This window comes from Apus apus, chromosome 6 (assembly GCF_020740795.1).
Source record: "Apus apus isolate bApuApu2 chromosome 6, bApuApu2.pri.cur, whole genome shotgun sequence".
In the NCBI taxonomy this organism is placed as follows: Eukaryota; Metazoa; Chordata; class Aves; order Apodiformes; family Apodidae; genus Apus; species Apus apus.
In genome coordinates this window covers 34,421,908-34,643,866 of record NC_067287.1, presented here as the reverse complement: position 1 = coordinate 34,643,866, position 221,959 = coordinate 34,421,908, and the positions used below count along the sequence as shown (strand labels likewise).

Sequence of the window (221,959 nt, the reverse complement as noted above, 5' to 3'; positions counted from 1 at the left end):
GGGAGAAAATCCTGATCTAACCACAGTTGGTCCAAGAACTGCCACACCTGACATGAAGGATAAAGAGAAATAATGAAGAAAAGTTAAAAATCCCCTCTGTTAAAATAAAACTGAAGTTAAGAGAAAGCTGCCCCTTCCTGGGGTTGTGGGATGGGATTCAGACTGAAATTCTGTTGTTGAAGCCTGGGGGAGTTGGCTGAGGAAGCAGAATTTCTACCTTCAGTCTTCTCAGAGCCCTTGGTCAAGCCGACTAAGCAGGAACAGCATCAGCCCCAGTGGCACTTTTTGCTCCAAGCCAGGCCTTGGTCCCAGACTGGGGAAGCTGTATAAAGACCTGCAGGCACTTTTTGGCCAAAAGAACACGGAAATGAACTTTTTTCATCTGCAGAGAGCTCTGAGGTAGAAATAAAATGCCATTTGGCAGCATTCCTGAAGCCAAGTACACGCACCATCAAATATAACTGCAGCAGTGAGATATTCCACCTGCTGCTGCCCAACAGGCTAATGCACTTCTCTTCTAACATCACCTCACTTTGCTTTTCTTACAACATTTACAGACATTTATGAATTAATGCCACAGGAAAGGGCTGGCCAGAGGGACACAGCAGCTCAGTAGTTAAGATGTCAGGCTGGAAGTAAGGTCCACCAAGCCACCTTCCTGTCCTCCAAAGCTGCTGCAAGGACAAAGATGCCGACATGTGCCAGGCAGCCTGCCCCCACCTGCTGGGAGCTCTGTTATTTTTAGGTCAGTAGTAACATTTCTATCTCCTTTTCAGATGGAGATGGGTGGGCACATCAGAGTTGCACAGAAACTTGGTAGCAGATGCAGAACCTGAGAGGTTTCCAACCCAGCGTCATAAGATCACTTATTTTACCACTTGCTAGAATTGATTTTCGTTCCTCTCACCTTCCCAGACATGAAATTTATAGTTAATTCTTGCTGTGGAAAGCTCAAAAGCTTCCCATTCTAAGCACCTAGTACTCGAGTCTTAAGCCCAAATTGCCATTATCATCAGTGACTGGACAGCTCTCCCTGCTTTCAGTCAGGATTTACACAGGAACCACCAGGGACACGAGCTTCAGACTATCCCCTGCCTGGCAGGAGACATCTTTATGGGGACAGATGCAGCTGATTTGCAGGGTCCTCTGACAGAGCATTTGGTGAAGGTGAAAAACCTAAAAGGGCTCAAAGAAGGTGGACACAACCCAGCAGCTCCTGAAGGCAGGAGGTCAGCCATCTCACCCGCAGGCATGTCTCTGAGCCAGCAGCTGCTGCAAGGGGATACCCCAAGCAGGACTTCTGTAAGCTCTCTCTGCTTCTCATACTCTTCCCCTCAGCATTCAGTACTTTCCACCATAGTGTCTATCTGCTGGTCTGAAGCTGCCACAGCAATTCTTTTGTTAGAAGGGAGACAGTAAAAAAAAAAAAAAAAAAAAAAAGTTATTTAAACAACATGTCAAGTTCAGCCATTTCTCAAAAAAAGTCCTTTTCACTGATAACCTCAGAGCAGGAAAAAAAGCCCACTTCTGCAGTACAGGTGCAAGACTCTTGACTCATCTCACAACGTGACTGACAGCCACACCACTATCCCTCGTTCTATCACTACACACTCTGGAGAAAAGCCCCTCCCCAGCTTTCCTGGAGCCCCTTCAGGCACTGGAAGGTGCTCTAAGGTCTCCCTGGAGCCTTCTCTTCTCCAGGCTGAACAGCCCCAGGTCTCTCAGCCTGTCTCCAGAGCAGAGCTGCTCCAGCCCTCTGAATCCTTCCAGGCAAGTGAAGGATAATTAACTTTAGCTTTCTTCCCTTTCCAGATGAGACAATAAATAGCTCTCTCTGGGTTTTCTTAGGAAACAGAAGAATACGGAAGAGGAAATAGACTAAACATTACCATATAATAATTTAAATCACATTAATATGGCCTATCCAACTAAAAATCATTTAGTTTCAGTACACAAATTATTTTTTTGATGTCAGAAGTTATAGCTGAGCAATAGAAAGGCAGAGTATTCAAGGCAGAGGGCTTGGGACCGCATCAGAGGTCCAGAATTTGATGGCCACAGTTTGAAAACTGAAACACAAATTGAAAACTACTGTTCCCTTAACACACAACAAACCATCCCAGAAAACACAATCGACTCCTCAACTTCAGCACTGTAGATCAGGTCTGGACTGATTTTCTAAGCTCACAGCATAAACACCTTGTGGATGCAAAGCACAGCAATATTACAGATGCATTAGAGCTGATGTTTTACCCAGACTGGCTCAACTTTTGCATCCCTATTAACAGGTGAGCCAACATCCAGACTCAACTATGAATGCTGGGTTTTAAAAATAAACAAAAGCCCAGTAAAGCTTGCTATTAAGAAATAATGGTAGTAACAACAAAGCAATAAACCACCAGCTATTTAACTCACTTTTGCAAGAACCAGTTCAGGTAGGATGCTTTCAGAGCGGAACATTAACCACTACTATTACTTGCCCACAAAAAGCTGAAGAGAAAAGCACTGAGTAACAAGTGTTTGTGGCCAGCACCAAGGAAGAGCTGTGTCCTCCCTGCCAGCAGCACGTGGCCTCCTGCAGCCTGGGCTGTTCTGTCTTCCTATGGATGATATTACTGCAGACACATCCTACAGGGTGAAATTGTGGGCATGTCCTGGGGAAGAAATGCAAGACCCAAAACAGAGTCACATGTGGTGAGACCTTTTTTTTTTTCCAAAAAACCCAAGAAATTAAGATGTGTACTCATATTAGTTTGGCTGACTTATTCTAGAAGGTACAGCTTCCTCAATGCTACAACCAGGGCCAAATTAAACTGTCTATTTCATGCAACTGCTTCCTTGTTCAGACTTACTGATCCTTTCTGACTTCTCAATTAAAGTAATAAATGTATCACAACAGTTGTCTTAGAGAAGACAAAGCATGTAGCTAAAACCTGCAGATTCAGGATAATAAAAATGCCCCAGAGGTAAACTGCTCCAGTGCTTGAGCTCATCCACCAGCAGTTTGGACATTTGCACAGGGAAGCAGCTGGAAGCCCTAACCTTGGCAGCTGGTCCAAGCTGAGCCATCTCACTTCTTCAGTCACAGCCCCAAGTCTTTTAGGCTGCCACTGAGATTCAAGTCCTTGTGTCATGGAAGTGCTTTTGAATGTTTTCTCCAAAAAAAAACCCCTTATTTTCCCCATATCTTACAGAACAGAACAAATGCCACACAATTTCATTAGGTTAAAATGAGTTCCTGGTACCCAAAGGATGCTGCCTTGCTGAAGAGCACAGGGGAGCATCCAGCCTTGGCCTGGGCAGGAGAGGAATGAGTAAGTGGCTGACGGTGGCATTTGAGCATCACTTGCTTTAATTTCTCAGATGTCACCTGAAATCCATGATGATTGAAAGCGACTCCGGGCTCAGACAGACTCTGACTTCTCAGTGGTGCTCTGCCTGGAATTTTCCTTCATTAAATATATATATATGCACACACATATATTATACACATATATTAAAAAATTGATCCTACTCCAGGAGCCTAGTTAAACTGATGAAATGGCTTCCTTGGGCATGGGTTCAAAATATTAATCTGATTACCATTGTGGCTCAAATTCAGCAAGGTTGTTAAGTATATATCTAACAAAGTATCTGAACAGTCCCATTATGATGATTCATGCATTTAAAAATAAAAATGTTAAAATGTTCTCTTTAACTTGGGTCTGAATGAAATCAATACATGTCATGCCTCTTACTCATTAAATATGAAGGGAAGATACATAATTTATTGTGCTCTGTGTATACATATGTACTTAGCACTGATTATTCTGTAATTTGAACTGTATGGCATCCACTTTATGGAGGATGAGGAGGGCAGAAGGAATCTTCATTACACCCAGAAAATGACATTTTTTGGTGATGTGGGGATTGATGATATCCTTTTAAACTATGGATGCCTGGATAATGTGTTCACACATCTTCAAGAGCCCTTTTCCAGATGGAAAGAAACCACAGGTTCCTCTATGGCTCTGGGAAGAGAGTCTGGCACTGTTGACCAGGCAGCAGGGAGGTCTGTGCTGGCCTTGGCTAGTGTGCAGGACTGCAGTGGGTGTCCAAATCATTGCAAGAGCCTCCATCCATCCCCAAGGACTCATCCCTCACTAGCAAAGCTAAATACTGCTTGCTACAGTCAGCTGGTCAGGAGAAAAGGGAGCCAGTGGTAATAAAGCCCATGTTATTGATTCACTGCTGGGGAAAACTGTCATTATTATTGGTTTATAAGCCATTTTTTGGTTCTGGCTCATTTGCCGATGACATCATGCTGTCCGTGGGCCTTCCAGTAACATATAAAGGACTCTCTGAGAGAAGAACTCAAGGGCAGACCTAACTAAATTTATGCAAGGAAGTGCATTTCTACTCTGCCAGGCACACTGGGGAGCATGTCATTAACCTGCTGAAAGCCAGCATGTGTCTAAAAGCATCGCTCGGCCAGGAGACGTGCGACATATTTAGCACCTGCCTCATGCAGGTGGGTTTTAAAAGCTCTGCTGCCTTTTCTCACAATGTGACCCTTCCCTGCCCACACCCAGGACAGGCTTTACCTCTGCTGGAGAAGATTCTTCCCAGCAATTCAGGTACCTCTGTGCCCTTCACAGGCAAAGCTCTGCTGAACCTGCCCATCTCCTAACTGTTAGGAGATGGTTCTCTGCTGAAGCAAGAGAGGGAGCAAGAAGAATCAGGAGGAAAGAAACAGCTTGGCTTGGTGCAACAGAGCCATGCAGCCACAGAGAGATCCCTCCGAGGCAGGTTCCCACCTCTGGAGCTGGCTCTGGGGAGAACCTGCATCAGGCAGCTCACGCATCCTCTCACGCTTCCCCAGGCACTCGAGCAGAGGCAATTAGCTCTAAAAATGATGAAAGCAACTACTTTCCTGCAGCATGGCCACATCTGCCCAGGGGGATGCTGCAACATGACACGAAATCCCTGCTGCTCCTCCATCCCATTCAGGATTCCTTTTGTTGTGGGGAATGAGTTAAGCAAGAAAACTATCACCAGGTAACAGCAGGGAATATTCTGATACCTCCTGCTTCCCAGCCTGTGCACACATGAACACAATTACACACAGTTTGTGATAAGCAAACAGCTGTTAAGCAAATACTGATGCCCCTTTCTTCTCCTGGACTTCCACAATTACACAAGCAATTGAAATTAAGTTCTTAGGGCCAGACTTACCAACTTTGTCACAAGCAAAGCCTAGTGCAGCTTTTCCAGATGGGCTCTGTGTCGAGCTCCATGTCCTGCCTCACAGTCACTCTGCTCCCACATCCCAGGGGCTTCATTGCCAGAGAGGAGCAGAAGACACTTCCAGACCTTCCAGATCATCAAATCCAACCATTATCCTAGCTCTCCCAAGTCCACCACTAAACCATGTCTCTCAGCACCACATCTATACATTTTTAAATTACCTTCAGGGATGGTGACTCCACCATTGCTTTGGGCAGCCTGCCCCAGTCACTGACAACCCTTTCAGTTAAAGAAAGTGTTCCTAAGATCCAATCAAAACCTCTCCTGCCACAATTTGAGGCCACTTCCTCTTGTTGTATCACTTGTTACTTGGGAGAAGAGACCAGTCTTCATCTCACTCCAACGTCCTTTCCGGGAGTTGTAGAGAGCCAGGTGATCTCCCCTCAGCCTCCTTTTCTCCAGACTGAATCCCCTCCCAGTTCCTTCAGCCGTTCCTCACAGGGCTTGTGCTCCAGACCCATTCACAGCTTTGTTGCCCTCCTCTCCACATGCTCCAGGACCTCAATGACTTTGTTGTAGTGAGGGGCCCAAAACTGAAGGCAAGATTCAAGGTGTGGCCTCACCAGTGCCCAGTACAGGGGACAATCACTGCCCTAGTCCTGCTGGCCATGCTACTGCTGATGCAGCATCACCAAACACCCTGCAAGATATGAACTAGTAAACCTTTTTTTTTTTTCTTCCCCCCCGAAAAGAAGCAATTCCTAGGTGTGTCCAGGATTTATGTCACCTCCCCAAGAAGCTGCAGCAGGGCCATGTGCAGCTCCGCAGGCCCGGGCATAGATGGCGCCACCAGAACACGAAGTTGGCTTTTAAATTAAATACATTAAATATTTCCCATTCCATTTCCCCGCACACACGAAGTGCACCTAAGCAGGGTCGGTGTAAAATTATTTCTTACACATGCACAAATAATCTATAAGAAATAAGAATCAGGAAGACAATTCATTGAGATGCTACAAGGCAGAAATGGGAATGGTCTCTAGGATTCAACTCTCAGTGGAATACTTCAATACACTTGAAAGTGTTTCTCCCTTAGCCAAGAGCTGAAGGATGGGAGCATGAGGATGTGGTTGCAGGTTACACACTGAAGTCAGTTAATTTCTAACTTTCTGGGTCCCAGAATAAAGAGTGTGCTGTTTCTAACAGTAAAGCTGCTAGAACAAAATCTTAAATAGCTTTGTCAAGTGCAATAGCAGCAGGGGTATGTCTGACCTACCTACACACTGCACTGGTCCTGGCTGGGGATGGTCACCTAGCAAGGTGGCCTTCTGGAGCAGAAGACATCCTCAAGCCACAGGGAGAAGGGGGACAACAGCACAGAGTGAAGTGCACAGGGCATCCAAATGACACTGCATCAGTAAGCACTCTGGGGAGTGAAATGTGCAGAGACTCGTGATAATATGAAATTTATAGAGCAACAGCAACAAAAGGCTCACCATTTTCCTTGAACAAGTATCATCATCTTGACTCTTAACCTGCACAAAACAATGTTCCTACTAGCTCAACAATGCTCTCTCCATCTCTCCCACACCTGCATTCACAGACCAGATACTTAAAAAGCAAATGTCATCAGGACTATGAATTTACTTTGGTTTTGTCCTGTTAGTACTAGTAAGATCAGTGACTGCCTGAAAGCAGCATTTGATCTGCTTCATATTTAGGACTCTCCAGAAAGCACACTGAGGTGTGCTAAGTAGTGAAAATGCCTCCTAAGGAATGAGGAGAAACACCAGAATTGAGAGGAACAAAAAAACTTAAGTCACCAGATTTTGTAGAACACAATTCTTCATACTGTAAGTACATGAGAGTTTTGCTTCGTCCTCCACATGCATTTATTAGACCAACTCAAACTTCTTTTCTCCACTGGGGATTTAGAGAAACAGTAGCACAGAGACAGCATGAAGAGCAGTGAAGCTCAGCATGTGAGGCTAAAAGCCTCAGAGGAGACAGAGCAGCTCTGCTACCAGGCACCGATGGAGCAACCACTACCTATCTTGCTCCCACTTGTGAAGCAAACCCTCCAGTTGTCCCCAGCTCCTGCACTGGGGTTCATGCTGCAGAAGGGCTGAGGCACCCACACCAGACTGCTCTAGGGGAAAACAACTGGCTCAGCTGGTCCTGTCACCAAGGTGAGCTCTGGCTGCAGGAGCAGAGCAGGCTCAGTGCAGAGCCCAGAGAAGAGCCACAGCACAGCTAAGGTCCTCAGCACCCTCTGCCTCTCCATGCAGAGGCTTCCCAGTCACACCACCTGCTGGCAGTGCAGCTGCCTGGTCAGGACAGGACTGTGTTCTGGCCAAAGAAAACACCATTGTCACCCCATCCTTCTCACTGGATTCAAACACATATTATTCCAGTTGGCACCCACAGATTTCCTCTGAGCTTTTGCCTGGGATCAGCAGCATGCAGTGATGGCTGGTGGAGCCCCATCTGTCAGCTGGGCCCTGCAAACTTTCCTCCTCCTCTCTGTAAACCTTCATCCCCACCTCCTCAGAGCACTCAACAGTGAAGTGAGAGAGATTTACTTGCAGAACTTAAATGGGGATCATATAATCTTTATGACATTAACTGCATTACTAAACCTACAAGATCTGAACCGTATTTAATAACACACTTGTTCCAAGCAGAGGCAGTTAATATTCCACCATCAGCTTTAACACTCAAAATATTTGTACTCTAGCAGTAGGGGCTAAGCAGTACCTAGGAAGCTTAAGCAGCACCCAGGGAAGCTTCCTGAGCTGTTCTGCATTTCCTCATTTAGGTTCATAGGTCAAATAAAATCTGTTGCCCTGTCCTCCCAAAGGACCTGGATATTTCCTATAAGTCACTGAGCTGGGGGAAGACTAACGTGGGCAGAAATGCTAACTGTGTTGGGGAGGAAAAAACACCTCCCCAAGCTTACTCTTTTAGTTCTGAACAGGCTTGGCAAAGTGTTAAGTTCTCAGAAGTCTTTTTACAAGTGACACATTTAAAGGCATGGGATAAAAAACCCAAACCAGTAGCAGCAATTGCTCATGAGGTGGCTGTGAGCATTCAAGCTGGCACTGACAGTCAAGGCAGGAGAGAGGGATGGAGGGAGGGAGGAAGAGGATGGCAATTCTTTTTTGCACAACTGGGTAACTCTTGCCTGGTGGGTGGTGAGGAGCTGTAGGAGATGGAGCCAGCAGCTGTGCATTCCCCAAGGGCTGGTGCTGACACGGGACTGATGCAAGGCTGCATCACCCCCAGTTGCAGCTCCTGCCATCCTTCACAGCGTGAGAATAAATCAAGAGCGTCACTTCAAGAAGAGAGACGTATGCACTCCTTGGGGTACTCTTTATGTATGATGATGCTTTGAACCAGTCCTTCCATCTTCAGCAGCAGCAGAGCAGGGAAAAGGCAAGGGCTGGCCCGCAGTTTGAGCCTCCTTGTCCACAGGGCTGCTGTCACTGCCAACTGCCAAGGAACAGAGATCATAAAGCACTTGATGAAGAAAACCAACTCTGCCCAGATAAAAATTTCAGCTATTTCTTCACTCCCATGGAGGTTAATGACCCTAATATGGCCTCCAAGTGCCCTTGTGCAGAGGAAGTGGAGCAGTTATTCAGCTTACTGAGTCGCTGCTACGGAGAAGTTGGAAAATGCTTCACATAGCAATTGGTTGAGAGATGGACACGTATTAGCAGTGAGAATCATGGCTATCTGCTAAGCCAGAGATGTGCAGGGGTCATCTGCAGTCAGACTGTGAACATCACTTGGTGACAGGTCCTGCCACCTGCATGTCCCCTGGTCATTTTAGTCTCTGTCCTCCACCTGTCAAGCTCTGCTCCCTTTCTACAGACTGACACCCATGAACCCTGAGCTACTGCCAATGTCATGTCCCATGCAAGCAGTGCCATTCCCACTCCTTGTCCCAACCAGCCCCGGAAAAGCAAGTATGATTTTTTACAAACAAGGAGCAGAGAAACCAAGGGAACAGCAGGTAAGAAGCTGCTGAGGCCAGTCCTCATCATCACTTCATGAGTCTGAACAACTCCCTGGGAATGACACAAGCATCCCAACCTGCAAGGGCTCCTGACAGTCTTTTTAGGCTTATGTATGCAACCTGGCTGATGGCAGTGACACGTATCCTGTTACTACTTCTAGCTGCCCTTTCCCAAGGAGTTCCCCATGGAGACCCTGCTTCATTCTGGGTAACGTACCCAGTTCTGTTGACTTGAAAGGCTGGGGAAAATACAATTCGTGCAGAAGACCTGACAGTATCAAGGACTGAGAAACAATCAGTGTTCGAGTATCAAAAAAGAGAAGAAGTAGGAACTAAGGCAAGTTTTCAAAAAAGTTACCAGACTAATAAGAACTTTACAACAAAATAAAACAAAAAACAACCCCCTCAAAAAAAACCTCACAAAAACCAACAAGCAACATTTTTTTGCTATTTCAATTAAAACAGAGCAAGTATCTGGTATTTCAAGTTAAGGAAACGACCTTGTGCTAGAACACAAGAATTCCCATTTATACCCACAGACCTAAGCATCTGTTGGCTATAGATAAACTAGAGCAGGGCTGGAAGTACCCCTGCATAATCTTTTTTTGGCAACAGGAAAGCATAAGCTGGCAGAGGAAAGCAGGGACATTTCCTGAGCTGCAAGAATAACATCAAGGAGAGGGATCCAGAGCCCACCACAGAGCATGAGGGGACATCTCAGCAGGGGACACAATGGCTGTGAAGCTGTAGTGCTCTGACTTGACTAGCAGGCAGGAACTGAAGGTCTGGTTTTCCCACATTTATGAGACCATAAATCAGGCCATTTGGAGCATGAGCACACCAGTGCAGTTAAGAGTACTTGAGAGACAATCAGGTTTGTGGAGGTGCAGGAAATATGCACATTTAAAGCTACCACAGACTTATTAATTTCAACACTGTGATGTGTTCATGCCTACGTCTCTTCACTTATATCTATCACCTTAAAGTGTAGATGTAGCTACAGGTAAACAAGCAAAGAGAACTTGTAGCATTAACACCAGATTTTTACAAGTGACTATATCCAGGAAACTTCTGAATAGCCTGTGCCCAGTATATTTCTCCTTTTTGTATGTCTGTGCCCTGCTTCAAGGGTGAAGCTGCTCCAGCAGCCCGATACAGAATTCCTCTGGGAAATGCTGGAGGGAAATCTAAGATTGCAAGTACCTTTTTTCTCTTTTCCTCTTTAGTTCCCATTATTTGCCCGCACAATTGAGTCTTAATTTATCTTAATAGTATTAATGAGCCCATTGTATCTTCAATCTCTACTTAAATAGCCAGAATTCCAAAGACTGCTCCTATAAAAAAAAAACAACACTTTCTTGCCTGGATAACTAAGGAAAGCTGGAGATCTTCACTGCCTGTGCAGTGTCAAACTCCTCCTGTCCCATGTCATTTCTCAGCTCTGAGGGAATCTACAATAAAGCTCCATCAACTGTTCTTACCCTCGAGCCACTGCATCCTTATCTTGGGCAGTGTCCTAGGATGAGGCAGGAGGAGGAACACAGGATGCTCTTTCACTATGAGGGTGGCCAAGCACTGGAGCAGATTGCAGAATCCCCATCCTTAGAGATGTGCAAAACTCCAGGGGAGAAACTCCCGAGCAGCCTGGTCTAGATAAAGTGAGATGACTTCCAGTGGTCCCTCAAAACCCCAATTACTTTACATTTCTATTCATTTCAGACACTGGGAGAGTTGCCAGAAACCATATGAGAAAGGTTCACAGGGGATTAGCTCAAGGCAAGCAGCTGGTAAATTCTGAACCCATCACCTGCTAGGTCAGGTTTTGAAGAGCTGAAGATCCACACAAAGTTCCCTACATAACATAGAGCAGTATGCAGAATAATTTTGAATACTGAAAACACACAGTCTGAACATGCCACCCCTACAAGAGCCCTCCCATGGTATTCAGACCAAGGGCTTCTAAGAGAGATGCTCTGGCAGAGGGGGTAGAGCTGTTGCTGCCTGCCCAGCCACAGGCTGCTGACCACCAGCAGCTTCAAAGCCACCACATGTGCAGAACTCAACCACTTCTGAAGGAAGCACTGCACAAGAGAAAAAGCAGCCTCTTCTTCCAGAAAGTAATTCACAAAATCTCTGTTGTCCTGGTTAGCCAAATGTTTATTGCCATGCTAGCTGTGCCTGTACTGTGATCCTGCATCTGCTCAGCTGTGGTAAGACCACAGCAGTTGATGGAGCTTTTAAGTGTCCAAGTGTTAGAAAAAGCCAAAATATGGGGTAGCACTTAGTTCCTTGCAGGCTCCACTCCCTTGGAAGAAGAATGAAATGCTGGCACTTAGTCCCTTACATACCCTACCTCCTGCAGGTAAGAAAGCCAAAATAAGCCTGGATCTCCCCATGCCCCCACAAGGAAAGTTCCAGCATGTGTTTGGACACTATCACCTAAACACTCTTACTAAGCTAAGGAAGGGGAGATCTGCTTCTCTAGAGACTTTCAAGACCCATCTGGATGTGTTTCTGAGTGATCTGCCCTAGATTCTGTGGTGGTCCTGCTCTGGCAGGGGGGTTGGACTCAATCTCCAGAGGTCCCTTCCACCCCCTAACATTGTGATTCTGTCATGTAGGAACAGGCAGCCATTCAATCATGTAAAAGGAAACACAAATCCTAGAATTCTCCTTCAAAGTCCAGGATAAAAGGGAAATTTGCCTCCAAACTAGACCCTTTAATTTGCAGTGTAATCCACAGTTATCCCCTCCTATCTAAAGGGCAGAATTTATAATGAGGTCATTTGGGAACGCATAGTTAGCATATTTTTAATCTGTATGCCTAAAAGTAGATTTGTTTTCTTAACAAGTGTTCTCTCATCAACCTGATGTGCCAGAGCCACAAAGACTGACCTAATTTCAAAGCCATTTTGTGTCAGAAAGAGTCTCTACACAAGTTACATCAAGGTCCTAGTAATCTTTCAAAATACAATTAAAAGAAGCAAGATATACAGCATCCCATAAGCCTCTGAAAAGTGTGATGTACTTCTGGTGTATGCACTTATTTCTCCTCTGAAGAGATTACAACACAGAATAAAGAATTTATATGCATTCTTAACCAAAGCATTACTCAATTGGCTTCAAAAGTTGCATTTCTATATGCATCCTGCTGACAAATTTTCAGTAGACAGAATTCATGAATGTAACTGGAAGTTATGAAAGAAGAAACCTGTGTCCTTTCTGTGCATCTAGAAGTCTGAATATTCCCACTATGGCCAAACTTTATGATGTAAAAAACAAACACAAATGGGGCTCAGCATTAAAAATACATACTGGGAAAACCACACTGGAGACCTCAACCCCACCATTGCAAGAGTATCAAGAATGTCAACAAGTAACAATGGTAAACAAGAAGATAGAGCAAGAATGTTATTAACAGCAATGTCTTTTACTTGGCTTACGTGAAACTTAGTCACCCTGTGGCTGATGATCTGAAGAGTGCCTTTAACACAGACATTTGGCATCCTTTGAAAAGTGAACAAGGTAGGGTGGACCTGCTGGTTCCACTCACACCATGACAGGCTTGTTGCACAGCTCCCTGACAGCAGAGTTCATCTCTTTTTTCACTTCTAAATACTTCTTTTAATTGCCTTATAGCTCCTTTCTTTATTTAAAGTGGCATTGCCACTGAAAACAGAAAGTCTTCACTTGAAAGCACTGCAATCTTTAAGTATAAATGTAAAAATAAAGTCTTCATGTATATGGCTTAGAGCTTCATCCCTGTTACTCCACTTGTGGCAAGAAAGAAAAGCTTTTTTTTTTAGTGTTTTAGTTGATCCAACCTTTTTGCTATGAAATGAACTGTTGTAGAAGCCCAAGCAGCTTTGCCAGCCTGGAAAGTGTTGAGTGGGAATGCAAGGACCTTCTTCACTTGCCCAAGGAAGCCATACCACAGATGTGTGTCTTGACTTCACAGATGCCCTTGACGCCTGGCACGGCACCCGTGAAGGCCTCAGGCTCCTTTGTACCCCTGCCAGCTCTCTGCCTTGGTTGGGTAAGGTATCAGTGCCTGAGATGAGCCATCAGCTGGTGCAGCAGAAGGCAAGGAGACAGTTAAACTCTCCAGCAAGAGGTTTTCCATTCCAAGCCCCAGCCATTGTTACCAAGACAACCCCATGGTTTCTTGGTGGAACACGTTGTGCATCTTTGGGTTTCTCACAAGCTTGGTCTTCCTCAGATTTCCCTGCCTGCAGAGCTATGAAGGGATTTTCTCTGACATACATGAGAGAAGCAGCAGATAGCCCCTGACTAAGCTGGTGTAGTTTAAGGGGTAGTTTTTAGGCAGCCACTTCACTGCTGAAACACACATTTGTTGCAGGGGCTGAAGAAGAAATTTTTACCTTCTGAGATGTTCTCTTTTTTTAAAAAAAAGGCAACATCCATTCAAGTAATGGATTGGCTAAAGTCAAGCTTCCCTTACAGGTCTGAATTTGTTTGCTGAAGTTTCACACATCCCTCAAATAATATACTAACGTAGAATTCTTTCCTCCAACTTCAGATTGGACTACAGCATTTCAAGCCACAACACCACCGTCTCCCATCACGCACCAAAAAAAAAGCATATATCCCAACATTAACACACTCCATCTGAAAAGCGTGCTTGACTCTCAAAGCTCTGTGGCTAATACACTTAGGCAATCAAGCACATTATAGTATATTCCTTTACTGACTGCAGAAGATGGTCTTTCAAAGCTTTACATAAAATTTGTTTGTAAAAAGCTGAAGTCTATCATCAAAAGTATGGAATTTAAGGGCAGGTTAACCCAAACAGTGTAATCTATAACAGCATGAAACCCATCTACATCAGTTGAGTTTCTAGGTGGAAGTGTCAAACCCCCACCTTCCATACACTACCAAAGCATATCCAATAACTCCTGATACAAAGCAGTTGCAGAATCAGTCATAGTCCAAACAAACACTCTTAGAACATGATCAGATTAAGTTGTTTAAAATAGGGGGGCATGTGGAAGTCATCAAACACTGACATCAGATGATGATGAGAGCCGAACACAGGGTAGGCCCTGGTGTAGACTCAGCAACTTTGCTGGACTGTTTCCTGCTCTCAAATGGTTTAGCAAAAGGCTTTTTAAAAGTGCAATACACATTCAGGAGGGTTTAATGAAGTGTCAGCAAAGGAGATCTATCATTTTAAAAGATAATAGGGAGGCTACGTTTAAAAGCAAAACGTTAAGTAGGAAAAAACCCACTCTCAGACAGGAATCAGATGGACAACACACATCAGATTCAACAGCATGTCCCAGCACAGAAAGCTTGCTGCCAGTGTGCCAGCAGGCCCAAGAGGACCTCCAGTGTTTTGCTGAATCAGATGCCACAATAAAAAAGTAAAAGCATGTCCTTGGCAACGACACATGCTTTCACTTCCTATAGAAAGTTAAGTTTTCCAATGCAATGACAATGCAATACTTGAAGATCTCTGTAGCTAGAGATATTGTAAGTAACTGGTTATCTTCCATAGGCAGAACCTACATGGTTTAGATACTGTAAAAGACAGAGATTTAGAAACACCTAAGAGGCAAAAATATTTCTAATAAACAAGCTTCAGGTAATAAGCAAGGCAGCAGCAATGGTGACCTCATCTCTGATGCGCAGTGAGATAATTCCTTGGATGCCTGTGCAAAATGTGCATTGTGGGATGATTTTGTTTTCCTCATCAGTAAAGTGCAAGGAAATATTTTTCCATCTTTTTGACACAAAACTCTTAGCCATGTTCAAGGGGAAGGCATTATGCACTTCAGCTCTTCTAGAAGAGAGAGGATGTTGGCAGGCTTTTCTTTCTGGCCACGGTTGACTTTCCCAGCCTGCAGACATGCCCCCCACTGCCTCCCTGCCACATCTGCTCCCAGCTCCATTCAGCACAGAATTATTGGGCTCAGTAGCCTTGGGGGGACATCACAAAGCACAAACAGGGCTGTATTTCTTGTCCCCAGCTTTATTAGCACTTGCTGGCCTTCCCTCCTGCCCCCACCATATCCTGGAGAGAATTCCTGCTGGAGCTGCCAGTGGCCACAGTGCAGCTGCAGCAGAGCAGAGGAGCAGAAGCCAAGAGCCAGCTGTGGATCACAGCTGCACAGGGTAGAGGAGGATTCCTGCATGGCCAGGAAACAGACACAGAGGGAAATACCCAGGAGGGGACATGAGGTGCAATACGGATGATGCATCGCCAAAAAAATGTAGTGGAGCTCATGGAGGTAAGGGGAGAAATATGAAGTGTTGGAGGAAGGTAGGGATGGCAACACAGGAGGGGGGAAACTGTGTTTCTGAGCCTGTGAGGTCACTGGACACTCTTTGGTGAAGGATGAATTCAGAGAGCCCTGAGGGGCAAAATGAGATCCTTGGCTGGGGAGGGAGCACGGACGGAGAGCTTGTTAAACAGGTTTTCCAAGAACACGCTGGCAGACCAAGACATTTACCTTTTCCTCTCAACCTTCCAGGAACAAAATACTCTGAAATCCAGCCGAATGCAGAGACATGTCTCCTGGCTTCTTTGGAAACACTCTTTGGCAGATGTGTTAGCAACAATGTGCATCCTTCTTCTAGTGCTTGGAGGGTATGAATTAATTCCCCATGGTCGATCCAGCCCTCTAACCCTGAAAAAATGCCTGCACTAAAACTAAGAATTTCCTTGCTCCCAGGCAGGAAAGCTTAACTCCTTCCTTGCTGAGACTGCAACCTTTAAAGAACATACTGAATTTCAGACTTATTCTAGTCAGTCAGCAGGAGCAGGGAAAAAACCAAATAACTTCAGACTGAATTTGATACTTGGAATGGGGCAGTTCCTCAAAGTCAGTTGCTGGTGACACAGAGTGCCACAGCACTTGGTATCACTTGTAAACTATTGTACAAGTGGCTTTCCTCTACAGTAGAGAGTAAGTTAGACACACCCAAGTGGTGTTTGGTACAGGCAGCAAAGTCCAGCCATTATTTTATGTAAATCAAAGCCCTGAGAGCACACAGAATCCCCATCAGTCTTGTGTAACTGATGCTCAGTCTTCCCATTATTTCTCTCCATCCCATGCACAGAGCACTGAAGAAACTTCCCTCTCACTGACAAGAGCACCTGAGGGAGACGAATGAAGTCTCCTGCAGCCAAACATTTGGCTGGTCCCAGAGGGACAGGAAGTGGTGAGAAAGTCCCTACACCTCCAAGCACACAGGCTGGCACAGCAGAGCCCTGGGAAACCTATTTGCCATCGGGGTCAACAAGCACATTCCCCAGGAGCCCTCACAAAGCCTTAGTTACAAATGTAAATCAAGCTCCAGAGACATACAAATACTCAGAAAGTCAGAGCTGCACATCATGGGGAAAGACATCAAAAGCAAAAAAGTATTTTAGCTGAGGGGAGTCAGTCTTCTGAGAATTAACAGTGACTTTACAATGGATAAGAAAGGGTTACCAGGGATTCAACATGAAAATTCAAGGATTAAAGACCTTTGAGTTAACCTGTTTTCAGGATAATGTTGGCAGGAATGGGGGCATCAGCATTTGCTTCCCATTTACAATGTGACTTCAAGTAGGGGAAGGACCAAAAGCCTGACTGATCTTCAGGGCCTTTTAAGGTAAAATGGCACTTCTTGGCTTTCCAAATCACTCCCGGAAATATCTGGAAAGCATGAGAATATTTTGTGCGCCAGCTGATAATACCGAATGGTTATCACAGCAGCCAGACACTGGGTGGATGGGAACATCTCTGCAGCACAGCTTGGAGCCTGAAGGGCCTGCCCAGCCCCCTCCAGAGCCCACCCTCCTGCCAGCTGCAGGCACACGGTGACATTAAAAAAGGATCAGTGTGCTAAAAACACAGACTGAAATTCAACTGGCAAACATGAACATCTCTTTTTCCTTTTTTTCTCTAAGAACATCTGGTGCTGTGTTTCGTGCTCAAGGAGAAACTGATCACCCTGGGCACTGGGCCTCCCAGTATTAAGATATCATCCCAGGGCCGTCCTGTACTGGGGTACTGAAGGCTGCCCAACACTTCTGATAAGCCCTCACCCTGCATTGCCAAGCTGTAAGCCCTGAGCCGGAATATTTAGCAAGTGAATAGCTTCACAGCCTGAAATATTATGTACCAGCTGTTTGGGGGCTGGGGTTGTTTTGTTTTGCTCTAGTTTCAGATGCAGTCATTTCCAGGGGCAAAGCTGGGGAAGAACACTTGGTCCACCCACAAAGGCAAGGAGAAGCCAGACCTCTCCCTCGGTAGCTCAATCACTTGCATTTCTTGGCAGTTTGGGGTGGGGGAAGAAATCTGCCATTCAATCACGAGGGCAGCCAGGGGGTCAGCAACGTACCAAGAGCTCCTGGGCATTTCAGTTTCACTCCCCAGCTGGGTCTGGCTGTTAAATGTCTTGAAAGAGGACAGAAGCTGATGGGAGGGAGCAAACGCCCCGCTCACCCATGAGCCAGTGGTGGGACACTTGGCTCCAGCTGCAGGAATGGGGGACAATGAGCGGAATAAAGGGAGATAAGCAGTCAGGAAACAGGCAGGGGAGAGCAGGGCAAAAAGTCACAAGAAAGCAGAAAGGAAGAGCTGTCAGGGGAAAATCAAGCTGGGCATCCAGCAGCCAACAGGAGGGAAGATCCTCTCAGAAAGGAAGACTTAAGGAAGCATCAGATGGGGTGTTGGAGAGAGGGCACCAGGGTAAAGGGTCTGCAAGGCCCTGGGGAGCAGGAAAACAGCATCAGCACAGGGCAGGGGGAGGGACCAGGAGACTCTCTGTGACACCCCTGGGTGATGGAGACTGGAGTGTGGGATGAAGAACTCTGGTTATTCTGTGCCATGGGGAGGAACACTCACTCGGACAAACAGCCTCCTAAAAGGAAAAGCTGGAACGAGCTGGAATTATGGATGTAAGACGTGATGACCAATGTCCAGCTATGCATACTCAGTCTAGGGCAAAAGACAAATTAAAATACATAAGTGGTGCAGATTTCCCTATCTCAGCAGTGCAAAGAGAGGGCTGTAAGCAGCCACACCACCTGGGACAGAAATGGGTCCATACAGGGGACAAAGAGGTTCAGTCTTCCCCATGGACCATACAGGCTTACACAAACGGTCTCCAAGTCACCATTTCCATTGCTAGGTAACTGCACACAACATTTTTTACAGGAAGATCATGTTTGCTATGCCAAGCATCCAGTATTTAGGAAGTCCTAATATTAGAGCTCTTGATGACACAAGCATTCAGTCCCATTGCTACCTGTGTTGGTGTGATGCTGCCTTGAGTTACACAGTGACAAATTCTTTCATCTCCAGGATCCTGAGCTTTTCTAATGACCCAAGACCTCTTGCAGCTGCTCCTGGCAGAGCATTGTAGCAGTGTTTTCATTGCCACAGGGATGAAATTGTCCGTGACAAATTATCATCTTAATTTTACAGCCAGAAAGCTAAACCAAACACCCCAGAGACATTGCTCACTGCAGGTCCTACCTCGGGGAGGGCTGCTCAGCAGTGCTTGCCAGCACATGGCATCTGTTGCCCTGGTGTCCACCTGGCCCCAGGAGCAGCAAACGTGATGCAAACACCTGCTGCTCACAGAGGGTTCCATGGAAGGTGCAGATGTGCGGAGGCATGGGTGCTTTCTGCTGCCTTTTTCCTGACACCCCTTTTCCATTTCTCCCTTTGTCCCTTCATTATCACTCTGGACTCTGAAGCCCTGCAGTAGGTGGGACAGCAGCTGGCTGGCCTGAAGCCCCATACCTGCCAGCGTGGGATTACTTCTAAACTAATAATCTCTCTTGCATGACAAGGCTTATTCAGGGCTCACAGAGACACTGAGAGCTGTGCTGCGGTCACAGCAGTTACCCAGTTCTCCATGCCCAACCTCAGATCACAACAGAACCATCACAGAAGGGTTTGGGTGGGAAAGGACTTGAAAGCTCACCTAGTTCCAACCCCCCAGTGTGGACAGGAGCACCTCCCACTAGACCAGGCTGCTCCAAACCCCATCCAACCTGGCCTTGAACACTTGCAGGGACAGGCCATCCACAACTCCTCTGGACAACTTGTGCCAGTGCCTAATTACCTTCAGAATGAAGAATTTCTTCCTGATGTCTAACTGAACAGAGGGCTCAGGTGGCACTGACAAGAGGTTATCCCCCTGGGATTCACTGCATAGTGTGGGCTCAGACATAGGGAATTACTGAGGGAGTGATTCAGCCTCAGGATTTCCTGCATCCTCCTCTGCCCCATTTCAGAAGCGTAGAGAGGCTGCCCATCTGAACAGTTACTGCTCCTGCTGTGGCTCGGGGAATTCTGCACCTACACACCTTTCACCAGCATGAAGTGAAACACCAGGGTTGCACTGCATATCTGGGGAGCCTCGTGCCAGGCAGCTCCAGGTCTAGAGAACACGCTGATGCTCTCCAGAGGTTGGGAAGCACAGGAAGAATGAGGTACTAGTTAACCCAGTGCTCAGGATAAGGGGGCTGCAGTCCCCGGGGTGACAGGTCAGAGGAGTGGGCAAAAACATCCCGCCAAGAACCCTGCAGAAAACAAAGCTACTTTTTTATCCTCTCTCCCCCGCAAGTACAGAGAACAGGAACATTTTGACAAAGATCAAGCCCAAAGGCGTTTTGCTGCTGATCTCAGTCCTAGCAGTGCCTGGCCACTGACACTGCAGAGGATGCAGTTACAAAAGAGCTTTTGGGATAACTTGCGTTTTGGTCTCATCATTAACACTGTGGTGCCACGACCGTTTGGGAACACACACTGTGCACACAGCTCTGGTGTTGATCCTCAGGAAAGGGCAACAGCACTGCAGGGATGGTTTAGCTTTGTTCTCTTTCCTCTGCCCATTCCTTTACTGCCAAAGGCTTGCAAAGCTCAGAATGTGAAGAAATAACTGGGCACAGCTCACCTGCAGCAAGACAGCAATTGCTGCCAGAGCTTGCATCTGCCTGTGCTCCAACACCACTGTCCACAGCCAACAACAGCCACATAATCTGTGTCATGTTATGGAGGAAATGAAAAGCCCCCTCCCATAGATCACAGAATGACTTAAGCTCTCTCCTACAGGACAGGGGGCTATTGTACTGTCCCTACACACAACGCAAAGGTATTTCTATTCGTTTTAGAGCACTACCAGAAAGTGGGAGGCAAGCCAGGGGTCCCAGCTCCATGTGCCCTGCAGACTCAGAACTGTGCCAGGAGCAGGCATTACCAGCCCATGTGGGGCTTGGGCTATTCCATGTGAGGGAAAAGAAAACAACTGTGGCTAGTAAATCTCTCCCACAGCTGGATTTAAGTGCCCCCAGCTGTATTGCTTTCCCAGCACATAATGTCCATTTGTTCATTCATTCTTACTATCTCATTGACTTACCTGCAGAATTTAAAATACAGACACCCTCAAGGTACGGAATTTGGCATCTTACAGAATGGCAGCAACATGAAGGGAACCAAAGAGTAGCACTGGCAGCCCCTCAAACCTGGGTCCCTCACAGCTCACCTCTTCCAGCAGGCACTGGATTTGCCCAGGGTGTAAACTCAGCGCAGACACATTTCATCCCACTTGACTGATGCTTTTCTCAGGCTCAATATGCTAGAATCATATAAAAAGAAACAAAACTTAGTCCAGCTGAGTCCTGTTCTACAGGCTGATACCTTATCCTCCCTCCAAAACCACTGACATCTTCCCCTTCCACTTGCCCCCCCTGCCGCTGCCACACCCCCTCAAGATGGTGATTTGGCATTCTCCTCTGAACAAAGGCTTTCTGAGAGCAGGAGGCCCTGGGGCTCCTGCTGGCACCGCCTCTCCCTGCAGCCCTGCTCCACTGAACCCTGCTGCTCTCATCGCATCCATGGGAAAGCTGTTCTCACCAGACTGACTCTGCTTGCTACTGGCTTTAACAGCAGGAATTCTACACCGCAATAATAACACCCAGGCTGAAATTTCATACCGTTGCGAACTTGTCCAGCACAGGTTTATCAAAACCATGAGTCTACCCCTGCCAGACATAGCTTGCAAATAAGCATCTTGGGTGTTTATTCCTCCTGCCTTCTCCTCTGCAAAGCAGCACCAGGAAGGGGACCCTTCCGATAAGCAACATGTCAGGCTAATTATCCACAGAGGTTTTAAGCTGCATATTTTCTCTCTGGACTAATACAACCCAGATGTGGGAAAGGCATGGTTTCAATCAACCCTCCTATACATCCCATGACACTTGGTCACATGCAGACACGTAGGTATGTGCATCACCCAGTAAAATAACCACGTCGTGCACAATTAATGAGCTGGTTTTGTTTGTGCTCCTTTTAGAGGCTTTTAGTGCTGCCTCCAAACAAACGAGTTCTGAAAAAACAAAGTCTTTGTGCTTGCAAGGGGAACAAGTAAATGCTCATAATAATCACAGAGCACTCTGGCCTAGCTACAAAGGTCTTCATAAAAGATGGAGCAAGACCCTCAAGTCATTTCACTGCAGGTAAAACGGGTAGATTAAAAGCCATATACTGTCTCTGTACTGTCAAAGAGGAGCTTGGGAGACAGAGGGAAACCAGCTTTTCCCTCAGCACGTGGATGGCCATTTAAAAGGGACACACTATCAAGGCCATGCCACTCTACAGCTACCTAAGGTAATGTTGTCCTCAAGCAAGTGATAGCCAGGCTGTGGGGGAAGAACAGAGCCCTGCAAGAACCACAAGGCAGTCCAAATCCCAGTAATTACACGTGATCAGCAGTGGGCTTCATGGGACATGCTGCTTCAGTGACAATGTTCATCTTGCCATACCTACTGTGACCACCACTGGCAGAGACCTGCTCGCTGCTGGCATGGCTGGAAAACACAGGGACCAAGTGACAGACCAGATGACAATGGAAGCACCAAACTACAATGTCGAAAATACACCAGAGCCATGTTTCCAAACTGGAATTGCTTTGTGGTTGCTGCTGTTTAAATTACTCTCCTAATTCGGCTTCCTCTTTGAAAGTCTTTCCACAGCTTCTTAGCCTGCCCATGCACTACCCTGAGGAAACAGAACTAGCTGGAGACCTGATATTCCACCACTCTTAGCCCTCAGAGCCAGCCTTTCACCTAAATGAACCCTTTATTTTTAATTTAAAAAACAAAAAAGATCCTGAGTGTTGCAGGAAACAGTTCTACATTTTAGCTTGCTTGGTACCTGCCCTAGAGTCTCTGGTTATTAACTGAAACCTTAAAATAGCATTATCCAATATGCCAAAATATTTGTGTGAAGTTATTATATTTTTAAAATACCTAACAACTGCTTTCTTAATGCAAGGCAGCCCTAATGCACTTAATACTGACAGCTGAGAGCATAACAGCCATTTGAATCTTAAGTAGAGTGGGTTCCACTCTGCAGCCTACATCAAAGAGGACTGTTCTTTGAGCCCATTTTGATTTATTTCTTTTGAGCATGAGAGAAAAGGAGAACAGAAGTATGCTGGCACTATCTGCAAAGGACTCTGTAAAAGCACAAAATTGAACTTTTTTTATGGTTTTACATATTTGAACAGTAATTTTAAAAATACCATGTTAGTTCACAACTTAGGGTAGGTCTGTGTTGACAACTACAATTTTTTTATTGGGCATATTTTACTAGAGCATCGAACACTTCTTGATGTAGGCAGGGATTTAAGAATAACACCACAAAATCAAAAGGATAAAGTGCAGACCTGTACTGAGAAGCAGGCCTGGTGAATCTGTCTACTCCTACAACTCTGCAGAGAAAAGGGAGAAAAGGGGAAAAAACTGCCATTACAAAAAAAAAAGTCTACTATAAATTACGTCCCGCGGCAACAGAGCTATACAACCATTCCTGCAAAGTCCAGAGGACTGGAAAACCCAGGTCCCCTGTGTACAAGCAGGAAGTCACAGGAAGTATTTTAATTAGACTTCGGCTTACACAAGTGGTTTATTTATGAGTAAGAAAACTTAACAAAGGTGTACTGATTAAAACAGTTCTCTGAAGATTGTTTCTTTATATATTTCAGAATAAAAAAAACCAACAACTAAACACTTCAGAACCCATCAACAGCCTCCCCCCAACATGCTGAGTTCCAGCAAACAGTGACCAGAAAAGTGAGAGGAGGAAGCCAGTGAGAGTCATGACTGTAAGCAACAGTCTTCGCCAGATCTCATTCCTGCCTGCACCAGAATTTTTTCCCTAAGAAGATTCAGAAGACAAAAGGGTAAATTCAGCATGTCCTTATCTTTCCCCACCTCGTCAGGGCAGTTTTCTACAATTCTCAGTAAAAGAAAAAAAAAAAGGTATTTCCAGAGTTTGCACACATCCAAAAAAAAAAAAAGGCAGAAAACAAGAGGGAGAATAAAAACTAATATAAGCTAAAACATTATTTTGTAGTAAACAATAGAATATAACGTGCAATAGTGCAATTTCTCCTCTGCTGCTTCAACAAGGAAGTCTTGGTAGATAGTCCACTGCATGTCAACCTAGGGCATCCCACATCTAACTCCGTGCTTGTCGGGCACTGCTGGCTCTGCCGGGCTTCGGAGCCAGGTCGCTGTGTCCGGGCTCCCCCTTCCCCTTCCCAAGGTGTCGGAGCTTCTGATCCCAGCGCTGCGGATCCAAAGGCAAAGGAATGACAAGAGAGATGACAGAAGAAGTCATCAATCAGACGTAAAGCAACTCAATGTGTTTACAAACAGCAGCAACAAACAAACAAACAGGCCGTGGTTGTTTCCAGCACATGGGAGCTCCAGTGGTGGAATGTGAGGTTATCACTAAAAGTCATTTAAAACAGGAAAAAAACACTTCCAGGCTTTCTTGTAGCCTCTGTGAAGGAAGGCAATGAGACAAGGCACAACAGCTGCAGCAGAAAAGCATCTCACCTTCTCAGGAATAACTTGAAAATGAAATTATTCCTAATGAAAATAGGCATTAAGGTGTGTCCAGCAGGTCTAGGGAGGTTCTCCTCCCCCTCTGCTCTACCCTGGTGAGAGCACACGTGGAATATTATAACCAGTTTTGGTTATATTCAAGAGACAAGGATCTAGTGGAGAGTCCAACAGAGAGCTACGAGGATGATTAAGGGACCTGAGTGTCTCTCTTGTGAAGAAAGGCTGAGAGACCTGGGGTTGTTTAGTGTAGAGAAGAGAAGGCTGAGAGGGGATCTTATTAATGTCTACAAATATCTGAGGGGTGGGTGTCAAGGTGAAGGGGCCAGTCTCTTTTCAGTGGTGCCCGGTAACAGGACAAGGAGCTATGGGTATAAGCTAAAACATAGGAAGTTCCACCTCAACATGAGGAGAAACTTCTTCACTGTGAGGGGTGACAGAGGCCTGGAACAGGCTGCCTACAGGAGTTGTGGAGTGTCTTTCTCTGGAGACATTCAAAACCCACCTGAATCCAGTCCTGTGTGACTTGCCCTAGATGATCCTGCTTTGGCAGAGGGGGTTAGACTACATGACCTCTAGAGGTCCCTTCCAACCCCTGTAATTCTATGATTCTACCTGTGCAATCTCTTGGGTAAGCACGATGAACAGTCAAGTTATTTTTATTAATTTTTTAAATTATTTACTTTGCCAGGTAATAGCAACTGCAGTACAAAGAGACAGAACTATAGCTGGTACAACTGATGATGCTTTTGGAAAAGGAGATGGTGATGAGAAATGGTTGGTGACATGACATGACATTTGTAAAGCTCTTTTTTTTTTAAATTAGTATCCCAATGAAGGATCCTAATTGCAGGATACAGTTTGCCTATAGACTTCAAACACTCCTGCTGTTGGCTTTTTTGGGACAGGGCTTTGATTGCTGCTACACTGGTGTACATTCGGGTAATCCTTTAGTTTATTCAGGATGCATTTCCAAGTACTATAGCAAATAATATACCAAGTTCATTTTTGATACTTGATAATTATTAACGGGGTCAGCACACATTTTTTAAAAGATGAGGTAGATGTTTCATGGTATCTCCAATCTTTGACTTCTGATGAGAGATTCTCTTACCTTTACTTTTTTACCAAGACGATCCTTCCACTTCTCAGCTATGGAGCCTTCCACCAAGAGTAACCTACACAGTGGAGACAACCAGTTACTCCACCAACAAGTGTGCATGAGCTACACAACCCAAAGCATGCAAGACTCAACTCAGAGCCTGCAGAGAGGTTTGTCCCTCCCAGACGCCGTTAAGGAGATGTACAGAGAGTCACACCAAGTTTTCATTTCCTGGTGGCTCTCAAGTTCAGCTTTACAGGAAGGGGAACAAACCACAACCAATATGATCCAAGGCCAATGCAGCAAGAGCTACCTGGAGCGCTCCTCATCTTCATAGCCCATAATGATGTACTCCTCGTTGGCGCTGAGCGGGGGGCACAGGCAGCCAGAGTTCGTGTGAAGGTTGACAGTATCCTTTGGGATGTTCACCAGAGAAGATTTTAGGATCTCCTTTACTTCCACAACTGCAGTGACATCATGGCATTTGGTCTTCACCTCCTTGACTTTAGCCCGAATGACTGGGTAAACGTCACAAAGAGCTAGTTAGCAGCAGCAGACAATGCAGGTCACCCCCAACCCATTCTTGGTGACCTCTGGGATTAGCATTTTGCACAGTCCATTATCAAAAGCTTAGCTGAACTCCAGCAATGTCCCTGCCCCCAGCTCTTCACTTCATTACTTCATTCTCCCCTCAGGTAGCTTAGTATGCCTCAAAAGAGTATGGTGACCACCAGGAATTTATGTACCAGTTCTGTTTAAGTTGGGCTTTAAGATGCCTTCCCCTTTGCCCTTTCCGGTAGAGATAGATTTCATTCAGTCACTGCATGCTTTCTTTCTCCCTCAAGCTGTCACTTCTCCCTCTTTGGCTACTTTGCAGTACAGATGACCAAACTTAATTTGCCACTCTCAACCCTTCACAAAATGTGAATGTGGATTAGAACTTCTTGTATCACTTCTTCTGCCAGATCACAGGCTCTTAACTTTTTTGTTCTCTGTCCAGTGACCCAGCACCAATCTGCTCTACTCTTTCTGAACTCCAAACACTCCTGATCTTGACCTGATGACCCAGCTAATTGTTTCCTGCCTTACCCTTTCTTTTTGCCTTATGTTGCTTAGGACCAGTAGTTGCCTTTAAAGGGCTCTTCACTTGTCTCATGGTCACCAGTGAACTGAGACCACATGCAAATGCAAAGCCAGTCCAGAGGTCATGCTCCCCAGAATGCCACATCTTTCACAGCTTGCAAACAAGAGTCCCTGCCCATTAAAAATAGCAGGTTCCCCTCATTCCCATTTTCTGCCAGCCTATGTGAAAGAGGTAATACAGAAGAAAGAAAACCAGACTTTAATATCTCCTCTCTTCACAGACATGGCCCATAATGACCATCAACCAGCCTGTATTGCAGCCACATGAAATACAGCTGCCAACAATTCACAATTCATATGTAATTTACCCCAAGTGATCCACTCTCTTAAAACTTTTAGAACAAAATCCTGCTTTACTTGGAAGTAAATTCAAATGCATTTTATGACCTCTTTAGTTTCAAAAGCTTGTAAAGATGGACAGCAGCATGCTCAACAGCTCTGTACCATGTACCTACTAGATTCTTTCTTTCCAAACAAATCCACCCAGAACAAAATAAAACTGACTAGTTGCCTAAAAAAGGCCCATGGTGTTTCAATGAATACAACTACAGTTTTTCACCCCTTAATAGGATCTATTTTTAAATGAAGCTTCTCTGATATTTGTATAAATACATTATCTTAATAAATATTAAGCAATCCCTACCATTTAAATGAAGTCTTGAAGTTCACTGAGCCTCAGGCTATTTGCATGATTAAGAAGAAAAAGGACAGGTCCAGTTGTTCAATTTCTGTGATATTTATTTCCTGGCTTCATCAGTATAATTTGCTTAAAACAAACAGTACAAAGAAAAGTAACAGCCTGGACTTGTGACACCCCTGAAGACCAGGACAATGTCAGCAAGAGAAGACATGATATGGACTCCAGCACCTGGGTCAGGGCAATCCTAAGCACCAATACAGGCTGGGCAGAGAACAGATAGAGGACAGCACTGAGGAAAAGAACCTGGGGGTGTTGGTTGATGAGAAGCTCAACACGAGCTGGCAACGTGTGCTTGCAGCACAGGTGGCCAACTGTGTCCTGGGCTGCATCAAGGCAGCAGGGCCAGGGAGGGGATTCTCTCCCACTACTCTGCTCTTGTGTGACCCCACCTCGAGTACTGTGTCCAGTTCTGGAGCCCCCAAGACAATAAGGACATGGAACTGTTTAGGCAAGTCCAAAGGAGGGCCACAAAGATGATTAGAGGGCTGGAGCACCTCTGCTATGAAGACAGGCTGAGAGAGTTGGGGTTGTTCAGCCTGGAGAAGAGAAGCCTCTAGGGAGACTTTAGAACAACTTCTAGAACCTGAAGGGGCTACAGGAAAGCTGGGGAGGGACTTTTTACAAGGGCATGAAGTGACAGGACAAGGGGTAATGAATATAAACTCGAACAGGTTAAATTTAGATTAGGTATTATGAAGAAATTCTTCACTATGAGGCTGATGAGACACTGGCCCAGGGAAGCTGTAGCTGCCCTATCCCTGGAAGCGTTCAAGGCCAGGTTGGATGGGACTTCGAGCAACGTGGTCTAGTGGAAGGTGTCCCTGCCCATGCAAAGAGGTTGAAACTAAATTATTTTTGAGGTTCCTTTCAACCCAAACCAGTCTATGATTCTGTGGACACTGTGCACTTTTACAGATGTCACTGACAGCATAAACACCAACAAGATGCTCCTTGCTGGCTTCAATATGCAAGAAGGAAAGAACCTAGTGTGCCAGATCCTGTGGTAAGTTTGTAGGCATGGAAATGAGTAAAAACATCCTTTCCTGCAAAAGCAGAGTGTATCACTCCTGGAAATCAAGGAGGCAGCTCAAGCACAGCAGCCCACTACTTGATTTTTGTCCTGTCACTTCTCACACTGAAAAAGTGCCCAAACCCCAGATGCCTGCGCTGACACTGACAACACCCTCAACATCAACCAAGACCCTCTTCCTAATCCCCTCCATCCTTCCCATTTGGAAACGTTTCAGGCCACATGTTCCTTTTCTACTATGTACCATTGGATTACCCAAAAGTACTTGGGATCATAGGCTTGTTGAATGACTGTTTTCCCCTTAGAAATGCTGGGAGCTGGCCATGCAGCTGCTCTTACCGTAGTTATAGTTGTTGCGCAGATAGGTCTTCTGGGTGGCTTTGACAGGCTTGCATTTGCAGCGCTCTGCGAAGACAGAAGGTTTTGCTTAGCAAGAAAAGAGCGTCTGTTCAGTGACAACTTGCCCCAAACCCCAAGCTCACACCTAATGAAAATTTAACTGAACTGACTTGTTGATTACAGGAAGGGAAATATTAAAAACCCCTTGTTTTGTTTAGTCTTATATGGGGGGAGAGAAGATGGACCATTCCCCACACACCTGGGCGTTCCTGGTCTGTTCTGTTGGAAGACGATGTGGAACTGTCCATGAGACCTCAAAGATTTCAAGAGGAAAGCCTGGCACATGGAAATTCAAAGAACTAAACCAAACCACTACAACCAACTAGCCCCACAACAACAAAGACACAAGGACCTGGGGTCTCAAGTGATAAAATCTTCCACTTTAAGCCAGTTCAAGGTTCAGTCTTGGTGCCTTTCATGCTCAGAGGGGCTGCAATCCTGAACCTTCTCTCCTGTACTACACTTCCTGAATGTCCTCCTTTCCGCACTTTGTAATTAGAGACTTAATATAGATACAGAAAGAAATATTATGACAGGGTACTATTCAACATAGACTACATGTCTCCGCTCAGTTTATCAAACTGGGATGTTCTGGCTAAGAGGCATCTGCCATAAGGAATGTGATTTTTGTGGCTAATTCTCAACATGCAGTTCACCTTTGGAGCTTAGATTTCTTACAGTGGCATAGCCCCTTTACACCTGAAGATGTCTAAGAGCTACAGTCAACAGAGAAAGCACGCTGAAGGGTGGTGGGTCCAAGGGACACGTGGGTCCCTGCTCTGAACACTTCTGGGACTGTCCCAACAAAGTGAAACCTCAACCATGTCTTCTCAGTGCTGCCTGGCAAGAGGTGTAAGAGAGCCTGAGTTTAAGAGTCTGAAGGGCTGTATTTGACTACTGCTGGTGTTACCTTGGATCCTGCTGTGTACTGTCCCTCAATTTCTGTCTAAATTTCAGACTATTTTATTTCAGGCTTAATTAAAAGAGGGAAATTTTGAGCCCTTATGGAGGTCAGGATGGCCTTCAAGAGACAGTACAAATGAGCCCTGTCAGAGCAGCTTTTCCAGTGCTGCATCTTCCAGACAGCTGGGCACAATAATGGAGGTAAAAACATTTTCATTAGTGTCCAGGGAGCGCTAATGCTGAAGCTCCAGATCCATGCATTCATTAACACCAGCAATATGTCATAGCTAGTTGTTCCAATGCAAATATTTACTTCTTTCAAGCTAGTGTCTAAGTGGAGTTTGGTGGAATCATTTCAAACAGCAGGTCCCAGTGTTACGTACACATGGTCATCTATTTTGACATTTGACTTAGCATTTAAGTGGAAGCCTATTTCTATATACTACAATTCTGTAATACCAATACCTATCATCTAGTGACTTAGTTCAATCCAATATGAAGAGTCTGAAAACTTTTATTTGCTATGTAAGATTTCTGCGTATTAAAAAAACAAAGAATTACATGGTTATGAACTTTTCAAACTATTATTTATTTTCTATTGAAATTTTTTTTTTTAGTTGAAAATACCAAAAAAATACAGGAAAGAGGAGAATATTTCAGAAGAAGAGTATGTTGCTTCCTTGAATTTCAAACACATCCTCAGGAATCTATATATAGAGACCTACAGACTTCAGCTTTTGTATGAGACTGTGTTAAAATAATAAAGACAGGGAAGGGAAGTGATTTTTGGCTTCCCCTCTGCCTGTGGGAGATCATGCATATTTTAGGCCCTATTATGGCCCATTTTATAAGCTGCCTTGAAACAGGTCATAAAAGATGTGCTCCTATGACCCACACTCACACAAGGCATCTCAGTGCTCAAGTCGAGCAAGCCAAACACTTAAAAAGTTCTCCTGCTCTACAGTACTTTGCTCTGTGGCACAAGTAGAATAAAATGGTCTAAATTACAAGAAAGAACAAAGAGCCTCATTTTCCTCAATTTTAAGATGGTATTGGATTATTTTACTTTATTAATTGGAGGAATATAAGTTTAATTCTTTTGTTCTAGAAAGAAAATATAGACCTCCCCACATTCTTAATGAAGGATACCTCCTAGTTGCCTTACTGCTTTTCAAATTTACATTCCAAAAACTTTACAAAACACTGTTATTCCCAAATACTATTTAGAGATATAGAAAAAAACAGTCACTTGTCAAGGTCAGGTATAAAAGTCAGTCCTAGAGCTAGAATAAACCAAAACTTTTGAAGCAAAATACATATTCCATAGATGCAGGTTTTTGGCAAAGTTGAGCCTTCCCCAGGGAGTGGGGAAGACCCACAAAAGGTGGCTATAAAAATGTACTGCATCTCTTGATGCTGAGGTTAGGTCCCATCTTACATCGTAGTCTCCTCCAAAGCTGCCAGAATTCCCAGAGGTGCACTGGGACCACAAGGTTATACCCCAAGAACCAGGACTGGCAGCAGAGGCTCACACCACTGTACACTGAGATCTCACCTCACTTTGCCATTAAACATTCTTTTTGAATACAAGTCAATACAGGACTAACAAGAGCTCAAACCTGGCTAATGCTTCCTTGATAAATTAAGGATAAAAAAACCTCTGGAAAAATATCTAAGTGACTTGAAAAGCATCTGATGAAGCCGACAACAAAATAGCTTACAGCCAAGAGAGGTAAAAAATCTCCCATCCAAAAAAAAAGCCCCATGTAGACTCAGAAGGAATGTTTTGCCAGTGGACACTGCCAGGCATAAAAGGTGCCTTGAGCAGGGATAACCTGTCCAACCACCCAGAGGAGCACATGCAATGTGCTTCAGAAACCACAGAGCCAAGTTCAGGATTTTTTAAAACAAATCAGGTTTCTACTTGCAAAAAAAAAAAAAAAAAAAAAAGAAAAAAAGAAATTCTATTTACAATGGCAAAATTACAAATGTACTTTCCTGAACATATAAATAAAGCAATTATGAAGCACAGCCTTTTAGGTGATTAAAACTGTGTTTTATGAAACCAGTGCAGTGCACTGAACCAGGAATTGTGTTTGCACAGTGAAAGGTGGTGATAAAAATATTACCCTTCCTCTTCACCAGCCATTTTTCTGTGCACCTTCACCCCATTTATTGAATGAAATATTTTTCTAGGTCTGGTTTCACTTTCACTAGTCAAAAAGCATCCCAACAGCAACAGTATAACTAAATCTTACTCTTTTCCACTGCAGGGTCACGTATGGTATTACCTGCCATCTGCATCCCCAGGGACAGGCAGTGCTAAAGCTGTGTTTAATAGTTTTGATAGAAGATGACACTGAAGGTATCCAGCTTTACTTCCATACTCAAAGTGAAGCTCTTTATACAGAAACTGCAGAACATGGAATCCACACATTCTCAATGCCCCCAAAGTGGAAATGGTTTGAAACTTACAAGATACTAACATTAGTAACACAAATCTTTAGGACATCTTTCAGACAAGGTCCCATGCTCAAGGTAATTTCAAGTGAAGCTTGTTAGAGGAGCTTACTTTTATCATATTTTTCTAATGGTAGCTGGCTTGCTGAAGGATGCACACTGCCATTTAAATGACATTTTGCACCTACATAGCTACTTTCACATTGGGACTTAATATCACATGTTAAAACTGTTATTATAAGCTGGGCATTTTTAATATCTTCTTACAATATGGTCACAGAGGTCAACGCAGAAGTTATCCAGTGTTGTGTAGGTATCTAATTTTATGTTCCACAGCAACACTTAGGTCTTTATATTACTGAGCATCAGTGCACATTATGGCTTATTAACACCTCTGGAGAAGGAAAGGCACAATAGCCAATGCTAGGTTTCCAAGTGTCATCTTCTTGTCAAAGGAAAATTCAAGGAAACATACAGACATTGGCTTGCTTGAGCAACAAATTCACATTTCTATTATCTACTAGCTACCAAGCTTGACTTTGCTTCTTTGCATTGTCTATGAATAGTGGTAACACTCAAGAGTTTTAGTCAGTTTCAGCAAAAACAAAAATAAAAAGCAACAGGGGACCTGCTGGAATAAAACCAGTCTCAGAAGGTCTCAGCCTCAGTCTCCTCAGGTGCATGGGATTTTTGCCATTATATACAAAGTGCTGAATTTATTTTCCAAGCTTTAAAACCAGAACAAACCATTACCTTCACCCGGGGCAAATCCATTTAGTGAACACTCTCACTGCTCAAGACAAAACTTTTAATGAAATAAGCACAACCCTATGGATTGGACAGAAATTTTGCCCTGGCAAAAGCAAAAGAGACCAGCACTGAAAGATGTGCTAACTGAGTTGTGTGCTGAGAGGTCACAGGCTGAACAACCTGCCCATGGGATACAAAAGCACAATTTACAGCATTCCCAGACAGAATATTTATGCATCACTTGGTACTCCTCTTACTTTATTCAGTACTAAAATAATTTGAAAGACTATAGGTTATTAGACAGTTTTACAAAAGTGTACTCACCGATGCCAGCACCTCTACAGTTGCCATTATTAGAATCCATAGGGAAATCTGGCAAAGATTCATAAAATAAATGTTAGAATTTTTAAGATTGGAGTATTACAATATACCCACATTAAAATACTCTTTTAATCTAATATTTAGCACATCAAAACTTAATAACTTAATTAATAAACACATGGTAATGTTCTATGGGCCAGCCTATTAAAGTTGACTCAATTTCTTATCTGAACTTCACTCAAACCCAGCACATCATGTTAAATGCTGAGGCAGATGAAATATTCCATTCCTGTTGGTGCACAGACTGGGAATTTCAGGATGAGGACAGAAATTTATGGCATGAACTTACAAGCATCTACAAAAAATACACATACTGTTTGCATTTAATTAGATGATGAAGGAGAAATTACTTTTGGTTTGTTTTTTTGGTTACTGAGGAAATCAAACCAACCAACCACAATCATATCATTGAAGCAAATGCCAAAACAAACGTTTCAGACATTCCCTTTCCCCTCAGTTTAAAAAAACACTGATTAGTTTGAAGGTCAGATAAGGAACAGAAGGAAAAAAAAAAGGCACTATGCCCAAAGAACTGCTTTCAGACACTTAGGTGCCATGTGTCCCAAATTGCTAAAAAGCATGATTTCAAACGTACTGTTTATTAAATCAGACAATATAATGAATTTATACATATGCTTTATAATGAAAAAAAAAAAGTATGTTAACACATCTAATGTTGTTCAAGTTAAGGAAAAAATAACTGCAAGAGAGACAAGAGCTGGGAGAGAAGCAATATTATTAGATTGACACACAAAATGCAAAACCAAAAAAGCTTTCAAATCAAAAGCCCTTCTAAAAGTTCACATGCCCAAAAGTCTATGCAGCTTTTTCAACTCTGGATGCTGTTATCATACAAAGATGCTCTTTCTTACATCCTCGTTTTATCACGGGTACAATACAACTGCTTTCACAACATATAACAAATGAATACAAGACTACGTTACAAAAGCTCCCCTCCTGCAGCTGAAGCTGTTAAGGATGTGGCTGTAAAACAATCCAGGACACCAATAATACTGTAGGTGAACAGTTTAAATGTGTGGACTAAATTTTAAGGGCTAGGGCCATTACTTAATCACAATATGTATTTAAAATATCTGTTTACAAAAGATTTAATATTACTTAACTTTCTAATTTGGCCACGCTTTTTTTTTTAATTAAAAAAAAAAACACACCACCTTCCTCTTAATGTATGTTTACATTTCTCACAGCAACATGAAGTTTCCTTTACATAAATGAGGATATGGCTAAGTAACAGTCAAGGTAAAGAGTAAATCTGAAAAACAACTAATTCCTTGACATAAGAATTAACTTCAAAACATGGAAACTTCAGGAGTAATTATTCCTACCTATATACAGAGCAATGGGCATAGATAATAGCATTGAACTGAATAGATTGAATACACGCCTTTTTACATCCAAGATCCTATTTCTAATAAAAATCACACCCATTTTCTTCCCAAGACATTTCCGAGCTACGGCAGGGTCTTAGTTTATAGAACAAACACAGTATTTTCATGGAGCCAGATTGATCTTTGATTATCAGGTACTTCCACAGCAGCTGCAAGCCTTCTCCATGCTGCCTTCTAACAAAGTCAAATTACCCAGGCTAACTCTCACTTACATAGCTTATTTTTATTATTCAGCTGAGTGATCCTCAGATTTTTAAAAAGCTGTTGTTATCAGGTGGAAATTAAAGATCACATGTCCTACCAATAGTATATAGTTAAAAAAAAAAATAGAGAGATCTTCATCAAATTTAAATACATTTCACATTGTATCAAGTGCTTTCTTGTCTTCCAGGACAGAATGAAAGAGATTAATGTGGTCTAGGTCTTGTAAATAGCTAAGTAAAAGGATGACCACATTTCTTCTCCATCTTCCTTGCCTGGACCCACCCTCTGTTGTCTTGTTCCTTTAGCCAGTGCTCTGCTTTAAACCTGCAATTCCTTCTGATCTAGTAATAGCACAGAGAGCACTTGTGTCTGTAGCCTGATAATCCTGCTCCCACCTGCAAAACCTTCCAGCCACCAACCATGGAGAAGTGGCCCTCCTTCTGCCTGTGCCTAAGGCTGGCCCAAGATGTTTCACCCCTCTCTTCTTTCACCCCTTTTATGCTGGGGCATTAAAGACCCCAGCAAAGCAAGCTCTCCAGATGCACTCCCCCTCTCCTTCAGTTGGCTTGGCCAGCTCCTCGGGTTGCCTTCAAGGCTGGATGGCTTTGCACGTGGCCAAGGGAACTTTTGGGTGCTTCACATGTCCCAAGCAAACTACAATTCCTGCTAAAACAGGTATGACTGCTATGAATGGATGGTTTGTTCATAGCTCCAAAGCACATTCCCTATGCCACCAAAATTGATACTGAGGGAAGAAAAAGTTTTCAAGAGCAGAGGAGGCAAGGGAAGTACTAGGTTAAATGTTTATTGTGTTCACATCCATGGAGGAAAGAGGGAAGGAAAAACAAGCCCTGAAGTGCACTCTCCCTTCCAAAAGCAAGAGATGATCTGAACAGTCTCAGCTTCATGGTGTCTGAGCAAACCAAGTCCAGTTCACTCTGGAACTACAACTCAACAGAAGGCAGTGGCCAGTGAGGGGGCTGCAGCCTTCCCTGACCCCACTCAGGGGCACAATGTCCCTGTGTCGGCTGAGGAGCCCAGCTTCTGACTCACACTGTTTCAAGGAGAGCTGGTAAACACTCAATATGCCCAATATAAACCTGGTCCTGTGAACAAACATACAACTAAAATGCTTTCCACCCCATGTTCCCTTCTACTCCTAGGTACACAACTTAACTTTTAACAAATGACAGTGCATGACAACCTCAGCTCATCTCCTAATTCTGCATTTATATGCCAGGTCACTTGTCCTACCCCAAACCAGAGGCCGTGGGTATGTGACCAAGGAACTGACCATGCAACAGGAGTAATTTAGAGGTTCTGTGCAGCACAGCTATTCCTGGAAAGGGCTCCCATCCCTGTGCCCACATGAAGGCTGCTGCCTGCAGCACGTTGTGCTCTGCAGTTGTGCTCAGAGCAGGGCATCTGTCCATGAGCAAAGGAAAACCACACAGTTACAGCCATGTCACTTCATGACTTATTCCCCTGCTTGTGAGGGCTCAGGCAAGTATTGACCTTGCCTTGATGCTCATCTTTGCTGGTGCACCAATGCTTATTTAGGGATGAGCAGTTTCTACTGATGTAGTGGAGCATGGGTTTGTGGAGGGGACCAGAGACCTCACCACTGTATGACACATCTTGGGAAAGGCTTCACATTCCCCTAATCCTTCCACCAGACAAGATCCTACCACCTTCTCATCTACCAGGGAAGCAACAGGGAAAAGGGTCTGGGCCAGCCTTGCCACCACCAGGAAGATGGGCATAAGCAACCATGAAATCCCATCCCCTGACCCCAGCAATGTAACAGGAAGTCTAACATTTCTCCATCAGGCCTGTCAACACACTCCTCTCCAGTTGTAATCCAGACAATAAAATAACCAACCCCTAAACAGTATTTTTAAAAATAAGCAAAACTGCTTCCTATTGTTCCACTTTTCTTTCGAGGTGACCTCTCTGCCAAGTTGTCTCTATGCAAAACAGTCTTCTTGAAAGGAATATCTGTCAGTGATGATTAGCAGAACTGCCAAAGAGGAAATATTATCCAGAACTCCAATCCAAAGGCTGCCCATTAAATATAGTTTAATAGCAGGGTCAAAAATCGTAACTGTTTTTTTCCAATAAGCCATTTTAATTTATCACATTTCAGAAAGATGCTATATAAAAAACCCACACCACTGACAAGGAGAGGAAAATAATAAAAGCCACTTGCCTAGTAAGTGTACAAAATAACAATACCTGGATCATAGATTTGGATGAGAGGTTTGGGAAAATGAAGCGACTTGGCAAAACTTAGTTTTGAGCATGTGTCTTTCTTATATCACTGAACACAATAAAAAAATAAAAATAAAAAAAAAAAGTGAGAAAGAGCCAGAAGTAACATGATCCTGACTGTCTCTGCAGTTAAAGGATATGGCCCAGCTATTACTGAAGCCATTCCCAGCACTCTGCTCCAAAGAACACAACCATAGCAAGCCACTGCTCCTTGGGCACTTTCTTCTGATGGAGACATCTGTGAGCCCCACTGACAAACCCTTCCAAAAAGCATAGATTCAGACCTTGTAATCTACTTCAGCTCTTCTTCCAGAAATGGTCTTCCTAATATGATTGCAAAACAAGCCAAGTCAGAGAAAAATGGATCCTAGTTAAAATTTAATACAGACCACTTGGACTCCCAAGTCACAAAGCAGCTGGCAACGTGGCAACACAGCAGCTCCACACAACAAATTAATCCATATAACAAATCCTGACAGGTTTGGCTGACCTTTAATGGCCTGGGTCTTGACTTGAGGCTTAAGACTGTAAAAGCCACTCTAGGAGACTCAGGCTGGTATCATCACTGTTAAGGTTTCAATACCCTTATTTTTCCTGTCTTCTTTCAGGAGGCTTGAATCCTGCCGTAACTTGATTTTTTAACTGAGAATCAAAGCTGCTTCAGAGTTTTGAGCAAACACCTAAATCTCAACCTAAGAAATGACAACCTGGGCACAACTGCTTGTCCTCAGCACAGTCTGAAACACTCCTCTAGCACCACTGTGCATTTTGACTCGTCTGAGCAGAGCTATGCAACGTCTGGGTCAGAGCAAACTTCATCTGGAGTTCAGAAACCACTGTTTTGGAAATGAAGTTAATAACATATGAAAAACAAGCATGGGAAACAGCTCTTTTCCTTTTCTTTAAGCATCCAATGCCAAATTAACATACCAGGTTACCAAGATCTCATGCAGGCAGGTACCAAGAACTTGGACTACACAGAGAAATCCAGGCTTCATGGAAGAGTTAAGAAAACAGGTCTCCATGGACTGAAAAATCTTTAATTTTATTTATGTTTAAGAGGTGGTGTTTTTTTTCTTAAGAAATTAAGAGTTCTCCTCAGCCATCTTACAACAGTCACCCAAAATGGTTTGAACAGTCAATACACATGGTTGGTGACTTGGGGTGCTGCTTCCCTCTCCTCCAACATCTCATTAAGAACACAACATGCCTTCAGGCTATTTTTTAATCTAAACAAGGTATGGCAAGACAGAAACCAACAGATCTGCTGTCTGACACAGAAAGTACCCAAACTGGATCTCATTGCCAGTTCCCTCTTCAAAACAGGAATAAACATGTCACCAGAGACATAAACAGTCTGCTAGACAGTAGCAGCCAAGCTCACACATCGAAGTGCTTTTCTGAGTCAGCATCCCACCACCAGCAATGACTGTGGTCAGGTTTGTCATTTATTATGAGTAAAATTAAAGAAAGGTCCTGCTGTTGAGATTTTATATCCAGGACAGCTTTTGTCTGTCTGCACCTCCTCGCAGCTGCTGCTTCACAGAATAAAGATTTGACAGGAGTGTTAAAGAAGGAAGCAGACAACCTGAGAGACGTGAGGAAGAGTCAGCATTTGCACACAGAGACTGAAATATTTCCAACACATGAATGGGACCTCCTGCATACACAAGACAGTGTGTATCCATGTCTGCCAGCAGAACAGCTTTCATCCTCAAAAAGCACAAGACTGGGATGCAGAATAAAGGCCACAGCATCCAGCAGACATGAGCATGCACTAACGACATACCTGGGATGTCAACATTGCCAAGAGGTTTCTTCATCCTCCATCCTGAACTGTGATTTGTTGGATCCTCCAGAAAAAGCCCAAATAATGGGTGTCACACCTGCCTCCAAGCACACCCAGAACATGCCCAGGGTATGGGCACCCACACTGCTGCCTGTGAGTAGAGGAACCCAAGTGTTTCCCAAAGAGCATGAAAAGTTAAGAAAGATAGGTTTCCCACAGGATGCCTGCCTGAACGTGGTCTCTGTAAATTGAGGAACCTCAGACCTCTAAATCAGCTGCATGGTACAGCAGCTCACACTCAGTGTTTGGAGACCAGCACAAGCCCAGAGAGTGAGGAGAGCTTTTCCTCTGAGCCCTGAACAAGGCACTTCTGCTGTTCTTACCAGCTTTCTCCATCACAGACAAAGCAGCAGCTACTTCATCTATTCACTGTGTCAGCAGCCCTGAAGAACACTAGGAAAGAGAGATAAATACCCCCCTCATTCCTGCAAAGAGGAAGTCTCTAGATCTTCATTACCACCTGCACCGCACATGGGAGAGGCAAGAAAACACCAGAATCCTGTTAGTTTGCAGACAGCACACAAAAAAAAAAGAAAAATAGAAATTTCACTTCTGAAGAATTAAACAAAAATCATCTTCCATAACAGCAGCCATGAAAAAATGGATTTATATTTCTACCTGCCCTATTAGGTGTAGTTTGCAGGCAGCACAAGAGGCAGAAGCGCCTAGGGGATAAACTCACAGCAGGTATTTTGCATGGTGTCCATTAGGCAGTTGGTTATTTGTGTCTTCTACTTGGCTGCAATCCTTTATTTGGAAAATTGAATTTGGAAGTGTTCACCTTACCTCTTCCTAGAACAGGAATCCTTCACACTGCTTTCTAAAGGAGCAGTTTTATTCCTTCAAGAAGGATTCTTTCAGTCCGGTGCATAATACATTAGTTCAAAAATTTCAGCCCAGAAATGTCATCAGGTTCTCATTCACTGAAAGAAAGTTTTCATGGATCTAGCCCTGGAATCCCTCAAAGAGGTTATTGTACTGCTCAAGTCCTCAGAAATAGGTTAACTTGGGGGCAATTTTAGTCAAAACTTTCTCTCTCCAGATTTGAATGCTGCTAATTTCAAATCGCTGCAGACCTGCCAAGCATCACTCAGTTTGGAGCCATTTTTAAGGTGGTTTAGAAAGCACCTCAATGCTGTGGAGAAAGGCACTTGGTGTTCAAACCTGCAGTGCCCCAAACCACCCCAACACATCTGCAGCCTCCAGCGAGGAACAGCAGCACTGAGGGAGCTGCAGGCAAGAACAGATGGTTGCATTCATGGGCTGTAGGCAAGTGCAGAGAAGAGAAAGGATTGAAAAGTGAAAGGGGAGCAATCAGAAGGGTAAAAATACTAGTGATGACTGGAGATACCAGGGTATGGTTACTGAGCTGAAATTTCAAGAAGTGAAGAAGGTAACTTGATGGAATTAGAGAAGGGACGGGGTTATTCTGGCCTACAAACAAATGGGGTAAGTGGAGAGAGCAGCTCACCTGGAAAGGCAAAATGGGAGTTAAAGGGTTTGGCATTGTTGGCAGAGGGATACACATTTGTATTTGGTAAGGGGACAGAAGCACAGCCAAATACTGTGCTGAGCATAGCATGAAAAAAACCCAACACCTTTCATTCCCAAGCCACTGCTGAGGAAGAACGAAGAGGTGGGATCTGCTGCCCATCAGAGATGCCACAGCCTGGTGGTGCAGCTGCAGGCACCACTGGACGGCAGCACAAGGATCCTGAGGAGTGTGTGGGTGCAGCCCTGCCTCAGCCTCCCACTCCCCTCAGCTGCTCCCCTGCCTGGCTCTGCTCCCCCTTTCCTGTCACGGTGAGGCCTGACAGACCCACCGGCACTGCAACTTCGCAGCAAGGAAACACAGTTTGTTCCACCACCACCTAATGCTTTCTTCAAGTGAGAGAGGAACTGCCGTTTCACAAAGTTCAGACCTCACTCCTGATAACCACCCACCGGCTTCCTTTCGTGTCCTATCCCATAGCTCCTTCAACTCAGTATTCCTGTGGGGGCTGCCTCGCCATGCCGGAGCTGTGCCCTGCTAACTCTTCCAGCCCAGAGGCCGCCATCACAGGAGCGCACAGCCCCAGCAGAGCCGGGGCCTTGAGCAACAGCAGATTTGCAGCTTCATGGAAGCCAAAGCAGTCAGAAGTTTTCATTTGGCCATGCCAAGGTGGTCCTGCCGCCCTGGTACCACCAGAAGGCAGCCAGACACCCAGCACCAGCTGTCCTGACGGCAGAACGGGCAGCCAACGCAGCAGGACACAGAGGAAAAGCAGAGGAGCTCCAGTGGCTGCTCCGGGGCCAGGGGGTCAGGTACCATTACAGCCACGCTGGAGCTGCCTCCGTGCTGCAGGCAGCCTCTGGCTGGCTTGAGGACGCCAAGAACAAAACACAGCAGAAGGCTGCAACTTTGCTGTGCTCCTCTCCTGACTGCAACCCGTAAACACAGAGAGCTGACAGAGGACCTGTGGAGCAACCACGACCTCCGTGTCAGCCACAGAGGTGAATTTGTTTTGTCCACATCAGTTGGGCTCGTCCCTGCCCGGGTACGGGAGGAAAGTAGGGAGATCACTGCCCCTCAAATCGAGCTCAGGGCTCCTCTGGACACTGCTCTTGCCCCAAAACCTGCCGGCTGTGCCCAGGGGTGCAGAGGAGGGGAGCAGCCCTGTGGGGACGTGCCAAGAGAGGAAACCCAGCATTTATTTCTCTCACCGCGGCTCTGCCTTCCGCACGGGCAGCTGCGGCCAAGGCAAGACGCGTGGACAAAACACCAAAGCCGGGAGGCGAAACGTGTCCCGTTTAGGGGAAAGGAGGATTGCTGCTCCCGCACTTGCAGGCGCTCCCCGGCACAAGAGCGGGGCTGTCACTTGTCACGCACCCTCCTTCCCCACAGCGAAACTTCTCCAGCAGCCACGCGGCTGGCAACAGGCGGAGAAACGAGGAAGAAAAAAAACAAACCGAACAGTTGAGAGAAAGAAGAGAGGCTGAGCGAGCAGCCTGCCGGAGCGGCGCGGCGGGAGGGCTCCCAGGGCTCCCCTCCCGCGCCCATTGTGCGGGCGGGCAGCGCCGAACGGCCCCGTGTGCCCCGCAGCGTCCCGGTCCCCCGCACTCACCGGAGCCCTCGGCGGTGACGATGGCCTCGGGGGAGATGCAGACGCCCCGGTCGTAGAGCGGCAGCTCGTCGCAGGCCAGGCTCTCGGGCCAGGCGTGGCGGTAGCGGATCAGGACGGGCTCGCAGCCGGCGCGGGCCCGCTCGCAGACCGACTTGCAGGGCTTGATGGGCTCATGCTGGAAGTCGATGGTGCAGATGGGCGCGTACATGGCACAGAGGAAGAAGAGGAGGTCGGGGCTGCAGTTGGTGCCCAGCAGCCCCTCGAACTGCTCCATCGCCAGCACGGCGTTGGCCTGCGTGCTGTGGTGCAGGTGGTTGGGCATCTTGGTCATGTTCCAGGGCAGCGGCTTGCACAGCGGGATGCGCACCGGCTCGCAGGCCGCCGACCGCCCCGCCGGCGCCCGCCCCAGCACCAGCAGCCCGGCCAGGGCCAGCACCGCCAGCCCCCGCCACATCCCGCCGGACACCGCCCGCCCCGACCAGCCCAGGCGGGGGCGGAAAAACCGAGCGGCGAGAGCCGGGCGCGGGGGGCGGCGGCGGCGGCGGCCGCGCTGCCGAGGGGGACCCGCCCCGCCGGCCGGCCCCTCCGCGCCTCCCGCCGGGACGAGGGACGCTTCTCCTCCCCTCCCGCCTCCCCTCCGGCCCGCCTCTCCTTCCCCTCCCGCCTCTCCTCCCCTCAGGCGAACGCCCGCGCCCCGGCGTGAGGGGAAAGGCGGGCTGCGGGCTGAGGAGGAAGGGCGCGCCCCTGGGTGAGGGGAGAGGGACGGTTTCTCTTGTTTTCCGTGTTAAAAAACACACTATGAAAACTAAGGAAAAGTCTTCCCGTCCCTCTGGGGGAGGCGAACGTTGGCCAGGGGGAAGGGGATTGCAAGAGTTGCTGCGAGCCCAGGCAGAAAGGCAGAGGATGGATTCATGTGCTGCGTGTGCCCGGTTTGAGGCAACGCTGACTCTTGGGAACAGGGAGGGAAAGAAAGGGTTAGAAGTTACCTTGAAATGGTGATGGGTGAGCTTGTAACAACATCGAGAGGCTTAAAAAGAGGCAGATCCAGAGGGGCTACTTCCTTCTCTGAAGCTTCTTTCCCTTAAGCAGTCTGCAGAGTAACAGGAAAACAAAGGGTATCCCAACTTGCTCTGAAAAAAAGAGCAAACTGATTAAATTGAATTATTCCGAGTTAGAAGCTATGCAGCTATCCACAAGTTGATGTGCTTGGCTTTAGTTTTACTGTGATACGAGCAAGTTTATTATTTCAGTTCCCAACCTTAAATCAAACCTGCAAGTAGAAGGAAACCCACCTGAAGTCAATGCTCAAAAACTGGACCAAAAAAGGTAGATCAGTTGGCACAAAGCATTCACAGACACAGAAACTGGAGGTGCTTATCCTGGAAAGGGTTTTACATTTTTTAGCTTTATCACTGTGATGAAACCTGGCTACTTTTAACTCGGCTTCAGAAGTCCCATTAGCACAGAAGAAGCAAACAGGGGGCTATAATAAGGCCAGTGGAGTGGAGGTACCATGTCTGTTTTTCAGCATCTCTGCACAAGAATTCAGCCTTTTACTTGCCCACCTCCACAAGCAGGTGCTAATTGCAAGGACTGAATTGTCCCCTGCAGTCCCAGAAGGCAGATGAGAGAGTTGGGATTGTTCAGCCTGGAGAAGGCTCCAGGGAGACCTTACTGCAGCTTTCACTACTTAAAGAAGGGTGGTAAGAAAGACAGAGACACGCTTTAGCGGGGCATGTTGTAACAGGACAAAGGGCAATGGTTTTAATCTATAAGAGGATAGATTTAGACTAGGCATAGTGAATAAATTTCTTACAGTGAGGGTGGTGAAACACTGGAACAGGTCACTCAGATGTGGGAGATGCCCCGTCGCAGGAATCATTCAATGCCAGGTTGGATGGAGCTCTGAGCAACCTGATCTAGTTCAAGATGTCCAAACACACTTGGGGGACGGGGACACACAGACAGACTACTAGATGGCCTTTCCATGTCCCTTCCAACCTATTCTACAATTCCAAGAAACTTTGGGCGTTAGAGAGGAGTAGAAACATCCATACCTATTGACAGGTCTGGAGCAGTCAGGCTGCCCATGCCCCTGAGCCTGCATCCAGACTTGCAAATCAGCCATGAGGGTGGAGCTCATTCATCTACAGAGGTAACTAAAAAATTACTACCCTCTCAGCTCCTCAAATTCAGTCATAGCAAAGTGTGAGGCTCTAATTTGCTCTTGTAGTATAAAATACATACTTAAAAGGCATGTGGTGTAATGAAAACCTCACCCAGCTGTTTGGGAACTGAGTACATTGGCTTTCTCTTACCTGGCAGCGATGATGGATGTGGGAGAGGCATATTCCAGGCATCCAGGTCAAGGAAGCTGGGCCAGAGCAATGCGAAGGAAACAGTGACATGAAGGAACTCTAGTCCATATTTCTCCCCTTCAACATGAAGTTTTCTAATCTCTGTATTTTAATTTGACGAACACTTTTTCTGATCACTTCTAATCTGTTTTAGAATTGAGCATTACACAGCTTTAAAAACATTTCCTTGCAGGAAAAAGCATCAATACATTGAACATTCCCATGTGTGCTATAGGACTATCAATCAACTGTTCAATTTGTTTTTTACTGAAATTCATGACCTACACAAAATGACCTTGCACTTTTTTAAAACAGTAAAAATACTGCAACTAACTTTCTCATTACAGCAAATGCTGTCATTCCCACCCACTCACAAACACTAACAGGCAGTCCCATGAGACCTGTCTTGAAATCCTCCACGGTCTGTGTGAAGGTACCTTCTCTGCTCAGCTGGCAGAGCATCACCCACTGTCCTGCTCCATTGTTGTACTGGGGGAGGCAGCCAGTGGGATGGGGGGGCTGGTGGCCTTTATTACCCCTTCATGTTTACAACATGAATCAGCTTATATCTGGTGGCAAACATTCACCCCTGGCTGAAACTTAAAGGCAACCTGGCTTCTGACTCAGAGCATGGTTATTTTTACCAAGTACCTACGCCCCAATGTCTGCTGACCTATTTTCTGTTATACAGAAGGACTACAGTCAGTCTTGACACCTTCTTAAATAGGTAAGGAGATTGGTAAGGGAGCAGAAGAGACAGCAAAGAGGAGGGCTGTGGTTTCATGCTGTAAGTGTGGTCACAGAGCTTTGCACCGCACCGGGAAGGATAATGCTAGAGGGAAAATAAAATGGCTGGAGGAAAAGAGCCAAGTAACAACCTGCTCTCTGTCTTCACGTGCAGTTGCTGCAAAGCTCCAAAGCTGCTAATTGAAACTAAAATACGTGTACTTTTGTAAAATGAGGAATATGGAGTTCATGTGTTAGCTGAGCAAAGTGCTGCAGTATCTAGAATTTGCCACCAGTCTCACAATACTGTACCAGAGAGGTCACATTATCAAAGTTTCATTCTGGTTGGAAAAAACCTTCAAGATCAAGTCCAACCACTAAGGCTACCACTAAGCCCTGTCCCCTGGCACCACATCTGTCTTAGATGTCTCCAGGAATGGTGGCTCAACCACCTCCTTGATAGTCTGGATCACCCAGTCCAACTCCCACCCCAGAACAGGACAACCCCACAGTACACACCATGAAACCAGCACCCCTGTTTTGCAGAGGGAGCCTGTGCTGGGAGAGGAGCAGAGATGTGCCCAGGATCAGCCACCCCAGGCTGTCTGTGCTTGCACCACACAGCCCCGAGGGCCAACACTTTCCAGGTGACTGCACAAGTGACACACAGATTTTCACCCAGAGCTCATGTACAGTCAAAAAGGTTTAGCAGGAAAGTAGCTTTTACTTTGTGTGCCACCACACCACCCTTGGGAATGTCATCCCCTTCTCTCCCAGCACCTTCTTAAGATATAGAAAGAAAACAGGATTTCTTTCTACAGCTTGCATCAAGGGCAACATGAAACCCCTGGGGCTGGGTGGTGACAGTCACTGGATTCCTGATCTTGTACAGCTCCAAAAGGGTTTAATCAGCACGTTAGTCAAATTATCATTATACCAGCTCAATGTCTTATATGACTAGCAGGAATTTCTTAATAAAAGCACGCCCAGGCAATAGTCTGGGATCAGCTCTGCCTGTCTACACGTTTCCTGGAGGGCTTTGAGGGGTCAGTAGAGATCTAGAAATTTAAAGGATAATACTACAGCCCATAAGTAACCCACAAAGTCATTTCCTAGAGTAAACAAGTCTTGGGTAGGGCTGAAGCCTCAGGCAAAGATTTTACTCCTGGAGTAGCTCATACAAAAAATTACAGAAAACCTTTATTATTGTTACTACACCCAACAAGAATCCCAGTAACCCACAACAGTGCAACTGGCAGTCCAGGGCCAAACTGCCCTTGGTTGCTCAGCTATAACCCCATTAAAAAATAAATCTGTGACCCCACACTGCTGTGAGGATGGATTTCAGGGGGAGGTGGCTGGGTAACCCCCTCCGCTCTGGGAGTGGCTGAGGGACTTCATTTGGGTGCAGAAATGTGGCAGCACAAGGAGGGCTACATGAAAGGGGATTGAGGGCTTTGTTCTTGAACCCTTCCCCAAAAGGAAGCCGAGTGAGGAACTGCTTCCAGATGGCTGGCATTGATTTATTCCTTTGTTGGCTTTTCCCTTGCAGTGTCTCTTCCCCACGCTCCCCCATTGTTTTGCTCTCGTGGCATTCAGATAAATAGTAACAGGCTTAAGAAGCAAGAGCTGGCTTTCTGAGATGCTGTGGGGTCCAGCTCAGCTGTTAGAACTGTACACTACCAAGACTTCATCACTTACAAAATAGAAATGTATATAATTTAAGTTTAGGCTGGAAAAATACATGACTGAAGAGAAATATCACCTTATTAAAAAATAAACTTGACATTCAAAGCCTTCTTAGCCACAGTAAGAAAGGCATTTGGGTTTGGCCAGATGAACAGCTTGTAGCCAAAACACTCCTGAGCCCACTTGTTAGCATCTGTTCTGTCCTCAAGGCTTTAGTTGCCTTTTAGTTGTATAAAACACCCCCACATATACATCCCAGCAGCTTACCTCTGAGGCAGCAGGTGGTTATAGGCCAGCAGAGGGAGGACGAAAGGAAGCATTGACTCTTGCTTGGAGCAGAGTTCAGCAGATCAACAAATCTCTATTTATACTCCTGAGATTAATTAAGTAGATATTTTGCATGCATATAACTCCATAGTTCATTATGACCTGCTGAGGTAGTATACGTGTCTACAGCAAATGAGGAAGTGAAATTCAGAAAGGGAAAACTAGAGCAAAAATCAGGAAAAAGTGCAGAACAAACGTGTCATTTTTACCAGTCTAACAACTACCCCGCTGATGAAGGGCCCACATTGCATGGCACATGTGTATTTTAAATACCATAAACCCCACTGGCACTGTAGGGAATAGCTTGTGTAAGGCTGTAGGCTCTGGGTGACAGGATTACAAGTTGCCTCTTCCCTTTCAGTTTGCATCTGCTGCCAGACCCTTCAGACCAGCCACCCATGACTGTTCAGAGAGGACACGAGCTCATCCTGTGCTTGGTGGGCTTCCCATCACAGTCTCACTGGTTCAGGCTGCTCATGTGTTCTGTGGGCTGCTGTTTATAAACCAGCTACTATGTTTTCTGGTCTGCTCCTGCCCATTCCAACCAAAAGAAGTGCAAGTATGATCACAGCTATTCAGGCTGTTCTCAAGAAGAAAACTAGCTGAGATAAAAATTCTTCTTCAGGACAGGTTTCCACTTTCCTGAACCTTTCTATAGCAATCTCAGATTACATGCAGTTTCATTTGCTTCTATACACTGCCTTAAAAAACAACTAACACAAAACCACAAACTAAAAACAAACAAGATACTCAAACCCCAAACCCTAAAATACTTCTTACACAGCTGTTACTAAAACCATAAAATCATTGACTTAGAGAGTCATAAAAATGGGATTTATTGTACATTTCCTGTTCCAGCCAGGGTCTTGTTTCAGCTCCCTCAGGTAGACAAAACACAGGGGACTATGAACTTATTTTAATAATTTTTCAGGCCTCCTCATGGATGACTTGGAAGTAGCAAAGAACAAGAAAAGGTTCTTTTAATGCCATCTCTTTCAGACTTGTAATTTTTGGAGCTGTTTTTATTTGACAGCTCATTATTAACCATCCTATACTCTCGGGGTCTGCATGCCTCCTAGAGTATTTCTTTTTCCTATTAGTATTTGATCACATCACCTCCCTTCTTGAAGTTTCAGGAAAAAAAAAAAACAGCCACCAAAAACCCCAACTATTTGCCCCATGGTTAGCATGCTATGAACCTTGCTGGTGAAATTAACAGTATGGCTAGAAAAGGGTTTTTTTTAAAAGACACCTTTTGTTGAAAGATGCTTTTATCTTTCTTCACCGAGAAGCCCAACAAACACCCATTTTGAAGACGAAATGAGGCCAACAGAAGTTGTGTTCAATATTGCCTTTTGTAGGCTTTCAATATATTGACTTAGACACTTGCATCCACCTCCCACAGAAGTCTCATTTCGCAGGGTGAATTTGCTTGATTTAAGCACAACAGTGGATGGGTTGCGCAAATCTGTGCACAAGAGATCCCAGTGGAAAGAGAAACGCTCCTGTTTCTTGTTTAGCTGGAATTATGATGCCCACAACTTTCCTCATCCCGTGGTTTAGCACGCATTCAGCTCACATTTGAGTCAAGCAATGGATGAAACACCCATCTTTTCATTTGGGAAAGCACATCTGAAATTCAGAGCCAACAAATGCTTTCTCTCCATAATATATAGCGGCTCAAATTTGTGACCGTTGCACAAAATTCAAAATTAATGCCAGAGAACTTTTTGTTCTTCCAGATATTAAAAATAATCTAAACAACACATCCGCTGCAATTCTCTCTCTTTTTCAGTAGATTGCCTAAAGCCTGTGATCCTGTTCAGAATAATGTTTTCACATTTCACAACAGAGAAAAGCAGAAATATTTCTTCTTATGCATCACTACACACAGAGTTCCCCATTTCCACTGGAGAATTCAACTTAAGGTACTTGGGTGTTTTCAGCCATGCCAGCTGATCACCAAAACTCTAGGAAAATAAGGCAAAAGCATCAGGCAGGTACCTACAGCTAAGGCATGTGAGAACCTATTTTTCAGAGGCACTGAGAATAGAAACTTTGTTGCCAGTTCCACAAAGGTCCCCCTTCAGATCACAGTCCTGTGAGCACTGTAAGACTACCATGTTTGTTTAAACCTTTGCAGAATCCATTTACACACTGGGAAATATTAAGCAAACAGCAAAAAGAAGCTGAGTGGATCACACCCCTGAAGCACAGTTGGTTGGTCACTACTTGGGCTCCTGGACTTCAGACTGGGGAAGCTTTCTTCTGCATTTCAGAGCAAAGTGGGTCTATTTTAATTTCATTTCAGTGTTCCTCACTGGTCTGTTAATACAGAAATTGTCTAGTACAAAGATAAAGCACAACCATCTACAGTCACTGAACTGCACTGACTGAAATGTAATCAGTGTCCCAGAGGCCGTTTTTGCACTGGTGAGGGGGGACCTGCTGCTGCTGCTGCACTGGAGGAGACACTGGGGAGGATGCCTGGCTGCCTCACTTCCCAGCACACTATTTTAGTTGTTTATAAACACTTGCTCAAGTTCTTACGAATGTAGAAAAGCTTCCACGGTAGTAGTATGTACAGATCTTCCATTTAAATATGCGTTCAGGTCATTACTCTTATGTGTAATTGCTCTATGCCATGACCATGCAGATAATTAACAGCACATCCTTCCCTCCCTGGGGGCCACAACAGGAGACCCGACAGAATCCCCTGAACCCTCTCCCACTTATAATCTCCTCCAGATGGAGCATTTAAGGCAGAAAACCCTGCACAGCTCTATAATACCATATACATTACGCAGCATTTCTAGTCTGGCCCCTGCAGAAATAATCTGAGATGCCTTTCAAGGCCATAACCACTCAGAATTTAATTTTGTTCCACCATGAATTTACTATTTCAGATTTACAGCCTCTCAGGCTGCACGGCCCGAGTCTGCCCCTGCTCCCGCTTCCCCAGATTTATTAGCAGTGCCCAGCAGTATGAAGTACCACATCACACCCCTGCCCAAAAATAGGCCCTGCACAAACAGCTGAGTTTTACAGCAATGGCCTAAAATCACCAGGTGCTGAAACTCAGACTCACCACTGATTTCAGTGGGGGCTGATCGGGTTTGACATGCCTGAGGATCAAGTATTACCTATAAATAGAAGCCAACACAGTTCATCTGTATTTTACTCAGGTTTTTAGCAATTCCCAGTGGGATCACAAAGGGCCCTGTATGGGAACCTCAACAAGGTCAGGAAAAGAAACCGGGCCTTTTACTAACACACCTGTGAGCCACACATACAGCAGATGCTCTAGAAAAATGAGAACTATGAAATCCAATCCTGTAAAAACAATTGCAGTTTCAGAGCTCAACCCACACGCACGGAAGGTTTTAACTCTTCCAGGTTAGGATTCCCAGCTGCCTCAGAGGTAACGCCTCGCTCCACCAGACCTTACAGCAGGGAACAGGCACAGCCCATGCTGCTTTCCAGAGCAGTAGCTCTTCAAAGCTTATTTTTAACTTCACAAACTCCACTTCTTGTCCTGTTTCTCATTTACTGGAAATGGGGCAGAGCTGCCAAGGCTGCAGCCAGTGCTGGGACTTGGTGAGGGTGTTCACTTTTTGCCACTTAGTTTTTGCTTCTGTGAGAGAGAGTAAAACAGAGCAGAAAATAGGTATAGAAAGCATCACAAAGCTAAGGAAGAGCTCATGGTCTATAAGCACAAATACCACAATGCTAGGTATTTATGTGTGAAGCCATTGCAAAGTAACATACTCCCAGGTCTCACCTACAGGAAGTACCCAGTTTCTTTAAAAAAATAATAAAATCTTATTTTTTTCTGCAGAACCTTTTCTTTGCTCCCCAGATCTTTCAGCCCTTGGCAGCAGTTCACTGTATTAACCATGTCCAGTGATTTACATCACTTCAAAGTACACACCAGGCCATGGTAAAGCTCTTTCCCCCAGAACTAAGATATGTTGGGGGATCTTTGGGGAACTTTGGGACTTTCAGATCATAGTCCTTAATCCCACACACACTTTAGTTGTGGCAGAATAAAAATCATGCCCAGGAAATTACTAACATTTTTATAGTCCTTCAGTGCCCTGATGACACCAAGAATGCTTTTTCTAACTTAAAAAAAAAATTTAAAAAAGGTTTAAATAATGGGGTGACAGTGTTGACAACTGGATGTTTTAAAGCTACTTCTCCACTCAACAAACTTATATAGTTCAACTACTATCAAGGGGAAAAGCTAGTGGCATTTTTCCAGGAAATATTTAGAGGTTTGCAGTGTGGCCATTTTGCTGTCCCTCCCCTAGTATTTTTCACCAGATCCATAAAACTAACCTCCCAACAAGCTTTTCTCAGGCTAGGGTTTGTTTCCCCCCCCACATATATAGACTGTTCATACAACAATGCTGCTTTTTTCCTCTCTCGAAGCCACAGGCTTGCTTCCCAAAATTGGCAACACAAATCCTTTTTTAGCAGCATAGCTCACAAGGTTACACACAAGTACTTGACAGTTTAACTGGACAGGAAGAAACCTGATGGAGGTTTTGTGACTTGGAAAAGCTGCATATTTTCCCGGCTCGCTAAGGACCAATTCAATACCCAATGTGCCTGTCCTCTGCAGGGCTGTCAGTCACCATGCTGGAATCATCAGAACACAAGTTTAGAAAAAGACATTTTCCAACACGTCAGGAATTTTTACTGGTAGCTTTCCTTAGGGAGAAGGCAGCAGGGGTTCAGCCTGCTTTGCATCTCAGCTTTTGCAAACTACCCCCCCACTCACACAGCCCTGTCCCTCTTGGTTCAAACAGGCATACGGTGGGTTACAGATGGTCCTTGGCGGTCATCACTGCCTTGGATTTCTTGCTCCCCCCCTTCACACTGGGATCACTGAGCACTTCACAGCACACAGACCCAGAAGCTCAGGTTTAGGCACCTCAACATCAGGGCAGAGTCTGTGTTATTATTACTCACCCTTCTCCATCCTCCGTGACCAACCTGCAAAAGAACATGACTGATGGGCTACTTCTCTGTCTTGCTGCTTGGATCTTCTATCACTAACTGGGATTTTGTGATGCTCAAATGTGATGTTGGGCTTGAACTGTTCCAGGATCCTTCCTGAAAAGCATCCGATACCTACTGCAACTATGCTAAATGTCAGCTCTGCCAATGAAATCCCCAGGACAGTGTCCATTTCCACCAGCTGAAGAAACACATTTAAACCCAAATGAACTCTTGATTCCACACACCCCTTAGCAGATAACTATGACCACTTGAAACTGGTGCCTGTGCCACCATGGATTAGCCAGCAAATGAGTATCAGACAATGAAATTCAAATGCATTATTACCATCTCTTCACTACGGTTTCCCTCTGAGCTTTTCCTACATCAAAGTTCACATTTTCTTGGCAACAAAAATAGGTTTGAAAGTAGCAATGCAATTATTTCTCTAATAAACTTATCTCTAAAGCAAGAGCCACAGGCTCAGCCCATTTTCTCAGCTGCTTTTTGCCCCTTTGAAGTGCTTTCTTATCCAAAATAATAAACTGCTGAGATGAACTCTTTCACTTACCTGATCTCAATGTAACATTAAACAACATGCCTGGCATCTTCCCACTTTGAAGACATAAAAGGAACTACATCCAAACAGCACAGACCATTTTGAGTGTTTCACTGTAACAGGCATGAGAGATGTTGCGATGTAGTCCTGCTGACTCTGTCTTGACAAACATGCTCATATGAAGATGCCTCCACCTTGTACACTTTCAAGCATCCTTTATTTACCAAGGATCCTAAAGCTGGACAAATTGGCCTCATGTACAGAGTGGGAAACAGATGACACCTCAGTTGAAATTCGTAACTGCCATTCTTAAAGTCTGTGAGATACAACCAAGATTTAATCTATATACTGTCAGTCACAACATAGATTCAGTCACTCAGCAACATCTTTCTCAACTGATCACTACTTTGAACTCCCCTCTTACCTGCCTTTCTTTTCACATGTATCATCATAATTAACATATGATGAGGTCACAGTGCATTCTTAGTTTTTTTACACTCTCTTTCCTTCATGTGCCTGTGCAAGGAATGGTTTCATTGTTGTTGCTGTTTTTTCTTGGCTATTATAAAAATGGTAATAATTTATATTTCAAAATAATACCACTCTTGCCAAACTTGAGTCTTCTGCTCCTTGTGCTGGCTGCTCAGTGAGCTTACCTCAAATTTAGCCAAACTCAAAGGTGAATGACAAGGGCAGAAGAGTTTGCAGGTAACCTGCCATGGTAGCACCTTCCCCATTTTCCAGTCACAGCCTGAAACGAGTACTGACAACATACAGTATTATGTTGTTAATAGACAATGAACTGGATTGACCATCACCAGGTTTTTAAACATTATCAGCTCTAACAGCTTTGCTGCTCACATCTGTAGTCACACAGGTATCAGTGTTGTTTTTTCAATTACCTTCATTAATTTTAAGAAGGTACTTTTAAAGATTATCATAATGAACAAGCCAATAGCTTTAAAGTCCACACAAAAACCAATTCAGATCCCCTGGCTTTACACTAAGCTCAACACAGGCTTTTCATTTGGATTTTGATAACAGTTTCTGTTGCTGAATGGTGCAAGACACACTGACACTACATCCAGTGAGCAGGTCATTTTGACCTAGCAGTACTAAAAACAGCATGACTAATAGCAAGTTAGATATGGTTTTGGACACAGGTCAAGGGGCCATTCTGATTCTTTTGTGTTAGTATAAGTATTTACAGACTTTATAACATGACTAATAGCAAAAGCCTACAAGGAGTGGGCAAATCTGGCAAAAAACTTCTGTAATTGAAGGGGAAAATTTAGCTTTATCATAGAAGTGATTAAAAAAATCTACTTTAAAAAGCAGGCAGAACTGTAGTATTTTTGAAAACTGGTTATTTAGCAACACTGAAGACAGTGGTCTCCACCCACGAAACCAAATCAAATGTAATTTAAATGCTGTAATTTGAATTACCTTGCCTTGCCCAGCCAGCCACGTCAGTGTTTAAGGGCCTGCCCCAAGGACTGAGATGAAGTTTGGTCAGTGTATTAATTCAGTCCTTCATTTGTCAGCCAAATAAATACAAGACTAACTTCTACAGTATCTAAAAGTTCAGGGATGCTTGAATTTGACTATGAAAACAATTTGAAGCTTATGTCTTAAAAAGTCTTTAAATTGATTCAACAGGATAATTGGCTACAAAACCTACCTTGGAGTTTGGTTCAGCTTGACAAAGCAATTCACCAAAAAACACGACAGCATTAGTTTAGACATACCTGAACTTGCAGAATGTTTAAGAGTTACTTAAGTAAGTAACTTAAAATTCACTCTTTAGTATGAACCACAAAGTTGAATCCCAGGACCAGAGCAACTTCTAGCAAAAACAGAGTTTAGAGGCAAGGCATATTTACTTGTAGACAAGAATTCTTGAATTTGGAATGAATAAGCTCTGAAGTCATACAAGCCCATGATGACCTGCTGAACAAGGCTCCTATCTTGCCTCAAATCATCAGCCTCATTTCAACATGTTCTGGGGAGAAGACCATTCTCCAGTGCACCAAAACCAGCAGACTGGAAGTATCAGCTTGGCTACCAATTCCTTTTTGTATCTAGAAAAACTGCTAGAGCAAAAAAGGTTTAGCAGGAGGCCTTGAATTCAATGGTCATTCTCTGTCCTGATGGGCATGTCTTTTTAAATTATAGTTTTCTGGGCAGCAACAGAACACTCTTCTTCCATGCTCTCTCACACAAGCAGAGCCCTGCCTCCTGAATTAGACATTTGATCCAAACTGGCTCCATATGGGACCAGCTCAGCCATCTGTGCTTCGTGCTCCAGGAATTACAAACACTTCTGGAAATGCACAAAAGGCCACCTGAGATGCCTCAGTGTACAATGACAACAGTTGAACTTACTAAGTTGTGGGCTCCAGAGGAACAATTCCTTCTCTTTCTTCCTCAACAAACTCTGCTTGACAAGTTTATTGCAGTTGGTGTAGTGCATGGACACAGGTCACCTTGAGGACTATGCCTGACATCCTCTGCCTTCCACAAGCAGTCTGAACCCTAAAATGCTTTGTGGTAGTTATGCTGAAACCAGACACAATAAAAATATGGTAAGCAAGGACAAAGCCACACCTTCCCCCCTCCACACAGAACTGAGTCTAAAAGGTTCACAACTACATCTAATCTGTGTCAGAAGTAGTTTCTTGAACAGGTACTGCACTCCTCAGCTGTTTGTCAGACATCACCTGTCTTCTAGGCCTCATTCAGTAACACCTCAGAGAGAGGAGAGCTGGTAGGGATCAGAGGCAACTGACCAAACAAAATTGCTGGGAATTTAAAAAGATTAAAGACATAAAATAAGTTATTGCTTAAAACTTGACATTTTCAAGAGTCAGTCTTGAAAACAGGCATTGCTTTCCACAAAAGGCTAAATTACAATCAAACAAGTAATTAGAAATCAAGACATTTAAATGTATTAAATGATAAACATTACAGAATAGAAGTCAAGTCTCGCAGTCAGCCTTTTTACTGAACAAACTTACCCATTATAGTACTAAATTATCAGTTTAAAAACAGTTCCATGGTTATAACACAAAACGCATAATTAGGAAAAATATAGATGTACTGTCTTACTTCCTTAGGACAATTTTATTCCAGTACTTTTTTCCCTCTGGACAGAGAAAGCTATTGTAACCGAGCACACAAGAGCTCTTTCATAACAGAAGAAGTCACCAGCATGCAAGTAAGTTGCATCAGGAACTGGGGCTCTGTACAATGTCCAGAGCCTGCTGAGGAACACATGGCTTTCCTATGCTGTGGCTTACAGAGCCCAAGCACCTGGTCAGTTTTAGGGCTGAAGAGCCAACGTTGCCCTGAGGACTGATCTGCAGGACTGATGAAAAAAGGCTCTTCCCATCTGTCCAGGTCATGTCTCAGGCATTTAACAACACTCTCCTCTTTTAGGAATATTTGAAGTTGTATACTTCAACAATACACTTATTTCTATGGGTGTAATAGGCACTGCTACATTCTATATACATGCTTTTCCTGCTTTGTTATGTAAAATTAACATGTAAAGGATAGTGGCACTAAAGTGAATCTTTTTACATTGTTTTTAATTCCTTCTTCCAGCTTTTTACAAGATTCACTGTCGCAGAAGCCAAAAAGTGAAGGATTAAAAGAAGTCTTCACATATAAGCTCTAAGGATTGATATTTAATGAACTGTGAGATGTTAAATCAATGTGCAACAGTACAGTTTAAGCTTAAAATACTATGATAACATTTATATTAAAAATAATTCACCTACAGATAAATACAGTCTAGTGTTTATTGGATGTTATGGAAGGTACACTTGAATTTCAAAAATTTAAAACATATAAAAAGTGGTTAAGGGCTAACATTTTATCAACATGTGATAAGTGTGTAAGAATGTTTATTATACAGCAGGGTACAATGGTAGTGTTAATGCCAACCAGGCACCACAGAAGTTAAGTTTTAAAAAATTTCCACTATGCTTTATACAAACAACACCACTTGCTGTTGTTTAAGAGTATCAGGAGAGGATCGCTGTCTGAGGGAGAAGCAGACCTATAACATTGTAAATGTTAGATAGTGTCAGAGCACGTAGATTGGTGAGTGTTTCAAAATAAAACTAGAAATGCTGTCATTACTTCACAGAAATGCACATCCAATATTTGTTTTCAATAAGAACAATAGGTACAAGATTATAACTCTCCCTATATGAAATAATTTACACACAGATGAAAGCTACGCTATCTAAAATAATCACTAAATACATTTTTCTTCTGGAAATAAACAAGCCATTTTTCTTTTGCATGATCAATATCAAAAACATGTAGCAGAAGTAGTATTTTTTTTAAACATAACTGATGCTCTAAAATAAAATAAAGGAAGAAATGAGAAAAAAGGTTTTCCATGAATGTGCAACCTAAAATCAACCAAGCTTATATTGTAGTACAACCATATTAGGAAACCACTGATCAGAAATACAACTTGATGGAAAAAGTTTATAATCCACAAAACTGTTCATCAGGCCATAAAGTAAAATAGCTCCACAGTTTACAGATAAAACTGAGGCCACATAGATGCGTGCTATGTCTTAGCTCCAGTGAGTAGATACTTAGGCAGAGGATGTGACACTTTGTTTGTAGACAGCATGGTATGCATTCCTCAGCAAGACGTAAGGGAAACAAGACTCCAAGAGATCCATTGTCAGGAAAGGAGACTCCTGCACAATCTGAAAAATGCCAGAATGACAAGGTTTTGCACAACACTTTCTATTGCCTGCTGATGCAAATCTGCTTCATGGAGATACTGCTGGTCTGCACCACAACAACACTCACATATGTCAGAGCTGAAATGCTGGGGAGAAACGTTGCTATAAACTCACCACTTCTCAAAGCTAGTCATTTAGCTCTCCTATATATATAGTCACATTGGACTCCTGCCACTTCCAAAATGTACATAATACTGGAAGGAAAACCTCTGAGCAGGGAGGATTTTCCCACACACACTCTGAACAGTGCTTCTTTAACGTGACGTTTCATTTTGATATGCTATGTGCTAAACGACCAAAGAAAGTGATGTGAAAAAATGTTCTAGCAACAGAGGATGATGACAAAATAGTGTCTGTGTTTGGGGAATGAAAAAAAAAATTGAGCAACACAAGGTGACAACCCAGACCAGACCCCTTGCTGAATTATGCAATGTGGAGCCTATTCCTTACGTTAGTACCACATCAACACAACAGAAGCTTACCATGTCTAGGAGGAGGTAAACTGATTCTCTGTTCCTTGTAGTAGTTTTGTCTGTCTCCTGGCCAATCTTCAGTAGACTAGATGATGCAAGCTACATAAAAACAAGCATTTCAAAGCAATGAGTAAGACAACACATTGTTTGACTTCTGCTATTTTGCTATCTATACACGCACTTACCAACAGGCCCTGAGGTGCACTAACAGCTACAAAGGAAAGTAAGTGATCCTGGACATGACCCAGCATTGGGCATCAGTCTCAGTGAGCCACTTGGTCTATTTCTAGCAGCGTTTCATAAGCACTATTTGCTATTTTAATACAATATATGAATTTATTGCACAAAACTTTTGGTTGACCGTTATGAAGTCTACTGTAACTCATGACAGGACTTCCAGAATCTTGTCAAGATTTAAAGTGATGGGAGTGTTTAATGTTTGAAGTTATAACATTTAGCAACAGCAAGACAAAATGAGTTTTATTTCCTACACTATTTTTAAGTGAAGATATGTCATCCTTGTTGCAACTTAGTATTTTATCAGACCATGAGAACCATAAGATCCTAGAAACTTGTAACTCATCCTTAGCTATTTACAAACTCAGGATGACAGAAAACAGTAACACAAATTGCAGACGCACTGATAACTCACACTTACATGCCTTCAAGAAATTTGAAAAAGCAACTCTTTTCAACTTTCAGATGTACAATCATCATTTATGCCCTCACACCAAGCAATGGCAATGTGCCTAACCATATATTTACCAGAAATGGATTTTACCTTGAAATGTTACCTTTAATATGTAAATCAAGATTCCTCTTGAACAAATTCTGTCATTAATCAATTTGTAATATAAAGTGAAGGTGCATACTTCAAAATAATCTCAGTACATGCTCATCAGTATTAAATAACCTGTTATTTTTTTTCCATAAGTAATTAACTTTGACAGGAAAGTAGATAATTCCCAGCAGCACATTTTCTTCTTAAGAGCAATGTTTTTCTTTCAGGCTCACAGTGATGTGTAAAAGGTGTTATAAAAGAACGATTATCAAAATATCTGAACCATCAAGTCATGGTCAGTAAAAGCAGTGGTGTGAAACCAGTTTGTAACCACTGAAAAATTCAAACCTCATACCAAAAGTGTTTTTATCACATGAAACTCTACTGGTTTCCTTCACTTGTCAAATGTCTGCAACCTGACACAACCATTTCTCTTTCATCTTTTACAGCCAGCAGTTGCATTAGAGAAGGCCCATGGCCCAAGTTTTTTTTTTCCTGTTACACAAAATGCCAGGAGCTTCCAGAAATTAAAGATCCTTTTAAGAAGAAAAAAAAATTGTTTCTCTAGACTTCTAGCTGCAGAAAGTCACCATTATCTCAGACCCATGAGAGTGCAAGGCACTGAATGGGGAAAAAGATGGTTTTCCTATTTCAAGGCCAAACAGCAAAAAAATCAACCACCACTCAAAATCAGTAGTAGTTCTTAAAAATTAAAGCATAGTTGCCATTTTAGCCTCTAGTTTCTCTTCAATTCTCAGCTACCTAGGAACCACTTGAAAAAAACCATTTCTACTTGAGCAGCACACCAAAATGTATTTAAAATGCATCACCACCACCTAAGGGCTTTCCATTTTTTTCTAAGCATCACTAAACATCTCAGAAGCTCTGATTTTCAACCTACTCTGAAAAATAAAAATTCCTCTCCCCAAATATCCCTGTAAAATACTGCTGTCAGTCACTGTTTAAGAAGGGCAGACGTGTCAAAAGGTACACCTCAGAAGCCTCTCTGGAATGACCTTCTTTGAGAAAGTCAAATAAACCTAAGTCAAACACATCATGGGAATAAAGCCTGCTAGATAGAACCTTGATTTTTATATGCATTGCATGTTTCTTTTTCCAGTCATGGGCTGCACATACCATCATATGGTATGATCTAAAAAACTGAAGATTCAAGAAAAAATTATGACACTTGTATTCATTTGCTACTGTTACTTTGCAACATGACACACAACTCTTGCTAAAGGACTACTCGTAAATTTAACCTACATACAGACTTGTATTAACAACATGCTTTTCTCTCTTGTGCACCCAAATCAGATTTCCATGGAATCAACTGCATTGCACCCCAAAATAATATTACATTTTTCACCTGAATTTGAAAATACTACTTCAAGTCAATAAATATTTTTCTTGTCAAGATATGAACTGTACGGTTGGTCTTCAAAAAGTAATTTCGCCACACCTGATTTTCTTCTAAGAAAAACCAGCACTGTATTATACCATAACTTCAGTTTCTCTGCAGTCTTTTAACTGCAGGAAAATAAGTAATATGACACATTATGAAGCAGTATGACTATTGGCATGAAGGGTGGTTAATCAATGGTCACCCATACTAATCTAAATCTTTACAGTACACCCTTGTGATTGAGATTGCTCATGGCTGAATGTTGCTCAACTCCTGCAGTGAGAAAAACATTCATAACTGCACGACAGCCCTGCACAAGATAGACCCTGTATATAAAGCAATTGAGGGGCATCAGGGGGGAGTGAGTTCCCCTCTCTTTAGAGGAGCTAGCTCTAGAAATGTAGCTATACATACAGCCAGAAATTCCTTAAGACGGTCTTCGATGCTTCCCTTGTGGATGGTGAACAAAGCTGCAGCGATTTGGTTGATGGCTTTTGCCAAGCAATGGATGTTGTTGCAGTGCCCTGAACAAAAACATACAAATGACCTCAGCATCATGTTAGAAAGGACAGTACTCTTTGGAAAACATCACTCAAGAGTAAACAGACTCGTCACAATAGAAGGTCAACTTGTAGCATCTTAGACAACAGGACCCAAGCACAGGTTCTTAGGAAGTGGCATCAGGAAAGGGACCAGAAGTACAGATCTCCCTTCTGGATGCTGCAACGGTCACCACAACCTGACCAACATCCCTGTGGCTTTTACAAATAAGGAAACATAACACATTAGAAGTTTATTTGGCTTCTACAAAATTTTAGACTATTGCCACCTGACCAGGCTAAAAAGACACTTGGAAGCAGTTTTTTTTCCAAGCGAATTGGCTGTTCCTCTCTGTGTATATGAGCAAATCATCATGGCCAGACAGCATTCACCCCAGAGATCTACAGGAACTCAAGAACAAAACCTCACATTGCTAATTGCTGTACCTATCTTGCCTAAAAGTCACCCAGGCTTCAGAGGCCTGAAAGGCAGTTAAATGATACTAGTTTTCAAAGAGAGCAGAAGAACAGGTCCTCAGTAAGCCTGATAATTCTTCTAGACAGATTAAGTAAAATTTACAATTTTTTAACTAAACCAGTAAGACACCTGGGCAAGTACCTTGGCAGAGTGCTGGCACATAACAAGCAGGGGGTCTTTGCAGAAGTTAAGAAGCATACAAGCACACAAACACCGCTGATTCTTACAAATTCCTTTTGACTGTTGCTGAGCGCTGAGCTCAGTTTTTTCAGTCATTTATCACAGCTCCAGACCACGTGTGAAGAGTGAGGTCAACCAGACCCCATCACTCACATGAGAAAAACTCAATTTCTTCCCCATGCATATTCACTGTTCTGACTTAAACTGCAATTTATGTCATTTTATTGCACAATTGAATCAGTGTCATTAAAATCTATCTGCAGCTCTTTACTCTTCTATTATCGTCACATGGCAGGAACGTTTTCTCTCCTCAGCCTTCACCCTCCTTCTGGGTGGTCTGTAAATACACTGACTAGTAGGTCCCAGTACAGATCCCTGTGGACCTCCACCAGCAAGCCTGCCAGAACTGATACTCTTACCGTGTCTCCTATTTCTTAAATATTGCTGCATGAAGATGCTAGTCCAAAAACCACATCATCACTTGCCTTGGATATCAGCCAAGAGTATCTGCTTAATTCTGCTGATTTAAGTTTATATTTCATTTTGACAGGGCTTGATTTTATTTAAGTGCTTTCATTTTTATGTCCCAAAAGATTGCAGGAAAAGCATCAGCCAGGGAATGAGCTAACAAATTACTGTTTTCCAACTTGCTCAGAACAGGCTGTGTCTCTTGCAGACTGGTGCTTTATTCTGGCCTCTAGACAACAAACCTCTAGCCTGATATTTGATTAGCAAGCAGTTAAGATTTCTTATTGGGACCAAAGTCTTAAGAGCCTGAGCCTTTATCTGGGGCTAGTGGAAGAAACAGGCTTGATCTTAAAGTAGGCAGAGAGAACACAGACATTGCTAAAGCTCTCCAAGAGCTGTCTGTATCTGGGAGGCATGTCTTGCTAGATTGGAAAAATGAAACTCCTTCAAGTCTGTGACTTGTTAATGGATAAATACAGAGTTTATTCAGGAAACTTACTCTGTAAAAAAGCAGCATTTATTAAGTTGTCATTCTGGCAACAACATGTCTATTATGTTTCTAAAGCCAGATGTTCTACAATAAGGGCAGAACACAGCAAAAAGTAGTATTATGCAATGAAGGCAGGACTGACAACTTTTGACTGAACTGTTTGTTCAGTTATTTCTGTAGAGCGAACATATTTTATGTACTCCTTTTGCCAGACTCTCTTCCTCTCAAAAAAACAGCCCACTCAGTCAAGAATTACATAATACAGAGGCCACACCTCATAAAAAAACCCCAAAACAGTAGCAACTCCTAATACAGGCTTATTTGAGTTCTAGATTTAACTTCTCTCCAGTCACAATTTTATGAGATCTTACTACTGTACTCACTTGGAGAAGCCACATTGAAACAGGCATTGTTTGACTTCTTGATAAAAGTTATTGAATGTAATCACAGAAACTGGAATATTTGAGCTACATGATCTAAAATAGGCAGAAGGTATCACTAGCTGTTGCTGCAGCCTGCTGAGACCGTGAGGACAAAGAGGGTCCTTGGAAGAGAGGAGAGCTTGAGGAAGGCAAACCTGCATAAGCTCTAACCTGCTGGAGAATCTCTAGCTAATGGGACTCACACACTTAGAAATTCATTTGCAGAAGGGTGAATGTGAAAATACCTCCACCATTAAAAACTTTTAGTACTGTCCTCCTGGTGACTAGTCTAAGTTTTGAGACTCCATGGCACATAAGATGCTTTTGAAAGACAAACAGGTAGCTGGAAGTGCTTCCAGAGGGTTTCTTTTACAAAACTATGAACCAATCACGTTTAAGAGATGTGGTCTCAAACACGCATAAGCAAGTTGGTTTGAGCAGAGTTAGGAGAAGCAACCTGACTATCCTTGAACAAGCACGTTCCTACCCACACCCCTCAGACATTACATGCATCCTGATCTTGGCTGTATTCTGAGATGTTCATTCAGCCATCGTGACTCTGAGGCTCACAAAAAGCTGCAGCAATGCCAGGGAGTGAAGATAAAATGAAGCAACTCTGCATGTTCCAGATTTTTCTCCATATTCATCAGAAGAAGCTGTAGAATGTTGAATATTTCTAACTTGACATATCAGTGTTCAAGTTCTACTCATGGCAACAGAGATTTATCCAACTTTTTCACAACTGTCAAAAGGCTACACTACCTGTTTAACACGTTAATGAGTTAACAAATCCTTAGCCTCTCCAAACTGAAATTTTTCATTAATCCAATTTAGAACAACACTCTCAGGTCTCTCAAAAACAGTGGTTTGCATACTATGCCCAGTGACACAGAAGGCTGTCAGAGTTTTTTGTCTTTTCCTAGTACTTTACATTTTCAGAAGTCAATTTACACATTCTTTGCAAATTAAATTTTGACCAGATTGGAAGTAATGCAACTTGGAAAATAAAATACTGTAAAACTACTAGTATACCCAGGAAATGGATGCAGAATAAACACTGTGTTTTATGTGAGTCATGCTTTGCATTGGAGAGGAAATATCTTGAACAGCTGAAAGCTAACTTTTGGGTGTGTTGGAACAGTTCTGTTAAGCCTTTTTTTACTTTTTCAACTTCATTTTGCCTGAAGAATAACTTTTTTTGTGGATTACATGGGAAGAACCTCCTCGAGGCAATGTTGGCTTTTTAAATAAGTTCAACTGCTGCCTAGGATATGATTCTATTCACAGTTTACACCTTTCAGACCTTGCTTTCAAAATTTTATGCTTACTAATATGAACAGCACATGAAATATAGAAAAGACACCTTGTGCAAGTGGCCTAAACCAGATGTAAAGATTCCTAAACCACTGTATACTATGCTACAGTAAGGCCCGCAGTGATTAATGTAGAAGGAAGGCCCTAGCAACATCACATACTAGCACGAGACTGCCCCCTGCAGTACCTGAACTGTTCTTAAAAATCTCAGACTCATTTTTCATAGAAAGACATCTCAAACAGGAGTTAATTAAGTCAATTAAGTCAAGAGTTAATTAGGTAAGTTCTTTTTTAAGTAACTCAGAAAAACTTTCCTGGATTAGGGCTGATTTTCAACTTTTGCTCACTACAAAAATTAAGTAAATATTTAAAGTAACAAAAAGCTACCAGGACTACTGTAAAGAAAGCATTCCCAGAATATACATTTAGCTGACTCTTCATTACCTTCAATGGCAGGGCTGTACTGAGACATCACATTACTGGCCAAAGTCGGCAAGGAGACTGCCACGAAGACCATGAGAAGGCAAGCAATTTTATATTCTTCTTCTGGACTAATGTTTTCTGCAAACAAAAGCAAAATTCTTTCATTCAAGAAGCGATCTTCAAGTATTTCCTTTCAACAGCAGTTTAGAACACAAAGCACCTGAACAAACTGTTATTTAAACCCATCAACAACAAACTCAGTTGCTGTATTGTGAAAAGAGGAAGATGATGGCAGTCCTGCCAAAGGACAGTGTGAAGCTTCAAAAGGTTCAGTTGGTTATCTACCAGAGTGAAGGCAAGCTGCTGCCACCCTAACCACTTAGTTTATCAGTATTCATTGTGCTGAACAGAACAGGTTTTTTGCATGATGGTGTAAAGCCTGTTACTGCTCTGAAGTTAGGAGATCTTCTCCTGCACTGTCCGTTTGGTAAACGGGCAGAAGGTGATGTGCACTCACCTCCATTCACTCTAAACCCGTGTTTTCAAAAACAGCAGCATCACCACACACAAGCATGTTGGCTTCTTTAAAAAGCCAACAGTTGGTGCTTGCATGTGTACAAACTGAATTGCTAAAAGCAAAACACACTGCAAAGGCAAGAAACAAAACAGAAGATCCCAACCCATCAGGAAAACAAAAATTCCCCGTCTTGTTCATCCAGTTTAAATATTTCACAGATGCACCAAATTAAAAGAATCTATTTAAAATGCTGTATCAACACTAGCTATGTCCCAGATAAATCCCTACATATAAAACAAATACTTTTTTTTTAAGCTTCACAAAGACATTGTGCTTGACACTTGTCTGAATATTAAAATGTCCCCCTGGAATTGGCTGTATTTTCCCCTCCCAAAATAATTACTAATAAAGCAAGAGAAAACCTGGTTTGCACTTAAAATACCCACTTCTGATTGTAAGCTTGACTATTCATTACACAAGGGAAAAAAGCAATCAAGTGCTCAGTCAAGAAGGGAGGTAGAGAAGCTGAACACTGTCAAAAAGCTTTGAATCTGCCACAGCACACAAAACTGAAAAGCTTGGACAGTGGTGCCTTAAAGCAAGTAAGTGGAAGCACTGAACATGTTAGAACATTAACATGTGTATTTTACCACGTTAACACCTGCATAACACACCAGTAACACATTGTTGTGGAATTCATGGAGTGCATTCAACCTGTCATTTCAGCTTCTAATGCCTACTTATGGGACATAGCTTTGTCCAACACAACTGATCATGTCTGCAGGGTCCTTATATTCTAGGAATTTTCACCATGAGCTATTAAACTCCTTCAACGTCCAGCTGTTTTTCTTTTCTAGGTCAAGTTAATTAATTTGTGGTTGAAAAGATTCTCAAGCTAACACATCAGTAGGCACAAATAATTCATCTTCTTATGCCATTTATGGGGTTCATGGAAGGAATACAAACAATCCAAGTTATAAAAGCCTTCTCTCAGGACTTGAAACATTTGCATTCTTTTTTTTTTTTTGCTCTCCCTATATTTTTTTTCCACACATTTTTTAACTTGCAGTTTTTACCTGATTTTTGGGAAGACAGTGCTACAACCAAAGCAGGATCAATCTCACAAGGCAGTCCAGCAGCTGATGACAGTTCATATACATTCATTGCCACCTGAGGACCAGAAGAAAGATAGAGAAAAGACACCACTAAATGCTTTGTGTGTAAACATGATGAAGCAGTTTTGCTTTCATGCTTAAGATGTTCATATGAGAGTTAAGGGCACTAAGGCATTCCAGAGACTTGGCTAGAACAAGTTAAAGAAACACTAGACTTTAGTTTGTTTCTAACTTATACTGAACAGCTGGATAAGTACTTTGTGTGCTAGATAATTTCTTTTTGTCAAGCCAAACAAAGCTTGTATACTTCTCCAGATGACCTCCAAAGCAAACATCCTCACTTCCAATTAGCTGTTTCTACATTCTTCTTGACTGTGCAAAAGAAACTAACACATTTCCTCTACCCAATCTGAAGTATCAGCTAACATCTGCACATACTGCAGTTTTAGACAACAGCCAAAAGTCACAACCCAGGGAAGTATTAGAGTAAGGCAGAAATCTTCCTACATCCAAATTTGATACAGATTCAGTGTCCAGTGATTCCAAGCGCCAAGAATCAGACTCCACGTGGCCATAACACTCGGAGGAATGAAAAGCATCTTGAAACATTCCATTTTCCAGCTTGTATCTTTTGTTGCCATTAACAAACATTCAACACAGTTATTCCCTCTTCCCCCAGCTTACACTCTGGACAAAGTATCTGTAGCTGCAGCTCAGACAAATGGCTGCAATAGCACATTTGTATTTGGTATACATGGCTATGGAAAACACTACCCATGGGTTTTACTGCCATTCATGTTTGAGAAGTTTTACTGTTTGCCCATGAATTCTCACATAGCCTTGGTCAGCTGCACACAGAGAATACTGTGCAGACTCTCCTTACTCCTCTGCTCTCGCCTGGCTACCCGAGGGCAAGCTCTGCTAGGAAAAGCACACAATGTAGTTTGGGCAGTGCTGGGCTGTCAGAAGGATTGTATGGAACTGGCTTGAGTACAGAGCATCAGGACAGGAGCTGGTTCACAACAAACTAGCTAAGGAGCAACAGTGGAACAAATGCAAGCCTGTTTTTAAAAGCCTCTATAGACAGCCCAACAATTTAATATGAGAAATAACCAAATAAAAGGAGAACAGATCCCCACTTGGCCTGTCACCTCAAATCATAAGTTTCAAGGATAGAAAAATAAAAGTAACATTCCATCACAAGCATTTATTTCAACAAAAGCTTGAAAAATATTTATGCTTCGCTTGGTAAATTCAGTGTATAGGAAGTTACTATGTTGGTATGTCCTAAAATACACCCAGTTGGGCAACTGTCCCAATCCATTGTACAAAGCCTTGTAAAGATCTGTTTGTTGACACGTCTTCATTTCAGAAAAAGAAGTCTGCCTTACTGTCCCAAAAGCAGCCTCTGTTGCCTACAATTGCACTGCTGGATGTGGCAAGGCCAAGAGAAAGCTCAAACAATGAGCTGCTGATTGTCCATGGGCCTAATTGTCAGCAGGCTCACAGCATAGCTCAGGCCCTTCCAAGAAGCTGTTTTGAAGACAAAGCTCTGGCAGAGCTGTGGGGTAGCAGATGTCAAAGTTACTAGTAATAGCACTAGGCACTATGGGCCAGACTGCCCAGGTCTGGCTCCTTCCTTCCCCATGCACAGTTCTCTGAATGTTATCCAGGCAAGCTCTGTACTCAAACAAGCTGCTGTGGCATCATGCCACACCAAAAGACAGGAACACCACAGTTTTGCTGTCGTGTGAACACCAGCAGGGTGGACTTCAAACTTCTTCCAGACACTTTGAACCCAAAAAAAGACACGCACAAAGAGGTATATTTAAGAATCACAGCGCAACTACAGCAGACCCAGAGAAGGCCAAGTATGACATGAAGCAGAGGCAGCTGGCTGGTGCTATGTGCCAGGAGCCAGAGAACGGCCCTCAGCACGACTTTATCTAGCAGTGAATAGTGCTTTTTTGCCATCCAGTTATTCCAGTGACCACAAGTTATTCCAGTGACTTCTACACAACAACCATCAAGCACTATGCTTTCTCCTATCCACTGACACACGTGAATTCACTCATGTCTAGAGATCCACTGAGATGTTTAGAATCATCCATTATCATCAGGTTAAAAGTATCAACAAAAAAAACCTGTCTTCACTTATTTCTGTTGCAGCCTTTATCCCACGCTGTTTTTCAGCACCCCTTTGATACCATAGGGTTTAAGATGCTTTCTGAAAAGATCAAGAAAAGGAAGCAGCAAACTTCCCTTCTCATCTCTTCTGCATGCTGATACCTCAGGTTCACAATACAACATGATGCTTTGGTGAGGAATTATTTTCTCTATAACTATAGGGCAGAATTTTAGAAAGGTTTTTCTTGAGAAGTGCAAAGGGAACTTGCATTATTTTGATGTGGTTACTATCAAGAGCCAGTATCCTTGAAGCTAATTTTCCATAGCTTTTCCCCAGAATTCATCTATTGTGGCAAGAAATTCAGTGTTTTCTGGGACATGAAACATTCATGATTGGTTTATTAGAACCGCAAGTTTGAAAGAACAAGTGATTATATTTTGGAGTGAAACCACATATGTGTGAAATTTAAGTAACTTCTTCTTCATGCAACCCCTGACATTTGCAGACAGATGGCTAAACAGTGCCTTCTGAAATCATGAGGTTCACCACAGTGGACTCTGAACTGTTCTTGTAACATGCATTTAAAAGAAGGATCATTTCTTTTTATTTAGTGAATCTTCATACACAACACAACTCGAGTTTCTTCCCCCAGGAGTAAAAAGCAAAGCATAAACTTCAAGTTCAGGAATAACAACATGTTCCAGCCCTTAACACTTTTCTCAAGAGCAGATTGGTAAAAGATGTTTCTGTGAAAGCGAATCAAGAGTTGCACAAGGTCTATCCCACTACACATATTCTGCAATTATAGTTGCCACACCACCACTAAGAAGCTTGCAAACCTTGATAGGCTCCAAACTGAATAAACAGTTGGCTGCACCTACCTGATGTCCTGACAAGGGTTTTTGGACAGACACACTACCACTCAGAAGCAAGGCACCCTATTTAAGCTACTGTTTTTTTCAAGCCTCTCAGACAGTGGGTTCACAAGAATTGTCAATTTCAGGCCAAAATCAGAATGGCAGCTATTACACACACACAGCTTCAACCATATAAACAGTCTACTAAACATTTAGTTTTACCAGTTATATTGCTCACACTCTGAAGCTGCTCAGTATCACTTAGTCAGGTTTTAACATTTGATAGAACTTGTTCTTCATTCTTTCCATGAAAGTTCTCAAAGGTGATTAAAGGCAGATGTAAACTTGTGTTTACCTCAATTTTTTTTATTTTTTTTTTCCCCAAAAACATTAAGAGGATGCAGATGCACAATTGCTTCGCTCTTTGGAAAAGTGTTTTTTTTTTCTGGATTTTACACACTAAGCATTCAAGTCTTGCACCTTACATATTTTCAGTAAGCTCCTAAAGTGACTCTAGTACCCTTTGGGCCAAACATTACCTTCATGTCAGTCTCTCTTGGAATGTGATCTTTGAAGTCCTCGATGGAACTTACAAGGAAAGGAATGTGGTAGGATAATACCTAAGAGACAGAAACACATTTAAAATGAGAAAAAATACTCCCCACGTTAATGATCAATTAGACACTACCATTTTTTTACTGATCTAATTTTTTGGAGGCTTTATTTTATGCCTATGAATTTGTAGATTTAAGACATTAAAACCTAATAAATGCAAAGATCAAGCTGTTTGCAAAGTAAAACCTTTTAAAACATCCTCAACACATAGAACACTGAGAGGTGAGCTAAAACTAAAGCCTGTATAATTTAACATATTTTCCTGCACAGTGCTCAAGAAGTTCTTTCCCTTACCCCCAACCTGCAATTCTAAGTTGAGTTATGACTGAATACTGCCATTTCCCCCACATGCCAGCCTTTTAAAAGGTAGCATTCCGAAATACTGAAGCTTCCAACACCCCATAATTCCATTAAATTTATTACAAAGAAAATTATTTGGAACATATTCAGTTATTTTCTTACATCTCTAAGTGCTTCCTGTGCCAACGACCGAAAGGACAAGATAACACCAATAATGGTCATTCTCTTCAAAACACTGTCAACAGCTGAAAAGAAACCAGCACAACAGTGAACAAGAACACATTGAGGTTTACAAGCTCAATTCTTCTAAAAAAGAGCAAGAAAAACATTTAGTATACTGAAAAAACATGGGGTACTGAAACTAAGGCATTCCTCAAAAGAGCCAGAATAAGCAGCGCTCAAGCAGGTTTTTGTAGCGGAGTTGACAAGAGGATTTTCAGTAGAAGACTTTCCTGTTAAACACTTCATGGAATGACCCCTGCACATACACCTAACAACACTGGATGTTAATACCAGGTCTGTGTTTACTGGAGGCCAAGAATGTCTCCTTATAATAACTATTCTTGTTCAAAATAATTATGTTAGTTACACGTAAAAGCCCTCCCAAGTCATGCAATAATTTGCACTGTGATGGAATCAAATCAGAAAGGTGTGTTGAAAGTGCCTGTGGTTTGTACTCTCCAGCTACACCTGGTGTGTGGATTTCTGCCCTGAGAGCCACAAGCTGCCAGCCCTGACGAGATGCTCAAGGCTCAACACTGCTACAGTGCCCATGCACTAATGAACACTGGAATGTCACGTATGTACATGCTGCTTCTGGATACTTAAAACAGAGAAATGAATCCTTCTCTTCTTCTTCACTAAGGAAAAAAAACAATTCTACATCTTCAATAGGACCTTGCTCGTTACTTACATGATAATCTTTTAAAGAGTGCTGCCATCTGGTCTGGCTTGTCAAAGCTGGTCCTCATTTGTGTTAGAACTTCAACGTTCTCCACTACAAGTTTCTAAAAAGAAGCAAGGATTCAGGTCAGCTACTGATTTCAGTACGTTAAAAGGATAAAAGCATGGTTCAGAGTATTTCTGTTTGGCAGAGAGGTTAACTAAACTCATGAAACACAGATGTACCCACTGTGTTCTTAATAGCACTGCAATATAATTATCACCATCAGGCACTAGTCTACACAAAAGCAAGCTCTGAATCAAAAAGCAGAGGCCTGGATCCCCCATGGAACATGGTTCAGCCATGTGCACAACTTGTTAAAACAAGGAAATGAAACTCTGTAAAACCAGACAATAGCTCCTCATGCTTTTCAGCTTTTTATAAGAAAAAGTCTATCAACATCAATAAAAATGCAGATTCACAATGTAAGCCATTCTTCTGGCATGCTTCTTTCTGGTAAAATTGAAAAATTGAAGAGTATTAAGAGGCAGATTGTTAAATCTTGGTGAACTTTACCTGAAATTTTCTTTTACTATAATGTAAAACAAACATAAAGACATTCCTTCAAGTCCCAAAACCTCAGCCTGGAACAGTTACACTCAAGTGCAGTATTTTTCATGTCAGTCTGACCAAAAGAAAATGTGTGCCTGTTCCTAATTTATAATAACAACTTGTACCACTGGGATAAATGTCAGAACTTTCCTGAAATTATTCTCCAAATATGTATCAGATTTAAATGTGAATTACAGAGATTGCATAATCACATTTATAAAATGTCAGATCCAAAAAGGGTTTCTTGCTAAAGAACTTATGTAGTGCCAAGTAGTATTTTTAAACTCTCTTCAAGCAAGAAATAGGTACTTGTGTTGGGTTTTTTTTTCCCCATTTGAATTCAAAGTACCCTATTTCAGAAATGGAGAATAAGACTCTCTCTTTTTAGTTAGAGGACAACCAACAGCAAAGAAGTGTAGGTATCTTGTGTTTTGGAACCTGAAAGGAAGAAATAGATTTCTTTATTTTAAAAACAACGTAATTTAGTGTTCTGTGTAACACACAGGATCAAGATAGCAAAGAACTGAAAGATGGAGGAAGTAAACAAGATATTCTGCATTGGGGGTGGTCTTCCAAAGTGATTATTAATAGTTTTAATTTTCAAAAGTGGATGCATACCAACCCATCAATCACCAAGCAGCAAGAACAACAGGAGTAATGAGGAGGGAGGAGGTAAAAAACTACTATTCATCAAGCACCCAGGCCACTGTAAGCCTGGAATGTGATTTAAGAGAGATCATAGGAAATCTAAGAAGATATACCTGCAGGAATCTACTGCAGAAGGATCCAAGAACATTTGACCTTTGATAGTTCTGATTTAAGAGTTTCATTTTAATTAGCTTCAACCCACACTGAAAACAGGGCAAAACAAAGCAACTGGCAAGGAGGGAAATCAAATGACAGAGGAGGAGAAAACCAACACCCCTTAAACTATAACGCTGCTAATAAATAAATGGGGGTCTGTGTTTACTCCCACCTAATCAAGAACCCTCTGCAAAGCACATCTGCCCAAAAGCTGAGAACTCTCAGCATCAATTACATTGTGTCATGGTCATGCTGCTTCCATGAGCTCAAGTCCAGAGTCCAATCAGTCTTCCCACTTAATTTTTCTTATATTTAGAGAGAAGTAAGGAAAGAAATAAGCTACGTAAGATGTAGGAAATTGCAAGAACGTGTGCACGCACACAGACACACAAGATGTACCTCTATGCTAGAAGGCAAAGCAAAACGGGTTTGCATTGAAGTAGAGATGGGTAATTTTAAACCAACTGATGTACCAAAACTTGGCAGATGTGTGACACAGTCATTTCAATCCCTCAAAGCTCTGCAGAACACAAGATTGAAGGCAACAGCCCACGCACACTGTTACTGAGTCAAGCTTTCAGCTTCACAGAAAATAACCAGCATATTAGTTTAAGATTTAAAAAGGACAGGCTGGAATACAGTTCAAATCGTTACTTAAATGAGGCAAACTTCCCCTCCTCACCCCAGTCTTAAACTTCAGATATAAAACCAACACCTGGTCCCACTGCAGGAAGCAAAGCCAACATGTTGAACCCTACTCTTAACAAATTCCCCATTCTATCCTCTTGTTGCTTCCTTCCCCCAAACACAGATGTTGCTCAAGGCTCTCTTGCTAAGCCAACTGCATCTCAGCCAAAGAGATGAACCTTTTATTGCTTTATATTTTGTCTCCAACTATGTGGTCATACGCATATGGATCCACATTTTGTTCTGCTTATCCTTAGCAGCATCAGAAAACAAATCCTAGAGACAACCTGAAGTTGCTTTTTTTAAAAAAAGACACAAAGCTACAATACCAACTGTGCTGATTTTGATAAGTGTGACAACTTCATAAGAAGTGGATAAACAGAGCAACAACCCAACATCCACCTGAAGGCTGTTTTACTTAAAGCATGACAGGTATTACTTTGTGCATAGCCAGGTGTTTTTAACTTTAAAACAATTTAACTTTAAAAAAACCACAGCGTTCTCACCTGGAAAGTCTCATCTTACAACTCAAAAACTGGACTGGGCATAAGGGATCCATTACCCTGGCTGGTTGGTTGCTCAGGTCAGGGCTGCTGAATGCTTTTGTGGCAGCTTGGAACACAGGAGCAGCCCCTCACCTTCAGGCTTGGAACACATGAGCAGCCCCTCACCTGAAGCTGTGACCCTGAATAAAAGGCTTCAAATCTTTTAAGGCATCACAGGTTAGCAACTCTGCAGCACTGAAGCTCACAACATTTGCAGATAGAGCAAGATCTTGGGAACTCTAGCATGCAATATATTAAAAACACACTCTTTTCAAGGCCTGGCATGTTAATAGGAATAAACTGCTGTTCAAGAGAAAAATTCAAGTTTTACATCTTCTAGGTATTCATATGCATTTTTAAAAACATGCCATGAGTGAATAGTTACTAAAAACTCCTTACTGTAACTACTGGTTAAATAAATTGAAGTTTGTGAGATGTAACAGCTTGGAATTAAATTTGGAAATGACACTCAAAGAGTAAGTAATGAAAAGCAAATATATGACAATTAGTGAAACTGTAACAGTATGACTACTCCTGGGAAAGAAGTACATACTACTAGTTTCATTAAAATCTATTTCCAGAAACAGTTAATTACATAGGCACCAAGTGCTTCCTCTGTGATTGTTGGCTGTTTTGAATATACATGCAGCTAGCTTTCTTGATGTGCCCATATTTCCCATTTTTTTTCATGGCACCATCTTTATTGTTTGTGTTGCTGTATCATGTTTATGAGAATACAGATGTTTATACTGTCCGGCCAGAGAGAAAGATGTGTCTAAAAATGAGGACAAGTAACAAAGACCTGAAGCCTCCCATCCATGTGAACTCAACTACAGATGCTAGCATACATGGTAAATTAAGTCCTTATAGATGACCAAGATACATTTGAGATTACCATGTTAAGTTTTGAGACTCAACAGAATGAAGTGCTTTGCAAGCACCTGAAGATCTTATAAAGCATTTCTCATCCCACTGCTGACAAAACAGAGACCTGACTCCTCACTTAGGGTATCTAACATCAAAATCAACAGAGCCTGCATGAAGTCCAGCCTATTATAGTGCATGTGTATCCCACATTCTTCACCTGCAAAGGCACTATAAAAGAGTAGAATTCATAGCTTTATCAGTATGTTTGATGCAGCCATTTCCAAAAGAGGGCATGCAGAAGCACAGCTATTAAATGTCCCAAAGGAAGCTTAAACAAAACGACCCGCCTTCCCACCCATCAGTTTCCCAAGGTTACCTTCAGCTCAGCAACCTGTGAGGAAATGTGCCACATCAGACTTTCACTGAGGAACTTCATGCCATACGGTCCCAGGAGTTCAGAGAGGGCTCTCATTTCTGAGAAATAAAACAAACTCTACTTCAGACATTCCTTCAGCAGTTATTTGATGCCCATCATGTTTTTAGCAATGTTTCAATTGCAAAAATATTTTGCCACAAAGTATAATTTTATATAGGAGAACTTGTACTGTAATAGAAGTGAAGCAGCACTCACCAACACATCATACTTCTATCTCCATAGCTTAAATGCAACAACCCTACTTTGACCAAAACCAGAAAGAAAGGTCTCTCAAAGACACAGAGGCAGCATGAATATCAAGTACTTAAAATATAGTGCAGGTTCACAAATGCTGTCTGTAACAGCCTGCTCTAAGAGTTGCAATTATTCATTCCAGTTACTCAAGCATGCAACAACTGTCCCTCACAAATATTCAGTAGAAACATCAAAGTTTACCTGATATGTCAGAGTATTCCTCAGCATTAAATGTCAATTCATTTTCTGTAGGCAAATTCACAAATGCTTTCATGGCTGGAAAATAGGCTATGTGACCATTGCTGACTTGTCGTAGCAAGGTTTCCAAGTACCTTATCAGAATGGGAAAAAGTTTCAGGTGAAAAGACTAGATAAAATGAAAAAGTATGAAAAGTTCATAGATACTCTACACATATTAAGTGTACTTGTGTGACAAGGACACAAGTTTTGGTTTCAAATTTTAACTAGTATCTCCATCTTAATCTACAACTGCCCCCTTTAACAAGTGCATTTCACAACAGTCCACCCTGAAAGTGCTTCTAACAGGTGTTGGGAGATGTAAACTTGTCAAGCCAAAGTGCAAAAAATTTCACTTCTCTAATTCCAGATATTTAGTTAAATCAAAATAATATAAAAAAAACTTGTCACAAGCATCCATGCAATTACTTACCAGTTTGTGTACAGACTGGTAATGGTTGGCTCCCCATGACTATCTAAATGCTGGGTTTGCTGAAGCAGAACATTGTTAAACACTCGTGTAATGTCAATCTGTACATAATTTTCTATTGATTGCAGGACTGTCATGTAGGCTCTTACACTGGTTAACAGCTCTGAAGGCTTTGCAATCTCCTGTGTTGCTTGATTATACATGGTCATTCCAACAATTGACCTTTCAGAAACAAAATATTTGGAAACAAATGGCATTTTTCCAGTAAAATTAGACAAACATGCAGTTATAGAAATTACATGGAAAAGTTTCTACCTGATGACTTCTCCAGTCTGCAAGTCTAAAGCTCTAATAAATGCATATACTGCACCTGTGCTTCAAAAAAACAGTTCTAGATGCCAAAGACAACTTTACTCATGGTTCCAAGACAAACTTCATGAAACTGTACAAATACTCACTGAGCATTTTTTAAATAAAACTTTTCTCCCACTCATATATAAGGGCAATCCACAACGTGGAAGATTTATATTACAAATACTTGGGTAAATAAATTAAAGCCTTAAAATGCAAAACTTCTGGGTAATATAAGAGCAGTGATGTACATAAGTGTTCAAAGCCTATCAACTAAGTCAAGAAGGCTTTGTTCAAAGTGGCTATCAGATTTTTAGTTTGAACTATCTGTAAAAAAAAATCAGAGCTATCATTAGGTATGAATTCAAAACATTCAAAACTTAAGTTGCTTTGCACCTGGTTATTTTGTGATATTAACTATGCCTACTGTATTGGAGGGTATAATTTTTTGCTAGACACATACCATTTTAGCTCTTCTTTCAGCCCCAGATTACAGTATTAAAAAACCACTAAGTTATCTAGGAAGATCTCATCTATTTTGCAATACAGACAGCTTTTTAAAGCATGCTTTTAAAAAAGTACATTTCAGCTGTTTTAAATAACTTTTCCAGAAGGTTATCATAAGCTCTGCTTTCAGCAGCTAATGCCTCTCTTGTAAGCAGGTAAAAAGTAGTATTTTCACTAGTAATCCTTGGCATGAAAAACAACTAGGACAGCTGACTGTTTTAATACGAAGACCTCTTCAGAAGTTGCCATTTGCCTATTTCTGAAAGCAACGACGGCAAGATAAAGTTAGGAACTGACAAGAATATCTATTGGCAACACTTTTTAAGAAGTTATTAAAATCTCCTCCCAGATGGCTTTGTCTGGTCTTCAGTTCTGATTTTCAGACCTCCCTTTCAGCAAGCCAGAACCTCAAACACTTGTAACAATCCAGTGCTGTGCAAAACAATGGTAGGAAGATTGTCTCTATAAATGCCTAAGAACAGGCTTCACCAGCTCCTACAAAATACACAGTACTAGGAAAGCAGAAACAGGCTATTGTCTAAGTCATGTTGATTTCTAATATATTGCATTTTTAAGTAGGAACTAACAATTGTGTATGTGTAACTTAACTGTCTTATCAGTCAGAATAGGTCTTGAGTTTCACAATCCCTCTTTTCAAAAACTACTTTTCCATAAGTACAAAATAATTCCTATGTCACAACAAAGACTTATCTTGCGTATGAATACCTCTATCCTCACAGTATTTCTTACTTGGTAAAACGGATTTCCAGGTGAGATGTTAAATATTCTCTCGGGGTAAACGTGTGTTCCCAAACCACCATGTTTGGTACGTAATTGATGGAGAAGCAGAGCTCAGAAAGTGCAGTGTGCAGTTTGTCCAGGCTTTAAGAACAGTCAACAAGAAATCAAGGAAAATATTAAATGTAATGTAATTACTTTTCATGGAAAGCACATACATTATGGATGACACCTAAAGAGCAGATACAGCTCTAACTCTTCCTTTCAATATTATGTTCTGCTTTGAGACTCTCTTCCAGCTCACCTAAAGACAGTATTTTGGCTAAGACGACTTTCTTCAACTGCATACTGATCTGCATCACACGCAGCGATGCAGGAGATATAAATCTTTTTATACCTACATGTAATTCTTCCTTCCCCTCAAAAAGAACAGCCTGTCAAAGCTCGTTCCTTACTAAGTTGAGCAACACAAGTTGTTTGCTATTAGCCAGTACTAAAAACCTAAAAACATCTGGGGAGGAAATCTTCACCTACAAGTAAGTTCTTACCCTGAGGATTAGAAAAATCTTTACACTTCACTGATGTTTGGTTGTTGCAACTGTAGCAAAACCACTTCCTTTCCAGTAGCCTGCTTAGCCACTTCCAGACACAACACTAAGCATTTAATTGTTTCCTTTTTTTAAGCTTCCCTTCCTCCTCTTACTATCTTACCATCTCGTCCTCTGATCTTCCCTTAGAATTATCTTCTACCTTTTCCTCCCCTATAATCTCTTATATCCAAAACTTAATTTATTCATCTCTCTTGCCATCTCTTTCATGTGCTGTTGTTTATCAACTGGTGCTTTTGATTTTCAACGGGAGCTCCAACTTCATCCCAGCAGCTGATGGCAGCAAACAGCCTCTTGGCAGCAAGAAATTCCAGCCCAGCCTTTGCTTTTCCTAGTTAAGAGCATTAAGGCAGGCAAAATTAAAGATGTCATGGACTCCTTGGGCTCCCACAACATTTAAGATACACAGGAAGCCTAACTACAGCACAGGAATCTGTTCTGCTAAGGGACAGAAACAAGCTGAGGAAATTAATTCCTACATCTCTACATAAGAGACCTCAGTCTCTATACAAAGCTACAGAAGCATCACATGCTCAGAAACAGTTGTCATATTTACAGTCAATTAAGCCTACTCAGATAAATTAAGCAAGCATTCAGTACGTAAAACATATTTTGACTCGGGATCCTAGGTTAAAGGAACAGAAGCAGCTTACTTGGTCACAACCAATCTGTTTTTCCTCATGCTTTCTACTCCCGGTTTCTCCCTTTCAGGTTCTCCTTTCTTTCCAGTCTGTTTTTTTGACTTTTTGTTCACTGCTTGACTGATGGTTTTGGCACAATGCTTTGGCAGCAACTAGGAGAAGAAAAAAAAAAAAGCCCTCCAAATTAAAACCCAACTTCTTAGCAGCCATGAGATACAAGTTAACCTTACTTTTGACGATCAACTATACCATTCTAATGTAAAGCTTTCCTCAAACCACCTTCCATTTTATAAAGAGAAAACACCCCCAAAAGAGGGGGGGAAAAAACTCATCAGGAAATAGACAATAATTGAGCAAGTTGAATAACCTAGCAACTCTCCAAGGAGAATGAAACTAGACACAGCCATGCTGACCTGATCACTCAGCGTACACTGCTCCGTGCAGATGTCGGTGATCAGATTGCGCGCCTGCTTGGCCATTTCATCCAGGAACATGTTACACAAGGACAGGCTACGATCTCCAATATGATGTCTCTGTTAAAGGGGAAAACAGTTCCCTGTTAGTCCTACAGGATTCAGAAAACAACTGCTGTACTGCAGTTAATGGTCCACTAAATCACATAAGAGGGATACGAGAAACAAAGAATTCTTTAGCCCTTAGTAGTCTCAGCTCCAGGATGATTTTTTGTTTCGGAAGCAACCTGAGGCAGAAAATGGCCAAAATCAAAATGGTGTATTATTATAATTTAAAATATTTTGCTTTCTAAATTTTGCAGAACATTTTCTGTAGAAGAAGCAAAATTATTTTAGAAATAGGTTTTTACTTTCAATTTTCGCATGAATCTACTTCAAAAATTGTCCAATACTCAAGGTTTCTGTGAATCTCCAATTCATTAGTTTGTGTCAGTATCAGATCTAAGTGGACAAAATCATGCAGGTCAAGCTGTAAAGCACAGTGTCTTCACACCACTGAAAGAGTCAATAGTGAAGCTCTGCTGCATTAGTTTTTTGATTCAGTTCCTTTGTCGCTGGATCTGCACAAGCACAGCCCTCTGTCTCAATGAAACCCTTCTTTCCCCACTGAAGTTTACTTTCCAAAAGCCACACTACCACACATTATACACAGTGCAACAAATTTGGTTTTTCCAAAATGATAACAGCTCCCAATTCATACAACTCAGATACTGAATTCCAACTTCTGCAGGCTGTGGCAAAATGTGCTTGCTGCAGCTGAATTCAGAGTAACTGGCGTCCAGTGGACTTCGGCTACCAATTCCTTACTGTTACTGTAATTGTTCTGAAAGACATCTCTTGTCCTGAAGGAAAGCTTCCCTGCTAAGTTTTTAGTGGTTATCTATATAAATAAGAGTTTGCAGCAATTTAAAGCAAAGTATACAGGGAAAATTATTGTAGAGACATAAACTGAGATGAAGCTTAGCGGAAGAAGATGTCACGTTTGTCATGTAATGTAAATAGAAATCCACATCATGCATATTTCAAAAGATCTTATTCAGCTAACTGTTCCAGATGAGCACTGCTAAGAATTAAAAGACACTTTTCATGAGCACTGCACAAAATTGGTTAACCCTCTAAGTAATTCCAAAGTCAATGGATATACAGGAAATGTACTAAAGGATGTTTCATTAAAACAAAAAAGCCATGTCCTTAGAACCAAGCTACTTTCTTTAACAAAGGGTCCATTTCTTTAAGCAACATTGTACATTTTTTATTTTCTAATTCTAATCAAAGAGGGTCTCCATTACTCACGTCTGACCAAAGCAAATGCTTGCATCATGCTGTCTATCATTTAAGACTTGATTTTTAAAATCTTACTAAAGAAACACTTTATATAAAAAGCCCTAGAACTCCCAACTCCCCATTTCCTTTTTCTAACTGCAAGATTATGAAGCACAGGAAAGACTGTTGCTTGTGAGTTTTAAAGGTACACAGGATTTATTAGCACCTCAGCCTGCATGACCCCAGAAAAGTCATCTACACTTTGTACCTCAGCTTAATCTCTCTCTAAAGCAAAGATAATACTTGAGAAAAGCATTTTGAGATCTATTGGTGGAGAATCACATAAGAAGGTATGTTTGTGTTTGACCTCCCTTTTTCTCTCTCTCTCCTCCCTCAAACCTTGTATTGCCATAACAAACATCTTTTCTACTTTAAACAGGAGATGAAAGTAACTATCAACTTACCTCTTCTGGGCATAGCTCATGGGTGCAGCTCATAAAATGAGTACAAAGCAGTGGGAATGCAATTGAGTATCTTGACTGAGAGGGAAGCTCCAAACACTGCTGAAACATCTTCTCAAAAGCACGACTATAAAAACTGATCAGAAAAAGGCACTTAAATGCAATACATATTTAATTCTGCTGCAAATAAAGTCTATTTCATCCAAATCAAACATGCTATTCATGTCAGATTTCTAGTTACAACTTAGTAACTAAAACTGCATCATACTCTCAAATAAGCTTGTTTTCAAATTACCTTCTTATGCATTTTACTTGCATCTCTATTAATAGTATTACCACCATATTTTTATTCTGATGTTTGCCACAAAGGCACTGCTAAAACTTGCACTTTTTCCACAAATGCAATCCTCCCCCTCTACTCTGCCTTGGTGAGGCCACATCTGCAATACTGTGTCCAGTTCTGGGTCCCTCAGTTCAAGCAAGACAGAGAACCACTTGAAAGAGTCCAGTGCAGAGCCACAAAGATGATGAAGGCTAAGGGAGCTGGGTCTCTTGAGCTTGGAGAAGACCCCACCCCATTAATATTTATAAATATGTAAAGGGCGAGTGCCAGGAGGACAGAGCCAGGCTCTTGGCAGTGATGTCCAGTGATAGGACAAGGCAATGGGTGCAAACTGGAACATAGGAGGTTCCATGTAAACATCAGAAAAAACTTCTTTACTGTGAGAGAGACAGAGCACTGGAACAGGCTGCCCAGAGAGGTTGCGGAATCTCCTTCTCTGGAGACTTTTCAGACCTGTCTGGACACGTTCCTGTGTGATGTGCTCTAGGTGCTCCTGCTGCAGCAGGGGGGTTGGACTAGATAGTCTTTTGAGGTCCCTCCCAACCCCTAAGATTCTGTGATTCTGTGACATGTATTAAGGAAGTATCTGCATGTTACATCAATTACGTGACTACTTGGAGGACCTCTCTGACAGATCTTCAGAAATAGCTTTATCCAACTAATTCTCATGGAAACCAGAAATTCTAATGGAATCTACTACTGGTATATCCTATAAAATTTGCTATTTAAAAATTACACTTGCCAGGACAAACCCAAGAAAAAAGAATAAAAAGCTTCTACAATCAAATTAGTAACATACCAAAATATAGAAAGATCCGAGGTTTCCACCAACATCTCTACCAAAGAATCTACCATTTTTGTGTGGAAAATGATTGTGTTCATCATTTTTCCTAGTTCTCTATGGTCTGCAAGACCAAGTGAAGCTTTAGAAACACTGGTGTAGGCCTGGAAAGACAAGAAAACTTGTGTTAAATCTACAGCTGCTTTTTTACAAAATCCATCATTATTGTCCAATATAGAGGTTAAATACTGGTTGTGGTACGCATAGGACACCTGCATACTTAAAGGCTGTGGAGATATTTTATCTTTCCACTGTAACTTAGGAAAAGCAAACTGCCTTTCAAATCAAGTCTCCAAAAGTTATTTGAACACGACACCATTTCACAGATAAACTGTAAAACAAATGTGTTGACTATATACAAATATATTTGAAAATATAAAAACAACCCATCTATCTCACCTTGAGAGAATTTATTTGCAGAGCAAAGGGTCCTCCCCTTTTCTTAAGTCAGTGGAAGATACTATTATTGCGAAGTATGGAATGGAGCTCATGGAACACACTTTTCCCTCTGAACAGTCTCTCCCTTCCTTTGGCTGGGCAGCCTGAATCACACCCCACACACTGCACAGTTGCCAACTAACTGCTCATCCTCAACACACCGTATTTTCCAACTAGTGTCATCACCCCAAAGAATGACTTGCAAACAGAAATCCATGCAGACAAATGATCTAAGTATTTGTTTTATTTTAAAAGCAGGTTATCCTTAGATAGCCTGTCATCCACTTACAGTATGAGAGTTACCCAAAAGAGCACTCATTCATTAAACACTGATTTGAAGTTAATAAAGTGTCACGTGTATTTACAATTTCTTACCTGCAATCTAAACCAATCTAATCTCATCCCCCTGAAGTCAAATACCTCTCCATCTTCAACTGCATCAGGAAAAAGCACACAACATAAAGCTTTTAAGAACACAGCTTGAAATTCTGATATACTATGTCAGATCTTATTAAAAAAAAACCCCAAAGTACTCAAGAATTCTATGGGCACTGCACCTCATGCTTTAACCTAAGAATTTCAATCCATTACAGCCACACTAATTGAAATATCTAGATGAAAACATGCATAATATGCATTCTCATTTAAAAGGTTGGATTACTTCCCAATAGCATTCTTGAACAGCTCTCTTTGCATAGTGCTGCCCTGGAAACGGGACATACAAGGAGAAGCAGATACCATAATGAAAGAGAAACAAGTGAGCAAGTTCAGTTGATGCAAGTTATCTGCTTCTACTGATAGCATGAAAGCAAGCGATGAAGCTGCCCAGAGAAATCCACCATTCTGTTACTATTTTCCCAAGTTCATTTAAACTTACCTTGTTTCACACTTAGTGAAGTCATTGTGTTTACAAAAGAGGACATGATGATGGACTCATCCTCTGGGCACACTGAAAGATTCTGAAACAAATGTTGTCATTGTTATTTCAAACATGGTTCATGAAACCATGTCGATTCCTATGCTCAATTTATCAACTGTACTCTGAAATGTACAATAATTTACACACAGTAACTTAATCGATGGACTATTCAAAATAGTGCTATTTAGCAGCTTTCCATTTTTAATTCATTGTTTGATGACAGATATCCATAAAAGCTTGCTTCCAAACCAACATCTGCTTAAAACTGAACAATCTGTCAGTCTATGTGCCCACAAATTTTAGGCTGTAGCCATTTACAAAATGGACACCAAACACTGTTCTGAACTGTACAGGTACCTGATCCATCTACAAAGAAAATCTGGCCATGGCAGGACACAACAGAGCCCATAACAGCATCACTTTGCTTTCCACAAAACCTCCTCTCAACAGTTTTTTACTAACATTGACTTCATTGATTGATACCACCTGAAAGATGGGCTATCAAGTTTCCAAACTTGACAACACGCAACAAAAGGCAGTTTCAGCACCTGATAAGATCATATTTCTGTTAAATACAGAAGTTTCTCTTAATTCCAGTTATGACTGACATATTAAGCTCCAAACTGAAAAAAAATCCAAATTATCCATCATTTGTCTATCAGGTGCTTGATACCTGCTACAAATGAATTAAAACCAAAATTCAAAGCTTTTTTTTCCCCATGTCAGTTTGATCCTAAGGAATATCCTATGTAAATGCAGGAAACTTGTGCCATTTGTAAAGCATTTTTAAGTTAAATCTCAGAAATAATTTCCCTGTAATTGATGACAAACCAAAAAAATACTCTATTCTGTCACAAAAAAACCCCAACTGTTAATTTGTAAGTTAAAAACAGAAAAGCCTCAAATGTTCAAAGTAAACCCAGGGATTCCACCACATGTAATAATGTAAACAGTGACAGCAACTGGTATTTAAACTGTTTAAATAGTTCCTTTAAATGAACGGAGTATCTAAGTGGGGAACTTACGGTAACTGGCAAATTTTTGAACACAACCAGGCAGCTTCTAGCACAAGCTTCTCAAGTCTGAGTACCTGACCTAGTCACGAAACTCGGGCTCCATCTAGTGGGCATCAGGGTGAAAACCGACAGCTCAGAGAGCCTGTCATTTCAAGATTATTTCCATCTCAAGCAAGTTGCTACAACGCTCCTTCCGTGGCAGTACTCGTTTCATTGTCTCTAAATATATCACTGATTAACATTTCAAGTACTCATTTAACAATCAAAAAGCACAACCCTGTATCCCAAAACTAAACAGTACCTGAATGTGATTTATTCCATAAAGTTCATGAATATCCACAAACATGGATGCATTTGCTAAGCACATTTTGGAGTAAAAACCCATTCCAAAGTTTTCATTTGAGAACCCAAAACCACAGCCCTGACATACCTGAACAAGCTCATTCAAGACCACTGCATCAAAGCCAGAGAGATACTGCACATAGTACCTCTGCATCACGGGCCCGTATTTCCGCACGTGAGCTCTGAGCTCCTCCATGTAGAATATCAGCTCAGCTATGTGTCTAGGCAGGAAGATGAGGAAAAGCTTACCAATAAGAAAACATCCAAAAAGATTAAAAACTATTTCTACCAGTGAAATGCTTCCCAAGATAATTTCCTCCTCTACCTCACTTTTCAAACTATTACTAACAGGCAATTTCTGTAAGAGAAGTTTTGTTCACATTGTACAAGCAGTTTACAGAGGTCATTTTTTCTGCAAGGTAAAATCCATTCAACAGTGGATACCAGGGTCCCCCCAAGGTTATTTCCAAGGTGTGTATAACTACTCACAGATTTTTTTAAGAAGGCTTCCTATAATGCTCGATATGAAAAAAAAGTAATTCTCATTAAGTGGTTAAATGTGAAAAAAAAATATTGTAGTAACTGCTTTTCTGGTTGGTTGGTTTTGGTGAGCTTGTTTTTTAAAACCATCCTTGCACAGGATGTTTCTGAGAGGCTGTGGGACGTCCATCCCTAACACCTAGTCCAGTAAAGAACCCTCAAGACTTTTTCCTATTCCAGCTGGAGAATAAACCTTGTCCTTGTCACTTACTTAAATGCCTGTGGTCAATACAGAGACTTCCCATCGATCCTGTGTTCCATAATCTTGAAAACACCTCAAAGATAACTAGTGCCCTTCTGCCTATCCATATCATAAAGCTCTTAAACCCATTTCTCATTTTTATCTTCTGTTCATGAGAACAGTAATGCTGTATTATAGAAATAAATCTTACCTGGTTTAAAAGACAGTGTTGCTACAATACAGGAGACATTCTACATATCAAGCTTTTCGACCGTTTCCGTCCCCTCACCACACTGATTTGTTCAATGCAAATCACTAACACCTAAGTCACATGATAAAGTTTCTTTTTCTTTTCTTTTTCAAAAGAAAAAAAGTACTAACTTCTGTAAAATACTTCTACTTTATCAAAACATTTTCTAGAGAAAACCAACTTTCACCCATGTACTTCAGTTTCTGGACTGCCCTAGTAAAGATTTGCTGAACAGTCCCAGCCTTTCCATATCACCCTCTTTTCCGTGCCTCCCAACGCATTTCATCTGTTAAGCTCCCACAAATATTTATATTTATAGGGTATCACACTAGAAATTGTTACATACTTATCTATGAAATCATCTGCACTCTTCTTTGGCATATTATCTGCATGACGAAGCAGCCAAATAATTTCATCACGAGCAAAGGACAAAGCCATAAACACAAAAAGTGCCTGAAAAAGAGAAGTGGTTTCAAGGTTATAGACCTGTGCAAAATTTGGACACCTCGTGCACACTAAGAGGCAACAACTCCCTGAAACCTTAAAACCCAAATAGGTTTGCTCTCAAAGTGTGGGGGTTTTATTTCCCCCAAAAAAGCAAAATTGGATAAATGCAAAGCAGAAGGACAGTCATTACCTTGGGACCCAGCAGGCCTGGCTGATCAGAGAGGACAGTCGCCAGCTCCTTGAGCGCCGAACGCAGAAACTTGCGTCTCTCTCTGTGCATTGAACCACTGCACCAAAGAACACACCAAAACATCACCCACTGTGCTCAACACACCATACTGGATTTTTCCAGACATTTAAGCCCCGCCACAGGCAGTTCACACCATACCAACTTCTGAAGTGCAGTATTTCAAAGGATATGGTTCAATTAAAATTGGCATCCCCGTCACCAATGCTATGTATTAATGAAGTATGACTAAATTTAGAAGAAAAAGGCTCTCTGCTCTGATCTGTGATTTGCATTTGACTGCACTAAAACATATTTAGTTTCTATTCCCATAGTCAAAAACTGGAGCATATATAAAACTAAATTCATCTGTCCTGAAAATCTGAAAAACAATCTAAATCATGGGAAGTCAAATCAGTAATGGCATACCATTGGGCAAATCCAGATTTAAAAGCACTATCAGTACATTATCTCATTTGAAAACACACAATTCATCCAAGATTCAACAAATTCTGTTCATATTCCAAGTTCACTAAGAAAAATAAAATGTGTGTAGAAAACACTGTCATGCACTCACGCATGTGAAACAGCAGCTTCTTTGCACTCTCTGATGTCATTAATACGCTTGTTGTAACTGCAAGTAGAAAAGCCAACACAGTAATAAGTACCAGTAGCACAATTTTGAAAGAGCTGTGATGCCACAGCAAGCAGGATACAGCAAAAAGGTCACACAAGACTCGTTTTCCTGCTCAGAGCTAAATTCTAGAACTGGACACCAAAACCTAAAACCCTCTCTGCTCAAGTGGTCCTGGTATTAACGGGTAGAGACCTCAACTTAATTATTGCTTGAGTTTTCATACAATATATTGCAGAAACTGTGGCAGAGTTGCAACTTTTCAAGCCAACTCAGCAGTCGTGACATATTTCTCTTCCCTAGATTAAGATTTGTGGGCAACTCGAACTTTTCATTTTTAAGTCTTATTCACCAGGCTTTCTCAGTACTAAAATTAGAAAAACGTTATGAAATCAGGCTCCTGAAAATTATGCACGATTGAAACAGTCCAGATGCTAAGCAAAAGTGTTTGGGTACCCACTATCCTCAAGCAGAACTTAAATAACGTTTTCAAAACAGCTCTTCATTAACTGATACTTTTAACAGAGATTCTGAAAGGAGATGAAGAGGACAAAAACTTACCCTCGTATATTGACAAACAAGTCCTCTGCAGCTTTGTGAATGTGGAATACTTCATCTCGAAAGAGGGCCAAGCAAGAGCTGCTTTGAAGTGCAAGTTTCCAAAGGTTCAAAGCTGTAGCATCACTATTCAGGATTCCATGGCACAAAATAAATCCAACTTCAAAAGTTCACATTGATGTATGTCACAAACCAGATGCACAGAGTAAGAGAACAGTGAGATTACTATGCATTTTCTCTTAAATAGTTCAAATAGTTCATTGATTAATTGTTTAATGGAAAACATGGGGTTTTTTATATACAAAATACCCCACACTGTTCTAGTGGAGGTATTTTTGTAACATCAGTTACTTAATGCTGATACTATTGAGCTATCATCATCAGAATGACTAAAACTCACTTTTAAGCCAAGTCTGGAATAAACTGATGATAAACTCCAGTGCATTATATGCTGAAATCAGACTTCACAGCATATAGGAGTATGATACACACAAATAACACTTCCTCAAGTTCTCCAGAATCTAATTTGAATGTACCAGCTTTTGTACTGAAAAGCCAGTAGACTTTTAAATGTGGAATTTTTTTTTTATACAACCATGAGCTATTTCAGAATTTTTTTTACTCACAAATGATCCATTTTTCCATTGCATCCAGAGAGAGGTATTCACATGGCATCTGTTGAAAAAAAACCAGTCATTTGTAGCAAACCAATTACATAAAAGACTATTTCATATGAAGCATTTATTTAGAAAAAAAAGGGACAACTAAAGCCTTGAACTGCTTGTGGTTACTAACAGGGCCTTGTTTTATCCCTGTAGAAACGGAGAGCGTGATCTTTAAATGAGCTTCCATATTGTCCAATAACACCTTGAAAAAAACAGTGAGCAAACTTTGACAAATAGTTAGCTTCAACAGACACTACATATAAATACACTCAGGAACTAAAGGCTTTTAAGGTACACTAATCACAAACTAACAGCTGTTAACACTTGATTCTTTCATAAAGGTGACCATACATATTATAACTGAGAGAACAAATGCAAATAGTAAAGATTTTATAAGACTTGTCAGTTCTGATTTTCAGTCTGTTGGCCCACAAACACCCAAGACAGTACAGAGGATTCCTTCCTTCTACACTGCAGTAGTTAACATTGCTTCCTTTCATCTTTTGATTATCAAATACCAAAAATTAAGGCATGAACTAACCTTGAAAGCGTAATTAAATAGAAAATAAAACCTCTCTACACTATTTTGCAGAACACCTGGTTTAATTCTATCATCCAATGCAAATGAAAAGGTCATACCGTGTCAGACTGTGCAGGATTAAGCATGGTGCTGGGGGCACTGATGAGGCTCAGTAGTTGTGCATTTCTCCACTGATCAGCTGAGAGATTTCTTCGAGGATAGACCATCTGGAGTGAAATCAGAGCATCTGAAAGGGACTAAAAAGGAGACCAATGGCTAGTTTGGAAATGTCCTCAAGGCTCAGACTTGAAGCAGTATCCTAGTTCTTTACTTCATGCTGTGAACTGTGTACTGACACTGCAATACTCCAAGCACAAGAGACACTAAATTTTATCAGTAGTGTCTTCTCACCAATTTTTCTACCACTAATCAAAACATTTTTACTGAACTGGTTCTGAAACTAAACTTAAGGTTAAAACCCACTGCATCTAGTTCATTTCACATATCAAAGACTATTCCAGGCTAGCAGGGATGAAGAGAAGCAGGAGGTTTTGACTTTATTTTTTAATTAAGAATTATAAAACTCAAAGTTCAGAATTGTTGGACATGAAAAACATCACAGAGACAAAAAATCTGCCATGTACAACTGGGAGTTAATTATTCAAGCACCCCAATTATCGTGTTATTCCTTTCTCTGCCACTTCATTTGGTATGTTAGCAAATTATAATTATTTTGAGCAGATGCTGTTTACAAGAGCATCTTTGCAGCTGATTAACTTATCCAAGTGCTGTCCCACACCTTGTCCCTGTCTTGCGCATCAATACCAGTGCATGTCTAAGTCCCCTGGGAAGCCAGGTCTAAGCCTTATGCCAGCAAAGAAGGTCATTCAGGCAAGAAAGAAAGTCATCTGCTGAAGCTAATGCCAAGGACTAAACAACTGACTGCAAAGAAGTGAAACGATGGAAGGACAACTGAGTGTGCAGTTCCTTGAGAGTGTAAACTCAAGATCTGTGTCTACAGCATGATGCCTGAAGGGATCCCTGACCCCAGTTTCTACCTCTAGCACAGAATAAGCAAAAGAGCAAACATCAGACTGAAAAATGGCTTCAAAAACATTTCAAGAGAAATGACTGCTCTACTATTACATATGAAAGCATAAAAAAAATACTAAGAAGTGAAGCATCTTCATGATAATGTATACAAGAAAAGATTAATTACAAATGCAATCCTTAGCAAAGTAACTCTTAACAAGATAGGAACTGTGCAGAAGGAAGCATAGCAAAAATAAGATTATGGATTGTTCAGATAAATGAGAAGCACTTAAATTCAGAATACGTCAAGTAGTAGCTGAAAAAAATCTGAATTTCTAGTGACTATCTTCAAAAGTTTAAGGAAATGAAGAAAAATATCAAGAGGGCTAGAGAAAGAAAACACAAACAAAACAAGGGAAAAATCCAAAACTTTAAAAACTTGAGGCAGTAGCTTATTAAACTTCAACTGCTGCCCAAGATTGTCAAAGTAAGTTGTCAGGCCATCAGTTTGCAAGCACCTAAAAACTAATGGCTCTATAAAGAAGTCAGTACCAATTAAACAAATCTAGTTGGCTTTAGCAGAGAAGCAAAACCAGTGGACAAACAAGAAGTGATAAACAGGATATACACTGACTCTGATGAGGTTTCTGTCAGCTCTTTATGGTACTGTCAGATGAAAACACAGCCTACATAAATGATCACAGAACTGCAGCTTGACCAACTGTGTAATAATAAAAGCTTAAGAACATAAGTACAGAAAAGGTTACTGTGTTCCTGTAAAAAGTAGTTACGTACTTTACTGTGAGGTACAAATTCCTCCATCATTTTCTTCAAAGGATTTTCATAATCCACAATCATCTGGCCAAGGCGTGGATATTCTCTGTCACTAAAAGCAACAACAAACAATTCACTCAGGTGTAGTTATTATTGCTCTCATTAAACACACTTCTTACACAAGAGATTCCCCTTACCTTGCTCCATGTGTCATTTCATGGGCATAATTATACAAGCCGATGATCGCCTTCCTTTCTTCAATTCGAGACAGTAGAATCATGAGGGTTGTGTAGGTTATAATCAAATCTAGGTAGTTCTTTGTTAAATCGAAGTTGACAGTCTAGAGGTAAAGAATGTAAGTAAACCATTCTAAAGCTTTCAGAAACAAGTATTGAACTTTTTCCTCACCTTTCGACCAATTTTAAGCATTTTTTAGATACAACAAACTGCCTTGAACAAAGGTTTTGTTCGGATTGCACAGAGATTTTGTATAACCCTCATTTATTCACTCAAATCCCCAGATCTGTTTGTATTCATGAAAGCAAGCAAGCAAACATCTCTCCGGGCTCAAGTGTCACAGGACAGCTGACAGATAGGCAAACTTTTCTGGGATGGTACCCATCAGTCAGAAACTGCCTTGTCCTGTGAATAATATTTTAAATAGACTCTCCTATGTAAAAAGAATAGCACATAATCCCCCTGACCTGCTAAGATAATTCCATCACACCTGCTCCCCTACAACAGCAAGAAACCAAGTCAGTAAAAACTTAGAGTAATGACTAAAACTAGCAAGGTGACACGATGAAAATTAGAAAAGAAAGCTTAAACCAAAAGAAAAAGGTGTTTGAGGTTTTTTTGGTGTTTGCTGGTTTTGAGCTTTTAAAAATTTAACACTTTAAGTCACCATTGTATTTGCTTTAGACAACACCAGAAGTGACCTCCTCACATATCTCTATGATGGACAGCAGCAAAGTTCCTGCTTCGAAAACCCACCTGGCTTAAGAAAGCAGATGACACTAAACCCTCTATGAACAAACCTGCAGGCACAATAAAGCAAAATTACAGAACGATTTGTATGTTTGGTAATGAGCAATGAATGCTGTTACTGCTGTCCACAAGTACACTGTTTAAAACGGCCTAGTTTCTGACTTCAAGCTGCTTGTAGAAGTTTGAAATCTGAAAATTTCAGTACTAGAGATGTAATGCTTCTTGGACTATTAAGTCCTACTAATTCTAATGACTGTGATAAGAAATTAAGTGGCATTTGAAAGTTAAAACACAGAAACTTACAATATCAAAGAAGACTTGACAAACATCAATAGTATTCAGCAGCTCACAAACATGGTCCTTGAAAAACAAAGAAATAACTTCAGTTTATAGAAGAACTAAGTAAAACATTTTACTCTGCTTAGTGATGGAGACTGGTCATTTCATAATCAAAAAGACAGAAACCTGATGCAATAGAACAACTGACATGTTTGCAATACCTTACCTTAAATTCCATAACATCAACAAAAGTGAAGTAGTACAGTGCCAGGTTCTTCAGAATCTCCGATTTCTCTTTCTGGAGCTGAGCAAGCTGTTGCTAAAAAAGAAACAAACATGCACACTGATCTTAGAAGATCTTGAGAAGACTGCTGAAAAATGCTACCTGTGAAGCACAGAGTAACCATCAGGCTACGCAAAGAAGCCTTAACGTGGTTTTCTGAGACTGAGGTTCTGTGTGTCTGAAACACACACAGAGTTCTCAGAACAGACCACTTCAACAGCTGCTAACTATTCTTTCAAGTCAGTCAAATTAGTACACGTTAGTACCAAAGTCATATTCTTTAGCTCTGCTAGAGGTGAAAATGGGTAGTTAGGAAAACAGTGTTATCATATGTATAATTAGGAAAAGCAGAACAGTACGTGAGCACAAAAAACCCAATTACATTACTTGAGGTGGCAGAAAAGGTGGCAGGTTACAAACTTAACTACAGGAAAACATTATGCTTTTAAATTCTGAACTTACCAAAAAGAATATCCAGGCAAAGCCACGTTAAGCATGCAAAATAAAATGTAGATACAAACATAAAATACAGTAACGGCTCTTTGACCAGTTCCATATAAACACAATAATACATTCAAACAAAAGCAACAAAATAAACAAACAAAAAAGAAGCAAAACACTAGCATTAGACACTGGTGGATAAAATGGAAGAGGCAAATGTGAATACAAAGGCATAAAACAGTTCACAAGGATTTTTTTTAACAGACAATGAAGAATAATTTGATTCTCATATTTTTCAAAATTTTCTGGAGGAACCAGATAAACAGTTGGAATTAAAAACAAAAAACAGCTGGTACTGAAAAGTAATTTTGTTTATCTATGTATTAGTCTTAGAGCACTGCAAGAATCCAATTATTTAACTTGCAATGTGTAGCTACTAATTAAGTCTCTTCCCTGATATGTGCAATGAAATTACTTATAGTCATAACACTCAACATGAAAAAGTGGCCTCCAGAAAGCTGCATGTTTTTAAATTAAAAACTGATCAAGTTACACAGAAATTTATTCTCAGAAGAGCAATCAATTACAAGAAAGAGAAATTGTTTCAAATTGGTTTGCTTATTTTCCTGTGAGAGGTTAAGACTGAATACACTTCATCTCTCTCTCTCTCTTGACAAAGCCATACTCAGTGTTCTCAGTTTTATGCTAAGCACTAAAATTCCTCTAAATTATACAATAAAAAAACTGCCTAGACCACTACTGGACCATTGTATCATACATAAAATAACTTCTGCTGCTTTCCTCACAATTTTTAGATGGAATTATGGTTTATAGAATCCTTGAGCCATAAAACCTCCATTATACCCAAGGAAAAAAAGGCACATTCACAGTTATGAGCAAATTGGAATGGCTACATTATAAATCACTCCTGCCTACTCTTAAACCAGAGCAACAGCTTTAACTTTGAAGGTTTGACTTTGAATGCCTGCCCTAAGTAGTATTTAATTTCCTTTCACATAGTCATCAGCTGGGACTAAGAAGAAAAACAGGTGCAAGTACACATGTTTATTCTGTAACTTCTAAACATCTCTTCAGAGGTCCCTTCCGACCCCTAATATTCTGTGATTCTGTGATCTCATGCAGCAGGAAATGGGTTGTTTCCCCTTAAACTGCTGTCCTAAGTTTATTTTCAAACATAAGTCTTATGAATTGTATTTCAAGCCTCCGTATGAATTAGCTCCCACCCTTCCCAACATGTACACTGAACTTGAACTGCTTTCTGCTCAGAGCATGAAGCATCCAGCATCATCATCCTCCAAAGCACCTGGAGCTTCTGCAGGTCTGCACAGCTCCAGCAAATCTTGGGTCAACTTGCCTCTGTGCTCAGGACCTCCCTAGATGACAGAGCACCTTGTAGTTTCAGAGCTGCCTCCTCAGTCAACAGTTGTCACGTCAAAAATATTCACCACCTAAGATGCTTGGTCTTCATCTTCATCCGAACCCTTTTGTTTTCACTATTTATTGCAAGGGATTCGGTGTTAAAATGCCAAGCATAAAAAGGGTTTGTTTCTGTGAAGCTCACCCAAGTGTTGGATGAATTTTAAGACTTGCTTCATGAGCTTTCAGAACAGACCATATCTTCTCATTGAGAAATAAGAATAATTCTAATAATTCTAGTGCAGAAAGACAATGACATTAAAACTCACATTGCAACTGCACGTGTGCTCTAACAACTTTCTCCCACTGCAGTCCCAACTCAGACTAACAAAGGTGCAATACTAAGGCAGACTATCAAGACCACAGGTAAACAACACCTTTGATATAAAAAACAGCAATTTAGTGTCCACTTCTGGACACTTTCAAAGCCACAGGTTAGTTGGGCCACAAAAAATGAAGTGGGGACACGTGGCTAAAAAAGGAGACAGTGCCTGCCTGCAAAATCATCTTTTTTTTTTCAGACAGTCAGTGAAGCTGTACATTAACTAAGAATATAGGGAGGTATTTATTACACCGAACCAAAAACTAAGGAATCACTGCTGTGCCATCTCAACTAGCTACCTGCATTCCCAGAAATATTTCCACCTAAATGATGCTAAAACTTCCCTACATAGTTAAGGTGATCATTCTTCAAGCTCTTGACTGTTAAGCATGTAGGGTCTTGGTGGTTTATTTGCATTTTTATCTCTCCGAAATGTGGGTGTTGCTCTTTCCACACCCACTGCAACAAAACTTTCCATTACTCATTTCTGAACAGCTGTTAAGAAATAGTTGGTGCCGTATCACTTTTATTTGGTTTGAGGCTTTTTCCTTAGCCTGCAATTTCATTTATCAGTAAACATTTTTTTCAAACATTCAACAGAAGTTTGAAAAAAGGATGAGGTGAAGAAATAACTCTTTAAAAAAGCAACTAGTATTAGAAGACTATTTTCACTATAGTTAACCATACCTTGTTGATTGGTTAGACAGAAGTGTTTTATTTATTCTTAAAGAATATGAAGCACGAGTTAAACGGATAAGGTAAACAGCATATCTGTTGAACGAGGTGAATTAGATTTAATTTGTAGAAATTTTAGCATAATACAGCAAGATAAAATGAAATAATGAATTTTGTATATTAGCAAGAAAACACCTCTTCAATAACATTTGAAGCTTTTTATTAATAGAGATTTAAATACCAGAGAGCGAAGCTGACACTTCGTGAAATAGGTTGTCTACAAAACAGGTACTATTACCAAGCTGTCTTCTGCCTTTCCTTCCTCACATTAAACCCCCAAAATCTTTGCATAGCTTACTATGTACACAGAGAAGTGACATTAGAAAAAACACAAAGAAGTGAAAAACAAATAAGCAAGTTCAACACAGCCTCACTTAAAACTCTTGTGAACTAAGTGTCTCAGAGACAAGAAAGTAATGACAGATGCTGGCATGTTAACAAGGTGAATAAATACAAAATTAATACGAAGGCACAGGGAAAACACTGGACAACTAGAAAAGATTGGTTAGAGAGTTTAATGCATGGAAAACCAGAGAGTAACTGTAGTTCTTTAACTACTTGACCATTTATTTGGTAGCAGTACTATGCGAATAAATGCCTTATAGCACAATCCATGATGAGAGAGTTGGCAGGGCAATGTTCTCCTTGTATCAAGTGCTGTTTTTCCTGCAAGTACCATTACTAAACACTTGTGTTTGTTTGCTACAAACCAGTATCATAGATATTCTGCTGCCTTCAGAGAAAACACCAACAGCTTCATCTTACTAGCTGGAAATTAAGTCCCAAAAAGCAGTATTACAAATTCTGACTGTTAAAATTCTGGAGATAGAAGCAAATAATCTCTGTTAATATCCTTAGCATTGTTTACTACACTCACTACACTTGCCAGCAGGACAATCTTTAGATGACTTTTAAAACTGAACTCACACAAACAAAGTTCTCAGTCGACAAAATCCATAGCAGAACGGTGGGAGAGAAAGAAGGTTCTAATAAAATTAAGAAAACAAGGTATAAATTTTGTAAACTAAGCGTAGAATGATGGATGTGTCCTTGGCCTTATTATTTACAATTAAAAGCAGCCTCTGAAGTAACATGCTGCATATAAAAAAAAGTAAAAGACCATTTCACATGTTTACTAATGTTTCTGCTGCCAGTTTTATTTTTGGTTTTCAAGTTCCTAGCACTAATTTAACTCTTTTGAAAAGTAAAGAGCCACCCATGACCCTCTACAAGTGCTGCTGTCCCCAGGGTTGACCGTACTCATATTTGCAGACAACTGGAGCAACGAGGCTCCTCTTTAAAAACTCATCTGCTTGTCAGTCATAAAGCACAGTTTCCCAATTCTCTGAATTGCTTTTACATCAACTCATACAATTCCTACTTTAGGCTCATTACACATTATTCTATCATACAAGCTTTAGCCACAGCTCTTGACATGGCCAACGCCGCTACTTACAGAATAAAAGCCTTGTCTGCTCTTCTATACATCAAAATGTTTTGGACTTATGTCTCTAGCTGCCTGCATACTTACACTTCTGTCATGGAATCATCAAAGAACAATCATTTAAAATGCATGAAAATTAATTCTGAAAAGCAGATTAGCAACACGGCTTAACTGAAACACTGTTTAGGTATTAATGAGTTGGTTTTTTTAGGTATTAATGAGGTTTTTTGGTTTCTTTGGCTTTTAACAGCCAAGCTCTAAAGTCATCAATCATCATACGCAGAGAGGGCTTCAGTTGGAATGGATGAAGAAAACAAGTTAAGCATTACAAACACACACTCCTTTGCAGGTATTGCACACAGTATTAAGCAACAACAAGCATGTGACTGGTGTGGTTTACCTTGGCAAGTGACACTTATGGACTGATTTGACTTAAAGCCGTGTACTATAATGTTTTATAACCAATAATGACAAATTAAATTGGGTTTGGATGCTTCTCCGAACTCATGCACAAACAAGGGTTAAGCCACAAATATAAACCCTACTGCTGATAGTGCTTACCATTCTGAAAAAAAAGATTGAGTTACATTTTGACAGTTCTGTTCGGTGGAACATTTTCAAGAACTTTCAAGATTTGACATTACCTTTTGGAATCACTATGAAAAAAACAACAGGCTGAAAAATTGTATGTAGTATTCTCTGTGTTTTTTTAAAGCCTAAGTAATTTTAGGCTGCAAAGTCAGACTTAAAGTGTCAGGCAAAAACCGAAGGCACCAGACATGCTACTGCACACAAATCTGAACAGTAGGTATCGTTCTATCAGAGCAAGGCATTGGCAAAGCAATTCCAATTCTGAATGATTTTTAGTTCAAGTGTAGATAAATTTGTGGGTTTTGCAGATACATCCTATTGCCAAGCATAAGATAACTCAACTGCTTGTACAAAGCTGCATAGAGAATGGTTATCCATTGGCTGGCATTACTCATGCAGGAAGATCTCCTGTTTGCTCAACTACTGCCCTTGCAAGTTCTGAAAAATCACTCTCATTTTCAGTCCCTTTAACACTGGAAGTTCCCTGAGCAGTACTGAGCAGAGCTGAACAGGAAGCAGTGCAAGGAAAGCATGGCATCCTCTTACCTGGAAAAGATTTCAGTCCTCATGGTCAGAAACCCAGTTAGTTTTGCAGTGGAATGTAGGGAGTTGGGTTTTTACTGCTTAAGCAAGCAGCAAGGTGTCTGAAAAATTGGGTCTCCCAAACAAGAGTTCCAAAACTCCAGAAAGGCGGACGAGAAGTAATTAAGTTGACTGAATTTGGAGATTTAAGTTACTTTGCTCAAGTTAACTCTTAGGAAATCAGCTGCCAGAGGTATTGTTTCCTCAAAAGTTTCTTTATAGAAAAAGAATTAGCAAGGCAGCCTGGCTGAGACTCCCATTTTTCCACTGAAGAGAATTTCTAAACTATCTGCGCTAGCACAGGGCTAGTGAGTGCTAGCACCTTCTGGCACTGCACCTCTTGCAGGGGATGGAAGGACTACTTGAAAAAGCAAATTATTAGTTGTATTTAGTTGTTTTGAAAAAGAAGTAGCTAACAGATTAAACATCAAGACTGGTTATACAGTGCTTATTTCAATGATTTAACTATAAAAGCAAGAACTTAATCAAAGCATGCATTATGTCTTTTAAAAAGCTTTGGCCAAGGAGGTCCAGCCACACTGTGCCCACACCAGCTCTTCCCACATCCAACTAACTTGCTATGCAACCAGCTCACTAAGAGATGAAACTGCAAAAACTGCAAAAGGCCCTGTAAGCAAACCAAACATACATACTGAGATCTAAAAGGAGAAACCCAACACACCTGTGAAGAAAAAGTAAATATAATGTAAAGTGAACTAATCCCTATCTACAGATCCTAAGACAGGCAGGCTGGAAGTATCACACTCATACAATGTTATTTCCAGTCCCTGCTGACACAATAGAGCTGAAAATTATTACAAATAAATCAGGGAAATAACCCTCCCAATACTATCTCCTAATAGACTGAATGTGGAGGTAACACCAAACACAAGGGAACTGGCACAAACACAGCTTTTAAAAAGATCATGTGGATAACATGGCCATTTCTCCTACTAACTCCACACATACAAAACTTGTGAGTAATGCTCCACTGCTCTGCTCACTGCTAAGCAGTGACTAAGCTTCAGCTTCTGCAGCAGACATGGAAAATATAGGAAGCTTTTCTACAGGGAAATTGCTGAGGAGCAATACGAGTAAAAGGAAAACATATGTTCAAGAAAGAAAGCAGATATTCTCACTACTTCCCATATGAGGTGTTTTGGGAAGCAGAAAGGAGGCCAGCTCTATCACACAAAGGCACAGAGCTTCACGGGGGCAGCCAGCAGGTTTTTCAGACCTCACTTGCCATTCACAGAATATCTGTATCTGTTCTCTTTGCATTTCCAGTTCCCCATGGTGCATTATTTCATTTTGGTTTTATGGTGCCAGTTCACATGGATTGAGAAAAACAGTAATTTTTAGGTGCTACTACATTTTTTGAAGTTTAGAATATTCTTTAGATTTCTCTGTGGCAAGTACCTTGTCTGTATGCCTTACAAGGGGATGACATCTAAAAATCCTCCACAACAATCAGGCTGCTTCTGCATCCCTTTGAAACTTTCCTTCTGAAGCTAGTCAAGGAAATTCAGTAAAAATAAATCTTATCTTGAGGCAACACTAACACAATCAGATCACTCATCTGACCAAAAACAATGACTAAGGCATTTTATTTTCATTTGAACTGCTCATAAGGTTTCTCTCTTGTTACAATATTGAAATACCTGCGACTGCCACATGTAACTCTAGACTGACTCAACATGTCAAACACTGAAGGAGGACCAGAAGCTGTGTTTTTTGTAAATAGTGATGTAAAAGCTATCAATAACAAAATCACTTGTTTCAAAAGACCAAAAATGCAGATTTTTTCCAAGATTAGGCACCTATCTGAACCGCAGCAGAGGCTGCTCACACTCTTCAATAAAATGTTCAGTTCACCTCCAAGACACAAAAAAACCAAATGATGGCACGGGAGAAAAACTAGCAGCTAAGAAAAGACCAAATAATTCAAAAAGGCAGGCACCAGTGTTTCTGTCACTGAGTGCAAGCTTGTTTAGCAACATCACCACTGACACATCAATCGGTGTCACTACCTGTATAAATGCACGGTGCTGAACTACAGTGACCACTCAAGTTGAGCATAAAAACCCCAAAATGCTTCCCTGGAAGGCTGTCCTGGAATTGTCACTGCAAGGAGAAAGCACAGGTTATGATTTCTCAGCTATTTCTCCTGCAAGAAGCCTTTGCAGTATAGGATTTATCAGTGTGTCCTTGTTACAATAAGCTTCTTGACCTTTTAAATCTCTGATCACCCATTTCCCTACTACAGGAACTCCCTACGGTGGCCTCCTAAGATAGGGCAAGCTGGATTTTGGCCAGCAGGAGAAGGGAGACAAAGGAAGAACAAGGGCAACATCTTCCTGACCAGAAGCTAGATGCTGATGCCTTTTTGAGCCTGAGGATTACAAACAAAAATTTATCTTAGATCAAACTAGAACTTTCTCTGCACACGACACGACTTCTGTCTCATCAGGTATCTGTTATGGACAAAGGTTTCTTCTGGCAGATACTCCACTCTACAGGAAAACATCTGTAAATAACTGAGACAAGCCAACTGCCATCAGCTCTGACTGCAGGGAAGGAAACCCCAGCTGCCTGGTGCCAGAAGTCAAAATTCCAACTTTAAACTGTGCTCACACATAAAAAGGGTAGGTTTTTGATAACTGCTGAATAAACACAGGCCTGGCTGGCTCATGGTAAATCAACACAAGGAAATGACAAAACATTACGAGCGTGTCCTATTTTAGAAACTGTGATTGTCAAAATACATCAGGCTAGCTTTGATCTCTTTCCATAAACTTCACAGTAGCACATCATTAAATACCTATCATCAGTTGAGCTCCAAATTCTTAGTCAACAATCAGAGCATACATGTAACTGCAATAAACAAATTCAACGTCCATTGTCTTTTACTTTTAATAGTAGTGCTGCCACCAAAGTTTAAAGAACACAGAAGGATTGACCAAACCTGGTTTAAAGAGTTTACTATCTTTACATAACATTGGTTAAGAATATGCCATATTTGTTACTAACAACTTGAATACAAAGATGAGTAATGTTCAGCAGTACAACACGTACAAATTTTCAAGAGAGAAAGTGTTGTTACTGAAATAGTTTCCTCCATAAGGGTAAGTTTACCTGATTATTTTTTTCTTTACTATTACTGGAGATGATTATATAGAAATTCTAGCATTGTACAAGAAACGAATTACTCCCACTGCTATTACCACCACCATTCAGCAGGAAACTTAAAGCAAGCCTTAACCTCTCAAGCACACATGCAGGTAGCTGCATGCAAGGAACATGCAAACCCAACACCTTACCTCCACTTCCCACTTTAGGAAAGAAGTATAAGCTGGTAAAACAAACACCTTTCCCTTGACTTTCAGATGGGAACAGAGAAACAAGTGTGTAACACCTGCCAAAAAGCCTACCTGTAATCTAATAATCCTAATGATCTCTGAACAGCTACAAAGTCAAATTCAGAAGGGTGAAAAATAATTTCCCACTGCAAAATAACTCAATACACGTGAAGAGGAAACAATTACATCTCCGTATTTTGTACTTGACCAGGTTTCTCCTTACATACTAAAGCATTCTTTATTCCCCAGGGACTGACCCCATAGGCAACAGCACCTGTTAAGTACAAACACATTTTCCCACTTTGCAGTCAGGTGCCTTCTATTGATCGGCTGGCCAGGACTCATCCCAAAGAGTTATGCAAATTCCATCTTCTGCCACCAGTCTGGTCACCAAGAATTTCTACCGTCAAAGTAAGGCATGACTTTTTCAAGAATTACTTCCCATTGACAATTCTTTGAAATGGAACAGAAAGGAGTAGGCAAAAAGAAAACCAGAAAGTGTCCTTCTCTAACAAAACCAATCCAGAACTACAGTATAATATTCTCTCATTGTACACCGTTCTTACTGAAGTACTCTGTCTGACATATGAAGTGACAACCATATTCCAGCTGCAACTGTCAGCATCAGATGTTTTTTAAGAACACACAAAACCTCACAGATCTGAACAAGCGCTCAAGTGCATTGATAAAAATACTTATGTAGCCATTTAGTTACTTACATTGTTGTTGCGTGTTTCTACTGCTGGGAATTTCCTGACTATGAATTTGACAGCAGATTCCAGGTTTTTGTCAATAAGATAGGATGGTTTGGCTTTGGGGTCCCCGCATGCCTATAAAGAAATACAACAAAAATGAAGTAAAATCACAATCATCCATCTAAAGCTAAGTGAGAGTTGCAAATCTGAAGACAAACTAGGAAGATTCTTTTGTTTGTTTGTTTTTAGTGAGCAGGTGATAAAATGATAGGCAAAGTGCAGGGACTGTCACAGCTGAAATATGCAATGGAAAACAGTACAGAGATGCTCTTCTACTGAAAAAGATGCATGAAAGTATCAAAGCAGTTAGTGCAGAACAGCAGTGAGGGAAAAAACTCAATCCTAAAAGAAGGAGAAAAAAAATTTTTCCTTTTAATGCTATTCCTGGTTTGAGGTAGTGTTGTATTCATCTGGAGTTAATACACTGTTAGAAAACTCAATCATATCATCAGTGCAGAGCACAGTCAATGATTAAACTACACTTTGTGAAACAAAACTAAAAGCCCCACCAATCTGCATTTAATTTTCCTTTAAACTGTTAATTGCAAGACAAATTTTCCATCCCACAATAAAACCACCAATACTTGCCTAAAGTCTCATATTTCCTGAGAGTTTTGCTCATTTTCTTTACTCCTACAGTAGCATAGGCTGTGCTTTAAAAGCAGCAAGCAAGATATTTTATTAATTCAGTCTCTTTAGTAACTTACAGAGGTATCAGAACAGTTTCTGTGGACAAAACGACTGAGAAGCATCTACTTTTGCCAGCTACAGTGCATGCTGTCAGACACATTGCTCAACTACTCTGACTAGCGAGCCATGCTACACCCTTGAGTTTGGAGCAACACACTAAAAGCAGAATTACTTACATGACAAAATTTGTGCTCAAATGGCATTTTCTCTCAAATATTCATTTACTTTTATAGTTCTCACAGGGATTTGCAAAGGAGTTTCGTGTCTCATGCAAAATTATATTACATGCTAGGCGTTCCTACGCAACACAGTGAACTCAAATGACAGCTCGTTTTAGAACTTTTCCACACTGATTTCTATGACCAAGTTGCAGACTGTAGAGACAGAAGTCATGGAGTATGAGACCGATTCTGAAAGCGGGCAAGCGGGCAAAGGGAAGGTGAAAAGCTTTGCAAACCTTCCAAACTTGTCCTTGCTGGGAAAGCAGTGTAATAAAAAGAGAGAAAAATTACATATAAACAAATCACTCTTAAACTCCAAAATATGTTACATTTAAGAAGCTAACACACTATTACCTATATCCACGAGAACATTACCACCACCGGTTACTCTAGGCAGCATACTTTCTACTGGATGGTGGTTATTCTAATACTCACAAGCAACTTTTTACATGTACTTTTTAGCAATTTACTACTGTGCAAAGTTCTGCTTATATGCTGAAACACAGAACTTCAAATAGTACTTCCAAACTAAGTTCCAGTAGGGAAAGAAAAAAAAGCAGTTAAGAAACATCACATGCAACTACAGAGGGAAAAAGGAGAGAAACTCAGTGAAGTTTTACATACCTGAAAAAGAAACGGTAGCCAAGAAAAAAAAAAAAAGAATAATTATTGTAAGTTTCTAAAACCTACCAGCAGCACATGACCATCACGATGTATGCTAACATACTACTCCAATACCAAACTCCCACATTCACTAATTTCCCCAGAAAAATACTCAATTTAATTACAATGTCACTTCTATAATACTCCAAGAGGAATCTGTAATTCAAATAAATTCAGCAACATCCATATTACCAATTAGATATTAAATAGCTGCTTCAACATTCTTACTGCAGCAAACAACACATGCCACAGAAGATCTATTCCATACACACTCTCAAGTCTTGACACAATTTCAAAAATACAAATTAAACTGTAAATAGGCATCAACAACGTAAACAAGGCACGTGTCACAGTTACAAAGTCTTAATCAACTAGATGCCACATCTTTCCCATAATCTGTGTCAGATTATTGCCATTTTTTGTCCTTGCCACACATGATATAACTAAAGGAAACATCACAAACCAAGGAAACAGCTCAATGGACAACACATATTTGAGGCCTGTTAAAACCAACATGGTTGCCCTTACACAGGAGATGAGAGATCTGCCATCATGGACTTCCTAATGTTAGCAGCCTGAATTGAAACTTCACTTCCACACACACTCCTTATTTTTCCTAGCAACAGAGGATTTTCCTCATATAAATCACCTCTCCCACATGTTTACCAAAAATTATCTTCTGTCCAGGCCCTTACACACAGGTCACTCACACAGAAAAAATATGTCTGAAAAAACTCAGGTGCACATCCATCCTGGTGTGCCTTCAGGAACTCAGTTGCCAGAGATGATAAACATAATCCTAAGTCTAACTACCAATCCCTTTGATATTTCTGAACACGCAACAGAGCTTTGCTCCTTTCCACTGATTGTCTGCTGAAATCCAACCTTAAGCAACTCCAATTCTTCCCCCTCATAAACTACACAAGATTGATCCATAGATAGCAAAGAAAACTGCTGCAAGATATACATGGTTAAAGGTATCTGTCATATGCTTCAAAATTTCAGCTACCTACATGGACCGAATAGAGAGGACAACAGACACCACTGAACAAGTGAGTCGATGCCTCTTCCTTCCCCCTTCCACACTTCACAACAGCTCAGCTCCTTTCTAAGTGCAGGTATTATTTCGTTACTAGCTCTTATTGCATCAACAGTTTTCATCCATATTGTTACCTGCATTCTGCATCACAAGTAAAACAGTCTGCATAAGCTAAACCTCTCATAAGACAGCAAACAGAGCTACAAAGCTCAAGCTCACTCTACTTTATTCTAGAAAGCATAAAATCATGAAAATACAAACCCCAAGTGTCACAGTGTGATAAGGTACATAATCACAATTATGCACTGCAGAAAGAACAAAGACATTGAGGGCAATGGTCTTAGAATATAGAGGAGAAAGGCAGTTTTTGCTGTTAATCATTATATTAGTCAACACAAAATCCCTTGTCAGAAATGTAGTAGGCAGAAACATCATAGTACAACATTCAAAAATCGCTTTGCCATATACAACTCTCCTGCATTCAAACAGAACTTTGAACATTAACCAAATGCAGTAGCCCTTTCTCATTCAGCCTAAAGTACAACTTATTCCCCCTACTTAGACTGCAACAACCTCTTTTTCATTTCTTACCTTTAAAACATAAAACAGAACGGCTACATTTTTCACCCATGAAAAAAGAAACTCAGGGATTAAAAATGTTCTTAGTAGTGCAGCATTAATGGCATACAGCTCTGAAGCTACGGGATTCCAGCTGCTTCAGCCCCACAGTACTATGCTGAAAGAATCTCCCAGCAGTCATCTCTAAATTCCTTTGTACAGTCCTAAACAGCTGTCAAGCAGTTACCCTGAAAAAGATGATGCAAAGCTACCATGAGAGACTTATGTAAGTAATTAAAACAATAAAAAGGATTCTGACACTGGGTTTCTATCAAGTGACCCAGCATTTCCTTTCACAGCACTTCAGAATGGTACCCTGCTATGGTAAGCTCTCAACTAAGAGAACATGTTTTGCTGATCTGATTGTGTGCATCCAACTCTAACAAGAACAACGGGATTTGTTATTCCAAATACATCTTTGCTATCGTACACACAGGCCATCACACTTCAGGTAAGACAGATCAGACCACGTGTACTATGTAGAGATCCTTCACTATGCTGTACATTTTGAATGTAATTAAATTGTTTCCTACCCACCCTAATATCCTGGATAACTATATTATTACCAAACAAAATTCAGACTCAGTTCTTCACTTCATGCCAATAGGTTCTTCCATAGTATTTCCACTTGGAAAACGAAGAACACTACAGAGCTTCACTTTCTAGGCTGTACTTATTCAGAAGCAGTCAAGAAGAAAATATCCAACAACAAAAACCTGAAGGTCTGCATTTCAGATAAGCAGCCTCTAAAGAGCACAGAACCCAAACTGCCTTTGGCCCAGAGTACAACAACGTGAAGAGATACAGCAGAGACCTTTTATTCCAGTACTGCAAAAATCAAAGCCTAACATTTTACTTCCTACTTGAGGACAGAGAATGGTGGATAAGAACAAAAAAACATCCACCAACAAAATTACTACATTTATGCAGCTGATGTGACATGAACAAACGAAGTCTGTGTTCAGACACAACTAGTTGTTCAAAAACTAGAGCACGACACAGTTTACAGAGTGCAAACTCTCATTCGGAACACCTAAACCTCACTCCTTTTACATAAACCTGCCACATGTACTTAAGTAAGAACCCTGGGAAGTTACATTGCGTAGGATGATTAAAAAAGCCTAAATATGTTACTGTACTATGAAAATACCTTTTATAATATTTTTTGTTGCTAAACACAACCTATTGCAAATTATTAGCAGGGTTGATTCCCAAGAAAGGAGGAACAGAGTGATTTCAATCAGTAATTTCCTATTTTCATCCCCAAACCTCCTACATCAGCAGATGATCATAAAACAAGTCATATTTTGCAGCAATTTCACAATTTTTTATTACTTCAAGAGATCTTGACTTACAGTTACTGCAGACTCGAGATAAAACACTGCTGAGCACATTTCCACTAAACTGTGACAACATAAACTGAAAGAATCTTGGTCAACAAATCACCTCACCTTCAAGTCTCATTGACAAAGGAATCCGCACTAAAAGAACTCGAATTTAACCAGCAAATTGATGAAATAGCAACATCAGCACAAAACATACAGTCCCCTCAGTAACTTTCATTTGTAAATTGAAATACACTAAGATTTCACATATTTTAAAAAAGGGACATACACAGTTTAATACAGCACATAACCTAGACACAGAGGAAAGGCATGCACAGTACGTGGCTCTTCCTCCCTTGCAACAGCTGCTGGCTTTAAAGACTTCACCCTAAAATGCATCCTTAAGTTTCAATGCCTGCTTTGTGGCTATGTGTCCTATAAATTATAGTAAATAATACAAGGCAAAGAAACATTCAGAGACCAATTCATCACTAGCTCCCCATTTCTGCAAGATCAAACACATGAGCTATTTTTGCTTTCTGTCATGTATTTAAAATAATTAGATGACCAACTGACAACCTCTAATTCTGAGAAAGCAAAACTCCTGACAAGAGTGGTGAATCATCAGTGAAGAGCTGCTTTGAATGGTGAATACACAAGGAAACAGTTCACACTGTACTTGCCTTAACATCTCTGATGAAGCATACCACAACTGCTTTGCTGCATTTTAGGTTTTGTGGATGCTTAAGTTGATGATTAACCAGGCTGGTACCAGGTAAGTTTTGTAAATTAAGCCTTGTCCCTCTTAACAGCCATGCAAGCAAATGCAAGAATTGCTCACACACGGACTAATTTTAGTACAGTTTAATGCTTCTGACAGCTAAAACTTACCTGTCCTACACCAGTATCTCTCAGGTGATCTTACACCACTAAGTAAATTACATCACTGATGTTTGCAGTTACATGCATGATACTCATACAAAAGGTAAACGTGTATTTTCATATATAAGCAGTGTTAATAGATTCAACCCGAAGTGTAGTGCTTCTGTGATCCAACCAGAATGGGGAATCAGAGGAAAGTGTCGAGTTAATTAATTTTGGACAGTCTCTACAGGAATTGCACATATTAAAAATATGGTACAAAATTATAATAAATGTAACAACTATTTCACTTTCCATACACAAAGGTTGCTAAGTTTGGCAGATGTGTCGCTTTTGTATCAATTCAAAATTAAAGGTGATAAGTCAGTCCCAAGTTTCCTAGAGCCAAGCAAGACATCTTCCTTCTGCATTATTCATTATTCTGTATGTCTTGAATCCCAAAACACATATTTTACTTTATATTCTTGTGTACCTCTACTCAGAGGTTCAACCAATTAAAATGCAAATTCTTGTGAAAACTGAAGAACGGACCTCAAGAAATTACTTACTCTGCTCTGCTGTTCCAAACCAGGACCAACTGTACCTATGCTGCTTCTGGGAGATGTCAGCCAATTCTTTACTTACAGGTCTCTAATGAGCTACCTTCAAAAACACTCTCAGCCTTTTCCAGTACTTCATCTTTTTCACTAGAAAGTTCCAAGATATAAACTGAACTTCTCTTGCTACAATGTAGTACATCACATCTTGTTCTCTGTGGCAAGACTGAATTGCACAAACTATTCCCCTTCTCTCTACAACACTCCTTAACACTTAAAACATTGAATCACATAATACTTGACAATTTTTTTTGTCCTGCTTTCTTAATGGTTCACATTTGTGGCACCATTAGTTGGTTTAAGTATTCTGCTCTGAGCTTTCACCGTTTTGTCCACATCCTTCTTGAAAAGTATGTAAAATCTAATATATTTTGAGTGAGTCTCGATGCGTGCTATGTAGGACAAAAGGATTACTTTGTGTTCAGACTGTCCTGCACACACATTTATAAAACCTCATGATATAGCTACATTTTTGTAGCAAAACTTAGTTAGTTTCAGTTTACCCTGACATATCCCTAACCTTTCCTGGCTATTTTCTGCAGACTTGCTATCTCATAACTTTTCATTTTGTATTTTAAATTTCACTAAGCACAAAAGAGCTTACAATCATACTTGCTCAACCCCCTTCAAGTTAGCCCATACCTACAATTCGTTAAGCTGAAATTGAATTCCAGTTAGGTTACTTGTTAGTTCTGTAGCTTCTCCATTACTTCCGTAGCTTCTCCCAGTTTCCTACATACACATATATTAAGCACACTGGCCATCACCTAGGTTGTTACTACAAAGACTGACTGGAACTAGATGTAAGACACATCCAACAAGACTCTCCTGAGCCCCCATCCTTCATTAAGATCTTCGTAACCATTCCCTAATATGGTTATCCATCTGCATTCATCATTACAACTTCATCCAGACTGTATTTCCTTAGATTGTTAGTTACAACAATCAGATGAGGTCATGTCAACGGTCTTGCTAAGGGCAACGTGTAAAACTTCTACTACATTGTCCACACTAGAGTGACCTGTCACATTGCTGACAAAAGACATAGCCTTGCTTTGACACTATCTGCACCACGATGAATTCATGCTGTCCTCTTGTGTTGGTAGCACCTGTTGCAGAAAGCACTTGCTTCTGTAAGCAAATATGGGGCAGGTGACATGCAAATTTAAGAAAAAAAAAAAACAGATTACACAGCCAGAAAAACCTTCCTTAAATGCCATTTATAAAGTAATCTCTGAACACAAGAAATCAAGGCAGTGGGAATGCCCTGTCTACTCCTGAATCAAAAATGGGAAGTTTTAGGACTTTTTAGCTGTACATTCTCTGCATGCCATCTTAAACTCTACCAACTAACACTGGATTTGTTTTTGAATCAACACACAGCAGGGCAAATCAACAGTAACTGGGGGTCAGAGGGAACACAAAAAACAGCACAAGATAATTCTGGGCATCTACGCTTTACATAAAGGGTAAATCCACCTGGCTTTCTGTATACTTTAGAAGATACCATGGGATATTTTTATATTGCATTAGAAAGTCTTATTGTTTCTTTATGAAATTAGTTGCTTTTTTGCGTTAAAAAAAATAGCGTGACATGGTATCACCAGCTTGTTTGCTTCCCATGCAAAGGCATCTTTTAATTTTTTTTATTAGTAGTGCTGACTCCGAGTTTGTTTAGGGCTTTCTCCTCCTGTTATCAGCAGAACATGATTTTAAGCCATTCCTCCAAGATCACAGACAGAAACAGACAAACTTATACTGTCATCTTAAGCCTATGAAGAACTGCTAACATCTATCAAGCTGTACTACACCACCTTAAGTCACTTCCTGATGACATGAAAACATGATCTGTTCTTTCCAATACAAACCTTACAATTCAAAACTGGATTGTATGTGAGCTTTTCCTCTCAGCTCAAAGCTCTGCACTGAGCAAATAGCTCAGTGTCAAAAGAGTGATCTAATCCTACACCCTTCCAAACTTCAGAGCTCTGCAGACTGAAAACTTCTCCATGCTCTGACAGTCACCTAAAATCTCTCCTACTTTTTCCTGAAGAACTGCTCTAGTGCCTCAGCAAAACAGTATGCTTTCTTGAGTGGTTCTATTAATCAAACAATCGACTAGCTTTTACAGATGTCCCCTCCAATGTTTAGACCTTGTAAAGTCCTCTCCAGTACAGTTTTGAAGTTGTTTTAATCTTGTTCTTCACCCCAGTCTCTCGAGCAGCATAAAAGGCTAGTGAAGTAAGATCTGACCTCTATTCAGCCTTGGCTGATCTGGTCAACTTGTCATCATTTTACCAGAGAGACCTGAAGCAGCCATCTTTCCCTCATACCATATGCCTTCTCTTGCTTTCTTGAGGAAAGAAAATAAATAGCATCCTTGATACAAGGAAAAATCCAGTATTTTCACTAAAGCATCTTTAAAGAACTACGTCGAAATTCATCACCTGCTCAATGATTTTAAATCTGCCTTCATTCTAAGCTATGTAGTGCTCACAATATGATTGGGACCACATTTTTATTTCTGAACAGTAAAAAATTAAGTCACCTAAATGCCCTGGAAATATTTATTCTATTCCTTATCTATGACTTCAGTTTCGTTATGCAGTTCATATCTAAGAATTCGTTTAAGATAGTAGTTTTTCAGATGCTATGTAATCAGAGCTGTGAAATTCAAAAGAATTGATGACATAAAGAAAAAATCTGCCCACAGACATAAAACCTGTACCACAAGGAACAGCATAACATGGCTAGCAAAGCAATTAAAGCTAAATAACACTCATCACATCTGAATGACATATACTGTAAACAATTCAAATCACTAACTTTTATCCCTAGCAGTTCTGTTGATAGTAGCACTGCTTTGACATTCATCAAAATTACACTCTTGATTTGCTCTGGCTAAATCTTTACTTGGGTTATTTTAAGATGAAATCTGACTGTAAATACTTCCCAGTATCCAAGGGCTTTATAAACAAACAAAAGACAAGCCTGCAGAAAATAACATTATTTCTCTGTCACCACTCCTGAACAATACACGTCTTTGACAGTACTGGCAGCATCACACAAAGCTTACCAACACAGACACCACCTGCTCAGAAAGGTAACCACAAAAATCAAACCTTGACCTGAGCCAGGATGGCTTACTGATTTAGAGAGATTTAGTTGTAGGCAACTAATGACAAGAGAGTTACACAGAAGACAATATAGCCTGGGTATTGAGGAAAAATTCTTAATAAGAAGAAAGAACTAGGAGAGAAATCACTATGGTAAGATTTTAAAGTCCAGGACTAATACTGCTCCCAGTACAAAAGACAGCAGAGAGCAGCAAGCAAAGGGTCATCCTCCAAAAGAACAGCAGTAACAAAAAAAACGCCTCCATACAAATCTGTTACTAGTTTTGCCTCATTATCTGTGACTACTGTAGTAACCTCACTTTTCTGTATTTTCCATGTCACTCCCAGGGGCAAAACCCGCCACATTCAGATACTCTTCCTTAAAAACAAGAAACTTTGAACTATTTCAAAAGGCAACATCAGCACAGGTGGTTAGTAAACATTAACCTATAAACAATTAACAGCTACAAGCACCATGACATAAAACCTGAAATTTTATAGAAAATGAAGTAGAAATATAAAAGAGCCACAAATAGGATTAAGGCAGTGGAACATCTCCCTGATGAGGCAAGGCTGAGGGAGCTGGGTCTCTTGAGCTTGCAGGAGACTGAGGGGCGACCTCACGTTTATAAATACGTTAAGGGCGAGGAGGATGGAGCCAGGCTTTTTTCAGTGATGTCCAGTGATAGGACAAGGGGCAATGGGTGCAAACTGGAACACAGGAGGTTCCACATAAACATCAGAAAAAACTTATTTGCTGTGAGACTGACAGAGCCCTGGGACAGGCTGCCCAGAGAGGCTGTGGAGTCTCCTTTGCTGGAGACATTCAAAACCCCCCTGGACATGTTCCTGTGTCATGTTCTCTAGGTGATCCTGCTCTGGCAAGGTGGTTGGACTAGATGATCTTCAGAGGTCACTTCCAACCACTAAGATTCTGTGATGCTTTCTGTGACATATAAATAAATATAAATAGCAGGTTTTTAAATGCTTTTGACAACTTCTCTGGGAAGTAAAATTTTCCTGCTTTACTTTTAACAGTCAAGAAAATGCTTAGTCTTTTAAAATCTCTGCTCCCTAGACAGCATCCCAAATAGTCTGTAAGGAGGCAGCTACAAATACTTCACCTCTCACTTCCTCTTATTAAGGGCAGTCTTAACCATTTCCGTTAACCGCAATACCACATATTGTGTGGTTATCTCTAGTAACTTCTGTTTTGAGATCATCTTCAATGGAGGAAGCTGTGAAAACCTTAAACAGCAGTTTTAAAACTGACTGATTTCAGAGAAGGAAGAAAAGGGAAAAAAACAAAAAGAAAGTGTTCCAAGCAGCCAGCTATGCCTGAACAGAGACTCATAATAAAAATCAGTAACCAATCCTGAGCCTTCTGGGGCTCACTGTCAGAGCTAGCTAGTTACCACTGTCAAGCAGTACTCGCTGCAGCTTAAGAAAACAGTTATTTGAATCACAAATCACAGTATGAAGACCTAGAGTTACGTCTGGGACATCTCCAGACTTGCAAAACAATACAACACACGCTGATCAAGCCACCTGGTCATACCTCCTCCCTCCCTGTGTGCAAAACCCACGTAATTCTGGACTCTGTTCATGGCATTGGGAGGAAGAGCTGGAGTCACCCCTAGTGTTGATGATGCTCCCCCATTGAGAACCTATCCATTTGCATCACTTCACTACCCTGAGTAACAGCAGAAGCTACCACCATATGGGCAAATGTGCTCAGGACTCTGCCATCCAAGCATGCCAGAAAAAACGTGTTTGTAGGTGCTGGACTGCTTCACAGGAGTAAGTGTCCCCACAGCAGAACCCTGGTGATGAACACAGAGCCTGCACTCCCCATAGCCATGGCACAGCTCCATGTCAAGACAAGATGTACTTTTTCCTGTCTTGTTTCCTGCCTTGCCTTGCTTGTTTCTTGCCTCCACCCAAGGCACAGCTGTTCTTAGGCAAAATTCCCCCCAGCCTGTTTCTCACCTGGTTTCTCTCAGAGCTTAACAAGCCCACATACAAATGGCCTCCTCACAAATAGGGAATTTCTGTTGCCCATTTAAAGCATGGTTATCTTATTACAAGTATTAAGTTGAAGCAAATTTCCAACATACAACACTGCAAATTAAAAGGAACCTCACTTCTATTTCAGAAAGATAGCAATTTGCAACTATTTAGTTAGAAGGCTTTACTTGTGCCAGTGAAGACTGCAGAAACACTTAAGTGCACACCAGCTACTGGCATTGCCCTGGATAAAAGCTGACTTTGGAATACTGCGGCCTGCTGTTTTTTTGCCTGGAAACACCACCTGAAGCAAAATCAACATTGCACTTGGTATAGCCAAGTAGCTCTAAGTACTTCTAGAGTGGGGCAACTCCCATATGAGCAAAACAACCTGACAAAACACCTCCCTGAGCTCAGGCCCTTAAAGCAGGATCACTCCTGCAAGGGACTTGGGTTCAGGAGTCAGAGTGATCAAACGGGCACCTACAACTCTCCAACTCCCCCTGCCATAGTCACAGCACAGGCCAGCTGAACCCAGCACACAGAATGGCAACAAGACCCCTGGCACGCTAAACCTGCCGAGGTGTGCTCGTTCCTTGAGCACAGTAAGTTGCACTTGCTTTGAAGTAAGAAAAACCTCTCAGGAATGGCTGCGTTTGAGGCAAAGCTGCAAGATCCTAACCAACACTCATTACTGCAAGTGGACTGGGCAGCCAGACACATTCAGACGATGTAAGTAAGGCACGTGAGGAAAACGAAGCAGGTACGGATACACGAAGCACCCGGAGCAGGGAATGGCCAGGAACCACTTTCTTCCGTGCAGGAAAGCACAAGGATTTACTCCAGAAGATAAATTACCCGAGCTGGGAGGCGCAACCCATCCTCCGCGTCCACACCGAGCCCTGCAGCTTCCCGCACCGCCGAACCCCCCCCCCGGTGCGAACCCCGATGCGTTTCACTGCGGGAGGGCGGGGACCAGCCGGAGCCCCCCCCCGGCACCTTCCCACATCTGCTCCCTCTCACGCCGGGAGCTGCTAAGCAACCGGCGCGCCTCGAACTTATGGAAATAAAACTTACTAATTTTACCGGCAGCCGTTCCCTTCCGCCCCGCCGGGCTCCGCAGCCGGCGCGGGCCCCTCCCGGCTCCGTGACTCACGCTCGGCGGGGCGGGAGCGGCTCCGGGCCTAGGCCCCGCGGCGGGGGCGCCGGGCCTGCGGGCGCCGCGCAGCCCCCTCCCGCCCTCCCTGCCGCCCGGGAGCCCGGCGGGGGCCGCCCCGGGAAGCCCCAGCCCCGCCCGGTAGAGGCGGCTCGGCGACAGGCCCGGCCGGAGAGCCCGGCCACGGCCGCGGGGCTCCCGCCGCCTCCCCGCGCTGCCCCGCGGCTCTAGGCCTCGGCCCGGCCGGGGGAGCGGAACACCGGGCGGGGGGGAGCGGCCGAGGCCCGTTCGGGCCGAAGCGGCGATGGCAGCGGAACGGTTCCCCCCCCTCCCTCCTTCCTTCCCTCCCACCCCGGCTCCCGGCCCGGGGCCCCCGCACCTTCTTGATGTTGTAGAGCCGGGTGAGCATGCCGACGCCCCGGTCGTTCAGGATGGTGAGCTTCTCCGCCAGCTTCTGCTGGCTGGGCTGCAGCACGGACCGCGACATCCTGGCCCCCCGCAGCCCCGGCCCGGCTCCCGCAGCCCCGCCCGGCGCGGCCGCCGCTCCCGGTGCTGCCGCCGCCCCCCCCCCGGCCTCGCGAGCTGCTGCCTCCGCGGGGCGGGGCGCGGCGCCCGGGTCACGTGGCGCGGCTCCCGGGCGCCCCCTGCGGGCGGGACGGGGCAAGCGCAGCGCCCCGCTCGGCGGGAGCCCCGCGGGGCCCGGGGCTGCGCGGGGTGCGGGAGCCGGTGCGGGGTCCGGCCCCGCCCGCTCCCGGCAGCCTCGCCGTGCGCCTCATGTCGGGTGGAGGGCCTTTCTCGGCTGGTTTCTTCCTGTTGCTGTCGCTGCCGGCAGAGCCGTTGGGGTAGAACCCCACGGTGTGCTTCACAGCCACGGAGGAGATGGGAGTTTCTCCACGGTCTGTGACAAAACTCCGTTTTAAATGGTCGCTATTTGCTTTATTATTATTGTTGTTGTTATTCTTCTTCTTCTTTTTCTTCTTCTTCTTCTTCTTTCCTCGGCTGAGAGCAGGCAGGGAAGCTCAGCAAAGCGCTGCTCGGTGTGCAGGGACACAAGCCTGGAGGCTGGTGACCCCCGTTCCCACCACATTCCCCATTCCCAGCTGAGATGGGATCGAGCAGCAGGAAGATCCCAGGAAGGTCCCAGAGACCTGCAGGGCAGGGGGCAAGAGATGCAGCACCCCCCCATCCCATCCCATCCCAGGGCAGGCTCTGGCCATTCCCTCAGCTGCTGCTCCAGGGAAAAGATCATTTCCCCAATCAGATGAGTCACATCCCTTTTTATTATTTTTTTTTTTAATTTTATTTTTTCTCTTGAAGCCACAGAAATGAAAAGCTCATCTTTTTAAGGAAAAGTGAGATTTCCACGTCTGAAATGTCAACAGGAAGGTTCCAGGAGAGCTGCAGGCTGTTCCTGAGGCGGCCGCAGGGCAGGCCTGCCGGGATGTGGGAATCCCCAGCCCGACTAGTGGGAAGCAGGTTTGAGAATTAACCTTCTTTTTTTTTTAACAATGGCACCACCATCTGTGCCTTTATGGCCTATTAATACTTCTATTTAATTTCCAGTTGGCATTTCTGCATTAGAAATCCGTATCGGATGATCTCAGCCTTTGAGGGGTTTAAAGCTTTTACATCTTCCACAGCACAGGAAGGAACGTGAGAGGCCTAAAAGTAATTAAATTGTTACTGACCTCCTTCTTCACTTTAGTACTCACAAGTTAATTTATGATTCAGAATGGAACCAGGAAGCAAGAACTTCGAGTTCCCATCTGAAGTGTGCTGTTGACTCATTCTTTGGCCTTTATCAGATGATTTTGTGCCTCAGCTTTGTGTCCAAGAGTCAGGAATCCCTAGCAACCATGTTGTAATGATTAATTAGGTTAGACCTGAGACCTTTTGCTACTGGAGCCCACCGAAAACATCAGAAACATTCAAATTGGTATTTAAATTCATAAAGCATAAAATGCCATGTATTTAATGAATAATATCTAGAGTAATCTTTTACATTAACCATCTTCTAATATTAATGTTTTTAAAAGACCAAATACGATATTTCTAGGTACAAGATGTTTCCCGTGTAGTTGCACAGCAAAATAAAAACAGATGCTATTGCTAAGAACAATTTTTTTGTTTCTCACCTACAGCAAAAACAGCAGCAGCCAATTTTTAATTCCATACTCCAGTATTTTTCAGCCATATTGAGTCTCCTGGAAGTTTCAAACATTAACAATCACAAAATTTGTAATTTATATACAGCCAAGCAAGAAAAATGGTATCGATATCCTGACAGTTCATTGAGGGGTTTTGTGTGTCATGCTGAATCATCTAACATCCCAATATTTCTAAGTAGGAAAACGATGGATTACAGAGGAGACACATTCACTCGGTTTTGATAAAGTTTGTGCTCTTAGAGCTCACTGGAGATCTTTCAAGCTCTCTGTAACTACAGATGTAGTTTTCAGTGTGAAAGCAGTCACAGCCACTCTCCAGACTGCACAGATCACAGGTTGAGGCACAGAAGGGAAAAACGAGTGCCTGTCTCCTTTGTAGTAACGGCAGAGCATCCTGTTTGCAAACTCCCACACAATTCCTCAGGCTGTTTACACGATCCTATCACACAGGCCACCTCTGGTTGCTTTTATTTTTTTAGGGTTTTTTTAATGCAAATGGTCCTGAGTTAGCTGGGTCTATTGAAAACATACTGAATATCCAAATACAGAAAGGATCAATATCAGTAAACAAGAAATACTGATACAAACATTTTTACTACCATGCAGCCATACAGACCTAATTCTAAATAGATTATCTGAATGCTCACTGCAACATGGTTAGTCACAGACTGTTAACAATGTTCTTCTGTCATGCAAGCAGATACATTATAATGAAAAATAATCTCCTCTCTAAGTATAGCCTAACAAAGTAGACCAGATGTTCTCTAGTACAGAGTGTCCCTTACCAAAAAATGAGGGTTTTTTAGCAAAGGTATCAGCAAGGTGCCAAGACCTGGTTGGGAAAAGGAGGTGTACCATATCTCAACTCAGAGAAGGAGTCAAGAGTTCAAAATTCAGTGACAGAAGATGTTACTGCCCACGCAGACACAAGATGCTGCTGATCACATAATTGGCAGCATCTTGCTAATCTGAGTGTCAGGACTGGTGTCGAGTTTGGAACGATAAAGCATGCCTTTTTTTCCTCTGGCTTTTCAATGCTTCCTGCTTATTAGAAGGAGAAAATATGCACATCTAGAGAAGAAATTGTATAGATGGACTTAGGCTCCATAGGAAGTAAAACCAAAAAAACAACCTGAAAACCTTTGCTAACTGCGAACGGAAAATGTAGATGTCATCAAGATGCAACTTGGTTAATGTGAACACGTCTTTATGCAGAGTCAAGAGTTCTGTCATTACTTTCAATGGTGGCAGGGTAAAGCCCATGTCATCACACTACTTTTGCTGCCATTTTAGGTAAAGACTGCAGGAATAACATACAGGTTTTGAGCAGGAAGATTTGTTGCGTATTTCGATGATAAAAATGTCTGCACTGTCCAATCTGGGCTCGCCAGTCTAGCAGCAAACCTAACAATAAAGTGGAAATACAAGCTTTGTCAGTAACAGCATGGCTCTTACAGGTGTGGCAACATGAAATGAAGGGAAGAGTAAGGCTAACAATTATTTTTAAAACACACACCTACTATTTACTCAATGATTTATAAATTATTAACATTTAAACAGCTTTCTATATTTATTCCAAAAGAACAAGTTTAGGGCAAGTTTCAAACAGCACTTTAGGTTTTGCTTGAGCTCAGCTCTGGTCCTTTGAAAGTCAGTTTTCAGTGCATGTTTTAATTGTGCTACTGACTTTCAGGGCTTTCAGACAGTAATGAAAATGTTGTTTAAGAAGCTTTGACAGAATAATCACCAAGTAGCTCCATTTGTACCAACTCCACCTGGAGTTCAGTGAAGCACATCAACAGGATGTATACTTTTCTAGCACTGCTACTTTGAAACGTGTAGTGGACGTTTCATTACTGCAGAGTAGACTGTATTGTCAACTAGGTCTTTGCTACACTTCTTGCTTACATCTCTGTAGAAGTATTTATTTATATTTCCTTTCCTGCCTGCCTTTTTTTCCTTGGTTTCATTTCTTCTGATCTGGGGACTATTCAAAACTTCATGACCAGGAGTTTCAGTGAAATGGCAGCCATCAGGAGCTGCACTCTCCACAGGTCCACTGCATGACTTCTGCCCACTTGGCCAACAGAAACAAGGAAGCAATTGTTACAGACTCATTTTGCTCAATATTTCCTTTTCAGGTAGAAACAAGTCAAAACACAAAGTCAAACTTGTTTGGACAGACGAGAATTTTTAAATGGTCACCATCATTCCAATTATTGTGGTCATGCCACAGTATTTGTTAATAACACATAAATGCCCCCTCCTGGGAAGTGTTGAAGGCCAAAATGGATGGAGCTTTGAGCAACCTGGTCTAGTGGCAGGTGTCCCTACCCATGCAGGGGGTTTGGAACTAGGTGATCTTTCAGGCCCTTTCCAATCCAAAACAATCTATGAGTCTAGGGAATATTTATTACATTGTTAAACTTGCATATAAAGACACACAAGCTGAAAACTTTACCATACAAAGGCTAGACAATTGTTTAGATCACCTATAAAAATAATAAATGGCAATTAACAAACAGTTGCCTTTATCAGACAGACTTTTATGAGAAGGAGCAACAGGTTCGAAAGTCCTGTCATCCTCACTAAACCAGGCTGACAGATTAATTATATTTGCATCTACAATTTTATTGATGAATCCAAGCTTTTTTCATTAGTTCATCTGTCATGAAGCCAACATGCCTGCAATATCCCATATTCCCCTTTTCCCCTCCCTTTAAAGGTGTTTGGACATTATTTTAACCTCTCCTGTCTTGCACACACAAGCTCAGGTGTGCCAGCTCCCTGTTCCTTTTTGTGCCTGTCTCTTAAGTCCTCCCAGCAGAGGCTGTGTCATAGAGCAGCTGCTCCGAGACACGAGGCCTTTGAACTTCCATGAAAACAACTTAACAGTGGATGGGCAGAACAGAGAAGGGGTGTGCAAAGCCAGTTAGAAGCAGATGGTGAACACTACAGCAGCTGTTGTCTCTTGTGCTGTGGAAACCTGCCCATCTAGGAACGCATGAGCGCTTCTGCTCATACCGGAGGGACAAGAATGATGAACCTGCCCCAGAACTTCTGGTCTGACCTTATGCGAATGAGCCTTACCCAGTAGAGAAGCAGGTTGTTATCAACACTGGAGAGCTAGCTTTCTCACGGTGTCCCAGATCCATGACTAAACAGTCATGCTCAAGTGGCAAATCAAATGTCAGCCTGGTGGCTATGGACGTTGGTGAGAGCAGGAAGAAAATAGGTTCTGTGTGAGCTATCAGCACAGCTAAACAGGAGGAGTTTAGGAAGGTGGGCTAAGATTTGCCTTGGATCAGCCTGAATCACTGATTACTTTTACAACAGAGGTGGAATGAGGGTGGTAGGTTAGCTCCAATCGTATAGTTTCTGATTTAGGACTACAGTCCACTCTGTCAGAAACCCTGGAGCAAATGGATTAAAGAGGTTTTTTGCTGGCTATCAAACAAAGCTTAGAAGGGCTGTCAGGATGAGTCACCCACCTAAATTAACGTCTTGAACTGATATGGGTGTAGACCTTAAGTGTGGTTTCTAGGCAGGGGTTACATCACCAGCTTTAAAAACATCCTGATAAATACTGATCTCAGAAAGGGCAATGGATTAGACAGGGCATTTTATTTTCATTTCATTTCCTTACAGGCTGAAGAGTCAAGAAGAAAAAACAGTGACCTCCCAGATGCCTGTGAGCCCACTAAATAGAGACATAATGCCTAATGGGCTTGCAAATCTTTATTATCCAGGTGAGTCAGCCTATGCTGTCTGCCCACTGACCAGAATACACAAGTCATCCCTTTGCAAAGAATGATCTCTGTCCTCTTTGAAACTGGGATGTGGTTGGAAAGTTAGAATCTAGATAGCAGCTAGTCAAGTAGGACCCTTCAAAGTGGTCCTGCACACAGAATAACTGTGGGGCTTCTGTTGACCATGTGTTTTTCAGTATCTTCATCTACCTGCAAAGCCTTCTCTGGCAGGCACGTACAAGCTCGTGTGCTCTGACCTACTTTTAGTGTCTCTGACACTTCTTTTGTCCTAGGTAAGTGAGTTAGCAGCAGGGACTTCTGCGTGGCTACATATATAAATATACTAAAATAACCTATTAGAAGTTGCTTTGTCTCCTCCCTTCCCCTCCCTTTCTCTCATGAGAATCCAGGGGAATGGCACATACCTCTTTAAAGTTTTTATGCTCCATCCAGAAAAAAAAAAAAAGGCCCTCTGCTTTAAACTTACCTACTTGTAAAGGAGGAAAATTTTAACCAAGGAACACCCAAAGAATGAAGGGTTTTTCCCCATTGTTTCTAGCAACCACATTTACCAGTCAGTAAGGATCTTCCCTACTGACTGTAGTAAAAATGAGGCTAAAATTTTCCCTTTAGAAGTCTAAGGTTTACGTATGATGGAACAGTCCAGCTGTAGATTTCCACAGATAAAATGTGCATGGAGAAAAGCATGCTACTGGAGAAGGATGACACATGCATCACCCAAATTGTCACACTCATGAGCTATGATCAAACTGGGAAAAAACAATATTGAAAAACTACTACAGTTATAGTCCACATTTCCATCTGTAACGTTTTCTCCATTTGACAAAGAAATATGAGTCACCTCAGGGTATAAAAAACAACGTAACAGTTGTTTCCCACAGCACAGAAACACACAACTTAAAGCAGCAATGGAAACAATACTGTGCTAGCTGCGACTGAAGCCTATCTCTGGTATGCAGTGTGAAGCCCCATGTGTGGAGAAGGCAGGACAGGATAACACTGTGAACACTGAGGGGGGCTCATACTTCAAATAATTGTAGCTCAGAACTAAAGCTCAGTGCTGATTAAGATTACTACAATGAAAATTCTATGCGTGGCCATCACTTCAAATCTGTAACACTTGAAAAAAACATGGGATGACTCTGCATCTTAACATTTACTTTTCAAATAGCCTAGTTTGTTAAGCTTGTCTTTGAGTTGCAGAAAATTTTGCTTATGGGAAACAAGGTATGGTAATTTTACTACAGAGAGCATAAGCATTTAGAAAGTACTTATTTCCTAATGATTTATTCTCTAGGGAGCCACTTCATGATTACCTTCACTTTAGTAGAGGACTGGATATCAGAGAATTTGCTTGCATAGGTAAGTTAGACAACTAATGTTTTTTGTACTTTTTCTTTTTAATTTAAGTAGAAATTGTCAGTATTATAAAGCAGAATGTGAAATAATACAAATACAATTTTAAGGATGTCTAAGAGGTGATAAAATAATTGATTTAAAGATCTATACCAGTTATTCCGAGTGGATCTCTTTGGATAGATTTGTTCTACTGCATTTGGAGATTTGCACATACATTTGGTGATAAAAGGTTGAGGTTTCTTGTTATTGTAGTGTTCGTGTTTTTAAAAAAGGATATTCCCCTAAATAACTTTTAGCATGTTTGAAAACAAAGTTTGGCTTATAGAAATAACTCATATATATCTTCCAAGGCTTTGTTTCAGTTTTGTTTTCTCTACAATAATTTGTGATGTTGATAATGAAATTGTTAATGATCTAGCACGTGCTACTCACAAAAAATAATCATCACTAATCTTTTCCTTCTATTGACTGCTCATATCAGAAAAAGTCTTGTGTTCTACAAAGTAGCAGCAGAGATTTCACCTGCTTGAATTAATGAAGCTCCATGTGTAGGGTTGGACAGAAACCTGGAATTCCATCATATGAAAAGAAGGTGCATTTGAAAATTAAGGTAAAGCCAAGAAGTGCTCACAAAAAGTCATTGACAGGTACTCTAAACAGCCTTTTTGACAGGACATGTGTCCTGACAATCAAACTTGAATGGAAATCTTTCACATTCAAGGACAGTGCTATTCTGTAAGCTTTTGGTAATGTTCTAAGTGTGGTTAAAACATGTTGGGAAAAAATTAAGGAAAGGAAAGACCAGTCATGGCATGTTTTGATGAGATAGACCCAAAGGTTAGAAATTTTCCTAATTATTATTATTATTATCAAACCAGTAAACTAATTTTACCAAATGTATTCACATTGACATCCAAATTTGTAATTTTCTACCATTCGTCTAAGTCTAAATTAATTACCTGTTTTTTCTAAAGTAAATTGAAAGCATTGCTACACCTTCTTGAACTTCATTTATGGTCTACATGTAAAAATTAATTCCTTAATCAAAATAATCAAATAATTAATCAAGTATTTTAATAAGCAAACAGAATGGACGTTTTTGGCTACTTTAAAAGTAATGATTAAATAAGATACAATTAGGAGTAGCTTGCTGTGAAGCAAAAGTATTCTGTATTTTCTCTTTACTGAAATAGTCAGAGGAGACATAGTTAAAAACCCCTGACCTTTCTGTCTGTCTGCTTCTTGAAGAACATAAGAAAAATACTAAACACTAAGAAACAGGGTAGGTCAATCTTGTTCATTCTTTGACTCTGCAGTATACAAAACACAATTAGTTTTTTCTGAGAGTATGTGTGTGCATATGCATGTATTCCAGGTTGTCACCTCTTTTTCTAGAAATTTATTTCCTTTAAGTTATCGGTTTTCTTCTCATTTTTGAAGCCCTGGCTTTCAAATACTTTCAGCTATCCCCCCCAACTATTGATTGATGCATCTATCTCAGTCTTCACAGGGAAAATAAATCCCAGCAGTACCAGTTTCTCTGCTGACACAGGCAATATCACATTGCAATCTCAGTTATGATGGTAGTTTTTATCCCATCAACACGATTGACTAGTAGGGCTTCACTCTGTCACCTGCAATGTGTATTCTCTTAGGGATCACAGATACAGCCCCTGGGGCAAGGGATTTTATGCAATTAAAATATGAAGTGATTTTATGAAACTTGTAAACTTCACAAAGCTAAGCTTACTCATTGTTATTATTCACTTGACCAGAAAGAAAAGAAAAACATAAGAACCTGGTCAGACCAAAAGCTCATCCAGCTGCATATCCTGTCTCTATCCCATGGCCAAAGATTGAAGGCCTAAGGAAGAGAAGTACCTACCAGTGCTTCTGCAGAAAATGCTCTCCAACAGTTTGTGGCTCAGGGACTTTGTGAGCAGAGACACTGTCTTGCATTTAATAGTTGTTGATCTATTAATGTGTCCATCACCTTCTAAACCCATGCAACCTTTTAGGATTCTGTAGCAAAGGTTCACTTAGCTTCACTGTGTCTTGTACTTAGGAGTTGGAAGAAGTAATGAAGGCCAGCTCCTGCCTGAATGTATTTGTAGCTTGAGAGGGAAAGGAAAACTAGATCCCTCCTTGTTAGTGGGACAGAAGTTAATAGAAGCTCTGGAGTGGCTGAATCAACCTATAGATGTAGAATGAGATAGGGAATAGAGAGCCTCATCTTCCTTCCCTGCCTGCAGGGAGCTTCTTCCCACACACAAGCATGCAGGCACAATACAGCATTAGCAATATGCTACAGCAAGCAAAGGGCATGCACAGGAACTGTATTCTCCAGTATCTTTTTTTTGGAGATGCCATGCTTATCAATGTTCCACTTGACCTTCACCCCTACCTACAGAAGGCATCTCTTCATGGTAAACCGTAGGAATAGGTCCTACTTCCATGACTGACTAAGCTAATCCACACAATTCTCCTACTGCACACAGTTTATGATCCTTAGTAGAAGCTGTAATGGTTTCCTTCTTGAACTCTGTAAAGCTAGAAAGACATGCTCACATTCTGGTACCAGTTGTAACAGCAGTATTTGATTATGCCTGTGAAAGTTACACATCATCAAAAGCTACACATAAGGTGCTACAAGAACTCTGAAACCAACTTTGATTTTACCATCTTTAATTTTAACTTTTCAGGCTGTAGTGTTGGTCTTTTCTTCAAGAGAAACTTTTGGGGACTTGAATTCTAAAGCAGCTCTCATGTCTTTGAATGACCACTGAAATAAGCCTGTAGAGAAACAAGAAAGTTGTGGGACAGATTAATTGCATTTATACACAAGCAGGTGGCTAGAAGCTGCAGTGCAGAATGAAAACTGCTCTTTTGAGGGTTCTGATAAAAAAACAAATAATGAGGATTTTTTTTTTTTTGTATGACTCATCATCGTCAGCCATTGAAAAATCCTTGTTTTACCTTTTACTTCACTCCTGGTCCCTAAAACTGAGAAAGAAAAATCATACTTCAGGTTTCAAAGGGCTTGAAAACATTACAGAAGCTCACCTATGTTAACAGTGCTCCTCTTTAAAAGCTCTGATTTTTCTCCTCTCTTTTTGAAGGTCCTGACCCTTACAGGTTCTTTTCATGCCTTACTGCAAAGTCAACTTCTCTTAAGGAACTTTTTTTCTGAAGGTATTCTTAAAATGAAATAACACAGAAATGGTGGAGAGCTGCCTTGGTGACTGATGGTCTCTGCTAACTGTAGTTAACCATCACTCCTTTGCAGAGCAGCTGGCCTGAACAGAATGTTATTTGTATGTGTACACTTCTGTTAAAATGGCTCAGGTTTTTGTAGTCTCTCAAGAGATTGTTCCTTTCCCTGAATAACTTTGTCTTTATTAATGAGTTGGCATAACCCTTTATACACCAAAGTTCATGAACACATCAGCATTGTTTTAGATGCAGATGTATCTTCACTCACACGACTGCACTGACGTAAGTCAAAGTGCTTCTGGATCAGACAAACCAGAGCACAAATGGGAGTGGAATCCAGATCCTACTTATGTAGTACACACATGGGTTGTGCCAGATCTTCCTCACACCAACAGGTCCCCAGGGATACTCTCGATGGCTATTAAGCATTTCAGCTTGGCATTGTACCCTGTTGCTCAGTGCTCATTATTCACCATGATCTGTGACACACTATAAAAATACACATCTTCAGATGAGTGAATCAGCCTGCTCATTTGCATGGATTGCTGACTGAGTGTGGTGAGAACAGAGAGGAGTGCCCTGTGTTTGTAGGGCCAGGCCTTTGCTTCTGGGGAAAATTCCCTGCAGCAATATGAGATAGCCCAGTGCAAACACCACTGGTTCAGGTTAACTTTATAACAATCAGCAAACCATGCAGCTTGAAATAAATAACATACAGAGAAGCTTCCTACCCTTCAGGCCAGGGATTTGGCAGTGTTTGGAGGAACTCCACAGACTTATTATTATTATTAGAAGCAACCACTGGGCCTTTGGTTGTTTACAGTCTCTCGTAGCTTGGGCTGGACTTTCATATGCATATTGTCAGAGCCAAATCTCCCAACTCAGTCTCCCAGGATACAGACTCAAAGACTTGAGGAACTGACTCAGGCTTGGCTGGAAAACACTGCATACGGTCAAGACTGATGTCATAGCCTTTAGAAGCACTGCTTGAATGGATGTTTTGATTTGTGCATTAAAGGGGTATAAGAAAAGAAGATATGTAAATGTATTTCACATATATGCTAGCTTTTACAATGGAAAACCCTCTGCAGCCATAAATGAGCACCACAATTCTGTAGAACCAAAGGACAAGAAAAATGTTAAGATCACTTCCACCACCTCTGGCCTCACCCCATTTACACTCATAAGTAGCTGCCCTTTGTTTAGCCAACAGGGCCTAGTCCTTTGGATGGGTTACAAAGCGGAAGAGCCAGAATTCCAAAAAGAAACTAACACCTTACACTGAAGCTTGGATGTCTAGCACCCAGCTCACAGTATGTCTAACAGCAGCACTATGTCCTGTCAAGTTTTTGTTTTGGTAACTTTGTGTACACAGCTGTCAGCATGGTCCTTCTTCCCTTAACTATCCTCATTTGGACCAAGTATTGTGGCAATACTTTTAAAATGCCATATTGTTAAAAACCTGCCTCTGCCTTCACCCCTTCTTCCTGCCATCCTACAACAACAACAAAAAAAACCAAACCCAAAACAACTGGCAAATTCACAGCTTCTTAGGCCTGTATGTGATGTAGTGATCTCAGGATGCCAAACAGAATCCTTGCAGACTTTTCACTATAATCAATTCCATAAGAGGTCTTACTACAGATTTAATCTTACCCCATAATGTGACATTTAAGGATTTTGTCTACAAATCAGTTGCTTTTTGAGCTTGCATGCTTTACTTCCCAGACAGGATCCCACTTAAGATAATTTGCCAGGAGTATTACTGGATACCAGGGCAAAAGAGGTAGTATATGCATGCTCCTTCAGGGTATGAGACAAAAGCACACAACCTGGAGGACAAGCCATTCTCCATCCACCTCACACTTGGCTGTGACTTTAGATTTCCTCCAGAATATTCTTTCCATGCCTACCCGACGCAGACAAGCCCAAAGGATGAAAAACAGATGAGGACAAACGAGTGGTTGTCCCTCAGCCAAATCCTCTCTACGCGAGGGAAAGGTATCCATAGAGCCATCCTCCCATCACAGAATCACAGAATCTTAGTGGTTGGAAGGGACCTGGAAACATCACCTAGTCCAACCCCCCTGCCAGAGCAGGATCACCCAGAGCACATCACACAGGAACGTGTCCAGGCAGGTTTTGAATGTCTCCAGAGAAGGAGACTCCACAGCCTCTCTGGGCAGCCTGTCCCAGGGCTCTGTCACTCTCACAGCAAAGAAGTTTTTTCTGATGTTTACGTGGAACCTCCTGTGTTCCCGTTTGCACCCATTGCCCCTTGTCCTATCCCTGGACATCACTGAAAAAAGCCTGGCTCCATCCTCCAGACACTCCCCCTTAACATATTTGCAAACTTTGATGAGGTCACCCCTCAGTCTCCTCTTCTCCAACCTAAAGAGGCCCAGCTCCCTCAGCCTTTCCTCATAAGGGAGATGTTCCACTCCCTTTTTAACTTCTACATTGCCCAACGAAATTTCTCAGAAACATTCTCATTACACTGACTTCCAGCAATAAAAGCCACTCCACATTTCATCTAGTGCCTTCTATAATTAATAGAGGAGGACCATTGGAGCCCTGGTTTGTGGGAAGACTACAATTACCATTTATAGTACTAACATACTTTTTATTTCCGTAGCATTTTTTCTGTGTGTCATGCAAAAGCATGGGTCATATCCCATGTGCCATCTTGTCCTGTTGCTTAAGGTATGAACGATCCTGAGCTTGTGCTTCCAAACTGCTCACTTCTTCAGAAATAGGAAAGTCAGCAAGAACAAGTATCACATCTTGACAACTTGGCAAAACTGAAACTGAGACTCTCCCTCAGGTCCCTCAGGTCTCCCTCTAGAGTGCAGGAGGCAGACAAGCCATTGCTAGAAGCACTCAGATGTGGGATGGCACAAATGGTGGTGAAATAGTTACTATGTTAGGGGTCCACTCCTGCTTAGGTCAGTATGGACAGGAGCTGCCTCTCTCAAGGGATCCAAGTACCACTGAGTGCTTTGCTGAGAATTTAAGATCTATGGTGCAATTTAAGCTTCAAGATATTCTTTGCACTTGTATGAGGTCATCTTTATCCAACACAGTTATCCCCAAATAGCACAATGCACTTCTGAAAAGGCTTACTAGAAGATCATACAATGGCATTATTATTATTTCCCTCTATTTAAAATACCTCCTGATGCATGCTCTGGTCATGCTGGCCTTTCTCATCACCTCCCCACATTCCTGATTCACAGCCATCCTGTGACCAACCTGTGCACACAAGTATTTTCAACTTCTTAAGTTACTTTCAACAAAGGAACACAGTCTGCAGCAGAGCCTTGTGTTGTTAGTCAGATATTAGCTGACAATATTTTGATTTTTGCACCATTTCTCTTACTACTCAAAGTCATCTGGTTATTCCAGTTTGAAATGTGATGTTATTAGTGTACTAATTAGGGTTTGAGTCTCCACTTCAGTTGAATTACTGGCATAAGAAATTAACTCTAACATTTTGGTGTGTTTTACAAGTTCAACCTTTTAACATATGCATTCTTCAGAGCACAAGTCTTGTTTCTCAAAGTCAGCTATCTGGAATCTCTGGTTATTCTATTCTCTGATAGCAACTACCTCTTTTGCATTGATAAGTACAGGTAGTACCTCGACCAAAACGAATAGTGGAAGGGAAAAATAAACACAACAGAGAGATGATGTATCATCATATGAGCTTTCTGAATACATACAAGGTGCTTTCTGTAATAATTAGTGTCTATGTTACACATTCCTTCATTTATACCCATTAAGACAGGTTCTGCTGAATTTCCTGACAGACAAAACAGAACAACTATGAACTTAGTACTTACTTAAAACTCGACTGCATTTGCATTGGTAGGTAGCTCATTCAAAACCTGAATATCCAGCAACACAACAAATGCATGAATGCAGTGAGGTGGAGGCAGCACCCAGCTCCTGCCATATGTTTAGAGAAGGCTTCTCCCCTCAGCAGAGCACACAAAGGGGAAATGTTCATCTGTGAAGTGACATGCCAGTTTTCAACTCTCGTCTCACAGTGATTACCTCTTCTATCTTGGAATGGAAGGTATTAACAGCTTGACAGCAGGATGTTCTAAGTGCCTGCATCAACAAAAAACGCTGTCTACGAATAGTCAGGCTAGATCTACTGCTTATGATATGGACACACTAATTAAATAAGAAAATACTAATTCTGCATGTAGACCTCTGCAGAACGTAAGGATCTCGGAGCGCTAACACCACAGATTTCGTGTCCAGTAGTGACCTCTGGTGTTTAAGGTAGTTATAACAATGATAAACATTCCTAGCAGAAGCGATTAGCTTGGAATCAGCTGCCTTTTTGCATCCACATCTGTTGCAAGCTCTTCCTCAGAGGTAAAGGAACAACATGTAGATGTATTATGAAATTTAACTGTGAGTATCTCACAGATGGGTCACAGCTTAGTCTTGCAAATGCAGAGCTTGGTCACAAAGCAAATCCTACAGCCTTGCTATTCTAATGGCAGGTGGGGAAATTCTGCTCTGGCCTTACCTCTCTCCTGACACGAGGCTCTCCACATTCTTGTGGGATACCCTGTCCTTGGTCTCTCACAGGGGCAGCTGGAGCAAGCCAAGGCAGCTTGAAAAACAGCCATGAGACACTAAGCAGTTGGTGGCTCAACCCACAGACAAAGCTCTCCATTGCTGTCTTCTGATCAATTGGATCAAAACTATTGAGTAAACCTTAATAAAACTTAATCACTTTCTACATCATTATTGGTTTAAATTAACTGCTATGAAGTCCAGTCGACTTTCAGAGGGGCTACTGAATACCCATCTACCATGCAGAAAGTTACAAAACCTCCTACTGGAAATTATCTTTTGTCCTGGAGCCTTTTGTTTGGTTACCTTGACTTCTGATCCTGCCCAGATCTCTGCTCTCTTCTGCATCCTATCCTTTTCCTTGTTTTTTTTCCCTTGGTTTAGACTTTTGATTTTCCAGTATTTTCCAGACAGTATGTAGGGGATTCTGCCTGATTCAGAAGAACTAGATTTTATGTCTAGTTCCCACCAGAAAATTGCCTCTGGAATTTCTAGAGATACCTTAGGCTCTTGCAGTTCCAAACACTCCGCTTCTTGAACTGAGGAGGCATTTGTAGATCTCTTCCCATGGAACCAACTTGCTTCTGTTCTGTTCTGCACTCTAGGGAACTATCAGGAAGATCCTTTCAGAGTCATCACTGCCTGCCAGCACGGGTTTGAGGAAGACTGTAACACTGGAGAGAGCAAGGACTGCAATAACACATCCTTATTCTACACACCAGCAGGGAACATGGTTAAAGACAGAAATGGATTTCTGGCAGATTTGAAGTTGACAGTATTAGCACTTGACTTCACAAAGAAATACTTCCCATACTTATGTACCAGCTGTGTAACATTTCGAATAGTGCTCTGTAAAAATCAGGTTGAAACACAGGCATGAAGTGGCCTGGGAGCAAGGAAAAGCCAGCCTCATCTTGCCTCCCTTTTCCTCCTGCTTTGTCTCATTGGAAAATAACTTCGGTTAAGCTGGTTTTCTGTAGCCTTCAGTCACTAGTCCAATGACTCTGGGAAAAAAAAAAAGTATTTAATTATAATACTTTCTATTTAACTTCTACAATGTTTTCCCGTTATGCAAGTCCCTTCTGCAATCAGACAGGCATTGCTGCATCACTTTTTTTGTATCTATAAGCAGCACGTATTTTGCAAACGGGCATTTTCAATCACAACGCCGTTCCGGTTCCCCTCGCTGCTTCCCTCACCGGCAGGCCAAACCCCGCCCAGAACAACCATCAGCGAATTAAAACCCCAAAGCACTGGGGGAAAGCACAGCTTCTAAAGGAAGAAGAAAAGCACTCCAGGCATAGCTGTGGCAAAGCCTCTGCGTCTGACCGCACCGGGCACCGCACCGGGCGTACGGAGCCATTTCCCACACCTGTCACGCCGAGGGCGGGAGGCAGAGGGAGATGCCGCGGTGCCCAGCCCCGCAAGCAGCCGCCCCGAGCCCACGGACCCGCACATGGGACCAGCCAGGACCGACCGGCCCCGCAGCCGGGACGGACGCGCCGCTATTGCCTCCCGCTCCCCGCGGCGGGGGGATAGCCCCGCGCGGCCCCGCCCCTCCAGCCGCCAGCCAATGGCGTGAGGCGGGGCGCGGGGCGGCAGCCAATGGCGTGAGGCGGGGCGCGGGGCGGCAGCCAATGGCGTGAGGCGGGGCGCGGGGCGGTGCGGGGCCGGGCCGGGCCGGGCGGCAGCGGCGGGGCGGTGGCGGGGCGGTCGCGGGGCGGTGGCGGGGCAGCGTCGGGCCCCGGCGGGCCCCGGCCATGCAGTCCCTCGCCCAGGAGATCCGCAGCTTCTCCAGGGCCAACCTGCGGAAGCAGCGCACCCGCGTCACCACGCTGACCGGCAGAAGGATCATCGAGACGTGGCGCGGCGCCTGCCTGCAGGTGGAGGAGGAGGCGGCGGCGGCGCCCGGTTACGTGCAGGACCTCAGCGCTGACCTGCAGGTCGGCGTCGTGAAGCCCTGGTTGCTGCTGGGTGAGTGGGGCCCGGCGGGGCCTTGGCTGCCCGTGGGGCCGGGGCTGCCGCGGCGCTGGGTCGGGGCGGGGTCCGGAGCCTCCCGGGGCTGCGGTGCTGCCTGCCGGGACGGGGTGCGGGCTTCAACCGGCTGTCTTGGTCTTCAGGGTCGCAGGACGCTGCTCACGACCTGGAGACGATGAAAAAGCATAAGGTAACTTCGCACGTGAGTACAGACGCACCTGACGCCGTGCTGCTAGTGCGTGTCCTGACCTTAACTAGTCTGAGAGACTCGGTGCCTCAGGGGGCCCTACGGGAAAGCCGAGCCGGACTGTTCACAAGGGCATGTAGTGGTAGGACGAGGGTTCATGGCTTTAAACTGGAAGGGGAGAGATTTAGATGAGACGTGAGGAAGAAACTCTTCACTACGAGGGTGCTGAGACACTGGCACAGGCTGCCCAGAGGAGCTGTGGCTGCCCCATCCCTGGAAAGGTTCAACGCCAGGTTTGATCGGGCTTGGAGCAACCTGATCCAGTGGGAGGTGTTCCTGCCCATGCAGGGAGGCCTGGAAATATCTTTGAGGTACCTTCTGGCCCGAACCGTTCTATGATTCTCAAATGACTAAAAGAAAAATGTATATTGTATTGGCATTTTTATAAGGCTGCTCCATTTGCAGAGGGATGGGTATCTGCAAGAAGCTGAAATACTTCTCTTGCAAGACTAGTTCTTGTTCAAATTGTTGAACGGAACAGATTCCTGCATGTGCTTCAGTGTCAGACACTTGGCAGCCTCAGGCCTCCTTGCCTTGCGTGGACTGATGACACAAGAACAACAAAGCAGCAGCTCCAAGTCTGTCCCAAGCTTTGGTCTTTTTGCTCTTCTGTTACAGTAATGGGGTGAGAAAGCACCACCTCGGGACAGTGGTGCTTCTGCAGGACAGGGAGTGCACCAGGCTGGCAGCTGATGCCATCTTAAATGTCTCTTCACTGTAAGTTAAAAGAACCCACAACCTGGCCATAGCCTGGGCAGAGCAAAGGTGGCAGGAGACCAGAACTGATCTCACCTGCCAAGTGCACAGGTATAGTTTACTCTGAAATCCTTCTGCTCCAGTAAATGGGACTGGTAACTCAGCAGGAGGAACCTTAAGCTGATGGGTTATGGCAGGCTTGAAATTTGGGGGATTGATGGGTGGTCTGTGCTCTTATTCCTATTGCTTTCTCTTTTATTTTCCCTTTGTGCACTGACAACTCCCTTTTCTGTTGAAAGGTCCTTACTCTAGTCTGTGTCTGGCTGAGCACAGATCTTTTCATTTCCTCTTAAAAAACAGAAGAAAACATTTTAACATGCAGCAAAATTTTGCAGACAGAACATGTATGTAAAACTGAGCAGTGCAGTCGTAAAATCTGTGTACAACTAATGAACAATTCACCTTTTTTTGTTTTCCCCTCTCCCCTTTTTTTTTGGACTTAGGTGACTCATGTTCTAAATGTGGCATATGGAGTCCAAAATGCCTTCCTCGATGACTTTATATACAAGTCTATTTCTATTCTGGACCTCCCAGAAACTGACATTACCTCCTATTTCCCTGAATGTTTTGACTTCATTGAGAAAGCCAAGATTCAGGTACAGTGTATCAATAATAATGCTACTAATTATCCTGTTTAGGTGGTTTATTACCCTGTGCTTTAGAGAAATGGTTCTTTAATACAGTTGGACCAGTGGCTGACTTTAGATCAAGAGATCCCATCATAAGTCTAAATCACTATATCTGACAGAAGGAAACTTTTGTATTTTCTTTAATGTACCCATCAGGGATGTTGTTTTGGATTAGAAACAAGCCTGACAGAGCTTTTACAGATCTGTGTGGTTTGTTGGCAGCCATCTACCCTCCTGGTGCTTTTCCTTGATCATCCATTGAGGATGTAGCACGTTGAGCCACGAATCCACATACAATTGTGTCCCAAGACTGTCAGAGAGTTGAACCAGTGATTGAACTGCTAACAAAATTCTTTGGAAGACACTGCATAGGAAATGGGTGAGGGGACTCCTGGGGTTGCTTGGCTGACTTGTTTGTATCCAAGACCATCCCTGACTCCTGCTTGCTGTGTAATTGAGGACAACTATAACTTTGGGATCAAAACTGACCTGACAAGCAGGCCGCCTCACCATAGCCACCTGATTCATTATTTATGTAGATTGGGATAAAAGAAGATAGTCTTGCCCTGGCTTTCTTTGTGTGACACACTGTTCTTTCCTTCTCTCATTTATCATTGATGAGCTATGTGATACACATGGTCACTTAAGGACCTTTTCAGGGTTTCTAGTTACAGTTTCCACTTAGTTTCTAAATGAGACTTGCCATTCATAACTGCACAGGATTTCTTTCTGCCACTGGTGTTTATGTTCCAGTTAGTATTTTATGAGCTAAGGGCTTTTCCTGAAAACTGTTACAGCAATATGAATAGTTTCCTAATGGGACAGTTGGGTGACAGAGCAGGTAACTGGTGGAATAGATGTTCTCCAGGATCAGTTCATGAGGTACGTTATAGTAGTATGAGGAAAGATCTGTGGATGGATTGAATAATTTTATTTGCCTGGTCAAAATAGTGTTAAAAGAGCTTATGATAAATTGTGTCATGGAGTGCTCTTCTATTTAAATAATCACAAAGCCATACTACTCTCATTTCCTAACATGGGGGAGAGGTGTTCACTGGTGCAAGAGCATGATATATCAGAAATTACTACTAGAATGTGGTTAACTTAATGGAAGAGTATGAGAGGAGTTGAATTTGAGAATGCAAGTAAAGCTTGCACTGTTTAATAAGGCACTGCCAGCTTGTACTTGTGACAGGAGTGGCTTTCCTAGAACTGTAACTGCTCAGGTCTGTAGACACCATGGTACAAATTCTGATACGGATCAGAGCTCACCTTTTCTTCTAGGCTCCAAACTGGCAGGCAGATTTTCCATTACATGTTAGGTGACCCATGTCAGATCATAGTGCTGCGAATGAGGGAATTTTAAAAATCTTTCTGTTTAATATCTAATTATAAAACCTCTAAAATCTTGTCTTTTCAGGGAGGACATTTTAGCTTATTGGTGAACATCTCTCCCTGTGCCTCCTAAAGAGAAAGCCCTGGTACCACTGCCCAGTAGAGTGGATCCCTCAGGAGCTTTATGCTTCTTCTAAATTTATTTCCCTGGTGAGGCTTTTTGCCCACTGTGTGTAGCCAGTTTAATGACCTTTTTTCTTGATAGAAAGTGATTTTGCTTCCCTCTGTGAAAAAATGTAAAAAAACCTAACTTCATCTTGAATCTTAAGAGGTTCTTGCAAGGCCATGGAGCATTTCTGGGTCAGCAAAGGTTAGGCTGTTAAGGTCAGAGCAAGGAGTTCTTGGTAAACAGATGCATTTCATGTCTGCAATCTGTTTCTCACTTTTATTCTTTATTCACATCTAATACAAAATTAGTTAGGATTTACATGGCAAATTCATCTTTTTATAAAGAAGCAACAGACATTAGCAAGGAAAGATAAATATTTTCAGTATTAAATTTGATTTTATGTTACTGCCCATGTTCATTCATGTGCAGTAATTTTCATGTCTGTTCCATGGGTATCACTACATAATTTTTGGCACTGTACAACAGAAGAGTCATTTAAAAAAACAAAATGTAAAAGAAATGTGAAAGAGAAAAATAAAGGATGAAATGTATATGGGGAAAAAAAAAAAATCACTTTCCATGCTTATTTTTTACCCTCAATGCCACTGCTAGATATTGATGTAAATTATGTTATGTCTGAAAGAACTCCCATTAAATCAATAAGAACTACTCCAGATCTACAGTGGGTAAGCTTCAGCAGTGGCTTCATTAGCAGTGGCATAAGTATAATTTTTGATACCATAATTTTAATGGCATTATTATAAAGGAGATAGTGGATTTACAGGTCACCCACTGATACTTCCTCAGGTAGTTAAAACACATGTACAAGTCTGCTTTCACTCTGCTGTAGTCTGTGATTTCTGGTGATGAGGAAGCATGTCCCTGCCAATGGGAGAAAGGGAATGAAGATACCAATTTCCAGCAGGCAGTGCAAAGGGAATGTGAGTTCAGTTGCAAAAAAGGGGGGTGTTGTGGTTCTCTGTGCTGGGATGCAGGGACCTAGATTAAGTTCCTAGCTCTGCCATCATCTTGTTAACTTGAGCAAGTCATTCTTCTAGTTTCAGCTTGCCATTTCTTCAACAAGGGTAATAACACTCAATTTCATACTTCTTGGTCTTTTTATTTAAGCTGGAATATTTTTGGAGCAGGAACCATTTTCTGCTCTGTGTCTTTATTAATATACCAGATAATTCCAGCTCCCAGGTCTGTAACAAAAGCCATTACATTCCTGGAAGGGAACCCTGCTGCTTTTAAGGTCTTTTTTTTCCTCTGGGTAAAAAACCCATTGACTAATTTGTGCCTGTTAAGGGCAGACAGAGCATGCTGTTTATATCTAGAATCTATTTGTAAAGCCTTAAATATCTGAGCACATGGTGACATGTTTCAGTGTCTTTATTCAGAATATGGAGATGCCAGGGTCTTTTTTTGGGAAAGTGGCATTTGGCAGTTTGAATGGAGCCTTTTTCAGGTCGTAGTCTGGTGTACAAATATGCTACCAAGAAGCCTGGACCTTGCAAACGTTTCCTAAGCCCCAGTAGATTGTCTAGTTGTCTTTGTGTTAACGCACACCTGTTCCTTCTTAATGAAACTTGTAGTGTCTTTCAGTTGTCTCAGAGATTGTGTGGGAAATGTTTAAGTAGGATAAAAGCATTAATTTTATGGGTAATTCAGGGTAAGCCTGAATAACCCAAGGAGACACGTGTGAGTTTATGGGAGGTTCTGTAGTGCTGGGTTTTGCATCTTAGTCCCCATTTAAGGGACCTTTGCCAGCCCCTACAGTCGTACCAGCGGCGTGACGGGGAGGTAGAGATTTGTTGCAAATCACACGATATCTTTTCTGATTTTTCTGTTCCTATGCACGATCCTGCTTACCCAGAATCTCCACTGAAGAACGCCAGAGTACGCAAGAAGCGTACGGCTGAAACTACGAGATGTTCTAAAATCTGCCTGTGTGCCTAGCTGTTTGCTGCCTGGCTGTGTTTTTAACCTGGTAACAAGATACAGTCAAGTTCCTTTCCATATTGCAGATAAAATCTATCTTAAAATTGGCACCCAATTAGATAGGGATCTTACTGTCCCAGATGTCTATGATTTGGTTTTCACATGAGGGGGCTGCTGCAGGGTCTTGGGGAAAGGGATGGGAATGGTTTTGAGTTCTAAACTATGATTAGGTTTGAATTAATTATTAAGTGGCTTCGGTTAGAAAAATAACTTCAATTTTGGGTTTACATGTCTGTGTTTGGAGTTGCTTATATGTGTAAATATTCGCTGTGGGGCAAGGAGTTGTTAGTAAGTCTTAATAGATTTTCATATAAAGTTTCTGGTACTTGTTGCTATCTGTCTGCTAACTGTAAGATGTTTCATTTGATTCTTGAAGGATGGTGTCGTTCTGGTGCACTGTAATGCAGGAGTCTCCCGTGCAGCTGCAATAGTCATCGGTTTTTTAATGAATTCAGAAAGACTGAGTTTTGCTAGAGCCTATTCCTTGGTGAAAAATGCAAGGCCCGCAGCTTGTCCGAATCCTGGCTTCGTGGAGCAGCTTCACAAGTACCAAGAACAGAATATAAAGGCAAACGGAAGCATAAATGATCACGACTGATCAAAAGCGAGAAGTGAAACAGTCCATTTTGGCTAGACAATAAGAGATGTTGGATGTACTTTCATCTCTCATTTTGCAGTCCCCTCTCACATGTGCATTTTTAAGTCTTTCTCTACACATTTCCTTTTCTGACTCCCCTTCGACCCTCTTTTTTGCATGTAGTCTAAAGGCCAAATGCTATTCTGTTCACTTCAGAACTGATTTTTCCCAAGAATAAGCTCTTCCTAGAGCACTAATAAAAGAAAGTTAAATTTTCCTTGCAATATTAGGAAAGAAATAGAAATTTATTTTTAATATAATTTTCAGAGAATGCAGGCAATAAAGGAAATAAAATAACTGAGTTAAAATGACCTGTTTAATACTAAATCAAATCTTTATGCATTCTAGTTGGTTGTAAAATCAAGGTAATAAAATGATAATGTAATAAAGTACCTTGATACTGGATTTTAAATTTATGTTGCAACGAAAGAGGATTTTATTGCATTTTGTGGGCTAGCCAGCCATCGTGTATTTTTGGAAACTAAAGTAGATGGTCTTTTGATGGAAGTAAAAAGGTATAGGATGCTGTAATGCTTCATTTCCTTCTACCATTTCTTATCTAGTAGTGATTTGAAGTGCTTTAATGCTCTTTTGAAAGTGCTGGAACCAGGCTGTCAGGATTTTTTGGTAGGTCATTTTGGTGCAAAAAATGTTTATGACAACCTGTCTCTGACTCACTCTTACTGCCTTCTCTTTGCTTTCGGTCCTTATTTGCTGTCCTCTCACTCCACGTCGTGTATAAAGAACAGACTTTATAGGATAGGCCACCTTGACAGATGGAGTAACCGTACTGAGATGCACGTTAAGAAATCAAGCAGAACGCTGTAAAGGATTTTATTAGTGTATTTTTTGTGGCCTTCACACCAGTTCTAAATTGTTTGATACACTAAGATGCAACGAAATAAAAAGAGCACTGTGTTTGGATAAATGTTGTGCTAAAGTGATGCGAAAAGTTGGGTTTCTGATACAATATTCTCTCCTCGCACCACTGGTGTGAACTGTAACATGTCCTTGCGTGTGACAACACTGTCTTCTTCTCAGTGTCCTTGCTGGTGCAAGCTTTGGGTTACACCCACACCCCCCCGACAGCTGTTTTGTTGTCATAATGTCTCCCTTTCCACGGGAGAGCTGGTGATGGTGTCCCCACTTCAGATGTGGGGGGCCCGGGGACGCCTTGCAAACGGCTCATGGCCCTTTTCCCGGGCGGCTCAGCTCTCACAGCTCACCTCAAGGGCAGCCCAGTTCTTAGACGTAATCCAGGACACGCGCTTGTAACGGGAACCGCAGCTCTTCACAAGTCGTGCGTGTCACGACGATCATCACCCCTCACGCAGGGACGAGCCCCGGGCTGGCGGGGGCAGCAAGACCCCGGCCCCTCCCGAGGAGCCGGCCGCGGCTGCCCAGGGAAGCTGCGGCTGCCGCCTCCCTCCGGGTGTTGAAGGCAGGTGGGATGGGGCTCGGAGCAACCCGATTTGCGGGAGGGGGCCCTGCCCGTGCAGGGGGGGGGGTGGGAACCGGCTGCGCTTGAAAGGCCTAGACCGACCGCAGCGCGCGGCCCCGCCCGGCAAGATGGCGGGCGGCTCGGAAGTGACGGCGGCGGGAGGAAGTCCCGTCCGGTTTGAAAGCGCCCGGGGGAGCGGCTGCCGCTCCTTGCCCGCTGCCCGCGCCGCCATGGCCGCCTTCGCCACGGACCCGCCGGCCGCAGGTGAGCGGGGCTGCCGGGCCTCCCGCCTCGGGCTGGGCCCGGCCCGGCCCGGCCGCGGCGGGGCCGTTGGGCGCGCGCGGGGCCGTTGGGCGCGCGAGGCGGCGGGGCCCGGCCGTGCCCGCCCGGCGGGCTGAGGGGAGCGGGGCCGGGCCCTGCCGCGGGAGCCCGGGCACCGCCGGGCGGAGGTGTGGGTGGCGGGGAGGGCCCGGCCGCAGGGGCTCCTTCCTCGGCGGGAAAGGGCAATGGGCCGGGGGGGCGGCAGCCGCGCCTCTGGAGCCCCCCGAAGCCCCGGGGCAGCTGCGGGCTGCGGCGGCAGGGCCGCGGGGAGGGTGGCGATGGGCCTGGCCTGCTGTGGGCAAGCCCGTTCCCCAGGCCGGGGCGGGCAGCCGGCTGGCCCGGGGAGGAGAAGCCAGCCTCGGCGTGGTTCCTTTTGCGGGGCGAACGCCTTTAAAACCACCCCGACCTCAACGCTGCTCACAAAATCAGCAATCGAGCTGTAACCAAAGGGTTAAGCGTGAGGTCTCTGCGTGGTGGTATTTCTAGTTACAGAAATGTAAGGCTGGGATCAACTGGTTGCTTGGAAAATACAATAGAACCGGCTTAGTCACTTACTAGTACTTCACGCTTCTTTAATCGAACCACTAATTAAGTCACGGGGAAGAGGCTCGGTCATGTGGCATCGTCCGTGTTTTTAAATGTTCTTTTCATTACCACAGGAGCCGAGCCAATGACTCTTGGCTCCCCCACATCCCCAAAACCAGGCGCTAGCGCTCAGTTTCTTCCTGGGTTCCTGATGGGCGATTTACCTGCGCCGGTGACGCCGCAGCCACGGGCTTTAAGTGGCCCTTCGGTTGGTGTCGTGGAAATGAGGTCTCCACTACTTGCAGGTCAGAATTTGTTACTGCTGAAAAATTGTCCTGAGAGTAAAAATTTGGTTTGCCTTACTGATCCGCATGACTACTGCAGACTTGAGTTCCTGTAATTTTATAACTTGCTATAAATGAGCTCAAGGTTGCTTTTACAGGGAAGTTAACATGAACCTCTTCTGATACCAAGTCAATTTCAACAGCTCTTTACAAGGCGATTGCATATACAGGCATGAGTGTTTTCACTGAATTTGAAATCGACTTGAAACAGACATCTGCTGGCAAGCTAAATAAAACTTTTGCAAGCTGCTGATTTCTTTTCAGTGATGTCTGAAAAGCCACAGGTAGCCAGACTTCTCAATTAGTATGTAGTGGTCGGTTTTATAGCTTTGATGCCTGATATAATTAGGCTGGAGCAGTGAATTTTCCTAACTGTAGATGCTCATCTCTTTTCATCCACTGGTTTGATCCAGATAGAAAAAATCCTTACCCTTGTTTTCAAGGTGGTGATAGAGTATGTCTGTTTTCTGCTCTGAGAGGGTTGAGTTATTTACAACTTCATTGATTAATTGCATGTAATAGGTGATCTTTGCTGTTGTATTAAATCAGTTGGTGTAATTGGAATAAGTAATGGTGTTAGTGTGCTAGTCATTTGAGGGTTAAAGTACTGCAAGATAATTTTAGATTTTCTTTTCTTTCACTTACCAGTAGAATGATGTTTAAGGGTCCCTTCCAATGTGATATATTCTGTGATTGGTCTGTTAGTCTCCTGCTTCTTGCTCTTTTCCCTTATCCCTCTGATCACCTCCACGTACAAACCCCTGAGGAAAATATTTATGAAATGGAAAACAGTCATGTGAATTTCACCTAGTGGTTTTTAAAAGGGGTTATTGTAGCTGCAAAGCATTGATAATAGACAGGGGGGACGCAGTGAGATCTCCCATTGTTCTTTTTAATTGCAGGAGGATCTCCCCCACAACCAGTAGTCCCTACACATAAAGATAAAAGTGGGGCTCCACCGGTTAGAAGCATATATGATGAATTATCTAGTCCTGGCCTCGGATCAACACCTCTAACCTCAAGAAGACCAGTAAGTGGCTTAGATACTGGCTTATTCTTCACAAAAGATCACAGAATTGTTTTAGTTGGAAAAGACCTTTAAGATCATCAAGACCAACTGTTAACACAGTGCTGCCAAGTCCACCACTGAACCATCTCCCTCAGCACCACATCTATTCATCTTTTAACTACCTCCAGGGATAGTGACTTCACCACTGCCCTGGGCAGTGTGTTCCACTGCCTGACAACCCTTTCAGTGAATAATTTTTTCTTAATATCCAATATAAACATCCCCTGCTGCAGTTTGAGGCCATTTCCTGTAGTTCACCTTCTTGTAAATTTGTTGGGCTGCTGATTGCCAGAAAGGTCCAAATATGTGTTTTCTTTTAGCGGGCAATAGAGGCACTTCGTGAAAAAGGAGGAATTTTATGCTGAGTAGAACATCTAATCGAAATTCAGGCAGGGACATGGGGTCTATTTTGAAAGAATAATAGTAAACTTTCTAGAAGGTCTTTCTAATAATAAGCACAACTGTTTACCTCAGCTGAGCAGTCAAGCGTTAGTGGGTTATTTTTCAGTGAGCATCATTCTTTTGATGGAAGGAGGCAGCCTTTCCCTATGCGAGTAGGGTTTTTTCGAGTGTTGCCTTCTGAAATGTTTAGTTTGCAAGTTCAAATTCTCTGTGAAGGACAGAATCCAAAACTGTCTTAAAAGACAGGATATTTGCTAAAAAAACCCAGCGTGTCTGTTGGAATGCATGTTGCTAGGTCTGCAGGTGCTCTAATTTGTTTGGTCTTGTATCTACTGAATGCCACAATTCAGGGTAAAAATACACTACAGTTGTTTTGGATATTGAAATCCTTCTGTCTTAAAAAGAAAATAACTACTAGCAGCTAAAAATCTTAAGTATACTTTCCTTCAGTTTGGTCGCACTAAGTAGTTGAGAGGGACAGTAAGTCTGGTGAAAAGGAATACAAGTGAGGGATGTGCTCCCTTCATTTCTAAGCCCTTCAGACACTGAAAATCAGATGCTAGTAGCTTAGGATACTGACATCCTTTCCATCAGGATTCACCTGACTGTGTGAATTACTATACTACAGCAATAGTGCAATGCCTATTTTGATAAAAGTTAGACTAGAAGGTTTGTGAGTCTTGATACCTAAAGCTACTTGGTTTCACAAAGCATGTGTGATTGGTGTTAGGTAGCAGATGTTTCAGTTCCTATGACAAAAACCTCGACTTAAGCCTGAATAAACTGTCTTTTTGTTTACCAGTAGCTCTGTCTTGCTAGATGATAAAATGCTGTAGGCAGACCCTCAATCCTGTGTTTGTGGTGCTTCTTTTCTGGGGTTTGCTTTACACTCAGATACCGTCTCTGATACTTGCATTTAAGCCTCTGAGCAGGAAAGTTAACTGCATTATTTTTTTTGGCTTAATAATCCAAAATATAGTAGCTGAGCACTACTGGATGTCTGAGCTATTGTCTGCTAGGCTGTGAAAACATTGTCCAATAACTTTTAATAACTTTGTATTAAATATACATGTAAATATCTGTCCTTACTCTTAAAAGTTAGGAGTAACTTAAGGCAGTTGATTGTCTTACTGGATGGTTAAGTTAGCTGAAAATGATCTCTTCTAATCTGAGAAATGTACCTGTAAAAATGACGTGTTACTTTATGTTGATGCAGGCCAGCTTTTCTTTAACACAGAGCCCACTGGTTGGAACTATGCCATCAACTCCTGGAACAGGTAAATATCCTGTCAAAACGTTAACTTTCTTTCTTACAGCTTTCCTTAATACACAAACAGCACTATGCAAGCTGCATTATCTCCTTGCTCATTTGTCAAGGAATGTACATGTTTGTTTACTAGCTTTTCAAAAGGTATGTGGATGTGAATCGGAATGCTTTTCCACTCTGTGACTGAATTTCAATCAACTTTACTCCTTATTCAGAGTTTGTTGTTGAACTGAGCACAGAGGTGACTGGAGTTGGGTAAAGCAGCTGAGATGAATGGGTCGCCTTCCATCTTCATAAGGCTTCCCATCTTATGTATGGCTTCTTGCAAAGCTTAATTGCACTGTCACGTTCCTGTTTGGCTTCTGTATTAAGCTGCTGGTGTTGAGCGGTTGAGCAGAAAACTAGGTTGCTAATCATAAAACTTACTAGCATGCTGGCAGTTGTGAAGTTGGAATTGATTTACTCTTTGTGTCTGCAAGTAGATCTCCATCAGACTCTTCCATATACAAGAGAAATGCTTGATACTGAATTTATTCTTTTAGTGTAGGCTCTTAAGCTGATCTCTGTTGTGAAAGTAAGTTGTTAAACAATGTAATTTGAATTTTACAGCTTCAGCTATGTTCAGTCCTGCAAGTATTGGGCAGCCTAGGAAGACTACTCTATCTCCTGCTCAGCTAGATCCTTTTTATACTCAGGGTGAGTCCCTGACTTCAGAAGATCAACTTGATGACACATGGGTAACTGTGTTTGGGTGAGTTGATTTTCAAAGTATTACAAAAAACAAGGGTGAAGTCTTCAGCATATGGGAAGAACTACTTGGGCATTGCTGATGTCTGGCATTGCTAGGTTCTACAGGAAATACAATCGTGCTCAAAGCCAGAAAATACTTATGTTTTAGTGGAGCACCTTAACTTAAGCTACATGTTAATTTTCTCAAGTTAGAATGAGATAGCTGTTCCACCAGTGAGGTATGTGGTGAGATAAAAGTGCCTAGAACATAATATTTCTCAAGTCACTGATTCTAAAATGACAATGACACATTGTTGTTTTTTGGATTTCTAAATCCCCTTCAAAACATGGTATTTTAACACCAGAATTATTCAACTACTTGTTATTTTTTGAGTCTTTTTTGTCTTTCAGATTTCCTCAAGCATCAGCTTCGTATATTCTTCTACAGTTTGCTCAGTATGGAAACATATTAAAGCATGTGGTATGTCTTAGTTTGAGACTTAGTTCTGAAAACATTCTGGTTTGTTCTTTAAAAGCCTAAATTTGACAGTTTTCCTTTAATCCCATTCAGATGTCCAACACAGGAAACTGGATGCATATTCGGTATCAGTCGAAGCTTCAAGCCCGGAAAGCCTTAAGCAAAGATGGAAGAATTTTTGGTGAATCTATCATGATTGGTGTCAAGCCATGTATTGATAAAGTAAGTGGCTTTTATTTAAATATAATGCACTCTGGAATCCCCTTTATTTTCCCTGACGTCTATTTTTTAATTACACAGCATAGGTAGTTCAGTTATATAGGTAGTGTCTGTTAGACCATAGGTGAGTTTTTCTTCGGTATTTGACAAAATTTCCTGCTGAGAAGGATCATTATAGGAAGTCTCTTCACTCCTTGGAAGCTGCAACGCACAGAATTATATTGCTGTACAAGATGAAGTGAAACCATAACAGGAGTCAATTGAGATACAAGTTTCCCCGACTGAAATATGTGGCATCTAGGTGCTGTGATAGATACCTGCTGGCAGATGGAGGCTGTTACTACTCCTAGTTATCCCTCTTTTTAATGTGACTGTATCTGATTCTGGCATTGCTGTTTATTTTAGTACATCAGTCTGAAAATTTGTTAGCAAGGTAGTCCTGGTTCTGTGCTCCCAGCTGCATCCACCAAAACCTGTCCTTGTCTTGTCAGTATTGGTTGGGGTAGGCGTGGTTGTATTTCATACTAGTTTTATCCTCAGCTATTAGTTTCTAGGCATTGATGGTGCCCTCACCATTAATTCTTGCAGCACTCGGCATTGGCTACTTACTGTACATTAGCTTAAGCAAATGTCAGTCATTCTTTACTAGTTCACAGGTTATTTTTTTGGTGTCCTCTAAGGGTAAGTCTTGTTGCTAAAGAGTAATGCAGGCTTTCAAATGTAAACCATTGTGAGAAGGGAGCCACAGAAATTGGGCTTGCAACTCCTTCAGTTTTTATTAGTTGGAAACATTTCTTACACTGATTGAAGGTCAGGAACAAATGTACTTCAGTACCCTTTTCGTCTATGGGTGTCTGGTGGTAGGCCTTCCAGTCTCTTCTAACCTTATTGAATGTTTTGGTGTCCAGTTTCTATCAATTGCCTCTTAAGATGGAACACTAGAAGTGATGATCTAAGACATGTGTCAGACATCTGATCTTGGTTGCTTTTGAGTTTTCATTGTGCCTTTTGTGGATAGTGTCCACTTTCAAATAGCAGTAAAGAAATCATTAACCTGTATTTTTGGAGGTAAGAGATTTCTAGAGACTAACCCATTGAGGGTTTGGCATTAGCCTGTACAACTCTTCCTTGCAATAGCAAACTGGATGTGAGGGAATTGATATCAGTGCTTAGGTTTCTGATTTAAAAGTAGCGGTTAGTTCTCCAGATTGCCTTTGTGCTGAGCAGAGTCAGCTGCCACCCACACTGGACACCAGTGCTATCCTGTGTTTTGAATAGCTGTCTTCTGCCAGATTTACTGCTGAATTTCTGTTGTCTTCAGGCTAGTTGACTGCTTTGCTCCACTGAGTCTAAATGTAGCAAATAGGGTCTCCAGAGGTTGGTTGTCATTTCCCGTCTTGTTTTCTGGGGTCTTGTGGAACTTGTGGTTCCCATCAAATGACTTGCTGCCTCTTCCAGTCTACCTGCATTCCTTTATAAACCTAAGCCTAAAAAAATGGAGCCTTTAGACTCCTTTTGTACCATTTGCTAAGGGGACTGAGCAAAACTCCTTGGTAAGCTGAATTTTAGCAGAAAGCTGCAAGTTGGTAAAGGCCTGGAGACTGTCCTACATGGATCAGGTCAGATATTTTGCAAGTATTTAAGAAGGGCATTATGCTACTTAGGTTCCATAGGGCCTGAAAAAAAAACTTTAAGGCTGCTGCAGTGTTTCTAACTTGGCTGAAATATAGTACATACAGCAAAGAGACTAGAAGCTTACACTTCTTTTTCAATAGCCTAATCTGACAAACAAGTAATTGCAGTGAGGAAAATGGTTGCTGGTGTGAACTCGTGGGATCTGAACTCACAGGCACAGTTAACCTGTGTTCTTTGCTTCCTTTGAAATATGAATATATTTTATCAAACCATCCTAGATACTAGATGATTCTAAATAATAATGATTGAAATACTGTTTTTCACTATTTGTTTACGTGATATTAACCCTCTTTTTTTAAGAGTGTCATGGAAAACTTTGAAAGAAGCTCTACATCCTCAATGTCTTCAGTTTTCACTCCACCTACAAAGTCTGTCAGCACACCAGTACAACCTGCAAATAATACCACAAGGATTTCTACAATGAGACCACTTGCAACAGCGTATAAAGCTTCCAGTAGTGACTATCAGGTATTTTGTCGGAAATGGAAGCATGTGTTTCTTTGTGTTAAGTCCCCTTAGGTGTATGAGGCTCTATACACATTGACTTCAATGTGACCTTAGCCTTTATCATCTCCTGTTGTGTCTTTAAAGGTGTGGTTTGCATGCAGCCTCAGTCTATTCAGTCTCTAAAATAAAAAAATAAAACCTAATGGATCGATGACTTGTCACCTGAGGTTAAGGTCTTGTTTTGAATATCTTCTAACTATATTTTGTCAAAATATAGTAGCACTTAAGAAATGAAAGAAACTATTTAAAGAAGTGTGTTGGCTGATTCTCTTTATTTTCTTTCTTCCTCCCCCTCCCCCTCTGTCTTCTAGGTTGTTTCTGACAGACAGACTCCTAGGAAAGATGAAAGTATTGTATCTAAAGCAATGGAATATGTGTTTGGCTGGTAATATACAAGAGGAAGTAACACACTAAGTTGGTCAGGGTCTGAAATATGCTACTGGCATCTGTGGTTAGTTGTATAACTGCTGGTGACAGCGTTTTAACTTCCATCTCACCTGTTATGCCTTCAGTCAATTCAGCAGACATGTAGCTTGCACTTTAAATGATGACAATGTACACACGGTTTTAAAAACTGAGTAAGTGTAAATATAAGTGCTTTTTTCCCCCATTTGTGCTCTGATTGCATGTTTGTATAAAAAATACCAGTACTGACTTGTCCTCTGTAATTACTTTCTGTGAATTACTTCCCTGTAAGTTGGAGGTGTTTTAAATGGCAGCTTTATTTGCTGATGTTTTAATTTTGTTTGTTGTTGTTGTTTTCTGGGAAGATGATAGGCTACTTGCAGGAAGAACACTATGCACAGCTGGCTCCCAGGGACAGGGACTATACTTAGAATATGGGATTCTAATGTTTTTATTAGGATTCATTGCTGTTCTGTAATTAACCTCTGGTATCATGTTCTGAAGGTCGTAGCAATCTCTTAACTCTTGGTTTTATAAATAAAGCTAAGTAAAGTTTTTCTTAGGTTGTTCTTTAAACATGTATGACTTCTGTTAAGAAAAACTACTTGCAGTACTCTTAACTGGTAAGTATAATGCTGCCTAATGCTTAAGCGTTACCAGTAAGAGCAGATGGAGTTGATTTTTTTCCTGAAGTTGCACCAACCAGCATTCCAAATAGCTAATGTTTAAATGTTGTCTCCGTGGGTATTTTATAGCAGTGTGCACTTAACAGGTAAGAAACATAGCTTTCTAAGCTATAAAATTTTGAGTTGAAACAGCTGAGTAGAAAAAAAGAAAAGCTACCAGAGCTGCTTTCATTTTGAGACTCCTCCAAGAAATGTTCTCTGAAGTTACTGGCTGAGTGGTGGTTTTTTTAAATTCCCCTCTTGAAGCGTTCTTTTACAAGTAAGCCTCTTATGTCATCTTTTGTGTCATGTAAGATCATAGTCTTCAAGATAAAGGTCTCTTTCATCTGGGAAGAGAGCAATTTTGTCTGTAATACTTAGGAAACTACAAGAAGCATTATTTATTTGATTTTGTGGCTGTGCTAGTGGGGGTCAACATGAGCATTTTAGCTTGGGTCAGTGCTGTGTTGTTCAGGTGAATATCCAAGCACACCCATTTCTGTGTTTTGCTTCACAGTGTGCTGTGGTCTCAAAGGTCATCTGCACTTCTTTGATTAAAATATTAGTCCAGGAGCTGCCTACCGTTACTCATGTGCTAATGAGCATCTAGTGTACAGCACTGAGCTAGGGATAATCCTCAGTAAAATCCCCAAAGCACTTAGTGAGTAGTTGTGTTTCTACCTCAGGGTACTTTGTGCTTCCTTGTATGCTTGACAAGTAACTTGCCTGCAGGCAGATGCAGAGGATCTTGAGGTGTTTTATTGTATTTGCTGCTTGATTCTTTGAAATATCAGTTTCTACTCGTTCATTTGCTTTTCATTGAGGGGAGCTGCTCAAACCTAGTTAATATCTGAGTGTGTTTTTCTCAGAATCTGTCTTGGTGAAAAACGTCATGCAGAAGACTTCAGAAGTATAAGTGTTCAGCTGCATTATTGTTTTGCTAATTGCTTTGCAAAATACACTTCTGGACCACTTCAACTTGAGATGATGTGTACAGGATTTACTTGAACTAAGTGATGAAGAAAAAGATGGAACTCGGGTCACACCTAGGTCTGAAGCTCAGTACCTAAGGAAGGAGTTGGAGCCCAGGTCAGTAGTTTGGCTGACCTATTTTACCAATAAGTGCCAGGTGGAAAACTGCCAAGTTGTTTATTTTTTCCCAGCTGCTCGTGTTAATCTTTTGTTTCTTGTAGCTCTGGGAATGATTTTGCTAATAGGTCATTGCAGCTTTCTGTGGAGTAAAACCAATTGGGAGTTGCATGATGTTGTTTACTTAGCTCTGGAGGTAATAAATAGTAGAAGAAAGTTTGGAACATAGAAATGTGTGTACTTCTGGATAGGATCAGTAGGAAACTATCTCCATATGGCTTCTGTGGGCAAGACTTAGTGTGTTGTGCTAGTGTCAGGCACTACTTAAACCCTGGTATCGGTGCTGTGTGCTTACAGAGTATGAGAACATCACAGACCCACGCTGCACAGCTTTGTTGCCATGTGTTCCTGACAATACTCTTAGTAATCAGATGGGTGTACAGGGGCCCTGTGTAAAAGAGCAGAGGATGTTAAGGGGTACATGTGCAAAGGATCTCTGGAACGCTTGCCAAGTCTTAAACATGCTCAATGCTAGCTGCTGTTGCTAGGTAGCCTTGCATTTAAAAATTGTGTTCTTTCTGTTTCTTAACTATGTACCTGCTGCTTTGCAATAAGGAAGATTTCTCTTCAAGCTGGAGCTAGATATGATTTACATTAAAACCATAGTTACAGACTTCAGCTAGTGATGCAGAGCATACTAAAACTCAGCTCAGGTTTCTTTTAAGATTGTGGACTACATTTTTTCACAGGATTATGGCTTTAGTTTAAAATAAAACCATCATAAATAGTTTCTATTGTCTGCCTCAATCACAAGTGGGGATCTAGTAACTCAGTAGTCTAATTTGCTTAATATATATTTCTGCACAATTTTAAATTCCAGAAGAATTTGTGTTGCTGTTTCAATGGTAATTTCACTGCCATTTTAACTTTCTTTTGGTAAAGACTTAGAACTTGGAGATAGTGGGATTTTTTTTTTGTCCTCTGTCCTCCTTTGCCCCTTCCATCCCTCCTCAATTTAACTTTCTCATAACTTCAAAAGTGACACTTGGGTAATGCATGTACACTTAAAATGAAACATTAAGAGTACCTCATGTCTCTCAGTTCGAGTTGTAGGCATCTACCGCCACCGTGTGGCAGCTTTTCTGAACTTTAATGATAAGTTTTAACTAATATTACATGGAAAATCTCAATTATGCTTTGGTTAGCAAGTACATAAACAGTATTGTAAGAAAATACCAGTGCTCAAGTGTCTCTTAGTTTAAGTCTTTTTGTAATAAAATAAGAAACGACAAAGGTGAGTTTGCTACAGGAGTAATTCAGACTGCTAAATATTGTTTCAATGGAATAGTTCTTAAACTTAATTTAAAATCTTATCAGTACTCCCTCATCTCCATTTTGGTTTACTGAATTTCAGACTGCAGGTGAGAAGGGGCTGGTGTAAATGTTATAGATCTCTAGTAAAAGCATCAGTCCTCAAGCAACTTTCTGGCTTTGTGGTTGTGCCTTTTTAAAATTGGACTAGAGTAAAAGCTGTTGTCTTGATGTAGTATGTCTCTCTAAGTATCCAAGTGCAAACAGTACTGATTGTCAGATTTTTGTTAGTGTTTATAAAAGTTGGGTTGGTGTTACCTTTAAAAATGAACGCATAATTCATAGCATGGTAACATATTTTGGCCTTCAAGTACCTTATTATATAATGCATATGAATATGCTTCTATCAACAAAGTAAGGTTTCCACTCTTCTGCAAGTAACACTCATGTTAACATCAAGAGCATGTCTGAGAAGCTGTGAGTACTTATGTCCTATATAATGTAATCAAATATCATATTTCTTTTCCAAGTTCTTCAGTTTGGGAGTGAATTTTCGGCTTAAATAAAGAGTTTCTTGCTGATGTAAGCATATGAAGTTAGGATGACCCCAGAATTCTGGTCTTTATACATGAAGTGCTGTTTTTTGGTTCATTACAGTCCATCTGTGTGTGAAATTGGAGACTATTCTGGCTGGAAACAATATGAAATTAAGGAATTACTCTGAACAGTCATTGCTTTATTTTGCCCTGTTGTTGATCACATCAGATTTTGGTGTAGGTTACTACAGAAGTCAGTTTATGAATGTATCTTTATTGTACACATTAAGTCGTAAGTATGAAAAATAGAAAACTTCAGTGATTTTGGTTTTTTTTCTGTTGTTTGTCAGCCACCTAATTATCATCCTGTTTAGTTGGCTTTGGAGCCCTGAGTGTTCTGTAAGAATTGGTCTCTTGTTGTGGAATTAAGTTCCAAAAAAATGCTGTTTCCTCCTCAAGGATATTTTCAGCCCCCTGGTGTTGGGAAGGTAACCTTGAATGCATGCTGCAAGGATGACCTGGCAAAGGGATGTCTGTGGAGTTCTTGGAGATTATAGTTCTGTGCTGTGGATTAATGAGTTTTTATTAATAGGCTATTTCTTTTGAAACCTGAAGATAATCCATAAACGGCAAGCCAGACTGAGGGAGTTGTTTTGAGTGGTTTTCTGTTTTCTCATGGCAACTCAACATACACCCGGCTTGAAAGAGTCATGGTTGCAACACTGTTATGACATAAAGGACTGTAAAACAAATTTATTAAGCTGTTTAGATCCTTTAATCTATGGATAGCAAATTTTATTAATTCAGCTTGTGACAATTTCCATTCTTCTGCTCAAAAATGCTCAGCAATCCAGACTGCAGCATAAGTCAGACCTTGCTTCCATGAAGTCATAAAAATAGGAAACTTTCTCTTTGTTTAAAAACAAACAAAAAAAGGTCTTTGCTGCAAAGTAACCAGCTTACCTTGCACAAAATTATTTCTTAGCTGGCAGGTACTTGGACTTACTTGGTTTTCTCGTTGGGTGCTCTTAACTCTCTTTTTGAAGTTTGCAAATTCGATTTGTTTACTGTGTAGGATTGCACCAGTGGATAAGATCATCAGACTTCAGTGAAGTTGAGCAAAGGCCTGCAATATTTTCCAAGTGTTCAAAATGATAGCATGTAGTATCATATTTCAATACATGAAACAGTTAAAATTGTTCATCATGGGATACCATAATGAGCTATTGATTTGCAGGTGTCGCATTTTATCTTCCTTGGTAACTGAAATGGAGCTTGCATATATATTGAATATCATAGGTTTGGTTATTGCTAACAGAAAATAGTAAAAAAAAAACCCACATAAATTGTTATTCCCATGCACATGTTAAGATTTGCCAGCTTTCTGGTTCCTAGCAAATGTGGTGGTTCTTCAGAATAAGTATCAAATATGTTTCTCTGCAGGTAAATTGGAGGAATGGGATAGGATGAATATGCATCCTGACTTAAATGCTTAAAGCACCTTCCTAAAAATGAATCTAACATTGCTCAGACACTGGCATACTTAAGAATTTAAAATATACTTTTAATTGTATTGTTGCAGAGATAACTAGCCTAATAGGTATACAATGTTTAACTGCAATATTAGTATTTTAGTGGAGTAGGTGATGGTAGTAACTACTTTTTCAGCTTTAACTATTTAGTCCTTTCTGAGCATCTTAATAGTTGAGTCTTAAAATGTGGGATTTTTGTCGTCTCTGTATAAAGTTGTCACTGGAAGTGGTCCTGGAAGATATCATAGAACCATAGAATATCTTAAGTTGGAAGGGACCCATAAGGATTATAGAGCCTAACTCCTGGCACTACAACTATTGCACTAGTACATGTAGTAACATATTATTGGTCACAGTACAGTGGTGGCAGCTAGCATTCTGTGTCCCAGGAGATGAAAACAAGTTCATTGGGATGAATTAAAGCTGTACTAGCATGTAAAAATGTGATGCAGGAGCAGCTGCTTAGCTGCTTTATTTCTGGAAGACTTTTGTGGCATCTGACTCTAGATAGGCTTATATTGAACCTTTAGAAGTGTTACGTGTGTATACCAGATATTCAGGCTATCATTGATGGAATACATACTATGACAAAAGACCAGGTCAAGTATAATGATTTTATTCAAAAATTAATAACAAAATTTGTAAAGCATGAACAATAGTTAAAGAAAAGACAGGGAAATGTTTCTACTGTACATTTATCAACAAACTACTGTAAAAAACAAGTTTTGGAAGCTTATCTTCTGCCATTTCAGATGGGTTTGAAATGTTTACAACTGCAATTTAACTTAAATACACAACTATAACAATGGTGCATTTATCTCTGAACCTTAACACCTTGCATGAAAGCAAGTTACATAAATTTGTCAATTTTTTTAAGACCTATCACAGCATAAAAAGAGTAAGAAATGGTTTAGTAGTCTTCCTCTGACATTTTTTGTGCAGTTAAAGTAGCATGATAAAAACTGCTACCTGCACTTCAGAAACGAACTGCCATCTCTGCACAGAGCTAAGTGGGAAGCTTGTAAAATATGTTCAACATAGCAATGAAAGACAGCACGGTTTTCCCTGGTGAGCCTGGTTATGATTGGCATCTTGTGCCTGGTCTTGCTCTGCTGGGTGAAGGATTTCTTTTTGACAACTAAGAGTGGTTTTGTTGGTATTATACTCAGACCATCTGGAATTGCTGACATTAGAGTCCCTGTAGGATGAACTGGGAACAACTATGCACATAGTTTGTATGAACTCTTTGGGCTGGAAAAAATAATCTGTGGAGGGATTTGGTTCCACAATCTCTGTTAGGTTTTTGTCTCCTCTCAAAAAGTCTGCGTTTTGAATTGGAAGAGGTTGTTTCCACTGAAAGATGTGCCAGCTTTGTTATAGAACTGAAAGAAATGAGATGATGGGGTTGCTCAGACGTGAAAACACTATCTCTCCTAATGAAAGAGATAGCAAACCTCTCCAAGCCTCCTTGCAGCACTATTACTGCATGAGTATTTTAGCATACTGACATTTGGACTGCCTGGGCTACCAGTGTTAATCACACCTGGTATTCACTTGGTTAGCTTCATGGCAATTTTGTTGCTGAGCATAAATGATGCTCTCCTTTGTTTTTTTTTCCTCTACCTATAAGTAAATGCTATACTGTGCTTCTTGTACAATAATTTACAGATGTAACTTTATTTTTTTCATAATGCATGCAAGGCAAAAAACTGAAGATGTGGTGTGATGGCAGGAAGGAGTTCTCAAGACAGTATTAAAAACTTGAGGAACGCTACCACAAAAGTTAGTCAGCAGGGGTAAAAAATGACTATTCTTTTTTTAAAAAAAGAAAGAAAAAAAGAAAAAAAACCCAAACCCAACACTTATTCAATGCAAGTAGTGTAGATTTTGACTTTTTTCGTTTGGATTGATCATTGACAAGATCATTTACTGTTAATTGTATTTGAAATTCCAGTTATAGAGTGTATTGTAGTTCTCTGAAGCTGCTAAGAGCCAAAAAAATAATTTTACTTCAGCTGTAAATCTAATTATTCTTTTCTCAAGTGTTACAATGATGTATTTATTATTATATGTTCTTAGTAATAAGAATGTTATCTCAAACCTATATCCTATAGCCTGAGAACCTTAAAACTGAAATCTCCAGTAATGTGTATTGAGAGGACTTAGGGTTGGTGAGTTTGACTGTGTTAAGTGATTTGTAGGTAGAGTTTATTTTAATATCATCATACTAACAAACGGCATCAAAGAAAATTCAGTAGAATTAGGGTAAACTTTTATGCAGCTTGAAAGCTATTTCAAGTTTTCAGCAGCACCTCTTATATTGTCTTAGCATTCACAGGATGTTTTTTGTGGGTTTTTCTGGTTATTGTCTTTTTAGCTTCTGCATCAGTAGCCCAGCCCTGTTACAGCTAACAGTGTAGGCTTTCTTTATGGTTAGTACTTGAAGGAGAGTATGAAACTAGCCATTTTAAAAGAAAAAGAAATTAATATGGCTTATTGCAGAAAATTAGAGCAGCAACCTGATCTGGTATATTAGAGTGCTTGCCTAGTCAGGACCTCAAGTTTCACAGGTTTGGATTAAATATATACATATGTGCCTATAGATATCTGCAAAATAGATAATCTGGTATTAACCTGCATGCTATTATCATGAATAGTTGATCATTATTCCCTCTTGATCACTGTTTCCTATTGAGTCCATTATCTTTATCCAGCAGTTTTCTTCCCAATTTGTTGCATGCTCAAGGTCAAAAGAAGTAGTTTTGCTTTCTATGCAATACAAATAAATGTTGGACAGTGGAAAACGTAGCCCAGCATTGTGCTGCTTTTATCCCTTTCTTAATTAAGGGTGCTTCAATGGGCATTAGAAGCCTTTTCCTTCTGTGTTGCATTCACTGATCACATCTGTTCTCATAGTTAATATTGACCTTGGCACAGCAGGAGAAGCCTTCTTCAATGTAAGGAGGCACCAATACCTGGTAATGCATATGAAAAACCAGTGTATTCTTCCTGTACATTTGAACTGCCAAGATTCTAGGCAAGAAAAAAATTGCATGATCTTTACTATATGGGGAGAAAAATTAGGGGAGTAGAAAATCTCATGAAACTTGATGGTCTAGAAGCTTTAGGTTACCATAAATGCAAAGGTTTCTGGAGTTGGGCTGTTGCATGGGAAGGATCTGGCACTTGAAGGAAAATCTGTCTGGAACTTTGCGATTTCCTCTTTTATTTCTCAGCAGAAATACCTGGAATCTTCTGTTAACTTAATTGTCTCAAATCCTGCATGGATGTCTGGGACCTTCTGGAACACAAAACTATTTGTTCTGTTGTCTGTGCTCTTGGACTGGTTTTGGACACCCAGTCTTGTCATAATGCCCTCTCTAAGCACTACATAGACACTTGGGAAGAAGTAGGTGCTGCTCTAGGGAACTGAAAATGTGAGATGGATGGAAATTGGGGTCTTAGCTTGATAGAGGAGGAAACGATGAATTGATGGATTAAGTGACTGATTCCAGGGCCATGTCTGCAGCAGAAGACACACAGACCCAAGTCTGGTTTAGCACTGTAATAGAATTCCTCACTTCCTGTTACTGCTAGTATTATTATGGAATTAGCAAATAATTTTTTAAGAGACCTTAGGGTTGGGTATTTGTGCTAGAAAAGTGTGATTAAGTGTTTAATTAGGGCACCTTCTGTTTTGATTGCATAAACCTGCAGAGTGGAAGTGACTGCACCACTCTTTCCCCCTGCTTTTGTGGTTGCTCTGTGTTTGCAAACAGTGCCAAGCTGGTCGACAGGCTTAGAAATAATGCCTTCATTCTACATTTTATCTTGTAATCTTGAAAAGCTATAGTGTCTCTTACCTGTGAGAAATCAAGACCTGTGGACAAGTGTTGTCACTGCAATGCAGCTGTTTTTGTGGAACCAATAGCAGGCAAGAGAATAGAAATAGCAAAGGGCGTTGGTGAGTTACGGAGCAGTACCGAGTAGTATGTCCGTGAGGCTTATGTCCTACTCTCATGTAGAAATAATAGAAATAACTCAATAAGAGAGAAAAGAGAAATCCTGTGTTGCAGAGGAGAGAGGACAAAATACTCCCATATCTGAGGTACTGACTGCGTAATACAGCTCCTTTCAGTGAAGGGAAAGAAAGTTGGATTTTTATCTCCCAACAGAGGACCTGTTAGTTTGAGATTTAAATGCCCAAGCTCCGATACAAAATTATATATAGCCCAGCATTTGCATAAAAAGGTTAATTTTTTGAAAGCATGAATTTGGTAGGAGTGTTTTGATGGCTTGTGATTTTAGACAAACAGTAGTTATACATCAAAGTTTTCATTGTTCCGTCCCCCCCCTCCAGTTGTTACTAATCTAAATGGTTTACTATATGTATTTTCTTCCCAAGGATGAGAAGTACAAGCTTAATATCAGCATCTTGGCAATAGGAGAGAAGTTATCTTCTGCATAGCCTGTGCAAAAGAAAAATGTGTATCACAGGCTTTGCAGGATACACTTCTGGAGAGGCCATAAGGATTTGAACCTTGGCAGAGATGACTGCAGAAAGGGCTGATGAGCTCAATACCTGGAGTTTTGAAGCAGTGCAAGAGACTCTCTCAGGTATTGATCTAAATGTGTCTAATTGGGATCTCAAAAGTGACTGTAGCTAAATGTGTCTACTTGGGATGTCAAAAGTGTCAGCAGCTAAGATGTTGGCTAGGTTTTGCACTGTCTCTCTACTGGCAGCTTGGTTTTGAGCAAAGATTTCAGCAAACAATTCCCAGGATAAAAAAGACCTTTGTGAAATGTTAAAAGGACACTAGGCTTGGGGACACCAGTGCTGTTTGGGATAGTGTTGCCAGCTGAGCACCTACACTTGCACTTTTTTCCCTTAGCATTTTCTGGACAGACGCTTGAGTCTTGCTTCTATCTTCTGGAAATATGAGGGAGAAAAGGGTGTCACTTTGTGTCTGATAGTAACTTTAAAAAGTCCAATTCACTGTACTCTAACATAACTGCATTGACTTCAAGATCTGGGTGCTGTTAACAGCTGTGATATTGGATAGATTTATGTTTTAGAATAGACAAATAATAGAACCAAATAACTGAAACTCATATTTAAAAAAATATATTAAAAATGAAAATAGATTGTCAAGGGAAGAATAATTGGGATACCTGCTGTTTTGTTGAAACAAGCTACGTTTTTACAGAATAGAGCTAAGTAACCTAAAGTGTGTATCTACCCCTTCATAGAGTGACCAGTTTAGTGATGTCGTTTAGGTTTATATTTGGTTTCATCAGATGTTGTCAGTGGAAGCTCTTGTTGTGCTTCTGCATCACCACGAGGGGGCACAGAACCTCGTTCTTGAGTGGACTGAGTCATTTCACGGGGTCACTCCTTAGATAAGGGTGTTAGAGTGAACCAACCCAAAAAATCCTCAAGCAGGGCAACAGACAGATTATCTGATGTTGGTTTACAGAATCTGTATCAAGCTGACTGAGAAGAAAGGACAAGTCAATTTGTTTTGGTTGTCTTATTTGCTGATGATAGTCCAAATCTGGTTTTATATTAGCAATATCAGCGAAGTGTTTGCTGTTTTATTGGTGTTAGAAATACCAAATTGGTTATGTTGCTTAAAAAAGAGAGATGCACTTCTGGCCCAAATCAAAGTCAGGTGCTTGATTAATTCATAACTGATGGAATCCTTCCCTACCAGATGCAGTCTTGCTGGAGAAGAGTAAAGTGGCACTCAGCTAACTAACAGATTGTCCCATGTCACATATTCTTTAACTGGCCATCTTTCTTTTAGAGTTGGAAAGAGAATTCTTCTGTTCCTAGAAATACTAGGTAAGTTTATAAAAATAAGTAGTAATGTATTGGATTTTAGAATATTTTTGTATAAGAAAATGGAAAAACGTATGATTCAAAAGATTAGTGTTCAGCTAACTCATGTCTAACTTAACCTGTTTGCAAATACTGTATCAGGCTGGTTCCGTGGAGGTACAACTGTCCACTTGGGATTTACTAGTTCCAGTGTTACCTTGTGTTAATACAGTTCAGGAAGGCAGCTGGCTTCCCGTGTACATGCTGTGCTGAAGTTGTACTGGCACTGGGCTTCCAGGGGAGCAAGGCACAGAGGCACCTGGTCCTCTATGAGCAGTGGAGTACCTAGGATTGATTTATCCCACTTGCCTGCTACACCACATAATGGAAAGCTAGTCATACAGGTAAGGCAGATGATCTTATTTTATAATATATAAAAATATATTTTGTTGTATCTGTATATACATACAGATAGAAAATTGTCACTCAACAACACATAGGTGCTTTATGTCCTAAGAAAACAGAGCAAAATAACCAAAGCACACAAGAGAGGAAAAAAGTTACAAAAGCGGAGGAAGAAGGTGGGACTGGGACCATTGTGATTCACAGGGAAGGCTGTCATGGTGAGACAGCAAACTCATCACCCAGTGCTGTTTCAGTTATTTCTACTGAGTGTTTTCAGTTACTAAATTGCAGTCTTCTGTTTAGCTGCATAAAATTCAGGTAAGGTTTTACTTTAATACGTTCCTGTATTAATAAATACATATTTGGGCTATTTTATACCTTAATACTATTGAAATGAACTGCTGAGTACTGCTCAGCTGTTTGTTTGTTCCTATTTCAACATACATATAGTGTAGAACCTGCCTGACAACTGTCCTGGATCATAGTGTATCTTGGCAGTGATCATGTTGAGCCCGTCTAAGGATAAGGATCCCAATTCAAGGAATGTAAGTTCTTAAGATACCTCCATGGAGCCAAGTATATGGGGATATGTTCCATCCATAAGACGTGCTTAAATGATGTTGGTTAAGTATAGGCTTCACAGGAAGCCTGGAGCTTAGCTTGGGTATTAATGCCTTGCTGAACAGGCAAGGAAAATCAGAAATTTGTTAAATATATTTTTAATAGCAAGAAAATATATTGAAATATTTTTTCTTTTAGTTGTTTACTGTACTAGGAAGACAATGCAAAACATGCATATGCTTACCAATGCTTATGTGCAAAATATACCTTCTGTAGTTTTCAGATATGAAAGTGCTTGCAAAATAATGTACACAAAGCAGAGACTTGATTGCAGTCTTTAGTGAAAACTAACAAAAAGACAGTTTGAACAAAAATGTTGAAAGTCAAGTTAATTTTTTTCTTTTTGCGATCTGAATGTGAGGTGACAAAAACAAAAACCTGTTTTTATTCTCTTAGTTAAGCAGTGTTGTGGTAATACCTGAACTGTAGTGCAAGGTACATTCTCAAGGCAATACTTGGAAAAATGCATCCAGCAACAGTTGAGGCTAAGCAAGGTTAGATTGTAAAAGTAGACTCTATTCTCTCATTATCTCTTTATGGTTCATTAGTTTTAACATTTGGAGTTGAACACCACCTGGCTAAGAATGCATTGGATTATTTTCTGCAGTGCTGTCGATCTTGATACAGTGCTGACTCTGTTTTTCTTGCCTCTAATGTATTTAAGTTGGCATGAATGTGAAAGACACAATTCTCATTACGTGAGCTAAGCCAGGCAGCGAGGGAAACAAACTTGACTAAAGGCTTGGATTTCAACCAATGGTGCAGCAAACTAATGTTGGTTCTGCAAATGAAAGCTGTTCCTGTATATTCATCACCTGTGAGCTTGTATTCACTGTGAGCTCTAAGAGTCAACATTTTAAAGAAGAGATTGAGGACACCGTTTGGCAAGTTAAACCTCTTCAGTTTAAAAGCATTAGAATGAAAATTCCTGTGAGTAATAAAGGTACTTGTTACTAATAACAGTTGCTGATTTGATGCTGAAGGACATACTGTGTGGCCCTATTACTTTCAGTTGATGCACTCCTTGGCAGCAGGAGACAAACAAATGGATAGAAGTTTTCAGTACCAGTGGCTGCTTCAAGAACTCTTGGAGGTCAGTGTTTCAGAATATGCTTTTAAGCTAAGAAAGTTGCATCAGCAGAGTTCTGGTTGTCCTTGTGTACTTGGTACCAACTTTTTGTGCTTTGAACCAACTTTGAACTCCTCACTTTCACTGCAGTATGTAATTGTCCTGCTGTGTTAGTGGGCTCTTGGAAACAAGCTATTCTAACTTAGGCAGCTCAGTTTCTTCTGTAGCTTAAAAGCATTTTCATCTGTTTTTTCTTTTCCACGTGCCTACAGAGTGCATGACTATTTCTTAGCATGTGTGACAGCTTAAATGGCTCTTGTCAACAATTACCCATTAGGAAAATGGCAGTCTCCATTTGTGATGGTCTAATGAAAATGATCTCTAAAGAGAATGCTCATATGTTTCTTATGTTTTATAGATGAGGTCCCTTCCAACTCAAACCGTTCTATGATTTTATGACATTTTACTCTGTGAGGTTGAGAAAATTCAAAGAATAATTTGTGCTGTCTAACAGAACAATGTGGAATATAATGTTAACATTTTTTCAACTTAGCCTTGGAAGACCAACTTGTTCTTGTGCTTACCAGTAAAGTTATGGCCCCACAAAAATCCTAGTGGTTATAGCAATACTATTTGACAGAAAAGAAGTCGTTATATAGAGGAAAGGCAATAGCATTATTAAGGAAAAAAAAAGGCAAATGTAAAATGAAGGACAAGAGGGGCAGAGAAGGGTTTTCATTTCCAGCAACTTTTATTTCCTGGAATACTGGCTTTTTTGAAGCTCTTGCAGTGTTTTTGAAATAGAACAAGAAATTTGGCCACCACTGAAACTGGTCATTGGTAAAATACTGGCTCCTGTGTGATCACAGGTTTGACCCCAAGAGCCCTTGTGCACTGCTGTGTGCTCTGTGTGAAGATCAGATCTGCAAGTTCTAAAAATAGAGGTTGGCTCTAGTTGTTGCTAAATAGCTTTATGACTAACTACCAAAATCCAGAATGGGTTCAAGATCACAGAGTGTTCAGTAAAATGGGGTGGGAGGAAGCAAATGGATCTTTTTCCAGAATGTTTCATATGAAGTTTCAGTTGGGAAACAGAGAAAATCTTGCTGATTGACAGCTGTTCTCCCATAGTCTGAAAGCACATGAAACAAGTTGCTGTGACCCAAAGTAGGTTACAGGTGGGCTTTTCATGACCCACGTATTGTGGATGTGTGATTGCTTCCCTTGGCAATAGCAGCCACCTGTTGGTTACATGTGTCTAGCTATGAGGAGCTCAGCAGTATTTCTGAGGCATAAGTAGTTTTTTTGATAAAAGTTTAAGTATCAAAAAGGGTCACTTGAACAAACTTTTATCCGTATACTTTAATGTAAACCTGTTTGCTGTGTACTATCAAGCCCCAAACCAATTCTAATTCCTCACACCTACCACTCTCTCACTTGACAGTACAACTTCAAGCTGTTTATAGCTAATTCAGGAGCAGAGAAATACCTTGCTTACATGGAGGGAGAGCATGCATACTTAATAGAGTATCTGTCTTTTTGAAGCTGATAGAGCAACTAAAATTACTTAATCATTATAATTTATGTGCATAATTATGTGCTTAATATGTGTATAATTATGTGCAGACAAGGGAGGGAAAATCCCTTTACTGGGAAAAGAGGACTTAGAAAATTGAGGTGAACTATCAAGATGTGAGAGATGACTGCAAATTTTCACTTCATGCTTTCCCTTTTCATATCAAGTGTTGCTATAATCGGAGTTTAGTGTTAGCAGTTTACCAACCAAATACATCAATCCATGAGTTTTTACTGTGGCTGTGTAAGGGTATCCCTATCCTGGAAGTTTCTAGACACCACTAGAAACAGTACTGATCAAAAGCTTTCATGCAAGTCCATAAATTATCCTGTAAGCCTTTATTAAGCTGGAGGAAAAGGTGACCTACTTCATGAATAAAGAATGGGCAGTGAGCAGCCTGGAAACAGGTCAAAAGAAACTACAGCTGTTGTTTTTAACCAAATTGAGTTACTGCCCTTCAGCACTTCTTTATACTAGTCTGTAGCCCAGAATTAGAGCAGTGTAATTTTATCTCATCTCATGTTTTCTTTTTGTTGCTTAGGTTTGATATATTTTTCTGAAACAACTATTCCAGTTTTCAGGGTCTTTCAAGCAACCAAAAGTATATTGTAGGTAAACTGAGAATCCATGCATTTTGAACAATGCCTCTGATTTAGGAAAACATATAAAAGGCATAAGTCTTTAATTTCAAAAATGACTTGTCTTTAGTGAATATGTGGTATATGAAGACCCAAGTTAGTTTTTTGTGCGACTGGATTTTTTTGCTTTAATGAAACATCAGTTTACTTGGTGTTTTCATTAACAGCCACTGGTTTTATTTCTAATTGAGCAAAAACTTACAGGGCTGTACTTTATCTTTTTCTTTTTGGGGCATCATAGTGGTTTTGAAAAACAATTTATTTCACATTTCACTTCTGCCAGCTTGACTACAAATGGCCTGGTTACGTAAAAAAATAGAAAAAATGCACAAGTGAAAGGAAAAAAATGTTAAAGAACAAGCAGATTACAGGAGACAGGAATACAAGTGAGTGAGCAGAGGTTGATGTCAGACCTATAACAGCAGCTGTATTGGGAAGTTTATAATTGCTGTTTTGGTACTTTTAGTCTGTCTTGGGGGAAGAAGTGAATTCTAAGATGAATCAATACATAATTCTTTCTCTTAGTTCTGTCAGGATATTTTAGTTTGCTTTTGAGATGTGTTTGGGGATGACCTTGCAGAACAACACTGTCAGGTTGGAGTTGGTGTCACTGTTCTGTATGGCACTAACAGTGGCAAGTTGGTTATGTAGCTCCTAAGTTTCTTGCTGTTACAGGTGAAAGAAACAAACTTATATGCACTGTAGGCATGAAAAACATCAATGCAGTTCCTTAGAGGAGTTAATTATCTGCTTTGGTAGAAATACATCAAAGAAGCTGTATGAAAGACAACCTATATATAATGCTTTTACACAGGGTGTGCTAGAAATAATACAATAGAAAAGCAGAGGACAGAACGGGAGACTCCATCTGTGCTGCTCGAGGCACCTCCATTGCATTGGATGGAATTAAAAAACTTGAAATAAATAAGGCTTACTTTCTGAGGTGCTTCATGAAAATGTGACAAGCTTGTCAGAAAAGCTGTTGGGAGAATAGTGAAAACTAGAAATAGGAAGTAAACACGGCTGGTTACAGCATCACTGCAAAGGCCCAGTGAACAGTGTGGATTTGTTTACAGTGGAGGAAGGAAGTCCCTTAGCTTTTGCCCTAGGGCTTAGCTTTAGCATCTGAGTCTGAAAATTTCAAAGTAACTTCTGCAAGTGCTAACAAAACTTGTCTCCTGCTTGAGGTCTGTCTGAATCACCATCTGAGAATTTCCAGAAATAGTCTTAACAGCTTTTGCTATGAATCCTAAAATAATCAGCATCCTTCCTCTTGTTTGAGAAGGAATTGAAGGTTCAGTTGTGTTCTTATGAATGTTACTGATTTCTGTGCTGTTCTGTGATTGCTGTTTAGCTACTCCATTTCCCAATGGAGTAGGACAGCTGAACTTCAGAAAGGCAGTGCTGATGACCTTCAGGATGCTTTTCCTTGACTCTGTAGTGAAATTGGTCCACCACACAGGAAAACACGTAAGACACAGGAGGGTTGTCACAAACGAGGCTGTGCTGCAGAACTTGCCTGTTCTTGATGTATAACGTGTTTGCCTGTTCTTATGAACACTATCCAGAAAAGCTGTGAACACAAAACCAAATTACAACAGAGTATTGGAGCTCAACAGCTCTAAGTGCTCCTGTTTGAGAAGACCAAAACCTTGCAGTGACGGATGCCAGGAACGGAGGTACAAAACTGATGGAAGTCAACAGTCATACTTGTGACTGTCTTAGAGAGTAGAAGTCTCATTTTGTTGCAGTATGAGCAAGAAAACAGCCTCTCAGTGTGTGATGGTGAAGTGCTTTTAGTCTTGCATCCCTACTAAAGAGCAGATGATAGGGTCCAGTTCAGTCAGTGTTGTGTTAGAAAATATCAAGGGTTGAGAAGACCAGTGAAGCTGTGTAGATGTTTTTTACAGCAAAGATGCAACTCTAACTGGACAGACCTACGCAGTGTTTCTGGAGGATAACAGACTTACTGCAAACTTGCAATTTATTTGCAGTGAGTGTAGGTGCAATCCCATAACCTTTTTTTTGAAGCTCATTTTCCTATCTTATGCATGCAAATGAACATCCAAATGCTTGTTCTGCAGAAGCATGCGTGCAGAAAACAAGCAGGTTTTAGTTAAACTTTATTAAATTTTTAGATGAGTACTATCATGTGTTCTTTTCCAAGTTTGACATCAAATTATATATTCCAGGTTAGGAGTAACCAGTTTATAATAAGGGCAGGAAAAACAATCAGCTTTACAACTGAGGGTATCTACTCTTTTTGGTTGCTGTGCTATCTACTGTTTGATGATTAATAATTCACCCCATGTTTTGTGCTACTAATAGAGAGGCTATGAAAGCCTCTTCATCTAAGTCTAAAATACTCTTGCTATTACTGAAATAGAATTTGCTGTGACCTGTCACCACATACATGCACTGGGCTCATTCTTTTTCACTTGATAACATCTGTAGTTTTCCCATTAGCTGAACTGGCCAAATGGTCTGTGGTGTTTATTTGCTTAGTAAGGACTCAGTAGTATGCAGAGTTTCATACTTTTCCACCAGTGTCTACAGGAACTTGAGGTTGGGAGGGAGTTGTGTAGGGGTAGCAGTTTCAGAAAGATATTAAAGCACTGGTGAGTGGGTGTCTTTACTTCAGAATTTTTCACTGTAGTAAAACAGTGAAACATAAAGCAAAACCTGGTGTTTGGATTTTAAGTCTTTGAATTTTTTTGGCATAAACCACCCTAGAGAAGGTGGAACCATGCATAGATTTAAGCTTTGAGGTGGCTGAGCTTCTTCACAGCGTAACTTAATCCGTAAATTCTTAAGAACCATAAATTCGAAATCCAGCAGTTAAAGCTTACTTTTTTCTCCAGGCCAAGTACATAAGTAAGAACTTGGGTGTTGCTTGTTTCTTGGGCAAACTGAAGGTTTTTCAGGTTGGTTTTTTTTTGTGTATGTATATATCAGGTATCTATATACTATGTACCAACTTTGTGTACAAAGAGTACTCTTTTTGTGACATGATGCAATGTGTTTCATACTTGCTCTTTTATGAAAATGCTATTCATCACTGGAACTATAGGTTGCTGTTGTTCTGGGGATCTTTTGAACAGACTGGATAAAATCTGGGCTCTTGGACTCTCATTTTCCCAACAGCCTTCGAAAGAAGCACGGCCCTGCCTGCATCTGTGGTGTCACTGTAGAAACCAAGAGCTTGGAGCCCTGAAGCAGCCAGAGTGAGCACTTGTGCTACAGCCTCAGGCCTTGGTCAAACAAAGCCCTGAAGCAGCACAGCAGGCTGGTAAGAGCAGTTTTTTCAACAGCAGTGATGGAGTCTTTAAAATAAAAAAGCTTAAAAAAAAAAAGCTTTGTAAACTTATGGCTAGCTGGTTAAAATTAGGGGTGGCAGGCATGGTAGGGGAGGCAAAAAGGCATTTTGCTGTTTAGTTTCATTTTAGTTAGAAGTAGTTATCGGTGAAGGAGAGCCTTGCCACCAGGGTGTTGTTTTTTTGGTCAGCCTTTTTGAGGTAGAGACATGGGCTACAGAAAGGCCTGAAGAGAGGGCTGTTGAACAGTGATCCCCTTTTTGGTATATATCTAAGGTTTCAGGCCCATCACTCTGCAGCTGAAAGAGCTCATGCTTCCCTCTTCCCAAAGAGACTGTAAGCAGTAGTAGCCCATTGAGCTAATTGCTTGTTTGTTTTGAAACAGCAAAATGAGAAGAGAAATAGGAAGAGGCAGGCTGCCTTCTTAACCAAATCCCTGAAGTAAGAGCAATTTTCTGTGTGATGGAAAAACCTGCAGTCCAAGTCGCTTTGTTTTGAAAGTGACAAATTAGGTTTGGAGAGTTCCTTAGAAAAGAGGGCAAGTACTGGCCAGTGGGGCCATTAGGTTTTGTTTCTGTGTGTTTAAGGGAAAAGAAACACAGGGGATATTGCCTGGATCAAAATGAGTAGCTTATTATAGATTATTTTCCCCCCTTTTGCTTCCGATTCAGATAACAAGTACTCACAGTTATATTTTAAGGATGTTATTGTGAATTTTGTTGCCCTTCCAGTTAAAAAAATAGAAGCTTTTATAACTCCTAAGGAATTGGGCATATATAACTCCATGAAATAACAGATGAATGGTTGCATTTCTCTCTTAGCTCTTTCTGTATTACACTCAGGGCCTCAGCAGCATACCAAAGAGCAGAAATTCATACATAGGTTATTTTGTGATCAAATTTCCTCTGTTCTAGAAAGAAACCTGCAAGTAAAAGAAATAGAGTTCCTGTTGGGTAACAGAAAAATGACTAAGATGGCATTTGACTCTGAATATTTAGTAACTCTTGGAACAGTGTTTAAAAATAAATAAAAGGTTGGCTGAGAAGCCTGGTCCTGCCCTCAGGAAGCTTTTTGTGGTGCAAATCCACGGATGCCAGGAGGTAACCTAAACACAGGATCCGTGAGGAGAACTTAATGACTACTAGATTGCGAATGTGTACTTCTTGATTTTTGGTTGTGATTATGACTCCTTTCATTTCTAAGCAGTTCTTTTCTACTTAGGAGCACCCAAACCCAACTAAACAAACATGCATATTGGGATAATCATTCCTTTGGTTGCCTGCATATTTGCTTTTGTAAGATCTATCATAAAGAAGATTTTTGTTATCGTAGGGACTATAGGCTAAAACAGACCAAGGGATCTGCTATCCCTCCACCAATGGCAAAAAAAGAAATGCATTAGAGGAACACAAGGGATGAGGAAAAAAGAAAAGGTGAATTAACCTGTCTCAAACAATACAGTGGTAGAGCCCGACTAATCCTGGAGGTAGAGAGTAAAGATGTAGGGCTTGTGCTCACTGAATGAACAGCTTGTAGCTGTTAAGTGGTGTTACTACCCTGTGACAGAATGTGTCCATCTCCAGAGCAGAGATCATCTATCTCACAGTCCTGTATTTTGATGTGAACTCCTAGGTCAGAGATCAGCAAAATCTGCCCTGTGAAAGGGACTGCACATCCTCTTGGCCCTAATGGCACTGCACCCTGCAGGGTGGGCAGCCTGGGATGGACCACCTTGACACACAAAAGTGCTCACCACAGCTTATCTTGCTAAAGTCCAGCATGTGACCACATATTTATTCCTCTCTTGTGTGTATATTCTCCTAATGAGAACATGATGGTGATACATGCTGTGGTTACAGTAAACTGAAGGGATACATAGTGATAAATGAAAAAAGTGAAAGGTACCTACATGTATTTTACCTGCAGTATGCAGAGGTTTATCTGTTAAGCTCAGCTTCAGATAGTAATTTTATGTGGTCATTTGGGTCAGGCTTTGTCAACAGCAGTTTCCTTAAAGAAGTGGCTATTTGGAAGCTTGTGCTTGTGCTGTTTTTTTGACTTCTATTGATGATTTAAGCAAGTAGGGTAAAAGACCAGAGGTGGATGGAAGTGTCAGTATGTGCCAGCTGTGAACACATCCTGACGGCTCATCTTTCCTACTTTTATTGTGTATTATCTAAGTGTATTAAAAATATCTGAGATTTAGATAGCTGTTTATGTATCTCCACAAACAAATCAGTGCAAATGATGAGTGGGCAGAGCACTGTGCATATACAGAAACCTGCCATCTGTCACTGCCTCTTCTGCCTTGGGAGCACTGCCACTGCCAGCCATGTGCCCTTAGATGTGGGACATAGCAAGGTGCCCAGTAAGGAGTCGGGAGTGTGATCAGCACAGACTTGTTTTGCAGAGGAGCTGGTTTCCCAACATCCTGCTACATGGTCAGGAGACTGGTTGTGTTTGAAGACAAAGGAGAAAAAAGCCCAGCTACTTAAGGTAGACCTGTGCTTGGCTGTATTCCCCCATCAGGCTTTCCCTGGGGGTTTTACATAGAGCTCCCCGTAACACTGAGACTCCTCTACCCATGCAGGAATGTACTGTAGACATGGTCAGATGCTGCTGTGATCATGGTATAATCTAAGGTGACCAGTGGGAGTGATAGCATCTTGTACTCTCCCTGCTGGAGATGAAGAGCACCATATGCCTTTCCTCTAGCTCCTAGTGCACAGGAGGGTAAGGCAAGCTCCTGCTGGTGAAAAATGAGAGTGAAAACCAGATACTGCCTTTGTACTCTGATCTACATTATTGGATCTGTAGCAGCAAAAACCAGTTTATTTGATTACTAGACACCTTAAACTTGAGTACAAAAGGGGTCTGTTTCCACCTGTTGTCTCTCTTGGGTTTCCTATTCTGTTTTCTTCCTTTCTGTGATGCTAGAGGAAGGGCAGTCTCCTGGAAATCAAATCAGATATTTGTGACTGCTGATGGAGTCACAATTGGTACCATTTCTTGACACAGTGGTTCCAGTAGTAAAGAGACTTTCAACAAGTGATTGACACTATGGTTTCTGTGTCCCTAAGGGTGATATAAAATAATAGGGAAAAATCCAACCCCCCCCCACCTCATGATGGATGCTTAAAATGTATTATGTGCTCGATATTCTAGAAGAAGTCAATGGCAAGCTGCCACAGAAAGGGTTTCTGGGGAGGGATTGCTTTGGGCCATTTTTTAGTGTGTTTGTTTCCTATTCTAAATACAAAGAATTCAAACCATGCTAATCATTTTCTGAAATGATTGATAATTCCTTCCCATGCTTCAGCAGAACTATAGAAAATTACACTTAAATCTGTAGGTTAATTTAAAATCCTCCTGGAGTTTCTCTTAAAGAAAACAAAGCCTCTTTGTTGACAAGACCTGGCTTTTTGGGAGGATGGAAGTTTATACTATGTAGAGTGCAGGGAACTGAGAGCAAGATTCTGTCCTTGTCCTTGTTCGTCAGTCTCAGGAGAATGACACATGCCATTCCTGTGCTATTTTTATTCCTTCCTTCTGATAATCTCTTGGTACTTCCAGCCTAAATTGGGTCACCTTGAGGAATAAAAGCAGTATGGCAATGCATTTCTGGAAGGAAGTAAATAAGTTTGATTTTTCTTCTGTTTGTTTGGGTGCATAAGAAAAGGAAGTTTTTGTCCTTTGCAGAGGATTCTTGAGTAGCTTTTTGTCTTTGGTGTTCTTATTCTGTGATGTAAAGGTCTGGGACAGTTTTTCATACTAACAGAATCATCTTAATTGCATTGATAGTTTTACCATACTTTAAGGGAGTAAGTGCTTATAAATGACTTGATGTCACAAGACAGAATAAGGTGTCTTACTCAAATGTCTGTGAATTACTTTTTGGTGTGTGGAAAATGGCATTGCATCAGCTACATTGCTGTGGTGATATGACCTCCTGTCTGCATCCTTCTTCAGCCTATTTGTGTGTAGAGATTACCTCATGGAAGCAGTAGATGATTCATGGCAGTAGCATGTTGATGGCTCCACTTCCCCAGCTTTGGAGACAAGGCATGACTGAAAAGGTTCAAAGAGAGGCTCTGGTTGTTGGCCATCTGTTGAGAGTTTGACAATGCACACATGCCCTGTCAATGAAACAGGGTCCAAACCTGCCCTTCCCTCATGGAGACTAAGCACTTGGTACATCTCCTTCTGGAACCACTTAGAGATTTTTCATTATTTCAATTGTCTTTGGATGCCTTTGAGTATATTTTATTTCTAGGAAGCATTCAGCTGACAAGCAGTTTTTCTTCTGAGAATACCAGTTCTGTGTTCTAAACCACACAATTTCTGTATGTATCATACATATAGGTGTATATTATGTATCTGTTGAAGTCCAATAGAGAATTACAGCTACATGCAGCTCTATCTCAGGTAGATGGACTTAGTCTTTAAACACCGTGGTCTCCTTTGCATTCCTCTGGAAGCTGGCTTCCCTCCGGATCTGGGCTGATCGCACTTCCAACACCTTAATGAGTACACTTCCTTGCAAACTCTTGGCAAGCAGCCAAGCAAATGTGAGAGAAAATGAATGCCTTTATTTTCAAATAGCTGGGGCAGTGTTTGGTACTGGAGTCTCTCCTGGGCAGTTAGGGATGTACTTACATGTGGCAGAGCTGTAATTCTGTGTGTTTTCCCATTGTACTTAGCTCTAAGTTGGTCTTCCAGCAACAGTGCTGCCTGCTGAGAGCCAAGTGGGGCTTTTTTATCCCCATACAGCAGAAGGGCATGGTGGCAGTTAGCACAGGCAGGGTGAGGAGGCAGGTGAGCTCTGCTGGAAGTCCTCGCTCTCCTAGAAAAAAAATCCAACTATGGTTTCCACTCAGTATAAAGCCATGGTCAAAAGAAGTGAGGCAACCCAGACTGACCTATCTCAGAAACAAGCAGCTGTCCAGGTGTCTGGCTGAGCGGAGTGTCTGAGCCTGTCGCTCATGCAAGAGGACAGCAAAGACAAGATGTGCACTGTGACCAGGTGAGTGATTTGCTCAGTCCAGTGGTGGAGCTGAAGGAAGAAGTAGAGAGATCTAAGATTATCTAGGAATGTGAAAGGGAAATAGACTGGTGGAGCCACACCCTACCTTCCTTTGGAAAAAGGCAGCAGGTGGAGACTCTATGTGAAGTAGAGGATCACCTGCCCTCTTGTCAGCAGGCAGAGGAGGGGCTCTAGGAGATGACAGGGGAGAATGGAAGCAGGTCCTTACTTGGGGCAGCAAGCAACTCCCCTCCAGACCTTCCCGCCTTTCCAGGTGCTCTTACAGAAGACATGTGGGGCTCTGGAAATAGAGGACCAGGAAAATGAGGATGTTGACAAAGCAGGAAATGGGTACAAGTTGCTCCTGGGGAGATTCCAATTGGACACGAGGTAAATTGTTCACCATGAGATCATTCAAATATTGGAATGGTCTCCCAAGGGAAGTGGTGGATTTCCCCACATTGGACAGTTCTGAGTCTCAGCTTGATGGGTACTGAACCACCTCATATAAATACAGGAGTACCTAGAAAGGTTGGACCAGATGATACTTGAGGTCCCTTCCAACCTGGCATTCCACAGTATTCATGATAATGTCTATTCTAATGAAATCCATTGTGTACTTGGGACTTTAGTTTTAGGGCATGAAGTCAGAGGCAGGAATGGGGAGCACAGCTCTCCAGCCTCCATACTTAATAAGCCCAAACAGATGCTTTGTCAACTCAGAGCAGCCAAAACTACTTCAAATTTTATTCTGTCTTATTTCTTCCTGGATCATATTAGTGCCCAAGCTGTACCCATGTGTTCTGATATACACATAAGGGATGTCAGGATAAAGATGCTAGAAATGATAATCACTCTTATTTCTATCCAGTTGATTTCCTAGAGGTCCTGCACTTACTGACTGCTGATTCATTGCTGTACAGTTTTGGTTGGATGTCTAAATCTCTTCTGAGTACCCTCAATCTTGTAAACCTTGAAAGCTGTTTTATACTTGCAACAGCAGTAGAGTCTTTCAGCCTTTGGAGATCTCTCCATATATTCAGCCACTGTCAGGACTAAATTATGGAGAAGCCAATTAGGACCCAGACCCAACGAATTCTCCACTGAGATAAAGCAGTCAGCAGAGAGGTCTCGTTTCTGCTTACAGAGGTGTTTTTTAATAAGCTACAGCAGATCTAGGAACTGTTTGATTACTAGGGAGTTTCTCAAGGGGGCACTTGGGAAATTATGGAGACTTGAATTTCCAGGAAGATTTTCATGCCTGCCTTGTCTTCATGAGACAGAGCAAGCTAGGATTTCAGATTTTGCTGGATGCTTCTTGCTTCAATTTCTCTTCCTCTGCCTGTGACCTTGGTGCAAATGGAGGAGAGGGCAAAGACCCTCAGCAGAATTGGTCAACTATATTAAGAATATAGAAATGTTTTAATGCTGGTTTTACTGCTGAGACTGGAAGGAGGAAAGGATGTGAAAGTGTCATTAGGGCGTAAGAGCTATTGCAGAGTCCAGTCGTCTCTAGGTTTTGATTTCCCAAACAGATGTCTGAAATAGTATTGTATTTCATGTTTGACTTCAGCCATTTTCATCTCTAACAAGGAGGAAGAATCCAGGGTAGTGGTGTCAGCAGGTGAACAAAATTACAAGCTGGGGCTGGAAAAGATGATTTTGAGTGACATCTAGAATAGCCTGAGATTACCATGTAGGATGCTCTTCTGCCTCTTCAGAGCCCCTCTCTCAAAGAGGAAATGTAGCTTTTGGGTCATACTGTCACTGGAAAACAGCATAAGGTATTACTTAGCACTGTTAAATCATTAATTTGGCCAGTAGTCTACAGAGGTATTGAGTTTTGTGCCTGTGGTTTTGATTAAAGCATGATGTCCCCATAGTCTAGAAGAAGAACAACATGGTGCTTGAGCAGAAACTGACTTTGAGTCCCTGACCACTGGGTTAGGGACAAGAAAGACAAATACAAGCAAGAAATGTTGCACGAAATTCCAAACGTGCCAACCATCGTTGCTTTCTCTGTAGCATCAATTGCTGTGATGCCTGAGTTGTTTTATGGAGAAATTCAATCTTTATGGTGTGGTCTTAAGCAGGGAGCTCTTAAGCAGGTTTTTCTCGTCCTCACCCTCATTAATTATGTTAACTTTCAATACCTGCTTCTCAAAGGTTCAAATTCAAGTGTAAAACCTGTGAATATAGTAATAACTTGCTTTGTGTCTGCTCAAACTTGCTGAGGCAGCATTCAGGGGCAGAAAAGGTGTAAAATGAACAAGGAGGTAATAGGCTCCTTTTTATGGAAGTCGAAGTGTGATCATTGCTTTTGTCAGATGAAGACTTGTCTGAAATTAACTGCTAACCAAAATGTAACAGACAGGTAGATTTCTATGTAAAATTATAATGCTCCTCTTCCCCTTACTCCCTGCTGTCCTGATTAAAAGATGATGTTTGGGCATTTTGGTTAAATGTATCACTGTGTCAGGGCTGAGAGTTTTGAGCCATGTATGGTGTTTGTGGTTATAATCAGCATCACAATATGCACTAGAAATCAGCTGAATCTTTATCTGACAAAGCCAAAAACTGTGACAGTACAAGTTTGACTGCTGGAGTCAGGCTGTGCATCCATATAGACCACTTAGGATTCACACTGAGGATCCTGTGGGGGTTCAAGTTCTTGGCAGGGTTCGAAGATGAGCTTAACTCTTCCTTTTTCATCTATGATTTCTTTTCTGTGATGCAATCGTACTAAAAGTTTCTATAAATTCTCCTAGACCTGCCAGTGAACTTGTAAAATGAATTTCCTAAACACTTAGATGTGAACAATTTCAGACTTTAAAACCCATGCAAAATTGTTGGTATCTGGCATGTACTATATAGACTGCCAGTGGATAACAGCTGTGTGTACAAACCTCTCAGAGATGGGGAAATGTTTGCAGCAGTGGGAAATATGGTAATTGCTTTTTTTTTTTTCTTTCTTAAAAAAAAAGCCTTCTGTGAGGCCATCTTCTTTGGAGATGCATGGCTGAATGTGGCTCGGGGAGCTTGCACATCCTTGCTGTTTCTGGGCTGTCATCAAACCAGTTCTCACAGGAGTTACCGTTGGTGTAAAATACAGCTTCTCTTTTACCTCTTGGCAGTCCTGGAGCTCAGAATGGTTTTAGAGGCTTCCAGTTATTGCATTTTGACACAGTGCTTCTGCCTGAGCTCAGGGTATGAAATAAGCAGCCTTAACTTGTGGAGAGTCTTGTCTTTTTCAGATCTTCGTTTAAAAAGTGTCCAGCAGATGGGGCCATGGGCTGCTTTTTAGTTACAGAAATACTTCCCTCGGTTTCCTTTGCGTTGAAATGGAATTCATTTTATATTCTCTGATCTGAAGCTAACATCTGAAAAAACCGAATTTTAGAAATATAGAGGTTCTGTTTATTCTCCTGAAGAAATCAGTTGATTTTTATACACATTTCTGCAACACCTCCCCTATCCTTAAACACTTCTGAAAACAGAACCAAATTTTTAGAGAAGCTATAACTTGGTTTCATCCCTGTCAATGGAGAAGTGCAGTCTTGGTCACCCATGATGATTGCAGCATCTGACGAAGTGGACTTGAGCACCTCTGCCTCCTGTGACAAACAAGTTCCTTACAGCTGTGTCTCCAGGAGATGAGTCTGTTCCTCGCATAGTATGTTTGCAGTTGAAAATCAGTAGTTAATTTAAAATCAGTTGCTTTCTACTCCCCGAACGTTAATTTTGTGATAGTCATCAGTGCTAGGCAAGACATCACTGTATTTCCACTTGATAATGATTAATCACAATCTATTACAAGGCTGCTTTTTGCACAGGTAAAGGGTCTGCCTATTTTTTCTTGATGCTGCCCTTCTGCAAAATCAAAGGATTAATTTGGTGCTGGAAATTGCAGACCAAGATGATGTTGGCAAACTTAGTACAGAATAGCCTGAGATAGCACTTCTGGTTAAGAGCAGAGTTGATTACATCTTCTTTACAGTTCTTACTCCAAAAGCCCTAAACTAACAAACAAAAAGTCCCTGCAAATATGTAGATGTATGTTGGGGTCACAGTGAGCAGAAATTGCAGTAACAGAAAAAAGTAACAGTGCCAAGACAGAATGACTTGCATTTTCTTCTCTGAGTCTCTCAAAATTTGCCCATTAATTTGTCAAAATTTGAGAGGCTGCAGTGTTGTTAAAGGCACGCTGAGGAATTGAGAGAAGTTGTCAAGCTCTACAGAGGCTTGATTCCCTGGCAGCAGATGCTTCCTCTATGTTCATTTTTACTCCATTTCGGAGTAAGCGACAGAAATTTAGCTGGAGGGCCAGAAGTGGTGAGTAAGGAGAAAATCATATTTTCTTTGGAGATAAGAGTAAAACTAGTATCTAGAAGACCATGCACAAATTCCTGCCAGGGTTATATAGGTTCGCTTCAACAACTTGCTCATTGTGTTTTAAATAACCATTAAATTACTTGCCAATCTCCTGTTAATAATGGAAAAGTCCTTGTAGAGCAGAAGACCTGAACAATGGAGATGCCCCAAGAGTGCAACAGGGTTTATTGTCATCATGAAAATGCAGTCTATAAATAGTTTAAGTATCTTAAAATTGTGTTTCTACCTGTCCCTTTTGTGGGCTCCTGAATTCAGCATTATTGTGAGTGAAATGCTTCTGGGAAACCCAAGGAAATGCAATCAGGTTCCATTTAATACCGGCCTACCTGCTTTCTTGTGCCTGCTGGAGGTTGGTGGGGAATCAGCCATAGGCCACTTAGGATTTATTTTAACAAATGTGAGTACTGGGATCCCAGTTCACATCCAGAGTTGAAGCTCAAGCTTTTTTAGGCTGCTGTGGGGTGGAAGCATGGAATAAGCAGTGAGCTTAGTTCTTGTAGGAGGAAATCTAGCTCGTATAGTCATTTTATGGGTATCTTGTGGTTTAGCAAGCACTGATGCAACTCCTCTGGTTGAGTGACAAGTCACGGAGTATGACTTTCTTATCTGGAAAGTCTCACTGTGGCACAGACATGGTGAGGGAGCAGAGTAGTGCATCTGCCACATCCTGTGGGCTGGTATGGAAATATGTGATGTTACTGAGTTTTGAACCTTTATTCAGCCTTTAATTCTGTGACTGTTTTTGAGCTCATTTGTAATACTGGAGGTTAGTTTGCAACGTAACATCAGCTGGCCTCTCACTGACAGGCCATGTCAGGTTTGCTGACTGATGTGCTTTCTGAAAGTGCTTCTCTGCTAATCTGGTCCTGATAAAGAAAATATATGAAGGCCAAAGAAAAATTAGCACACTTGCCCCCCCACAGCTTTTTTGTGCTTAGGACTAATTTACTAATTTACATCTTTAAGACCTCTATGGTCTTTTTTTTTTTTTTCCTCAGCTACACTTAGATTATTCTTCTTGCATTTTAAGCCATTCTGATACAGACCTTGTCTAAATTGAAAGCTCTGTAGTTGCATTAGCACAAGGCTTTGTCTAAGCTAATAATCCGTGGTGAGAAGCAGAGTGCTACAGCAATACCATCTAATGACTTTTTGATTGGGAGATGTTGAGGATCTGATCGATTTGGAGGATAAGCTCTTTCACAGCTGGAGCCCAGAGGCAGTAGTCCATAATGCTGGAATTTTTATGAAAAGTATGAAAATACTTAAAAAACCCAACCAATGCACTCCTCCATGTGTAATTGTTAGCATTGAATTTAGAAGTCTGTTAACTGTGTCTTGTCTGCTTAAAGATAAAACCAATATATGATGCCCTTAGTCAACAAAATCTGAGATGTCTTGTCAGTCTTTTTTTTAATAAAAGGCAAGTCACTCTTTTCTTTCCTTCTATTTTGTATTCGAGGCTAGAAGCAACACTTGGACTTCTGTCAAAGGGAACAACCTGTGGCTGATCTGTGCAGTCTTCATGATGTGTTTCCCTTACTCCAGGGAATCCAGCTGGATTCTTGTTCCTTGGAAGACTTACAAATAGGTATTTGGTATAGCTGGGGCTTTGGCAATATTTGAACAGGTGAGCCTGTTCCTCTCACACAGCATAATGGGGTAAAGTTAATAAGAAATACTAAGATGATGGTCAGCATGAAGCATGCATGGCTGTGAAATGCAGTTGCTGCATTTGCAGCAGGTGTTCCTGCTTTTCAAGCCCACTGGATGTTTATGGGCTCCTCTGCCACACAGGCTCTTTTCCTCTTCCTGTGCTTTGCAGCCAGGCAAAAGGCACTTGCTGTTTTACACACAGGGCAAGGAACATGGATCAGTGGTTGCAGCAATTGATTAAAGCTGGTCAGGAAGACTGAAACCAGGTCAGAGGCTTGCAGAGTTCTGCTATTTATTAGATACCCTTCTAGTACTCAGAAATCAAGTCACTTAACCTCACATATTAAAGCCTCAGGCATTATTAAATTAAACAGATTATTGTTTGATTTTTAAGGTTTAGGAACAACACTGCTGAATTAGTTGTTCAGCAAAGGAGAAAGAGTTGTGTACAGCCCATTGTTTCCTGATATAATTTAGGCACTGTTTGTTTATAAAGCATCTTATGTTTATAACTTTAAGCCTGTCATTGTCACTCAATCCCAACTTTCCACTGCACTGCAGTTATGGTGAGGAAAACATATCCAAGATTTCACCGTGCACAAGAGATAACTTAAGAGACAATAAAGTGACAGAGGTTTAAGTACATTTTTTCTTCTATAGACCAAAGCTGGAAACAGTCAACAAAACTAATTTCTGTGTGTTATTATCTTTTTGCACTCAACAGTTTGATTTGAATTTGGAATGCTTTGGCTAAGCAGAAATGCTGCAAGACTGGGACTCCTTCTGTCTCTTTTTAAGGAGTTGATTCAGGGTGCTAATTTTAAAAAACTTTTCTGATGGCAGCTGAGTTAGCCTGGTAATTATTTAAATAAATTTAAGCTAACTTTTTAAAAGGAAATATTTTAAGATTTCCCCTTCTGAAACTAATTTTTATGTATCTCATTTCTTCCAACTGAAATATTTATTCATAAAATCTCGCTCCTTTCTTTTTCCTTCCTAAGCAGCAGGAAACTGGCATTTTCCATACAGCTTAGAGCAGTAAGTTATTAATGACTTGTGTAGGTTTTTAAAAGATGGTTGTTGCTCCCTTGGGTCAGGGCCTTTTCCTTTACATCATTTGTATGGGCCTTCACTGTGAGTGATGAGGTGGCCCTTGGACTCCAGCAGAAGTGGAGCAGGGATGGGATAGGCAAGTGATCTCACAGGATGGCTTTCGCTTGATAGTGTCCTCTCCTACATGTCCTGTTGCTGTTACAGGCCCGGCACAAACCAACTCAAAAGAGATGTATTGGAGAGGCTTCCAGTTAGGGCTGTGCAGATGATAGCAATCATAATGAATTTGGGATAATATGCAATTCAGAGAAAAGGGCAAGTATCTAATCAAAATAGCATTGAGTCCCAAAGGAAAGATAAAACTGGTGAGACAGGAGGCCTAGCTTGATTTTTAAATATTTATCACCCAATTTATTCACTTAAATTCAGATAGATTAAAGCATAAAACCCAGCTATCACCATGCACATATCAACAGGATGAAATAATATTATCTTTGGAGACAAGTATTTAAGTCAAGTAACTTAGCTACTCAGTTCAGCTTTTCCTTCCCAAACATGTCTTTCATCTCCTTCATCTGCAATGCAGATAGATGACTTCCCTTCAGTTTGGTCTGCATGAATCATGTCCAGTAGGAGTTCAGGATGTGGAACAAGGCGAGAATGCCTGTAAAGCTCCACAGGGGGCTGGGGGAATTGGACATCTGCATGTTGAAAAAGGGCTCTTGAAGTGATTCCACATGTACATCCTATATGTAAGAATGAAACCGCTGTGTTTGTGGTGTGGGTTCTGCTGAGGAGTTGATCTCGCCTGTTTCTGGCAGATGTTGCATTGAAGGATGGTCAGCCACTTCTTCCCTAGTTCAGGCTTCTGGCTGTTTCAGCCTGAGGAAATAACTACCAGAAACATACTGCCACCTGTGGCACATGGATGTTTTTGTCCCCACAGGTCCCTTTGGCAACCTTACTGCCAGTGAGGCAGCTCCAGGGCTGGGACAAGGTGGTGGTCTCTGTAGGTGCCACCTCTTACCAGAGCTGGGTATTGTAATGTGTATGGGGAGCTACAGGATTGGTATGTGCACCTGCTTTGCCCTGAATGAAAGTTTGCTTTGGTGTTTGGTTTCAAAGAAGTCAAACCAGCTGCATTTTCTCAGCCCTGAGCTGTGTTGGCAGGCAGCTCTTCCAGCTCCAGCCTTTCTACTTCCTTCTCTCTGTCTTCATCTCTGAATGACCAACTTCCACTTTTCTGCAGAAACTAGCTTCTTTTCATTGTCTCCCAAGTGTTGCAGCTTTTATTTTCTCCCGTGTTGTTATTCATATTGCTGCTGCTTGGGTTGGCTTTGTTATTCAGCTGTTAATATTGCATGATAAAATGAATTGTTAATTGCCAAACCTCTGAAGAGCAGACAACAGGCTGCTTACTACCTACAGTGGACGTGGGAGGCTGTCAAGGACTGTTGGGACCGAGTGTCAGATCAGCCATGCACTGGAGGTTTGCATCAAGGTAGTTGTGGAAGTGTGGAAGCAGTTCCAGCATTAAGAATATTCCTCAAACTGATCAGCTCCACCCTGTTGCTGAAAGATGCTCCTTGAAGTGTCTGTCCAGCATAGCCATAAGTGACTTGCTGGGGATACACGGTACTGGCTCATGTGAGAACTGCCTGAAGCTGCTGCAAATTGTATTTTTCTCCATGTTGAAAAATTTGGAAATATGTTTCTATTGCAGGTTTGTCTCAAGCTGTGTCCCATGTTGTAGGAGCTATTTAAAGACACTTATGATTTATAAACTGAACTATATCAGTATTCAAGGATGTTGATTTTTGTTTTCTCCTCTTTCCCCTCCTTATTTCAGTGAGGACCAGCTGTCTCTGAGTTCTGCTGCCTGCCACTGTGTGGATGTTGTTATTTAAGGAAAGCTGATGCAGATTTGTTATTTTAACTTATTTTTATGAACATGTGAGGGTATTTTGCCTGCTATGCAACACATTTTTGTCTCCTATACCCCTTTCCCCTTGATAATTTTTAGCTTTTCTGTCAGCGTCAGGGAATAGTCTTCAGAAACACAGAAGGGGAAAACCAGAAACCAACTTGCTGAGTGAATCCTTTCGTTTGAGACTAGACAGATAATCCCATATGAATTTATGATGTGATAGGACAGCATAAAGAGCAACGTAATGTCATGTTGCAATATTATTTATTGGCTCTCTAACAACACTGCAATTATAGAGAGCCTTGCTCACTCAGATGTGCTGAGACATGATCAGCATGCACATCAGTTGCAAGCTCATCCTACTGCAACATAGTGGCTGCTAGCACAAAAATGCTTTCATTAGAGATAGTAGTGAAGTTTAACTTAAAAGTAATGTATCTGTAACTTAAAAATGCATGCATTAAATGCCAAAAATCACTTGTGGTGGCAGTGGCCCCAGAAGAGCAGAGGTGGCAACTGACCTTCTGTGCAGTGACGTTCCTCTCAGTCTCTTCAAGTCAATTCTGTGTATTAAGGAAACTGTCTTAAAGATGGATGTCCTATCTACTGTACCAGCTCCTGCTAAGAAACAGAGTTGGTGCAATTTCAGAGCCTTTCTGCCTGTGCCAAAAAAAAAAAAAGCTCTTCAATATATCAATATCTGTCCTGGCATCCCAGTTAGCAGACATAAAATAGTAGTAGCAGACCAGTACAAGGGTGACACAAGTGAGTTTTTCTTCCCTGATTCTCTGAAAATATGTCCACCAGTTTTTCAAGAATTTAGAGATCACGATGTTGGAAAAAGCACAGGCAAAAAAAACCCAAACAAAACTAAAAATCCCAGAACACAACCCCCCCTATTTATATAAATAGAAAAACCCCACTGCCTTCCGTTTTCCCTTGAGCTTTATGTCTTGGTCAATAGGTAACAACAGAGGAAGGGTGGAGAGAATGATGGCAAAGCATTCTACAAAACATGTCAGGCAGCCTGCCTGCATTTTGCTCTGTTTTTGTTCTATTTCTATTAGAATTATTTCATCTAGAGAAATTAAAATCGCACTGATCAAATATAACAGTGCTATTTGGCAATTGACATTTGGAAAGACAGTCACTCACATGAACAGTAGTGCCCTGGCTGTAAAGAAAGAGAAATCCTTGCTAGTCCACTTGTTTTACTTGGAAAGGGCTGTAAGAGAAAGTGATGACATGCTCTGGAGTTTGGGGTGGGTTTGTTTGGTGTTTTTAGAAATTGCACTTGGAGTATTTTCACTTGGAAATGAAGATAGTAAGAAACTAGAAGGATCTCAAAGAAGGATAACAAAAAGCTTTCAACACTCAGGGCATCTGACTCCCTGTTTTCTCGCAGCATACAGTGGTGTTGGATATTGAGGACATGGACAAATGCAGCAGAGAGCAGATGTGTGGGGCCATTCCCATTTGACAGCCAGAGATGCAGTGCTACTGGGTGGACCTTGGCAGGCCACTGCAGGCATCATCTGCAAGCCATGGATGCCTGCTCCTAGACTGCAGTGGATTTGCATCCAGTCAGCTCAGAGCATGACTCAAAACCAGACCAGACAATACTCCCTGGGCTTACTTTCTCAGTCCTTCTGTTCTCACTAAAAAGTCAGCCCTGAGTACGTGATGGAAGAGAAGAACATCAGCATGAAGGAAGAGTGGCACTGAGAAGCTCTGCTGGCACTGGTCCATGTTTTGTAAGCATGAGTTGATGACCACGTGATTGCAGGGAAACTCATTTTCTTGAAAGCATAGATTTAAAAAGAGATAGTAACACTGTAGTGCAGTAATCAGACATTGCAACCTCTATGGTAAAATGCCAGTGTTCCTGAGATCTGACAAGCCCAGCATTGGTGATTTGCCTATCCAAAATGCTGGGCTTTGGAAAAGCAGTGCTGAGTGCCAGCAGAAGGGTGGTCATTACAAATGCAATGCGCTGTGCAGTCAGCTTCAGCACAGAGCTAACTGTAGGGGGTTTCTTTGGCTCCACTTGTAAGGTAGAAAGGATATTAATTTGCCCATAGTTCCAGATGAAATAAGGAAAGGATAAGGATAAGAGGAGCTGTCAAGGGAAGCAGTTAGATTTGCTGGTGATTTTGGGGTCAGGAGTTGAGAGAAAGGAGTACTTGCCCTTGAGAACAAAATAATTAGTCATTATTTGTATGAGTTATTTTGATTGTTATTATTATTTGTACTGAAGTAGCACTCAGAGAAAAAAGTTATGCTAAAAACCCTAGTCCACTGACTTCTGCAAAAACACAAAATAAAAAGACAATCTTTCCTCTGAAGAGCTTTTAATCTTAATGCCTTTCTTGACACTGGTTTTAATTCTCATTTTCATAATTTAATTTGGTATTTCCATCCTCTCTTTTATTCCGGTACATGGCACCTGAACCTCTTCCTCACAGCTGTATTGGTGTTTGGCAAATAAGAAATTTCTATATCTGCACTGTTTTATGTCTCTGACTATTTCTTAGTTTTCCTCTCCTTGGCATTAGCTTCCTTTTCTCACAGTTAATTTTCCCCGTCTTTTATTTTCTTGTCTCCTTTTCTGCTATTTCTTATGTTGTCTTTATCTTCATTTTTTAACCTTTCTCAGAGTTCTCTCATCTTTTTCCATGTACTCGTTTTGTCTGACATTTTCCCTTGTGGCTATCTTTCCTATTTTGGGGGGAGATCTGGGAAGAAGCAACTCTTCTCTTCATTCAGTACAAGACCACTACACAGAATTTGTTGGGGATATAGCCTGGTTATTACAGTGTCATCAATTATAAGCTACTTTGTGAGCTCCCTGGCAAAGTTCCAGGACTGGTGTCTACTTGTATCAGAATGAAGGAACAGAAACTAGGCAAAAAGGACAGAAGTTGGCAGCTTGTCCTTCTGCTCTGCTTTTAATTATGGTGGCCTGCCATAGTTTATGCTTGCAATAATTACAGCTGTGTTACCAAAGTAGCCTTTAAACAGGATTGTTGTTGTTGTTGTCATAACTGTTATTGTTCAAGGACTGCATTTTTCAATTAGGGGAAATACATGAGATACATTATCTATAACAATCTCTTTTAATGATAACGATGGATGTGGAAATTAGTCCAGCGTATAAAATTAAAGATATTTGAATAATGGCAGTGCAATCAAGTCAAAATTACTGATGCCTTAATTTGAGGCTAGATTTTGTGGAAAACAGCACAAGATAATACGTGCTTTGAAATCTGAAAGGCACCAGTATTTGATAGCACATTTGCATACATTGCACTAAATAACTTTGGTTTATGTTTGTTGAAGATTTAAAACATAAATAACAGTCACTAGGCTGGTTTGCAGAGCTGGGGCAGGTGGACAGAAACTAATTTCTGGTTCAGTAGTTGTGTCTCAGATGCTTGGGTATGGAGGATTTGCAGTATAAAGGTAAATTTAACGGTGCTCAACAAGGTGGCTCAGAAATGTCTGCATTGTAAATGCCTGCTTATTGGATTATCAGTTTTTCTCAGTGCCCTTCTCCCCTTTCTAATCTGATGCTACACTTGCTCTTCAAATAAAGACAGATAAAAAGGCCAGGGGAGCCCAAGGGAGGTCAGAAACTTGGGTTCAAGGAACAAATACTCATTTCCTTACTGTGTTTAAAACAAACAAAACCCAAAAAAACACACACAAAAAAAACCCCAAACCCAACCAAACAAAACCCCACAGCCCTTTTTGCTTCTTTTCAGACTTTGAAGAAAATAGCTTCTTTTGTTACTTACCTTTAATAGCAAGTGCTGACTCACAGAGCCAGAAAAAGGAACAGTTCAGAGCTCTGGCAGACTTCCAGCTGGGAAGTCTCAGGCACTGCCTGTGTCAAAGGAGAACTGGAAACAGAGCTGTGAACTATTTATTTGTAAAAAGGATGGCAAGAGAACTGTTTCTATCATCTGACTTCACTGCAGAAGGTGATAGAGGCTATATTATATTTTTTTTTCTCAGGGATTTAATTCCCAAATGTAATGTGAAAAGTTACTGGCAAAGCCTTCATAAGAATTTTAAATCCTTAAACCAACTGGCAGGTAAATGTGAATTCTTTATTAGTGGTGAGAAAGGCATTAGAGTTCAGCCACTTCTTAAGATTTAGAATAACAGCAGCAGCAAGAAATCTTCAGGAAAGTTGCTGTTGAAGTTTAAGTGAGCCCTGAGTTTTTTCATGCCATAAGCAAAGTTGTCTCAACAAATGAGAAGGTAAATATTTTAAATGAGAGCTGGAAAACATTTCCAGTATTGTTTCTCCATGTCCTCTTTGGATTTCTCCCCTCTTCATCCATTGTTTTTTCAGAAGGTAAACAGGTATCACTAGAGAAGAAACCTCAGTAAATTCTGTATGATCAGAAAGAGTATGAAGGATGTGAAAAAGAGATTTACAGTGAGGTTTTTGAGGAAAAGGAAGCAGACATTTATTCTGTCAACAAGTGTAGATACAGGGTTCTCCCATTGTGTCCATTTTCCATGGTAGATGAAATAAACCAAAAACATCTCACCCATAAAACATTGCTGGCAATAACCCTGTAGTTGTAGCTGACGTCAGGCTTATAAAATTGGACACAAATTACAACTGCAAAAGGTAGGAAGAAATATGGAAGCTGGTAGTTAGGAGGCATTTTACTGCCTCATGTTAAGATCTTGCTGCATTCAAACAGAGCTTTGAAACAAATAACAATTTGGACTGAAACACCTAGTAAAAAGTAAGATTACTGGTTTTAATTCTTACTCAGTAAGGAAAGGCAGAGAATAAGGAAGAGTTGGGACTTGAATTCTTGATGCATTGCTCAGGTCCAGAAAGTGTAAGAACAATTTATTTGGGGATGGCCAAGCAGAAATTCTGGGCAGTCTTGAGTAATAAAGGAAAGATATTCCTGTAGTGTAGTCTGTGGACATTTTCACCAGCTCTGCATGGTCATCTTGCCTGGTCTCGTGCTGCATGGAGGGATCCACCATGGTGTGGACTTGTAGGTCCCTCACCTGCCATTCCCTAGAGTACTGAATTGAAAATGAGCAGGCAGTATTTTGTGTTTACCAATTACATGACCCTTTTTTTTTTTGCAGCAGCAGTTAGAACAGTTGTCAGAAGACTAAGTGGCAAGTTTGGGAATGGCTAAGAAACTTAATAAAGGCAAGTGGTTGATGGGTCTGGCTGAGGCAGCTCATGTTGTGGATGTCTTGTGGAGCTGAAGTTGATCCAAATGAGGCCCTTGGCATGTGCAGCTAATGGCAGGAAGAAGTAAGTGGCACTTCCAAGTTTAAGAACTTGGAGTTCTTATGATATTATATATATTGAATCTGCCTGTGACTAATTTTAGGAATTGTTTAAGATTTTGTTTGGTGCCAGTTAAAATAATTCACTAATGAACTCAGCAGTGAGTGACATTGAGTTTGATTGTCTTAAATCATGTTACTGTTTTAGAGTATCTGAACTGGTGGATATTTAGATAATGCCTTTGAAGAGCACGAAGAAAATAAAACTGATGGAATCATGGCATGGTTCAGGTTGGAAAGAGCCTTTAAAGGTGATCTAGCCCAAGCCCCCTGCAGTGAGCAGGAACATCTTCAGCCAGATCAGGTTGTTCAGAGCCCCATCCAACCTGACCTTGAATGTTTCCAGGGATGGGACATCTGCCACCTCTCTGGGCAACCTGGGTCAGTGCTTCACAACCTTCACTGTAAGGGACTAGTAATGGGAGAAGTATTAGGTCCCAGGATCAAGATCTAATTAGGATTGCCACCCTCTTTACTGCTTTCAGCAAAGGGCCATCTATTGCCTGCTAATTGGAGATAGAATAATTGCAGTGGTCCGGGCCAGGAGGTTAGCAGAAGGACAGCACACAGAGCAGCAACTGGGTGATTTCCCCTACACAATACTTGGACAAGATTTTTGTAGCATTGGTGACCCTCTTCTACCCTCAACCATTAATACAGCTGAGGTTCATTCACCCCACAAAGCTGAAGGCTGCAGGTTGTAATTCCTTGGATGTAAAAAGAGGAGTTGATACATAAGGCAAAGAAGTTCCCACCCTGCTCCTACTTGTGAGATCTTGGTCTTCCTAGAAAATATTTGATCTTTTTTATTTAGCTTTTAGTCATTTCTATGAGAAAAGAGCTGGAAGGCTCCATTCAGATCAAGTGTATCAGGTATTACCATGCAGTAGAACAAAGCCTTCTCTTGGGATGCAAGGAGATGATTGTAGTGAGTCAAACGACTGGAGACTGGGACCAGTGGGCACAGGATCTTGTAACAAACCTTGAATTCCATTTTTATGTTCAGGGTTGTTATAATCAGAGTTTCTCAAGTTGGAAAGCAGTATCTGGTGTGCTGGGTTTAAGCTGGTACCTGGGGGACTGTCCAATTGGAAACTGAATGCACAAATAGCATTTGCTTAAGTATAATGTGCTGAAGAGTGATTTTCTTCTAAAGGAAAGTTGCTATCAAGTCTTTTTTGTCTTCTAGTATCTACATGTGGTTAGAGATAGCTGAAAAATATTGCCAAGTTGTTTCTGCTTTGGAGTGTTAAAAGTGATAAATTTCATTTATTTGTTTATTTTAATTGCAACCAACCCAAATCTCTTAGAAAAAGCTGGAAAAAGGTGTCATGTTTCAAGTGAAGTTGATTGCTTTTGTTGAACCTTACTGTCAGTGGAGGAAAATATTGCTCTATATAATGCTTCAATAAGCTCGTTTTCTTTTTTTTTTTTTGAGTTTTGTTCTTCCTGAAATCAAAACTCATTATTCATTTGAAATGCATGGATTGTTTTTATGAAATGTTTAAATTGTCGGGTTATCCTGAGAGCTCGATGACACTGCCATAGTTGGAGAGTTCTGTGGAGAACATGCAGTGCTCTGCCAAATAGTCCTTGAAACCTCCTCCTTCCTCATCTTGTAGTAACCACTAGTCAGTGTTGATGAAGTAAACTAAATCAGAATATGTATTTTCCTATTAAAAATGTGGTTTTCTTTCTTATACTGAATTATGCAAATCGGACATAATTGCTCCTTCCCAGGAAGAAAACAAAACAGAAAAGTAATGAAATGGACTGTGCTCCTAGCAATGTGCATGTGATTGCCAGAGCCAGAAAGATAATTGACAGAGCAATTATACTTTCATTTCCTTGAAGCATTCTTCCATGCCATTTCAAATCTAACTTTGGCAGGTCCAAGAAAATAACTGTGTGAGCCTGTGTCCTGCAATCAGGACCAAGAAGTCTCTTTCGGGGGGGCTTTCTTTTCCATGACTTTTGACAATAATGGGAATGAGAGCTTTGACTTCCTCTTGGCTTACAGTGGTGAGCCACTTAGATTTTCAGGCAGTCTCTTGTCAGCTAAAGATAGAAAAAAACAAACAAAACAAAACAAAAAAACAACAAAGCAAACCCAAACCCTACAAATAGCATATAATTTATGTAAAAATAATTTGCTTCTTCCAGTGGCTACTTGTGTGTCAAACATGAGATGCTTTTTAAGCCCTGCCTAAATAATAAATTAATCTTTTTAAGCTTAAAGCTAGGTAATGTTATTAATTTTAAGTCAATTTCTACTGCTACAAAATGCTTACTTTGTATTGACAGCTGTGAGATAACCAAATGTTGGGTTTGAATCTCCCAAGCTTGTTTTACATACATGTTCATCTGCCCACATGTGCTGACTGAAGGCAGCAGGTCACGCACACACACAAATCGGGCTCAGACTATTAAAATCCTGAAATCCAAATTCCACTCTCCACTGGAGCTGAACATGTCTCAGACATCTGAAGCATACAAAATCAAGTCAGTACAGGTAGTGCTTCATATTCCCATCTGTAACGGAAACGGTGGAATTCTTCCCTCTTTGGGAATTCTTTCTCCCTTGGAGAGGGTCAGTCTTTAGTGTCCCCCTCCAAGCCCAGCAGACCATTGCTAGTACAACTAACTTGTAAGCAAGGCTGTGGGCTGTTTTCAAAGGCTGCAAAGATGCACTGATACCATTATAAGAACAATACAGACCCACACTATGCTGAAATGACTTGGAGACACAGAAGAAGCTTTCTCTTACCATAGCTTGGATGACTTCAGTAGTGCTACCATCACAGCAAAAAGATAGTGGCCTGCAGTAAATAAATTCATGTTTTCCATTTAGACTGAACCAAATGCTGTTGAGCTTTATACAATATCAGATGTTTGTGTTGCTCATCAAAAATGTTGTTGTCTAAGTTCACAAATTAAATTCGCTTTGCTTTTTGGTCTCATGACAAATTATACTTACAGAAAATACATCCGTCTTTTACATAAAATTAAATGAAGCAGCAACAACAAATGACCTTTTTACTCTATCATTTGATCGCATATTATCTTTATAGATGTGATTTTAGTGTATCTTGAAAGCTCCTTTCTGAGTTTGCTTACAATATTATATATGCATACTGATGTTGTAGTTAGACTTATTTTAAAACTAATGCAGTATTGTGTTTTTCCTCATTAAAATTGTCAAAATAATAAGGCAAAGTACTGTAGTCGTATCCTGAAGCCATAGAAGTTTTAGTAACAATGAGCCAGAGTCACCACACAGCCAAAGACAGATACAAAATTCACTCCTGTCAATAGGTTTTGATTTATGCCCTATGTAAAATAGTTGCTGTGCTTCACTTCCTTGTCCCTTAGGTGCTGGTGCTTGTTTATAACAGGTCCCAAGTTTTGAAGGTACTTTCTTCAAACTCCCATCTATTAAATCACTTGCCATATGGGGTTACATCTGCTGCACACAGAAAACAGAAGCAGTGGTGGAATAAATTATTTACCTCCAGGCTTAGTAGAAAGTGTGTTAAAATGTGTGTTATCTGCCTGGTCTGAGAAAGGAACAAGCAAGTGAACAGACTAACCTGTCCCTCTGTGGCTGTGCCCTCCTTGAGCATTGCCCTGAGGCACCTAAGCTCTTTCATCCTTCTCAACTAGCCAGGCTCTAGAACTTCCTAAATTCAGGATAGTAAAACTGTTAGTGAGGCTGGGAAAGATTCCCACCAATGTGTCCAGAATTTGAGGCTAAAACTTTCCTGTCTCCCAGATCCCTTCTTCCAGGACTGAGCATTCCCAAACTCAGGCCCCTCCTGGGCAGGTGCTTGCTAAGCTATTTTGTCTCTTTGGTTGTCTGAAGCATATTTTTAAGCCTGGTCACTGCTCTTCTTCAGCTCAGAAGAATGGCAGTGTGAAGAAAGGCATTTAACATATATATGTGTCTGAAAATTCAAGCAGAACTTGGAATAATATTTGTAAGTAAGTGTGTGGTTTCTAGGTACAGATGGCATATTTTATACTTGGGGGGGTCCTGTGGCATCAGAAGGGCAACTCTGTTCTGTAAAGTGTGTTCAGAGTCTTGGTGTGCCTGCTGGATTTGCATTCCCCAGAATCTTTCTGTAAGAACAGCAGGAGAATTTTATTATGAAAGGAAGAACTAGGTGGCTCATTACCTTTGTAGTGCATCATTCCCCATAGGATCATCTCATTGTTTGTGGAATTATGCCAGTAGTTTTGCTCCAACACCATTGCCTGGGAAGAGGAAATCTCTCCAGATGGATGATTCATTGCATGAATAGGTTGACTTTTAAAGTAGTACTTTCATCCTTGTTGACATTTTTTTATAAAGTAGATTTTTGCAGACTACACTCGTGTAAGTGACATGTAGTGAAGTTAACTCCTCTTACTGTTAACTGTTCTTATGCCTCCTAGGCTTTCTGCTCCCCTTGGCAGCTGATTGTTTTTTAAAATCAGTGTAATTCCATTGCCCACAGTGCTCTCATGCCAGACAATGAGAAGTAACCTTTTGAAAACAAAGGATTCTGAGATGACATCATGCTGACAAAATCAGTCTTTTAGATGTAAAGGTTTTCTAGTTGGAATCTTTTCAGATGAGGAATGTCATGACATAATTATACACTGTCCATGAAAGGTTGAGTGGGACAGCAATGGTAGAAGGTTATCTCTAGTCCAAGGACTAAGCTGTGCAAAATTACCTGCAATCAGATGGTTTTTATCAGTGGGTAACCAGGGTAACTCATGAGTTTCTTAGCTCACACAAACACGTACAAAGATGTCTGTAACCAAGCCTAATATGAACAGGATCTTATGATAACAGTGTATGTGTGATAAGAGGGAAAACCCAAGTTTTGATTGCCTCACTGCCTGGACACCTGTTGTGGCAAAATAGCAGGCAACAGTAAGGTTGGCAAGGTGAAGGGCATGGCCACCAGGTCCTTAGGGCACTGAATGTGGTGAGAAATCCTTGAAGCTCTTGGTTAATTGTGTGGGAGTGGTTTTGAGCTTGCCAGGCCTTTCAAACAAGCCTGCCTTGAGAAGGATAGCTTGGAAAAGCTGCTTCCTCTGCTCCCCATTGATGTCCTTCTACTCTGTATTGCTTACAGGGGTAGAATTTTGGCCATAAGCCCTAAAAGTAATGGTTTGAATCCAAAAGAATCTCTACCAGAAAATGAAAGAACTGTAGAAAATGCAAGTTTTGGACAGGTAGATCTCTCCTATCCTTGTCAAATGTTTTTTAGGTCAGTTTGATATATGGTTATGAGCAATGACTAGGAACAGGCAAGTAGAATCACAGAACTGTCATGGTTGGAGAAGACCTCTAGGATCACTGTGTCCAACTGGCATGTCATGAAGTGCCTCATCCACGTGGTTTTTACATGCCTCCAGGAATGGTGAGCCCACCCTGGGCAGCCTGTTCCAGCCCCTGACTACTCTTTCAGTCAATAAATTCTTCCTAATATCTAGTCTAAAACTCCCCTGTTATAACTCCAGGCCATTTCTTCTAGTCTTCTCATTATTTACTTGAGAGAAGAGGCCAGCACCCACATCTCCACAGCCTCCTTTCAGGTTGTTATAGAGGGTGATGAGGTCTCCCCCATCCATTTTTCTATTGCTGTGACAGACTGAATATATTTTAGACACTTATAATTAAAATAATGCTGCTCAGTAGTTTCAAGCCTGTATCTGTCTAGCCATGGATTTCCTTCTCACTTAGTCTATAGGCTGTAGTGGCACAATCAGAGACCGAGTCCTAGAACTGCTGTGTCTCTTACCTGCAACAAGAAACTCAGCTTCAACTGTGGAAATAGTCATCTGTTCACTTAATTGTATGCACTCAAATGGTTCCATTGACTTCCCTGAGAACACTTGTGTTTTTTAAGTTGAGCATGTGCCTAAGTACCTTCCTAAATCAAGGTCTACATGCCTGAAGTGTGTGTGTAATTGCCTGCGTGTTCAGGCGGAAACCATGGTAAAATAGAGTTTCTTTTTACATTCACTAACTGAGCAAAAATCTCCTTGAAGTCATCAGTCATTTTGCTGAGTAAGGCCAAGAGGCATCTGGCCCTTACAGCTCACATCCCAGCTGTGACTCCTGTACAGCACTGAGCAGCCAGGCTGTAACTAGGAAAGAGAGGTGTAACCAGCCTGCCACAAATACCCCACAGCAATTTGCCATGTCTGCAAAGAAGTCCTAAACCAAGGCTTCAGAATGGAACAAAATACTACATTTTTCCAGCAGAATAAAAGAAAGCAATTCAGTTACTGGGTTAAAATGAACTTTTAACACACAGGAATAGAGCCTGGTGATGTTTTCTTGTAAGCAGTGAGTGTCTTGCTGAGGGATAGCACAGCTAACAAAATTACTTTAACTTAAATTAAAAACAACCCCACACCCAAACATATAAATGAATATGAGACTATATAAAATCATACCTAGAAAACTCAGTCATAATCTAAATTCAGTTCACTAACAGACACTTAAGGAATGCTTATGGAGGGAAAAACTGCAGATGTAATTTAAAATATATACATGAAGTATATGTTTTTCTAATATATATATATATATATCCAGGTTCCCCTTAATAGGGGAAGATCAGTAAATATGCCTGTATCAGTTCCCCAAAGCTCAGTCTTCTACATGTACTGAAAGGCACAGAGCTTGTCTGTCTTTTGAATGTTGCTGGTGGGAGTGGAAAGGCAAAAGCCTGATCTTGGAACTGGGGCTGGATTCAGAAATACTCAAGTTTATTTCCTACCAAGAAAAGCTCAGATATCTTGGATCAGCAGGTGGTTACCTGGTGGTTAACCCATACTCCCAAAGTGTGAGATACTGCCTAAAGGGAGGATCAGATGTCCCTCTGATTTAGGGCTCACAGTTAGCTGGACATGATGTAGATGGATTTGAAATACTCAGAAGTAGATGTGACCTTTTTTTTTTTTTTCTTCTCCTGTTAAAGCTGTGGTGTGAGCAGTCTGCCTTGGCCTAGTGGTCCTTCTCCAGGACAGAGTTTGCCCGCTGGAAATCCTGAAGAGATGGTGGTGTACCCTGCCAGGTGAGCAACAGGATCTGAACCCTTCTGATTGTGAGGTTGTTAAGGGAAGGTGGTGTCTTAGTGCTTTCCTCATCATTTCCTAGTATCTCATTGAAAGGAGCTTGCCTTCAGTCTACTGATTTTTGAGACCTGATCCTTAGGTTTTGGTTTCTCTCCAAGTTTTGTCATGTGATCTTAGATCTATAACTCAGGGGTGTAGTTTACAACAGCCAGCAGGAAGCCAAGGAGCTGGGTGGGTGTTGCAACGGTGAAGCTAAGTTGCCCTTCTGGACTTGGCTCTGCTTTGCAAAGACACAAGAGTAGATTTTCCTTGAGAAAAGGAGTGTGTGTCTGTCCCAGGGTGGGAGGACTTGGCCATGTCGTACAGAGGGGCACTGGGTACCATGTACAATGACCTTCTTCTAGATGGTCTACAGAAAGAGCTGCTGTGGCATGGTTTGGGCTGGGCAACTGCCAATCTGGAAAAACAGAGTATCCTTAATCTAGACTCTCTATTTTATTGACTAATTCTTGATTTTTTTTTTTTTCCTAAATGGTCACTTGTTATTTGCAGAGCAACTGACCACTAAGCATAGGCTGCCCAGAGCAGGGTGGCATCTCCACCTATTCAGGATAAACACAAACTCTAAAGTCTAATCAGGTTTATCTAAGGATCCTTGATGTGAGAGTAGCAGCTTGGAACTCTGTCTTTGCTAGAAATGGGGTGTGCAGGAACAACCTGCCTGCAGTGGTAGCTATGACTGCACAGAAATTGCTGTTGCCAATTCACAAACAAGATTTTTCTGGTAAAACAGAAATTAGACTTTTGAAACAGATCAAAAGCCAGAAAAACACTTGTTCAGATGGTCTGAGAAATACTACTATATCAAATGGCCACAAAAGACCAGTGAGACTATTAAAACTATATTCAAGTGCAAAGAGATGTTCAAAAAAGGAAAAGGACAGAACAATGCTGCTTGAATCTTTGTTGTATTATGGTGTTACCCTTTGTGCCAAGTCATAAAAGAGAGAAAAGAATGTGATGATTGTGTATGTGGAATTAGCAGAGCAAAATTGTTTGTGATTTAAAGTAAAAGAATGATGCTGTGAGTCATACCAAAAGAGCAACAGTAGGAGACTGGGGAGACAGATGAGTCAGAGAAGCTGTTTGTATCAGAAGTCTGAAGAAAATTAGCTGCAGAATGTGGAAAAGAATGTCTCAAATGTTAGTTTAATTCACACAGTAATGGTTTATGTAATGTTACAGTGTTCATAAGGTTTTAAAATATCCCTTAGTTCTAATAATCATAAAAGCATAGTTGTTTTTTTTTTTAAAAAAAACCTATTTTCCACAATGCAAAGGAAACTGGTGAAACATCAATTCTAAGAAACTTGAAAGCAAATACTTATTAAATTGACTGTGGACTATGGTAGTTGAAAGATACCATGTATTTTTTTTATACTCTGTAGTTAACTTAGTAAAAGATAGTAACACCCAATTTTTGAACTAAAGTTTCTATAAATTGTGGCCTAGGCTGATTTATGGTTTTTTTTAGGATGAACGAATTATTCTTATGTTTTCTAATCCCAGTATCAAAGCTGTCATCTAGTTAAGGCAGAACAGGAATAACTGAAGGGCAAATGAATTATTCCCCCTCCCCACTGTCTCTCAGATGTGTAACATGGACCACTGTCATAAATTCTACTTCCAGCCAGAAAAATAAAGGTTATAGTCTAGCCTATAGAAGAAATCCAGCATTTGTGACTCTTAACTAAATAAATTACTTTGTACTCTGGTCTGAGAAACAGGTTTCTCAAACTGACCTGAGGCTGAAAAGGTTGTTGTCTTTGCTGGGAGAAGAACCTTCACAGTATCTGTGTTTTCCCTTCCACAGCCTACAGGGAGGAGAGGTAGGAATGATCCATCAGGTAATTTATGCAAGTATAAAATTGATGTGGTCAGAGGTGGTGGAGTAAGAAATAAAGCAGGAATAGGCATAAGGTGAAGTGGAATATAAAGGAAGGGAGATGATTGCTGGGAGTTAGGTCACCAAAAGATGGAGACACAGCAAAGAGGCAATAGGAAAAAAACAGAATCCTCCAGGGCACTAGCAAGAAGGCTATACCATAAAATTGGAAATTCACTAAGAAGTAATGATAGACATTTTAGTATTGGTTGTTTGTTGGATTTGGGTTTTTGTGTGCGTTTTGTTGTTTGTTTGGGGGTTTGGGTTTGGTTTTTTGTTGGTTGTTTTTTTGTTTGTTTTCCCCCCACTGAAATAGTATTTCTTTTTCTGCATGCTTTAAATTTTTGTGGTTGGTAGCAGTAAAAATACCAAAACTTGCAGTCTTGGCTTCTTTGCTGCTGATGTGGCTACTTAATGTGCAACGATTTCTACAGTTTTTACTAAAAATAATTGCAAGATGGAACAAATACTGGGTTTATGTAACCACAATAAAAATAAATAGGAACATAGTTTAAGGAAATGAGATAAGGTTTCAAAGCAGGGTTTTTCTGTATTGAGGTAGTTTGACTTGTTTTATGAGGATCTTATTTCTGAGAAGACCCCTACCCCACCTCCAGGTTTTTGAAAGCAAGATGAATAAGGAGTTTTTTCACAAAGAGACTTGCTGCAACTTTGCTTAGATGCAAGTATACTCCTAGAAAGCTTTGAATTACTGAAAGGTAAATTAATGACATCTTAAATGCCCCTTTCTGCAGGGTAGAAAATGGATCTCCTGGTTTAGGTGTGGTAGGAAACAGTAGGAAACCTGACTTCTTAATGACTTTTTTTCAGTTCAGCTGAATAATTTCTACTCAGGATTTATTTACTTCTACAGTGTCTTGCTTAATTTGTTTTGTGAATCTTCCTATTACTTTTTTGTTTTAAAGTAATGGTTTTTAATTGCAGTTTTTTAAATGCCTCAGCAGCAACTGCTCTTATCCTTGACATTTCTGTGTCACCATAATAGAACTGCTGCAGTGGGAAACATAATCCTCTAATCTGGCTCACTCAGATGCATTGTTCATATAGAGAAATTTTCTAATTCTCTGTACTTATTACCAGCTCTGGGCACTCTGCTCACTCTGGCACCTGCACTGGGAACAGTTGTATTAGTGGAAGCTGTAGTCAAACACTGGCTTTATGCCTTACATATTCCACTAACTGGAATAACAGTGCTGGTTCATATGGTTATAGGATGCATCACTCTACCTTTTGATTCAAGAAGCTGAAAGATGTACATACACATGTATGTGTACATGGTATATATACACGTGTATGTTATATGTGTATATGTACATGTATACTGATGTCTATATACTCTGATTACCAGCAAAACATCTCTTATAGTGAGAGGTCAGATCTAAATTTAATCCAAACATTCCCAAGTTTTCTGGGGGGGCCTAAAAATAATCAGTGATACCCTTTGAAAAGAGCAAACAATTGTGGCTGTTCCAGGTTTTTAGATGAGTGTTCAGTTTTCTATAGAAACAGATCATCCTGTGATGTTTTTTTCAGAACATCAGTTTTAGCAAATGAGGAACATTTTTTACCATGGTTATTATTGAATTACTGTATTTCTCAGCTATTCCCCCCCAAAGCTTATGCTGAGTTGCTGTCCCTGGGGATCCTCACTGGGAGCCTAACACGACAGTTGATTGTATTTGGGTCTGGCATACACAGACATTGGGACAGTGAGATTTGTCACTATTTTGGTTGGCTTTGTGTTTCAGTAGCTTCTTCTTTTCAAAAGCATAATAATTTTGTGCTTCTTCTGTCACTTCAGTGATGTTACATAAAACTGCCTGCAGGAGGTACTAAAAGTAAGGAAGGCTGCCTGAGTTATTGGGCCATTAATGATTATTTTGTTGATGGCCACCATTGGAGTCAGAAAACTGATCTGGATGAGTTTGCAGGACATGTGATCTTCCATTAGGCTTTCATTTGAATGCTAAAAAGGACAGACAGCAAAGAGTAGCTATATAATACATAGAAACACTCTTATAAACTTAAATAATATCTGGATGTGCAGATACTTCCAATAAAGTCAAAGCAAATTGCTTCTCAAATATGTATAAAATCCCAGGATGGGGTAGGAGACGATTAGTGATCTGATTTTAGACAGTCGTGGAGTTGAACTAGAGGTTTATGACAAATACCATTCTGATCTTTAGACAGGAGACTGAATTGTATATATGGGAAATAATGTATCCCCATGAAACTAAGATTGAACCTACTCTGACTGTTCTACACTGGAAGTGGTATAGAAAAGTGCGTTTGTTGCTGTAGGAGCAAAACTTCTTCTCTCTCCTTCCTTTCAAAAAAGCCAAAGGAAAAAAGGTTTTATGCACAGTTTCCCAGAATGAAATAGAGGATAAAACCATCCCTCAATCTGCAAAGCAAGAAGAAAGGTCCTCAGCACTAAAGATGTTTTCTATTACCAAATGCTCAGAAATATAAAAATTAAAAAGAAGAAAAAATAGTTCTTTATCTGCATGTGCTTCTTATAAACACATGGTCAAAGGTTTAATGTGGGTTTTCTTTGTAAAAATATTCATTAATTACTGTGCTTAATTGTAAAAATCCTAAAAGCCAATTGGGAAAAAAGACAAGTTTATAACAAGTAATTGTTTTGAAGAATGGAAACTTATTTTTTTCTAAAAAGTTGGCACATTGATTAGGGAGCTCTTAGATGTTGTAAAACCAAGCTCTTGGAGAAACAAATCTGTGCTAGTTGGTTTCATTCTCTCTTGACAATGGCATTTTGAGTTTGGCAGGGAATGGAGAACTGGTCTCAGCTGCTGTTGTTGGCGTAGGCACTGAACGATGCTATTGTTGTCAAGAGAAAATAATGTCCTTGGAAGCCTTCTGAGGGTTGCACTGAAAACACACAAGAAATATCTCCACATGTTGCAGCATTACGTCCTAAAAAATACCCCAAGGCAATGACTGCAAGAAGGTCTGTTTTGACTATCTCAGACATGAAGGGAGTCTTCACTAACAGCGTTTCTGCTTCTCTGTTACCAGGGGCTCTTGTGCTACACTAACTTCATGACATCCACCTTGTATCCTTGCATCTGTATCAGTTTCCAATTATTTTTTGTTCCTACCACTCCTCTTGAACCTTTTCTCTTCAGCCTATGGTTCCCCCTTATTTTTTTTCCAGTTCACCCACCTGTATTTATTGCTGTACCTCTGTGCTCTTCCTTCCATATAGTGAAGATTGGCAATGCCAACCTTGCATGTATCTGTGACCATCTCCATTATCTTCCCTTCTTAAGTTTTCTTGGAAAGTTGTTCATCAATGTTCTTAATAAAAATAATGGTTTGAGAGTCCTAACATGTGTAAGAACTATAAGTACATAACTATACATATATATATCTTCAATTTACTAATATATTGTTAAGGGTACTTAGTACAAAATGAAGCCAAACCCAAAATATAAATAAGATAATGAAACAGACATAGGACATATATATTAGCATTCAGAGATGCCCTTTTGCAGCAAATTAACACTTAATATTGCTATGGTGTGAAATTCTCTGGGCCTGAGTACTCAGCACTTGTCCATTGTATTTATCATTTTAGTTCTCACTGACCCTTCCCAGTGATTCATCAAGCTCAGTGCAATAATTTGCTGCAAATAGCCCTTATTCAAATGACTAATTGTCCATGAGAATTGTTATTTCATATAGTGATAGCTCGTTCAGGATCAGAGCTAATATAAGTTCACCTGATACAATTGCTTACGTAAATGAGTTTTCCAGGCTACTTCCCTCTCTCTAGTTGCACTGTTACCTATGCTGCCACAATATTCCAAATAAATTAATTATTCTTCCATTTCTTTACTTTAAATGAAATGTCTGTTGAGCCTAATTGATACAGCAATGTCTGTTTTTGCAGGGCAAGGAGGGTTGTGCAAGAGTAATTCAGCCTATCGAGTTATTCACAGCCGTTGTCTTTGACTGTGCCCTACTGACATTGTATTTTTTTTCTGAAAAGTATTGGAAATCTTTTTCACTGATGGGGAAACAAAGAGTCAACAGTGGATTCAGGAAGCTCCTTGCAAATTATTGTCAAAAGTTTTTAAAGTCTTTGTGCATAAATGTTGGGTTTTTTCCCTCCTCAAGGTTACTTTGAAAGCAGAGATCAGGAGGCTGCCACACACTCGTGAATATTCTGACAGCCAGTGAAGAAAGAAAACAAAAATATCTACAGTGAAAGCCAAGCGAGGAATGGGAATGACTGGAAAAGATGGAGAGAGGTGCAGTTGGTTTTTGGGGATTTCAGGTAAGCTGGTGTAGGGCTTTTAAGACTGCTCCCATAAAATAGGAACTTTGGCCCTTAGAGACCCTGAGGAACTTTTAGATAAAAGGGGAAACACAAGTGTTGCCAGTTGCTTGCTCTTCCACTGTGGCAGTCCACAACAGCAAATGTTTCATGCCAGTCAGCAGCAACTCCGGTCATGCAATTAAAATGCAGATGCCTAAGTAAGCCCACTGGCTCCAACCATCCTATGGAGGCTTGAATTTTGGCCAGTGCTAATGTGTGCACTGCTAGAAGGTGGTCCCATCAGTGTCTTACTGAGCTCTGCTTGTTACAGTGTCAATGTCCTTAGGCTGTGCCCACCTTTCCATCTGAAATCCCTCTTCTGTATGAAGAAATTTTGACTAAAATTTTCTGGTGTGGTCTCAGTCCACAAGAAACTCACATTCCCTGGCTCTACAGCAGCTTGGGTCATTCAGGGCATAAAAGCTGAATAAATTTCTATTATGTTACCTTGGGTTAGAATGGCATAAATTGCTTAAAAATATACTGGTTCTTAATTTTGAATGTTAATTGTACGTTGGTGTTAATTTTATTACTGATTCATAAAGTTAATGGACTGCATGCCTCTCTTGATTTGACAGCGTATGTAGACAGAGCCTTAAATGTAAAATATGGTTTTAGAGTCAGATTCTTTGAGAGCAGAACAGTTTTGATTTTAGTGAAGAGGCTATCCCTAAGGCAGAAGATAAGGGAGGAAATTGTTAGATGTGAGAGAAATACTGTTGTTGTTTTTCCCCCTGCTGTCTGCCAGAGCAATTTTGGTGGTCGTGACCGCTGTAAAACATTCATGTGCAAGGTGTTTTGTGGTGTGGAATCTTTATTTCCTCCTGATGATAACTTCTTTTCCCATTGTAGCCTTGAAAAAAAACAACCTAAAACTGAGTAGAATCGAACTATAGAATATGGAAAAAGTATGTAAAAAGTAGGCCATTTAACTCGCCCTTCCGACTTGAGGCCTGCTGCCATCCCTTGACAGTAGGAGGCTGTGTAAGGATAAATGAAATTAGCCTGCCTTTAAGCAGTTTTTCACAGCTCATGTTTAAAAATGACACTAGTCTTAACAGGCAGGTGTGAAGCATGGGTATGGCTGTAGGTCTGTAATAACACACTTGTGTTGCATGCCCATAGACTTGGCTGTGTTTGGAGGTCCTTTCTTGTCCTCTTGCTTAACAAAGACTGTGAGCGTAACAGGAGAAACTTTTGAAGCTCGTTGGCAATCTGGTCTGTATGCACCACCTGATCTTGCTCTTTGGGTTCTTCTGAAGTTGGGGATGTTGGGTACGTGGCTGTTGCCGGCCTTTTGGAAGTAAACCCCACCTTAGTGACAAAGCAATCATGATTTTCCCAGTTAAATGCTGGAATAGAGTCACATGGTGAGCAAGAGTCAGCTGAACTAACCCTTGGGCTACTAGTGCCTACAACTTACTGTTTTATTGAAGGGATATTTTCCTAAGAATCACTAAAAAAGCAGTTCTAACACTTTCTGGCTTAATGAAATGTAGGAAGGCAGATTCTGTTCTCAAAGAAATTTCCTGAACAGATTCAAACCCCACGCTGAGGTTCAAATTAAGGCCAGGGGAGTTTCCAGTGTTTTAGGTATTTAAATTCTGAAATTGTAGCTCCATTAAAGACAATTATGGAATCACCCTCACAGGAACCAAAAATCTTTTCATCTGTCAAAGCATCTTTGGCCTCAGCTTGATTTTTATTTTTTTTTTTTTTTCCCCCTAAAGCTTTTCCTGTCTGCTGCACAGGAAGAAAAGCTGTAAAAAGAAAATACAGGAGGAGAGAGTACAATAGATAAAGGGCAGTTACACAGTGATTGAGTCTGAAAGATATGCTCAGTCCTTTAATCTGTCTGCTTTCAGCATGGGGAAAGACTGTCCTCCACAATCATCTCAAGTGCTTTATCTGATGCTGGCACTCCGTGTTTGTTGGGACAAGCAGTGCTAACGTCTTGGCTTGCTAGTTGGCAAGTTCGGTTAGGCAGGTGAGTTCTCTATTCTATATGGAGCAGTGGGGAGGGCTTGTCCCTGCTTCAGGAATGCTCATTCACACAAGAAATACTGAACCAGTCCAAAAAGTGCCTCTTCTCAAATGAAAAAATACAGAAGTTTGGAATGAAACCCAAGAGGCATGTGGGAGTTCTGCTGGATGTAAGTCCTGCATATACCTCATGTCCCAAGCAGTGCACAGATTATCTTTAGAGAATTGTGTACAACCTTCTGGCTTTGCAGAATGGATTGTAAGCATATGATCAGAAGGTTCTTATGAAGACTTAAATATGGCCAAGAGGAATTTTACAATGGAGACCTTTTTTTTCCTTCCCTAATACTGCATATTGGGTTGTGCTGTCTTAAATAAAGATAATTGTGAAAGGAGTACAACCAACTGGAGTGGTTATAAGAAGCTAGACCTTTTTTCAGAACAAAACAACTCTGGAATTACAATATATAGGATGTGTTTATTCATGGTAAATGCCTCTTTGTGATGATGTTTGACGGAATTCTCTGTTTTTATTAGGGCATGAAGGTTTCTTGAGAGCTTTGGCCCATCATGGATTGTAAAAAAAACTTAATGAAGCATCTAAATTGATATATATATTTTACAACAGAGATTTTATTAGGCTGGCAAGGGTTTTGAAAACTGTACAAACAGATTATGTTCCCCAGGGTCTAGCCTATTACTTCTTCTTGATGATATTGTCTCAGTAGTACTTGTTGTTCTTTGAAAAGAAAACATGGGTTTTGATAAGTCATCTGAAGTTCTGTTCTGAACAGAAAAATCAAGGACACCCCACTGAATAATCAAGAAAGTCTTCTCCTATAGTCAGATTTCAGTGTGGCTAGTTGCAGTGCATGGTTCTGTAGTACAGGGAAACTGGAGGTAAAGGAGACTTTCAGAAACTAGGTCCCCTGTTTAGCAGAACTCAGGTTTGGGGCTTATACAACCAGCAGTGACTTGGACTTTAGTTGACACCTGCGGCGTGTCTGGAGAACTGGGAATTTTGTTCCATCTTGACTTGGTTGTATCTTACAGCTATGTACCTTGAAGGTACCTCCATGGCTTTAAAATTGTCCTCACTCAATGACTGTAGTAATGGAGACATGGAACTCTATGAAACAGAACAGGGAGATCAGGTAGCTCAGTTAGAGGGCCTTGTGTTTTTGGAGCACTTCCTCCTTTTTATAACATGGGATGCTTTCCTTTCCTTGGTAGCTGACACTCAGGTGTCAGATCTGCTTTAGTGTGCCATACATCTTCCAAGGCATGGTGCTCCACAGGACTCCTCTGATCAAAGCCAGCACCTATCAACAGGCTAATGAAAACACCTTCAAACCAGTTTAGTACATAAGTACATTTCAGCCAGAGGAAAATGTTGCTCAGTACTTCTGTGGTGAGTATTGAACAGCCCTTTCAGGTAGTTGGCATTTACAGTTCTCCTTAGAATATTAGATGTAGGAAATGTTCCTGTTGCCCAGTTACACTTAACATGGCAAATTAGTTCAGGCCAAATAAAGCTGCCCCCTTCAATTTGAAAGTTAACTTTTCATCATGTCAAGGTGGTGCTGCTAGTGAATCCAGACTACTAATGCATAATTAAATCCAGACTAATCTAATGCATAATTCAGAGCTCCAATGCTATGAATAGAGGCATTGCTCAAATGCATACTGTAACAAAGGTATAGCTCATTAGTGCTTGCCTAATTTTGTTTATATTCTTAAGATGAGCAGCAATCTAAGCGACATTGCAAATGCCACAAAATCCTAAATGTTTTAGAATCAGGATTGAGAAAATACTACATATTAAGTACATCCAGGGTACTCTTTGTAGGTAAAAAATTATTTTCAAGTGGAAAATGCAGCTTCTTTCAATTTTTTCATCTCCTCCCTGGTGTCTCCATCCTCTTCCCTGGGTCTCTGTGTGTTGAGCTGGGCTGCATGGTTCCATGCAGAAGGAAAGCAAAGGACAGTGCATGGCAGGAGAGAACATCACATGGTCTCTGTTACGTGGCTATGTAATTATTGTATGTCTATCAAACACAGAGAAATAAAATCTCCTAATAGCTCTTCCTGAATCATCATATGGCACTAGTTGGGATTGACTCTAGATAAAGTGCTTCTCATTATACATAAGGAAGTGTGATCATCCCATCAACACATGAAAGAACATAATAAATATGTATTGAAAAGACTATTGAAATGGAGTACAAGGTCCTGCTAGCTGTGGTTTAAAATTCTACCTTCTTTCATTTGAAGTAGAGAGCAGGAAACACCGCAATCAGCACAGGACATGGAAGTGAGGGAGAAGGAAGTGATTTAAAAGTGTTTTCCTTTCTCAGATCTGAAGGACCTGAGGGATGAGCTCAATTCTTGATTTAAACAAGAGCAGCCACCCGACATGCTGTTACTCTCCAGAAAATAGGAGTCAAAAAAAGTCTGGGCTGTGGGAATAAAAAGCAAGTTGTTATGATTTTCATTTTGATCTTTAAGTTCTATGGGCACATCCAAGGTCTGACCCTGCAGCTGTGAGTCTGCACGTTCAGAAGCAGCAGTTTATGCACAGTTTGGTCACAGCACTGCGTGGTTGTTACCGTCTTCCATGGCATGAAACCAGCTGAGAGATTTTTGTTATTCTGGAGCTTAACTGTGCTTTGCAATCAAATAAAAATGGCTTTCAGGAATGGCAGGCAGGTTGGATTGTTGATACACGACTCTTTCCTACACAAAAAGTCATAACACGACTCTCGAGTGGACTATGTTATGCATTTTAAAGTGCATTGAACAAATTTTCCACAGGGAAAGGGCACATGTTATTGCAGTCCTGGGACAACACTGGAGTTACAAATTTGATTTTGTTTGGTATTTATTCAGCTATTCTAGATTACACATATCATTGCTCTGCAACACTGCATTATGCAAAGCCCTGATATCCCATATAGTCTTTGTCAAAATACACCTCAGTGTGTATATATGCTCAATGTCAAGATGTAATAATACCACAGGCCAACTCAGCCTATGAAAATGTGCACCAAAAATGTGCTTTAGGATTCCTGAACAGAGTTTTGTGAGACAGTTGGTTAAGTTTCAAGTTTTGTTGTTTAAGAATGGCTTTTTTTCTACCATAGTCCTATAGCTTTTCTCCTAACAGACTGATACCTGCTGAGGTGCATACAAATGCCTGGTTAGTACAAGTCAGGAGCTCCCCAGGTTTGGTCTGGACCACTTATGTGAGAGAGCATTTTACAAACCAGGCCACTGAGGCTGACAGCTGCCCATGGTTCACCTGTGTGAAGTAGTTACGGAGGAAGGGACCTGGCACTTTAGAAATGATGGGTCCTTCTCTTGAACTTGTGTAACCACAGTTAATTAATAGGGCTGTATAATTTTGTGACAAAATCCCAGGTAGAATAGGAGGGAGGAAAACCTGGAGGTGATCATGCAGATGTACTCAATAGTATTTGCACCTATCAAATTGTTGCTAAAGCACATGAAAAAAAACATTGATGTTCTAATATCCTTTTACAGGACATCCCAGTAGTTGTGACTGTATAAAGATGTTTCAAGTTCAGTTAGAAATGCTTTTATACAAAGAGCCCATTGGTTAAATTGTTCGTAAGAGAAGCAAATACCTTTGTCTCTCATTGAAAAATAAATAAATCACAGGTGAGTGTTCCCCTCTCCTAGGAAATGGAGCTCAGGACTATCAATATTTATTGTTCCAACAGAACACCAAATAATGAGTTTTGATAGTTTTTTGTGGTTTGTTTTTTTTTTCCTGTGTAATCCATGACAGTTTTTACAGATCAAATGACTGAAACGTAGGGGAGAAGACAATGGTGAGCATTTAAAAAGCAAATGTGTTCCACTGAAATGTGCAAACAGAAGGAAGGAGCTGATCAGACAAGCTGGCCATGTTGCCTGAGCATGAACTTGATGAACTCAAGCAATGTGGGGAGATGTGATGCTACTGACATTACACATGGCAATGTGGGAACTCAGAAATTACAACTGGACACACAGCTTGTTTTCAGGTTTGGTATCTCTCCTTTAACTAGACTAGTCTCAGTAACAACAGCAGCGATCCCCATTACGCCCAAAACACCCAGTCAACCACTCCTACATCTGCATAAACCTAAAGATGTTTATTTTGAGCAAAATATTTTCCCCTGATGAATAACTAGCACCATCAGCTGTCTTTAATCTTAGTATTTTTTAATTCCACTTGAATCTGAGCTTTTGATGTAGGTTATTTAGCTCAAGAAGTAAACGTGTTTCTAATGGATTACTTGTGGAACAGAGGATGCAGTAAAAATGAATAATGGACAGGAATTTTAAAAAATTGCAAACTGACCTTTGAAATGTCAGAATTTGGATGTTTCCTGTAATCAACATTCTGTGATAAATGAGAGCAGTAAAAGTAAAGATCCTTGGTTCCAAGTGTGTGTAATCGAAATCCAATGAGAGATCGATGGCCTTTTGGTGACCTTTTCTGAAAAGGTCAAGTAACATTTATGAGAAACTTTTCTTGTGCTGGGAGGATGATTATAAATGGATTTATTGCATTCTAGTTTTCTAGTCGTGGAGGAAAACTATGTCTATACATCTGAGTTCTATATATGTGTGTGTTATGCATGTACTTTTCAGTTCCTCTTAAAGGTGTGTGTATTTTACACACAAATAGGTACGCACGTATCTTTGTGCATATATGTGATTTGAAATTTGAAGTTCACGTTGTTACTAACGTTCCTAAATCAGTGAAATATTACTTGTTAAACATAAAATGTTATCTACTTATTTTTAAGCTCTTAGGAAGATAATAGGAGGATCTAATATGAATTCAGCTGGGAATCGTTTTCATTTTGCCAACAGTGACCATGTATTGGGAATGAAATAACCAGCAAAAGCTCTGTCACATCACCAGAATCCACCCGACACTCTGTGCCAGGCAAGAGTCTCACTGTCAGAGGTAGGTTTTAGGATTAAGTCCATTGAGGTATTTTTTCCGACTGACTGTTGGAGCACGTTTCTGTGCTGATATTATGCAAAGAATCACCCAAAAGTCTTCAGTAATTCAAAGCTGTAAATGAGTGAGACATACAGCCACCACCAGGACAGGAGCTTTTTGATGTCTGTCTTGCAGTTTTGTAGTTGAATTGATGAAAATATGCTATTCTAATGTAGGATTTTCAGAATGATTAATATGACTTATTCTGTGTGGTGAAAATGCATACATGTGTTCAGCTTTCAGCAAGGACTTGCACTACCTGTTTTTTTATTTCCTTAAAAATATTTTCTTGAAGAAGAGCCATTTTCCATGTTTCTGTGGGAAAGAATTGAGTTCTTATACTTCATACCAACAGCTCCTTATGCTTGTAGCTTACAAGTCACTGCTTAAAAAAATCAGTGATTACCTCAGTCTTGTTGTGAACTCCTGAGAAATCATGCAGGTAATGTTAGCTTTGGCTGGACTGTGTTTTACAGTGTGTGAGGATTAAAACCAGGTACACTAGTTGCAGGAATTTAACACTTCTTGCATTATATAAAGAAATGGTCTAACTGGTTTGTTCAGCATTTGACTGTGTAGGGTGTCTGTTGTAATTTGTAATTTTGTGCTGTTACACTTTCTTCAATTCAAAAGGTCTACTCCAAATTCCCAGCACCTGACTTGTCTTACATTAGAGAGTTTATTGGCAGTTCAGCTCTTGTTAGACAGCAGAGACTCCACACAGAAACCCTCTCTTTATTTTGTCTCACTGAGGAAACTCAATGAAAATTTGCACTTTTGGACACGCGATAGTCGAACCACAGGGCACAAATCCCACTTCCAGTGTTTTTACTCTTCACAGAACTGTTTACTCCCTTCATGGAAATTCAAAGGGAGATCTGAGAGCCCAAGTCAGTTGTTCTTTTCTTTTGCATCATTCATCATCAGTGAACTGACGTGGACAATACTACAATTATTCTGATTGTAGTAAACAGGTTTGATGGCTCTGCTGACAAGTAGCCTTCTCACACACTCCTTGCTCTATTGATTCTTTGCTTGTTGCAAGAGTAAAGATGGAGTGAGGAGGTTTAACAGTGTCAAATACCAGCTCTAACTGGCCATAGAAATACACCTGCAGAAAGGCAAGCAGTTTTTACCACGAGCCCCTCAAGAGCTGGACTGCAATTGAGGTGAAATGAAAAAGACTGCTGCTGCATGAGAACATAGAGAAATGTCTTAGGTGACATGTTTCATTGATAGGCAAGTATATATAGTGCCAGATCATGGTGATAAAAAGCACAGGTGCTCTGATCTATTAATATTTCTTTGCTGTGTGCAGTATAAAGTATTTTTGGAACTATCCTAGACCTAACTGTGCCAGTTATTATTTCACACTGTTATTCTGCAATCCAAAGCTCAAGCTACAAGTTGTGATGTGCTTTTATTTGCATTACCAGATGATTTGATGCTGCAGACAAATGGGAGTTGGACTCTAATTTTTCTGACATGGCTGAGTGATGTGTTTTATATTAAATACAGTCAGTAGAAACAGGCCAGGAATACCCTAGCTCATGATTAATATGACTTGTGATTTAAAGATGGGTTGTGTTAGGTTAGATTTGACACAATCTTCATTTGAAAGACAAACTAAGTATCTTTAAATTCAGGCAGCATGCACAGCATGTCAAGGTCTTGTCTTTCAAAGTAGCAGAAGCAGTTGCTTCCTTTCTTAATAGTTTTGGTCTTCACTATAAAATGAGCTTTCAGTAGATGACTCCTCTAGCAATAGCATGGATGGGAATAGTAAATTAGAAGTGTAAAAGTCAGTGAGTAGGTTAAGAATGCAACCCTTTATTCACTCATTTTTATACTTAGGGCACATTTTCAGTGCTGTGTATATGCGCCTTCATTATACAAAGGAGATTTGCATTTTAATTCCCTGTACATAGCTAGCCTTTGCCAAAAATAACAAATGTCATAGCCTTTGCATGCTACCATCTATTAACCAAAAAGACCTTGAATCTATGACAATGTTTCTTTCTTTAAAAGTAACACGTGACTTAATGTTAACAATTATATGTCAGATGGCACATTTTTGGGGCATTAAATCCTTAGACTTAGTTCTCAGGTAGGAGGTAAATATTGATAATATTGACTTTCTTTATGTGACTTCATGTTTTGTCCATAGTTTTGCACTTGTGTTTACAAATCTTAAGTTTGTTTCTAAATATCTGAGATGAATCATGCATGTGGAGATGCAGTTACTGAATTTTGCTTTCACAATTGAGTTTGAAAATGTGTACTACATTTCCAGATACTGAAGCCAGGCCTAGATTTGTTTGAAAAATACCTGTAATGATAAAATATTTTTCCTTCCAACATGAAACAAATTGTTCAGCTGCCAGTGGAATAGATTAATTCAAATACTCTTTTTGGCTGGTACATTTTATTGATAAAATCAATATGATGTTTTCCTGAGGAGATGGTCTATCAGGGATATACCTTGAAGTGAAAACAAACAATCCTAAGACTGCTTATCAAGTGCTAATGATATGAGATGGATTTGAAAATCCTCAGGAAGTTGCCTTCATAGATACATGAGAAAACTTTCTCGAGTTTATGTAAATATTTATGTTTATTTCTTGTTTTCTCTTCAACCCCGATGAACTCATAAAGTTAAACTTTCCATGATGTCCCATGTGAAAACTTCTGTTTGTACTAGAATAAGCATCACCTGCTTCGTTAGCTGTCCTGGATTTTATGAACACATCAGTCCTGGGTCCATAAGATTACTGTTAGACTATTAGAAACTGCCAAAAAGCATGGCAATAATATTCAAAAGTCTTTTAAAGTTGTGTTTGTTTGGTTGGTTTTTTTAAGGAAGTGTACATTCCTTAAGATTTCTGTCACAGTTTTATTGGCTCCAGACTTAGTACTAGGAAGTGTCTGTTTTGTGAAAGTTTATCTGAAGAAACAAACCCCACCCAGCTGGCTGTCAAAGCGAGCATTTCTGAAATCAAATGCCCCTGTTTTGTCCCCTGGCATGTGTGTGTCCTTTCAGTGAGTTTGGCCAAAGATCATCATTATTGTAGGCTAAGAGTTAGGGGTTTTTTTGGGAAGATGGAAAAGATCTGCAAACTAGTATAACCCTGGTATTTCTGCAGCTTTACCAAATACAGGTGTTCCAGTAGAGAAAAAAATGCTGTGGTAATTTGTGAAGGAAACTTTCCACTACCATTGCATTTTCAGTTGCTGAAAAGATGTATGGCATTTAGACATGCCACTTTCAAAAGAGGAGGGTAGCTGCAGATTTTTTTTTCTTTTCAGTGATTCTTTAGATATTTCCATAAAAAGAGTTTGTCATTATCATTTTTCCTTTCATGAGCAGAATTAAAAATGCTGACGCTACCAGCTTTCAGCTTTGTAGAAATAAAAAATTTATGTTCATACAACACAGCCCCTGATGCAGAAATTGTTACGACATCTACAGACACGTGGTGGCTTTGCTGCTTGAAAAGATATTTTTAAACCATCTTCACAAGATGTGCTGAATTCTCTCAGTACCATTTCATACATTGGACCCATAGAAACATTTCACAAAAGGAAATAGATACTTCCTGGCCATTTCATGTTTTTACCTCTGAAAGCACTAGACTCAGTTCAGCTTATGTGGGCAACATCAGCCTGATGTAGTGCAAATTTTCCCTTAGCACAGAACAGCTGAAGAAACTTCTCACAGGTAGGGTAGCACACAGCAGAGCCATGGCTGATGCAAAGGGAAAATGTTCAAGCACACCAAGGCCCCCAAAGCCATCTATTTCCAGTTTGAGTTAGTGAATATGTATGTCTTTGCACAGGTTTTTGCATGAGCACTAGTCCTAGAGGGTAAAAGAAGGCTTGGATTTTACTCAGGTGAAAGGCAAAACTAACTTCTCTGAAAATTATTAAAACCATGAGGTTTGTGCTTGGGTAAGAGAAGGCAGCAACTTCAGCCTTAACAAAGCCAATACAAATAGCACACCCTCCTATAACCACAATTGAACACAGACAATATACTTCTGTGAGCAAGGAGGTGCAGCTGTTTTTCTAAGTTGTAATCTCCATCCTTGAGCTACTGTTGTCCAAAAAGGCAATAAAAGTGACCTTCCCTACCTTGTGCTTCTCCTTACTGAAGGCAAAAAGTCACAAACCAAACCAAAGGAGGGGACATAATTCATACTGCTTCAGAGAAGAAACAAACATAACAGAGTTAGGAAATACAATATTGTGTTAGGAAGGAAGCAGCAGGCTCCTGAACCTTCTTATGTTTTCTTGGAAGGCTGTAAGTAATGTTGATTGCAGTTGCATGTTGCTGAGACAGGAGCTGATGATGCAGGTTGGGCTGCTGAGGGGCAGCCAGTAGAAATGGCAAGGATTTTAAGGCTTGAAGGATTGTGGACTGCTGCAATATGATCCGTGACTAGTGATAGGATGCTGCAAGTTACAGTGTGTGAGATATATAAATGGTTTCCTTCAAGTACTCCAAGTTCAGAGCTAGCAGGCGAGTGCATGAAGCAGGTGTTCCACTGCTCCTGTGATTTGAGACCAGTGTGGTGATAAACAGTCTAACACAAACAGAGCAGCAGGGGATTCAAGGAGGGCTCATGGCAGACATAAGACACAGTAGCTTATTATATGTGGGATGAGCAATTTGCTGAAGATTCAGAGCTCGAGTTCTGACACCAGGACGTCAGTCACATGAGATGTATATTGAGAGGTGTTTGCTTGCTACCTACAGAGAAAAATCTCCTGTGATTGACTTGATAGATTTGCATGTCAACCTGCTCCACAGCCTAAATGTGAGTCACAGGCTTTTCTCTTCTGCTTTGTCATCAAAAGTGTATTTGAAATACATTTGTATATGCTTCATAAAAAGTATATTTGTATATACTTGATATAAATATATATGCTTATGCTTAAAAGTATATTTATATCTCATAGTGGGTACATGGAGCATAGGAGGTTTAAGGTGAATATCAGAAAAATTTTTTTTACTGTGAGAGTGACAGAGCCCTGGAACAGGCTGCCCAGAGAGGTTGTGGAGTCTCCTTCACTGGAGACATTCAAAACCCGCCTGGACACGTTCCTGTGTGATGTACTCTAGGTGACCCTGCTCTGGCAGGGGGGTTGGACTAGATGATCTTTTGAGGTCCCTTCCAACCCCTAGGATTCTATGATTCTATGGGTAACTACAGTGGTATTTGTAGTACAAAGCATAATGAGATTTTTTTTTTGTTTTGTTATAGCTGCTGCTTCTCTAAATGTTTCCTCTCCAAGATGTACTGTTTCAAACCTCAGTTATTCTTTGAGACTAGAATGTATTCAGATAGTAAAATGCATCATGCTGGGTGGACACTGAATCTGAATGTAAATGGAAGTTCAGATGCTTGGTCCCTACGTCCATGTAAAACTGTGGTATAAATATGCTGAACATTTGGCAGGATGAGATTTAAGTTGACCTTTTGTTTAGGACTATTTCTGCTCAGAACTGATGAGAAAGTATTTTCCTGTTCTATATTATTGCATTTCTTAAATTTTCTCTTGAAATAATTGAATTTGTATCTTACATTTTAGATTTTATCTGTGTAGACATGAAAGTATTGGAAGCACAATGCATTCTCTTAACACAATCAGCTGTGGAAAACAAGCTCTTCCATTACAAGATTAGCTGTAAAGAATACCAACATCCATATTGGAGCAAAGACAATAAAAATAAGCCATTCTAAATTGCAAAAGTTATACATTTCATTGACACAGAACATAGTAACTGGCATTGTTCTATAATGTCAATTAAAAAGCACTACAAAGAATAAGGTCTGATTCAAAGACTACCAACAAGGCTAACTGTACAAGAGAAACAAATGTCCCATGAAGGAAAGATACCATGTTAATGGAAAGAAGACAATACTCCATTATTTGAAACACAATCCTGGAGAAACACACAGCACAAGCAGAGCTTTCTGAAAGCTACAGCAACTTGAAACTGCTCCATGGAGAAATCCAGGTGAGTGAGCAAATCTAGATACAGCTCTGCAACGCTAGATTGAAAAGTGTATTTACCTTCTGCTCCCCAACCTAGTTCAACACGATGGATTATGAAAGGCAGAAGCACAGAAGACTTATGTGGCTTATTTGATATAAAGATTTTTATACCTCTTCTTGATCTTTCTCTTAGTACGTGTTTTTCTCTCTGTCCCAATTCCCCTGTGCTCTCACACACGTGATTAATGAATATGTACCTTTCTTTGAGCTCTTCAGGTCTTCTGCCATCTTCTGAGGTCTTGGGCTGAACCCTTCTAGCCATTCTCAGAGGACTTAGGCAGTCTGAAGTCTTTTTCATATCTTTATGTGAATATTCTTTATCTCCCTTTTGTTGCTGTTTTAATCTGGTCCTCTTCCGTAATTCACTCAGAACCTTTATCTGCTCTTGTGCCCAAGGGGTGGCAGATGAATGTAATGTTTCTGCAGCCCCCACTACCATTCACCTCTGTTATCTCTTGAAGACCCTAAGGTTTTTTTACTTAATTATCTTTTCATGCATTGTGATCACTATCTTGACTTCATTCCATTAATTAAGGCCATGCATCTTTATTCAACTTTATGGTCTGAAAATGAAACAGAAGAACATTGTGGGCTTGATCACAAACATACTCAGTTGAATGTAACCTTTGTGTTGAGTTTCAGTGGATTTAGAATTAGATGATCATTGTCCTTTGAAATACCTTTTCAACTAAAACAAGTAGGCTTCCAAAAAAAGTCATGATGTTTTTTTTTCTGGATCAGTCCTTAAGTTTTTTGTTCCAGCAAATCCCTGGAGCCTGGATCACTAAAGGAGCTTTGGACTAGCTGTCTGAAACTAATGGCATTAAATCAATTGCTACAAGAATATATTTAGACTGAGCATTAATAAGATGGGAGTCTGGATGGCATAATGATGGAGCACTGGCCTGGGCTTGGGGAGGTCTGGACTGTGTTCTTGGCTCAGCCAATAACTTGCTGGGCGACCTCAGGAAAGTCACTTTACTTACTTTTGCCTTATTAAAAAGTTCAATGTGGAAAGTGCTTTGAACTCTTCTGATGTCAAGTGCTATATCACCACCACATATATTGTAACCATGTAGGTGAAATCTATTAAATGTCAAGCAGAATGAAAGTAGTGAGTGCCTGTGGTTAAAGAACCTTTTATGGAAACTGCTTGAGACTCCTGTCAAATCTATGTTTCTGTAAGAATCTCATACATGAAGTGGGAGGAATATGAAGATGCCCAAAGGTTATGTTGTTTTGTTTTTGTTTTTGTTTTCCTTACAAGTAGCCCTTTATGCTGATAAGACTGGTTTAATCACGATATATTGTACAAGGTAAAATAAATGTAGAAGTGTGATTCTGCAGGATTTTCTCCTGGTTATTGCAGTAGTCAGCCTTTTCATTAGGGCACAAAGTCACACCAGGAAGGAATACAGAGTATCAATGATGATGGAGAGAGCTGGTCTACTGGTTTAGACAGCAATTTTATTGATAGGTACCACTGAGAAAGCTAACATACTTCATACCTGTTTTTCTTTTATGGATCAGAGTGCAACTGTCAGGAGGAGGAGGAGCTGCACATTTTTTAAATTGTCTGGACTTGGTCTCTTTCCACTGGGAAGCTAGGAACGAGGTGAGTCAAATGGAGCCATTAAAGGTTAATTTTGAGAAAGTGAAGGATTTATGAAGTGCTAGACCCTGGGAAAGGGCAAATTAAATCCTTATATTTAAAAAGGGAAAAAAGGAGGATCAGAGAAATTAAAGACCACTCAGAAAAAAAACAAAACAGAACTGAAGAAACAATCAAATTCTTCGTAAGGAGAAAACAAACGCAAACAAAAACAACCCAAGAAAGTATGAAACAACAGCCATCTGTCAAAAGCAGACAGTCTGAGCTTCTAACCAACTTTTTTTTTTCTATGAATGACTAGAGTGGCTATAGGAGAACTAGACAGTGTTGTGTACTGTGACCTTTGTAAGCTTAACATGGCAGCTTCAAAAGTAAGCTGGGAAAAGTGTGTCTGTCATGAAGCTGCCCTAAGGTTGGTCCAAGCCTGCCTGGAAAGCCAGGTTCACAGAGAGGTTAGTAATGGTTGACTGCTCAACCAGCCAGCAGGATCCCAGGTCCTCTGGGTGCAGCAGTACTCAACGTCTTCATTAGTAACTGGGATGATCAAATGAAGGCTCTGCTTATTAAATATGCAGACAATACCACCATAGGGATTCAGGCATGCTGCAGAAGTAGAAAAAATGTTGAAGGACTTGATAATTTTGAGAAATGGTCTGAAAAATAGCCTGGAGTTGAGGAAGGACCAAGATGAGGTGCTGAAGTTGTGTGCTGACCACCAGCTGTGCCAGTGCAGATCTGCAGGGGAAGATCTGGGGTCTCACTGAGCATCACTACCAGAAACTCTCAAACACTCAAGCTCTTGCGTAAAATACAAGCACCCACCAGGTGCACCAGGAGAAATGTGTCCTGCAGGGAAAGGGAAGGCACTGTGCTGAAATTGTCTGTCTTCAGCCCTGCCTTCCATGGAGGAGATGACAGAAGAACAGCAAGTGTCAGGCAATGAGAACAACTGTCCTAGTGAAAATTAAATGACCTGGTGTTATTTCAGCTGAAGAGAAGACCAATGTGCTACCTGATAATTGCCTTCAAATTCAGAAGATACTGCTGAGAAGGTAGGGGATAATTTTTCTCCATGTCCAAGTGAATAAGACATGAACTGATGAGCTAAACCTGAAGCAACTGATTTAGACCAGATATTAAGAAAAGTTTCTAGCAGCGCAGGTAGTTGTGAGTGTCAGAACAGATTCTGTGCTCTCCCCAGAACATTTCCATAATTGGAAACTTTTAAGGACAGGGTAGATGAACATCTCAGTGATGGCTGTAGAGTCGACTCAGTCCTAAAGCAGCCATACTGTCCACAATCCTGCCTGTCCTTGGGGAGGGTAAGCTAGGAGTTGGAACAGCTACCTGAGGTGTAGGATCTGGGGCTTTCACTGCCTTGTTTTTTTCTGGTGCACGTTCTGTTTGCTGTTGCTACCTCAGTGTAATTTATATATGGCCAGTCTGTGATAGTTTCATTAGAAGGGCCGTGTAAGAAAAAGTGGTGAGAAAAATAGATTCATGTTTGTTAAGTACTTTATGAACCTCAGATGAAAGGCAGTATATAAGCACAAACATTATTATGGGAAATCAATGAATAAAGTAATAAACCAAATTGAATAAAAATGAAACAAAACCCAAAAAAGTGCTATAGTCTGCACATAACCCCCATAAAATATAAATTAACCTTAAATAATAACCATGCATTTCCTGTTGTTTTTTAAAAAAAATAATTAAGTTTTTTTCATTTGCCAAAGTTCAAACAATTAATCACAGACCTATGTAATCAGAAGTAAAGTTTATTTCTTATTACCTATTCATGTTGCAATCCTAGCATTTGGGATGATTACATACTATATATAACACATACCTACTATGTAATAATCCCAAGTGCTGCCAACAGCTCATAGGCAGCTCAGAACAAGCACCGTGTGTGCAGCTCACACCCCTGATGGCATCCCAGAGTATGTCACATCACTGATCTGTCCCTGAAATCAATTTGACTTACTCATTAGTGAGATGAGGAAAACTGATTAAACTATTTATTTTTTTACATCAAATAAGGGATAATCTTGCCCTGAAGATATTTTTTTTTCCTTGAAGAAAACAACATGTTTTGAAGATGATGATGTTTTTAAAGCAGCTGCAACTGGTTTAAAATAACTCCTAAATCCTATGGCACTATTTTTGTTGGTTTCACCTAATCAGTTAATTTTAATATGAATAAGAATTTCCTATTTCTAAAATGGAAGCTGTTTCTCTGGTACATGTCCAGCGCTCTTTGGATAGTTTAAGAAGCAATAAAGATGCAGAAGAATTAACTCAAGTATTTTTTTGGTTGGAAAATGAATGAATAGTTCAGGCAACTTGAAGGAAAAAGTCAAGGATCATAGCCTAAAATGAACCAAGTCATCCATCAGGAAGAGGGTAGGCTGACAGTCAAGTTTTGTGTGTTCATTAATGTTTACAGGATGTATGAAAATACACAACCACACCAATAAAAACCCCTGTGAACAGCCAGTTCCTTTCCTTTCATGGCCAGGTTATTCACATTTGCACTTTGTCTGACACTAATCCCAGCTGTAACTGGAGACAGTTCCAGATGCAGCAGCAACTTTAAAGGACATCAGGAGGGGGTCACAGAGGTACTTGATGAAATGAATTAATGAGAGTAAATAATGCATTCTACATTTACAAGTCCTTTCATCTAAGGCTGTTGGAGGAATTGATAAACATTGCTGCACTGCTGCAACAGAAGGAACAGTCACTGCAGTAATTCTCAGGAGAATGCACTGATGTGGTAGAGTAACCAGGCATCTAATGGCCAAGTCACCTTAGAAAAGAAGACTTCAACACCTGAATTTTGAGGAATGTATAAGCATTTAGATGCTTTAAATGCCTCCCATTTTATTTTTTTTACTTTATTAAAGAAGGAACAGGGTGCTTGGTTCTGTTCTCTCAGCTGGGAGCTGTTGGCACCAACAAAGCTTAAATCTGTGGTGTGCTGAATGTCTTTATAAAATAAACAGTAGGAAATGAAGACATCTTGTACCTGCACCATCTTACAGGATTTAGAAGGTCAGAATCAGGCCCAGAAATATGACATACAGGAGGTCATGTCATTGTGACAGAGAACCACACTATAACCATGCCTAAAACTATCTTCCTGCAGTCACAGATTAATACAATCCAAGGTAGAGCCTGGAGAAAAACAAGAAACCCTTTACCTTTTAAGGATAAATGAAGAAACCAAAATACCAAATTTGGGCCATCTGGGCTATTTCATGCAGAGAAACATCATGACTTGGAAAATTTGACTATGTAAAGAACCAAAAAGATAGAAGCAAATGTAACAGGTATTGTCAAGAAATAATATTGTTTACAGCAGCATTGTAAAAGGAAGTGAAAGAAAGGGAAAACATTCAGATTATTTACTTTGGTTCCTAACCTTAATTCTGCTATAAATAATATAAAACATAAGAGAAAGCTTATTATTTTGGTGGAGAGAGAAACAGACAAACCATTTGACTTTTTCTTGTTTTCTTGTTCCTTAGATACTTCCTGGAGGACTTGGAGAACCGTCAGAACTGTCATGAGATGGTCTTTTGCCCCCATGCATGGGAAGAACCAGGTGAGTTGTATGTGTTCACTGAAGAAGGTTTCAAGTTTTTCTTTTAAATGAAGATTCATCTGTAAGCCCAGTGGCTGCTGGGGCACAAAGGCAGTGTCTCCAGTGAATGCCAGGGAAGGGAAATCTGGAGGAGAGGTCTGTTGATGTTTTACTGGTGAACTCTCCAAGTTCAAGCCTGGATCTTGTTGACTTTTGTGCCTCAGCAGTGAGGCTCCATAGGTTTTTTTTTAGGATGATGGCACAAATACATAGGTTGCACATGAAATGAAGGATGGGCAGTTATTTCTGACCTTTTATGAGTGGTCATTTCACCACAAGTCCTAAACCAACTGCTGTGACAACTACCATCTAAAAGGTGGGGAAATAAATGGACAAGTGTCTCCTGAGTGAAGCAGAATGATGATTCAAGGGGCTGTTTTTTCACACTGTACAGAACCATGGACACGATCACCACGTTTGGGGTAAAATTTCTTCAGAGTTTCATAATCTCTCCCAGAGTGAATGCAATGAATTGTAGGAGCACAGCTGGGTTCTCAGCTGATAGAAGGAGGCAGAGGGAGCCCATCCTGTCTGGGGAATCTTTCCAAAGGTCTGAGTTACTTAAAGTGAAATATATTAAGACTTCTTGGCAGTAATGGGTGTTGGGCACAGATTTAGAGAACAGCATCTCAGAACTGAAGGTTTTATGGTTTCAAATAGTTCACTGGGCTGCAATTTGGCCCATTCAACTGATCTTAGCTCAGGACTTTACTGCATCACATCATGTTTGTTTGTACCAGTTCTTGCTTTTGGCATTTAGCTGTTGTTTCTGTCCTCTATCTGGTACAGGATACTAGGAAATTGTGAAGAGATACGTGGTGATGAAACACACAATCACAGAATCTTAGGGGCTGGAAGGGACCTGGAAACATCACCTAGTCCAACCCCCCTGCCAGAGCAGGATCACCCAGAGCACATCACACAGGAACAAGTCCAGGTGGGTTTTGAATGTCTCCAGAGAAGGAGACTCCACAGCCTCTCTGGGCAGCCTGTCCCAGTGCTCTGTCACTCTCACAATAAGGAAGGTTATTCTGATGTTTACGTGGAACCTCCTGTGTTCCAGTTTGCACCCATTGCCCCTTGTCCTATCACTGGACATCACTGAACAAAGCCTGGCTCTGTCCTCCTGACACTCGCCCTTAACATATTTATAAATATGAATGAGGTCGCCCCTCAGTCTCCTCCAAGCTCAAGAGACCCAGCTCCCCCAGCATTGCCCCATCAGGGAGATGTTCCACTCCATCATCTCTGTGGCTCTGTGCTGGACTCTTTCAAGCAGTTCCCTGTCCTTCTTGAACTGAGGGGCCCAGAACTGGACACAATATTCCAGATGCGGCCTCACCAAGGCAGAACAGAGGGGGAGGAGAACCTCCCTTGACCTACTAACCACCCCCTTTCTAATGCACCCCAGGATGCCATTGGCCTTCTTGGCCACAAGGGCACATTGCTGGCTCATGGTCATCCTCTTTTCCACCAGGACCCCCAGGTCCCTTTCTCCTACCCTGCTCTCCAGTAGCTGAGCCCCCAGCCTGTACTGGTACATGGGGTTGTTCTTCCCCAGATGCAAGACTCTACACTTGCCCTTGTTGAATCAGCATCATTGTCTGGAAGCTTGAAAGTTGCTGACTACTGCCTCAAACAGGATAGTCTTCTCAAGGGAGTGACTGCTTTTCAGACATCTTCCCCTCTAGGCAGACCAGATTCAGGCTGTCACTTGTCCTATAGGCCAGCATGGAGACGACCCATGCACTGTCCAGGAAGAGATGTGGGGCAAGGGCTCTGGGACTCCAGCATTTCCTGGTTTGTCTGGTTGTGAGTCTGATTACTTCTCCTGATTCTGACATAGGCAGTGGTGAATTTCTTTATGATCCCCTGTGACAATCTATAAATGAGCCTAAAATAATTTTGATCTCGCTCTGTTTATACTGTCGGGTGAAAGGAGGGGAGTTAAATGTCTTAGCTACAGCCTCTTCTGGACTTGATTTATGCAGAGAACCCAACCAAAACTAATTAAATATAACACTGTTTATCTCTTCTTCTGATGTCAGAGCCTAATCCAAGATTCACACTTATCTTTCAATCAGGATCAATGAAAAATGGAAATGATCAAGGAAAAAATTTTAAACTAAGATGCTATTTATCTGCAGGATCTTTCTGACTCCAAGTCCAAGCTCAGAAAAAACCAGGAGGCTGCACTCAAGTCTAGGTCAACTGCATCACATCCCTCTGAGGAAAGACAGTTTTACAGTTAGATCAGGAAAGTTTCCATCAAGAATCAAACTTCCCTGTCAATACACTTTGCCTAGTGCTTGCTTTAATTCCCAGCAGAGTAAAATGAAGTGTTCCTATGTGATGAGATCTGGATCAGACTTACAGTGACTCACGGTACTACAGTACAGGCTTTTTTTTGGTTTTAATTCTTCTGGAATGTGGACATAGATCCATCTATCCTGAATTCCTCTCAGACAGGCAAGTCCTCTGTCAGGACTTTCTATTTCCAGCACTTGGCTGTGACTCCCTTTCTGTCCTCCCATTGCACCACATCCTAGTGCATTTTTCCCTGCAGAGAGCAGAACAGCCGGCGGGAAGCATCATCCGTGGGCTGCAGGGAACAAACGGGCTGTACCTTGTAGTTCCTCCCGGGCTCCTTCCCTCCCAGTGCAGCGGGAGAACTGTCATTCGTGTGGCACTGATACATGCACATCTAAAAGATAATCATAGACTGTTTATTTTCCTTTTAATCCCCCTCTATTTTTTCACTTCAAGGCCTTTACCAGCAGGCGGTGCCAGCAACTGCTCCCTTCCCCGCGGTGCCGGTGGCACCGACGGCTGGAAAAAGTGATGTTTTATGACAGCAGCAAGAATTGCTTCTCTTTGTGAATCTCTGCGTTGCCAAACAACTTCGGCTTGGCCTTGCTGGAGTGCTGTCATTTTCATTTAAGCTAAAGGTCCTCTGCAGCAGGCGGCTCCTCCAAGGGTCTCACCTCGTCAACAACAATTTCACGCAAGTGTGAGATGAGAGGAGAAGCTGCTGAAGAAAAGATACTTGTTAAACCCAGCAAGGGTCAACTGCAGAAGGTTGATGCTGGATGCTTCAAAAACAAGGAGAGCCTGCAAACTCTTACTAGGAGTGACTGCTGCCCATGCTACCTCCCACGTTCTGCAAACCAGGAGCTGGCAACGGTGCTCGGCAGCTCCAACCATGTTCCTGAGCACAGATGAGGGAGACAGACTTAAATCCAAGTCATAGGGCAGGAGCCTACTGATCATCGAGCTTCCTATTAATAGGCAGTACATCTGAGGAGGTGAGTTTCAAAGCCTAAAATCTCTCCCATAAACCAATAAGCTCAAAACTGGGTGAGGCAACGGAGTCCCAAAAGGGGGTTTGTCTATGCAGTGTGCAAGCCAGGAACACACAGAATCCAGGTATGAGGGATTTATTAGCAGTTCTGTACAGAAAGGGGTGCTGGGGGGTGTTCCTGCACAGCCAGCACACACAGTCTTGCAAGGGTCGTACATTGAAACATTGTAAATTAACTATGTTTTGCATGTTCATTTCTCACTGCTTTTACTGCTGCTTACAATCCCTCAGCTTAAAGCTGATCATTGGCTGAGGGTCTTCAAGTGGAGGTGGATATCTAGCTTCTGGAGGTCTGGTTTTCATATTATAATTAGTTAAGTTCACCTCAAGGACACATTTTTAGCTCATTTGTGCTGTACAGCCAAGTTTCTTGGGCAATCAGCTTCTAGTGCCTGGTTATAGGTCTGATTGTTCCTTTTAACCCATTGCCTTGTCCAGAGGTGATTTACATCAGTTACTGGTTTTTGTTTATTCAGTTAGTTAAGAATTACATCCATAATGATTTTGCCATAAACAGGACCTGTTCTGTGATGCACCAGGAGGGTGCTCAGCCAGGTCCTAAGGTTAAATTTTCCACCATTTTAAGGTCCTAAAACAAGCAAAGGAACCAAAGCCCACAGCCACCTGTTCACCAACATCACAGAGCCACACTATTTCACTTACAGTTTGTGTAGGTGGAAGAAGGACATAGAGCAAACTGCTTGGGGAAAACCTACAGGTCCATTTCCCAGGGCTAAGCACCAAACAAAGCCAAACTGCAGGGAGGGGGAGAGGGAGAGCCAAGGAGATAAGGAACTAAGATGGATTTTTCTTCCAATAATCAGGTCTGATTTCAAGAAGCAGGCCTTCAGCACCAGTCTGTTTTCTCTAGCCTGGTGTTATGTTTTTCTGGTGTACACTGAAGCAGTATCTGGGCATACCCATTTCACAAACATTGTAAGGGAACTGGGTTTTGAAGACCCTCTGGCCTTAGCAGAAATGGTGGGAGAAAATGTTATTACCATTTTACAGCTAAAGTTTCAAAACTCAGATTGAGAGTTATGTGGGAAGCAAGTTGTCCTAGACCTCAATTTTAGCATCTAAGTTATCCATTTTCCTTTTCCTCCTGTAAGATAACCACAGCTCTGCTCTCCAACTAACCAGAGAGTTTTCAGCAACGATATCCTCATGAAGACTTGAAAATGTCGTACCTGCCATCTTCTGGCTTGCTTTGTCAAACAGCACAGCACTCAGCACTTCTCTGGCATTGCTGGGACTACATCAAGCTTCTTCTTTATGTTTCTGAACTGTGAGGTTAGGCTCCTAGTTTTAGACAAAAATTTTCACTTGGAAAATTGTGGCCAGCAGTTGTATAGACTTGAAAAAAGTATATTATCCTGAGAAGGGATTTCTCTTCCTCAGTTTTAACCCTGGCAAGCTTTCAATTTCTTTCCTCTCTCCCAGGAAAAGGATTCACTGAAGATACAAAGCACTACAAAACTGTCAGATCAGATGCATGAGATGTGTAATTAATGGTCTAGAAGAAAGTGATAAACCCTACCCTGGAAACCCTAAATTTTATTTGCATTTCTTTTTCCCCAAGTGTCCTGTGCTTTCACCCTTACAATTCCTGTAGGAATGTGTAATGAGGTTTAGATGAGATCAGTTGCTTTAGGGTAAGAAAGCAATGCCAGCATTTCAGTTTTCATGTGAACAGGAACATTTTGGACCCAGAAAAGAATCCCTGCTCCTTCATGGCTTTCCTTTGGCACACATGTTCACTGCCCAGTTTTCAGAAGCCACTTGTTGGAGATGTGTTGAGCTGGTTGCTGCTCTGCCCCGTGGTATCAGAGAGGTCACCTTGCACCGCAGCCCTGAAGCACAACCTGATGAAGGCCACCAAAAGTGAGGAGCTTTTTTACAGCACATTTGACAGGTGCAACAGCAAATGTGGGCATTGTGTTTTCTGGAAGGATTGCTGAGAAGGCAGATGCTGTTTCCCAAGCCTGTCTGAAAGCCATATTATGGGCCTGTCATCTTGAATTAGTGGGTGTTCATATAGAGAACCAGGATATAGACTTCACATAGTTGATGATTATATAAATTTAGAGGATTTTTTTTTTTTTGAATAACATTGTAATTATTCTGGAAACCCTTGTCCACCAAGCCATATTGGTAGGCAAAAGGGAGGGTTTTTTGCTTCTTTTAGAGAGCAAGTAAAAAATCCCACGTAGGGGTCAGATGGCCCATCATCAGCTCCTGTCATTGTAGGCGTGGGTACCACTGGACCTTTATCCTTGTTTGGCTTCTTGCTTTTTGAAACCTGAAGAATAATATCCCTCAGAGTAACTACTTCAAAATTACCACTCAACAAGTCAAGGTATCAAGCTCCCTATGGGGAATCTTAAATGTTACATCTGCTGAATAGTTTGGTACACACAACCCACATGGGCCTTGCAGACAGCTCAGGTGCCATCATGAAGGTCTAAATGGAGAAGACAGACACAGGTTAAGGCCTGATAAATGAAGAAACCTGCAACCTATAGGGGAACCATCCAGTAGAAAGTACTTCATGTTGCCTACTAAAGCCTACTAAGCCTTTAATTATTATACATTGGGCTTTTACAGGATCACAGAATGGTTGAGGCTGCAAGGGACCTCTGGAGGTCATCTTGTCCAAGCTCAAGCAGGGCCACCTAGAGGTGGCTGCCCAGAACCATGCTCAGATGGCCTTTGAGTATCTCCACAGAGGGAGACTCCACAACGGTTACACTATGGTGGAACTTTTTGAAGAGATATTAATCATACACTGAAGAAATAGTCCCTTTTTGCTGGCATAGGAACTGCCACAAAAGTCCAGTTGATAGTGTGCAAGGGCCTGAG

General features: G+C 41.2%; 4 protein-coding genes and 2 long non-coding RNA genes across 10 annotated transcripts; 3 read left to right on the top strand and 3 right to left on the bottom strand.

Annotated features, from left to right (window-relative positions):
- Positions 1-23,159: 23,159 nt before the first annotated feature.
- Positions 23,160-42,413, bottom strand: FRZB (frizzled related protein). Its single transcript, XM_051624128.1, has 6 exons — positions 41,828-42,413; positions 32,934-32,981; positions 28,437-28,502; positions 25,538-25,742; positions 25,237-25,300; positions 23,160-23,844 (listed from the first exon to the last, which is right to left on the bottom strand). Exons 1-6 carry the CDS (start codon positions 42,279-42,281, stop codon positions 23,734-23,736), a joined length of 948 nt encoding a protein of 315 aa, XP_051480088.1. The 5' UTR covers positions 42,282-42,413; the 3' UTR covers positions 23,160-23,733.
- Positions 42,414-56,158: 13,745 nt separating this feature from the next.
- Positions 56,159-114,320, bottom strand: NCKAP1 (NCK associated protein 1). Of its 4 annotated transcripts, none has more exons than XM_051624206.1 (32): positions 114,177-114,320; positions 102,632-102,649; positions 101,449-101,559; positions 91,762-91,854; positions 91,560-91,616; positions 90,467-90,609; positions 90,291-90,381; positions 88,583-88,720; positions 87,905-87,953; positions 87,282-87,438; positions 86,664-86,720; positions 86,051-86,147; positions 85,760-85,866; positions 84,531-84,663; positions 83,043-83,124; positions 82,541-82,599; positions 81,686-81,831; positions 80,547-80,679; positions 78,760-78,879; positions 78,359-78,498; positions 77,110-77,241; positions 75,505-75,723; positions 75,036-75,166; positions 74,541-74,638; positions 70,680-70,773; positions 69,929-70,011; positions 69,391-69,471; positions 65,828-65,921; positions 64,256-64,372; positions 60,335-60,444; positions 57,744-57,833; positions 56,159-57,222 (listed from the first exon to the last, which is right to left on the bottom strand). In XM_051624206.1, exons 1-32 carry the CDS (start codon positions 114,282-114,284, stop codon positions 57,106-57,108), a joined length of 3,405 nt encoding a protein of 1,134 aa, XP_051480166.1. In that variant the 5' UTR covers positions 114,285-114,320; the 3' UTR covers positions 56,159-57,105. The 4 variants fall into 4 exon arrangements, with proteins under 4 accessions (XP_051480166.1, XP_051480167.1, XP_051480168.1 ...); XM_051624207.1 differs by having other exon boundaries at positions 91,762-91,848; XM_051624208.1 differs by lacking the exon at positions 102,632-102,649.
- A 1,416-nt stretch (positions 114,321-115,736) lies between these two features.
- LOC127386737 (uncharacterized) lies at positions 115,737-130,400 on the bottom strand. Its single transcript, XR_007889960.1, has 4 exons — positions 130,273-130,400; positions 129,402-129,904; positions 123,774-123,887; positions 115,737-117,369 (listed from the first exon to the last, which is right to left on the bottom strand). It is a non-coding gene; the product is annotated as an uncharacterized LOC127386737 (long non-coding RNA).
- A 180-nt stretch (positions 130,401-130,580) lies between these two features.
- Positions 130,581-137,579, top strand: DUSP19 (dual specificity phosphatase 19). 2 transcript variants are annotated; one of them, XM_051624213.1, is made up of 4 exons: positions 130,581-130,874; positions 131,021-131,067; positions 132,324-132,476; positions 136,391-137,579. In XM_051624213.1, the coding sequence occupies exons 1-4, from the start codon at positions 130,661-130,663 to the stop codon at positions 136,610-136,612; spliced, it is 636 nt and encodes a 211-aa protein (XP_051480173.1). In that variant the 5' UTR covers positions 130,581-130,660; the 3' UTR covers positions 136,613-137,579. The 2 variants fall into 2 exon arrangements, with proteins under 2 accessions (XP_051480173.1, XP_051480172.1); XM_051624212.1 differs by having other exon boundaries at positions 131,021-131,079.
- Positions 137,580-138,242: 663 nt separating this feature from the next.
- NUP35 (nucleoporin 35) lies at positions 138,243-146,615 on the top strand. The gene is made up of 9 exons (XM_051624211.1): positions 138,243-138,356; positions 139,073-139,243; positions 140,185-140,312; positions 141,970-142,030; positions 142,630-142,771; positions 143,161-143,230; positions 143,321-143,449; positions 145,442-145,609; positions 145,960-146,615. The coding sequence occupies exons 1-9, from the start codon at positions 138,323-138,325 to the stop codon at positions 146,035-146,037; spliced, it is 981 nt and encodes a 326-aa protein (XP_051480171.1). The 5' UTR covers positions 138,243-138,322; the 3' UTR covers positions 146,038-146,615.
- A 57,672-nt stretch (positions 146,616-204,287) lies between these two features.
- On the top strand, positions 204,288-215,672 carry LOC127386740 (uncharacterized). The gene is made up of 4 exons (XR_007889962.1): positions 204,288-204,376; positions 210,008-210,437; positions 212,006-212,090; positions 215,621-215,672. It is a non-coding gene; the product is annotated as an uncharacterized LOC127386740 (long non-coding RNA).
- The last annotated feature ends 6,287 nt before the right edge of the window (positions 215,673-221,959 follow it).

What these genes read in the sequence shown, in the direction of transcription:
- FRZB (XM_051624128.1), bottom strand. Translation starts at nt 42,281, where the DNA reads ATGTGGCGGGGGCTGGCGGTGCTGGCCCTGGCCGGGCTGCTGGTGCTG. An exon ending in GCGCAACAACTATAACTACG is followed by an intron (nt 25,743 to 28,436) that starts GTAAGAGCAGCT and finishes ACGTTTACCCAG; the next exon opens with TCATTCGGGCTAAAGTCAAG. An exon ending in GTCTTGGTAAAAAAGTAAAG is followed by an intron (nt 23,845 to 25,236) that starts GTAAGAGAATCT and finishes TTGGATCCGCAG; the next exon opens with CGCTGGGATCAGAAGCTCCG.
- NCKAP1 (XM_051624206.1), bottom strand. Translation starts at nt 114,284, where the DNA reads ATGTCGCGGTCCGTGCTGCAGCCCAGCCAGCAGAAGCTGGCGGAGAAG. An exon ending in ATCCTGCACAGTCTGACACG is followed by an intron (nt 87,954 to 88,582) that starts GTATGACCTTTT and finishes TTTTTTCAACAG; the next exon opens with ATGCCATGTGAATACCTCTC. An exon ending in TAGATTGGTTTAGATTGCAG is followed by an intron (nt 81,832 to 82,540) that starts GTAAGAAATTGT and finishes TTGTCTTTCCAG; the next exon opens with GCCTACACCAGTGTTTCTAA.
- DUSP19 (XM_051624212.1), top strand. Translation starts at nt 130,661, where the DNA reads ATGCAGTCCCTCGCCCAGGAGATCCGCAGCTTCTCCAGGGCCAACCTG. An exon ending in GAAGCCCTGGTTGCTGCTGG is followed by an intron (nt 130,875 to 131,020) that starts GTGAGTGGGGCC and finishes CTTGGTCTTCAG; the next exon opens with GGTCGCAGGACGCTGCTCAC. An exon ending in AGCATAAGGTAACTTCGCAC is followed by an intron (nt 131,080 to 132,323) that starts GTGAGTACAGAC and finishes TTTTGGACTTAG; the next exon opens with GTGACTCATGTTCTAAATGT.
- NUP35 (XM_051624211.1), top strand. Translation starts at nt 138,323, where the DNA reads ATGGCCGCCTTCGCCACGGACCCGCCGGCCGCAG. An exon ending in ACATGGGTAACTGTGTTTGG is followed by an intron (nt 142,772 to 143,160) that starts GTGAGTTGATTT and finishes TTTGTCTTTCAG; the next exon opens with ATTTCCTCAAGCATCAGCTT. An exon ending in GAAACATATTAAAGCATGTG is followed by an intron (nt 143,231 to 143,320) that starts GTATGTCTTAGT and finishes AATCCCATTCAG; the next exon opens with ATGTCCAACACAGGAAACTG.